The sequence below is a fragment of the Phascolarctos cinereus genome, unplaced genomic scaffold (genome assembly GCF_003287225.1).
Source record: "Phascolarctos cinereus isolate Bilbo 61053 unplaced genomic scaffold, phaCin_HiC Scaffold_2;HRSCAF=192, whole genome shotgun sequence".
In the NCBI taxonomy this organism is placed as follows: Eukaryota; Metazoa; Chordata; class Mammalia; order Diprotodontia; family Phascolarctidae; genus Phascolarctos; species Phascolarctos cinereus.
This window is the reverse complement of record NW_027555625.1, coordinates 224,748,856-224,951,045: the sequence shown is the minus strand read 5'-3', so window position 1 is coordinate 224,951,045 and position 202,190 is coordinate 224,748,856. Positions and strand designations below refer to the sequence as shown.

Below are 202,190 nucleotides of genomic sequence, written 5' to 3'. Positions count from 1 at the left end.
TGAAAGGGGGCAGGGATAAAGCCCCAGAAGAAATGATCTGAGGAGGTGAGAGTTTCAGTGTTGATTTCATCTTGCAGAAAGTCGAGTTTCTGGAGATCATAAAATCCACAAAAGGATCAGAGTAGAATGAGGTGAATTCTGGGATGCCCTCCTTAAATCATAGAAGATATGGAAGGAACTCTTTATTGCCTACCCTCCACTTTCTCAAATTGGAGGGAATGAAAGGCCCTACGGTCAGAAAACTGAGGAGGTAGGAGTTGTGTGTGTGTGCTTTTTTTTAACACATTTTTGTTTCACTGAATATTTCCCAAAGACATTAAACATTTTTGACATTCTTTTTTTCAAGATTTTGAGTTTCAAATTCCCCCTCCTTTTGCCACTCCCTCACCCATTTAGAAGGCAAGCAATATGATATCAATTATATATGTGAAGTCATACAAAATGTATTTCCATATTAGCCATGTTGCAAAAGAAAAAAAAACATACACAAAAATAAGAAAAATTTTAAAAGTGAAAAAAGTATGCTTCCTTTTGCACTCAGAGTCCATCAGTTCTCTCTCTGGAGGTGAATAGCATTTTTCATCATGGGTCTTTTGGAACTGTCTTGGATCATTGTCTTGTTCAGAGTAGCTGAGTCTTTCATACCTGATCATCATTACAATATTGCTATTATTGGGTAAGATGTTCTCGTGGTTGTGCTCACTTCACTTTGCATCAGTTCACATAAGGCTTTCCAGGTTTTTCTGAAATCAGCCCCTTCACACCACAAGAGTATTCCATCATAATCACATACAACAACTTGTTCAGCCATTTCCCAATTGAAGGGCATCCCCTCAATTTCCAATTCTTTGCCACCACAAAAACAGCCACCACAAATATTTTTTGTACATATAGGTCCTTTTCCCTTTTCTTTGGGATACAGATCCAGTAGCAGTATTGCTGGGTCAAAGAATGTGCACAATTTTATAGTCCTTTGGGGAGATGGGAGTTTTAAGAGTTCAATTCATATTGCTAAATTACCTTGGTTGATTCAATAAAGGGTGATACTAAATAAAATTTTGAAAAAGAAGATAAATGGACAGATAGATGATGGATAGGTAGGTTGATAAGGGAAATAGAGACAAAAAGCGATGATGGAGAGATGATAAGTAGATAATTATACACACACACACACACACACACACACATCTCCAGAGAAAACAGATTACTATATATGTAGATGACAACATGGAATGCTAGATAATTTATGGATAGGTAGATGTAAGATAGATAGATACTGTAGATAGATACAGACAGACAGGTAGATTGATAAATAAAGGGATCATAGATTATAGATAACAGAATGCTCTTTAGGTGACTATAGGTACATAGGTAGACAAATAAATACACATATAGATAAATGGATGAGAGATGATAAGTAGCAGAATGAACCTTAGGCAGATACAAACGGATGAGTAGGTCCAGCAATCAATCTTAATCAATAAGCTTTTATGAAGCACCTACAATGCCAGTCACTGTGCTAAGCTCCGAGGATGCAAAAAGAGACAAAAGAGTTTCTGCCCTCAAGAAGCTTACAATCTAATGGAGAAGACAACATGCAAATACAATAATGCAAATGAAAGCAAGGTGTGTACAGGATAAATGAGAAATAATTAATAGAAGGAAGGCACTACAATTATGAAGGGTTAGGGAAGGCTTCCTGAGGAAGGTGGGATTTTAGTTGGTATTTAAAGGAAGCCAGGAAGGTAAGCAGACGAGGGGAGAAGACAGCCAGATAGATCTGGGGAGAGAGATGATAGAGCTAGATCTATAGATAGATTGGTAGATAGGTTGGCAGTATATAATAGATAATATATAAGTTCTATGTGTAGGAATGATAACTCCAAAACAATAATGGATAATAATAAATGGGGGAGGGAAGAAGCAGGTGAGACAGGCAGTGAGGAATCGAGGGAACGCGTTCTCATCCGGCGTGTCCCTCGGTCCGCCCCGTAGAGTGGAGCGCGCGGGTTGGAAGGCCGCGGGCGTTCGAATCTCAACGGCCTCAGTCGAGTCTGCGGCGGCAGCAGAGGCGGCTACGGGCGCTGCGGCTGCTCGGTGCCTGCTCAGGTAAGGCCGGGAGCTAGGGGACGAGGGTCGGCGGGGGTTGCTTGTCTCCCCCGGACCCCTCCCACCCTCGGGGAGGTCAGGAGGTCGTGGGGTCCCAGCCACCTTCCCTTCGTTCTGTGGAAACTGCAGCCAGGCGGTCACCGCGCTAGTCCGGCGGAGCTGGGATTCGAACTCAGGGCCTCTGGCTTCCAGTCCGGCGTCTTTGTAGTGAAGAAACCGAGGCCTCAGGAGCCCCGGTGACTCTAGGGTCACCCGAGACCAAGGTGCAGTTTGTGAACACGTAATGAGTTGATTACTGTGACTTTAAATGAATATATGCTTTTAAAATTCAGAAGTTTTCATTTCTGACAAAGGTAAACATTCATAGATGTGATCTTCCCCCAAGCTCTTGGGGTCCTAAGAGTGTAAAGGGGTCCTGAGAGGGTAAAGGGGTCCTAAGGGTGTAAGGGGTCCTGAGAGTGTGAAGGGGTCCTGAGAGTGTGAAGAGGTCCTGAGAGTGTAAGGGGTCCTGAGAGTGTGAAGGGGTCCTGAGAGTGTAAGGGGTTCTGAGAGTGTGAAGGGGTGCTGAGACCAAAAAGATCGAGAAGCACTATTGTAGAGACAGGGGAATCTTGTTCCCTGGGGGCTGGACCAGGGGAGTCTTTCTTTTTCCTTCTGCTTTTTTCTTTCCTCCTTTCCTGTGTGGTTTTAGGTTGGAGTGAGAGAGATAGAGAGAAATGTAGAGAGATAGAGAAACAAATAGAGACCGAAAAAGAGAAAGAAAAAGAAACAGAGACACAGAGAAACATGCAGAGAGACACAAAGAGAGAAACAAATAGAGAGAAATAGAAATAGAGATAAATACAAGTATAGAAAGAGACAGAAACAACTATAGAGATGGAAACAGAAAAAGAAATAGAGAGAAAGCATCAGAAATGTAGAGAAACACAGTAAACAGATATAGAAGAGAGAAAACATTATATTCCCTTTGTAGGAAACAGATGAGTCTCTAGCACTCCAGGAGGTTGGGAAACGTGATTTCACCAGTGTAATCTTACTCCATTCACTGATGCAGATCAATAGGGCTTTATAGCCTTAAAGAAGTTCCAGACTCCTAGGCTGTTCCTCTCTGCCCACCACCCTGTCATATAGCTTGTGTCCTCATAAATCTTCTTTAGAATCTGCCTGTGGAATGAACATTTATTAAGGGCTTACTGTGTGCCAGGTGCTGTACTAAGCTCTATTGAGTACAAAGTCAGTCAATGAGAATTTATTAAAACACTAGAAGAACCAGGCATGATAACTGAGGCAAAAAATTTATTATAATTTTAATCCAAATAAAATATTTCATCCTATCTCTACTTTTTCTTTCCCCTTGTGTATTTAAAAAAAATGTACTTTATCAGTTGCCTGCAGCTTGGTCCTTCAAGGTATTCTTAAATTCTGGGGCTTTTATTAAGCACTTAGTATGTGCCAAGCACTGTATTAAGCCTCAAGGGTACAAATAACAAGCCAAAAAAAAAACAAAACAAAAACAAACAGTTCCTGCCCTCAAAATGCTAACATTCTAATGAGGGAAGACAACACATAGGGAGGGAGCTAACAAGTTGAATGGGGAGAGGAGGTGGCAGAACAAGGACATGGTAGCAGAGTCCTTAGAATAATGACTGGGCCCTTCCTCAAAATGGAATTTCCAGGAAAAGCTTAGTGGAAGAAAAGGCCCATGGAGGGCCTGTTCATGGTGTTAAAGTGCACTGAGGTAGTAAGTACCTGCTGTGTAGGAGCTGGGGGAGAGAATACATACTGCTATCTAGGGAAGGCACTTTTGATCTGAGGAAACACTGGGATGCTGAATTGATCAACAAACATTTGCCAAGGGCCTACTATGCGCTGGGCAATGCTAGGAATTGTAGATGAAAGTCAAAAGTAAAAAGATGCCTTCATTTAAAGAACTTATATGTGTGTATGTACAAAATCAAGATAATTTGGGTGTAAGGTAATTGCAGCTGAGGGTAATAAGGGCAAAGTCTAGTGAAGAAAGTAACACTTCAGCTGAACCTTGAAGGAAACTAGCTCCAGGCATGGGAAATGACCAATGCAAAGGCACAGGGATGGGAGATAAAGCAATAGTTTGTGAAGATCAAGAGGAAGACTAGTTCAGCTTTACTATAGTGTGTATGAAAGAGAGTAAAGTATAATAAAACTAAAAAGATGGTTTGGGACCAAATTATGAAGGACTTTCAATGAAAAAAAGATTGTGTATTTGATTCTAGATATAGTCAGCCAGTAAACATTTAGTAAGTATATACTATGTTTATTGAGTGTAGGTGGGAGGTGGTGATGACAGCATTGGTCAGACTTCTTTAGAAAGATCACTTAGGCAGCTCTGTGGTAGATAAATTGTAGTGGGGAAAGACTTGAAGCAGGGAAACCAACCAGAAAGTTGTTGCAGTAGTCCAAGTGTAAGGTGATGGGGACCTGTACTATCATGGCAGCTGTGTGAGTAGAGAAAAGAGGATGTATGTAAAAGTTGTTAAATGTGGCAGCAAATTGGCTAAGTGGAGCGAGTGTGTGGGGGAAGTCAAGGATGACACCAAAGTTGTAAGTTTGGGTGACTGGAGGATGGTGGCACCTTCCACAGAAATAGGGAAGTTCAGAAGAAGGTTTGTGGGCAGAAAAGAAAAAGAACGGTTTTGGACATGTTTAATTTAAAGAGTCTACAAGATATCAATTTCTAGGTGTCCAATAGGTAGCTGGTGATGGGACACTGGAGGTTAGTTAGGACTGGACAAATAGATATGAGAATCGGTTTGTACAGAGATCATCACTGAATCTATGGGTGCTAATGAGATCACTGAGCAATATAGTAGAGAGAGAAAAGGAGAGGGCATTGGAGGAAACCCATGGTTAGTGGGCGTGACCTGGATGAAGATACTGCAGAGGAACTTAAGGAGCAAGCAAGTCAGCAAGCATTTATTAAATACTTACTGTGTGCTTAAGGGATGGGGAACCTTAGGCCTCAAGGCTACATGTGGCCCTTTGACTGAATCCAAACTTCACAGAACAAATGCCCTTAATAAAAGAATTGTTCTGTAAAATTTGGACTCAGTCAAAAGGCCACATCCAAGGACCTAGAAAGCCATGTGTGGCCTCAAGGCCAGTGTGCTAAGTCATGGAAGATACAAAGAAAGGCCAGAAAACAGTACCTGCTCTTAAGGATCTCATGATTTAGTGGGGAAGATAACATGCAAATAACTACGTACAGATGATATGTACTGGATAAATTGGAGATAATCCCAGAGGGAAGGCACTAAGATTAAGCACTGGGAAAGATTTCTTGCAGAAGGTAGGACTTGAGCTGAGACTCAAAGAAAGCCAGGAAGCAAAGATTAGGAGAAAGAGAGTCCCAGACATGGGGAACAGTCAATGAAAATGCACCGGCCCTGAAGGCAGGAGGACCAGAGTTCAAATCTGGCCTCAGATCAAACACTTACTAGCTGTGTGACACTGGGCAAGTCACTTAACCCCATTGCCTAGCCAAAAAAAAAAAAAAAGGAAGATCAGTTTGACAACTGAGTGGGGGATAGACTGGAGGGGGAGAAATGTAAGGGAGAGAGACCAATCAGAAGGCTACTTCAGTAGCTCTGGCATGAAGTGATGAGGGTGTATACCTGTGGTGGCAGTGTTGGAGCAAAGAAGGAGAAGACTGGCAGAGTAATAGAAATCTGAAGCTTGGCTGAGCACAATCTGCATTAGAAAAAGATGGCAAGAGAAAAGGACGGTGTAAAGTTGAATTGCTTCACTAAATGAAAAGAATGCCTCCAAGGACCAAGCTGCAATGAATTGACAAAGAACTTTTTTTTTTTTAACGCACAAGGGGAAAAGGTGCTGAACTCTTTGAGAAAGAAAGGGAAATGACCTGGGGAATCAGTGTACTATAACTACCATAATTTTTATTGAGTGGAATCCATTGGTGTTAGGGGGTGGGGAATAGAGTTGAGAAAAAAGTATAGCCAGGGGGTGCTATGTCATCAGAGAGGAGCCAGGTCCCAGTGAGGGCTAATAGATAATAAAAGTGAAATAAAGAAGTCCAGGATAAAAGGGGATTTTTGTTCATTGTGGAAAGGGAAAGAGTAGGCAGGATTGAATTTGGGGTCAGGTTGAGGGAGCAGTGGATGACAGAACATAAGGAGTGAGCAGGGGACAGTTTTTCTCAAATGATGGTTCATTAATTTTTACAAGGTTAGAGAAGAGAAACAAGAGAAACCGTGGGAGGTGGGAAGTGAGGTGTGTGGAAAGGGTAATAGATTGCAGATGGAAAGAGAAACTCTCAAACTCTAGAAGGCAGTGCAGAGAGAATTGGGACTGATCTAGGTTTATTCCTTAACTTGAGAGGTAGATGGAGAGGGAAAAGGTTTTTCAGGGAAGGCAATCAGAGGGCTGTGGTCAGTGACTGGGCCTGGGTTTGGGTACAGGTGGCACTCTGCTGCTCCTTTAGGGTAGCTAGTGAAAGTACATTGTGGTGTGAAAGAGGAGCTATAGGACCTTGCTGTGCTTGTATACTTTTGTCTTTTAAGCACAGTGTAGTGGAATAAGTACTAGGCTGCATATCAGGCTACCTGGGTTCTATTTCCAGAACTGCCACTAACTAGCTGGGTGATCTTAGGCCAGTTATTTACTTCTCTGGGCCTCAGTTGCCTTACCTATAAAGCTATGTGACTAAACCAGATGATCTTTGAGGCCCTTCCAGTGCTAAAATTATATAATTCTGTATTAATGAGAAGCATTTTCCATGTGAATTAATGTAACCATGTTTTTTTTTCTATTATAGAACCTAGGGTTTGCTGCTATTGGTTGTTTTTTTTGTTTTGTTTTTAATAATGGAAGGACCAAATGCATTCAAGACACCTAGCAAGTTATCTGACAAGAAGAAGTCTTGTAAGTTTAATCATAGCAAGCGAGGGCCTATGTGCCAGGCACTTTGCTAAGTATTTAGGATACAGGGGCCAAAATGACATTCCCTGCCCACTCCAGGGACAACATGCATATGTATAAATAAATACAAAATCAACAGTAAGGAGGGGGTACTCCCAACTGTGAGGGGGGTGGTTTGCACGGGGCATCTCTAAACCCCCTTCCACTAGTAACTGATGAATGAATTAATAAGTCCCTGTTAATGTGTATTAACATATGTTAACATTCTGTGTAGTAGATACTGGGAGAAGTTACAGAAATTAGACATAGTCCCTACCTCAAAGACCTTGCAGTTTAGGAAAGTAACAACTGTACTGAACATAACTAAGCTGTAGTACAGAACAGAATGTGAAAAATGTAGAAGAGACAAAAGTCCTAAGAAAACTCACAAGGACAGGTGACTTCTTTTTTAATCAGTCAAGTATTAAGGGCTTACACTATGCCAGGTGTTGGGAATTCAGAGACAAAAATCGTATAGTTTTTAACCTCAAGGAACTTACATGCTATAGGAATGCTGGGAGGGAGGAGACTTCATGTGTCTTCGAGCTCCTGAGAAAGCTCAATCCATTTTCGGATAGCCCCAATTAGTAGAAAATTCTTCTTTACATCTCAGCCTAAATTTAGTTCTTTGAAACGCCTGTCCGTTGTTCCTAGTTCTGCTCGGCCCTAGAGGTCAGAATAAGTCTGTTCTCTTCCCTGTGACAGCCCTTCAGATCTCTAAGGAAAACTTATGTCTTCCCACCCCCACAATCTTCCTTGCTCCAGGCTAGATCTCACCACTTCTTCAACCAATATTACAAGATCTCAAGGCCAAAGCCCTTCACCATCCTGTTTGCATTTCTGTAGCTTGTCAGTTTCCTTCCTTGAACACAGTGTTGGAGAATTCTCTGGATCTGAGTGGAATGGGACCTCTTGGGAGGGGCATACCCACCTAATGACTGTGGGTCAAAGATAGGAGGCCAAACTGAAAGCATAAAAATATATTAGCATTAGTATTAGCTGAGGAAGCTGCTGATAGAAGCTTTGACATCCTAGAGTACAGATTTAGTTTTTATAACTTTTTAGACTTGCTTAGAGTAAGTACACAGCCAATCAGCAGCATTCTTAGGCAACTTAGGATAAATAAGAAACACTTCATAAGAGAAGGAGGAGTGAAGAAAGGAGGAATCATTCAAGGCATGGAAAGGAATTTCTGGGGGGAATATCTGCCAAGCATCTGGAACAGTTATCAGAATAAGAAGACATTCTGTGTTCAAGAGCCAGAGACAAAAGGAGGTGACCAAATACTTTTACAGTGGTGAAAGAAGTTGTACTGATAGAGGATACAAGCCTTGCCTCAACCACAACAGGAAAAGAATTTCCTTCCACTGTTGGACCCAAGAGTCCTAATCCTAGCCCTGTGGCTAGACCCTCAGCTCTTGGTTTCTTTGGTGTAGTCAGAGGTCAGAGTGTCCTGCCAGTGAAGATACAGCTGCCAGAGATCTTGGTTCCAGCCCTTGTCAGTGAAAGAAAGAAGTTCCCTGTCACTGAAACACATTTTGAAATTCTAGCCCTTTCTGTCCCCAGTGAAGGCAGAGAGTCCTGCATGTGAAGATGCTGAGGGTCCTACTCTCAGCAATTTATAGACATAGGGAGGAGAAAAGAGGAATTCCCCACCACTGAAGGATGTGGTTCAGTGCTCTTGCCTTCGCTTTCTCCAGAGAAGAGGGAGGATATCAGCAAGGCTGCCTATTCCATCCTGTCCATGGAGGAGTGGCTGCTAGGAAACGTAGTCTCTGACCTTTGGTCAGAGCTCATGAACTAAAGGGAAGTACTAGTGGTCCAGGCTCAGCTTTTACCCATCTAAGAGGTTCAGTTGGATTCTGACAGGAAGGGACAACTACAAGAGTCATTACAGGGTGCTTATTAGTGACATGTTGATACCACTACCAGAGGCCAGTGGTAGATGTAGACAAGATTCAGGGGCCAGCAGTGTAAGCAGCAAAATCTTAGGAAGGAATAGGAAGAGGGGGAAGGGGAGGAGGGAATTAGTTAATACTTGTGGAATAGGATAGAAGAGCTGATTGCCTAGTGTGGGAGAAAACTGTGTAGACAGGGGACTGGCAGTACCCAGGACTGATGGGGTCTTTTATAACAATTAGTAAGTTGACCACAAAATCTCCAGTAATATGTGTGGCTTCTTCTGATTGGCCTAACGTTACATCATAACAATCCTATTTGGTAGACATTTTAATGAAGAGGTAGGTTAAGAATCATTTCAGCTGCTCCCTATTACTTTCTCTCCTGAAGTTTGGAGTAATTCTCAGGTGACAGAATTAGCCTGCAGACCTGGGTGTAGTCTGCACCTGCTTTGATTGAATCAGCTTGAATTTGAGTTAAGTGGGTAGGGGGTAAGGTTGAAAAGGTAGACTCTACAAGGGTGCAATTGAATTTAATTCACAATGGAATTGAGTCCTGAGTGGAGCTAAGTACTAGATGAAAGCTTGGCCTTTAGGCAAGTTTTCCCTAGGATGTGGGTGGTAGGTTGCTGCTGGTGCTGCTGTTTTTCCATTCTTGAAGAGGACCATGACTTCAGGAAGGTGATGCCATGACATGCAAGTGAATTGGATTTAAGTGAGAGAGGCATGTGCAAAGTCACCAGCCTCACTTTCTCCTCTGCAACCATCTGGGTCCACTGGCAAGATATTCCCATTGGGCGTATCCTTAAATGGAAGCTCTGCCATATTTTTTCTGGAACCCAGAGGCTATGTCAGCTCTTTTCAAGGGAAAGGCAATCAGTCTTTAGGGAAGACAGAATTCCCCCCTGAAGGCAAGAGTTCTGTGAACTACCACAGTCTTGGCCCTAGGAGCCAAGTTCCTTTAGGACACAGACCAGCATGCATTACCATATCTCTGAATTGTGTTCTTGCTAATAATTTTCTGTGTTCATTGTTTGAAGTTTACACAAAATATTGTTGTCAATAATAGGTCAACATGATACATTTGTAAAAGTCTTCTTCAAATATTAATTTGTCTTTATTCTTTTATTTTTAGCATCATGCTTAACTCCCTCATCTGTAGCTATTCCAGCCTCTCCATTTATGCAAAAGCTTGGCTATGGCACTGGGGTAAATGTTTACCTTATGAAAAGGTAAGGAATACAAATAAACATTTTGAATAGAACTCTGGGTCCAGTCTGCTTTTTTCGGGGGGAGGGTGGAAGCAGGGAATTTATTAGAGAAGTAAATTACTGAGCCATTCTCAATCATTTGTTAGGTCTATAAGTAGTAGGGTACTAAGCTGTCGTGAGTAGGGTGGCTGACCTACTAACCTGGGAGGTAGAAAATTAAGAAACTCTACTACCAGTATTTTCTCTTTCTGTTTTTCCAGTCCTATCGCACACCTCTATTCTTGGGATTGAGGATACAAGCATTCTCATCTTAATTTTTGATACGCATTTTAGGTTGTGAAAATACTTCTCACAGCAGAAAAGGAAACATTTGAAATCCTGATAGTGAAAAGTATTTTTCTTTAAATTGATATCTTTTGTTTTTATATCATTGACATTTCTCAATATATCTCTTATCTCCCTCCCATAGGGCCATCTCTTATCAAAAAGCAAAAAACCAGTTTAGCAAAATTGACCAACACATCAAAAAAAATCTGAAATAACTCAGTATTACACACTCATAGCTTTCCTCCTGCAAAGAATAGATCCTCATCTCTCTCATTTAAGACTGTACTAGGTCGCTATAATTTCATAGCATTCAGTTTTGATTATTTTGTTCTTTCCATTTATATTGTAGCCATAGTATATTGTTCTGTTTTTGTTTGTTTCATTTTTCATCTCTTCCTATAAATCTTCCTATTTATCTTATTCTTCCTTTTTCTTAGCATAGTAATTTTCTGTTACATTCATGTGCTTCAACTTGTCAAGCCATTTCACAACTGATGGACATCTACAAAAAGTTGTTTAAACATTGAAATCACTTTAATTCTTCATTTTAAAGCTGAACATTTTGGTGGGTCATTTATTTTTAGTACTTTATCATAGCCTGTGCTCAAGTTTCTCCATATTTTTTTATATTATATTTCATATTTTCTCCATATTATATTTCATATAATGTTTGCTGTTTTAGGTCTCCCAAAGGTTTATCTCATTCTCCCTGGGCAGTGAAAAAGATTAATTCTAAATGTAATGATCATTTTCAAAGTATATATCAAAAGAGACTAACTGATGAAGCTAAGATTTTGAAAAACCTTCAGCATCCAAACATTGTAGGTAAGCTTAAAGAAGTTTTAATTTATAAGAAGTATATAATAGAATTTTATTCTGCTTAGCTACACACTGTTTAAACCAGGGGTTCTTAACCTTTAGCTGTCTGGGGAAGCTAATGTACCATTTCAGAATAATGTTGCCTACATCCTTAACTGAATGAAATGTCAGATTTCATTTAAAGGTTAGTAAAAATAAAGATGAAATTTTTTTCTTCCCTTAAGGGTACATGGATTTTGAACCCTGGGTTTCGACAGTCCTTTTGGGAATATCCCTTGCAGTAAACTTGCTGATATTTTGATGTGGTAACCCGAGTGGAATTAGTTAAAGTAATTATATTATGCTCTGATCTGTCTTCACAGGTAAATTTTGCCAGGGTTTGGGAGGAGATAGTTACTATGTAAATTCAATTATCATACAGTTATAAAATGTGAGAATTAGAAGGGACTTCTGCCATCATTTACTCTGTCACACATATAAGAGGAGATAGAACATGTCCAACAGGTGGTTGTTCATTCTCTTCTTGAAGACAAACCACCTCTGAAGACAGTTCTACTTGCTAAGAAATTTTTCCTGATATCAAGCATAAATTTGCTTCCTTGCAACTTCTACCCACTGCTCCTGGTTCTTCCCAGTGGGGCTAAATAGAAAAAGTCTGTCACATCTTCTAATGAAGGCCAAGGTCACATTAGCTTTTGGGGCTTCCATGTCATTTATATTGAGCTTGCAGTTCACTAACCTGCCTCCCCACCCCCCATCCCAGCCCCTGTCTTTTTCAGAACATTACCTAACCATACCTCCCTGATCTTGTGCTTGTGGAGTTTTTGTTTTGGGGTTGGGTTTTTTTTGACACAAATGTAAGGCTTGAAATTTATCATTATTGATTTTTTTTTACCGTATTAGATTTAACTTAGGCCTTTAGCCTGTGAAGATCCTTTTGGATCCTGATACTGTCATACATCTAATGTGCTAGCTATCCCTCCCAGCTTTATGTCATTTGCAGATTTGATGAGCATACGTTTTATGCCTTTATAAAGTAATTAGTAAGAAGGTTAAATAGGGCTAGATTAAACACAGATTCCTGGGGTAGTCCACCGGAGCCCTGTATTACTATTAAACCATTAAAAATTGCTGTTTGAGAACAACTGGCCAGTTAGTCCTGAATCTTACCTGTTTGCATTATCTAATCCATATGCTCTCCATCTTCATAAGAATAACTTCAGCTACTTGATCAAAAGCTTTGCTGAAATCTAAGCAAACTATATTCCACTGCATTTCCCCCATCTATTTAGTAATCTTCTTGAAAACAGGAAATGAGGTTAGACTGGTATTACTGCTTTTAAACCTTCATTGATTTGTTTGCGGTCACTTATTACCTTCCCATATGTTCACCAACCATCTCTAATATGTCCATTCTAAAATTTTCCATATTAGTCATTTTTGTTCTGACGTTTCCCATGCAAAAGTCATTGTCCTTGGCAGAGAAAACAGAAGCAAAAGAAGAATCAAGCAGCTATTATCCATTCATTTATCACTACTTTCAGGTTCTCATCCCTTCTTTGATCCTCTTTTTCTCTGTTTTGCTTTAAAAAAAACCAACAAATTTTTTTTGGTTGTCCTTGGCTTCCCTCGACAGCTTTGGTTTATTTGAGCTTTAACACTGCTAACATTGTTTTTAGAGGACCATTCCACGCTCTTATATTCATCATTTGTTGCTTAAAAATTAAATTTTATTTTTTAGCCTCAAAAATCTGCTCCCTCTTCCCATCCTTCCGCCTCCCAACCCCAAATTGAGATAGGGAAAAAAAAAACCTCAAGCCAAACAAATTTCCTTATTGGTCATATATGTCTTATTCTGCTTTTTATCAGAAAGTGGGTAGCAGGTGTCATTGTTAGTCCTCTGAGATTCTGGTTGGTCATTACGTCGATCAAAGTTCTTAAACCTTTCAAAGTTGTTTGTCTTTGCAATATTGTCATCATATAAACTTGTCCTCTTGATTCTGCTCACCTCACTCTGCATCAGTTCATAAAAGTCTTCCTAAGTTTCTCTGAAACTACTCTCTTCATCATTTCTTACAGCATAATAGTATATGCCATCACATTTATATACCATAAATTTTCAGCCATTCCCTGATTGATGGACACTCCTTTAATTTCTAATTCTTTGCCACCATAAAAAGAGTGGCTATAAATATTCTGTACATGCTTAGAATTTGTTTTGCTTAGGACCAGTCCTTCCCTTAATCTACCTTTCCTTTTATTCTTGACTATCCATCCCTTATTGCCTTTCTCCCTATTTCTCTTATTAGTGAAATGTATTTTGTACCTAACTGTGTGTATATATATTCCTCCCTTCTTTGACTAATTCAGTTCTTCCCTGTTGGTATAAACGTATACTTGTATACTTTGATTATATGATAAAACTTTTCCCTAACCTTCCTTCCTCCTACTCCCCACCCCTTGTCTTAATCTTTCCATTCTTGTTTTAAGATCATCAAGATATAATAGAACCACTCACAGGCCCTCTGTCTAATTGACTTGCTTGAGTTAGTCAGGATGGCCAAGTGAGACCCAGCCTAGCTATCCACACACACACACACACACCCCGACAACCTAGAAAATATGTCAAATTGAATTCGGATCAGAAAAGCCAAGAAAAGTCACAGTAATTTTTCCAGCCAAGGCAGCTCAAGAAGACAGAGAGCTCTCTAACTCCCTCTGTAACCTCTAATGATAGGAATTCTCAGAGGTGTCTCAGAGGAGACACATATGTCCCCATATTAGACTGTGAATAGGATAAGAAACTTTGGTCACAGTGAATGTGCATGCTGCTGTTAATTTTAAAAGGTCTTTGATGGAGGCAGAGTGATAAAAAGCAGTGAGCTTCTTTCCACAAACCACTCTAGGGTGCAGCTGGGTGGCACAGTGGATAGAGCACTGGCTGTGGAGTCAGGAGGACTTGAATTCAAATCCAGCCTCAGACACTTGACACTAGCTGTGTGACCCTGGGCAAATCACTTAACCCCATTGCCTAGCAAAAAACCCCCAAAAAACAAAATAAAAAACCACAAACCACTCCAAACAGTTTTAGAAAATGTACCAGATCAAAACCTCATGAAAACGTCCAGAAAAAGTCACAGTGAATCATTTGATCATTTGTCCAGCCCAGCTTGCCATAGGGAGACAGACAGGTATGCAAACACTGGGGGCAGTTGGATCAGGAGCACATGGCATTTTGGAGCCTTCCAGCACCCACGGAGAGACCGTGTAGCAGTGCAAGAGGTGGGTCCAGACTGGAGCTCCATCAGACCTATACAAGGGCACTCAGGGGAGACAGGTACAAACTGTTCACCAACTACCTAATTCCTGGTCACAGATCTAGAGTGAAGCAGAGTGACATTCGTGGATAGGAAGGCCCTGGGTGGGGTACTGAGAAAGGAGGAAGTTCAGAAGCCAGCAGCAGCAGAGTGGCTCAGACCCCAGGCACAGAGCAGAGTCTTATTCCCAGCATCTAGCCCATCTTACAGAGGAATAACCAGGACAGGAATCTTAGACCAAAGGGGAGCCTACAATTCTGCTACTCTCAACCAACAGAGCTTTTCAGCTGGTTGAGGGGACAGAGTCTAGCAACTGTCCACACTTGCATACACCCTGCTTTGAGTTCTGCAAGTTCCTGGTCTGGGTTTGGGTCTGAGCAATATACCTGTGGACTTGTCCTGTTTAGAATTCCATCCACTGGACTTAGTGGTAGACTTAGCCACTACCTGCCAGCTTGAAAAACTCTGCTGGTTGAGAAAGACTGAACTGTCAGCTTCCCTTTGGGTTGTATTCTTGCCCTGGTTTCATTGCAGGTTTCAGATTGGGCTGGAAACTAGCACAGAGACTCCACTCCACTCCTTGGGTCAGAGCCACACTGCTACTATTTGCTTATGAACTTGCTTCATGCTTGGTACAGCTTAGGGCCAGAGATCAGTCCTTACCCTGGAATGGTACTCCTGGTCCCAGGTTCCCTCCCCAGTCTGTGTGGATCTATGACCAGAAACTGGAACGTGAGCAACAGAGCTGCTAGTTAGCACTTTTTCTCAAGTTTAGGCCTCTGTATACTGAATCTGGCACTCTTTGACCCTAGTGTTTCTCCCTGACCTAAAATGCTCTGCCTGGGATACTGCTGGTCAGACCCTATCTCCAGTTTCTATACCTCTATCTCCCTTTGCTGACCTGGGTTAGTAAAATGACTCATTATTTTTTTTTTCTCTCTTGGATTTCCCAGTAAATATTCAGTGTGGTGTATTCGAGATCTTTTTGGAAGAGTTGGGAGGAAGATCACTATGCTTCTACCTGTTACTGTGCCACCTTGGCTCCACCTTTGTACATTTCTTTTTAAAATCTAAATTGGTTTGGTGAATCCTGTGCATCCGCGCCAATCTTTTCAGATAAATCCCATTTTTCCATTTTCATTGGAATTTTGTTCTTGAGCATTTCCTATCCTTCTTGGACTGATTTCCTGTATAGCATTTTAGTCCATGGGATTTTACCCATGTTTCTGAATCTCTTGAAATCTGCTTTCCTCATTATAGGATGCATGTTAGATTTGACCCAGATATCTTCTTCTGTATAAGAAACTGAAAGGCAGTGGAGCACCTTCTGTGCCACCCGTCACCCCAGGGTTCCCATCATTTCCATCATCTCATTCCCATCATGTTATCCCAGCAGCCAGTTAGTGTGAATCAGATCCAAAAATAGAATTTTCTTTTACTCATTCCTCCATCTTTTAAAATTTCATACTTGTAAAAGATGAATTGATCACTAAGACAAACCAGTATTTTATTTCTGTTTTGGTAGAAAGCTCCAGTAGATGTCTGGATAATTGAAGTCTCCCATCACAAGCATATCATACCTCTGTACCTGGATTTTAATGTTTCCCAAATTCTTCAACTATTTCTTTTTGTCTAGGTGATATGTAGTATACTCCAAAGACAGAATCACCTCTACTGACCTTCACTTAAATATTCCCCATCATGCTTCCCCCTCAATGGTTCCTGAATTCCTCATATAAGTATGTATATCCAGAACCAATCCCTATTGAGAGCTTCTGTATTCACTCAGTCATCCAAGTGTGCCATCTTGGTGTTTCCCTGAGCTCCTTGCTCATTTATCTCCTCTGTCCAAATAATTTTAAAATTTTATTTCTACCCCATAGTATTTTACATATATACATATATAGACAGAGAGATAGAGACAGAGAGAGAGAGAGAGAGAGAGAAAATATACCTCCTTTCCACTTAAACAGCTACCTCTCTAGTTCAGGAACTATTACAGTAGCTTTCTAATTGGTCTCCCAGCCTTTATCATCTCCTACTCTAATCCATTCCCCACATAGCTGTTAACTTGATTTTCCTAAAACAACTCTGACCGTGCCTTTCCTCCCCTCCCTCCTCCACCCCAACTCCCTGCAAGGTCCCTGAGATGTATAAGTCAAATATAAACCCCTTTGTTTGGCATTTTAAATCCTTCACAACCTGGCCCCTTCCTACCTTTCTAGCTTTCTTATGCATTATTCCTTTCTACTCAGTTGTTACTGTCGTGCTCTTCCCACATATATACTCCATTTCCTATCTCTGTGCTTATTTCCAATCCCTGGAATGCTTTCACTCCTCATTTTCCTCTCAGAATATCTGACTTTCTTTAAGGATGAGTTTAAACACTCCTTATGTAGGAGGTCATTGTCCCCACCCACCCCATCTGCTAGTGCCTTCTTCTCTATGATTATTTTCCATCCACTCTGTGTGTTTCTGTTATTTACCTATTCATATATATGTTATCTCCCACTTTAGAATGTAAGCTCCTTGAGGGCAAGGGACTTTTTAAAATTTTTCTTTATATTCCAGTACTTAGTCATGCAAAATGACACAAAGAAATCACTCAGTAAATATTTATTGATTGATTTTAACAGTCTTTGCTTAGATAGACTCCATCTTTGGCTAGGAATCTATCAGCTCAGTGTTTTAATCTGTGGTACAGAAATTCAAATTCCATTCTTAGAGGAAGATGTGATTTTTGCACCTTCTTCAGCTTCTTATCCAAGACTTCATAGCCATTTGCAATAATTTTTAAGTTCCTTCTAAATACATTTCCCTTCAAATTACAAACCAGTTTTCCCAAATGCATTTGCTAAATTTTTGTTGTTTAATTGTGTCCAATTCTACATGACAAAAGTCCAAGGGGTTTCTTTGGCAAGGACACTAGAGTGGTTTGCTGTTTTCTTCTCCAGTGTGTCCCATTTTACAGATGAAGAACCAAAGCAAATAGAGGTTAAATGACTTACCCAGAGTCACAGAGCTAGCAAGTGTCTAAGGCGGTATTTGATCTTCTTGAGTCCAAGCCTTGATACTCTATCCAATATACCAAAATTCTTTTCCCAGAGTTTCTATCATAGAGTATTGATTTACTACATTGGTATTACTGATAGTCATTGGCGAGGGGGATGGGTAGTGGTGGTAGAAAGCTTCTTTAGATTGCTAAATCAGTTTTGTAATTATTTGCATAAATATCTTTGCTTTATTAGATAGCTGCCAGTATTGGTTTAGTCATATATTGCCATAAAAGCAGAACTATTAATTATCTTTCCCTACTCTGGTAAGAAAATATCACTTTCTTTAAGGTTATCGTGCATATGCTCAAGCCCATGATGGCAGTATGTGTCTTGCTATGGAATATGGAGGAGAAAAGTCTCTCAATGACTTAATAGAAGAAAGAAATTCCAACTGCCATTCTCCTTTCCCAGCTGCTACGATTTTGAAAGTTGCTTTGCACATGGCGAGGGGGTTAAAGGTATGTCAATGCCGTCATATTTAAAACTACTTTTATATAGAACACATATAAAGCAAATGTACGCATATAGTTGATAGTATACACTTTACACTTAAGCACATAGAGAACAATAGTCTCAACATCTACATCAAGTGCATGGCATATTTTTCTGAATTCAAAGAGAATTTAAAACATTTATAAGAAATTTAATTTAGATGGAGTCCTTGCCTTTTATTAATTCATCTTGTGCCATTTATTTGTTTCTTTAATGGTAAATAGGTAAAAATATGTTTCAGAGGTCGTAGTAACATTATCAGGATTATAAATTTCATAAGTAAATTTTGAGTCTCAGAAGTTGCTTCGGAATTTGGAATGCTAACTTTTGATATGAAATGTGTGTTATGTGAGTTATAAATAAAGAAGCATTTCATACAAATCAGGTGCCAGTTTTACAGATTTTCTATTGACTAGTGTGAATTTTATTATTCATTACAGTGAAAGATTGAAAAACTATGTACCTAAATGTTTTTAATATTCATAATACAAAGTCTAAATGATATTTTGGAGAGTGAAGAAGAAGGAGTTTGGGTAGCTATGTACATACCCCTGCATAATCATTGTGATAAATATGCACTAAATGCTTTCTATGTTATGCTTATGCAAATTACAAATGGCTTACGTATTATATGTATGGTTTATCATAAAGTTCTGGCTTCTTGTGATGACTCCTTCTAAGACAGCCACAGGCCTCTCAAATATGAAAATGAAGTCTAGCCAAAGGACAAAGTATTATGAGGTGCAATCCCAAGGATGGTAGATTAACAGACTGATAATGGTGTATGTTTTTTAAGGCTGATAAGAATTCCTAAATATGAGCGTAGAGAGCAAAGATGCCATTTATGACTTTAATTTTATCTTCAAATAATTGTCTAAATACAGTTAAGCTAAATTTGTACAACTGCTATTTTTAGATAATTAGCTACTCTATTGTTATATCACCATGTGTGCTATTTTGAATACATCAAATAGCTGAAGTTGATGGGGCTTTTTGATTTTTTTCCCTTTTTTTTGAACTACATTCTAAATCTAGACTTACAATGTGATTAGGGTCTAGCAAACTTGGGTTTTTTAAATCATTATGGAAAAATTGGAAAGCCTGTCAAAATCCCAATGTGAAAAAAATTTATTATTTGCTTTCCTTAAAGCAAAGAATCAGGCAGATTTGGGGGAGGGGGGAGAGATAAAGGTTAAATATACTCAGACATGAAATTTCTCATTGTTAATACTTCATCTTTTAACCAGGCTTCATTTTCATATTTGAGAGAGGATCTAAAGGCATGTGGTCATTTTAGTTGGAACCATCCCAAGAGAATTGTATAATAATTACACTTATATTAATTAATTATACTTACTACATTTATAATAGCATAATTTGTATAGCACTTTATAGCTTTAAAAATTATCTGATTTGATCTTTACAATAACCTTGTGAAGTAGGTAATATAATTGTTACCATCCCCATTTGACACAGGTAGGTGGTGTAAGGGCTCAAACAGGAAGACCTGAGTTCAAAATTGACCTGAGACATTTACCAACTAGGTGACTCTGGGCAAATCAGTTAGGCTCTGTCTGCTTCATTTCCCCCAATTGCAAAATTGGGATAATAATAGCACTTATCTCAAATGGTTTTTGTGAAGATCAGCTGGGATAATATTTTTAAAGCACTTGGCACAGTGGCTGGCACATAAGTGCTTAATAAATGCTTATTCCCTTTTCTTCCTATCCTCATTCCCTAATTCAAGATGTGAGCAAGATCTGACAGGTATTACCATTATAAGTATGTGGTTCTTCTTATGCTGAATGTAATAAAACCCTTTTTTCTTGCACTTCATTTGTTATTAATGAATAAGTGAATTTTATTTGGTCTTCCTTTACCGTGTGATTACATTAAGTGCTTGCTGTGTGCGTAGAATTGCTCCAACCAGGCCAGTCTTTTTACATTATATATGTCATGCTCATTCGTATCTCCAAGCCTTTGTTTATGCCTGGACTGCTTTTTAATTTTTGCAAATCGTACCTATGTTTCCGAATTCAGCTTAATTTTCACCACCATGAAATAGTCCCTGGTGATGCTAGTCCATCTCTATATTTCTTTAATACATACTGTTTGTACTTACTTAATAACAAGCTGTTTTATATTATTCACCTGATTTCCATGTTTGTGCCTTGCATCTCCAACAAGAATGAAAGTTTTCATTGTCAGATGCAATTCTCTCTCTTAAATTCCTCTCAATCTTCCAGAACAGTTAGGTACTTAGAAGGTTAATAGTCCTTATTTTTTTGAGCAGTGTCAAACCTTGCTTTCATTCTTATCTTTCTACACACAAAGATCTATGTGGATGATAATTACAGAGAAAGCTGTTACTTACTTCTTATCAATTAGCTAGTACTAGATATTAAAATTTATGATATCTCTCAATATAGATCTCCAAATGACTAAGCAATGCCAAATAACGACTCTAATTATAAATAGCTTAGGGGTCTTTAGAACAGGGGAACTAAGACAAGCAGGATTTAATGGTTATCGTGTTTATAAAGCACGTTGTTGTTTTTGTTGCTCTTATTTTTATTGTCATCATTATTGTGTTTGACCAAGTGCATCTCAGAATATCAGAAACTCTGTAGTTCATTATCCGCACCTATGGTGTTGCCATTCTTTCATCAGTTCTCTTTTTTGTCATCCTGCTTCTGGGTGCTAATTATACAATTTCTTCCAGTATCTTCACCAGGAAAAGAATCTACTCCATGGAGATATAAAGTCTTCAAATGTTGTAATTAAAGGTGACTTTGAGGCAATTAAAATCTGTGATGTAGGAGTCTCACTGCCATTGGATGAAAATATGACTGGTAAGTAATTCTCTTCTCTAGGGTTTGAACTGGGTTGTGTTGTTAGGATATACATTCCTTGAAGACAAGACAATAAATTTGTATGTGTTTGGCATCCTATGGGTATTTAAAATACCTTATCCTAGATTTATCTACTAATTACTGCCTAAACACTTGCAGTTTTCTTGTAAGCTAAGAATTTGAATATTATATCTAATTACAAAATAATTCTAATTTTGATTTGTAAGCAAAAACAGGTTATGGAAGCACCCTAATAAAGTTCTAGTGCATATCAGCAAAGAAGAGTAATTCATTTTATGGCATTACCTTGCAATGTTAGTTTTAGAGGTTTGTATCTGTTAGTCGCTACAATATTTCAAATAGAGCATTTATTAAGCACTTACTATGTACAGGCACTGCGCTAAATGCTGGGGATATATATGCAAGCAAAATAATACAGAAAGGGGAGTTGAAAAGAGGGTGATACATATATGGCTACCTGGGGTGGAATTAGCTGGGAAATGACATGGAGGCCTGGTCCTCAAGCAAGATAAGACAAAAGCTGTCCTATTAGAGCTGGGGGGATGCCGGGACAGTGCAAGGTTGCAATTGGAGAGAGAGGAGGAGGATGACCACAGGATAGGCAGCTTGGAGGAGGAGATGACTAGAAAGTTTTAGATATAGTATGAATTAATCCATCAACATTTGTTGAGTTCAGCGTATACCTGGGTCTAGAGCTAGAAAGGACTTCAGAGGCCATCTAGACCAGTCTCCTTATTTTAGGGATAGGGAAATGGAAGCCCTTCATTCAAGTTATTTCTCAGAGTATAAAATAGTATAGTCATTTCTACCTTTAAGGTAGAAATTTTCTACCCATTAGTAGTTTAATAAAAGCAGTACAGAAGTTGTAAACAGTAACTTCTAAAACGTCACCGTGAGCACTCTCATAAACTAATATTTGAGAAGTGCCCTTAAAGGAGGTACCTGAAAGGAGTTTGTACCCTACCTATCCTATTGTTCCCAGGCAATTCATTGCCATTCTACCCCATTGCTCTCTAGTTGAGGATCATAGATAGGTATTTCCTCAATACTTGTTACTTTGCCTAGCTTAATAATTATTGCTTGTTGGTTGATTGATGTTGTATACTATGCAGCACACAGTTGTTTAATAGTAAAATCTCAGTGATGCATATTGAAATATTATTGAGAGCTATATAAGACTAGAAAAGATAGGTAGATGATTTAGCAAAAATTAGAGACAGCAGAAGGGAAAGCTAGATGATAGTACATTGGTGTTCCTCATGTTACTAAATAACCACAAGAGAAAGGTCTCCAGTGAAGTGGGTTGATCCTCTGGAGGACTGGTGGGATAATGGAGACAAATATCACACAGGATGAGAAGGCTAGAGGATTTCGATTTGGCTGTTAAGAAGCTATTAGATTTTGCATCATTACTTCACTAATTTAGAGATTCAGATTTTTTTTTGCTGTATAGACACTGATAGTTGTAGCTTGAGCTTGTTAAATTGTAGGAACGAGATTGAATCTTGTATTTATGAAATGCCATGACATTTAGCCTTCTGCTGCAACATTTCCGAATTGCTGATTCTTACCATGTTTCCTAAGTGCTTCTGGGAATATCTGTTAGTATTTTCTTTAAAAAATGGAGACTATCTGGTAAGTGAAGTAACATTGATATGTTTTGCATTGAAACTGTGAATAATTAACACACCTAATATCCAGTCACTCAACATACTTATTCCATTCAGTGAGTGATCCTGAGGCACATTACATTGGCACAGAACCCTGGAAACCAAAGGAAGCTCTGGAAGAGGGTGGTATTATTACTGATAAAGCTGACATATTTGCTTTTGGGCTAACTCTTTGGGAGATGTTGACCCTAACCATTCCACACATTAATCTTCCAGAGGATGATGATGATGAAGGTATGTTAAGTATGCTGCTGTCTTACACTCTAATCTTGTTTCCTTACTTTAGACTAAAGGGTAGTCTGTAAAATGCCACAAATATTATACATATACTTTATACAAACTTGACTCATATTCAATATGTATTTGCACTTAGCTAACATATTTAAAAACATTTGATTATATGATTTAGTAGCTTATTAAAGCATCTTTTCAGTATTTCTGAAACAAATGCAAGTATAGTATAAGACCACACAGATATAATAAATAAAAGGAAATACAGATAATTCGATGATATATATCAAGATTTTTCTAGAGAAGGATCCTATTTGAAGTGTAGAGAGATCCATTATTCCAGTAGGCTTATGCCACCTATTTGATAAATACTCTGACTTGATGATTCAAGAATTTAGGGCTTTTGCCAAAACAGATTTAAACTCCTAGTTCAAAACATTTTTACTGAAGGCTCTTGTTGACATCTGTTCATGTTTCCTATTCATAGGATGTGAAAAAGTGATCCCTTGTATGAGCTGGCATAGCACAGTTAGGATAATCTTTAAATTAAGATGAGTGGTGATATTCTTTCCACTAGAGTTTGTCTCAGACTTCTTAACAAGCATTTCATATGGTCTGATGGAAAGAACTGAGAATCAAGTAACCTAATTTAGTAATAGTAAATACCTGTTTTACAGCACTTTACAGTTTGCAAAGTACTTTCTGGTTCTGAGAGTTAGTTTCCCCATCTGTAAAATGAAGAATTGAACTATATAACTACTAAGATCCCTTACAATTCTGATTCTTTGACCTTAAACTGACTTTCTAATTACCCATAATTACTTATGTCAACTATTTATCTCTAACCTTATTGAGCAGATGAAACATTTGACGAGAGCTTGTTTGACGATGAAGCATACTATGAAGCATTGGGAACGAGGCCAGCCATTAACATGGAAGAATTGGATGATTCATATCAAAAAGTGATTGAACTGTTTTCTGTTTGCACTAATGAAAATCCTAAAGATCGTCCCTCCGCTGCACACATTGTTGAAGCTTTGGAAATGAATATGTAGTGATTATGTAGGATTCACTTTTTTTGAAATACTGTGACTGACTGATGCATCATTATGTTATTAACTATCATACATTTGTATAACAGGCTGAAAGCTATTATACCAAAATTTCATTATTAAGATTTCCTGAAATAACCTAATAAGAACTGAAAAGCTTTCTTAGAAATTGAATTAGAGTCTCTAACATTAGGATGCTCATCTACTTATGATGCTTATCTTTTAGAAGTGTTGAAGTCAGTGGATTTTCATTGTACTCCATATGGCCATCTGATTACTCAAGTGCTCATGAGAAGTTGCTTTACAGACTTAAAACACTGCCAATAAAGTGCAGTTAGGCTTAGTTTTTAAAATTATTTTGGGTAAAATGGCAATTTTCAATACCTATAATAAAACTATTATTTTCTTATAGAACTCCCATTTTCAAGGGGTTAGTAGAATTTTTGGAGTATAGAATATCTCGGTTCAGAAAGGTTTTTATATTTGAAAAATTTCAGTCTTTTGTTTATATTTGCCTGATGCGGTGATTAAATATAAGCAGTGGAATCTGAGAGAATTAAATTACATTTTAAAAACAAGCAAACAACAGTATCCTGGCTGCTTCCCCCAGGATTGGTTTTCAAGAGTGGGCATTTCTTGTTTAAACGAACTGCTACAGCTCTCCTTAAACTCTCAGGATCTCTACCTGAGAGTGTCTAATTTATTAAATTATGTCACCTTAAGTTATATGGTTCCTTCTTTATTTTTCATATATTGTAAGCTGTAGCCTCAGTGTTTCATAAAAAGATAGAGTTGAAATAATGAAAACATTGAGAAAAGTTCAACATAAAAGTTAACTTAAAAGACTTAAAAGTTTGTTTGTAGGTGACTTCCAGAAAAAGGTGATGGAAGATCTCAACAAAAATACCACCCCTATGACATCAAAATAAAGAGAAATACACAGTCCAGGAATATACTCTAAGAAATAAAGATAGAAAATACTTTTTACTTAAGTAGTCTTCTGAAATAATATGGGAAGTCTGCATGAATGATTCACTCCCCCTACATGTGCCCTACATGACCAGCCTGACAGACCTGAGAGTCAACTTTGATTATAGTAACTTCTGTACTGTCTATTTCAGCAGTGACCCAGCCCAATCCCTGTCTACCCCACCACCAGGGAAAGCACTGAACATCCCCAGCACCATAATGGAGACAGTCAACAACTGAATTTGGGGAAGAGATCTGATGGCACGAAGCCATACAAATGGAAAAGATGAGAAAGAAAAGATTCCTTAAGGGGAATGGAGCGATAGGCCTCTGTTCATGAAATTTCCTGGACTATCTCCAGGGTGTCAATAAATGTGAGAAGAGCTGTAAAGTCAGGGAAGTTGATAAAACAGAGGACATGGAATTGAGGAGGAGTTGAAAGAAGCAAAGCTTTAACATGCATTTACTGTGTGCAGAGCATTATGCTATATGTTGTGGGAGAGAGAAAGAGACCTTACATGAGTCTCCTTAGACTGCCCCCAGCCCTCAAGAAGCTTGGAATTGGGGCAGCTAGGTGGCGCAGTGGAGAGAGCACTGGCCCTGAAATCAGGAGGACCTGAGTTCAAATTCGGCCTCAGACGAAACACACACTGGCTGTGTGACCCTGGTCAGTCACTTAACCCCAATTGCCTAAAAAAAAAAAATGCTTGGAATTTAGTCGGGGGCTAAGACCTCAACAAAGATAAGTAATATTAAATTAAACTGTGTTTCAGTTAAGTGTCAGATTACTCACAAGGGTCACTACCCCCTGAAGACATCAGAGAAGGAATGGAGGAAGAGAGCTTTTATAGATGGCTTGGGATTTCCTACCTCTCTATGGGGAGGTAGGTGTGAAAACAGTGTCTGCCGCTGGAAGGAGTTGTCTTGTTTGACCAAAGTGTAAGATGAGAAAAAAGGCTGAAAAGTGGCTTCAGATTGTGGAGGACCTTGGCTGCAAGGGAGAGGAGTGTGAACTTTATTTGGATGGCAATAGGGAGCTACTGAAAACTTTTAGCAGAATTTACGAGAGGGTGTATCCAACAGACGTTGGGGAAGTAGAATTAACAGAACCCAACATGATGATTTGAGTACCAAAAAGGGAAGAATCAGTGAGAACCCAGAGGTTTCAAACATTATGAACTAAAGTTTGGTTAAAAGGGATGGAGAAAGTGAATAGTGAGGAATTAAATCGGTTCTAAACAACTTTCTCAAGAAAAGAGTGGAAAGGTAGGGTGGGGGATGGAAGAGAGAAGAGTTTTAGATAGAGGAGCTCTAGAAGTGTTTATGGGCAGGTGGGAAAGAGCTAGGGGTGAGGGGTGGCTGTGGTGGTGCTACAGCATGGTCCTGTAGCTTAGACAGTGAGACTATCCTTTTCATATGGGAAGTTTGGTTGCTTAAAGGGACAGCAAAATAATGTTAGGAAAACAAGTCAACTTAAAGAAATGTAATCTTTCAAATAAAATGTTGCAGAGACTGACGTCTGAGGCTCTGAAAGAGAACTGTCTCAGGTGTATAGACCAGTTAGAAGGCAGAACAGTGATTGAGGTGATGGGGGCTGCAAGACATTGTAATCCATAAGTTCATCTGCATGTGGCTTTTTCATGTTTTGGTGGTTATAACAAATTGTGAATCAAATAACTGGGAACCTTCTGGGTCATACCTGACAGAAAAGTGGCTCTTTTGATTTTCACATCATAAAGCAGAGAAAATTGTTCATGCTTATGAGGAGACAATAATTTGAAGCATGAAAAACTCCTAAGCCAGGAAATAAAGAAGGAGCTGAGCACAGGAAGCAGGCAGCTAGGAAAACTGCTGATGTGAAGAAGCCTCTCAGCTGGCGAGTGGACGGGAAGTGTCCATGGCTGTTCTTCTGGAAGCTGGGCTGACTCAGAAGGGAGGTACTGTTTCACCTAGGGCTTGGAAGAGAGATGATTATTCCTGCTGCTTTATGGAGAGCTGTCTGAGTTTGTGGCCCTGTAGTGCCATCTCTAGCCTGGAAAAGGGATTGTCCTCTTCCACACTGGGCTAGGAAGGAGGACAAAAGCAAGGAATCAGGCTTTGCATCTGCTTTGCTGTGAGAAACACTTTGATTTTCCTGAGAGCCAATTTGTACAAGAGCAGACTCCCTTGATATTTGAGGAGCTGGCTGGGCAGAAGCTGCATGGCCCTATTATCTATAACTTGAGAAGAAGTAATTCCTCTGAAAGCCAAAGCAGATCTGTCAACTTCAACAGTCTTCAGCTTAAGGAAATTTTATCACTGAGTGTGCATAACACTTTGTTAGCATCCTGCCCAAGGTGACTACGTGCTAAAAGTTTGTCATTGCCTTAGCAGCCTGAGAATAGTGGAGAAGTATACTTTTGCTTAGTATGTGATGCATGTTGCTCATTGTTCTCCAAGGAGACCAAAGACCTCAAGACCTAGTGTCCAAAATTGTAATTCACCCTGGACACATGGATTTCTAAACTCGTGTACTTCCTTGCTAATTTCTGTAAATGTGAGCACACTCTCTCCCATAAATACTGTGTGTGTTGGTGGAAGACTGAGTCTTGGGTTTATGAACCTACTATTATATTTTAATCCTACTTTGCTTTCTGTTAAGTAAATGTCATGATTAATCCTGCTCCTGCCTCCCGTTGAGCAGAAGGGGTGATTATTCCTGCATTTGCCTTCTGTTGAGTTAAATGTTGTGGTTATTCCTGCTTTTTCTTTCTAATAGTCTTATCTTTTTGTTAAGTAAATATTTCATGTTTAAAAGTAAGTGGTGTCTGGTGACTGATTTTGTGTAAATGGGAAGCACACTTGTGGGTGTTCAGGTGCAATAGTGGTAAATAGTATTGCCCTCCATTAGGGTTACCCTTAGGGTCCTGTAAAAGGGTAGGCCATGGTCCAAATCAGGGCCAGATACCCTATTCTGAGGAAAATAACGAAAAACCCAGGTCTGCTGGCATGAGGACAGGATGGAATGAATCAGCCAGCCCAGACAGAAGGGAATAGAGGTGTCATGTTGGGTGCCATGCCCATGGGTTCCATGACCTTTGTCTGCAGGTGCAAGGCCATGGGTGGGTTATAGGATTAAGGACATAGCTAGAAGGATTAGCCTTAATGAGTAGTGGGGATATCTCTTCTGTGATTGTCAGGGAGAGGGTTGATGATGTGAAGGTTTAAGAAAAGTAGGAGGATGAGCAAGGAAATTCAGTCAGCTCCAATTTTGTGTGTGAAGTAAGAAACTGGGTCATCTATTGAAAACTTGTAGTTAGAGACATGGGAATGAAAACAGTCATTATGGCTAATGAGATAAAATGTCAGTAAAATAGAGCAGTATTGTCAAGCAACTGAGGTTATGCAGCATAAATCTTTAGTGGGTGAAATCAGCTGAATTTGACAGTTCTTTCCATTGGTGCTTAGGAGTCCTGTAACAGGAAGAAAGACATCTAATGGTGGTAATTGGCAGATTGAAAATGGAAGATCATGAGGATAATAGCTAGTGAGCCATTAAAATGGCAGACCGTGTGATCAAGGCTATGTATAGGAAAAAGGGACGCTAGACTAAGAGAATTAGAAATGTAGGTGATGATATGGGTGAAAAAGGGGTGAGTGTGCAAGGTGGGTGGATTGTGATTGGAAAGTGAAATTTCGCTGTTCGCTGAAACACTCAGAGGTGTAAATTACAAGGGATTGTGAGGTCTGTTGTGGGAACATAATTGACATGTGGCAAAAATGGGGTGAAGTGAAAGCACTTGAGAGTTGAGGAGGCTGAGATAGTCCATGTCAAAGGGTTTGTCAGTGAAGTCCCTAAGGATAGTAGTGGAAAGGAAGACCATGAGCCAGGTACTAATCCAATCCAATCCTATGAGCATTTGTTAGGCATCTACTACGTGCAAGATCTGAGAGTTCAAATCTGGCCTCAGATGCTAGCTGTGTGACCCTGGACAAGTCATTTAACCCCTATTTGCCTCAGTTCCTCATCTATAAGATGGGGACGCACTGGAGAGGTAAATGGCAAACCACTCCAGTATCTTTGCCAAGAAAACCTCATGGACAGGTCCATAGGGTCACAAAGAGGTGGACACAATTTGAACGACTGAACAATAACAATGTGTAAGACTGTTGTCTTGAGAAATCTTTTCCTGGATTAATCTTTCTCTTCCAATGGCTGTTTTCCCTAGCTGTGCCACATCCCTTCCTCATACACACACACACACACACACACACACACACACACACCCCTACTTTTTGTCCTGCCTTTTGTATTTGTACTTTCACATATCTGCACTCTTTTACTCTAGAAATTTCCAGTTTCCTGCATTGTTTCCCTATGACTTCAGGCTTAGAAACAATGTAGACCTTCTTGGCCAAGGTTCCTTTCCTTATCAAATACCTGAATGATTTTGATCTAGGAGCTTCTCTGAGCCCTGAGCTGCATGAACTAGCCTGAACCATGGACTGAGAAATCCCAGTGAAAGCTTATAACCATCAATCCTGGGAGTAGCCTTCATAATGCCATTTTTGTACCCCCTTCTCCTGCTGTGGGCTAAGGAGAAGCATCCCCAAGGTTCCCTGGCAAATATTGGCTGTATCCCTTCTCTTCACTTTCCCAGTTTTCTGGATGTGTTAGTTCCAGCCCCTAGGATTGGGGATTAATAGTCTGCTCCAGTAAACTTCCCTTGTTGTCCTTATCTTTCCCTTGGTGCTATATTAGGTGTCTTTAGTTAAGCCATGTGACCTTCCCTTGAATACACCAAATAAATGGACCTATTGCTTTTAGCACTGACTAACTTGTCTAATTCTGCAATGCCCCATTAGTCCCATAAATGGGCCCTAATAAGGGCACTGCTAGGCCATTGGAAATGACAAAATGAAAAGTTCTTGCCCTTTTGGAGCTTATGTTCTACTAGGGGGTGGGTGGAGCACAAATAGATAAATACATAAAAAATGATTTAAGGAGAGATCACTAAAAACCAAGGGGATTGATCAGTCAACAAGCATTTATTAAGGCTTAGTACCTACTATACATGGAGGACACAAGGGCAAAACTAAAGTCCCTACCGTCAGGAAACATTCTAATGGGGAAGAAAATGTGCAAATAACTAGGTAGCTATAAGACATATACAGAGTAGAGGGAAGGGACTAGGCCAGGGGGGGAGAACCTGTGGCTTCAGGGCCGTATGTGGCCCTCTATAGGTCCTTGGGTACGATCTTTTGACTGAGTCCAAGTTTTACAGAACAAATCCTTTTTATGAAGGGGATTTGTTCTGTGAAGTATGGCTTCAGTCAAAGGGCCACACTTGAGGACCTACAGGGCCACACGTGGCCTTGAAGCTGCAGGTTACCCACCCCTGGACTAGGCATTAGCAACTGATGGACAGAAATGCCTACTGGAGTAGTTGGAATTTGGACTGTCTTGAATATACATGTAAATAAGTGTGCATATAAGCACACAAACCATGCACATATGTACATGTATATATGAATCATCCTCATGCATAAAAAAGAAAAATCCATAGGAGCTGATGTGATTACCGAACAAAATAGTATTGAGTGAAAGGGGTAGGGGAGAGAGGAGGATAACTGGAGTTAGTGGGCCTCACCTGGATGAACTAGCAAAGGAGACTGTTGAGTGATCAGATAGGAAAAAAGAGAACCATCTGTCACAAAAACCAAGTTAGAAGAGAATATCCAAAAGGAGGTGATGAACAATGTCAGATGCTGCAAAGAGATCGAGAAGTATGAGAGTTGAGAAAAGGCCATTAGGTTTACCAAGAGATCATTGCTAATTTTGGAGGGGGTAGTTTCAGTTAAATGATGAAGCTAGAAATCAGATAGCATGTGGTTTAGAAGAGAGAAGAGAAACTGAAAGCATCTAGTATAAGACACCTTTCTCAAGGAGTTTAGCTGAAAAAGGGAGATTTATTTATAGGATAATAGCTAATGGACATGATAGGATCAAATGAGGACCTTTTTTTAAGAATAGAAGAGCAGGGAATGAGCCAGTAGCTAGAAAGAGATTCATAGTTAGAATGGGGATAATTGTGAGGTCAATCTGCTGGAGAAAGGAGGGGATGGGATGGGATGGAAAAAAGGGCATATAATATAGTATTTATTTGCTAGGCACTATGCTAAGTACTTTACAATTATTTTACTTGATCCTCATAGCAACCCTGGCAGATAGGTGCTATTATTATACCATTTTACAGATGAGGAAACTGAGACAAACCAGTTAAGTGGCATGCCTAGAGTCATATAGTTAGTGTCTGAGAGCACACTTGATCTCAGGTCTTCCTGACTCCAGGCCAGGCACTCTGTGGACATGTGGAGAGGTTGGCTTTGATGAGGACTGGGGCTACCTCTTCAAGAGAAAAAAGAGGTAGTAGGGGAAGATATCTGAATGAGGAGAATGGAGGAGAATGAGAGAACTAACTGTCAGCAAATAGCTTAACTTTTTTTTTTCACTGAAGTATGAGATAATGTCTTGTATGAAGCTTGAAGAGATGAGGTTTGGCACAGATTTGGGGAGAAGTGGAATAGCACATTAATTACAAAAGAGTAATGTGCTTGCTTTGCTTCATTGAGGGCCCAATGGAGATTCAATAGCTTAAATTTGTTAGTGGCCCCAATCAAAATTGTTTCATGAGTTTTTACAGCTCCATTCAGCAGCATTTAAGCATTAACAAAGGAGATGGATGGTGGGAATAATCCAAGGTTGTAGTTGGACAAGGTATGATTGGCAATAGGAAAAGGGGGTGAGAGGCTCTAAAGGGGAGGACAGTGGAGAGTTGGTTCACCAAGGGGTCAATCTAGAGAAGAAAGTACCTATAACCATTGCAGGGAGATGATAGCTTGGAAGAAGTGGATAGAGGGGATGGAGGTCATGATGAGCATGAAGAATAGAGTTAGAGGTTACAAGACAGAGAAATATGATAAAAAAAATTAGTCAATGAAATTTCAGAGTTCATGAATAAGGAAGCAGAACACATGGATGATGAAAAGTTCAAGGACATGAGTATCTCTGTACAACTGAGATGAGATGAAAGAGTAGTAAGTCATGGGAATCGAGTAGACTGAGAAACTAAGAAGTAGGGTATTTGAGGAAGCATCAAAATTTATGTTGAAGTCTTCTATTATAAGGACAGGAGGTCCAAAAGAAAGACTGTAAATCAGGCATTGCACTTGTCGAGAAAGGAGGGAGAATGTCCTAAGGATCGATAGAAAATAGCCACCAGGGCAAAGAATTGGAAATTGAGGGAATGCCCATCAATTGGGGAATGGCTGAACAAGCTGTGGTATATGAATGTAATGGAATACTATTGTGCTATAAGAAATGATGAACAGGAGGACCTCAGAAAAACCTGGAAAGATTTGTATGGACTGATGCTGAGTGAAGTGAGCAGAACCAGGAGAACATTGTACACAGTAACAGCCACGTTGTGCAATGACTAACTTTATTAGACTTGGCTCTTCTCAGCAATGCAAGGATCTAAGACATCTTCAAAAGTCTCATGATGGAAAATGCTATCCACATCTAGAGAAAGAACTATGGAGTTTGAATGCAGATCGAAGCATACTATTTGCTCTTTTTTTCTTCTGTTTTGTTTTGTTTCCTCTTTCTTATGGTTCCTCCTATTGGTTCTAATTCTTCTTCGCAACATGACTAACGTGAAAATATGTTTAATAGGAATGTATATGTGGAGCCTATATCAGATTGCATGCCATCTTGGGGAAGGAGGGGGAGAAAATTTAAAACTCAAAAGCTTATGGAAATGATTGTTGAAAACTAAAAATAAATTAATAAAAAAGAAAGAAAATAGCCATCAGGATATGGCTAGGGTGATAAATTTGGATAGTGTGAACCTCAAAGGAAAAGAATAGTGAGGGTCATAAAGGGAGGTAGTGTTTGGAAATGACAGTGGGGAGCAAGAAGCATTCTGACTCTCCCACTGCAACCAGTCAGTCAGGGAGTAGGAGAGACAGTAGCCAATGCTGGCAAGGGTGGCAAGGGAAATTGTCATCAGGAGGGATCCAAGTTTCAGTGAGGGCCAGAAGATGGAAGGAATGAAAACGGAAGATGTTTAAGACTAAAGAGAAGTTTATTATGGAACAGGAATTCCAAAGGGCATGGTGGAAAGGCTGAGCAGATCTGGAGTGGGATCTTGTGGGGTTTGTATTGACATGGATAGGCATGAGGAAAAGGAAAGTTGAGGATGGGGAAATGTGTTTATATATTGGCAGCCAAAGATTCAGAATCTGAGATAGGGCTAGTATAAGGGAATGGGAATGTGCTTTATCATTGAGGAGTTAGTTCAGGAATAGAATCAGTGATTGGAGAGAGGTCTATTGAGAGAATCAGGAGATTACCTGGTGGCAGAAACAAGGGTGTTTGGTTTGCCCTATGGAAGGCCTGGAGGCAAGAGGAATACATCTTGTTCCCAGGGGATGCCCTGGCGCTGCAGATGGTCCTGGAGCAGGGCCCCACTGAAGAGGTGGGTAGCAACACCCCCCTATGCATGTCCTGTTCTGGTTATTCAGTCATTTTCAGTCATGTCCAAGTCTTCATAACACCATTTGAGATACTGGAGTGGTTTGCCATTTCCTTCTCCAGCTCATTTGACAGGTGAGGAAACTGAGGCAAACAGGATTAAGTGACTTGGCCAGGGTCACTTAGCTAATAAGTGTCTGGGGGCCAGATTTGAATTCAGGAAGATGAGTCTTCCTGAATCGAGGGTTGGCACTCTATCCACTGTACCACCTAGCTGCTATTCTGGAAAGGGACATAAATAGGGGTCTTGTATCACCCTGCATGTGGCCCTACTCTGAAGAGAGGGTCCAACAGTAAGCCAGCAGGTGGCAGGGGTCTTGATTTTCCCTAAACAAGGGAGATGGAATGCCAGATTCAGGAATAGCAAGTAAGCCAGTTTGACTGGAATAAGTGTGAAGTAGAATACTGTGAAATAAGCTGGGGTCAATTTTTTTATTTTATCCTAGAGGCAATAGGGAGCCACTAACACTTCTTGAGCAAGGTGATGTGATCAAACTTGTGCTTTAGAGAGATTATTTTTGAATTTCTATGGAGAATAGACTAAATCAAGGAAAGCCTAGGATTCCAATCAGGACAATGTTGGAATGGTCCAAGGTAGAAATGTGTGATTAAGGAAGAAAAATGTGGTTCGGATTCGCTCCTACAATAAGACACTTTCCTAGAGACAGAAGTGAAGGTAGCTTTAATTAAGATTATAAGACAGGTAGAGAAAAGCTAGATTTATAGCAACATACAATTAACAACACGACTATAGTCAGGCCAAGAATACAAAGGTTAGCTATCATATAAGAAAACATCACCAATTCGGGGAAGCACCGACACCTGAAGTTCAAGCTGGGGATTCCCGGGGCACAGCTTTCAGGGTCCTGATTGGGAAAGTTCCAGGCAGAGCGTCCTCTCCGTGAGTGAGAATCCAAAGACGGCCTTCTCAATTAGGATTTAAGTAGGGCCTCTAACAAAGAAGGCCCCGTGCCAGGGGTGCCCATGATTCTAGTAGATGCTTTTACTTGGTCCAGGAACTGGCCAAGTTCCTGGAGCAAGCAAAACATCTTAGAATATTAACTTGATATGTTCTGTTGAACTGGCCAGGTTCCCAAGGCACATCTTTTCCTGAGAACTGGCTAAATTCTCAGGTCAACGTAGATAACCACACTCTGGATTATAGCTCAACGTTTAGAGTCATACAGGGGACGTTGAAGATCTTTCCCTATAAGATTTATCAATCAAGAAGTTATAAGGGGTTGAAGTAGGATAGCGGTCATGTGCTTGGAGAGAAGGGGACAGATGAGAGATATGCTGTGGAAGCAGAATTGACAAAACTTGGCAACTAATTAGATACAGGGGGTTAGAGAGGGAGAAATATTGAAGATGACATTGGGAATCCAGGTAACTAGAAAATGAAGGCAATCTCAACAAAAAGAAGAAAGTTTGAAGGAGGGGATGAATTTAAGAGAGAAGATGAGTTTGACTTGGGACACATTGAGTTTGAGATGCATATAAAATATCCAATTGAAGATGTCCATCAAGCAGTTGGGGATGTGGGATTGGAGCTCAGGAAAAAGATTAAGACTGGAAATACAGATTTGGGAATCATCTGCAGAGAAATGATAATAGAACCAATGGGAGCCAATGAAATTACCAAGAAAGTGTATATCGAGAATAGAAGAGGATCCAGGAAAGAATGCTGGGGGACACCTATGTTTATGGAGTGGGACATGAATGATGATTCCACAAAGGAGAACAAGAAGCCAGACAGGTAGGAGAACCAACAAAGAGCGACATAAGAAAAACTCAGGTAGGAGAATATTTGCAAGATGAAGAGGTAGTCAACAGTGCAAGATGCTTTAGAGAAGTCAAGAAGAATAAGGACTGAGGAAAAAGTCATAGGATTTAGCAATTTAAAAATGGAAGGGAACCATAGAACAGTTTCAATTAAATGGTGAAGTCAGAAGCCAGATTTTAAGAGGTTGGAAAGAGGGAGGAGAGGAGGTATGGGCATACCTCGTTTTATTATGCTGTGCTTTATTGCACTTTGCAAATATTGCATTGTTGGTTTGTTGTTTTTTTGTGGTTTGTGGCAACCATACATTGAGCAAATCTATCAGCCATTCTTCCAACAGCATGTGCTCACATTGCGCCTGTCACATTTTGGTAATTCTTGCAATATTTCAAACTTTTTCATTATTATTATATCTGTTATGGTGATCTTTTTTAATTTTTTGGGTACCATGAACCATGTGCATATAATAAAGCAAACTTAATCGACAAATGTGCGTATTCTCATTGCACCACCAACCAACCATTCCCCCATCTCTCTCCCTCTTGGGCCTCCATATTCCCTGAGACGCAACAATATTGAAAAATACTGCATAAACTTAGTTCATAAGCAGTGGCAAGGTTTGAGAGGACTGATTCCAATTTTGAAAGAATTTGTACCGTGGGCAAAATGCCATCAAACGCCATCATAGGCTACGGAGAAATCTTTTGTGAAGTGAAGAGTCAATCAACTTGGCAAACTTCAATGTTGTCTTGTTTTAAGAAATTGTCACAGCCACCCCCCCCCCTTCAGCAACCGCCACTCTGATTAGTCAGCAGCCATCAACATCGAAGCAAGACTGTCCATCAACAAAAAGATTACAACTCACTGAAGCCTCAAATGGTGAACTCCTTTGGGGTTTTTGTTTTGGTTTTTATTTTTTGGCAATAAAGTATTTTTAAATTAAGGTATGTACATTTTTTAAAGACAATACCATTGCACACTTCATACACTACAGTACAGTGTAAACATAACTTTTATATGCACTGGGAAACCAAAAAATTGGTGTACCTTACTTTATTGCGATATTCACTTTATTGCAATGGTCTGGAACCAAATCTGTAATAATTCCAAGGCGTGTCTGTAGAGGCAATGTTTATAGATAACTTTTTCTGGGAATCTAGCTGTGAAAGAGAGATGAAATAGGGGATTCTAGCTTGAGATGGTAGGGTCAAGAAGATTTTTGAAGGATGAAGGAAATCTGGGAATGTTTGTAGGCTGCGGGGAAGGAGCCAGTGGATAAGGAGAGCTTGAAGATCAGAGAGAGAAGAAATAATCAAAGGGACAAACTACAAGATGAGATGGGAATGTATGAGACTAAGGACACAAGTGAAAGTATTGACCTTGGCAAGAAGGGCCACCACTTCAACAGTAACTGGAGCAAAGCAGGATAAAGTGGGGTATGATGTTCAAAGACACATCTTAGAAAATCATCAGAGGGGAAGCTAGGTGGTGCCATGGATAGAGCACCGGCCCTGGAATTGGGAGGACCTGAGTTCAAATTCGGCCTCAGACCAAACACTCTATACTTACTGTGTGACCCTGGGCAAGTCACTTAACCCCAATTGCCTAAAAAAAAAAAAGCAATGAGAAAATCATCAAAGAAAACGGATTTTGAGAAAGAAGGAAACATTAGACACTTACGTGCCAGACACTGTGCTAAATGCTGGAGATATAAATATAAACAAAAATTCCCCAAAAAGTGGAAGAAAGGGTGGGGATGGGCCTTGGGGAAAGATATTCCATGGTGAGTGGGCCATGGAGTTGCAAGGCTGTTCCAGGTAGTGGAGGCCCCAAGAGCTGATACAAGTTCCAGGGTGAGCTAGCTGCTGAGGGAATATGGTTTTAAAAGTCCCGAGGAGCTAAGAACAGGGCTGGGAAGGGAATGAAGGCAGACAGAGATGTGGGATCAGAAGAGAAAGTTCATGATGAATAATTCATGAATGAATGAGTGTTTTATAGTTAGCATTTACTTCACACTTCTATATAGCTTTAAGGTTTTCAAAGCACTTTATACATATTTTATTTTCACAGTCATCTTGGGAAGTAAGTGCCATTATTTTCCCCTTTGACAGAGGAGGAAATGGAGTCAGACAGAGGTTAAGTGTCTTACCCAGGGTCATATGGCAAATATGTGTCTGATCAGATTTGAACTCAGTGTCTAAACGTTCCCACCAACAGCCAAACATGTGAAAGGCAAACCAGCTGAGGGAAAGACAAAAGGCAGCCTGTCTTAGGCAAGTCAAACCACCATCACCCCTCAATCCATGAGGAGATAGCCCATGACCCTCAACCCGAGTCATTCTGAATGATGGGGCTTTTCCATTTGCTGCTGAAGCTGGTATGTGTTGTGTTCTCCATTAGAATGTAAGCTCCATAAGAGCAGGGGCTGTCCCACTTTTCTATTTGTATCCTCAGGACTTAATCCATAGTAAGCACTTGAGACAGATGGCATAGCCCGTAAAACTTCCTGGGAAGATGGCTTTGGGGGACAAGCTGGAGGCAGAAAGTCGTCTGGGGTGGTGGGCACTACCATTCCCAGGGCCCTTGGGCTTATCTGCCTGAGTGTAGCAAGAAAATAGGCCCCTTCTTCACAGTAATTGTTCCCCTCAGTGATGGCTGTAGAGCCCAGGATGGAAGCTGAGACACCAGGAGAGCCTGTGCCCTGAAGCTCAAAGATCCAAGGAGGGCGCCTAGCTCTGGGAGGTGGAGGTCAGAACGAGAACTCAGGGGCCTTAGTACAAGACCAAGCAGAACCAACCACCCAATTAAAAAAAAAGTGAAGAAGAGTTAGGAACTTGGCTCTGGCACAAAGCCCCAGTTAGGAATGAAAGCTGGAGAGTTAAGTCAAAAAAAAAATACCAAGTATAAAAAAAAATTATTGCAAATCTAACTCTGTGAAAACTTCAGATAGACTCCAAGAAAAAAAAATTTCTACATGTGCTACATAAATCACTAAAAGATATGAAGCAAGAGATAAAAAAAAAAAAGAAAAGCTCTTTGAAAGAATTGGAAGAATGAGTAGTTTAGAAGAGAAAGTGGTAAATCCTACCTAAGAAATGGAAATCCTTTAAACCTAGGATACACCCAACAAAGATGGGAAGAAATATTAGAATAAAATCAAGACTGAAAAATAGAAGAAAATGTAAGCTATCTGATATAATGCAAAAGTCTGGCCTTTTTTTTATTATAATTTTATCAAGAATGCTTAGAAGTCCTCTATCTCACCTGTACTACTTCTCTGTAGTATTAGTTTTAGTTTTGCTGAGTTATTCTTGCCTATAGGTCCTTTGCCTTCTGGAATATTGAATACCAAGTTCTCTGCTGCTTTATACTGATGGTTGCTGGCTTGTGTATGGTCCTGGCTCCTTGGTATTTGAATTCTTTCTTTCTGGCTGCTTGCAGTATCTTTTCCCTTGACTTGGCAATTCTGGATTTGGTTATAATATACCTGGAAGCTTTAATTTTGGAGTTTCTTCCAGGAGGTGACCAGTAGATCTTTTGTATTTTGATTTTGCCTTCTGGTTCTAATAGGTCTGGGCAGTTTGAAGATTTCTTGAAACAGGATGTCTAGGCTCTTATTTTGGTCAGTGTTCAGGTAGTTCAGTGCAGAGGTGGAGAACCTGTGGTCTCGAGGCCACATGTGGCCCTCTAGGTCCTCAAGTGTGGCCTTTTGACTCAAAGGACCTCTGGTCCAGTGATTCTTTAATTTTCTCTCCTTGATATTTTCCAGGTCAGTTTTCACTATGAGATAGATACCTTACATCTTCTTGTTTTTTCCCCCCAGACTTTTGATTTTGTTTTAATATTTTTTGTTGCCTTCTATTTGCTCCATTTGAATTTTCAGGGAGTTTGTTTGGGCAAGGCATTGTACTTCTTGTGCCAAGCTTTCCAATTCTTTCCAATTCTCATTTCTTTTCCAGTTTTTTTCTTCACGCACTCTCATTCCACTTAACATTTTTTAAAACTCCTTTTTAAACTCTTGCTTCATTTCTTCTAGGAATTCTGGTTGAGTTTGTGCACAAGCTATTTTCTCTGATGCGGATATTTTGGAGTCATTTTTATTCTGCATTGGTCTTGAGTGTTCCTGCCACTATAATTGTTAATTTCTCTTGCCCGCCCCATTTTGCTAGATTTTTTTTTTTTGCATTTCAAAAGTTTTATTGAAAGGTCACTTCCTTAGTACCAGAACATAACGGTGCTTTGTTGTTACTTCAGCCAACTTAAGTTTGCATTGATGAATTAGAAAGGAAATTCTTCAGTGAATCAGGTGTTTAGGAGTAACTGAGGAGTGCATCTGCAGAATGCTTTAGAAAAGACCTATGAGACATACTATGGTCTAGATTAATTTTTGACCTTCGATTTGGTGTTAGGGTCTGCAACATTTCTGGAGAGGGGATCTAGGGCAGTGCTGTAGCTGCTTTCTTGAGGTATTGAATGTTGTATTATTCCAGGATCTCAGGGACAGCCTAGGAGCCTGCAAACTTCCAGAGCTCCCATAGGTATCAGGCAAAGTCTGATTGCTTGTATTCCAAGGAAACCATTGATAAGAAACTCCCCATATACACTAAAATATTTTTAGCAGCACTTTTTGTGATAGTAAAGATTGGGAAACAAAGTAGATGCCCATCAATTGGGGAATGGCTAAACAAATTGTGTTACATGAATGTAATGGAATAGTATTATAATGTAAGAAGCTTGGAAAGATCTATATGAACTGATGCATAGGGAAGCAGGACCAAGAAAACATACATGATTACAACAAAAATGGAGAAAACCATTAAAAAAAAGTGAATTGGCAAAATTATAAAGAACAAGAATGTTTTGAAAGAAGAGATATAAGAAAACATTCCTACCCCACCCCTTTGCAGAGGTGGGAGGTCATGGACGTAGTACATTGTGGGAGAAAGGAAAGAAATAAATTCTTATATAGTGCCTACTATGTGTCAGGCAGTGTTTGTTAAGTGCTTTATAAATATTATTTCATTTTATCCTCACGACCCTCAGAGGTAGGTGTTGTTATTATCCACATTTTACAGTGGAGGAAACTGAAGCACAGAGAGGTTGAGTGACTTACCCAGGGTCATAGAGCTAGTGTTTGAGGCTAGATTTGAATTCAGGTCTTCCTGATTCCAGGCCTAGAACTCTATCTACTGCACCACCAGATAACTCACATTGAACATATTTTCAGATTTTTTCTTTTTAATTTATGGAATAAAAGAAGCATTTCATAACATAGTACAATAAGAAAGATGATTACACATGAAAATGCAAATCTACTATGCACAACTTGCTATTCCTTTTAAATATATAGATTTCTTTGTTTCTTCCCTTCCTTTCTCCTCCACCCTAGAGATAGTTACCATTAGACCCAAATAGATATATAAGTAAAATTATTCTATACATAATTCTATTTGTCATTTCTTTCTCTAGATGTACTAACATCTTTCTTCACATGTCCTTTATAGTCCCATATATGGTGCAGTGGATAGAGCAACGATCCTGGAGTCAGGAGGACCTGAGTTCAAATCCAGACTCAGATGCTTGATACTTACTAGCTGTGTGACCCTGGGCAAGTCACTTAACCCCAGTTGCCTCAAAAAAAAAAAAGATGGATACTTTGGGGCAGCTAGGTGGTGCAGTGGATAGAGCACCGGCCCTGAATTCAGAAGGACCTGAGTTCAAATTCGGCCTCAGACACATAACACTTACTAGCCGTGTGACCCTGGGCAAATCACTTAACCCCATTAACCCAAAAAAATATAGTCCCATATAGTTCTTGAAACAATGTTCTGGTTCTGCTCACTTCATTGTTGGTTCATGTAAGTCTTCCCAGGTTTTTCTGAAAACATCTTGCTCATCATTTTTTTAAAAAAAATTTTTTTAAGCATAGGCAATGGGGTTAAGTGACTTGCCCAGGGTCACACAGCTAGAAAGTGTTATGTGTCTGAGGCCGGATTTGAACTCGGGTCCTCCTGAATCCAGGGCCAGGGCTCTAACCACTGCACCACCTAGCTGCCCCCTTGCTCATCATTTCTTATAGCACAATAGTATTGCATCACTATCACATATCACAACTTGTTCAGCCATTCTCCAATTGATGGGCATCCCTCAATTTCCAGTTCTTCACCACAAAGAGAGCTGCTATAAAGATTTCAGAACATATAGGTTCTTTTCCTTTTTCCCTAATTATCTTTGGAAATAGGCCAAGTAGTGGTATTGTTGGATCAAAGGATATAGGTAGTTTAATAACTCTTTGGGCATAATTCCAGATTGTTTTCCAAAATGGTTGGATCACTTCACAATTCTACCAACAATGAATGTGTCCCAATTTTTCCACATCCCCAACATTTGTTACTTTCCCCTTCTGTCATTTTAGTCAATCTGGTAGGTGTAAAATATCTCCAGGTTGTTTTAATTTGCATTTCTCTAATCAGTGATTTACAGCATTTTTTCATGACTATAAATTGTTTTGCTTTTTTCATCAGAAAACTACCTGTTTACATCCCTTGACCATTTATCAATTGGGTAATGACTTGTATTTTTAAAGATTTGATAAAGTTCTTTATATATTTTAGATATGAGACCTTTATCTATAAATCCTCCCCCCCCAATTTTCTGCTTTCCTTCTGCTCTTGCTACATTTGTTTTATTTGCACAAGAACTTTTTAACTTCATGTAATTGAAATTTTCCATTTAAAACCTAACTTTGCTCCCGTTTATTCATAAATTGCTCACCTATCTGTAAGTTTGATATGTTAATAAGATGTTTTTAATATATTATTATGATTTCTCCACCACACTTGTACAATGAGACATAGGGGTGACATAATGTATGCCTGTGCTGTGCTAGGGCATGACGATATCGCTAAAGTTAACCTGTGAGGCTATTGTTGGCAACATGCCTTCTTTGTCTGTTGCCTTATAAAGGAAGTGGGCACTGGTCAGTAAAGGGGGAACCCATTTTGGGGATTTGGGTAACGCATAGAGGAATGTGTATGCACCTGCCTTGATCAGCCCCCATCAAGGCTTAGGGGATCTCAAAGGACTCATACTCCTATTCTTGCCTGTTTCTTAGAGAAGTGTGATTAGGGAATGCTGTAGGAGTTGGTGCTCCAATTATCAGCAACCCTTTCGAGGAGACTAGAAATCTTGCTCCAGGAGAGGTTTGTGGTCCAATTCTGAGAGATTCTGTGGTCACCTAATTCTGTCACAGACTCCTTATATGCTCTTCAGAAAATTTCAAAGTTGGAAGTACCTCATCTAGTCCAGCCCCCTAAATGATTCCTTTATGACATAACCAACAAATGGACTTTTAAGCCTGAGGAATTCTAATAAGCAGGAACCTACCTCCCAAACTCCCCTGATTCTATTTTTGTGTTTCCAACAAGGAGGTACATGTGATTCTGTCTGTTTTTTGTTTGAGGAGAACCCTTAAGGTGCATTTTGCTCTACTTATTGAAGTAAATTAACAACCGTTAGTCTAGTTGGAAACTTAAAGAAATTATTTCAGATATAGGGAATTAAGATTCTAAGTGGAAGCATCTTGAAGAACATACAAAGAGAGTATTAGGTACAACTTTAAATGATATTAATGAACCACTATAACATTAATAAAATTTTTATTTTTATTAAATGTATTTTAACAAGTTGTTTCTAAATAGTGCAGAAAATGCCAAAATTCACCCAGAAAAGACATAAGCAGACTTATTTACACCCTTTCATCATTTCCTCTAGAGCATCGTAATTCCACCTGAAGAGATATTGAAATATGAAGTCTTATAATGTACATTTCCCCAGTTTTAATTAGATGCCTAACAATTAAGGTGCATTTGAAAATTTTTTAAAAAATTGAATGGAATTTCAAGTTGTCTTAAGCTTAACATCAATGGTATTAAGTAACAGTGACAAAGTTATTAAAGGCAAGTAGCGCAATAAAAGCTGTCAAATTTTCACTTGACTAAATTTAACTACGGAAATTGCAATATTGCAACTACTAACCAGAGCTAAACTTGACAAACCAATTGAACACACATTTGGTTCATTTCAGAGAAGTTTTTCAGTAGCATTAAAGCATCTAAAAAGTGGCATCTTTTTATATTGATCTTAAGGACATTAGAAATTTGAAACATAATTTAATGAATTAACTCAACATAAAAGTTCTCTCTCAAGATAACAAACTGATATGCTCTAAAACCAAGTGGCTATATTGTATACTGAAAATGAATCCCTCATTGCTAGAGACAAGGTACTATGGGAAACCAGATGTTTAGTCAATTGCATCAAGAAGGCAAGAGAGATAATCATGTTCTACAACCACAGCCAGCCACAAAAACTGATCAGACAGCAAGTCAACCTGTTACAAAAAGTTTTTAATAATTTGGATCTTAGAATAAATTTGTTCTCTGATTCACCAATTTAACAAACATAAAACTGCTAAATAGGCTTTAATATTTCCGGGTATAGATAAACTTGTCTAACTAATAAAATTATATACAAGGAAGTTGGGTGTGTTGCAGTATTTGGTTGCAAATAATTTGCCATCTGGTGTTGGGTCAGAAAAGGCTATCTCATTAGTACTCAGAAAGCAGCCAAACATGAAGCAATTTCTAAAACAGAGAGAAGGAAAACAAGATGTTAATGGAAACAACTTACATTATTTAACAAACAATAAAGGAAATTATTTTATCAGGATCACAAAATCAGTTGGAAGGCACAGGAGAGACTGTGTAGCCCAACCCTGACCTAAAATTTACAGGAATGCTCCCTACAACATCCCCATAAAGAGCTTGTCTACTTCTCGGATGTCTAGTGAGGAGGCCCCGCACCCTCCTGAGAGAACCCATTCCCCTTCTGAACAGCTGTGATTGTCTACGGTTTTCCTAGCTCTGAAGTTGGCTGAGAAGAAATGGAATTAACAGGACTATAGCAGATTCTGGATAATCTGAAGAAATAGGAGCTCAGTGAATGCATGAGCAATTCAAACTAAAAAATGTTTAAAAAAATTTTTAAATCTAATTTCAGCATCTTCAAGTCAAAATTCATTCTTGGAGCAAAACTAACTTATTTGAATTATATATTCCTCTTGCATTATTTCAGTTCTTCCCTCCGTCAAAAAAACTGATAGGACAATGACCACAAATTAATCAGGAGGAAGGGCAAAATGAGTAGCCTGAATAACTCACCGAAAACATATAATGACTCCTAACAAAACTGACTGTATTCCATTGGCCATGCAATTTTTGGGGGGTTGGGTAGAGAAGGCAGTCGGATTCATCTCCATCAATTAATACTTCCTCAGGTTGCAGTTGGCATTACGTTAAACCTTTCCACTTTTTATGTGCAGGGAGAAGCCAATTAAAATTAAATCTAGGTATCCCTTCATTTGTAGACTGCACACATTTTAGTCAAATAGCAAAGCAAAAATAAGTATTCCTGGGGAGCAGGAGGTGTTTTTGATTCCTAGGACTCTCTAGTTCTGTCAGTAGGCTGTGCTTAAGAAGGTTTCACAAACAGAACAAAGCCATAAAAACAAACACAATCCAGTCAGGCAGCTGCTTCTCTGGTGTCCTTTGTTTAGCTCAGAGGCAGAGGCAGACCTGACTTTGTATCTACACTCAGCCAAGGAGTGAGAGGCACGGGGAAAAACTGCCCTGACTCCAACTGCATCTCCAGTCCCCCTCCAACCTCTTGTCTCCCTTCCTTACCGGACAGTATCCACCAAGCGACGAGCAATACCCTTTCTTCTCATCAGGCTAAAGACCCAGATCCGACTGATCCCACAGAGCGCTGGTTCTGGGCTGCTGGAACATTGCCAGGCTCGCTGGTTGTAAAATGTTCGCTGCTTTGGAGAGTCTGGACTAGCTGGTTCAGTTAGGACTCGGAAGGCCTGTGACATACAGAAACTTTTTTATAGATAACAATGCAATGAGCACAATATTTCCTAGAATAATGATGATGATGATTATGACAATGATAACTAGCATTTATAAAGCATTGTGAGATTTGCTAAGAGCGTTACAATAATTATCTCATTTGATTCTCAGAACCACCCTGGGAGGTAGGTAATATCACGCCTGTTTTACAGATGAGGAAGCTGAGTCAGAGAAAAACGTTAAATGACTTGCCCAGGGTCACACAGCTAATTAATAAACGTCTGAGGTCAGATCTTTCCTGACTCCAAGCCTGGCAGCATTCTGTCCACTGCTCCAACTAGCTGCCTCTTCATTTCTTTCTTTTTTTTTGTGAAAACTAGAATGTCCAGCTATCACAAAAGCTGCTGCGTCCTCTGGCTATACAAAAACTAAGGCTTTTTGTTCTAATCACTAAGTTAAATGACTTAATCTTATCAGCTAATATCTACACCAAGGTTAATGCTAATTTTAAAAAATAAGGTGCAGGGGGTAGCTAGGTGGCGCAGAGGAGAGAGCACCGGTCCTGCAGTTAGGAGTGCCTGAGTTTAAATCTGACCTCAGACCAAACACTTGATATTTACTAGCTGTGTGACCCTGGGCAAGTCACTTAACCCCAATTGCCTAAAAAAAAAAAAAGGAAAAAAATAAGCTGCAGTGTTCATATAGTCCATATTGCTGAATGTTCTATGCTAAAATTAAGTTGCTTTTTCTAATTAAAGAACCCCCTAAATAATTGTTTCTGTAAAACCAGATTTTAATAAAACCCAATTTTAATAAAAGGCAATACCTACTATTCTTTATTCTAATACTTTTTGAGAGGAGAAAAAAGGAATATAGATAAATCAGCCATATTCTATTGCTTCCTTTTACCAGAAACATTAGTCACCACCCAGATATAAAAACAACTTAGCTGGGAATGTTCCCTAAAATTTTCACCAGCAAAAAGAAGTCTATTCCTGCTCTGATCCTTTGTGACCAGGTAGGAATATAACATGAGGACAGAGAAAGAAGCTAGGGGGCAGGAAGCAAAAAGATTAAAAACATGTTTCTGTGTGTCCCTAGAAAATGATTATATACATATATATAAAATACATAAATAAACATATGTTAGTATATGTGCATATACTTATATAAAGAAAACATTATAGATACTTTTCTTCAAATTGTGTGTATCTACATATGTACTTTGAGAAACACACACACTTGGAGCCCCAGGGGAGACCCGAGGGCCAGGGGGCACTAAAGGTGGATGAGTGGCCCTAAAAGAGGCTCGGCAGCCCTTACACCAGAGGTGCTGGTTCTCCTTGAGAAACTATGGACTCCAGGGAGATCAACTATTGGAAGGTCGCACACATGGTGAAAATATTCCTAGAAGCATTTTCAGTAGTAGGCAGAAAAGCAGACACAGGTAGACGAGCACTCGTTAGGGACTGGCTAAACAAACTGTGGTACCTAAATGTAAATAAATAATTGTGTCATAAATAACGAACAGAAGAATGTGGTGAAACAAAGAAAGAGTTACATGAACCAAGAGCAAGACGGAGTAAACAGAAGCTGGAAAATAACACACACAACGACAACATTGTAAATAGAAAGAACAACATAAAAAAGAAACTCAGGGATGTATATTTTAGTGATCAAGCTTGGCCTTGGATGAAAGTCAAAAAATGCAGCTCCCCCTCTTCTCTGCAGAGAAGGAATGTTGTGTGTAACTTGGACACGGCTATTCCACTGCTAGGCCTATACCCCAACGAGATTAAAAAAAGAGCTAAGGAGTGCAGAGGACAGTCCGGCAATGGGCAAGGCACAAACGTGGGGAGACAGGAGACGAAATATATGTTATCCTCTTTCATGCATTCAAGAAACCAGGTGGTGAAAAGCTTTAAAAACTAAACAGAGGCACTTGTATTTGACCCTAAAAGGAACTAGAAGTCACTGGAGTTTATTAACCAGTAAATGGATAGGGTCAAATTTGTGCTTTAGGAAAATCACTTTGGCAACTGTGTGAAGTGTGAATTATAGAAGGAGAGACTTGAGGCCAGAAGACCAACACAACATAGTAACTAACAATGTGTGAAAAGTTTTGGTGGTAATAAATTAAGGCAATCTTCAGTAGTAACAATGACAAAGTTAAATTGGCCTTTAGACAACTATTTTTCAATTTCACACATCATATGGCAGTGGGCAGCTAGGTGGTGCAATGGATAGAGCAGCAGCCTTGAAGTCAAGAGGAGCCGAGTTCAAATCTGGCCTCAGACACGTAGTAGCCATGTGACCCTGGGCAAGTCACTTAACCCTGATTGCCTTCCCCCTACCCCCAACCATATTGTAAGTTTTAAAAACAAACATACACACCTGTTTGATTGGCTCAGCAATTAAACATCCAACTACTTTCTTTTCATCAGATACATAGAGGAAGGTCTTAATTTTGCTTGGACAGTTTGGCATAACTTGCTTAAATCCCAGTTCATTATCTACAAGTTCACGGACATCTTCTGCCTATTGAGAGTTGTTAGACCAAGAGGAGTCAAGTTACTATTATACTTGTTAACTATTAAAGCAGAATAAAAATGTGAGATATGTACAGAAGTGCTTCTTAGAAATAAATCAATGTGGTTTTCCTTGTCTCCACTCCTGAATGTGACAAAGCATGTAAGGGAAGGAAGGAAATTCTTTCCTACCCCCCTGAAAGCCCATTCTCCACAAATAATTATCTCAAAATGAGAAGCATTTTTTTTAATAACTGAAAGTCTGACAAGGTAAGAAGCACAGCTGAGCTCCATGGGCTTCCTCTTCTGGTTTCTTCAGTGTAAAGTCTATCATCCTTATACGTGAGTGAGCAAAGCTATCATTTTACATTTAGAAAATAAAGCTGGGTTATGTTGTCTTCTTGAAAAGAGAGTAAAGGGCTTTAAAATGTCAAACGGTATACCTTTCGAATGGCATATTTTGGGTCACCAGGAAGTACTAATATAATTTTGCCATCCCAAAACTCTGCCACAATACGTTCTTTCTTCCAACCCTGCCAAGAGAAAATGTCTCATTAATGAAAAGCAAGATTAGTGATCATGTTTTCCATTTCATTAAAAAAAGAACAAATTATGGAATTTGCACATAGTATTATCAAGAGGGCAAATGTGATTAACCTACGACACTTACAAAAGACTAGGGCTAAGTAGGCCTTGCCCTCAGTTCTGAGCTGGTATGCCCCACCTACCCCTCCCTGCAGCTTTTAGGTTTTTATATCCCAAAAGCAAGTTGGATGGAAAAATGCTCATAATACTTCAGGGATTATCATATATTCTGAAACACCTTAGAGGGAGACAGGGGCTAGGAAAAACTTGTACACTACTTTTATTTCTAAGAGCTGAGACTAATTCCTATCATATACTCACACTTTGAGTTTTGCTTTCCTGTTTGAGCTTCTATATAAGGGAGAGGTGGCTCTCCACATAGGTCTTCCATTTCATGCCAACTTTTACCCTTTGAAAGTTACCCTGATAGGCAGATTTATCAACCTTTCCATGACACTGGCTGGGTGAGAAGGTAAAAGCAGAATGACAGAAAACAAACAAAGGAGCAAGGGAAAAGAGGAAGGTAGAAATGACAATGGGAAGGAGACAAGTTGCTCTAAATTAGTAGAAAAGTGAGAAAGCCTCTGTACCAACTCAAAAACTTTTTTTAAAGAGGCAATGCCAGGGTCTCCCAACCTGTCCTACCTATTCTGTTCTTGTGCCAGCTGGGCGAATCCCTTTTACTGCAAATCCACACTGTCTTCTCCATTATGCTTAGATTTTAGGGTATTACAAGCAGAGCTTTACAAGAGGCAGCAAAGCAAATCCAGATGCAATTACCCTTTAAAAATCATGAGGAATGCAAAGAGGTCAAAGACAAAAAAAGAAACAAAGGAGATGCCAACTGAGAATGGCCAAACAGACAGTACATGAAAGTGAGGAAATATGACTGTGCTGTAAGAAGTAATGATTATCAAGAATTCAAAGAGGGAGAAGAAAATGTACCGGAAAAGAACAAAAACAACAACAACAAAATAAGGTGAATGCTGTGTAATTATTACGATTAAGCTTGACCTCAAAGAAAAATGGGAAAATGTTAGCTCCCTCCTTTTATCACAGAGGTGGAAAACACTGCATACGCTGCTGGACTCAGCTGATGTGCTAACATTGCTGAATTGCTTTCCCCCCTCTCCCCTTTTGTTATTCTTTGTCAGAAAGTATGAATCTTTGAGGAAAGAGAAAGGGAGCAAAAAATTCAGACATGAAGGTGATATAAAAACAAAAGATATCAATGAAAAATTTAAAAATAATAAAATTAATAATAAAATAAATAAATAACAAATAAATAAATAAATAAATGATAATAAAAAAAAGGAAGCAAAGATTTAGGAAGCCAATAGTATGTGCTATAATGTTAAGGTGGCACCACAGGGTCCAGGAAGATGTAAATTTGCTGGTGTTCTGGATGATTCTCTACACTGTTCCTGCTAGTTATCAATAACACTGATGACTATATTTCTTTTTTCTTTTTTTGTAGGCAATTGGGGTTAAGTGACTTGCCCAGGGTCACACAGCTAGTAACATGACAAATGTTTGGTGTGAGGCCAGATTTGAACTCAGGTCCTCCTGACTTCAGGGCCGGTGCTCTATCCACTGCGCCATCTAGCTGCCCCATGATGACTATATTTCCAAAATACACATGTACTTCAATTATTCTGGCACTTATAAGTCTGGTACACTTAACTAGCCAGACAACTGTGAACCATGAAGTCAATGAATGAAGAAGCCTTGGAGTTTCAGTAAGCACCACTAAAGAGAGCCGAGAATTGACTAAGCAGACGGTTCCTACCATTTTTTATCCCACGTGCCCTTTCACATGCATTTATATATATACAGAACATATTTGTAACATGATGGACAACCATTTACTGCTTAGGCACCATTAAGGAATGGGGGTGGTTAAACCACCTTCTGCCTTACCACATATTTAATGCCTTCCAGGAATCTCTGGTGATAGTGGGCATGCTGTGTTTCATCCTCAGGGTTAGCTGCTGTATAGATCATGCCACAAGACTTACATACGATGGCTCCAAAATGCTTTTGACCTGCATCCTATCATTAACGGAAAGGACAAAAATACAGACGCTTTAGCTACAGAGAATTTGAAACTCAGGTCCCATGACAGTGCCTGTCCAAGCTGTATCTCAGCTATCCACGATTAATCATCGCTTAGAATGCCAAACAAAAGGATACAATGAAGCCAGGAAGGTCATCTAAAATACATAACGGGATATCATGGACAGGGATTCAGGGCAGTTTGACTAAGTGATTAGGACTACAGAACCAAGAAAGAATGTGACTGAAGTTGATAAAATTATGAGTTGTACTGAGAGGATGAATATGAAGTATGTATTTCCATAGCTCAAGGATATATAGTTTAATCATTGTAGTTTCTTGTTCTGCTGTCATAGATTCTATGTAGAGGGTTTTCACACACATGAAACTCCATTAGGCACTAGAGATATAAAGCCAAAATATGAAATAGATCCTGTCCTCAAAGTGCTTACGTTCTACTCTGAAGCAACACAGAATGGTAGAAAGAACAGTAATTTTGGAATCAGAGGACCTGCATTTGAATCCTGGTTCTGCCATTTAGTACCACTGGACATGTCACAAACCCTTCTCAAGATCTAGTCACTAGAAGATCCCTAAAGTCCCTTCAAGTTCTAAATCTATAATCCATAGATTCTATTCGTGAGCTGCCAGGCCTCCAAATTGAATGATCTTCTCCGAATTTAACCTGTCTTACTTCAATGGATCACCACAGCATAGAATTTTGGAAGGCTCTTCTAGTAAAGTATGAGCTCTGGCTGACAGGTCCTATCAAACTGGAAAGACCATAAATAATGGCTCAGGGATTGACTAATATAAACATTTCATATATGTTAATATGTCACCTGAGGACCAACCTGGATGAGGTCTTCGGAGTTACTATGCTAACTCTTGCTTTACATAGCAGTCTTTGTTTCAAAAGACTACACAAGATATAAAAAGATGCAAAATGAAAATTCAGCAGTAAAGATAGATAAGATCATAGCTGATAGAACCGTTGAGGAAAGTTAGGGGGTTTCAAGATAACTGATTCCAATTAGTGTGTCATGAAAGACATTTGCCACATTTTCCAACAAACTGGTCTTTAATGTCACTGTCAGAGACAGAATTCTGCGATCTTCTCATGTTCTTCAATTCTTTACCCAATCAGAATTTAGTCATCAACATTCCACTGAAACACTATTACTACTATTTCTTGTAAAACAACATAAACAGGCACATAAGACATTTGTTTTATCCACAAAGCTCATAAAACCGTTAGATTATAACAAAAATGGACAATCTATATAGTAAACATGGTATAAACTATACTACGCCAAACAGGGTGGACTACTTATTCTCAGGACTTAGGAGAACAGACACTAAAGACTTCTATTTGAATTTACTCACAATAACGAACTGGTCTTTCAATCCTTTGTTTAATTCTCTGGTGTTTTTGTTAACCTTCTGTGCTTGGAGCTCTTTCAAGTCATTTGAAGACTCATGAAGAGTTGTGCTAGATCCCAAAGATGGTTCTTCCCGAAAAGCTAAAGAACTTAAAACAGAAACACATCCACATGAACTTCAGTTTTAGTTAACATTATGTTATTTAGTAAGAAAATTTAAATGTCACGATAAAAATTCCAAATGAAGACAAATTAGTAATGTGTATACATTGGTGAATGGGAGTTGAAAACAGATCGCGTTCTTTGGCTTTATCAATACAAAAAGCAGCATTTTCCAACCTCTGTATTATCATACTTTGAGGCACTGTGAAGATACCCCTGGTGTGGTCACAGGAAGCCAGTGACCTTTAATTTCTAAACTGTCAACACAATCCTATGAAAAATAAAATTCCACACGATAAAGCCAATCTCATTCTGTACTCTCTCATCCTAATCCCCAAATGTGGGTAGGTCCTACTGTTCTGTTTTTAATTTTCAGTCTTTACACTTCCTTCCTTTTCCTATTGAATATGCATGACTCCAAAAGCTACACTTGCTGGCTGAGCCTTGAACTTTCACTAGTTTTCCACTTTTCAGTGCTTATAGGGCATTGTCCTTATTATGGACAAATCTAGAACTAAATTATGGCACTTGCGCTCTCTAGGCCAAGTCTGAAAATAGAAGACCTTCATGTAACTGGTTCTATATATGGAGCTGAGACTTCACTGCCACCTGACATCAGAAAATAAAGACCTATATGCCAGAGAGAGCAGAATTTACTGTCTGTGCTTTAGGAAAACCAGTCTCTTCATCTCCCTCCTCCTTCTATATCCAAAATAGCAGCCCTTGCCAATCTGAATCTGACAGAAGTGCCACTTTCAGTTTCCTAAGCTAGAAACTTTGGAATAAAGTTTGAAAATTTTTCTTTTTCACCTCCTATCTAAATTGTTACACGTATCTCTTTTCTTTTCCATTGCTTCTGCTCTAATAGAGGCCCTTTTCATGCCATACTTCTAATACCAGAATAGCCAAGGGCTGTCTGTCTCCCTGACTCTAATCCCTCTCACTTTACATCCTGCCAGATTAATTTTTCTTTCTTTCTTTCTTGGTTAGGCAATTGGGTTAAGTGACTTGCCCAGGGTCACACAGCTAGTAAGTGTTATGTGTCTGAGGCTGGATTTGAATTTGGGTCTTCCTGACTCCAGGGCCAGTGCTCTATCCACTGAGCCACCTAGCTGCTCCCAGACTAATTTTTCTTAATAATAATTTCAACATGTCACTTTTTAGGAAGAACACAATCATTCCTGATAGCCTTCTGCTTCAGGTCCAAATTCATCTCCTTGGATATCAAAGTCTTAATTAAAATCTGCTTTACCTGTCCAACCTTATTTCTCAGACTCCTCAACACTCACTGCTGAAATGATCACTATTAATCCTGTATCATTTTCTTATTGATTCTATTTTTAATTAATTGCTTTTGTCCTGTAACTGGTTCTCAGTCTCTGAACATGGTTCAGAATTTAGCTGGTCTATAATTGGTTAAATTTAAAAGTCCAGCTCTCCTGTAAATCACTCGCCTATTCTTGCCTCAAGGAATTCAGCTGACCTTGGGGGATGCGCAGACACAAGAGAGTTGGGTCTAATATCTTTAGAGCCCTAAGTGAACCTTCAAGGATGTGTGGTTTGTTGTTCAAAAGGTGTGGGCAACATATTGCACCTGGACTCAAGCCATGAACACTTCTTTGTCACAAGGAAGGAGAGGCATTGTTGCTAGCCCTGTCTACCAAACTTCCAACCAATCATGTTGTTCCCTGAGCCTCAGTGCTGTAACTAAATCATGTTGCTCTCAACCCTATGATGTCACTTAACCTGTTCTGTTCTTTGCTCTGTACTCCCCAAAACCTATAAAAGGAGAGCTGTCTGTTGGCCAAGGATCTTTGGCATAGAGGTCGATCCTTTGAACCCTTTATTGACAGGCAGCATGCCCCTGTTAATAAATATTATCTTGCATGGAGAATTGCCTCAGTTTACCCTTTTGTTAAATTTCACCTGCAAAACCCCTAGGATCTCTATAGAGTCTTCACTGTTTCCCAGGGTGGCATAGTGGGAAGAGTGCTGGGTCTGTAGTCAGAGGATCTGGGTCCAAATTCCATCCCTGTCACTACTTGTGCAACTCTAAGTCCCTTCACCTCTCTGGGCCTTAGTTTCCTCATCTGTAAAATGAGGGAATCGAACTAGATGACCTCTGACTTCTCTCCCAGTTTTAAGTTTCCAATCATATAGATGTCAGTATTCATCCCCACTTCTGTGCTTTGTCTCTTGTCAGAAAAAAAATTTTTTGCATCCATTTGCCTAGGCATCCTTTGAGGCTGATCTCAAAGTTCCACACCTCCGCCATGAAATCTTCAGTTACCATTCCAATAGACACTGATTGCTTCTTTCTTTGAATTCTACCTCTGTGTGGAACCAATACCATATAATTTGGCATGTCACTGTAATCTAGTAATTTCCTAAACGCTAATTAATCTAATTTTACCACTAGATTTTAAGCTTCTTGAAGGAGAATGACCACTTGCAGTATACCAGAAAGTGCAACAGACTGGCCATCAGACCATGACAAAATGTACTGGTCTGGCAATCAGGAGGCTGGAATTCTAGTCTTATTCAAAGTCACTAGTTGTGTGCCTTGGAGCAAGTTACTTTATTTCCCAAGACCTAAATAGTCCAACTAGAATATAAGTATATTGGACCATCCCTTCCTTCCAGGTCTAAAATGCCATGATCCTCTGATTTCCTTTCCATCCTCCACGTTCCCAACAAAGGACAAAAGCATACCATACTACTACTACTGATGATGATAATAAATTATATAGGGCTTTAAGGTTTGTAGCACCTTTACAAACCATATATCATTTTGTCCTCACAACAATCTCTGGAGACAGGTGTTAAGTACATAGGAAAAAATTGATGTAGATCTAGGTTAAGTGACTTGCCCAAGGTCACACAGTTACTAAGTGTGTGATGCCAGATTTGAACCTCCTGACTCCAGGTCCAGTGCTCTGTACACGGTGGCCACCACTGTTCTAATGGGAAGGAGAACAGTTTCTGGAATTTATCATCTGTATAATAAATCAACCAGGTACTAGACAGAAACTAGCAGCTCTGAAGTCAAACTGAGAAGTTACAAAGACATCAGCCAATTTTTATTCTAATATTAGAAGGTAAGGACCAAGTGAAACATTTAGAATAGCCAAGGATAGATATCCATTATTAGCAAGTGAATAACCATTTGCAGACAACTTTCAATGCTAAGCTGGCTTTCCTTTCATTACCAAGATATCTCTTGGTCATCATACGGCATACAAAACATGATTAGGAACAACTGTGTAATATATAATTTGCTGCAAATATGACAAGTAATAGATTCCAAAGTTAATTGGAATTAATTATATTAATATAATATTAATACAAACAGTCATTGAGGTTGACTACACTTAGTTTACACAAATAGGCTGACAGGATTAATGGATTTCCTCTTATTTCTAATAAAAGGACAACAAAATGAGAGGATATGAATCTTATCTCGTGTTCCTAACTGCTTCTCCTCCTTTCACGTGAGTTAACTAAGAAATATGACATTCCCCAAATTAGACACCTGGAAACAAAAGAAAGGACTTAAATTTTCCATAAATTGGCTAAACTGCCAGTAAATAACTGAAGGTTGGTATTATGATATTCTAAAATTCTAACTAATAAAAATTACTTAAGAATCATGATTATATAATGAAAATAATCAGGGGCAGGTAGGTGGCACAGTAGATAGAGCACCAGCCCTGAAGTCTGGAGGACCTGAGTTCAAATCCAGCGTCAGACCAAATACTTGACACTTACTAAGTGTGTGTGACCCTGGGCGAGTCACTTAACTCCAACTGCCTAAAAAAAAAATTTTTTTTTAAATATATAAAAATAATCATACCTTTTTTGATTGATTGAAGTTGCATTAAAGATGGGATAGGTAACAGACACAGGAGATCCTGAAGGAGAAAAGCATCAATAATTTATATTGTAAATGTAATTACTATATTAGTCAAATCAAATATTTTAAAAGGGCCAAAGCCCAATGTCAACTGCAGAAAGACTGGCTGCTAAACTTTAATCAGCTGTGTGGGAAATACAAATGACCAAGTATAAGGTTTTAGGTTAATTCCTGGAATATTTCAAGCAACATTTACCTATCAAATGTAATAAAACCCAAGGGAAACGTTTAAATATGAAATACCCAGCAGGTATGTGTGTGAGAGAAAAAAAAGATTTTTTTTGCAGATTATTTAAATCACTTAGTTTTCTATGCAGTTGTAACACTGAATGCTTCATTATAAAATAAGGAGTTAAAAAATCAAGAGGCAAAGCAAGAAAACTAATGTTACAAGAGCATATGATTGTAAGTTTCTTGAGGACAGGGGCTGATTTTTGCCTCTTTTTGTATCCCCAGTACAGTGCATGGTACACAGTAGGCACTTAGTAAATGTTTACTGACTACGGTAACATGTGGAAAGGAAGCTATTTTACACCCCTTTTGAGTAATTTTCCCTCCATTTTAAAGAACCTGTTGCCTAAAAAGGCCTTTTTCAGAGTTACAATAAACCTGTTCCAGCCTTTTCACCTACTCCAAAAAGACAGCTCCAGGGGACTAGGCAAACGTGACACCTAGGGACCAGGTAAACTGTTAGTCAAAAGGCAGAATCTCTTGGACGGGATCTGTAACCATTCTAGAGCTTGGTGTAATCATCTACAAAGCAAAAACCAGGCAAGCCGAGCGTCTTCGTTGTCAGGACTGTGTGGCCATCTATAGCTATACAGGACATCCACATGCCAATGGACAATGAGCTGGGACAGGGTAGGTAAAGAATGCATATTTCTTTGTGTTTTTAGTTTCACTTACACGTGGTCTAGACTATGACTTGGAAGTGTTTAATTGAGCTCTAATCAGGAAGAAATAGCAAACTTCATTTAATGGATCCCAACCATCTTCCTGAAACAGGAAAGGCCCACTTTTAAAACATGCCAATATTTTACCAGCTGTATAGCATGACATGAGCCATGGAAGACCAAAGTCTTACTAGATCTGAAAATAAGTACCACTCATCAGGCAATGGAGAAGCACACAGTAAGCTGCCTTCAACATCTCACAAAGAACTATTAAGGAAAACCAGAATAAATTATGTCATCCCCAAAATGTCTGATGGAAAAGAAAAGCTGGCAACACGGTGAGAGCAAAGAATTAGCTAATAGCCCTTATGTTCCATGGCTAATCTCTTGTCACGAGGAAATGAGGGAGGCTACAGAACACTGGTGGATCTCCTGTGGCAAACACATGGAAGAACATGGACTAGAGATGCACAGGAGGGGCAGGCATGGATGGGTTGCAATCTGCACCAGAGGAGCAAACGTTCGTATTGAGATAACAGATTTATATGATTATTTATACAATCCCTGTGTCTCTTTATATTTTCCAGAGATTTTAATACTTTGTTATTTTAAATAGCTTTTCTTCTTTCTTTATATTTTTCCTGAGTTTTGTTAGAAATATATAGAAATTATTTTTTCTAGACCATTTAGTATCTTGCTACTCTGATAAAATAATTCATTCATTTCAATTGGTTTACATATACATATATATATCATATAAAAAAACACAAGAAGAACAACAAAGAAATTATCATCTGCAAATGGAGGTATCCTACCTTTTCCTTTAATTTTATGTCTTGTTTTACCAGCATTTCTATGTCAAACAATAGTAGCTAACATTGATATAGCTCTTACTATGTGCCAGGTACTGTGCTAAGCATTTTGCAATTATTATGTCATTTGATTTGAAGTAGGTGCTATGATTATCCTTATTTTACAGATAAAGAAACTGAGGCAAAGTGGTTTGCCCAGTTATTAAGTGATTTGCCCAGGGTCACATAGCTAGTTAAGTGTCTGAGATTGTTATTTCACCCTAGTTCTTAATGGGGAAACACCTAAAATTTTTCTATTACAAATACTAACTCATTCTTTCAAATTGCTTTAAACCACGCTAAGGAAATATTCTTCCACTCTAATAATATTTAGTGCTTTAAAAATAAATGAGTGTTGTATTTTATAGAAGGGTTTTCTGAATTTATTGATGCAGAAACAAAAAAAGGATAGTTCCTAGGGTGGAAATCACAGGGAAACTTTAGGTTAGGGACTACTCCACAGGATAGGAAGGATAGGGACGCTAAGAATAACCTGATGTTCACCATTTTATATTTCAAAACGTGCAAAGAAAAAACTTGCAGGATTCCAGACTAAAAAGCTCTATAGGGAAGGTCAGCCCAGAAGGGAGAGAATGAAACTAAAAAGGCACAAAAATAATAATTCCAACATGAATAAATAAAGGTAGTTATCTGAGTGAACTCATGGACTAAAACAGATGTTAAAAAGACATGGATAGACCACGGAAACAAGGACAGATGGCATAGCTCATGAGAAAATTGAGAAGGGCTAAAGTTTAGAAAGAGTAGACAATGGTAAGGAAAGCAACGAGGGATTTTATACTATATTGGAGAAAAAAAGGAAGACTATATAAAAAAGGAAAGGACCATTACTCAGGGTGGACGGAACAGGCAAAAGTGCCCAACTTTTATTTTGCTTCCATTTTTTTCTGCCAAGAAGAATGAACTTGGGATTAGAAAGGAAAACACAAGGGGCAGCTAAGTGGTACAGTGGACAGAGGTCTAGCCTTGGAGTCAGGAGGACCTGAGTTCAAATCTGGCCTCAGACACTTGACACTAGCTGTGTGACCCTAGGCAAGTCACTTAACTCCAACTGCCTCAGCAAAAAGAAAAAGGAGAACAAAACCAAAAACAAAAGGAAAGCACAAAAGTGTTTAATAGGGAGTTAATATTCAAGAAAAGATGGGAGGAGCTTTTGGCTAAGACAGTTGCCTGAAAGGAGGAAGACTGCCCAGATACCACAAACCTAGTCCAGCAAAAAACTTAAAATTCACACCAGATCAAATAAGGCTCAGTAAATCCAATGAGAAACTATAGTAACTTCTTTCACCCCAGACCTGCACAAAAAGTCAGTCAGAAGTCCAAAGGTAATAATGGTAAAGGGGCTGCCAGCAAAGTGAGTGCCATCTCCAGCAAACAAGCTAGCAGCAATGTCGTAGCCTAAGGCTCTGTGTCTGGAGCAAGAAAGAATGTGGGGCTCCCCTGAGAAAGCCTTGGAACCAGGGGCAGCTAGGTGGTGCAGTGGATAGAGCATCAGCCCTGAAGTCAGGAGGACCTGAGTTCGAATGCGGCCTCATACCAAACACTTGACACTTACTAGCTCTGTGACCCTGGGCAAGTCACTTAACCCCAGTTGCCTAAAAATTAAAAAAAAAAAAGCCTTGGAACCCTGGGGAATAGAAAAGACCAGTGCAGTGCTTGGGAAGGCCCCTGCACTATTATGGGGTTATTAACAGCTCCCTTTATTAACCTATAGTGGTAGAAATCAGCCCAAGAACCCAGGTGATGCAGGGCAAGGCCTCTGAACCCCAAAATACAGCAAGGGGTGGAGCCAGTCCCCGGCACAAAGCTTCAGAGATAAAGTAAACCAAAAGATATAGGTCAGTATTTAAAATGTTATACATCTAGAAAAACACAAAAAGAATAATTCTGTAACTATAAGCAGAGATTTGAAGGGGGAAAAAAATGGATTTTCCATTAGGATTACATGAATACCTAGAAGAAAATTAAAAAAGAACTAAAAGCTCTGGAGGAAAGAATTAGAAGAAAAATACATAGCTTAGAAATCTCTACCCAAGTAACAGACTCCCTGAAACCTAGAACAGACAAAAAAAAACCCAATGATTCCATGACAGCAAGAAATATTAGAACAAAAGTGAAAAATTTAAAAAAAAAAAAAGGAAAAGTTCCAGGGATGTCAGACAAAATCCAGATCTCCAAAGTCAAAGAAAAAAAAATACTCCAAGTATCCAGAAAAAAAGCAGTTTAAGTACTAAGAAACTACAGTCAGGACTACACAAAAATGGCGGCTTTTACTAAAAATCGGAGATCTTAGAACATAGTGTTCCAAAAGACAAAATACATAGGTTCAAAATCAAGAATAACTTACTCTGCAAAGCTGAGTATAATTTAAAAAAAAAAGGACCTTTAATTGAATAGAAGACTTCCAATCATTTCTGATAAAAAAGTTCAGAGCTTAGTAGAAACTCTGAAATGCAAACACAAGCATCCAGCGCAACCTAGATAGGTAAATTATTGGTGCAACCAGAAAGTGCTGTGTGATGATATAGTGTTACACATTCTAATGAGGTACGAGAAACAAGTGTACCATCAAAATCTTCATGTCTCTAAGTACCTGGGTGTGGATTGGTTCTGCTTTGAGGGTCTGAAGAGGGCAAAGGAAATGGAGGGTGGTTTGAAGAAGGAAAAGAGAAGGAAGAAAGGAGGAATATTGCATAGAAAGGGGGTGGAGGGCATGAGATAAACCTCTTAAATAGAGGGTTGAACACACACAGTTTGGTGTAGAAATATATTAGTCTCAATAAAGAAAACAAGTGGAGGGGCCAGTGTAGTTTTAAGAGGGAGGGAACAGCCCTAGTAATATTGAAAGAAGAATTTTAAAAGAACAAAAGTAAATCAAAGAACTAGAATTTAAGGTAGTGCCTGTCAATTAGGAAATGTTTGAACAAAATGTGGTATGTGAACCTCATAAGATATTACTGTGATTTAAGAAATGATGAGTTGATTTGAGAGAAATCTGGGTAGGATGAACTAACAGTGAAATCAACAGAACCAGAAAAATAATTTATACAAGAATGTTATAAAGAAAAAGAACTTTGAAATAACTAAGAACTCTGATCAATGCAATCAGCAAACTACATCTTCATAAGAGCTATAATGAAGTATGTTACCCACCTCTTGAAAGAAAGGTAATAGACTCAAGGTCCATACAAGGACATGGCCACTGTGTGGACTCATGTTGTTTAACTACGATTATTTATTATAAGGTGGTTTTTTTTCCTTTCAGTTTTTAATTATAGGCAGTTAAGGGTAGCAATAGTGATGGAAAAACCAAAGAAACCAACAACAAAGAAAGCCATTGAGCATTTAAAAACATACAACGTACACTTTAGAGATTAGGAGGAAACAAAAACAGGTCAGTATTGAAAGTATTGTATTGAATTTACTATATACTTTTTAAAAGAAGCAAGAAATATGAAATGGCTATCAGAGTTTCATATAAAATCTTCCTTTTGGGTCCTGTTGTGTATATGGAAACAATCTTTTTTTTGGGGGGGTGTTAAATTCAGAGAAAAAAATATAAAAAAAGAACAAAAGAAAAACAGTAGGTAGGAAGGTAGTAAAAGTTCCTAGCTGTTGCCCTTGATGGACTGTAATGTAAGCATTTGAAATATCCTAGAAAATAGGGGTGTAGAGGGGTTTTCCCAGGATTGGGGACAGACTTCCTGATTTTTTTAAAAAAAGGGGGGGAGAAGAGAGTAAGAGTAAGAGAGTAAGAAAGTACCAGATCTCAAATTATACTATTATCAAAACAATTTGGCACTGGTTAAGAAGTAAGGAAGTTCATCGCTTGTTGATTGCATAAATTCACGAGTTTTTTGCCAACAAAATTAAAGCAGCTAAAATTAAAAGAGCAAAAATCTTTGCTGCACATTTGTTTCTTTGATAAAGATCTCATTTCTAAGATAAGGAACTGATTCAAATTTATAAGAATAAGAATCATTCCCCAGTTAGTAAATGATCAAAATATACGAATAGGAAGCTTTCAGAAGAAATCCAAGCTATCAATAGCCACATGAAAAAATGTTCTGAATCACTGATAATTAGAGAAATGCAAATTAAAACTCTGAGGTTCTGCTTCATACCCCTGAAAGTTGACAAAAAAGGAAAATGACAGATGCCGGAGGCGCTGCAGGAAAATAGGTATATTAATGCACTGTTGGTGAAGTTGTGCGATTGTCTAGCCACTCTGCAAAACAATTTGGAACTTTGCCCTAGAAGTAATAAAAAAAAAGTGTATATTTTTGATGCAGTGATACTACTGTTGGGTTTATACCCTAAAGACATCAAAAACAAAGGAAAAGAACTTGTATAGGCAAAAAATATTTATAACACTTCTTTTCATGGTGGTAAAGAATTAGAAACTGGAAGGGTAGAATCCATCAATTGGGGAATCGTTGAACAAGTTATGATGGTGGTAAACTATCAATAACTAAGAAATGGTGAAGGGGATAGTTTCAGAAAAACCTGGTAAGATTTGCATGTAGTGATATAAAGTGAAGTCAATACCTATGTGCCAGGCATTTTGCTAACCAGTAAGGGCACTTTTGCCTTTCTTTAAGGCAAAAAGCAGCCCTTGCCCTCAAGGAGCTCACAGTCTAAGGGGAAGACAATATCCAAACAACTACGTACAAATAAGATACAGGCAGGGCTAAGTAGAGACAAACTGAGAAGGACAGCACTAAGATGAAGGAGGCCAGGGAAAAGTTTTTTGCAGAAGGTTGGACATTAGCTAAGGGAAGGAAGCCAGGTAAGAAAAGAGATGGAGAAAGAGAAATCCCATTTAAACTTACTGTAAAACATTATAAAATATTTAGGAGTCTACCTACCGAAACAAACCCAGGAACTCTATGAACACAATTACAAAACACTTTTCACACAAAAAAAATCAGATCTAAATACTTGGGAAAACATCAGTTGCTCATGGGTAGGCCGAGCTAATATAATAAAAATGACAATCCTACCTAAGCTAATTTACTTATTCAGTGCCATACCAATCCAACTACCAAGAAATTATTTTATAGAGTTAGAAAAAATAATAACAAGATTCATTTGGAAAAACAAAAGGTCCAGAATATCAAAGGAACTAATGAAAAGAAATGCAGGGGAAGGTGGCCTAGCAATTCCAGATCTTAAATTGTATTATAAAGCAGTAATCATCAAAACTGCTTGGTACTGGCTAAGAAATAGGGAGGTGGATCAGTAGAATAGGTTAAATATGCAAGACACAGTAGTCAATGACTATAGTAATCTATTATTTGATAAACCCAAAGACCCCAGCTTCTGAGATAAGAACCCACTCTTTGAAAAAAACTGCTGGGAAAACTGGAAAAGAGTATGGCAGAAACTAGGTATAGACCCAAATCTCACACCATATACCAAAATAAAGTCAAAATGGGTTCAACTTAGATATAAAGGCTGATACCATAAGTAAACTGGGAGAACAAGGAATAGTTTACCTATCAGATCTATGGAGAACAGAAGAATTCATGACCAAACAGGAGATAGAGAACATTATGAAAAGCAAAATGGATAATTTTGATTACATTAAATTGAAAAGTTTTTGCACAAACAAAGCCAATGCAACTAAGATTAGAAGGAAGGTAGAAAATTGGGAAAGAATTTTTACAACCAGTCTCTCTGATAAAGGCCTCATTTCTAAAATATATAGAGAATTAAGACAAATTTATAAGAACACAAGCCATTCCCCAATTGATAAATGGTCAAAGGAATGACAGACAGTTCTCAGATGAAGAAATTAAAGCCATCTATAGTCATATGAAAAAATGCTCTAAATCGTTATTGATTAGAGAAATGCAAATCAAAACAACTCTGAGGTACCACATCACACCTATCAGATTGGCCAACATGACAAAACAGGAAAATGATAAATGTTGGAGAAGATGTGGGAAAATTGGAACACTAATACATTGTTGGTGGAGTTGTGAAATGATCCAACCATTTTGGAGAACAATTTGGAACTATGCCCAAAGGGCTACAAAAATGTGCATACCCTTTGATCCAGCAATAGCACTTCTAGGGCTATATCCCAAAGAGATCAAACAAATGGGAAAAGGACCCACATGTACAAAAATATTCATAGCAGCTTTTTGTGGTGGCAAAGAATTGGAAATTGAGAGGATGCCCATCAATTGGGGAATGGCTGAGCAAGTTGTGGTATATGAATGTAATGGAATACTATTGTGCTATAAGAAATGATGAACAGGCTGACTTCAGAAAAACCTGGAAAGACTTATATGGTCTGATGCTGAGTGAAGTGAGCAGAACCAAGAGGACTTTGTACACAATAACAGCCACATTATGCGATGACTAATATTGTTAAACTGAACCCTTCTCAGCATTACAAGGATCTAAGACATCTCCAGAGGCCTCGGGATGGAAAATGCTGTCCACATCCAAAGAAAGAACTATGGAAGTCGAATCGCTATCACTTATTTTTACCTTCTGTTGAGTTTTGTTTCATCTTTCTGATGGTTCCTCCTATTGGTTTTAATTTTTACTTTACAACTTCACTAATGTGAAAATATGTTTAATGGGTATGTAAATGTAAAGCCTATATCAGATTGTGCACAGTCTTGGGGAGGGTGGGGGGAGGAAGGGGAAGAAAAATTTTCAACTCAAAAGCATATGGAAGCGACTGTTGATAAATCAAAATAAATTAATAAAATTAAAAAAAAAAGAAAAAAGAAAAAAAAAGAAAAGAGATGGAGATGAAGAGGGGAGAGTTCCAGGCATGGGGGATAACCGGTGAAAATGCTTAATCAGAATTTTCTTCCTAATGTTGAATGTTTCTTATATTCTTGATGTAAGTCCAAATTTAGTCATACTGAATAATTTATTGGATATACTATTACCCAGGAAGCTAGGTGGCTCAGTGGTTGAAGTCAGGAAGACTTATCTTCCTGTGTTCAACTCTGGCCTTAGATACATACTAGCTGTGTGACCCTGAGCAAATCACTTAACCTGTCTGCCTCTGTTCCTCATCTGTAAAATGAGTTAGAGAAGAAAATGGCAAACCACTCCAGTATCTTTGCCAAGAAAACCCCAAATGGGGTCACGAAAAGTTGGACCTGACTACCTGAACAACAACAGTGTTACTTAATAATATTATATGGAATACTTTTTCATTAATAAATACTCATTAGTGATATTAGTCTATAGTTCTTTCTCTGCCTTATCCTGTTTTATATAAACAATTAAGATAATATTTTCCCTATTTTTGAAAAGTTTACATAGTATAGAGATAATTTGTTCTTTAAATTTCAAACAGAATTCACTCTCTGGTCTTGTCCTGGTTTTATTTTCCCCATAGGCTACAGAAGACTCAGGAGACATACAATAAGCCATCTTTTCTAGTATCTGAAAGAGTATCATGTGGAAGGGGGATTAGACTTGTTTGTTCCAAGAAAGCAGAACCAAAAGTCAAAAGAGGAGCATTTAAGGCCTACTATCAGGAGAACCCTCCTAATAGGCAGAGCTATCCAAAAGTGGAATAACCTTGCAAGGTCCTGAGTTTCTTCTCATTGAAGGCCTTTAGAAAGAGGTTGGGTGATCTCACTTGTTGGCTGTGGTAGACTAAGGAGTCTTCTTTGGTTGGGTTGAAATAGCAGCAGAGGTCCCTTTCAACTCTGAAATTCTGTGATTTGCTAAAAAATTAAAGCGACAAGGAACAAATCACAGTGGCAATAAAAATTAATTACCACGTAGATTTGCTTCTTTTGTTCATGTTTCCCTAGTCAATTGCAATTTGTATTGTTATGCTTTGTAATAGAAATCTTTCATATTTCTGCCTCTCTGTACTTATTTAGTAGTTTTTTATACCTTAGAAAATGGCCTGGAGGACATTAATGAAGAAATATCTTCTCCCTCCTCCTCTACAGTTGTTTCCATTTCATCATTTTCTGTTTTTTTATAGCTGGATTAAACTGAATCCCATGTAACTTACCCCCGGTCATAGAGTAAATAGCCAGCTGAGAGCCTGGTACAATGCAAAGAAGATTGTATCTGGAATTATTTTTCCAATTCAGGTGAGCATAGGGAGGCAGATCTGTGAGTACTATGTACAAAGTCTAGCTAGGAAGGAATCACACAGAGCTTTCCAGGTTGGGGGCTGACCTGAGGCCTCTAACTATAAATTGGGGCAAGAAGTGGTTCAGGTTCAGGATAAGACAGGCCTGACTACACAGGGAGTAGGAACAGGAGACAATTGGAAGCTCTGCTGCTGTCAACTGAGAGCCAGTCACAGTGTGAACTCAGGAGGGGATCTGTTCTTAGGGGTGGCCCACCTGTGACTGCTGAGTCATGGCCTGAGGCTGTGTACCAAGTAAGGAACAGGAACTGAAAGGAGCAGCAGCTGTGAGCCAGTAGTGGGGGCTTGCGGTTGAGTGACCAGGACAAGGAACTCAGACCATGGAGGCCCCTGAAATTCTGTTGCTGTGAATCCTGCAGAGGCTTCCAGCTAACAAGGGGTTGGAACCTTCAGTAACATATTGGCGCTCTAACCAGAGGCAAGTCTGCATTTGTGACATCCAGACCCAAACCAGCACCAGGAACTTGCAAAGCTAAGACCAAAAGGGAAGCAACTGAACTATGCTCTACATCAGATTGCTGTGGGCTGACTGAAAGGGTGAAGGGCCTTAGCCAATCCTGAAATCCTTGAAGAGCACAGCACTAAATACCTGGAGAAAGCAGCAGTAATCCCCAGAAAATATAAATTTGGACTAAATGAAAACTAAACATCCTTTCTAGAAATGTGCAACAGAGCCTGGCCCTAACACAAAGTCCCAGTTTGGGAAAGGAGACTGAAAGAATGAATTTTAAAAAAAAAAGAGCTATTATCATGAGATGCTGTCCAAGACACAAACCCAAAAGAAAATGACTCCAACTCTACACCAAAACCTCAAAAAACAAAACCAAAAAACCACAGCTTGGATACAAGTTAAATTAGAATTCCTAGAAAAAAATGAAGCAAGTTTTTTAAAAAGTCAAAAGATTTGGGAGAAGAACCCCTTAGTGCCAGATAGTCAAAATTTTACCCAAGCAATAGACTCCTTTAAAGTCAGAATGTACCAACCAAAAGTTAATAAATCCATGAGAAATAAGGAAAACTTCCAGGAACATCATAATAAAATTTGGAACTCCCAGGTCAAAGACAAAAAAATAACACAAGCCAGAAAAAAAAGAGTTCAAACAGCAGGCAGCCAGCCACAGTCCAGATTACACAACATTACCAACTATATTTAGGAGCAGAGTGTGGAATACGATATTCCAACAGGCAAAAGGGATAAGGTTTATAACCAAGACTAACTGACCTAACAAAGCAGAATACAGCACTACAGGGGGAAAATGGAGCTTTGATGAATTGAGTATGTTCCAGTATTCCTGATGAAATGGCCAAAAACTAAGTCACAATTTTGAAATACCAGCACAAGGATCAAGAGAAATATACAAAGTAAATATAATTGAGCAATTAGAAAGGACAAAGAGTTTACAATCCAATAGCTGTTGTTGTTAGTCATTCACTTGTGTTCTCTATGTGACCCTGTGAACTTTTGTCCATGGGGTTTTCTCGGCAAAGATAATACAGTGGTTTGCCATTTCCTTCTCCAGTGTGCCCCCATTTTACAGATAAGGAACTGAGGAAAATAGAGTTAAGTGACTTGCCCAGGGTCACACAGTTTATACATTTCTGAGGTCACATTTGAACTCAGCTCTTCCTGACTTGCAGACCTGGTTCTCTATCCACAGCACCACCTACCTGTCCCTCCAATAGGGAGAGAGCATACAAATATTCCCTCAGAACCCTAATGTCATCAAGGATATCAGAGGGAATCAAATAAGAGAGAGGGCCTGGGAGTGGTTCTGTTATGTTCTGATGATCTTAAAAGAAGAAAGGAAAGGGAGGGAGAAAAAGGAATATACTAGGCAAGGAAGGTGGAGAAACGACAAGGGCCATTTGGACATTACTTGCATCTGAACTGGTCAAAGGAGGGCAGAAATACACCTACCCACAAAAAGCTGGGTAGAGAAATACATTCTGCAATCCATACAAACCTTCCCAGGTTTCCCAATATAGCTGCCACTATATGACTTCCAAGTCAGTATGCTTTCTAAAATATTATTAAAATTAACAATTAATCTTTGAAAAAGCTCTTTTAACTTTACTTACCTTTCTTACTATTCTCACTATGAGACCTCTTTAAAGAAAAAGACTCAACAGGCTTCCATTCTTTAGAAGAAATAACTCTACCATTTGGACCCTAAAAATAAATAGCAAGTTAGAGGAAAAAAAATCACCAATGATGTTTTAATTAACTAATTAAGATCACAATATACTGTATATGTTCACAATAGATTATGTATTAAAACGCATTTAAATTTTTAAAAATTTGTAAATTCTCCTTAATCTGATTCTTTTTCATATTTCTTTTCTTCTAGATGCATTAAGAATTAGAAAAGAAAGAAAAATAGAAATATTTAATTTAAAAAAGCCATTAATTTGGGTCTGCTATTTGCTTTTCAGTCAGAAATGAATTATTAATGAATCCATTACCTTTCAACATTTACAGTCAACTCTATAGTTCATGTATTTCAACCTTCAGGATTACCCTAGATAAAATTTTAACACCTGGTATTTTCCTTGTTATTCAGTTTTTGTATGCTGAGGAAATGTAAACTATTTTAAATTAAATTAAAATTAAAGTTTAAGCTACCAGAAGGTCAATCTACATAATTTCAAAACAACATATATTCTTCATGCAGCATCATATGCTGTACTGCCATGATAATATTAGAGTAGTGCTGATCTGGAATGATTGTATGACTAAGTCCAGATGAGAGGTTGTCAAGTTGTGTTTTGTGGAACTCTCAGGTAACAAATGCTGGCGACTAAAATGCTGGCGACTAAAAACTTAATTCTCCTTTTTATGCTTTCTGAGGCTATAGGGAGGAAAAAAGTCTCCTTTTTCTATTTCCCCCAAATACTCTTGAGTAATATATCACTGATTATTAGAACTGGAAGGATCTTAGAAATCACATGTAGTTCAAAACATTTTGTAGATGTGGAAAATTAGCCCCAGATGGATTTAATAAGCTAGAGAGCTGCAGAGATGGGACTAGAACCCCAATCTCCTGACTCCCAGTCAAATATTTTTTTCACTACACTACAGATGCCCCTAAATAAATAATCTCAGGAAACTTTTCCTCGACTTTTATCATTTTTTTTGTTTCAATTCTTAGGCTAAATTTGCCATCATACATCCTTTTTTCCAGTGATTTCTGGAACTTGACTCACCTCAAACGTCTTTCTTTCATTAGTGCTAGGCAAACTGTGATTCATAATTACTGCTGGTTTAGACTTATTTGCCTTGAGTTCTGATGTTGTTTGACCAACCAAAACCACTTTTTTGACCAAAGAGTGGGACTTTTTCCCAGCTACAAAAAATGCTGCCCCACTCTGGAGAGTCACTTGGGGTTTAACTTTTAGACTCAGAACTCGAGGAGCTGGGGTCAAACTCTTGTCAGATTCATGACTGTTACCCTCTTGCCCCGTGGTTGGTTTAAAAATCACTCTGTTTCGCTGGGGTTTTACAGCATTCCTTGACACAGTTTTAATGCCTTTATAACTTCCATATTTAGGAGCTGAATTCCTTTTTACTTTAGGGTTGGTCCTCTTGAGCAGCTTTTGATGTTTTTTTTCTGTCAAGGTGGGAACTGGCTTGTTATATCCACAATCATTTTTCTGACAAAGAGACCTGCTCTCTTTGATAAGCTTCCTCTCCAGCGGGTTCAGGTACCATTTATCTCTGTTATAAAAGGATCTAGTGGCCATGGCAGATTTGAAGGGAGAACCTTGCTGTGGAGTCTTCGGTGGGGTCACCCCCTCTCCTTTTTGAATAGGACAGGCTGTTTCTAGTGGATACTTGTTGAACTGACTTGAAACGTGGTGTCCTTGGAAGAGGTAACATGCATTTTCTTTATTCACATCATTAATTTGAGATATTTCTTTTTTAGGGGCTCCACTTGGGGATGGAAGCATACTTTCAGTAAAGTCCAGTATTATTTTCTTCACTGGATTTTCAAATAATAGGCTATAAAAAGAAAAAAATCCATTATTAACCATTACTACTTTTAGATCTCTTATCATCACACAACACTAAAACAATTCTTATTATTGGATCCTACTAAAAATGAGATTCCATATCTTTGTGATAATTAGTCGTGGTTCTAAAGGTTTTTTCCCCCCTGGAAAACCTACTTTAATAAATGTCATTGAATAAGATGCCATTACAAAAAAACATTTTATAACAAATCTTATAACAATTTTTTTAAGTCCAGGATAAGAGACCATAGTAACAGTACTTTATTGACCTGGTTAAAAGGAATTCTTAACAATTACTCATTTTCTTGTGTAAACATCATCAACTAGGTTGCTAATCTAGCTCAAATCTCCATACTGACTTAGAAAACCACAAAACAATAGAACCACAAAACAATATTATCTATGCTGTGTTTTTATTTATTGTTAACCGTTTCCCAATTATATTTTAATCTGGTTCCTGGCACTCTGAGAATTGAAGTTAGACACCTTTGCTCTAACCAACACCCTTCCACGCAGCTTCCAGGAAAAACCCACTTAAAATCCAATCCACACAGAAATAAGCAAGAGCTTAGAATATTCCTTTTCAATTGCTAATTTATTATGGAGCTTAGGAATCAATCCTGTTTTTTTTTTCCTAGAGCCAGCACCAGATTTTTTGTTTTGAAAAGTATAAATTATTTTAAATGTACTATGGAACTTGTTATTTAAAAAAATCACAGTCACATATCCTTTGGTACACTTTGATTCAGTTTTAGAAAGGAGAGAATTATTCCCGACATATTTTGTGCAAAGTCGGATTTTCAGGATTAGATTTCTCAAAAGTAAAGCTTTATTTATTATAATCAAATTTTAAGACAACAAAACTACTTATAAATCTTCTGATGTTCCAATTCAACTACTGCACAAATAATATTTTACTTTTCACCATAACAGAAGAGTTCTAGAATGGTTAAACAGCGGTGGGGAACCTGCAGCCTCAAGGCCACATGTGGTCCTCTAGGTCCTCAAGTCTGGCCCTTTGACTGAATCCAAACTTCAAAGAACAAATCCCCTTCATAAAAAGATTTGTTCTGTAAAACTTGGATTCAGTCAAAAGGCTTCACCCAAGAATCTGCAAGGCCACATGTGGCCTTGAGGCTGCAGGTTCCCCAATCCTGGGTTAGAATAAGAGTAGAAATTACAGATCTATCTGACTGATAAAAAAGAAATGGTGGAGTAATGTAGTATTGCCATTTAATGGGAACAGTTAGCTTCCTGATTCATTACAAAAAGAAAGTTATTATTAGAGCTGTATAGTATTTATAAATGTGTTAGAATGTAATGCCTCCTTACCATGGTCCCAAAGATTAAGATACATGAAGGTGGGAGGCTTTCATGGATAAGGTATGAGAGCAAGGACAAATAGGAAGATTTTTATTTTATTTTCAGTTCATAATTTTCTCTCTCCCCCTCTGCCCCTTTTAAGAAGGCAAGAGAAAGAAAATTCATTACAAATATGTATAGTCATGCAAAACAAATTCCCTCATTAGCTCTATGGCCTAAAAAAAGTAAAAAATAAATAACAAGCAGGAAGATTTTCACAAGCCAGGACGTTTGGCTTGATGTGAATAAAAACTTCCCAATAACGATAGCCACGAAGAAAACGTAACTGAGATAGTAGATTCCCTTGTCTCAACCAGAAGTCTTTTCAGGTAGGCTGCAGAAGGGATGCTTGTTCAGGTACAGGTTGGATTGGTGGCATCTAAGATTTCTTTCAGGGCTGGGGTTTATAAACTCACCTGCCATATTCAGAAGAACTTTGATTCCTTTTCCTTGGAGTAACATTTGCCATCTTATGTGAATCCCTAGAACATATAAGATTTTTAAGGATAACCAAATACATAAAATAGATATCAGAACCAGTACATAAAAATAATGCTGGTACATCTACTATTATTTACTCTGCATCAGAAACCTGAGGCAGTGTCTAACAAAGGAATTCTTGTCTGTTTGGAAGTTATGGCAATTGTAATAATTCCTCACCTTTCTAATATGCTTTAAGGTTTACAAAGTGCTTTCCTGATAAGAACCCTGTGTAGTAATAGGTAGTACAAGTGACTGGAAACTGAGGATCAAAGGCATTAAGCAATTTTGCTCACAATCCCAAGAGAGTGTGATTGACTCCACATCATTGAGGCTTTCCACTACCCAATGCTGCCTGTATTTAACACAGTTTGATGGTGTTATTTGAAAGCTTTCACTCAGAAGTTAGCAATGACTATAGATGGCTTTAATTTCTTCATCTGAGAACTGCCTGTTCATATCCTTTGACCATTTATCAATTGGGGAATGACTTGTATTCTTATAAATTTGACATAGTTCTCTATATAATTTAGAAATGAGGCCCTTATCAGAGACACCTGTAAAAATTCCCAATTTTCTACTTCCTTCTAATCTTGGTTGCACTGGCTTTGTGCAAAAAAAAATTTAATTTAATGTAGACAAAATTATCCATTTTGCATTTCATAATATTCTTTATTTCCTGTTTGGTCATGAATTCTTCTGTTCTCCACAAATCTGATAAGCAAACTATTCCTTGCTCTCCTATCTTGCTTATAGTATCAGCCTTTATATCTAAGTCATGAACCCATTTTGACTTTATTTTGGTATGTATTCTGAGATTTTGGTCTATGCCTAGTTTCTGCCCTAATCTTTTCCAGTTTTCCCAGCAGTTTTTGTCAAATAGTGAGTTCTTATCTCAGAAGCCGGGGTCTTTGGGTTTATCAAATAGTAGATTACTATAGTCATATGAAAAAATGCTCTAAATCACTATTGATTAGAGAAGTGCAAATCAAAACAACTCTGAGGCACATCACACCTATCAGATTGGCCAACATGACAAAACAGGAAAATGATAAATGTAGAAGATGTGGGAAAATTGGAACACTGATGCATTGTTGGTGGAGTTGTGAAATGATCCATTTTAGAGAGCAATTTCAAACTATGCCCAAATGGCTATAAAAATGTGCATACTCTTTGACCCAGCAAATAGCACTTCAAGGGCTGTATCCCAAAGAGATCATTAAAATGGGAAAAGGACCCATATGTACAAAAATATTTATAACAGCTCTTTTTGTGATAGCAAAGAATTGGAAATTGAGGGAATGCCCATCAATTGGGGAATGGCTGAACAAGCTGTGGTACATAAATGTAATGGAATACTATTGTGCTATAAGAAATGATGAGCAGGCGGACTTCAGAAAAACCTGGAAAGACTTGTATGGTCTAATACTGAGTGAAGTGAGCAGACCAGGAAAACATTGTACACAGTAACAGCCATATTGTGCAATGACTAACTTTATTAAACTTAGTCCTTCTCAGCAATGCAAGGATCTAAGACATCTCCAAAGGTCTCAGGATGGAAAATGCTTGCCACATCCAAAGAAAGCTATGGAGTTTGACTGCAGATCAAAGCATACTATTTGCTATTTTTTTCCTTCTGTTTTCTCTTTCTGGTGTTTCCTCCTATTGGTTCTAATTCTTCCTTACGACATCACTAATGTGAAAATGTGTTTAACAGGAATGTATATGTAGAGCCTATATCAGATTGCAAGCTGTCTTGGGGAGGGAGGCAGGGACAGAGGGTGAGAATAATTTCAAACTCAAAACCTTGTGGAAGTAATTGTTGATAAATTAAAATGAATTAATAATAATACAAAGAAGTTAACAATGCACTTGGACATTATCGGCAGCCTTCAGATTTGAAGCTTTCCTCCCCCTCTTCCTCATGCCTAACACAGTGTCTAGCACATAACAGGTGCTAAATAAATGTTTGCTGAGCTACATTGTGCTTTTTTTTTTCAGTTCCTGATTTTGAAAAGGCAAAGGGGGTTGATGGACCAGCAAAACCAGAATTCTGAGTTCAGCCAGGGAGAGGGGACTGGAAAGATGCACTAGCCCTAAGGCAACTGAACGAGGGACATCTCCCTCAAACAGCAGATTAATATTAGCAATTAAAGCAACAACAACCACCACCACCTTTGGTCAGGATCTGTCATTTTTTTTTCCTGTAATAAAACTTCGATTTCCAAAGGTAGAGGAATGACTGCTGGGCCACTTTAAAGCAGGATCCACAGTTGCCCGAAGCCCTGAGAGGTTAAGGGACTTGCCCAGGGTCACACAGCCAGTAAGTAGGTGCCAGGTCTTTCCAGTCTTCAGGTGGCTCTCCATTCACTCAGGCGCCCCTCGCGCCCGGCATTTACCTACAAATTCAGCATTTGCGAAGCGCTTTACAGACGCTGTCTCACTGAATCCTCAAGACCGCCCTATGAGGTACCTACTACAGATACAGTTAATCCCATTTTACAGGTGAGGAAACTTGAGGGCCGGATGACAAGAGTTGCCCAGGGTCGCAAGGCTAAGTAAAGTGTTCGAGGCGGGATTTCCAACCCGGCTCTTCCGACGCTCCACGCCCACGCTACCTCCCACGTAAGGCAGATTCCCCATGGCTCTTCGCGGGAGGAGCCGAAAGGAACCTCCAGAGGTCTTCTGTGAGGCCCAGAGAGGTTAGGTGACTAGTTAGAGGTCACACAGCAAGTTAGCGGCAGAGCTTGACGGGACAGAGCCCAGGTTTCCTCTTCTCTGACCCTGTCCTCTTTCCACTCAACCCTCCTCACCCCGGGGAGCCAAGTCCTCCAAGCCTCCCCATTTCTCACGCAACACAAGAAGACTAACTGGCGGGCTCCTTACCTCTCGGCGGTGGGGGAGAACAGCAGCTCAACGAGCAGTATTCTAACCTCAACTGAAGGCGCCCGACCGTTTTGAACGCGTATTCAAATTAGCGCGCGGAGCCGCGGCCACGCCCCTCCTCCATTCCCATTCGTTCGTCCTGACTTCTCTGAGCGCCTACGACCTCTCTCCCACTTGGGAAACAAACTGAGGCGTTTCTGCGCCTGTCAAGTCCATAGAAGACCACAAGTCCCAGGGTGCTCTGTGGTTACGGAAGCTCACACCCACGTGACTGTAGTATTGCACTTGTTAGGAATCAGAGGCAAAATAGGGTCACCTGTCCTAGGCCTCTAGGTTTTTAAAGAGCGGTTTGATGTTGTAACCCCGTGCTTCTTTTAGGATTGTATAAGCACGGGCCTGACGATGTCACTCCCCTGTTCAGACATCTCTAGTGTATTGTCTGTATCACCAAATATAAACTCCTGTGTCACTTACAGCCCTTCAACGGGCTGGCTTCTGCTTAACTTTGCAGGCTCATCACCCATTGCTCCCCTTCGTGGCCTGGATGTTCCAGCCAAATCGGCCGATTTGGCATCGCGCACGACATTCTGTCGCCCATCCCTGTGCCTTTGCACGAAGCTTTCCCACTGCTCGGAATGCATTATGCGTCACTCTCTTTGAATTCCAAGTTCCTTTCAAAGCTGAACTCAAGTAGCAACCCCTACATGAGGCCTTTCTTGATCTCACAGCTGCTATCACATCTTCCTCCCCAAATTGAGTAAAGTACGTTAGAGCAAAGGATCTGACATTAGATGACCCAGGTTCAAATCCTGTATGTCGCTTAACTCCCTGTATAAACTGGAGAAAGTCTGGGTGTCGCAGAGCCTCAGTTCTCTATGTCTTGTTTTCTCCAGTAGAATATAAATTCCTTGGAAGCAGGAGGTTGTTTCTTTTCTTTCTCTCTTTCTCTTCCTTCCTTCCTTCCTTCCTTCCTTCCTTCCTTCCTTCCTTCCTTCCTTCCTTCCTTCCTTCCTTCCTCCTTCCTTCCTTCCTTCCTTCCTTCCTTTCTTTCCTTCTTTCTTTTCAGGCAATCGGGGTTGGGTGACTTGCCTAGGGTCACATAGTAAGTATCTGAGACCAATTTTGAACTCAGGTCCTCCTGACTCTCTCCACTGCACTCTCTCTAGCTGCCTCTGCTGTTTCTTCTTTTTTTTGAAGAAGAAGAGAATCTGCCTCTTGAGACTGGAATGTCTTGGGTTCAAGTCCTACAAAGGACTCACATTGGCTTGTGATCCTGGGCAAGTAATATTTAACCTCTCAGTGTCCCAGGCAATTCCTTAAGAAGCAGCAGATTAGGTGTCCAACTACATTGGTTGCTATACCTGGGAAATACCTGGTCCAACATTCTTACCCCCACTTTTTACTCCTCCCCCTAAGACAAAAAACTTATCCAAATTTTGCACGGAATAGGTGTTGAAATGCTTGTTGTTTGATTGCTTGGAAGGGGCCTTTGAGGTCATATAGTCCAATTATTTTATTTTACAAATGAGGAAACCAAGGTTCAGGAAGAGTAATGACCACCTTAAGGTCTCACTAGTCATAGCCAGGATTCAAACTCAGATTCTTTGACTCAAAATATTGTGCTTAATATACTTGATAAACTTCAGTGCACATGCACAAATATCACTTAATGTACTCAATAAACTCTACTTGCTCCCTATCACCTCCAGGATCAAATATAAAATCCTCTGGCATTCAAAGCCTTCATATCACTCCCCCCCCCACCAACTTACAGTTTCCTTATGTCTTACACCCACCATAGCCTCCTACCCTTCCATCCAGCGCTGTCTCTCCAAGTCACTGTCCTGACTCCAAGTATTTTCATTGACTTTTCCTCATTTCCATTTCCCCATTTCCCTGAAGTCCCACCTTTTACAGGAAGGCTTTTCCAATACCCCTTAGTTCTAGTACTTTCTATCTATTGATTTTTTCCAATAATAATCAACTCCTGTATATGGCTTATTTGTACATATTTATTTTCATGTTGTCTCTATTAGATTGTGAACTCTTTGAGTATCTTTCTTTGAGTCACCCAGCTCATAGCAGGCACTTAATTCATTGATTGACTGACAATGATTCTATTAGGGATGTAGTACAAGTATTATTCCAACTTTACAAAATAATTCTCTCTTGAGAGTTCACATGAGACTGTCTTTGTTTCATAATACTAAAGGATAAGCGGAAGGAGCTGAGTGTCAGCATGGGGAGTTCTTCCACCAAAGGACTTGATGAAGACAGGGACTTGAGGGAAGACAGGAACAGGAAGACATATAGATGTAGGGAGTGTACATGGCTCATGACAGTCTACGTCCACATTTTCTTTTTGTTGTTGGGGGCTTGGGAAGAGGATTTGCTAGAGAGATATTTTGGGAATCCTGCCCATTCCTCTCCAAGGTATACTTTGATTCTTAGTTAGAAGGGAGAATAGCCAAAGACTGGTTACTCCGGTCTCAAAGAAGTACTGGACTAGAGTTATATTTATCTCCACTATTCTACACCTTCCCCAACAATGGCCTAAATATTGTTAGTTTAGATGAATTCTTTTTTTAGGTTCTAGCCACTGTTGTGGTCATTCTTCTTTAAAAAGAAAGGAGCATCTTAAGCTCACATCTGAAATAGGTTTTTTTTGGTTTTGTTTTTTTGCTAAGGCAATCAGGATTAAGTGACTTGCCTCGAGTCACACAGCTAGTGTCAAGTGTCTGAGGCTGGATTTGAACTCAGGTCCTCCTGACTCTAAGGCCGGAGCTCTATCTACTTCGACACCTAGCTGCCTGTTCACATCTGAAATCTTCACCCTTCCCACCAAATGCTAATTATAGAAAAGACCATTATAAATAATGAGTAGTAAGTAAACCTATTCATCCACAAATCCCAAATAGAAATCAGAAAAGTTATGCATATTAGAATATACAAACACAAGACCGAACGAGCTCTTTAGCTGAGAGTGAGAAATTTCAGCTCAATCAAGACAGGGAAGTCTTGATCTAACCCAAATGGAAATTTCCCAAAGTCTCTAAGGAAACAAACTGGAAATCAGGGACATATTGAGGACCTGGCTTTCTCCTAGCATGTCTGGTTTCTGTTTGTCTCTCTCTCCTTGAGTAGAGTCTGGAACTGTGTAATTAATATTTGTTAAAGTTAGGGGAATAATATACTATAGATTTTTCAGGCAGTCTTGACTTCTATAAAAGGAAGTAGAAGTATTATACTATTAAGGTAGTACTATTGAATTAATTGGCAGTGAGGTGTCAAAATGGATAGAGCACTGGGCTTGGAATTAGGAAGATATCTTCTTGAGTTCAAATCTGACCTCAGACACCAGCTGTGTGACCCTGGGAAAGTCACTTAACCCTGTTTGCCTCAGTTTCCTCATCTGTAAAATGAGCTGGAGAAGGAAATGGCAAAGCATTCCAGTATCCTTGCCAAGAAAACCTCAAGTGGGGTCACGAAGAGTAAGACAGCAAAAAACTTGTATTTGAAATTTAAAAATACCTGCATTCAAATCCTGATTTTGTTGCCAATACGTAGGTATTCCCAAAACAAGGTGTCCCTTGTCAAGAGGAAATTCTGCCAGAGCCTGTTGCAGGCTGTACGCAAAGGACTGACAAGCCCTCCTAGGTGCTCATGGGGTGACCCAATTACTGGTCGAGGGGAGGGGAAGACTTACCTTAACTCAGAGAGTGCCTGAGACTTCAGACAGGTCCCACATTGGGTGCCATAAATGTTGAAGTCTGAGAGATTTCAATCCCTCAAGGACCAGAGTATAGAATGGGGTGGTTTGGAATGAATTCACAGACTCGAGCACTCTTTAAGTCAAGGTGGCAAAGATTTATTGTTATGCTATACAGCAGGGCAGAGGTCCTTAAGGAATTCTGCCATGGTGGCCAGAGCTCCTTAGGGAACTTGCAACCTAACAGGAATGATGCTAAAGCTTATATAGGAAAAGTACTGAATTATGTGGCAAGTATGCAAATTAGGTGATAATATATAACTTTGGTCACAGGCTTCATTCACTACTGGAAATGGGGGCCCTCCTGGTTTCCTAAGCGGTGTGTTTTTGGTCTGTTATGTCTGTAACAAGATAGTTTCAGAAAATGATGTCTATAGCTTGACCTCTGGATTGTATACGGTAACTGTGGGCATCAGTACTTGATAGTTCTGCTGGTACAAGATAGTCCTCTTCATACAAGGGAAATTCTACGGAAGTCAGCTTGTTTTTGTAACAGAGAGAGATAGTTTGCCTCACTGGGTCCACTCATGAATCAGAGATAGGGTCCTTGGGCTGGAGGGAAACTGTCAGGGATAGTGTTTCTGAGGCTAGGGAGAAATATAATCTTGGAAATGGGGTCCGAGTATAAGCACCCAAGTACCCCATCAGTATGACCACTTCATCTTTTTAGAACTTCCTTTCCTTCTTTATAAAGATTAGATATTTATAAAGGTTCAGATTAGACAATTTTTCTATCCAAACCTGAAAGTCTATGGTTTATTGTTTGGAAGAGAGTTTCTTTGTTTTTCTTGGTTGGGAGTTAATCAAAATTCTGGTCCAAAAAAAATGTTTTAGAAAATATGGTCACCATACTTATACACTGAGCCAGCTGCTGGCCTGTCTGACACAATATTCAGGGGCTTCACAGAAATAAAATTGTTATCCTCCAAGAGCCCACTCTGTAGAACAGGGGTTCTTAACCATTTTTTTGTGTTATGGATGCCTTTAAGAGTTTGGTGAAACCTTCCTAAGAATAATATTTTAAAAATTCATAAAATATAATACATAGAATTACAAAGGAATCCAAAAATAGGTGAAAATATAAATGTATTGACAAAACAGGAAAATGATAAATGTTGGAGATGTGGGAAAATTGGAACACTAATGCATTGTTGGTGGGGTTATGAAATGATCCAACCATTTTGGAGAACAATTTGGAACTATGCCCAAAGGGCTATAAAAATGTGCATACCCTTTGACCCAGCAACAGCACTTCTAGGGCTATATCCCAAAGAGATCATACAAATAGGAAAATGACCCACATGTACAAAAATATTCATAGTAGCTCTTTTTGCGGTGACAAAGAATTGGAAATTGAGAGGATGCCCATCAGTTGGGGAATGGCTGAGCAAGTTGTGGTATATGAATGTAATGGAATACTATTGTGCTTTAAGAAATGATGAACAAGCTGACTTCAGAAAAACCTGGAAAGACTTGTGTGGTCTGATGCTGAGTGAAGTGAGCAGAGCCAGGAGAACATCATACACAGTAACAGCCAAGTTGCGCAATGACTAACTTTATAAGACTTGGCTCTTCTCAGCAATGCAATGATATAAGACATCTTCAAAAGTCTCATGATGGAAAATGCTACCCACATCCAAAGAAAGAACTATGAAAGTTGAATTGATATCTTTTTTTTCACTTCTGTTCAGTTTTGTTTCCTCTTTCTGATGGTTCCTCCTATTGGTTTTAATTTTTACTTACAACATCACTAATGTGAAAATATATTTAATAGGAATGTAAATGTATAACCTATATCAGATTGTGCCCCATCTTGGGGAGGGTGGTGGGGAGGAAGGAGGAGAAAAAGTTTAAACTCAAAAGCATATGGAAGTGATTGTTGACAAATCAAAATAAGTTAACAAAAAAAAGAAAAAAAATATAAATGTATAAGTGTTGTTTGTCCTTCCTTCTGAGAGATAACTAATAACATCACTCAGATGTCTTGCCTTTCAAGGAAATTGTATTTAATTGAGAAATTAAGTAATTAAGAAATTAAGTAAGTAGATGCCCATTGACTGAGGAATGGCTAACAAATGTAATAGAATGTTATTATGCTGTAAGAAAGGAGAAATATGTCGAATATAGAGAAGTGTGGAAAAACATACATGATATATATAATGCAGTTAAATAAACAGAGCCAAGAAAATAATATTCACAAAGAGGACAAAAATGTAAATAAACACAAAATGATCAAAAGTGAATGTTGCAAAATTACAAAGAACAAATAGGGACTCCAAAGAGATGTGAAGACACCCACCCACCCACTCACTCACTCCTTTGCACGGGTGGGAGGTGCACAGATGCAGAACATCACATAGACTTTCAGATTTTTATAATGTATTGATTTACTGTTTTTCTTTTTCCTCTTCTTTTTTCTTTTTCTTTCTTTAAAGCATATTATCTGTTGGCTCTCGGAGGATTGATACTGTGAGAAATTCTGGTGATGTTACAAAAAAAGATACTAATAAAAATATCTTCTAAAAAATTAATGACGCAATTTTGCGGGTCTCTGGACCCCAGTTTAAGAGTGTTACCTGATTTCACATGACTGGGCTTTACCTACCTCTGCGCCAAAATAGACTACGTCATAATCTCTTTAGGCAGACCAGTCCACCTCCCAACTCCACGCCCCGCCCCATGCCTAGAATGAAAGGCTTCTTCAGCTTTCAAGCCTTCAAGGCTCACCTTCTACAAGAGGTTTTCCCCATATCTTTTCACGATGTCAGTACATCTGCCCCATCCTGCAAAAATTACTTTGTATTTCACTTTACTTCTTGTTCCCCTGCCTGTCTCGTCCTCCTTCAACTATTGTCATTTAACCAGTGACATTTATTGTGCTCCTACCAAGCTTGAAATGGTGGGGTAGGGGACCTAGAGCATGCCTCCCCGTCTCAGGGCAGCCTGGGTTCAAGACCTGACTCGTGACACGTGTGATTCTGTTAAGGACCTCTGAGTCCCAGAAGGCAGCTTCCCGAAACCGACTATAAGCAGAAGAGATTGTGCCCACCGTCATTAGTAAAAGTTGTTTCCTTCCTGGAAGTTCCCTGCACTGGTGCAATTAAAGATCTAGTTCCAACTTGCTGCGTGCAAAGTATTAGAGATACAAAACTAAAAAGTAAATAGTGCTTGTTCTCAAAGAGTTTACATTCTAAGTAATTAAAAGCCTTTCGGGCAGAAACTACTCATTTTTTTGTATTCCAGCTCCCAATAAACGTTTGTTGAATTTAAGTGAACTGGACTGCAATGTTTCTCTGCTTTCACAAACTGAAATCACCTTAATGGAGAAAATTAGTTTTAGGGGTCTTCACAGGGTTCAAACTTCCCCTACACACCCGGCACATTTCAGTCCTCCTCCCGCCCTCTCTACCCAAGCCAATAAATCCGACGTACTAAAGCCACGTGGAAACCCTACAGGAGCGCCGCTAACGTGCCAGTTACTAAGATGGCGAGATCGACGTTATGACGTCACGTCCTGACGTAAACAGGAAGTGCATGTCGGAGGGTGGGGCCTGGAGAAAGTTCCGGTGGAGATACAGATTGACTGACGGACGGACTTGGTTCTGCTTACCGGCCGCCGCTCTGAGCCCATACCTCGGAGCCGAGCGCGGCCTGAGGAGGAGCCGCCTCCGGCGCCGGCATCATGGTGTTCTACTTCACCAGCCACGGTGAGTGAGGGCGGGAAGGGGGAGCCTGCGGCGCCCTGGGACTCGGCGGTTCCCCCCCCACCTCCGCTCCAAGTTCTCCTGGGCTCGCGGCTAGAGTTCGGCCTCTGGGCCAGCCCGGATAGGCCTCGCTCCCTCCGGGCGCTGTCAGTCAAGTAGACAAGCGCCCCGGAGCTCGTTCTAGTGGCAGCCCTGGGCGTCACTGACTCCCGCTGTGGTCCTCAGTTTCCCCTTTTGGTAAAAACGAACCCATTCGTTGCCCTTCTGGTCCCGGTACCTGTTGCGCATCCTCTTACTCCCTTCTTCCCCTCAAGGTTGTGCACCCGCGTGGTCTTTTCTCTGCTCCCCGCTTTCCTCGGAGTTGGCTCATCTCCGGGTGAAAGCATACTTCTTCTTCGTCCTGGGAACCTGCCGAGATCCAGTGCCACCTTCTGACAGCTCTGGCTTAGCGAAAGTGTGCCTTAATCAAAGGGCCCTCTAAACTACAGGATAACCATTTCACAAACGTTTATTAAATACTTATACAGGGACTTAAGTGAAACAGCTGAAAAGCAAGAAGAGATGGCTTGAAGTTGGTGCATTATATAGCACAGGACACGCCTCTTGGGATGCTGCAACTTTTGGGGATCATTGAACTAATTGTACCCAGGAACGTTCTGGATAAATCTGAGGGAAAACCAGAAATGGAGATTTAGAGGATTGGTGTCGGATAGAAAGGGGGGAATCACTAAACCACACAAAAGGATCCTTGCATTGAAGCACACTTTTTCCACTTTATTTTTCTTGCTTCATTTATTTATTTATTTGCATCATGGCTAATATGGAAGTATGTTTTGCATGACTTCATGTGTATAACTGATATGTTGCTTGCCTTCCCAGTAGGTGGAGGAGAAGCTGGAGGAAGGAAGGGGATTTGGAACTCAAAAATTTAAAAAAAAGACTGAAAAAATAATAAATTTAGAAATGTAATTGGGAATATTAACAAGATGAATGAAAATGATAGAAAAAAAGGATCTCTGCAGGCTGAATATTGACTTTGAAAACCCCATATTGCCATTATCTATGTTCTGTTTTATTTTTATTTATTTTGTTAAATATTTCCCAGTCACATTTTAATATGGGTTCGGCCCCACTCCCAAGTGGGAAGTGGAGTTTTGTTGGGGACTTGTATTTGACATCTGTGATTTAGAGTACTCTGTAGGACAGAAGAGTCTTGTCACTTTTATTTCCTTGATCAAGTCACTTTACTTTTCTGGCCTCATTTTTCTCATCAGTAGAATGAATTGGACTTTGATTACCTCTGAGTTTCTTTCCAATTCTAAATATGTGATTAGAGGGCCTTCTAAGGGCCCCTCCAGGTCTAAATTTGTGATTAGATGGGCTTCAAAGGTCCTTTTTCAACTCTAAATCTATGAACCATGATTCTGTGAAGGTGAAATTCAGTCACTGTGTAAGGTCAGTATTCCAGATCTTGGAAATTGTCCTCTCTGTGTGTATTTAAAAAAAAAATCTGTGACATTCTGCCTTATTGATGATCAAGAGAGAAGAGAATGCTATTCCTTAAACCTTCATGATGTTTTCTCTATTTCTGATTCTTTGCTAGAGATGAGACTTTACTATTAAAGATTATTACATTTCATCTTATGCCAGCTAAGTGATTGATTTATGTTGCTTACTGAGTTGGTATGTTTTTTTGAAATGGGCATTTAGATAGAGTAGTTGCTTTCGAGTTTTGTTTTATCAGTACTCTCTAATTACTTTTTTTGTATTTGCTTTGGAGTGGAGCCTGGTATTAATGGAAGAGTGACATATCTTAGAAGTGGAAGGGGTTTTAGATGTCTGGTCCAATACATTTATTTTATGCATGAGACTGAGACCCAGAGAAGGTAAGTGACTTTGTCAAGAACACATCAATTTCAGAGTGGCAGTGGATCATACACTTATAGGTTGAAGAGCTCTAAAGGGCTCTTTAAGGGTAATCTAGTCCAATCCGAACCTTTTAGAGATGAGGAAATTGAGGCCCAGAGAAGTAAAAAAAAATTTTTCCAAGGTTACACAGGAAGTTTAGCCTCTGTTTCCCTGACCTATGCTGATTTACATAATTTAACATTTTTGGATGAATTAGCTATTTATGTGGTGATGCCATAGCAATAAATTGCTGTTTTCTTTTTGGATCTTTTTTATACCCCTTGTCACTTTTTGCTGACATCAGCATGCCTCTGTGATGGAACTTCTTTATTCCCCTTAATGCTCATGCTCTCTCTTTGTTATTTGCTCCACTTTATCCAGTATACAGTCTGTACAAAGTTATTTACAAGTTGTCTCCTGCATTAAACTTTGAGCTCCTGACACCAGAGGCAATTTTTTGGAGTTCTTTGTATCTCCAGCACCTAGCAAAATACCTAGTATGTTGTAGGTGTTTAATAAATGCTTGTTAACTTGACTTCCAATTTGTAGTTTATTTGCTACTGACCTAGCCAAGGACGCTTGTTTAGAATTGAATATAAAATACAAAGGTCCTGAATTAGGGTTTGTGCACTCGCCTCTAATTCTGAAATTCATGAGTTTTAGTGTCTCTGGATTTTTAAATTTAGGCTACTGAGGGACCTTTTTTCTTTTTTTTTAAACTTATTTCCTGATTATACCCAGCAGAATGCAGAATGAGGTTTTCTTAAATGAGCAATACAAAGAAATAGAGGAAAACAATAGAATGGGAAAGACAAGATCTCTTCAAGAAAACTTGAGATAGGAAAAATTTCATGTAAAAATGGACATGATAAAAGACAAAAATGTTAGAGATTTAACAGAAGCAGAAGAGATTAAGAAGAGGTGGCAAGAATACACAGAAGAAATATGCAACAAAGATCTTAACATCACCAGTAACCTTGATGATTTAGTTATTGATCTAGAGCCAAACATCCTGGGGAGTGATGTCAAGTGGGCCTTAGGAAGCACTGTTAACAATAAGTGGTGATGGAATTCCATCTGAGCTATTTAAATGCCATTAAAAGTGCTGGGCTCAATATGCCAGCAAATTAGGAAAACAGCAGTGGCCGTTGGATGGCAAAAGATCAGTTTATGTCTCAATCCTGAAGAAGGGCAATGCTCAGATTATCTAACAGTTACATTCATTTCACACACCAGCAAAGGTATGCTTAAGATTCTGTAAGCTGGGTAGTATGTGAACTGAGAATTACCAGAAGAGCAGGCTTGTTTTTAAAGAAGCAGAGGAACTAGAGATTAAATTACCAAATTACCTTTGACTGTGCCGATCACAACAAAATGTGGCAAATCCTCAAAGATGTAGGAGCACAGCGCCAGATCATCTTATCTCCTGAGGAACCTGTATACAGGCCAAGAAGCAACAGTTAGAACCGAACATGAAACAGCTGATTTGAAAAGGACTACAACATGGTTGTATATTCACCTCATTCATTTAACTTATGTGCAGAGTACATCATGTGAAATGCCAGACTGGATGGATGAAAAGCCAGAATTAAGATTGCCAGGAGAAATATCCACGATCTCAGATATGCAGATGGTACCACCTCGATGGCAGAAAGAGAAGGGGAGTTAGGACCTCTTGATGAGGGTGAAAGAGAGGCGTGTAAGAGCCGACTTGAAGCTTAACATCAAAAAAAAAATCTAATATCTTGGCGACTGGTCCCATCAACTTCCCAGCAAATAGAAGGAGAAGAAATGGAAGCAGTGTGGGATTTTATATTCTTGGGGTCAAAGATCATTGCCAACAGCTGCTGCAGCCATGAAATTAAAAGATGTTTGTGTCTTGGAAAGAAAGCTATGGCAAATTTGGACAGCATACTAAAAAGCAATGACATTACCTTGCTGACAAATGGCCAAACAGTCAAAAGTTGGAGGAACCTCCCAGGGGACGTTTTATTTTATTTTTTGACTTCTGTTCCATAAAGAGTGGAACTGTTTGTTAGGGTAGAATCGATGGATGGTGTTTAGTTGTTTTTCAGTCACATCCGACTCTTTGTGACCCCTTTTGAAGTTTTCTTGGCAAAGATACTGAAGTGGTTTGCCATTTTCTTCCCTAGCTCATTTTTAAAGATGAAGAAAATTAGGCAGACTGTGTTAAGTGACTTGCCCAAGGTCACACAGCTATTAATTATCTGAGTCTACATTTGAACTCGGTCTTCCTGACTCCAAGCCCAGTGTTCTATCCGCCTAGCTGCCCTAGAATTGATGGATACCTTGGAGGAAAATGGCCATTTCATCAAGGAATTGGTGAGAAGAAAACCTAGATTTGGGGAGAGCAGATTTCAGAGGGTATATGAACTCAGTGTTATCTTTGACTCATATCCAGTTGATTGCTAAATCTTGTTTCTACCTTCACAATATTTCTGTACTCCTGTCTGCTCACATAGTGGTCCTTACTGCCTCTTGTCTAGACTATTGTAGCTTTTCTGCCTCATCTCTCTTCTCACCTCAATCAATTCTTTATTCAGCTGCCAGAGTGACTTTTCTAAATTGTAGGTCTGACTGTGTCAACCCTCCAGTCTCCCCGAAAAGAACTCTAATGTCTCCCTCTTACCTTCAGAATAAAGTAGAAGTGCTTTAAAGCTCTTAATGACCTGGCCCCTTTTGTTTTTGTTTTTTTTTAGGCAGTTGGAGTTAAGTGACTTGCCCAGGGTCACACAGCTAGTTAATGTCAAGTGTTTGGTCTGAGGCTGGATTTGAACTCAGGTCCTCCTGACTACAAGGCCGGTGCTCTATTCACTGCACCACCTAGCTGCCCTGACCTGGCCCCTTTCTATAGTTTCTTGTCTTATACTTTCTTGTTCTCTCCACAATTCATTTATAATGGCTGGCTTGCTATTCCTTCCACACTATGCTCTGTCTCCTGCCCACATTCCTTTGTAGTGCCTGAAATGCTGTCCCTCATTACCTCTATTTCTTTGCTTCCCTGGCTTCCTTCAAGATTCAGCTCCAATTTCACTTTCTACAGGAGGCCTTTCCCATTTGCCCTAGTTGCTAGTGCCTTCCCATATGAGACTGTCTTCCATCTGCTTTTTATACGTAGTGTGTTATAAGTCTTAGTGCAGTTTTAAGCTTTTAATAAACCACTAAGGACTTTTGGGACACTCTGTATATCTTGTATGTATCTAGTTATTTACATGTTGTCTTTCGCATTAGAATGTGAGCTCCTTGAGAGCAAGGACTGTATCATCAGCACTATAGTAAGTGTTGGATAAATGCTTGTTGACTGACTGACAGGCTCTGTAAGGCTGTGGGTCAAAGTTAATGAGGTGAAATTTAGTGGGGATAAATATAAAATCTTACAGTTAGATTCAAAGCATCATCTACAACTACTAGATTTGAAAAGACATGGCAAGACGACAGGTCTTGTAAAACGAGGTCTGGGGATTTTAGTAGAATGCAGGCTCCCTTGTGAATCAACAGTAAGTATGGTGGCTAGGAAAACTGATGTGAGCTTTGGCTGTGTTGAGAGAGGCATACCATCCCAGGATGAGAAGGAGATAATCTTGCTTTTTACTCTGCTATATAGTCTGGAGAATTGTGTTTAGTTCTGGATGCTATGTTTTAGAAGGAACTGTGATAAAGCTGGGAGGTGCCCAGAGAGGGCAACTAGGGTAGGGAAGGACCTTGAGTTCTTGTTATATGAGGATTAGTTTAAGTAATTGGGGATATTAGTTTGGAGAGGAGATTTTTGGAAGGAGGTGAGGGATCATGATGGTTATCTTCAGATGTCTGAAGGACTCTCATGTCATGTTGAAGAGGGAAGGGAATGAGCATTTATATAGTGCCTGTTATGTGCTAGGCACTGTGCTAAGAACTTTACAAATATTATCTCATTTAATCTTCTTAACAACCCTGGGAGGTAGGTGCTATTATGAGCCTCATTTTATAGTTGAGGAAACTGAGGCAAAGAAAGGCTAAGTGACTTGCTCAGGGTAACAACTAGTAAATGTCTGAGGCTGGATTTGAACTCAGGTCTTCCTGTCTCTAGGCCCAGTGCTGTATCCCCCAAACTATCTAGCTGCCTAAGGAAGAAGTATTTTAGATTTGTTCCTCTTCTCTAGAGGGCAGAATTAGAAACAGTTGAGAGAAGTTACAGAGAGGCTGACTTAGGCTTTGATGTTAGGGGAAACCTTCTAACAATTAGAGCAGTAAAAAGGGAATGCCTTCCTTGGGAGATAATGAGTTTCTCCTCACTGGAGGTTTTCCAGTTAAGACTGTGAACACTTGTCAGGTGTGTTGAAGAGAGAATTCTTTTTTCCAGTACCCACAGATACTGAAGTCCCTTCCAACTTTGGAATTATTTCTCTAAATTCAGTTACCCTGTGTTCAGCCTTAAAGATGGCAATTGCTTTTCTCTTCTACAGGCTTTTGCCTAAATAAACAATAGAATTAGAAAAATATTTGCATAGTTGAAGCTTGGTTCCATAGGTATGAAATGATTATGATAGAGGTCTGTCTCCCTGACTAACTTGAACTGAATTTTATAGAGATGAGAAAGCAGGCATGTGGGTCATAAATTGATATTTTTATTCTTGTCCTTTTGTGGGATATTTTCTTTCAAAATTTAACCTCTGAGGAAGGGGAGGTGTGATACAGTGGAAAAAAACTACTGAGTTTATGTTAAGTCCTGGCTTTGCTGCTTGCTACCTATGTAACTTTGATCAGGTCCCTTCAGCTCTCTAAAACCTCAATTTCTTCATGTGTAAAATGAGGAAGTGGGAACTTGGTCACTTTTTAAGTGCCCTTCTAGACCTAAATCCATTGATTCTATGTCACCTCCAGTATGTGATTTCTTCTCTGTTTTCTGACCTAGCGACTCTTCCCAATTTGATCTTCTTAAGTGACTTTCTGTGCACTCATGTGGCATGTTGGATAATGAGAGTAGAGTTCTATTGTGGCAGGTCCACTGTTATGTGTGATGGGAATTGATTGCTATTGAAATACTAATTTCATTTCACTTCTGTTTGTTTTTTTCCTTTTAATTTTCATCTATAAGTGCTGTCTGGATAGTTTAGTATGGTTAGGTCCAGCATTCCAAAGGCTCATTTCCCTCTCCTCTGCTTCTTTCTTTTTTATGAAGCATAATTACTTGTCATATTCAATCATTCTTCCCCTAAATGTTTTGCAGATGAACTTGTACTCTGTGCTAATATTAGCTGCCATGTCTTCTTTTTAAAATTAATTTTTTTAAAAAAAAAGTTTTATTGCTATCTTCTGTTTTTTACATCATCATAGGTATCCAAGTATCCTTACCCTCTTGTCTCCCAAAGAGCTGTGTCATATAACAAGTAGAATTTTTTAGAGAGCACAACTAATTGAAAAAGTCTGAAAACATATGCAGTGTTTGATACCTGTGGGCCTCCACCTTCATAAAGGTGTGAATTTAGGAAGTCTTCTAATATCTTTTCATTCTTGTCCTTTATTATCTTTATAATTTTGTTACATTTACTTTTGATTTTTTTTTTGGGTGTAGATATTTCTATTTCCATTGTTGTAGTCATTGTGTATATTGTTTTGTTGTCTCTACTTGCTTCAGTCTGCTGTAGTTCATGTATATCTTTCTCTGTTTCTCTGTATTCATCACACATAATTTTTTGCAGCACAGTGATATTCCATTACATTCATTTTACCACAATTTGTTTAGCTATTTCTCAATTAATGGGCATTCACTTGTTTTCAATTCTTAGCCATCACAAAATGTGCTGCTATAAATATTTTGGAGTATATGGTGACTTTCTTCTTCTATGGTTTCCCAGGAGTATAAGCCCAGTAATGAAGTCTGTAGACATTTTAGTCACTTTATTTGTATAATTCCAAATTGCTTTCCAAAATGATTGTACTATTTCACAGGTTCACCAGTGTATTAGTATGATTATCGTTCTCTAACCTCTCCAACATTGACTATTGCCATTATTTATCATTTTTGTGAATTTTCAGGGTTGTGAGGTAGAGCCTCAGAGTTGTTTTGATTTATAATAGTCCTCCCTCTTGTTGGTTATGTGACCTGAAAGTGCCATGTCTTTTCTCTTGGCATGAAGGTTGTTTTTGCTAGATGGTTACTAAGTTTTTATAATATAAGTTTACAAAATAAAATTTGGCCAAATGCTTGAGCCATTTTCCACCATGGAATAGTGGTGTTTTTTGTTTTTAAAGAAAACCAATCATTATTTGACTTGAAGGTTATGCTGAATAGTACTTCTAGAAAAATTATTTGAGTGGAATTTCTTAATGTTTGTACATTTTACAAGTCCACTTGCCCTTCAGGAGATATAAAATTACTAAAATCTCAAGAGTAACATAATATTCAGAGCAAGTAGGGAAGTGGCGATGTATCATCTCCCCCAAGCTTTTAGTGTCTGTTTTCTTCCTGCCGTAGTTTTCTGAGGTAATATACAATGTTATCTGATTTCTTTACCTTTTTGTATTTTTTTCTTCTTAGCTGATTCATCTGTTTACACCATTTATATGGGAAAGGATAAATATGAAAGTAAGTTTTAACAAAGCATTTGATTTTGAAATTTCCAACAGGTAAGTGACACTATTTTTCTTTCTCTTCCATTTTGCTTTGGGAATGAGTTTTTGAGCTTTTGTGAATCTGCCCTTCAGATCAAAATCCTATTGTTAAGAATTTCAATTAGGTGTCAAAATGCTTTAGTTTGAATTTTGTTTGTGCTGAATAGGGTTTGAAATTATTAAGCTAGCTGGTGCTTGGAAATCTTATAAAGAGTTCCATTATAATGTTAATTGTACGGAATTTGAAATCTATATCAAACTATTTTGGTTGCGATCAGATAAAAAAATCCTGTGTCGTAGGCTTTGAAGACATTGCTCTCACATTGTTGGTTTTTTCCCCTCTCTCCCTACACAGCTGCTAACCTTAGTTTAGAAGCTCATTACCTCTTGCCTAGATCTAATATAATAGCCTTCTAATTGACCTCCCTGCCTCAAGTCCAATCCATTCTCCTCAGTACTGCCAAACTGATTTTCCTAAAGTGCACACCTGACCATTTCTCAGTTCTATTCAGCAAACTCCTGTGACTTTTTATAACTTCAAATATAAATTCTCTCTGGCTGTTTGAGTCCTTTACAAATTGGCCATCATTCCCCGTCACTCACTCAAATCTCTAACCAGACTGACCTTAAAGTTCCTCATAAACATAAAAAATCCTTCATTCCTTTCCTGGAATGTACTTCTCAGTTCCACTTCTTCGAATCAGTCAGCTTGTCATTCAGTAAACGTTTATTAGGCACGTAGTATGTGCCAGGCACTGTACTAGGTTTTGGGCATGCCAAAGAAGGCTGAAGACCATTTCTGCTCTTAAGAAGCTCACAGTCTTAATGGAGGGACAACATGCAAACAACTGGGTCTGAACAAGCTGTATACAGGATAAATTTGGAGATAATCAACATAAGAAAGGCATTAGAATTAAAGGGAATCAGGAAGGCCTTCCTATTCTAGGGAAGATTTTAGCTGGGACTTGAAGGAAACCAAGAGGTGGAGATGAGGGGGGAGAGGTTCCACACATGTGGGGCAGCCAGTGAAAATATATGGAGTCAGAGATGATGTCTCTTGTTGGAGAAAGAACAAGGAAGCCAATGTCATTGATTATAGAATGTTGGGGGGAGGGTGAGGGGAGGTAAGACAGGAAAACTGGAAAGGTTAGGGGGAAGGCCAAGCTATAAAAGGCTTTGAATGCCAAAAAGAAGATTTGTATTTGATTCTGGAGCTAATAGGGAGCCACTGGAGTTTAGAAGTGACATGGTTAGATCTGTGCTTTTTTAGGAAGATCACTTTGGCAACATAGTGGAGGGTGGAGTGGAGTGAGGAAAGACTTGTGGCAGGGAGATAAACCGTCAGGCTATTGTGATAGTGGAGGTGTGAGACAGTGAGGTTCTGAAACACAGTGGTGGCAGGGTTAGAGGAGAAACAGGAGAGTATACAAGAGATCCTAAGACAGCAGATTGGATGTTGGAGGGTAGGGTGAGATTAAGACACCTAGGTTGTGCGCTTGGGTAACTGGGAGGATGATTGTGCTCTCAATAGTAAAAGAGAAATTAGGAAGAAGGGAAAAATTTTGGGGGGAAAATGATGAATTCAGTTTTGGATGAATTCATTGAGTTTAAGATGTCTAAGGGATATCCAAATTCAAAATGTCCTGTAGGTAGTTGGAGATTTGAGACTGGACATCAGCAGAGAGATTAAGTCCTCAAAGTGGATTTGAGAATCATCAGCATAGAGGTGATAATTTAGTCCTTGGGAGCTGATGAGATTACCAAGTGAAATAGTGGGGGAAGAGTCCATGACAGAATTCTGGGACACCTATGGTTATTGGAAATAACCTTAATGAAGATCCACTAAAGGAGATAGAGGAGGAACAGTCAAATAGGCAGGAGGAGAACTAGGAGAGAGTAGTTCTGAAAACCTAGAGAAAGAGTGATTAACAGTGTCAGAAGCTACAGAGAAGCCAAGGAAGAGGAGGACAGGGAAAAGGCCATTAGATTTGGCAATTAAGAAGGCATTAGTAAATTTGGAGAAAAAGTTTTAGTTGAATGATGAGGTTGGAAGTCAGACTGTAAAGAATTAAAAGGGGAAAAGAAAGGAATCCTTTTTTTTTTTTTTTTGGTGAAGCATTGGGGTTAAGTGACTTGCCCAGGGTCAGGAATCCTTAATTGTTTTCAAGCATTACCTTCTACATTAATCCTTTCATAATTCCCATGTCCCCCTCCCTTCTCTTCTCCTCCCCAGTCCTAGTGCCTTTTCTTTCAAGTTAATACGTATATACCTGTATAGGTACCTATTGTCTCCCCAAGCTAGATTCCGTGAGGTCAGGGAACATTTTGCATCATAAGTTTTTGCATCATAAAAATTGAGGAGACAGGCTAGACTACAGGTTGACTCTCATGGGCTTAAGGTAATAGTTTGTAGCCCTGACACTCAAAATCCTGGGGACCTTGGGGGAGAGAGAGAGAGAGTGGAGAGGTAGTTAGGTATAGGAAAGGAAGAGCAGCATTGATGGCCAGAGGAATTTGGAGTTACAGTGCTTCCACTCCACAGCCATGAAGCAGAGGTGTTCATCCAGTGCTCCCTTCAGTCACTGAAGTTCCCTGGGCCCTATCTCTTCCCCCAGCTTGGGGGAGGGGGGGAGAGGTGCTCACAGGGCAAAATAACTCTGCCCTAGGAAGTACAGAGCTGAACTGTATTTATGGGCCTCTCCCTGGTTCTCTAGTTGTTGTTTTCTTTTCCTTGTGGTTGTTCCAAGGAATCCTGAATAATTACCACAAATGGATGTGGATGAAAATAAGAATCTCTCAAAACACAGTGTAAAATTGATTGCTGAACTTGCCGTCACAGGCAGATAAAGTATTAAGGATCTTGTGGTTTTAGACGTTCAGTATTTAAGAGCTGAAAAATGTAAGGTCAGAAAGGAAGAATAGGTCAATGATCTGCAAAAGGTGTAAGGTTCACATTATAGAGATAAACAGCCAGAAGGACCCAAGAGCTCTGATCCATGTCATAACCAGCCATAACTACAAATGATGAAACATGCTTACGTATCTCCTGACCAAGAGGTGAGATTCAGGGTACAAACTGAAATCTGTGTTATCCCTTACCTTAGGATTATATATTTTCTTCATATCAGACATCTTTTATTCCTTTTTTTTATTTTAGGCAATTGGGGTTAAGTGACTTGCCCAGGGTCACACAGCTAGTAAGTGTCAAGTGTTTGGTCTGAGGCTGAATTTGAACTCAGGTCCTCCTGACTTCAGAGCTGGTGCTCTATCCATTACGCCACCTACCTGCCCCTTTTATTTTATTCCTCTTCTTAAAAGTTCCTCATTGTTTATATATTGTAGCCTGCTCATACCCACCATGAGCTCTCCATTGCCATCTGTGTGATGCTCATTTTTAATTCTTAGGAGACTGAATGTTGCTATTAAAAAGATGATGAGTCTTTGTTTTCATGAAAAACTTGGATAAAGGAGCTTTGCAGCTTCCCAAAGTCAATACAGCTTACTCTCCTCTTGTCTATCTTCAGGCCCTACTCCTAAATATACAGACTGATAGATAAGGTCTATAGGCTTTCTATCCAGATGTCAAAATCTGGGCAATAAACATTCTTTATCCATTTGGTTTTCTTTATGTAACTAGTTGGGCCAAACTCTTTTGATTGATTACACACAAATTGAGGTCATCTTTAATGAGGATATTAGGGAATATACGGATTTTTTTTTGCAAGTGCCATAATAGGCCACATCTTCACCATTTCACAGTTAATTGAAAGCTGTAGAAGAATGTAAGATCCCACTGTGCTTATTATTGATTAAAAAAATGCAGTAGAGAAAAATATCACCTTAAAGACTGTTTTTCAACAAAGTGTCTCCCATCCATTTGTAGTAATTATTCAAAATTCCTTGGACATAACAATAGAAATATCCTTGTTCATAAATATCAAGTGAGGCATAAAACAGGGAGATGTATGCTCACCAAAGGTGCTCACCACTGTGTTAGAATAATTCCAGTGTGGATTCTGAGTTGCCTTGTACTGAAGCCTTTTCCTTCTTCTATTTGTCTCCACAAAATAATGGGCAGTAGAAGGTGATGTAGAGCATCAAGTCTCCACTAGAGCCTAAGGAGGCTTGTGATACCTGCAAGTGCCATTAACCCATCTGTAAGCCAAAAATGGTACTTTATATTTTTTACCTCTCTTACTGCCTGGTGGACTGTTTTGGAGCCCAGTTTCTTAGATTTTGGCTTTTCCTTCAATTTTATAGCCAGAGATAGCAGTAAGAAATTATTGCTTTTATAATCTCGACTTCTTTCTTGAAGCCCTTGAAAAACCTTCACTGCTCTTGAATTAAGGAAATTTTTTTCTCATCTTCTGGTCATCTTTCCACTTCTTAAATACTCTTATCCTAGAATAGCAGAAAAATATTTTATACACTACAAGGAATTTTTGGCACAAGCATAATCTTCTCTAGTAGCCTTTTTCATGCTTGGTGTCTTGATTTTTTGGATAGACAGCTATAAATCATAGCTTTGGCAGTTTCTTATTTTCTCTCACAGAGGCTAGCTTATTCCTCTCATTGACCAGCAGGTGGAATCAGAGAGTCAATCATGGTCTGATTGAAAATGAGCGAAAGGTGGTAAACCATAGGATCTCAGAAGTTGTAAGGAATCTCTCAGCTTGGACATAGTCTCATTTATTCTTTTCTTTTTTATGATTTTATTTTTATTCTAAACATAACAAACAACAAACAAAATGGGCATTTCCATATACATAGTAGAACATAAAAAGATTTTACACAAAACTCCAAATCTCTGTTATATATAGCATGCTTTTCTTTTTCAAGTTTATAAGTTCAACTTAAAACTTTCACACTGTCCCATTTGGCTACGCTTCTTTCTGATCTTTCTTTTTCTCTGCATTTAAAAAAATGCAGATGCCTTATCGACCTTCTTTTCCTCTCCCTCTCTCCTCAATCTTTCCCTTTCCATTATATGGGGAATAACTCCTCTAACAAATATGCTAAGTTTCAAGCAAAACAAATGTCCACATTAACCGTATCTGAAAATATGTGTCTTCTGCATCTTAAGTTCATCACTTCTCTATGAAGAGATGGGTAGTAGTTCTCTAGAGACCATTAAAACTCCTGAATTTATTTTTCTTTTTTGCCTACCCCACAGTGGAGAGCAAAAAGGCCAAAAAGAAAGGACAGTAAGTCAAATGATCAAATACCATATTTTAAAGTTACTAAAAACAATGATTATCTTTTTAAACTACCAGAACTTCTATATTCAAATAAGCTAACTTCTACATTCAGTATTCCCTTTAGAGTAGAGTGTTAGTTTCCTCATCTGTAAAATAAGGATAAACCTACCCCAAAGGGCTATTGTAAAGGAATAAATTAGATGAGATAATATATCTGAAAATGTTTTATAAACTATTAACGGAGGTTAATTCAGGATCATCCAACTAGTTAGTTAGTGACAGGGCCAGAATTTTAATTCAAGTCTTTTGGCTCCCAGTTGAGTTATGTTTCCTTCAGTTATGCTAAATGTGTTTTGCTTTATTTGTGTATTTCTTGTTTTGCTTTTGTTTTTTAACCTCCACCAAAGACCACCTCTGTTGCCTCATTGTGGTGTGATTATCACCTGGGGTCTTCAGGGCTATGTCAGCAGGTAGTAAATACAAATTTACTGGGGCAGCTAGGTGGTGTGGTGGATAGAGCACCGGCCCTGGATTCAGGAGTACCTGAGTTCAAATCCAGCCTCAGACACATAACACTTACTAGCTGTGTGACTGGGCAAGTCACTTAACCCCATTGCCTAGCCAAAAAAGAAAAAGAAAAAAAAAACCAAATTTACTAAGGCAAAGCTAATTAATTATCTGAGCTCATCACCAGAAAGCTGGTGATGCAGTGCTGTGGCTGTGAAAGTTGTAGACTTTTTAATAGACATAGTGAAATTGTGGTTTACATTGATGGAAGGAGAACCCACACCAAATAAAATATAGATCCTTGATATCTAAATATTTTAAAATGAAGATTAAATAGATTATTTTAGCCAATTCAGTGTAAGAAGTTTAAAATATCTCTTTTTCTTTATATACTAGGAAAATAACTTATTTTTAAATTCTCAGGCAGTTTCTCAATTTGGAATGAACTGAGGAAGAAACGAGTTTTGTTGTTGTTCAATCATGTTCAACTCTTCATGACCCTGTGGATCATGTCACGCCAGTACCGGCCATGGGGTTTTCTTGGCAACGATACTGGAGTGTTTTGTCATTTCTTTTTCCAGAGACAAACAAAAATTAAGTGACTTGCCTAGGGTCACACAGCTAGTAATTATCTGAGCTTGGATTTGAACTCTGGTCCATCTTAACTGCCTGAGAACCCATTATTCATTCCAAAATTACAGAAGAAGCTATTTCTGTTAAAGATGAATTATCACTTTAATAGTTTTTGAATCTAGGCATTCAAATTAAATAACTTTCCTTAGTTTACTGGTATGATTTTGTTTAAAATTCAACAGGAAGCATATATATGTATGTATTGTAGACTGACTCCTTTAAAAATTTTTAAATTAAGCATTTATTTCCTCTTTCCACCTTACTCTTCATTGAAAAACAAAACGAAAAAGCAAAACCCTTGTAACATATGCATAGACACGCAAAACAATTTCTCACATTGCCCATGTCCATAAATGTTTGAGGAACCTCAGGACAGTAAGTTCTTGAAAGTCATGCTAGAAAAAAGGCTTTGAATATAAGCCTGGTGTTGGACTGTTGCCTATAACCAGAGGACAAGACTAATTAAATTCAGAGAACCCCATCATTAGAAAGTTAATGGTGAAGTGCTTTGGTGGTAAAAATTGATTTAATTTGCATGTGATTTGGATAATTTTTGCTTTTCATATGGCTATGGCTAGCTCGAATTTCTTCCATAGACAACTGCCTGCTTAGAACCATTGACCATGTATCAATTGGAGAATAGCTTTTATTCTTAAAAATGTGAATAATTTCTTTGTATGTCTTAGAAATTAGATCTTTAACAGGAACTTTTCTGAAAAGGTTTTTTTCCAGTTAACTGTTTTTCTCTTCTAATCTCAGCTGCAGTTAATTTTGTTTTTACAAAACCTTAAAAATTTTAAGTAAACAAAATTGGCAATTTTATCTGCTGTGATCATGAACACTTCCTCTGTTTTTAGATTTGAAATGTAACTTCTTTGCTCCTCTGATTTGTTTAAGGTGTGACCTTTTAAATCTAAGTCATTGTAAAATGTTGGTCTAAACTTAATTTCTGCCAGGCCCATTTCCTATTTTACTAGCAGTTTTTGTTAAATAGTGAATTCTTACCCTGATAGCTAGGGCTTTTAAGTTTATTGACCACTAGGTAACTAAGTTCCTTTGCTTCTGTATGTGATGTACCCACCCATCTTATCCACTGCTCAGTCTCAGATTTTTTAAGTGAACACTTCTTTTTTTTTTTGTTTGGCTAGGCAATGGGGTTAAATGACTTGCCCAGGGTCACACAGCGAGTAAGTGTTATGTGTCTGAGGCTGCATTTGAACTCAAGTCCTCCTGAATTCAGGGCCGGTGCTCTATCCACTGTGCCACCTAGCTGTTTATTACTGTGTTGTACATTTTGAGATCTGATACTACTAGGCCCCTCAAAATTCTTGAGCTTTTGTTCTTCCAGTTTTTTTTTAGCTTTCCAAAATAAAACCTTGGTAGTTTGATTGGTATGACACTGAATATTAATATCATTCTTATATTGGTTCAGTCTTGTGAGCAGTTAATATTTTTCTATTGACTAAGATCTATCTGTTTCTGTTCAGTCTGTTGTAGTCATGTAGTTCCTATGTATATCGTGGTGGTTGAATCCTAAATATTATACCTGAGTTTAAATCAGCCTTAGACACTTACTAGCTGTGTGACCCAGGGCAAATCACTTAACCTCTGTTTGCCTTTATCCATTGGAGAAGGAAATGACAAACCACTCCAGTATCTTTGCCAAGAAAACCTCATAGACAGTATTGATGTGCTGTGGTCCCATGGGGTCATGAAGAGTTGAGCAACAATAATAAGTTGTTTTGAATGGAATTTTTTCCCCTATCTCTTCCTGCTGAATTTTGTTGGTAATATACAGAGGTGCTGATTATTTTTATGGATTTATTTTATATTCTGATAATTTGCTGAAGTTATGAATTTCAGTTAATTTTTTAGCTAATTCTTTAGGGTTCTCTAAGTAAACCATCATCTGATCTGCAAAGCAAAACAATTAGTTCTTTTTCAGATGTGATGGTTTTTACATATATACATACCTACCCATATACAAATTTCTTATGCTTTACTTAAAAAAAATTTTTTTTTATGCTTTACTCCTGGCCTTATAATTTATTATAGGTAGTGTTGTGGTGCAAGAATTGCTAATTGCCCATGTTAGGATAATGCTGAACTCTTCATCTGCAATTAGCAAATGACCGTGGTAATTGGATATTGGGAATATTGGAAGGAACATGAACTGGAAGTTGATAACAGGATATTTGATATTTATAAAACTTTTATAAAAAGGCTAAGTGAATGTCTCTCAGGAGTCAAATGCCTTTTTCCATGGTGATATCTTTAAGCATAAATTAAAATATAATAGTGAATGAATGATTAAATCATTTATTAAGCACTTCTATATGCAGAGCACTGTACTAAGAGCTGCGGATACAAATAAAAATAAATAAAAGAGCTGTCAAGGAGCTCACATTTCTAATGGGGGAGAAAACACATATGAAAATTTTAGCTGCAAGTCTGATGGAAGAGTCCCATGGTCCTTAGGGTAAAGAGCAAAGTAGAAGAAAATACCTTTTCTTTAATGTCATAATGTCCACTGATAAAGTGCTAGTTTCTAATGTTGAACTATTTGACAGTGCCAATGATTTTGGTGGCAAGAACTTTCTTTTCTAGATCTTCAGTAGTTGTAGCAACAGCCCGTTTCAGAACAATTATCCTGCATTTCTGCAGAGATTGCTTCTCAAGATGATAGCAGGGGTCACTAGGCCAGAAGCACTGCTGTTCCCAAGGCTCTTGGGTTCAGGGTCTTGGGCTGTTGCTATCAGAGTATGGATTTTTATAATTCTTGTATAAAAAAGAATTTTAACCATTTTTTCTAATCTTTTAAAAAACTAATTCATTAACACAATTTAAAAAATTAACTCACCTGGTTTTAAAGCAGTAAAGTCACTTGAAGATATTCATCACTTTTCTTTTCTATCTGGGAACTTTGACCAGAAACTATTGTGCATTCAGACATTCAACCCAAATTTATCGAGAACATGCTGTGTTCAAGGCACCATTTTATGTGCTGAGGGCTCTACAAAGATGAATAAAATGTATAGTGTCTGCCCTCAAGGAGTTTTTGTTCAAACATCTCATACGTTGGGCTAGCTTATTGGCCTCCTTGCTGAACTGTGGGGACTACTCATAGTTCACAACAACCTCATGAGTACTATTGGTTTAAATAGCTTACTACTACTACCACCTCTAAAAATGCTTGAAATAGAAAAACCCAAGTGGTTTTTGCTTGTTTGTTTTTGTATTATAAACTGTGGCCAATATTAAATGATATCTGGTTATTAGACTATGTTTCTTATCCTTCTCTCATGTTTTCTTCAGATGAAGATCTAATAAAATATGGCTGGCCAGAAGATATTTGGTAAGTAACTCTCTGAGAGTCTACCCAACTTAAGACTTTCATGATCCAAGATAAGACCTCAGATTAAGAACAAGGCTAGTGTCCCATGTCCTCATTTAAGTAGATTAAATTATAAATAGCTGGCTGCTATGCTAGCTCCCAGTTTTTGCTACCATTATCTAAGACGGGTTTTCTCCTGATGCTATAGCCTTGGCAGTCATCATAACATCAACACATACTTGTCTTTTTGTTTTTTCTGGAGCCTTTTTTTGACCAATGTGTTATTTTTTCCCAACATTCTTCTTAAGTAATATAATCACCATTCCACTATGAACAGTGAGGATAGTAGGAGTATAAGATACTTAAAGGCATGGCATGTACAGAGTCCTGTTATGTGTAGATTTGTTTCCATTAGTTTGGATACATCTTTCCAGCTTCCACATTAAAGGAGCAGAGGGCTTGGAATATGATATTCTAGGAGGCAGAGGAGCCAGGATTACAACCAACAGTCACCTACTCAGCAAAACTAAGTATAAATCTTCAGGGGGTAAAATGGATATTTAATGACAATAGAGGACTTTCAAGCATTTCTGATGAAGAGACCAGAGCTGAATAGAAAATTCAACATTCAAAAACAAAAGAAAAACATAAAAAGATGAACATGAACGAGAAGTTACAATAGACTTAATAAAATTAAACTGTTTACATTCCTGTATGAGAAGATGATACACGTAACTCCTAAGAACTTTATCATTATTAGGGCAGCTAGAAGGAGCCTACATAGACGGAGGCATGGGTGTGAGTTGATTATGTTGAAATGATCTCTAAAAAAGAAAAAAAAAGGAAGGTGTGAGAAAGAGGAATGCTTTGGGAGAAGGGAAAGGGAGAGGAAGAATGGGGAAAATTATCTTACATTAAAGAGGCACACAAGGAAAAGGTTTTACAGTGGAGGGGAAATTGGGGGGGTGGGCAACACTTGAATCTCACATCAGAATTAGTTCAAAGAGGAAGGAATATATACACACACTCATTTGGGTATAGAAATCTATACTTCTCAATAGAGAAGTAAGCCAGGAAGGGGTAAGAGAGAGGTAGGTGTGATAAAAGGGAGGGCAGATTAAAGGAGGCAACGGTAAGAAGTAAAACAGACTTTTGAGGAGGGACTAGGTAAAAAGAGGAAAATAGGACTGAGGATAAAAAGAGAGAGAAAGAGAAGGCTAAATAGAAGAAAATAGGATTGAGGGAAACCATGGATGTGAATGGAATGAACTCACCCATAAAACAGAAATGAAGAGCAAAATGGATTAGAAACCAGAATCCAACAATATGTTATTTACAAGAGACACACTTGAAACAAATACATACAAAGAGTTAAAATATAGGTGACTAGAGCATTCTAGAATCTATTATGCTTCAGCTGAAGTAAAAAAGGCAGGGGTAGCAATTATGATCTCAGATTAAAAGAAAAACCAAAATAGACCTAATTAAAAGGGATAATCAGGGAAACTAGGTAAAAATACCATGGACAGTGAAGTAATAACAAAACTTTTTACAGCGAATTTCTCTAATAAAAGCTTAATTTCTCAAATATATAGGGACCTGAGTCAAATTTATAAAGATAAGAGCCATTCCCCAATTGATAGATGGTCAAAGGATACGAACAGACAATTTTCAGAAAAAGGAATCAAAGCTATTTATACTCATATGAAAAAATGCTCTAAATCACTATTGATTAGAGAAATGCAAATTAAAACATCTTTGAGTTACCACCTTACGTCTATCAGATTGACTAATGTGACAGAAAAAGAAAATGACAAATGCTGGAGGGGAAAAATATGGCACACTAATGCACTAGTGGTGGAATTATGAACTGGTCCAGCCATTCTGGAGAACAATTTGGAACTTTGCCCAAAGGGCTATGAAATTATGTGTACCCTTTGACTCAGCAATACTACTTCTAGGTCTGTATCCTAAAGAGATCAAAGGAAAAGGACCTATTTGTACAAAAAATATTTATAGTAGCTCTTTTTGTTGTAGTAAAGAATTGAAAATGGATGGGATGCCCATCAGTTGGGGAATGGCTGAATGAGGTGTGGTATATGGTTGTGATGGAATACTATTGTACTGCAAGAAATGTTGAGAGGAATGGTTTTGATATGAACTGATGCAAAGTGAAATGAGTAGAACCACATCATTGTACGTAGAAACAGCGATATTGTAATGATGATCGCTTGGGAAAAAATTAGCCACTCTGGTCAATACAGTGGTCCAAGACTGTTCAAAGGATTCATGAAGAAAAATGCTAACCATCTCTAGAGAGAGAAATCATGAACTCTTGAGTGTAAATTGAAGTGTAATTTTTTCACTTTCTTTGTTTTTCTTGCTTTTTTTGGAGGGGGGAGTGGTGCAACATGGCTAATATGGAAATGTTTTGCATAATTTTACATGTATAATTGATATCATTGCTTGCCTTTTCAGTAGGTGGGAGAGGTATTGGAGGGGAGGGAAGAACTTGGAACTCAAAATTTTAAAAAATGCTAAAAATAAACTACACGGTTAAAAAGTAAAATTACAGAAACAAGTGTTGGGTTATGAAGTGGAAAGAAAAAGTAAGAAAAAGTCCCTTTTTTTTGTGGTGGAGAATGGTTTATGGTAGTAATCCTTAAGGATCAGTGCCAGGACCATGAAAGGGAAGTTCACAATGAAATTTCCAGGTTTATGTAGATGATACTTAGTTCTCTTGGGTTGTGAAATGCCATGAAGAATGTTTATAAGCAGAAAGAGCTCATGTTGATTCTGTGAATGGGTTGAAAAGTAGTAGATAAACTTATGTGGGAAGAATAATGCAATATAAGATGATAAAATGAGAGTTCTGAGATGAGTAATGATCCACTGGGAGCATCTGGATATCATTATGAACTGTTTACTCAAGATTCCTGCTCTTGTGCTGCTTCTCAGATGCCAGGTGTCAGCAAGAATGGCACTGGAATAAGCAGCATAATAATCTCACCTTTGTGCAGAATCGGGGTGTTTCCACCACTTGGAACATGATGTGTTTTTGAAGGTCATTGTTTCTCAGAAAAGGCAGGACTCACTTCAGTTTGGAAAGATAGAGTGAGAATGGGATATGATCAGAATCATCATTCACAAAGCAAATGGATGGCTGTAGATAGAGATGTGTAAACAGGATATGGTGACCCCAGAACTGGGAGCACCTGCTGAGGCTTGCAATAGCAGTAATTCTTTGCTGATTGGAAAGTTAATATGTAAAGCTCATTACCCTCAAGAGGGTGCATATAGCCTGGAGATGTAAACAGGTTGATGAAAATTTAGAGAAGTTAATGGATGCTATATCTCTAACGGATTACTTAAAAGAGGGGTAGCTGTACTACATATACTTGGGACATATGGATAATGTTTTGAGAATTGCCTTGAAGAATTTGGGCTACTTCTGTTATGGTCATGTCCTGTCTATTCAGTTTTTTTCTTCCATTATACTAACCAGTCTTCTTTCTATATTCATACTGTGCTTATACTAGTCATAAGCCTCTTCTTAAAAATGATTTCCCTCTTTTGTAGGTTTCATGTGGACAAACTGTCTTCAGCTCACGTGTACCTTCGGCTGCACAAGGTAGTTGGAGCCAACTTTTTAAAAAATATATATTTTTGGTGCAATGGAAAGAGTCCTGGGTTTGAATCAAGAGGTTTGAATCCTGTCTCTGCCACTTTACAGTGCCTGTTTCCTTATCTTTAAAATGAAGGCATTGGTGTAGATAACCTAAAATTCTTTCCACTTCCAAATCTATGATCCTGTGATTTTTTTTTTCCCAACGAGAAGCATCACATGTTATTCATATTTCTCCAGTTAATTTACTTAACATGTTAATTACTAAAATTGGAGAGAATGAAAAGATAAACTTCCTAGGGCTCCTGTCAATTTTGCTTTTTTCTGCTCTGCTATATTAGAATCCTCTCATTGAATAAAATAGAACCTAGTAGGGTATACTGAACTCTGCACATGCTTAGGTTTTGGTCGGCATTAAAATCACATCATCCAGTTAGGTTATGTTTGTGTTCCAGGGGGAAAGGATAGAAGACATTCCAAAGGAAGTGCTGATGGATTGTGCACACCTTGTGAAGGCCAATAGTATTCAAGGTAATCTTTGCATGAGGCATTTTCAGACTTTGTAGTAGCCATGTATATCCAAGAATGTTTCTATTTCTTTTTTAAAATGCACTATTTTGGGGGGGGTGGCTAGGCAATGGGGTTAAGTGACGTGCCCAGGGTCACACAGCTAGTAAGTGTTATGTGTCTGAGCCCGGATTTGAACTCAGGTCTTCCTGAATCCAGGGCCGGTGCTCTATCCACTGTGCCACCTAGCTGCCCCAAAATGCACTATTTTTAATGTACAAAAATGATGGGAAGTGTGCCTTCATTAGTTTACCCTTTATAAATGTTGGCTTTGCTACATAAAAAGCACCTGTAGTTTTTTCTTATAAAAGAATATACTTTTCATTTCCTTGTGTCTTAATTCATCCCACTTTATTTTTCTTGCCTGAAATGAAAGATTACCTTAGGCTTTTTTAAAGTCTGTCTTTAAGGTGATTTGTAAAAGGTTTTTGTACACTAAGTTAATATTATTAGCTCAGCTTGAGAAGCATTTATTTGTAGGTTTGCCATTTGGTCATCAGATTCCATTGCTGAAGATCACTTGCTTTCCCTTGCCCTTTTCATGCATGTATACTTTTTGACTTTTTTTTTTTCCTTTTGAGTTGAGAGGAAGTAGTAGATCAGATGATGTTGTCATCCATTGTTTTGTTAGGGCATGATATGTTCTAGCTACAACCTCTTGACAATTAAGGAGGTGAATAAAAGGGTTCCAGGTTAATGTATTCTGAAGGTAGATGGACATTAAGATGTCAATTAGGAGTTGAGTTTGTTAAGACAGATTGAATTATAGGAGCAGAATTGAGGTATGAAAGAAGCTCAGGGGGAACAGATATTATTGGAGTTGACTTAGGAGTTGATGAGAAGAGGGTAAAAGAGTAAGATTTGATGTGGGAAAGGAATGTAGTTTGGGATGGTAATGGGGTTTGGAAGTGGGAGGATGTGTAGCTAGTGTCAGAGGATAATATTGGGTTTTGCAGATGTATTTATCTTTCACTACCTCCTTTTGTTCTGTTCATCCGGTGTCATCAGGAGGTACCCTTTACTTGGTTAGGAAGAAATGAGGTCTTTGAGATGATAGGCCTTGTGCTGAAAGAGACCTTAAAGATACCTGAAATATGCAGCCTCCTTTTCCTTTGTTGTTGTGGTTGTTGTTGATGTTGACTTGTTTCAGTCATATCTGACATTTTGTGACTCCATTTGGAGTTTTCTTAGCAAAGACACTGGAGTGGTTTGCCATTTCCTTCATCAGCTCATTTTATAGATGAGGAACTGAGGCAAACAGGGTTAAGTGACTTGCCCAAGGTCACACACTAGGTTTCTGAGGCCAGATTTGAACTCAGAAAGATGAGTCTTTCCTAACTCCTGGCACTTTATCCACTGTGTCACCTAGTTATCCTCCCTACATTTTCTTGGACCTTTTCCCAGACAATCTATATTTCAAGAAAATAAAGTATACTTTTAAGTAAGATTTTATGTGAGGAATTTCTGCTAAAGATCACGTAGTCTTAGCTTGTTTTATAGATGAGAGAGTCATTACCCAGGGTGCTTAAGTGAATTTCCAGTTTGTAAGTGTAGTGTCTAGAGATCAGATCTGTTCTCTAGTGTTCTTTTCTTTACAATATACTGCCTTATTGTTAATAGCTGTGTAAAGTCCCTTGTTTTCTGTTTTGCAAATTTGTAAATTCTTTTTGTTGTTTTAGGACACTTAGCTTTTCGTAGGTAAAAAGCAGGATTTTGAAAAAATTTCCAGTGAAATTTACCAATTAAAAAATGTGCTCTCATCCTTTGGCTTTCATTCTCATTTCTTTCTCATCCTCTTTTTCATATTCACTGGATGACTGGTGAAAGTTATGGTAGCTCTAATTTTCTTCTAGTCTTCTACAATCCTGTATAGCCTTTTCATTGGTTCCCTGATCTAGAGAGAAGGGAAGGAAGGGCTCCCCTCTCTCCCAGTACCGTTGTATGGACTGCCTACTCAGCTTTCCAATATACTGAACTCTTTTTTCATTCCTTTTTTTTCTCTGTACCCCCTCTTTCTCATCCTGGTGGAATCGGCCTGGCAAAATCAAAGCAGCGCTTATGAGTTAGCATAGGAAATAAAATTCGTAACTAGAATCATATTTAATCTAAGCCTCTCACTTACAGAGGCCCAGACTGAGGCCCAGAGAGGGTAAACGACATGTTCATATTTGCTTAGATAGTTAATGAACCCAAGTCTCACCCCCACAGCGTGCCTCATACTGCAGAGGCACAGATATCACCTAGCTTACCACCTAAGACTCTCCTACCTCTTATATTACTCCAGACACCTCAAGACTAACATGTTCTACTGTCCCACAGCCCCAGAAACTGTACTGCCATCCTATTCTCCCTGATGCTGCTGAGACTTTTCCCACTGGAGAAATGGGGGAATTTGTTCTTCATCTTCTTTTGGCCCTGATTGTAGCTTTAAATAAACGAACAAACAAAGACTTTTCCCACTGGAGAAATGGGGGAATTTGTTCTTCATCTTCTTTTGGCCCTGATTGTAGCTTTAAATAAACGAACAAACAAAAGTGAAGTAGAGAAACCATCTCTTCCCGAGGACTGTAATTCATGGAGCTTTCATTACTCAGAGCTGGCTAGTCACGGGGTTGCAAATGTACATCATAATGTTAGAATAGGTAAGAATACTTAGAGAGCACCTTGTCCAACTTCATCATTTTATATATGAGGAAACCTAAGGGCTAGAGAGGTTAACTTACCTGAGGTCACATAGAACAGAGTCTGGGCCAAAGCCCAGGTTTTCTTATTTCTTGCCCCTATTGCTCTTTCTACTATAGTACAATAATTTAGTGGTAATTTTATTAATGAATCAGCTGTCATTTTGTGAGTAATGGAAAAATACCTGAATAACTTAACATTTTGTTATTTTGATGATATTTTTAGTTTAATTGTGTTCAACTTTATCCTTGTTGGCTTGTGATTTTTGATAGGAAGTTTGAGGGCATTGTCTAGTGTTTTCTTGCCTTACATGCTGAAGAAAAGTTTCTCTTGTCAGGCTGCAAGATGAACAATGTTAATGTGGTATATACACCGTGGTCTAACCTGAAGAAAACAGCAGATATGGATGTGGGACAGATAGGATTTCACAGGCAAAAGGATGTAAGTATTTCCTGTATGAGTAGGAAATAGGCTCTTGTATGAGTATAGTACCCAGTTTTTCCATCTAGCACTCACTATGTTTTTGAGGGGTGACTATGTTTTAAGTTTTAAAAAAAAAAGGAAATAAACTGGGAGTGACATATATATAATAGCCGATGGCTCCCTGGATAGGTTCCTCAACATTTTCTCCCTCCCCACTCACCTAGCCACCTTTAAGCAGGAAACTTATTCCAAAGAACAAAAAAAGCTTTCTTTTCCTTCCCACCCCCACCCCAATTTCCCTTTTCTTCACCAAGGTGAAAATTGTAACAGTGGAGAAGAAAGTAAATGAGATTCTGAACCGATTAGAAAAGACCAAAATGGAACGTTTCCCAGACCTAGCAGCAGAAAAGGAATGCAGAGACCGAGAGGAGAGGAATGAGAAGAAAGCCCAGATTCAAGAAATGAAGAGGAAAGAGAAAGAGGAAATGAAGAAGAAGAAGGAAATGGATGAACTTAGGTGAGTTGGAACTGTGGGGCTGACCTCAGAGGTGGATTTCTAGTTTTCTCCTTTGTAAAATAAAGGGTTTTGATTAGATCTTTTGCCAGAACACAAAGAAATGGATAAAACTTCAAATCAACATTATCTGTTTTGTGTTGTATTTTAATTTATTTTGTTAAACATTTGCCAATGACATTTTAATCTGGTTCTGGACTGTGGGCTACAAGTTTAACCTTTCTGGTCTTACATGATCTCTGAGGTACCTTTTAGCCCTTCCCTAACTTCATTCCCTGATGAATTTTTTTTAACATTTTTTATTCATTTTAAACTTAAATACAAAACAAGAAAAAAAAAGCTTTCCATGTATACAGCAGAACATAAGAGAGGATTCAGTATAAAACAATAAATGTCCATTTCAAGAAAAACTATGTAAAAAATATTACACATTTTCAAAACTACCTAGCTTTTCTCTGCTTCCTTCTGGGTTTTCTTTTGTTCTCTTTTCTCTGCTGTTCACTTTTTTTTTCTATTTTTTTTTTTGGTTTTTTTTTTGCAAGGTTGGGGTTAAGTGACTTGCCCATAGTTACACAGCTAATAAATGTCAAATGTCTGAGGCCAAATTAGAACTCAGGTCCTCGTGACTCCAGGGCCAACGCTGTATTTACTGCACCACCTAGCTGCCCTTGCTGTTCACTTTTTAGTTTATTCTTTTCCTCACCCCCCTCATCCTAGAGAACGCTACAATTAAACGTAAATATATATTTAAATATAAGTATATGTCTGTAAACACATACACATAAATACTTATATGTAAGACCATGCTATGCATATTTCAATTTGTCACTTCTTTCTCTGGAAGTGGATAGCATTTTCCTTCATAGGGCGAAGTTTTTCCATGTTTTTCTAAATCAACCAACTCATCATTTTGTATATCAAGTAGTATTCCATCACAATCATACACATAGCTTGTTCAACCATTCCACAATTGAAGGGTAGCTATCATTTTAGCCAACTGATGCGTGTAAGATGATATCTCAAATTTGTTTTAATTTGCATTTCTCTAATAATATTTAGAGAATTTTTTCATATGATTATATATAGTTTTGATTTCTTCATTGAAAAACTGCCTGTTCATATTCCTTGACCATTTATCAATTGGGTTATGACTCATATTCTTAGAAATTTGACAAAGTTCTTTGTATATTTGAAAAATAAGGCCTAAACCATATTGAATGATATTGGTGACACCTATTCTTATCTTCAGCCTTTTGGTCTTTTTTCCTAATCCTTGGGAAAGATCATCTTTAATAGTTTTAACTCTCATCTCTATTTTGATAACTTTCGAATCTATATCTTTAGCTTTAACTTCTCCCCTGTATTCTTATGTCTAATTTCCAGTTGTCTCTAGAACATCTCTCTTTAGCTGTCCCTCAGAGTTGTCCTGTATAAAACCATATTTATCATTCACAATTAAGCTCCACTTCTCAACTTCTTCATTTCAGTGTCAGCATTGTTCTTCTGTAATATTAGACTAGTAACTTTAACATTGTATTTGACTTCTCCTTTATCTTCTAAATCCATCATATGATTAATTGTTAATTTTTTTTCTTTTTAGGTATTTCTTAGACGCAGCTCTTGTCATTTTCACTTTCAGCATTTTAGTTCAGGTCCTCACTCTGGACTATTAACAGTAGTCTCCTAACTAATTTCACTGCCTTGTTCTCTACCTTCTCCAGTCCTTCTTGTACACCACTGCTAGACTGATCTTCCTAAAGGATCATTCATGTTGTTACTCTTCCCAGGAATTTTGGGCTTGTACTACCTAGTCATGTTGTCCAAGTGTTTCTTAGCTTTCTTTTTTTTTTGAAGTAATTTTTAATTGATTTTTGTTTGTATCCCTCACTCTTCCCACCCAAGAAGCCATCTTATAACAAAGACTGTTTGTTTTAAATAAAAAGAAGACAAAAGGCAATCTGCAAAACTGATCAATACAGTGAAAAACTATGAAAGTATATGCAGTGTTCTATGCCTGTGTACCTCTCATGTCTATAAAGGAGTAGAAGTGTCTTCTCAGATCTCTATTTTGGGCCACGCTTGTTTTTTGTAATTTTAAATGCAGTTTTCTGATGTCTCTGCTTACTTCACTCAACACCATTTCATACAAGTCTTTCCATGCTTCTCTGTATTTGTCATATTTGTTGTTATTTATAGCGCAATAATAGTTCATTACATTTATGTATTACGATTTGTTTAGTCACTCCCCAGTTAATGGGCCACAGTTTTGTTTCCAGTTCTTTGATACTACAACAAGTGCTGCTGTAAATATTTTGGTGCATATGGGCATTTCTTATAAATGACTTCCTTAGGGTGTATGCTTAGTAGTAGACTCTCTGGATTAAAAGGTATGGACATTTTAGTGATTTTATTTGCATGATTTGAGATTGCTCTTCACAGTGGTTGTATTGATTCATAGTTCCACCAACAGTCTATAGTAGTGCATTGACTGTTCCCATATTTTGGTCATTGTTGCCACTTTGTTTGGTGTGAGGTGAAACCTCAGAGTTGTTTTGATTTGCACTTCTCTTATTAATGATTTGGAGAATTGTTTCATATGATTGGTAATAGTTTGCAGTTCTTTTGAGAAATGTTTATTTTTATCTTTTGACCATTTACCTATAGGGGAATGGTTTTTGGTCTTATATATGTTAGTGGTTTATTTATCCTAGATACAAAATCCTTATCTAAATATTTTGATACAAAGATTTTTTTCCCATTTGACTGTCTCTTTTTATCATAGATTCATTAATTTTGTTTGTGCAGAAACATTTCAATTCCATGTAATCAAAATGTCCAGAATTACTTTTCTTTCAAAAATACATTTTGATTATGACCACAAATATCAACAAACGTGAGCATTTCAATTTACAGAGATGAAAAGAGGATTATATATGATAATTTGTCATTGATGATCTTTTCTCTCGGATCTCTCTTACCGAGTACCTACTAACTTCTGCCCTAACTGCTTTCCATCCTCTAGAAGCCCCTCCATATACCATGTATAGTCAAACAAAACAAATTCACACATTAGTCATGTTTGAAAATGTTTATCTCATTCTGCATTTCTAATCTATTACCTCCCTGCCAACGAGGTGGGAAGAGGGGCACCTAGGGGGCATAGTGGATAGCGCTGCGGCCTTGGAGTCAGGAGGACCTGAGTTCAAATTTGGCCTCAGACATTTGACAGTTCCTGACTGTGTGACCCTGGGCAAGTCACTTAACCCCAATTGCTTCACCAGAAAGCAAAAAACAACAACAAAAAAATCAAAGAGGTAGAAAGCGTGCTTCACCAGTCTTCTGAAGTTGTGTTTAGTTATTCACGATCATAATTCTTAAGTCTTTCAGAATTGCTTTCCTTTGCATTATTTTAGTTGTATAAATCACTCTAGGTTCTCTTCACTCTGTATCTGTTTATAGAAATCTTCCTAAGTTTCTTTGAATCCATACTTTTTGTCATTTCTTACAGTGCAATAATATTCTATTGCATTTACATACTGGAATTTGTTCAGCCTTTCCCAAACTGTTCTGTGCTGTACTTTGTTTTCAGTCTGTTACAACCACAAAAAGTGCTGCTGTAAATATTTTTGTACAGATTGGTCATTGCCTGCTGTCCTCTCTTTGGGATAGCCTAATATAGCGGTAATGTTGGGTCAAGGTGAAGCATCAGTGGGGTTAACTAAATTTAAAAAAGGAAAAAGAGGACACTGAAGCATTTAAAAAACACATAGAAAGAACAGAACAAAGATCATTATGTAACAAACAGTACAGCTTTGAAAATAGCATGTTAAGCTTACATACTTAAAAAAGCAAGTTGCTCATATTACAAATTTGCAGCTTCATATACAATCCTCTTTTTCTATTTTACTATATTCATATGTAAATGTTCACCTTATTTAGTGTTAAGTTCATAATAAAAAAAAAAGAAAAAGAAAACTTGCTATTTGCATCCATTGGAAAGTTTCCATGATTTCCAAAACTTATTCTCTTGCTTTTATCTGAGCTTAATGGAAAGAACATTTGATTTGGTGTCAGTAACTTGATTTGAATCTCAATTCTGTTACCTGATTGATGCCTTTGTGACTGTGTCACTTAACTGTAAGTTACTTAACTTTTATGGGCTTCAGTTTCTTTGTCTGTGAAGTGAGGATTATCTCTTAAGGCCTTTTCTAATTCTGGATTTTATGATCCAGACTTAATTTTCCACTCATTTCTCCCATGAACTTTGATCCAGAATTGAAAGGGACCTTAGAGGTCAAGTACAGCCTCTCTCACTCCCCCCTCTCCCATTTTACAGATGAGGAAACTGAGGCCCAGGATGGTTAAATGACTTGCCCAGGGATTATGCAGCTAGAGTAAGTGTCTGGAGTGAGAGTCTTCTTATTCTCAGTGCAGCATTAGATCCACTATACTCCTTACATATTTCCTCATGACTCTGCTGGGCTAAAATCCTCTCTGCTAAATTTGACCCAAATCCCATTTCTTCCCTAATCATTCCACACCACTGATATATCCATTCTTTGAATTTCTGTAACACATATTTTAGTACTTAATTATTATTTATTATCTTTTTTTTTTATGTGTATGAGTCCTATCTCCCCTACTACAGGCTAGGAAGCATATCTTATACTTCTTTTTGTACCTACCACCTGCAGTGTTGAGTAATTTTTAGTTGGTTGGTTGATTGTCTTCCCAACTGCTTTAGGGTATTTTTAGTCTTCTCCTCTTTCCACTTGCCTTGGAAATGTAAGCAGTTCTTTTATCGTTTCAGTGTTTTCCAGTGCCTTAGAAATGCTGTCTTTGATTATAGAGTAGTAACATGTGACAGTAGTATACAATACAATAGCATATGTGAGAACAGCATTTTTTAAACTCGTTTTTACTTATAGTTTATGTCTAGGCCAATGCTAAAATAGAAAATATACATGTTTTAAAAAATAAATGCATCCCCTTTCTCCAGAGAAACCCTAACTGCTTGAAATATCTTTTCTCTTCTAGGAGTTATTCTTCACTAATGAAGTCTGAGAATATGTCTTCAAATCAGGTATATTCCAGGTTGTTTGCTTTAATATCATACCTTTAAGTGAGCTTGGTTTAAAATAATTCATTTAGGAATAATTGAATTCTTATTGGTGATATCCCTGATTTATATTCTTCTTACAGACTAGTTGGCATCTGTTTTACACCAGGGCTGGATTCTTTTATCTTTAAGCCTCACTTTTAATCTTTGCTTCTCCCTATAGGACTTTTAAAAATGAAATTATTATGGATGTCCATTGTAAGTGATCTTTTAGGGCCTTTTCTGTTTACTTTCCCCCTGCCCTTCCCTGCCTTGGTCACACAAGAATGCTTATTATTTATCTTTTTAATTTTTTCTATACCCATGTGGCAGCATATTCTTCCTAGAAGTAAATTCAGAAACAAAATTTTCATCTAAACTAAAAAAATTCAGTAGCAGTATTAATGCTTACATTCATTTGCTACCCAAAGGAGGTTTTTTAACTCTTGGGGTTATAAATTCCAGCCAGAACAAAAAAGAAAGCATGCTCTGTACTCTACCTGTGCTAACCATGCCTTTTGGAGAAGGAACACAACTGCTAGATAGAAAAGGAAATGAACCTATAGTCAGCAGAACTGGTTTTGAATCCCAATTCTGTGACTAATTAGCACTCTTATTTAGGGCAGGTTACTGTCTTCTCTAAACTTCAGTTTCTTTTTGAGATGAAGATCATAATATTTGCACTATTTAATCGTCTCACATACTATGAGGGAAACATTCTGTAAAATACAGTGCCTGTAACTTTTGTCAGAGACTTGAAGAATCCCATAAGAATTGCCTTTCCCAGGATTTCTTTTGAAACTTCTAGAGGTGGGGTTGCTTAACAATTTATGTCCTTTGCAAAACATTGAAATTAATGCTTCTAGAAGAAGCATTTGTAAGATTATGGCATGTGTTTTAGTAATTTTATTTGTGTGTTTTTGACCACTGGGTAAAATATTAGAGCCATTTATAAAAAGTATTTAAGACCATGTTAACAACTTTACTTCTGAAAGATTAATAAGGCCAATAGTCTCATATCTGCTGTTAGGAAGCACTAACACACATTTGGATCAGAAAGTTAGTTTCAAACCCAAGGTAGAGAGTTATATTAGAACTCCTAGTTAAGGGTCTATGCATGCCCCTGGTGCTGCTTTTATACAAAATATCGATGTCACAAGTAATACATATTTATCACTTTGGGGACCCTGTGCTTGGAGTTCTCGAAACTATCCTACTGAAATTCCCAAGTCCAAAGTCAACATTGTTTATAAAAGCTCTTTGTTATTTGTTGTATAAAGCATATTTCTGGCTGAATTTCATCAGAATCTGGATCCCAACTTGTGTTGTGACCGTAAAGATTTTGGTGCCAAGCATTAGTGAATAAAAACTTTTGGACATTGTGTCGTAATTAATCTGGAACTTTTAATATGTGTGCACAGATCTCATCTGATTAGTGACAGATGTTTAAAACCACCATGCTAAGAAATATCACTTATAGAGCAAGGGATATTATCCTTCATGATCCTCTTTCCTCTGTTCCCTTCCTCTCCTTGTTCTCCCTTCTTCCCATCCTTGTGCTTCTCTTGTGCTTCCTCCTTTTGTAGGGGTTGCCAGGCTTGATCCTGTGTAGCAGGTTTGAATCTGGTTCAGGTTTCCAAAAAAGAACTGAACCAAATTAATTAACATCTCAAATTGTGTGGGCACAAGGAATTATTGTGCCGTTCCCACCCTTAACTCCTCCATGCCTTATCTTATAAATAGGTGGCAAAAATAACAGCAACAAATCTGATTGCTATGTTAAAACATTTACTGAGCTCAACAGAAGCATTTAGACATGGACCAATAGTAATTAAAAGCACCACTAAGCTCCAGTTGTAGGATCTAACCTCTAAGGAATTTTCATCAGTTAAATCTCTTGAATTAAAAACTTTTAGTCTGTCAGTTTGTTTGAAGTTGGCCTATAAAAGATTATGTAAGCCCTGCATTTAAGGTTGTCTTCAGCTTTGGTGACACTTTTATTTCAGTTTGGTACCTGAATGAACAATAGAAAATCAATTTGCTTCTCATAATATCTCCAGAAAAAAGCTACAATCTCTCGCTGAGTCTATATGTCAAACAAATACCTATATTATTCTCCCTTTTATATTTGTATGTCCAGAGTTGACACATGATATATTTTTCCTGTGTACAGTCAGGGTGATATTCAAAAGTGTATAATACAGGCCTTAAAGGGAGTTTCCAAAGAAGAATTCTAGAAATATTTTTGAAAAATAACACTATAACAATAATAATAGCTAGCATTTGTATGGTATTTTTAAGTTTATGAAGCACTTCACATGTTATTTCCTTTGAGCCTTACAACAGTCCTGTGAGCTAGGTGCTATTGTTATCCTCATTTTCGAAGCTAGTAAGTGTCTGAGGCAGGATTTGAACCAAGGCCTTCCTGACTCCAGATCCCCTATTCTACCTAGCTGTCATAATATTTGGAATAAGGATGTATGGGCTTTATCACAGTAACTACTTTGAAAGGGCATGACACCTATTTGGAAAAATTCTGGTGTGTTCGATTTTAAAAAGTCACAGTACACTTTGTCTAGTGTTAAACTAGGTAATGCCTTTGATAATTTGGAGCACACAAGTTCACTTACAGTCACCTGACCTCTTTTGCCACCCTAGAAAATGGCTACTAGCCCAGTTGGAGTAATTTGGAGTTGATAAAGATTGTTTAATTGCCTCTGAATAACCAGGGAAGGAGGAGAGGGGTATGTGGATGGTTAAAAACAAAAAATTAAATTGTGAACTAAAAAAATTTGGAAGTCTTCATTTTCAAGACTACTATAATGGTTTTACTGTTCTTTTCACAGGATGGCAATGATTCAGATGAATTCATGTGAATGAAGAAAATGGACTTTGTCAATTTTTGGACAGATACAGACATTTTGCTGTTCAGATGTGTTCTGCATACCAAAAAACTCACCTAAAACCTACATGAATATCATTAACTCTGGAGATTTGGGAACTTGATTCAATTTTTGTTTGTGGAAAATGATCCCATGTATAGCGCTGGAGCTTGGAGACAGCGAGTATGTAGCTTTAAGAATGAGGAAATGTTTGTACCAGAAGAACATGTCTTGGCTCCTCATGAGAGTTGGCTCTCCTTGCTTTTGGGATAGGTTTCCAGAATAACTAATTTGGGGAAGTATTTGTATTGCCATGTTATTTCCCTGAAAAAAACATGTCATAGAAGACCCGCCTATTTTGTAAAATTCACACCCTGTGTATGTTTTGTATAGTAGAATGGGGCATTTGGGGAGAATGTTTTCTCACATTCACCAATTACAAATGGATACATATGTGGTTTGAAATGACAGGAATTTGGACCTATGTTTTTTTGAATTAAGGTAATTAAGAGAGACTTGATTACTCTTTATATTGCTCACCTTGTTCAAGAAAAGATTTAATATGCATGTTCTCTTGTCATTTCTTACCCTATCAGCATAGTGATCCTGTGATCTCTTAGTCAAACTCCGGGTTCTAGCTTTTTTAAGACAAGGGAAGTCATCCATTGAGCATCATAATACTATTACATTAAAAGGAACAGTCGGTGATCCTTGAGATTGGGATTCATGCCAGTTTGCATCGGCAGACACTCAACTCTGGCTACACATTACAGATTCTAGGCTTTCTTCTTAACATTGGGGTATCTGAGACCTCAGTCATATTTGCCCTAGTGTGGTTTAATGAGGCATGCCATCCACCCAAAAGTCCTTTCTTATTTCTGGGGTTTTTTAAGTGCAGTGATCTCTGTCCTCTCTGAATATGCTTCAGGATCTATTTTAAAAACCCTGTGGCAACCAAAGCGTGATGATAGTATTGGGGATTCACTAAGAGCAGCTAGAGAACATAGTAGTGGGAGGGTGGTGCTGTCCAAACCTCTTTCTAGGGCTGTAATCCTCATTTCAAAGGGGAGCCTTGTCTTTAGGGCTGCCCAATGGATGTAGCACAATGCAGGTATGATACCAGAAAAAAAATTGGAAATTTAAAGAGTTGAACAATCAATGGGCCAGCTTTGTTGTTTTGAAGTAGTAGGATTGCTCTTTATAGTTGTAACACCAGACTCTAGATTTCTCCCTTGATCTGGAATAAAAGCCTAGGCAATTTTTATGTAGGTTCTTAGAATTACACCATTTTATGTCTTAATGACTTTAGTGATTTTAGTCCTATAGAAACAATGAAAGAGAAAACAAAAACTGCAAGGTAGCAGTAGCCTAAGTAAGTTTACCTTTTAGTCTGTGCCTGCCCAGACTTGCTGACCTTGTGCCCTAGGCCAGAAAAGCCTTAACCTAGAAGAAGTACTACAACTTAAAGCAGTTCTGAGCATCTTTAGAGGCCAGTTGGGCAGAGTGATTTGGAAGACCTTTTTTGTATTTCCAAGGTGATGTGCAAATAGGACAGGAAAAATTAATGTCATTCCAAATTCCTGGGCAGAACTTGGGAACGGGGCTTCTAGAAAGTAGTGATTTCCTATTAATCTTCTCTCTCTTCTAAACACAGTGTTTTACCATTAGAAAAGAATAAGATATCATCATTGAATACAAAAGTGCAATGATATTCCAAGTACCTATGGTATTGTTTAAAAGGTGGGGAGTCCTGCTCTCATCTATCACATATTGACGTGTCCTTGGCTGCTTCAAGGTACTTTCCAGCTAACATACTATGGTCCAAACAATTCTGGTTTTCTTTACTATTTGTCTTTAATTACTTTCCAGTGCTATTCCTCACACCCTTTACCCAAGGAATTTCTCTTTTTAACTGACACCCTAGGATACAGAATGTCTCTCTTTTTACTTCCATGACCTTTTTCCTGCTTTGTCTACTTTTATACTAAAAATGTAGTTTACCAATTTGAAGTGCATATTGATGCTTTTTACTAGTTTGAGGAGAATATTGAAGTTATATCCATTAATATTCCAAAAGATAAATGATTTCATTGGTGTAGATATTTCCAACGTGAGTTCGTCTGGCCAAAACCTTGTCTACTCACTTTCTGGTGATGAGCCTCTCCAAATTTAGCCAACTTCTTTCTCAAATGAGACAGAAAAGTAGGATTCTAGGCCTGTATTTAAAGCCTTTTCATCTTGGGTAGAAGCTGTCAGAGCTTGTTCTGCTCATGTAGCCTTTGAGAAGCCAAGGTGGCTTTCACATCAGAGTTAGGATTAAATTAGAACTTTCAGTATGGGAGACTACGCGGATGAGGTAAATTGTAGTTACATAGATTCATGTTGTTCATTTTGCCAGGTTAAAACTGTAATAAATTCCCTTTTTCTTTGTCTTTTTAGACAGCTGATCTCACCTCTCTATCTTTTACCCTTAGGATCATTATAGTTTTTCGATGGAAGAATGGTCCAAATTACTTCTGTTCTTTAGTCCAAGACTTAGAATATATCAGCTCCTTTTGTTTCTAGGAAATCCAGATCTTTGTCTTTCAGGTTTTCAGGCCCACCCTACAGATTCAGTTCAAAATTGTTCTCCTTGAAGCAATCTGATCATACTTTCTCAGGTATCCTTTGGATTCTAACCACAGAAATTGTTTGATTAGCTTCTACTCTTTCTCAAGTATTCAGCACCTTGCTTTGTTCCCCTGAGCTTCCAGTCTCAATCAGTACCTTCTGGCTTCTTCATAAATCTTCATAACTCTGCCACCAGCTTCAGTAATGTAATTGGTTGCTAAGTGGCCAAGTACACTAGGTGCATTAGTATCTCAAGTTGTTTTTTTTTCCGTCTATTCCTGCCCTCCAGTATTCTTTGGAGTATTGTATTCTTCAGACTCTACATTTACATTGTATTATATCCACCCTAGCTGGTCTGGGGTTGGTTAGGCTTACAGGGACTTGTGTGTATATGTGGGGGGTGGGAGGGAGGGAAGGAAGGGGTGATTACAGTGCCTTAGTAGAAGATAAATCGCCCTCCAGGAACTGGCATTCTATCCAGATGAACAATCTGAGAATTTTATTTGATCTCATCTGTGGGAGAATCTCCTCATGGTACAGGTGATAAAGGCCTTGGTGGAAATTTTTCATTCTCCATTATGTTCTTTTACTCCGAAGCCTCTAGTTCAGCAGGTTGTTTAAGCCCAAACACTTATTTTCATCATTCAAGAAAGGTGTGAACTATATTTAGAACAAGTTTAAGACTGAGAGGATGACAGTTTTAGCAGCCTTGATAGCTACTTTTACCCTCTAGTTCAAAGCTAAAACTATTCCTCTCAGCTTTTCATCAATCAGAAAGATGAAACTTGGTTCCCACAGTATAATGGTTAAATAAGGAGGGCTTCTGAGCAGGATAGCAAGATAAAAGACCTGGATAGTTTCTCAGTTCTTCCTGTGACTTGGTTATTTTGCTGGAAACCCAGTCTTATTACTATGTTAAAAAAACAATTTCAACTGTACCTTACATAGAGGTGATTAGGTTAATTTCTGAAGTCTGAAAATGCCTCCACGAAAGACATTGGGCTAAACTGTACTCCAGGTGTAAAATGGAAAATTCACCAATTTTGTACCCTCAGACAAAATGGCAAACTCAAGGCAGCTTGACCATTCAGTTGAGAGCCAACATGTTCTAGTTCTAAGTGGCTGGTGTGTAAAACTCAAATAAAATCTTTAGTTTCATTAGAACCTTGTTAGCTTGTTTATGGGACTCCCTTGCACCCATACTCTACTCTCCAATAAAGTGAATACTTGTTGGAAGCAAAGAGGAATAGAGCAAAACCATTTCATAGAATCATAGACTTAGAAAGTTGAAAATGACCTCACATGTTCTCTAGTTCAACTTCTTCCTTTTGTAACAACCCTGACAACATCTGACTTCACTTCAAAACCTCCATTGAAAAGAGAATTCACTGCTTTCTGAAGTGGTCCATTCCACTTTCAGAAAGCTATTGTGATTACGAAGCCTTTCTTTACACTGATTTGAAATCTGCTTCTTCCACTTCATTGCACCTATTAACGCCCTTTAACAAATTTAATTTTTCTTCTACATGAAGGTGCTTCAGTTACTTGAAGACAACTATATAACCTTCCTTGGTTTTCCTCCCTAACCTGTCAAATCTCCAGGCTAACCATTCATCTCCCCTATACCCCCCTTACAAAAGCTTATTTTCCTTGGTAACATTTGTTTTTTGTATCACTTTTGCTGCTGAATATACCATTCCCTGCCCCCCTACCTAGCAACTCATTCCTTATGAGATTAAAGAATAAATGTTAAAACTTACTTATGTTACATAAGTAGCAAGTAGAATCTCTGGGTCATAGAGTATGGATACAAAGCATGTTTTGGAGGGAATTTTTACTCAGGTATGGATTGAATGGGCTGGTCTCGGGCCTCTAAATTGAGATTCTGTAAGCTTGTTTCCTTTTTGAACAAGATGAGAAGAATAGTGAGTCAGGACTGCGATGGACCTAATGTATCTGGATTTCAGCTAAGCATCTAACAGAGGCTTTCATGAAATACATACTTGTGGCCAAGATGAACAGATGAGGTGACAGTACCTGAATTCAGAACTGGTTGAATAAGTTTATCAAATGGTCCTCCAGGTATTTCATGAAGATTTCTACTGAGGGAACCCACTACTTCCCAAGGCTGCATGTTTCTTTTTTTTTTTTCTTCCAGCCAGAGGAAAAGTTTATTAGTGATAAATCACATAGGCCTGGTAATGTGGGCATGAGAAAGGCTCAGCCTTTGGGGCTTGAGATTCTCAGTGTCTGAATGGGAGACAGGGTAGATCTCATGTACTAAAGTGACTTTGGGTGGCCAGAGGAGGATCTGGGTGAGAATTTGATTGGATTGTCTAAGAGATTGAATAGACAATGAAGGAACTGAAAGGCATCTGAATGATATTAAAAAGGTGGGGCTAGGGCTTTCAAAGGGAGATAAGGGCTGGGGCCTGTAGACAAAAGAGAATCAGATTCCCTTTGGGGCAAGGGGCAAAGACCTCGGCTTGGGCCACACCCCATCATCCCACCCTCAAACGAATTGGACCCAAATTCTTTTGGTGAAAGGGGCGAAGGTCTCAGCTTCTGAAACTGCATCCTGCTGGCAGGGGGGGGTAGAGCCGTCCCTGCTTCTCTGGGTCCCGTTGGAGGGGTCAAACTTCAAAAAAACAGCTGATGCCGGGTTCAGCAGGCTAGAGTCCTTGGTTTGGTATACAGCATGAGCAGTCATCTGGAAGTTGATGGCTCCAACCCTAGAAGAAAGGAATCTGACACTGGAGGAGGGGGAGGGATCAGGGGAGAAGAAGCCACAGCGAGACCCTTGTCTGGAATCCGAGTAGGGGTCTGATCAGAAGTAGAGGTCTGGGGAGGAGGCACTGAGTTGAGGACCTCGTCCGGAGCTTGAGCTGGGTTCTCTCTGGAAGTAGAGGCTGGGGTGAGGCCCTTGCTTAAGGCCTGAGTAGAAGCGGCCTCCCGAGTAGGGGCCAGTCATGGCTGAAGAAGAGTTTGAGATTTGGCAGTTATTTCCGGTCAGGGAACCATATGAAGAGGTCTAGAGGTTTGGGGCACTGCTGGAACCCCAAGATGGCAACGCCAGGCCCTGTCTGAAAGAATTCAACGCAAATCTTCCAGCCAGAGGAAAAGTTTATTAGTGATAAATCCCACAGGCCAGGTAACGCCAGTGAGGATGAGTGGGCATGAGAAAAGCTCAGCCTTTGGAGCTTGAGATTCTCAGCCCAAGGCTGCATGTTTCACTTGAGCTCTGAGGGGATCCTTTTCCCTTAAATCTAGGCTAAATCTGCTCCTCTGCAACTTAGACCCTTTGTTCATAGTTCTATCATGGCCCAAATGGAACAAGTCTAGTCACTCGTCCACATGACAGAAGCTATGAGGTCCCCTTTAAATCTTTTCTTCCACAGGCTGAGTTCTTCAGTCTTTTCAAATGATCCTCCTATGGCATTCACCATCCTAATCCTGTAAAAGCCTGCTTACGTATAGTGCCCAGAACTGAAGGCAATGTTCTGGGTGTGGTCTGAGTACAGCAAGTCCAGTGAACCTCACTAGTCCTGGAGAGCTCGTCATTCTCATTGCTGCCGGTGATTGTGTTAACTTTTAAACTATGGGTTCATTTATACAATGCTTTGAGGTTTTGCATGGAGCTTTCCTCAGAGTGACCTCACACATAGGTAGTGCCAGCAGCAGTATGCCCATTTTACAGAAAAGGAAAGAGGAAAGAGTTCTGAGAAGGGTAAGTAATCTGCCCATCATCTCAAAGTTAGTAAGTGGGATTGTAATTTATATTTCTTGACTTTTAAGTCCAGGTTTTATTATTTCCATTTTTGGATTTTATGTCACATCATATTGAACTTTTTAAAGGGGTTTGTTGTGTTATGTGGATTAAACATTCTTTAAATTTTGTTTAAATTATTAGTTGAGCAAATTTTTTGCATAGATAATATGAAGATGGAATTAATAAGACAGTTCACAAGCATTTATTATATACTTAATATGGGCCAGACACTGTGCTTAAATGTTGGGGATACAAAAGATAGATCCCTGCCCTCAAGTAGCTCACATTCTAACAGGGATTGCAACGTGTGAAGAATTATGCACATGGATACAGTATTTATAGGACAAAAGGGAGGTAACCTTAGAGGCGAGGGATGGTGGGAATTCAGAAGAGCCTCTTGCAGGAGGTAAGATTTGAAGGAAGCCAGAAATCAGACATGGGTAATAGCTTCTGAACAGGTGGGAGTTGAGAGAAATGGAGCTTATGTTCCAGGAAAAGCAACTGGAAAGCTAAGAAGGGGCCAGGTTCTGAAAGGCTTGAAATGTCAACAGAGGATGCAATATTTGATCCTGGAGATAACAGGGAGGGATTGGAATTTATTGAGCAGGGAAGTATCATGGTCAGATCTATGCTCTAGGTATGTCACTTTGGCAGCTGAACTGAGGATGGACTGGAATAGGAAGAGTTGAGGCAGGGAGACCAACCAGCAGGCTGTTCATTAGTCTAAAGCATGAGGTGATGAGGGCCTGCGTGAGTAGTGGCTATGGGAGTAGAGAGTCAGTCAATTAACATTTATTAATGTACTATGTACTAGCCACTGTATCGTGCGCTGGAGGTAAAAAGAGGCAAAAGACAGTCTCTGCCCTCGAGGAGCTCACAATTTAATGCAGGAGATAACATGCAAACAAATATATGCAAAGCAAGCTATAGACTGGATATATAGCAACTAATTAATAGAGGGAAGGCACTAGAATTAAGAGGGGTTGGGAAAGGGTAGAAGATGGGATTTTAGTTGGTACTTGAAGTCAGGGAAGCCAGGCAGAATTGAGGAGGAAGAGCATTCCTGGCATGGGGACAGACAGAAAATTGCTCAGATCCGAGAGATGGAGTGTCTTGTTTGTGAAACATCAAGGAGCCCAGTGTGTCACTGGATCAGAGTACATGCTGGGGAATAAGGTGTAAGAAGAATGGAAAGGTAGGAGGGGAGGAGGTTATGAAGGGCTTGGAATGCCAAAGAGGATAGGAAGCCACTGTATTGAATTGGCAGAGGTGGATTGGGAAGAGAGACAGAGAGAGTGAGTGTGTATGTGTGATGTGATTTTAGTGGCTGAATGGAGGATGGATTGGAGTGGGGAGAGACTTTAGGCAGGCAGACCATCAGTAGACTATTGTAGTGGTCCTGGTGTGAGGTGATGAGGGCCTGTGCTAGTGGTGGCAGTGTCAGAGGAGAGAAAGGAGTGTATTGGAGAGATATTGCAAAGATGAAGTCAACAGGCCTTGGCAACAGATTGGCTGTTGGGGTGAGACAAATTGAGGATGACACGAAGGTTGTGAGCCAGCGGGGCTGGGAGGATGCTGTTGCCTTCAACAGTAATAGGGAAGGTAGGAGGTGGGGAGGGTTTAGGGGGAAAGCTAATGAGTTCAGTTTTGGACATGTTGAGTTTTAAGATGTCTACTGGACATCCAGTTGGAGCTGTCTGAAAGGCAGTTGGAGATTTGAAATTGAGGTCAGCAGAGAAATTAGGACAGGATAAGTAGATTGGAGAAACATCGGTAGTAGAGATAGTGATTAAATCCATGGCAGCTGATGAGATTACCAAGTGAAGTCATATAGAGGGAGAAGAGAAGAGGACCCAGGCCGGAATTCTGATTAACACCCATAGTTAGAGGACATGATCTATTCTAGGTGGATGTCCAACAAAAGAGACTGAAAGGGAACAGTCAGATGTGTCCATCTTACTATTGTAAGACAACCAGGAGAGGTCTTGAAAACCTAGAGAGAAGAGAGTATCAAGGAGAAGCGGGTGATCAGCAGGGTCAGAGGTTGCAGAGATCAAGGAAAATGAGGATTGGGAAAAGGCCATTGGATTTGTTAATTAAGAGAAAGGGATGTATATGAGATGTGAAGGGAGAAAGGACAGATCTTGGCATAAGATTGGGCATGTGGGGAAAGAGCAAATGAGAACCACAGCGCAGTGGAAGAGATGGGTAGATCTGGAGGGGGACAGTATGGGTTGAGGAATGGTATTTATCCAATGGCTGTTGTGGGTTCAGAATCATTGGAAAAAGACTCTGTCAGGGTGGGAGTATGCTAATCATTGAATGATTCCAGGCAGAGTATCAGTGACTAGAGACAAGTCCAGTGAAGGGGGCCTATGATTAGATGGATGGCTAAACCAATTACCCAAATAGTCTTACTATGTGGAATGAAGTTTTGACACATTGAATCTTACAGTGTGAAATTTAGGAAAGACTTAGGTGGATTGTCTAAACTCATTAATAATAATAATAATAAATAATGAAAGTATGAGCTAAGATTTAAACCTAAGTCTCTTGTATCATTCCCATTCTAAATGCTTCCCTGATTGTAATATTAATAATAGCTGAAGTGTATGTAGCACTGCTCATCTTGGCCACAGGCATATATTTCATGAAAACCTTTGTCAGATACTAAGGTTTGCAAAGCACTTGAAATATATTATCTCATTTGATCCTCATAACAGTGTTGTGCAGTAGATGCTATTATTATCCCCATTTAACAGATTGGGTAACTGAAGCCCAGAGAGGTTGAGTGACTTGGCAGAAGTCATAGAGTTATTAAGAGTTTGGGGTGAGAATCTAATCCCAGTTTTCCTGACTCTTAGGCCAGTGCTGTCTCTTCTATAGTGCCTAGACCAGCCACATCATTTGGGAACGTCATATATTCACCATCCAGCTTTGCATTAGTATTGTAACAATTAATTTTGTAACACCTGAATTATCATCTGGCATGACTGGGGACTAGAAGTCAAGATTAGATGTCTTGGAATAACGTTTTGAGGAACCTTTGGGGCACAAAGCTTTGCTAGGCTTTGCCTTGACCTGAGAAAAATTGTGTCTTCCTTGTTCCTTATTATCTCTCTTTTAGCTGCCTGGCTTAAGGAAGCTTGAGGGAAGTTTATGTTCTTGGAGGGATGAACCTTTTCCCTAGCAGAATGTAACCTCCTTGAGAACAGGAGCTCTCATTTTTGTTGTTGTATCCCCAGCACCCAGAATAACGCCTTGCATGTAATAGTCCCTTGATAAATTCTGATTGATGATTCGACAGTTGAATATAGGCTGACATCTATTTTTCCCCTATTTTTTTTTACATATAGAAAATTTTCCTAGTGAAAATATACTTAGTGGGTAGAGACCTAGATAGTCTCTGAGGTCCCTTATTACTCTGTAGCTGTGATTCTGTGATCCCATGATTTGTTCTCCATGATACACAAAGAAAGTGCATTCAAAAACCAATTAGAGTTTATATTTTAAATATAAATTTGTTTACAAATTAAGAGAATCTCAGAGTTGGAAGAGACCTCAGAGGCCACGTGGTCCAACTCGTTCCTGGACAAGTATCTTGTCTACATCATAACCCATCCTTTGCCCTACCTGTGAATGTTCCTTAAAGCTCAGTCCTCAATCCCCTGCTTTTTTCTCATTATACTCTACCTTAAGCAGCTAAGAGAGCACCAGCTATCACCAATTTGCAGATGAGCTTAAATATTTCTTCAGTCTTTATCATTCACCCAAACTACAGCTCCTATCTCCAGTTATCTAAAGGCTCTCTCCACTTGGATGTGCTGAGTATGAGGTCACAGTGGGATATTTCTTCCCAAACCTGCCTTCCCTGATTTCTTTCAGTTGTATTTACCATCTCCCAGTCACTTAATGTTGAAATTGGACTCAGTCTTTGACTCTTCCTCCCCACATAGTCAATTAGTCACTACATCCTGTTTCTACTTCTAAAACATCTCGTATCCATTCTTTCCCCTCTGCTCCCATTGCTACCACCTAATTACAAGATACCTAGCCCTAGTCCTTCATTTAGGAAGATCACGCCACTGTATTTTTTTCTTTTGTAAGGACAACAGACATCTTTATGATTTCCTAATTGATGCTGAAAACCAGAATTAGCTTAGTTTTTTAATCCTGACCCACTTAAAACAAAAATACCCACCAGAATTCTCTCATAGGCTGTAATTGGCCATCATCTGCATCTGTAATAAGAGTGTAGGGACTTGGGGAGGCTGGTGCCCACCTTGCTCCAGGATACTTAGTTGCCACAGAAGCCCCAAAACAGTTTATGCTGTTTACTAAACCTAGCAAGTGGGTGTCTGATTTTAAGACAGGAAAAAAAATCGAAAGAAAATATTAATGGCAGGGAATTCTCCAAAGTCAGTATTATTTTTTCATTTCCACATCAACCCCACCCTGTAACCACTGCAGTAAAAACATAAAGGCTAAGTTTGACATTTTATATCCTGTCCAAATGAGGCCTCAGCTGCAGGGGCTCTCTAGTGCTTAGGTTTCTGCTCCAGCATTTACCTTTTCCGGAGGCAGCCAGAGCTTGCCTGTGTTTTCAGAAACTCTCAGACAGTAGGCCTCGGACTTTGTGGTCTTGTTAGCTTTTTGAAGAGACATCTCCAGATTTAATAGGTTATAATCACAGACAGAAAAAATAGCATATTCTATGATTTTTTGAGGGGGAAATTAAAATATTAGATCTTGGAGGGTCTCTATCTAGTCCAGCTGTGCTAGAGTTGGCCTTTAACTGAGAAACACCCAGGATTTAGTTCATAATATTAAGTCCATTTAAAATCTGAAGTTCTGTGTTTTATTGGTATAGGGCTCAACATTTCTAGTGAGTAGATTCAGGATTGAAGGGAAGGTAATAAGCATTTATTAAGTGCCAGGCACTGTGGTAAGGACATTTTACAAATATTACCTCATTTGAATATTTAAGTAATATTTCAGGACAAGCAGGGCTTTCTTGAAAAGTTTTTGAAAAAGCATACTTTGAAACATACATAAAAAAGGTCTAAATTTGAATTTAAAAAGGGTTTATAAGTCTAATGTGATTAAAAATGGGTTTTTTAATTCAAAATTTCCTGTTCATCCTTATGTTCCCCTCCTACATATTAAGAACTTCCTTCTTTTTTTCCTTTTTGCCATCTTGAAAAGTTCAAAACCATTGTTTAATAATAGCTGACATTTATATAGTACTTTGAAGTTTGCAAAGCACTTTGCATCTGTGACAGGTGTGTGTGTGTGTGTGTATTTGTGTGCATGTGGTGGTGTTGCTAAGAAGTTATAACCACCATTAGCATTCCCTGCTTTCTGTGCTGGCAGAGAGGCAGACTATTAATTAACCAGGTAGAAAGTGTAATGGGTAGCTAGTTGGTATAGTGAATAGAGTGAAGGGCTTGGAGTCAGAAAGACTTATCTTCCTGAGTTCAAATCTGGCCTTAGACATTTACTAGCTGTGTGACTCTGACTGAGCAAGTCATTTAACCCTCTCTGCCTCAGTTTCCTTATTTGTCAAATGAGCTGGATTAGGAAATGGAAAACCACTCCAGCATCTTTGCCAAGAAAACCCCAAACAGTCTCATGAAGAGTTAGACAGGATTGAAAAATGACTGAACAACAGGGAGCATAAAATATATATTCAATGCACCAGTCCAGTAGCTTCATTAGAAAGTGTTGTATATGTATGGGCTTTCCCAATGCTTTCAATATCCCTTTGGTTCACTAGCCTATAAACCCTTGGACTACTCTCTCATATTACTGCCCTGGATTCTCTCAGGCTAGTAAGGGCAATATGATTGGGCCAGGTTCCATGTAGATCTTAGAAAAATATCTAGAATATTCTAAAAGCTAACTAAGGGAAATCTCTAATCTCTTCCCTGAGCTCCTGATCCTGTATTAGGAAAACGTCTTTTCTGACTAATTTCATAAGACTTTTAATGGCCAAATGAGTTAATGAAACATAAGGTTTCTTTAAGGAAAATAAATGAGCTCTATATTCTCTGATTCTCCCATTAACCATCCTCACTGTCTTCAGCATGGGGAGAAGAATCAGGGTAGGGATTGTAAATTCACAGAGATGTGCTTGTCAAGAAGGGGAAGAAAAAGGCAGGTGAGATGCAGGTTTTAAATCCTGCCCTATTCAATCTTAAAATGGTTGGGGATGGAGCAGGGGGAGAAGAAGAGGGAAGGTCCATGCTGGCAGTGAGGACCATAAGTCTCTTCTTCTGCTCTGGACTGAACCACAACATAATGCCTTAGAAGTTAGTGCCTCTCTACTGTGTAGAAACATACCTCTGCATGTTTCATTGTCTGTTTTCTGAGACCCCTAACTCTACCACATTTTTCTAACCATTACTTCGGATAAGCAGCTGGACTGATTTTTAAATCCAGTGATAAGGCAGGCATTATGCTAAAGGCAAAAACATGATCCCTGACCTCAAGGAGCTCACATTATGAAAGGAGACAACATGTGAACAACTATGTATGAGCATTTGAGAAACAGACAGGGCAAATGGGTGGTAATCTCAATGGGAAGGAACTAGCAGGGTAAGAGACCAGGAAAGGGCTCCTAGAGAAAGTTGGATTTGAGCTGAGTCCTGAAAGAAGCCAGAGAAGCCAGGAGGTATAAGTGAGTGGGAGAGCATTCCCCTATGGTCTGTAACCTTTAAGAAGCTCTGAGTCAGATGTTCTGTCCTTCTGAAAGAATAGATGAGGTACATGGAGTAAGAAGACTGGAGAACTAGAAAGGGGCTAGGTTGTGAAGGGCTATAAAAGCCAAACAGGATTTTATTTTGAATCAGCCAGTGACTCAGCCAACATTTATTAAACTCCTACTGTGAACCGGGCATTGGTCCCGAATGGCAAGGATCTTACATTCTATGTATATATAAATATAATCAGAATAAATTCAGCACAATTTGAGGGTGGAGCATTAGTTCCTAGGGAGATCATGCCAGAGGTGACCTTTGAGCTAAGCTTTAAAGGAGCGTATGGATTTTAAGTGGTGAAAGGGAGAAAGAAATAATACATTCTTGGCATGGCAGAGAGCCTGCATGAAGGCAGGGAAATATAATGTATATGTGAGAAACAGCAAGAAGATCATAAATAATACTAATAATGGATATTTCTATGATGCTTTAAGGTTTGCAAAGAGTGCTTTTCATACATTATCTCATTTGAACCCCACAAAAACCCTGTGATGTAGGTCAATACATCTAAGAGCTATGATTTTGATGTGGTAATATCCAAGGCTGACCCAGAACGAGATATGGCTTAAAGTTTTAGAAGGATTCCTTAGCTTCAGAGACTGAGATGATTTGTTCATGGTCACAAGGTCAGGTAGGTTGTCAGGGGAGATTTGAAAGTGTGTCCGAACGACTCTAGGTCCTGCAGTCTATTATTCCAACTCCCACCGCTTGACTTAGATGATGACTAAAGTCTCTCTTGGCACTAACATTCTGGGAAGATGGGAATTCTCCCTTGTTCGCTGGGAGATTCCAGGAAACATCTGTTAATTCTCCAACTCCTGGGCAGAGGTGGTGGGGTTTTTTTTCTTCTCCCAGGACCCCAGGTAGTAAAATGAAACTTCATCTTCACTAAAATCTTTTTGGAAATGGATTGTACAGAGCTGGCAAACTTAATTAATCAGTATCCTAAGGGACTTTTGCAATATTAAATGTCGAGCATTGGTTTCTGCAGCTGGGAGAAATAGGAAGTGAGTAAAAAGACCAGCAGATGGCAGGAGAGAATAAGCGCTGATCTCAGCTCTCTGACACGCTTTTCTCTTTCCAGCCTCAGTTGCATCGGCTGGCTGACTTCAAGATACCGGAGCCATCAGTTCACTAAAGCTTTTCCCTTGTTTGGTGGTATAAGTTTTAAGCTGGAAAGGGACCTCAGAAATCATGTAGCAGGGATCTTTAATCAATTAATAAACATTAAGTGCTAGCTATGTGCCAGGCACTTGGATAGATGAATGATTCTGAGGATGTCTCTGGCCATTGGGTTAGAAGGGGCCAAGGACAGGGTAGCTAAGTGACACGGTAGTTAGAGTGATCAGCCTGTAGTTGAGAGGGGCTGAGTTCAAGTTTGGCCTCAGACACTTACTAGCTGTGTGATCCTGGCTAAATCACTTAATCTTTGTCTCAGTTTCCAAAACTGTAAAATGGGGATAATATTAGCAACCTACTTCCAAGTTGTAAACTACTTAACAAAGTACCTGGCACACAGTAAACAATAATTTTGTTCCCTTCACCCTTCTCTATTTTCTGCCTTCTAGATCAATACCTTCCCTGATAAAACCCAAAAGGTTCATCCTAATGTTTAATTTTAATCTAAATCTTCCTTGTTTAGTGTGTGGTCTTCCCACCAATTCCAATATTTTTTTCCTTCCTTCCTTCCTTCCTTCCTTCCTTCCTTCCTTCCTTCCTTCCTTCCTTCCTTCCTTCCTTCCTTCCTTCCTTCCTTCTTTCCTTTCTCTTTGTCTCTTTCTTTCTTTCTTTCTTTCTTTCTTTCTTTCTTTCTTTCTTTCTTTCTTTCTTTCTTTCTTCCTTTCTTCCTTCCTTCCTCTCTCTCTCTCTCCCTCCCTCCCTCCCTCTCCCCTCCCTCCCTCCCTCCCTCCCTCCCTCCCTCCCTCTCTCTCCCTCTCCCTCTCCCTCTCCCTCTCCCTCTCCCTCTCCCTCTCCCTCTCCCTCTCCCTCTCCCTCTCCCTCTCCCTCTCCCTCTCCCTCTCCCTCTCCCTCTCCCTCTCCCTCTCCCTCTCTCTCTCTCTCTCTCTCTCTCTCTCTCTCTCTCTCTCTCTCTCTCTCTCTCTCTCTCTCTCTCTCTCTCTCTCTCCCACTCTCCCAGTCTCCCTTTCTCTTGCTTAAGAGAATCTTGTCCTCTTACACCACTGCTATACTGGAGTCAGCTAGTACTGGCTGGAGAGAAAGTCAGTTGTTATGTTTTCATTGTGAGCATTTACACTTCAAAAATTGGCATGTGATCTGTAATCATGGATTGATTTATTGTTTTACGTTAATTGTCTATACTTAAGAAAGTAATGGAGAAAATAGTAATAATGCACAGTTAACTTAAACATGTGTCCTTCCCCCATCCCCTTGCCTTCCCCCACCAAGTTGGCTGTTAAATATTTACCAGCACACCCCTATCTCTCAGGCTGCTCAAGGCTGGCCAAAGTTAGCACTTTCAAATCTCATTCTAGTTTCCATATAAGTCATTCCTTTCCATGCTTAAGGGCACCCACCCACAATTAGGATCTTTAATTAACCATCTGATCATACTTTACAGACTGATTTTGTGTGTGTGGGGGGGAGGGCAGGGGTCCTGACTTATAATTTGATCTGTGTAAGAAAACTCAGAAGTGTTAAAACTTCCATCACCCAATGAAGACAAAGCAACCAGATGCAGATGTGGCAACTCCTCTGTAACTTGGATTTGTCTGGGTGTTGATGCTAAGTTATTCGCCCATCTTTACCCAGTTGTTATGGTCAGAGGCAGGACTTCAGACTGTGTCTTCCCAACTGTGAGGCTGGTCCTTCATCCAGTAGGCTACACTGCCTCTTGTGCAGGTTTATAGAATCATAGATTTGTGGAGCTGGAAGGCATCTTAGAAAATCTTGTCTAATCCCCTCATTTTACAAATTTTACAAAGTTTTTACAAAATTTTACCAAAAAAAAAAAAAAAAGAAACTGAGTCCCAGGCAGGGAAAATGGCTTTTCTGGCTTTGATCGGTGAGCTTTTCTGCCTTATCTTGACCATGCCTCCATTCTACTTTCAACAGTCTCCCTTCCATGCCCCTTTGTGGGTACCTCCCCTTTCCACCCCTTCCCACCCCTTTCAAGAATTTTTTTATGTGTTGCCTTCCTTCATTTTAATGTAAGGTCCCTGGAGGGACAGGATGGTATTTTTATTCCTGTTCATATTCCCAGTGCTTAGCAAAGTACCTGGTATATAGTAAATCCTTAAATACTTTCTCTGTTTCTGTTCTGTCTCTCTTTTCTGATTTTGTCTCTCTATGTTTCTGTCTGTCTCATCTGGCTGCTCTTGAGGACTTCATCATTGTCTCAAAAAATTCATCTTCCTGCAAGATCTCATCAGCTCTGAAACTCAAGCCCTTGCCCCTGGGACCCCTATGATTGGAGAGTGATATCGGATATTGATATTGGAGAGCTCCTCCCTGATTCTCCATTTAATGAGGGAGCTGCCACCTCATCATTTCCAACCCAACTGGACTTCATCATTCCCCACCACCGTCAATGGCCCTTGCTGGATACCCAACCTACCTCCTCACGCCACTTTTCAGCTCTTTATGTGCCTTACCCCATTCGATTGTGAGCTCCTTGAGGGCAGGGACCTTTTTTTTGTCTTTCTTTGTATCCGTGGTGCTTAGCAAAGTGTGTGGCACATAGTAGGTGTTAAATGTTTCTTGACTCTCTATCTCTCTTTCTCTGCCTCTCTGTATGTCTCTGTCTCTGTCTGTGTGTCTGTCTGTCTGTCTCTCTCATCAGAGCCACCTGCTGTTCCACCATCTCAGTCAAAGATTATAAAACTCTTTTCCTCACCCAAAAAGGTGGCGGTGGCCCAGTCAATATCAAATCTGTCAGGTGAAGCCCAGGGATAGTGAGATGCTTTTTGTGTATTTATAGATGTTAGTAAGCAGGTACCACCGGGCTGGAATAGCCAAGTGTGTTTGTCCATGTGCTATTGAATGAGCTGGCATAACTTGAGCTTTTAGTACCACCTGGTGTCTTGCACAGATATGGCACCCAAAGCAGCTGCTTGAAGCCAGGCTGTCCAGGGCTATAGAGTAGGCCATCTATCTCTACAGGATGCAAGTTATTCCTGTGCAAAGGCAAATGTGTTTCACGTGGATAACAGTCAGCATGTTGGCTATCTGTGCCCCTTCTGTCTTACCATGGGACCAGCACACACCCTTTTCCTTTCACACATCTTTTCTAATGATATACTCTATACCTTTTATTGAGTACAATTCTTCATCGGTAAAAATGCTGCTGCCTATTTGTACCCACAATTTATCTCTATCTGAAGGAGGGGAAGATACAAGTGGAAAAAATTCTAGTCCTTTTTAACTCCAAAAAAGGTAACCTAGAAAACACATACTGACCTAAATGTCTACTCTCTTTTCTATGTGAAATTTTTATGAGTATCATAATGGATCAGATCTTTATCATTTCATAGTTAACTTAAAGATGTAGAGAATATAATTTTTTGTTGATTATGAAAAATTTTGAATTTTGATTCAATAGAACTAGATGCCACTTTACAGGCTATAAACATGTCACTCATTATATGTCATAATCATTCAAAATTCATTGGAAGAAATAACAAAAATAACCCTGTTCAATGTAGTCTCTCTTTAATTTAATAGTCTTTGTGGCCAAAAAAATAACTGTTCGTCAGTCAAGTGAGTGATGAATCTCTCCAAACCTAGCTGAGCTGGTGTCCAGACAACGGACATCACTGTGCTGGCTAGCACCACTCGGTTAACACTGCAGGGGATGTCATCTTGCGCCAATTCTTATGCCATTGTGGTTTGCCTCATGTTTATTGCTCTAAGGTTGCCTAACTTCTTAATAGAGGACATAGGTGCCCCAATTCTCATATTCATTGGCTCCTTTAAAAAAATATTGTCCTTGGCTACCATTCCAGACTTAATAGCATTTGTAGAAGGAGTCATAGATTTGGAGCATAAGGTTCCCCCGGCAAATAGGAAAAGAAAAATGGTATCCAAATACAAACATGAAGTAAGTATGAAATAGGTAGTTTATTCCCACAGAGAAAAGGGAATGATAAGCAATAAAGAATCATGGAATGATTAGAACCAGAATCCACTAACTTACCACTAATAGTGCAATCTGTGGGGGGTCTAATATGCAAGGTTTTTTGGGCCATAAATTTTTTTTTTGCAAGGCTATTAATTATCCAGTTCACTTCCTGTTCACTGAGGGCAGTCTGACCAAAAATTGGGTCTAATTTTTTTTTCCCCTGGTCCCTTTCTCTCTCTGCAGTGTTGATCCCTCTGCTTCTGCTGCTACTGGTGTAATTGCAGTCAAACACTCGGTTGGACATCATAGCTGCTGTCTCACTGGCTCTTGAGGTAATTGTTCAGTCGCCTTTTGTTACCAGAGTGACTGTCCAGGCACTTACCTGGGGAAAGAAGCAGAAGAAAATGGGCCGCATCCTAACGGTAGGCTTTCCTAGGTAGCGTAAATGCTCATGGCTTTATTGGGCTGGGGGCGGGGAGTCAAGGCTTCCACCATTTTCCCTATTTTGCTCTTCTGGACGTGTATCTCCTCATAATTTTTATACTTCAAAGCCAGAAAGGGAAAGAACAATGAAGTGGTGGGTTGTTCCTTTAATATAGCCATGGCTCAGCATCCTAGTAAGACTTTTCATAATCACATAGTGAAACCCTTGAGGCATCATAGCTGACGGGAAGCAGCCAGATGATATTTGCACATGCTCTGAAGGGAGCTGAGAGTCCGTGAACTGGACTGGAATGCCAACTGTGCATGCTCTGAGGTGGGGTGAGGCCGCCACTAGGGGGCACTAGAATAGAATTCTTTCTAGCTTGGCCAAAACTGCCCAGAGCTTATGTATACTTCATTGACTTAGCCTTCAAAAATGGGGAGTCATTTCCATGCTACAATGAGGAATCAGAGTAGGACTTCAGTAAAAGACAGTAATGTGGGAAGCTAGGTAGCACAGTAGATAGAGTGTCGGGCCTGTAGTCAGGAAGATTCATCTTTGTGAGTTCAAATCTGGCCTCAGATACTTACTAGCTGTGTGACCCTGAGCAAGTCACTTAACCCTGTTTGCCTCAGTTCCTCATCTGTAAAATGAGCTAAAGAAGGAAATGGCAAACCACTCCAGTGTTTTTGCCAAGAAAACACCAAATGAGGTTACAGAGAGTCAGACATGACTGAAAAAAGTGACTCAAAATTGGTAAAAAGACAACAATAATATTCAAAAAATGACCAAGTCACATTGATTTGTTTATGGAAAAATAGTTTATGATGGCAGTGTGGGATAGGTAATTTTCATCAGAAATTACAAAAGTCCTATCCTTGAGGAGCTTAGATTTATCAGTCAAGATTAATGAAAAGAAATGATAGAAAATGCATAACCCATCCCTGCAGGTTCTAAAATTTAGCACCTACTGAATACCTAGCAAAACACAACCTGTTAGCTAGAATTATTCATCTGAAGCTTGCTCTCTTTAATAAATGAATAGGTAACAAATCCTTGTTCTACAAATATAGACCTCAAAGTACTAGTACTGATCTGTTATCATATCCAGAACTGTTGATCACAACTAGCCAGATAGAACACTAATCCACGAAAATTTATGGGTTTTTTTTTGGCTGGGCAATGGGGTTAAGTGACTTGCCCAGGGTCACACAGCTAGTGTTATGTATCTGAGGCAGGATTTGAACTCAGGTCCTCCTGAATCCAGGGCCAGTGCTCTATCCACTGCACCACCTAGCTGCCCCTACCTTTTTCTTTGTGCCTCTTTTTAAAGACAGTAAAGGCAGAGAAGATTTTGTTCTTTTCCCATCCCCCACTTTTGCAATGAAAGTACATGCACACCAGTGCAGTGGGGTCCAGCTCCAGAGTCAAATTAGTGAGAGGAACTGAAGGCATGGTGCTAGGAACTGGGATCCTGCTTGGGAGATGGCAGGCCCCAGAGCTGAAACTCATGTTTACCAGTTCTAATACCAGATTACCAGTTCTTTCTGAAAGTGAGTAATAGTATCTCTGGCCAGGATTTCAGCTAAGTCTGAAACTGGAGACAGAGCAAACCATGGCCAAGCATCGAAGCCATGTGCTTAGCCCAGGTGTAGGTCCCAGGGGCTTGGCCTGTAAAGATATCATGCCCCATGAGAACCAGCTCTAGGACACTATGAGAAGCCATAGAGGTGAGGGGCTTTGGTATGGGAGGTATAAGTTGCCTTGGTTACATATGTTCCTTACGTATTTGCCTCTCTATTTGTGAATTTTATGTGCCCACTCTTCTTACTGATGCCATGTATTATTGTGGGAGAGTGCACTCTGGGTTTATGAGGAAGATGGTTTGTTGTGACTGTTCATGCTATGCCATTTCAGTAAATGACTTTATTTTGAGTCAGTTGTGTCCTCTGGATGACTAGCAGCATGGCGAACCCACTGTGTGCTATAGTTTTAGAAATGTAGGCCCATAGAATACTTTGAACCTAAGGTAGTAAGCCTCTGGGGTAACCAGTGTGTAAGTACAAGTTGGCAAGGGGAGCGCAGAGTGACCTCACCCTCACAATCTCCAAGCACATGGAAAGAAAAGCTTTCAAAATATAGCAGAATAAGTCAAAATCATGTGGAAATAGGATGAGGAACATACCATCCCCATAACCTTATCTACTACTGGAGTTTCGCTGAAGATGCCTTCAGTGAGCCTACAGAAGATGTCTATCCCACTATTTTTATTGAATTACAAAAAGCAGATATCTGATCCACCTATCTGCAGAACAAATAAAATATAGACAAACAGTTTTGTTATTGTTATTCAGTCATTTCAGATGGTTCTGACTCTTCATGACCCCATTTGGGGTTTTCTTAGGGAGTGGTTTGCCATTTCCTTCTCCACCTCATTCTACAGATGAGGAAACTGAGGCAAACACAGTTAAGTAACTTGCCTAAGGCCACCCAGCTAGTAAGTATTTGAGTCCAAATTTGAACTCAAGTTTTCCTGACTCTAGACCTCACACTCTACCCATTGTACCATCTAATGGTAATTTGTCCTAGGACCATTTCTGTCTGAATTAATGGGAAAAAGATGAGAAGAATGAGATAAATAACAACAATAATGTGAATAACAATAGTAGCTAGCATTTTTTGTAGCCTATTTTAAGGTTTGCAGAGCACTTTACAAAGTGTTATTTTATTTTATCCATACAACCCTGGCAGATAAGTCCTATTATTATCTCCATTTTACAGATGAAGAAATGAAGGCAGTCTTTGGTTAAGTGAATTGCCCTAGAGTCACACAGCTAGTAAATATATCTGAGGCCTGATTTGAACTCACGACTTTCTGACTTAATGACCAGTGACCCATATACTGCACCAACTACTTACTTCTGCTAAACTGAATGATTCACAACAACTCCTTCAGGTAAATGGTACAAGTATAATTCTCAAAAGAAATGCGAGATGAGCGAATTTAGACAATCTGCCCGCAAATGTTTACATGGACTATTGGTGCCTGATCTGTGGTTTGACGGGCCACAGTCGGACACACTCTAACTTGGTTCTAACACAGTGATGTCTGCCATTTTGGTCCTCTTTGAGAACAAAGGACAGCAACCAACAAATATAATTATTCCCATGTAATAGAAGGGACACTGAGGGCTAGCGTGGTCAAGAGACTCCATCACAGTCACACCACTATTAAATATAAGAACTGGAACTCAAACTTAGGGCTCAATCTCTTAAGTCAGTGAATCAATCAATCAATTAAGTACTTATTCAGTGACATTGAGTATCAGCCACTTTCAAGGGCTGGACTAGATACTAAGGATTCAAAGATGGTTCCTTTCTTCAAGGAGCTGACATTCTATCTGGGGAGACAACACGTTCATACGTTAATAGTAACAAATAAATACAAGGTAATTTTGGAGGAAGGCTTAGTTGTTTGGGGGGATTGGGGAAAGACTCCTAAAGTAGGCGGCCCTGGGTCTGAGCTCTGAAGGAAATTAGGGATTATTATTATTATTTTTTTTTTAGGCAATTGAGATTAAGTGACTTGCCCAGGGTCACACAGCTAGTAAGGGTCAAGTGTTTGGTCTGAGGCCAGACTTGAACTTAGGTCCGTCCTGACTTCCAGGAACGGTGCTTTATTCATTGTGCCACCTAGCTGCCCCAGAAATTAGGGATTCTAAGAGGCATTGAGGGAGAGAAAGCAATCCAGGCAGAGAGGGACAGCCTTTGAAAAAGCAGTGGGGTGAAGGGACAGTAAGAGGGCTAATCTGGTTTAATGGTGACAGTAGTGAAAGGGACTAATAGTGTAGTAACGACTGGAAAGGTATTGTGAAGTGCTTTGAAAACCAAATTGAGGAGTTTATATTTGATCCTGGAGTTAGTGGGGAACTGCTGGAACTTAGTGAACAGGAGAATAATTAATATGGTAACAGTGGTGCTTTAGGAACATCAGTGCTGGAGAAAATTAGCAGGTGGAGGAGTTAGAAAGGTAGACATACCTTCTTCAGTTAATACATCTTCAGTTAGTAAGGCCTAAAAATGAAAGGATCTCTAAACCTTAGAAAGGGTTATTTTCTTTTTCTTCTTTTTTCCCCTCTCTTAAAATTTTTATTTATTTATTTTTCATTTTCAGCATTCACTTTTATAAGATTTTGAGTTCTAAAGTTTTCCCCCTCTATCCTCTTCTCCCTCCCCAAGATGGCATGCAATCTGATATAGGCTATGCATGTACAATCATATTAAACATATTTCCACATTAGTCATGTTGTGAAAGAAGAATCAGAGAAAAGGGAAAAACCATGAGAAAGGGAAAAAAAGAGAAAAAAAGAGAAAATCCATTCAGACTCCATAGTTCTTTCTCTGGATGTGGATAGCATTTTCCTTCATGAGTCTTTTGGAATTGTCTTAGATCATTGCATTGCTGAGGAGAGTTAAGTCAATCAAAGTTGTTCATCACACAATGTTGTGTTGCTGTGTACAATGTTCTCCTGGTTCTTCTCACTTCACTCAGCATCAGACCATGTAAGTCTTTCCAGGTTTTTCTGAAATCTGCCTGCTCATCATTTCTTATGGAACAATAATATCCCATTACATTCATATACCAACTTGTTCAGGCATTGTGCAGTTGACAGACATCCCCTTAATTTCCAATTCTTTGCCACCACAAAAAGAGCTGCTATAAAAATGTTTGTACATGTGGGTCCTTTTCCCTATTTTGTGATCTCTTTGGGATATAGACTTGGTAGTGATGTTGCTGGGTCAAAGGGTATGCACAGTTTTATAGCCCTTTGGGCATGGTTCCAAATAGCTCTCCAGAATGGTTGGATCATTTCACAACTCTAACAATGCATTAGTGTTTCAATTTTTCCACATCTTTTCCAACATTTATTATTTTCTTGTTTTGTCATATTAACCAATCTGATAGGTGTGATGTGGTACCTTAGAGTAGTTTTAATTTGCATTTGTCTAATCAATAATGATTTAGAACATTTTTTCATATGACTATAGATAGCTTTAATTTCTTCATCTGAAAACTGCCGGTTCATATCCTTTGATGATTTATCAATTGGGGAATGACTTGTATTCTTATAAATTTGACTGAGTTCTCTATATATTTTAGAAATGAGGCCTTTATCAGAGATACTGGCTGTTAAAATTGTTTCCCAGTTTTCTGCTTCCCTTATAATTTTTGTTCATTGGCTTTGTTTGTGCAATAACACTTTAATGTAATCAAAATTATCCATTTTGTATTTCATAATGTTCTCTATCTCTTGTTTGGTCATAAATTCTTCCCTTCTCCATAGATCTGACAGATGTTGCTCTCCTAATTTGCTTAAGGCATCACCCTTTATGTCTAAATCATGTGCCCATTTTGACCTTATCTTGGTATATAGTGTAAGATATCGGCCTATGCCTAGTTTCTGTCATACAGTTTTCCTAGCAGTTTTGATCAAAGAGTGAGTTCTTATCCCAGAAGCTGGGGTCTTTGGGTTCATTAAACAGTAGATTACTATAGTCATTGACTACTGTGTCTTGTGTACCTCACCTATTCCGCTGATCCACCACTCTATTTCTTAGCCAGTACCAAATAGTTTTGATGGTTTCTGCTTTATGATGAAGTGTTAGATCTGATACATCTGGGCCACCTTGCCAGAAAGGGTTATTTTCTGAAGAAGTAGTGTGAGACATTGTGTTTGTGTTTTAAGTTTTACTGATGCTCTTTAAAAAATCCCTAAAATTCTGTTGTCCCTTCCTAATGACCTTCCCAACAAAATCCACCCTGGCCGCAGAGAAGCAAAACAAATGAAATGATTCCCCGAGTTTGAAAAAGCACGCCTCAGTTTGTGCCTAGAGTCCAACAGTACTCTGCTGAGGAGTGGGGGCACACTTCACTTTCTGTCTGTCTTGGAGTCAGAAGCCTGGTGTTCTCCAGTCTCTTGGTTCTGACCCTTATGAGATTTATGACCTTGAGTAACTCACAACCTTTATGGACCCAAGTTTGCTCATCTGGCAAATGGGGATAATTAATACATTCACTACCTCCCTCACAGGATTATTGTAAGGAAAGCACTTTGCATACCTTAAAACACCTTAAAATTAAAAGATAATAATCTTTAAAAAAAATTTGGAGGCAAACAGGGGTAAGTGACTTGCCCAGGGTCATGCAGCTAGTAGGTTTCTGAGGCCAGATTTGAACTTAGGTCTTCTTGACTCCAGGGCCGGTGCTCTATCTACTTCACCACCTACCTGCCCCACTTTATAATAATCTAATAACAATAGCTAGCATTGATATAAATACAAGATATTTATAAACATAAATTTTAATGTTTATAAAACATTTAAAAATATTATCTCATTTTATCCTCACAACAACTCTGGGAAGTAGGTGCTATTATAACCCCCATTTTATAGATTAGGAAGCTGAGGCAAATAGGGGTAAAATGACTTGCCCAAGGTCACACAGCTAGTAAGTGTTTGAGGCTGAATTTGAATTCAGGTTTTCCTACCCATTGTACTACCTAACTGCTATAAATATGAAGTAGTATTCTTTCCCCCCACATTTTTTAACATCGTGAGAATTCGTCAGTGACTGGCAAGCTTTTAAGTGGAAATGTTACGGGGGGGGGAATCCAGGAGAGGGAGTATTCGGGCTCTCTAGAAATAGGGCCTGGTGGAATTTGAGACAGAGCATTGAATTTGAATGGGAGAACTACGGCCTTACCCATGAACTCTGCCTCTTGATGAAGAGAATGTATAGAAGAGAATGTATCCTGTGTTTGTAACTGGACTGCAGGGCAAAGAGATGTCCCGAGTAAAGATCAGCTGCCTTGTCTGCTCTGGGCCAGAGCTGGAGACCTTTCTAGGGTCATGGGTTTTAAAGGTAAAAGGGACTTTAAGAGATTGCCCAGTTCAATCCCTCACAATAGACTCACTTATTACTTGCCAAGGAAGGCTAGATGTCCATTCTCCTCAGTTTTTGTCTGACTCTGTGCTTGGATCCCACCACCAAGCTCCCGCCTCCCTTCTCCAGAAGGCAGGGCCCCTAGCCCTACCCCAGGAGCCTCCTAGGCTCGTGGCCTAACTAGGCAAGTAGAAATAGGGATGTGCTAGAGCCTGCTGGTATCTGGTGAAAGAAAGCCAGTTGTTACATTTTCAGTGTGAACATTTGCACCTCAGCAATAGATGCGATAAATCAAGATTTGATTTATTCTTTTGTTGATTGTCTAGACTTGAGAAAAGTGATGAAGAAAATACTAATAATTTAGGTTAAACTTAAATAATAATGCACTGTTTTTAGAGAGCTGGTTAAACCTTTACCAGCACTCCCCTGAAAGCCCGTAACAGCTGCAAGGTTGGTTAGTTGTGGGTTTGTAGGTGGGAGAATGAGAACATGAACTTTAGATGGGCAAAGCATTTGGGGATGGGAACAGCACAATTAAGGCGTTGAAGTCTTGGCTGGGTAGGCCTTCCAGCTGGCATTTACTACTGCCAAAACAGTAGTAGGACCAGGATTTCCTCAGCCAGTTGTACCACTGACAACCTGCATGCAAATATCATCCTTATCCTCGTAGCAAACATTAATATAGCACCTACTATGTGCCAGGCCCAGAGCTCAGTGCTTTTCAGATTATTATCTCATTTAATCCTCACAACAACCCTGGGAGGTAAGTGCTGTTATTATTTTACAGATGAGTAAACTGAGGCAAACAGAGGTTAAGTGACTTGCCCTTGCAACTAGAAAGTGTCAGAGGCCAATTTGAACTCAGATCTTCCTTACTCTGTGTCGGGGCTCTATCAATTTGGTCATCTATGGTGTGCCTCACCTTCCCTTGCTACAAAATGAGGATTCTCAACTTTGCCAACTTTCCCAGAATTCCAAGCTTAGGCTTGCCAACACCTCCTTTCCCCCCAACTCCCTCCTGCTCCCCACCTCCAATTTGCTTGGAGTCCTTTTGAATTTAGAACTAGATCTTCCAGAATGGGTCCCTTCAGGTGATCTTTGCACTGCAATGGAAATACCCTTGGGGATGTGAGTGACATTTAAGCCTAATGACTAACTATCTGTACTCCTGTAGGGACCTAGCCTGGGCTGGCTTTGAAAGGAGAGGAAGGCTGAGAAAAAGATGGTCCTGGAATAAGTATAGGAACTACTTTGAAATGAAAAAAAAAATCCACTTCTCTCCTCCATGGATTTCTGAAGTCTTTGCTGTAAAAAACCATGTAGCCTAATTGACTAAAGCTAAGTGGGGACTCAGAGGGGAAGGTCTCTGTCTTCTCTGTTTATACAGACTGTCAGTGATCTGTGACATTGAGATGAGCCCTCAGGCCCTCTGGCTCTCAGCTTCTCCCCAAGGCTACCACAATAGTATCTCTAAAGAAGGCTGCCTTGCTCTACCCTATTGCCCCTAGGAGAAAAATATAAACTCTTCAGCCTGGCATTTAAAGCCATTCTTAATCTGGCTTCAGCCTGCCTCTCAGGTTTATTTTCTGTTCCTCCTCTTCATGCAATCTATATTCCATCAAAACTGGATTGTTTGCTATTTCCCAAATTAAATGTTTTATATTTTGCCTGCACACCTTTGTACAAGCTATCTCCTGTGCCTGCAATTTACTCCCTTCTCACCTTTGCCTCTCAGAATCCTTAGTTTCTATCAAGCCTAGCTCATGTGTTACCTTCTTCCAGAAGCCTTTCCTGATTCCCTCAGGGCTCTTTTTCTTTTACTTGAATTATCATATACAGGGTGTCCTAAAAGTCTTAGTGCGGTTTTAAGCTTTAATACAGTGCAGTAATAAGTGTTAAGGTATTAAAGCTTAAAACTGCATTAAGACTTTTGGGACACCCTATATGTACTTACCTGTTTCCATGTTCTATCTATTTCCTCTTACTCCCCTACTTCACTCCACCTCTTCCCCAACTGAAGCTCTTTAAGGTCAGGGACAGCTTTTATTTTATTTATTTATTTATTTAGATTTGTTAATAATCACTTCCATAAACTTTTGGGTTTTACATTTTTCTCCCCCTCCCGCTCCACCTCCCTCCCCAGGAGGGCGTGCAGTCTGACATAGGCTATACATATACATTCCTATTAAACATATTTTCACATTAGTCATGTTGTAAGTAAGAATTAGAACGAATAGAAGGAACCACAAGAAAGAGGAAACAAAATTCAACAGAAGAAAAAAAAGAGCAAATAGTATGCTTCCATCTGCACTCAAACTCCATAGTTCTTTCTCTGGATGTGGATAGCATTTTCCATTATGAGACTTTTGGAGATGTCTTAGATTCTTGCATTGCTGAGAAAGGCTAAATCTATCAATGTTAGTCATCGCACAACATGGCTGTTATTGTGTACAATGTTCTCCTGGTTTTGCTCACTTTACTCAGCATCAGTCCATACAAGTCTTTCCAGGTTTTTCTGAAGTCTGCCTGCTCATCATTTCTTATAGCACAATAGTATTCCATTACATTCATATACCATAACTTGTTCAGCCATTCCCCAACTGATGGGCATTCCCTCAATTTCCAATTCTTGGCCACCACAAAAAAAGCTGCTATAAATAGTTTTGTACATGTGGGTCCTTTTCCCATTTTTATGATCTCTTTGAGATACAACCCTAGAAGTGCTATTGCTAGGTCAAAGGTATGTACATTTTGATAGCCCTTTGGGCATAGTTCCAAATTGCTCTCCAGAATGGTTGGATCATTTCACAACTCCACCAACAATGCATTAGTGTTCTAATTTTCCCACATCCTCTCCAGCATTTATCATTTTTCTGTTTTGTCATGTTGGCCAATCTGATAGGTGTAATGTGGTGCCTCACAGTTGTTTTGATTTGCATTTCTCTAATCAATAGTGATTTAGAGCATTTTTTAATATGACTATAGATAGCTTTAATTTCTTCATCTGAGAATTGCCTGTTTATATCCTTTGGCCATTTCTCAATTGGGGAATGACTTGTTTTCTTATAAATTTGACTTAGTTCTCTATATGTTTTAGAAATGAGGCCCTTATCAGAGACACTGGTTGTAAAAATTCTTTCCCATTTTCTCTTCCTTCTAATCTTAGTTGCATTGGCTTTGTTTCTACAAAACTTTTCAATTTAATGTAATCAAAATTACCCATTTTGCATTTCATGATGTTCTCTATCTCCTGTTCTCCATAAATCTGACAGGTAAACTATTCATTGTTCTCCCAGTTTGCTCATAGTATCAGCCCTTTTATCTAAATCATGAACCCATTTTGACTTTATTTTGGTATATGGTATGAGATTTGGTTCTATGCCTACTTTCTGCCATACTCTTTTCCAGTTTTCCCAGCAGTTTTTTCAAAGAGTGGTTCTTATCCCAGAAGCTGGGGTCTTTGGGTTTATCAAATAGTAGATTACTATAGTCATTGACTACTGTGTCTTGCATATTTAACCTATTCCACTGATCCACCACTCTATTTCTTAGCCAGTACCAAGCAGTTTTGATGATTGCTGCTTTATAATACAATTTAAGATCTGGAATGGCTAGGCCACCTTCCCCTGCATTTCTTTTCATTAGTTCCCTTGATATTCTGGACCTTTTGTTTTTCCAAATGAATCTTGTTATTATTTTTTCTAACTCTATAAAATAATTTTTTGGTAGTTTGATTGGTATGGCACTGAAGAGGTAGATTAGCCTAGGTAGAATTGTCATTTTTATTATATTAGCTCAGCCTACCCATGAGCAACTGATGTTTTTCCAGTTATTTAGATCTGACTTTATTTGTATAAAGAGTGTTTTGTAATTATGTTCATGTAGTTTCTGGGTTTGTTTTGGTAGGTAGACTCCTAAATATTTTATAATATCTACAGTAACTTTAAATGGAATTTCTTTTTCTATATCTTGCTGTTGGGCTTTGTTGGTAATATATAGAAATGCCAGTGATTTATGTGGGTTTATTTTATAGCCTGCAACTTTGGTAAAGTTGTTTATTATTTCAAGTAGTTTTTTACTTAATTCTCTAGGATTCTCTAAGTATGTCATCATATCATCTGCAAAGAGTAATAGCTTTGCTTCTTCTTTGCCTATTCTAATAACTTCAATTTCTTTTTCTTCTCTTATTGCTAAAGCTAAAGTATCCAGTATAATATTGAACAACAGTGGTGATAATGGACATCCTTGTTTCACCCCTGTTCTTATTGGAAATGCTTCTAGCTTATCTCCATCACATATGATGTTTGCTGAAGGTTTTAGCTAGATGCTACTTACTGACAGCTTTTATTTTAATATTTGTATCTTCAGTACCCAGTACCACACACTTTGCACACAGTAGGTGGTTAATAAATGCTTGTTGGATTGGAAAAGGCTGACTATGCTAGAAAGTGACATGACTTTCAACTTATTAGTTCTTTTTAGCTTTTCGCTTGTGAAGACCTAAGACTAGGCTCCTTACTTACTTTCCAGTTTTATCTATAGGTAGAGTGGCATGTTGGGTAAAGAGCTGACCTCAGAACCAGGAAGACTTGGGTTCAAGTCCATTGTCTGACACATACTAGCTGTGTGACCCTGGGCCAAGCCAAGGTTATGTGTTGCAAGGGGAATTGCTGCTGCAAACTCAAACAATTTGAAATATTAAACATAAGGGTGATAACACAAGGAGAAAGACCTGGGTTCAAATCCTACTTCTGACATATATATATATATATTATATAAATATATAATATATATATATATATATATAATATATATATATATATAATATATATAATATATATATATATATATATATATATATATATATATATATATAGCCTGGGGGAGTCATTTAACCTTTTAGTACTTAAGGCCAGTGGTATCAAACTGAAATAGAAACAGGAAACTAGACACTGTGCTTGAAAAACCACATGTTAATATTATCTATGCTCTGTTGTATTTCTATTTATTTTGTTAAATATTTCCCAATTATATTTTACTTTGGTTCCTGAGGAGTGTTGCAGTCTGGGCCACCTGTTTGACACCTGTTCTAAGCCCTTCTTTTTTTTTTTTCCTTTTCTTTTTAGGTAATTGGGGTTGTGACTTGCCCAGGGTCACACAGCTAGTGTCAAGTGTTTGGTCTGAGGCCGAATTTGAACTCAGGTCCTCCTGACTTCAGGGCTGGTGCTCTATTCACTGTGCCACCTAGCTGCCCTTCTTGAGGACTACAAGTTGCCAAGAGGCTGCTGACCCTCTTGGAAAAGGACCTACAAATCACCATGCACAAATGGCAAACAGTTCCATGAAAACAGTGTCCATAGATTTTTTTTTTAAAAAAAGGATGCTCCCCCCACTGATGTTGCAGCAATTTTCCAGTGGAATTTGGCTTTCATATATTAATGGTTATTGATGAATGATGTTGGTCAGAGTAACTGTGCAGAATATACCTATACTTGTTTCAAGGAAGATGCCTTTGCCCTCTGAATCTCCCCAAATTTTACTCTATGTATTTGTCAAGATTCTTAAGAAAATGAAGGAAATAATCTAAGAAAACTGCTTAGAGCTAGATGGTAGGCCCTGAATAGATAGATTCTTGTGGTTATTATACAGCGAGTACATAAAAAATGCTTTGAGATCCACACTTGCTAGGTTTATGTTACGTATGGCTCCCTGATGCTTGTGGGAGCTCCCTCTGATCAGAGCCATCGGGATACAGTGGGAAAGGCTTTGGGTTCAGATCCCCCCCTTGTCACTTATTTACCTATGGGATCTTAGGCAAGTCATTCCACCTCTGTGGGCCTACAGAATGAAGTGGTTGGAGTAGAGAGATCCTGAGGGGCCATCCGATTACTGATGGATAATGCTGGGATACAGATCAGCTACAAGAGATGAGATCTGCTCCTGGGACCCGAATGGTTTTAAGAGACCTCTAGAACACTGGGTCAATGTCCTGGTAGCTCTGAAGGTTTGGGTCCATTCTACGAGGTCATGGGAAAGGCCCTGAGATGGAGAAACTATAATGTGGTTTACCATGGGATTTAGCTAACACGCTCCTGTGGTATAACAATACATCCTGCTTTGGCTAGCAACTGTTAATATGTACATTTTAAAGCTCTAGTTTTTGCTATAAGGAGGACAAGACCGGTTTATCTTGTTCTGAGCTACAAATAGACATGACAACAGATTGGCTGATATTCCGAAGGACAGAGCTACAGCCAGTTGGGTAGAAGTGCCAGAAGGGCAAAGTTGGCTCAACATAAGAAATCTTGTTTTGTTTTTTTTTTTTGGTAAGGCAATTGGGGTTAAATGACTTGCCCAGACAAAGAAATGGAAATTGAGAGGATGCCCATCCATTGGGGAATGGCTGAGCAAGTTGTGGTATGTGAATATAATGGAATACTATTGTGCTATAAGAAATGGTGACAGCGCTGACTTCAGAAAAGCCTGGAAAGACTTATATGGTCTGATGCTGAGTGAAGTGAGCAGAACCAAGAGGACTTTGTACACAATAACAGCCACATTATACAATGACTAATATTGTTAAACTGAACCCTTCTAAGCATTCCAAGGATCTAAGACACTTCCAGAGGCCTCGGGATGGAAAATGCTGTCCACATCCAAAGAAAGGACTATGGAAGTCGAATCGCTATCACTTATTTTTACCTTCTGTTGAGTTTTGTTTCATCTTTCTGATGGTTCCTCCTATTGGTTTTAATTTTTACTTTACAACTTCACTAATGTGAAAATATGTTTAATGGGTATGTAAATGTAAAGCCTATATCATGTAAATGTAAATCCGTCTTGGGAAGGGTTGGGGGGAGGAAGGGGGAGAAAAATTTTCAACTCAAAAGCATATGGAAATGATTGTTAATAAATCAAAATAAGTTTAAAAAAAATGACTTGCCCAAAGTCACATAGATATTAAGTGTTATGTGTCTGAGGCTGGATTTGAACTCAGTTCCTCCTGACTCCAAGGCCCGAGCTCTATCCACTGTACCACCCAGCTGCCCTAACACAAGAAATCTTAAAGGTTCAGTAGCAGAATGGGCTGTCTCAGGTAGTGGTGAGCTGCCCATCACTGGAGATAGTCAGGCAGAGGTTAGAGGAGCATTTGTCACTGAAGATATAGAGGGAATTCATGTACCATATAGGAGATTGAAAGAGTTCTCTAAAGCCCCTTCTAAAGCTAAAATTTTATGAATTCACCTTTCAAACACTCAGAGACCTTAGAACCCTTGGATTGGGCACAAAAAAAGTCTGGCCTTTGGGTGTAAGGGAGATGGGAATAAACATCTATTAAGAAACTACTTTGTCCCAGGCACTAGGCTAAGTGCTTTACAAATATTTCATTTGATTCTCACAACATTGAGAGGTAGGTGCTATTATTACCCTCATTTTACCTATTATTATTTACCTATTATTATCCTCATTTTATCTTTGAGGAAGCTGAGGCAGACAGCGGTTAAGTGGTGAAAGCCAGCTTCACACAGCTAAGAGGCTGGATTTGAACTCAGGTTGTCCTGAGCCCTGGCCCAGAGCTCTGCTCCCTGTGCCACCTGCTGTTGCCAGAATTCAGTTGGGAGCTCCCGGCTGATTGTGTGCCTAATCAAGATAGCTCACGTTCCAAAGTGGGCGGGCTTTGTGGGTGGGTAACGCATGTTTACAAATAGAGCTCTGGGCTTGAAATCCTAAAGACTCCAGTTCAAATTCCTCTTTAGACAATTATTAGTTGTGTGATCCTGGGCAGCAAGTCACTATGCGCACCTGTAAAGTTGTGGTGAGTGACAATAACAATAACACCTCTTGTATAAGTTTGTTGCAAGGGACAAATGAGATAATCCAGGGAAAGTATTAAAGTACTCTAGATGGGTAAGTTGTTTATCACCATCATCATCATCATTATTGTTATTGTTATCCCCATTTTACATGTTTGCAAACTGAGGATCAGAAGATCATAGGCTCACGAGGTAGAGCCGGAGAGGGTCCTTAAGGACCGTTTAGTTTAACCCTCTCATTTTTCATTTCTGTAAAATTCTACCTCAAAGGGCTGCTGTGAGGACGAATGAGATGATTATATTTGTAAAGCCCTGCAAACTTGAACACATGATACAAGTGTTATTATTATTATGATTAATATATTAATTATTCAATTAATTAGCTAAATTTAATAAACTCATTATTTGCAGGTGAGGAAACTGAGGCCCAAAACTTTCACTTAGGATCATAGGAGCATATATTTAGAGCTGGGAGGGACCTCAGAGGACATCTAATCCAACTCCCTTATTTTACAGATGGAGAAACTGAGGATCAGGGAGGTAAATAGTCACACAGGAGTAAACATCAAAGTCACACAGCTATAAGTCTAGATTTGAACTCAGATTTCCTGACTCCCGGGCCAGTGCTCTGTTCACTGCACCACCACCACAGCGGCCTGTCTATGAAATGTTGCCGAATCTACTACCCCTTTCACTTCCTATCAGCTACCTTTTGCAGTTTGACTTTGGGGGGGCCCCCTGAGTAGTGAAGGGAGCTCAGGAATCTTGGAACTTGTCCTCCCTCTTCTGAGAATTGTCTTTGTTGTTGGGGGGGAGGGGAGGGCTAGGAATTTCCTGTAGAGCTGACTGTATTTACAGATTACCTGCTTTCCTGGCATACTCAGATATTCAAGGGACAGGTAATCATTTAATCTTCCCATCATCCCCTGTGAAACACAAGCTTAGTTTGGGAAGGAAGAAAAGATTAAGACAGCAAGGTTCATGGATGAAGAAAATTGGGTGCCCTGAGGGAAACCTCAGCCAAAGTGACCCAGCTAGTTGGTGGCCGAGATAGGTCTGGAAGGGAGGTCTCCTGGTTTCCAGCTCAATTCTGTTCTCTCTCCCCCAGAACACCAACTAAAGCCAATAGTTTAGTTAGGACCAGAGCCAGAGACCACAAGCCACGAATCAACATTCTGCCCCACTGGGCCTAAGGCCTCTAGTATGGATGGCCCACCATCCCAAGTGAGGTACAAAGACCAGCTCACTCTGGTCCTTCCATCACAGGTGATGACATGAAAGGAAGTAGCAGAAACCTGGCCCAATCTTTGAAACAGGGCCCAGTTACTCCTTACTGTCTCTGGCTCAGGACCAGCCTTCATAAATAGGTGGGTCAGGCAGGTCACCGAAAGTATGATTTAAGATGTGCAGGTGTTCTAACCAGCCATTCTAGTTAGAATCTGGGCAAGAGCCAAGAGAAATTGAGTTAATGTCAGGGCACAGACCTCAGACCTTTGGCACTCAAAGCCCTATACAAAAGAAGACCCAGGGACCCGGAGACCCTAAAATGCAGGTCGGCCTCTGTGAGTGGTAGGCCTAGGATACCCTGATATCATATCTGAGGAGGCCATGCTGAAGGAAGGAGTAGGGTAGGGACAGGCAGAGAGAACACAACACCAGGGGAGTAGGAGTCCTTCCCTCTGATAGCCTCCTATTTTAACTAATTATTGCTAATTATGTTCTAAATGCTGTGAGACAGATCTCTCCACCCTAATTAACAGCCCTGGCAGAGAAGGCTCAGTAAAAGTTAGGAGGCCCGACTTCTAGTTATGTGACCTTGGGCAGAATCACTGCCTCTTTATGGGCCTCAGTTTTTTAATCCATAAAATGTAGAAGTTCAGACTAGGTCAGTGGTTCTCAACAGGTGTGCAGCAATTCACAAGAGTTTCTCTAGGTGTGTTGTGAAATTTTTGCTGTTGTTATTGCAGATGAAAAGTTAGAAAGAATTTTCTATTTAAATTAAATTTTTAAAAATTACTTTAATAGTTATTTTTTTTCTTTTTAAAGTGCAAATATGGTTTTATTCAATGTCTTCCAGTCTCACAAGATCCAGTTTCCCCTCACTTTCTTCCTTCTTTCCCCTAATCCCAAACAAGATGGCCACACAAGACACTGTGCACTGTTCACCCGCCATCAGGAGGCTTTTCCATGAACAAAAAAATAAGCTGTAGGTCTGCTTGGTGACCGTGAATGTCCTGACGTACTAATTTACCTAGTGTGAATATTTTTTACCCTCATTTCTAGTTTGGTATCGTATTTGTCAAATAAACACAACTTACTTATTAAACATACACAGCAACTTGAAAACTTGTCAGACCTTGAGCTTGCAAAGAACTCCACAAAATCAGTTGCTCTTGTTTTTTTGGTTTTGCTGTTGTTGGTTTTTCAGGTTATACATGTACAATTACGTTAAAAATATTTCCACATTAGTCATGTTGTGGAAGAAGAATCAGAACACAAGGGAAAAACCGCGAGGAAGAAAAAACAAAAAAACAGAAAAAAGTGAAAATAGTTTGCTTCGATCTGCGTTCAGACTCTAGTTCTTTCTCTGAATGTGGACAGCATTTTCCATCTGAGTCTTTTGGAATTGTCTTGGATCATTGTATTGCTGAGAAGAGCTAAGTCCATCAAAGTTGATCATTGCACAATGTTGCTGTTGCTGTATACAATGTTCTGGTTCAGCTAACTTCACTCAGCACCAGTTCATGTAAGTCTTTTCAGGTTTTTCTGAAATCTACCTGTTCATCATTTCTTATAGCACAATACTGTTCCTTTACATTTATATGCCACAGGTTGTTCAGCCATTGACCAATTGATGGGCATCCTCTCAATTTCCAGTTCTTTGCCCCCATGAAAAGAGCTGCTATAAATATTTTGTACATGTACAACTTTCAGTTCCTCTTGTTGAAAGGAAGCTGCATATGCATCTCCCAAGTCTCCTGTAAATGCTGCCAACTTCAATGTTCAGTGTGTGGGTACTCACAGCAAATAATACTGTGATGTGAGCAAAATGTTTGAGAACCATTGTACTAAGCTGATGTTTAACTAAGGGCATAGAATGTTGGTGCTTTAGGAGACCTTGGAAATATTCTAGCCCAGTTTCCTCTCTTTACCTAGATGAGTAAAGTGAGACCCAGATGGGATGGCATAGGTTAGACATTAAGTTATTGGCAGAAGGAGATGTACCCACTCCCAGGCCAGGGCTCTCTCCTCCCTCAATTAGCAAGCATTTATTAAATGCTAACTATGTACCAGGTGCTGTACTAGACACCAGAATACCTGTGTCTATTTCAGCTTCATATGGCTCTACATCTTCCTGTCCTGAAGTTTCTTTCCTATGCTGTCTTTAAGTCAAATCTTTACCTAGGGTTCTAACCTTAAACTTAACAAAATTAACAGTTCACTGGGGTTACTAGTCAATCAACAAGGATTTATTAAATGCTTTTTATGTGCCAGGCATAGGTATAGAATTAGGTGATACAAAGACAAAAGGGAAATAGTTCCTACCCTCAAGGAGCTTACGTTCTAATGAGCATATATAGTCATACAAAAATAGACACAAAATAAGTGTTATTATTTTTAGATGAGGTGCTGGAATCTGGGTAGATCAGGAAAGGTTTTCTGTAGAAGCTGTCACTTGAACTGAGTTTTGAAGGAAACCAAAAATTGCAAAAAGGGACAAAAAGGGGAGGAGAGCCTTAGTGGCATGGGAGGGGAGCAGCCAGTGCAAAAAAGAGATAGGAAATGGAACCTAGTAGGTAGGTGTTGAGCAAAAGGGTCAGGTTAGCTTGATCTTGGAGAGTATGAAAATGGGGAATAAGATATCATCATAAAACTGGAGAGGTAAGTTCTTTTAAAATATGAATGTAGCTCAGGTTTCAAGCCTGGCATTTCACAGGCTGCTGCTTTGGCATGACTCCTAATTTGGTGGAAAAAATGATTTAATGCTGTATGCCCCCATGATGGGGGAAGTTGGTGGGAAAGCTTTGGGGAAGAGAGATCTTCTCCCTCTTTGCTTTGAGAGAGATACATACAGTTCCAAAGTTTCTTCTAAAAGAGACCCATAGAGAGAGAAAAGAAACTTTTACAACTTGCCTCCTTAGGGACATGGGGGAATTTTTCCTTTGATAAGATCCAAGACTCATTCACTTTGTGTATTCTCTGGAATATTCCAATTTGTAGAACATCTCCAATTTCTGTTAGCTATCTGAACGCGTAGATGGTTTACATGCTATTTACTATTTGTGATGGTCTTTCGTGTAACTGGTATTTGGTGGGAAGGAGTCAAGCCTGTAGGTTTAGGCTTGTGGTTACTCTTTTCTCTTTAAAGAAGAGTGATCAGGGAAGCTAGTAAGTAGCTTTGTTGCTTTTGAACCTAAAAAATCATGCTGCTAGATCAGCAATATTTAGGGGAGCAGATAGATGAAATTCTATTTCAGTATCCCTTTTTTCTCAGAAAATGGTAGAGTGGCTAGCCTTGTGGTGTCTCTTTGGAAAGGGGTGGGCAGATTTCTAGAAATATCTATCAATGACTCCCTGTGACCCTGATTTGGATAACTCATGTGTATATACACATCTTACATTGACGATACAGCCCCTATATAAAGATTAACGGTTTGGACCTGTTGTTCACATCTTAGGAAGAATCATATTAGAATTATAGAGGTAGAGCTAAAAGGAAAGTAAGAGGCCATCCAGTCCAACCTCCTTATTTTACAGAGGAGGAAACAGAGGCTCAGGAAGGTTAGGTGGCTTTCTGAAGGTCACACAGGTAATTCTAATCAAGGGCAGGGATTGACCCTAGTTCTTCTGACTCCATGACCAGTGCTTGTGCTACTGTGCCATGCTATTCTCTAATACCCAGTGACCCTTCATGGCTTTGAGAGAATAAGAGTTTTGATGCCTTGGAGTAGAAGAGAAAGAGACCTTATTTTGGATCACTGGCTACTTTGGGGGAAGCCTGAAGCTTCTTTCCTTATTCCTTATTCCTTTCCCCTCAAACCAAAACAAAACAGCACACAGCTCTTCTATGGCTTTTGTTTAAAATGGGCTTGCCAGGGGAATTGAGCAAGGAATAATAGACCAAACAAAAGATTTACAAGGTTGTGGTGTTCTGGTATTTCATCTTAATCCTTTATTTTGAACTCTTCTGAGGACTATGCCTTGGTCTCTCTTCGTTCCCCCTTGTCTGATTCTTCCCCCTTTTGAGCCTTTTGGAATCCACAGAATCCCAGAGTTAGAAGGGTGTCCCAAAGGGCAGATATCACTTCTCTCCTACTTTTCTAACCAAGGAGCCACGTGCCCTGAGGAAATGAATCTGCAAGACCCAAGACACTCCACAGCTTTCCTTATCCATTTTCCATTTGAGATATGTTCAGTAACAGTTTAGAGTGATTTGAAGAATCCCATTCAGTTGTTTCAAGAAGATTCTTTGGGATTTGAGTGGTCATTAGAGAGAAAGTGAAATCTCTTGTTAAAATATACAAACTCTTGGGGAAGCTAGGTGGCACAGTGGGTAGAGCGCTGGGCTTGGAATCAGAAAGACTCATTTTCCTGAGCTCAAATCTAGCCTCAAATACTAGCTGTGTGACCCTGGGCAAGTCACTTCACCCTGTTTGCCTCAGTTTCCTTATCTGTAAAATGAGCTGGAGAAGGAAATGGCAAACCACTCCAGTGTCTCTGCCAAGAAAACCCCAAATGGGGTCATGATGAGTCAGACATGACTGAATAACAACAACACTCAAAGAGGGAACACCTCCCGCCCCACCTCAGGTATCAGAAGAAGAAAAGGCACCTGAGATCTGGAGTCTCCAAATCTACGCTCAATATAGGTGACTGGAACTTTTTTAATGACAGAGTGGTGATGGTTTTCTCTGAATTTTTGAGAAGCCAAGGCTCCAGGGAAGTAGTACCCAAAGGGAATAGCCGTGGCATCACTAGAGCTGGAACTTGGTGAGACATCTGGATGTTGCATGGCACAATGGAAAGAACACTGGATTTTGGGCTAGAGAACCTGGGTTTGAATCCCAGCTCTGTCTCTTACTCTCTTTGTGACTTTGGAACCACTTTAGAACCCAGTTTACCTATATGGGCCTATTTCATGCTATAAAATGAAAAGGTTGGACTAGATGACCCATAAAGGCTTCTCCAGACCCTAAATCTTACGATGCTGTTACATCAGGCCCTTCCTCCTTTCCCCCCATGCAACCTACTTAGTCCCAATTCCTGGTTCCAAACAACCATGTGGAAGCATGGGGATGTGACTTCCAGTCATGTATGATAGATCCCAGCCAGGAAGAAGTCTGACACTTTTTGACCAGAGTTCAGATCCTGATCCTTTCTATCTCTCTATGCCAATACCTAAATATTGTTTTTCTGCTGCAACCCTCCCCTCCCCCATTTGCAAATAAGATGGTACCTAGAGAAACAGTGTTAGATTGATTAGATTTATCTAGCCAACAAAAATAGTTCAAATATTTAAATAGATATTAGAAAAATAACTTTGAGGGGGCAGCTAGGTGGCACAGTAGAAGTCAGGAAGACCAGACTTTGGTCTGGCCTCAGACCAAACACTTGACACTTACTAGCTGTGTGACCCTGGGCAAGTCACTTAACCCCAACTGCCCTAAAAAAAAGAAAAAAAAAGAAAAATAAGTTTGTAACTTTATAGGACAGAGCAATCTTTGTGCAGCATGGATGCTCTTACCCTCTTTTCCAGAGCAGTGGACTACATCCTCCCTCAGACTGTCAGGAAGTAACCCTGAAAAATTACAGTGTTTCTCTTCTAATGTGATTGGCTTGAGACCCCAACAGCAATGTTCCTCCCATTGTTAGGGTCCAGAGACTATCAGACCAGTTATTTAGATGCTTACTATTTATTGGTTTTTACAAAGGGATTGTTGTTGGTGTTCAGTCAGTCGTGTCCAACTCTTCATGACCTCATTTGGGATTTTCTTGGTAAAGATACTGGAGTGGTTTGTCATTTCCTTCTCCAGCTCATTTTACAGATGAGGAAACTGAGGCAAGCAGGGTTAAGTGACTTGCCCAGGGTCACATGACTAGTAAGTGTCTGAGGCTGTATTTGAATTTAGGTCTTCCTAATTCCAAGCTTTGTGCTCTAAACACTGTACCATCTACCTGCTATCTATTTGAATTAAATAATTACAAAGGGATATTTAATTCAAATATATAGCAAATAACAAATGTAGTAATGTTCCCTTCCCCTATACACCTTTAGGGGCATAATCTTCCCCATATCATCTTGGTCTCAGTCTGGGGTGGGGAGGAGCAGGCTTAAACTTTAGCTCAGTTCCTTCATACATTGGTCACACCAAGTTTATGCCCAAAGTTGGATGAGTCCTTAGCTATCTTTAGGCTGGATCCCAAAGGTTACTCATTCCTCTTTGGAGCAGTGATGCTGGCTAGTTATAAACCTACATTCTGGAACCCTGGGATGCTAAGCTTTCAAACTCACAAAGTCCCAGAGGGTCCATTCCCTTCACCTAGAATAGAAAAGAGCAAACACAGGGGCCAAGGACCGAGACCCCCTTTCCTGTGCCATATGACCTCAGAAGGAGAGAAGGTCCCACAGCTTTCCTCTTATAGCAAGGTCTCTTATTGCCTGTCATGAATGAAAGAGCCACTGATTCCTCAAGAGTGAATGAGGCAGTATTAAACAGCAGTAATCATCAAAACAATCTGGTACTAGCTAAGAAATAGAGTTGTGGATCAGTGGCATAGATTAGGTACACAATACACAATAATAAATGACCATAGTAATCTAATTTTGTAAATGCAAAGATCCAAGCTTTTGGGATAAGAACTTATTATTTGACAAAAACTGCTGGGAAAACTGGAAAACAGTTTGGCAGAAACTAGATTTAGACCAACATCTCACATCGCATACCAAGCTAAGAACAAAATGGGTACATGATTTAGACATAAAAGGTGATACCATAAGCAAATAAGGGAGCATGCAATCGTTTACCTGTCAGATCTATAGAGAAGGAAAGAATTTATGACCAAACGAGATGAAAAGCATTATGAGATATAAAGTGGATAATTTTGATTATATTAAATTAAAAAAATTCTGCACAAATAAAACCAGTATAGTCAGGTTCAGAAGGAAAGTAGAAATCTGGGAAAAAAATTTTTATAGTAAGTATCTCTGATAAAGGCCTCATTTCTTAAATATATAGAGAATGGTGTTAAATTTATAAGAATATGAGTCAATCCCCAGTTGATAAATGGTCAAAGTATAGGAATGGGCAGTTTTCAGATGAAGATATCAAAGCTATCTATAGTCACGTCAAAAAAATGCCTTAAATCACTATTAATTAGAGAAATGTAAATTAAAATAACTCTGAGGTACCTCCTCACACCTATGGAGTTAGCTGATATGATAGAAAAGGAAAATGATAAATATTGGAGGGGACATGGGAAAATTGGGACACTAATACATTGTTGGTAGAGTTGTGAAGTGATCCAACCGTTCTGGAGAGCAATTTGGAGCTATGCCCAAAGTAAAACTGTGCATACCCTTTGACCTAGCAATCCTACTACTAGGTCTGTATCCCAGAGAGATGTTTTGGGGTGTTTTTGGTGAGGCAATTGGGGTTATGTAACTTGCCTAGAATCTCATAACTAGTGAGTGTTATAGTGTCCAAGGCTGGATTTGGATTCAGGTCCTACTGACTTCAGGGCTAGTCCTGTATCCACTGCACCACCTAGCTGCCCCCCAAAGAGATTTTTTTTTTAAAGAGAAAAGGACAATTTGTAAAAAAATATTCATAGCAGCTCTTTTTGTTGTGGTAAAGAACTGGAAATCGAGGGGATGTTCATCATTTGGCTAAACAAGTTGTGGTATATGAATGTAATGGAATACTATTGTGTTATAAGAAGTGACGAAGATGATTTCAGAAAAACCCAGAAAGACTTTCATAAACTGATGCAAAGTGAATTGAGCAGAACCAGGAAAACATTGTACAAAGTAACAGTAATATTGTATAATGATCAACTATGAATGACAGCTATTCCCAGCAATACAATGATCTAAGGCAATTCCAAAGGACACATGATGAAAAATGCTATCTATCTGCAGAAAAGTAATTGGTGGAGTCTGACTACAGATTGAAGCATGCTATTTTTTGCTTTTTTCATGTTTTTTTTTCTTTTTGGCCTATGTTTTCTTTCATAACATTACTAATATGGAAATACGTTTTGCATGATTGCACGTGTATAACCTGTATCAAATTGTTTATCATCTCAGGGAGAGAGAAGGGAAGGGAAGGAGAGAGAGAAGGGACTTAGAACTCAAAATTTAAGAAAAAGAATGTTAAAAATTATTTTTATGTGCAATTGGGAAAAAATAAAATATTATTTAAAAAAAAGAGTGAATGAAGCAAAAGAAGAATAGCTGAAACCAACAGGCCTTTTCTGAATGTCTCTGTGGCCAATCAAAGAGCCTCCCTTTCAACATGTGGTTAGCCAACTGGAGCCAGTCATGGAATATCTATGCATGCTCTGTAGTCTCTCCAAGGAACTTCCATTACCTGGCATTGTAGTTCTCCTGGAAGCAAGTTTCCTAGTAATTCTTTGTGGAAAGATGCCATCTTGCATGTTCTGAGCATGCATCAGACCCCTATTACATAGAAAATTAGTTTTGGTACTACTTGGACTGAGAGTCCAAGGAAGGAAGGGGAGACCATGCTTTACAGTCTGGTACCTGTTCTTCCTAACAGAAAATCACCAACCACCATCCTTTTCAGATTTCTGAAAATGGAGGCATTTATAGCACCCAGGGATCCAGCAATGGCTACTACATTAGAGGCTTGGGTGGCTGTTGTTATTGTTATTGTTATTTTTTGTACCACTGTAGGCCACCTTGTGTTCACCTTGAATGTTGTAATAACTCCCTGACTGCTTTCATAGAAATAGAGCTATAAGAGGTCTCAGAAACTACCTAGCCTAACTCCCTTGTTTACAAATGGGAAAACTGAGGCCCAAGAAGGTTAAATAACTTATCCAAGATCACAAAGATAATAAGCATCAGAAGTGGGATTTGAACTTGGGTCCTATACTCCAAAGTCAGCGGACTTTCTGCTGTACTTTGATGCTTCCAGTCTGTTCTCTCTACTCTGTACATATTACTCCATAGACCATTATCAGATTTGATCTTCCTAATTTGGAGAGCTAATCATGATACTCTCTTACTCAAAAACTTTCCCCATTAGGGACTCCCCATTAGTTACTGAATAACTGCTTAGCATGGCATTTAAGCACTTCTGAAATTCGGCTCTAATCTTTTTTAGACATTTTTCCCTCACATGCATTAGGCTGCAGCCAAACAAGAATATTTACCCTTCCTCAAATATCCCCCATGATGGTAATAATAATAATGGCATTTATCTAGCTCTTTAAAGTTTGTAGCTTCTGCCTAGGATTTCCTTTGTCATCTTTGCTCCAAAGCTTTCTCTGATCACTCCTAATGGAAAGTGGTCTCTTCCTCCTCTGACCCTCCCTGGCACTTTGATCCACTCTCATTGTACATTAGCATCCTGTTTATTATTACAGTAACCTGTGAATTTATCTTATTCCTCCATTAGCCTATAAACTCCATGAATTTAATTCTTTTTTGTATTCTCCAAAGCACCTCCCCTCATCTCTTACATGTTATAGGTGCTCAGTAAATATTTGTTGAACAGGTGAACATTCTGTCCCAAATTTCAAGCTGACTTTCACATTACCTACCCTAATGATTAACTATCACATTTCTAAGCCCACTAGGATTGAAAAAAAAAAGCAAAACATCAAAATATTTTCAGGTGAACAGCCTACATCCCTTGGTATACAAAGATAATGGACTTGTTAAGCTGTTAACAGGTCTTGGTTTTTCAGTTCCTTTTTTCCCCGTAGCAGCAGAAATGGTTTAGGATTAAATGCTTATACTCTACCCTCCCTGATGATCCTTTTCTTAGCAGCACACACTCATGAGCTGATGATAAGCAGGATTAAAGGAACGGTGTGGTCATGGCATAAGCCTTTTTCCAATATGTGTAGCCTTTGTCCTTGGCTCGATTAACATCAGGTACACATTAATGGAGCTAGCCAGCCCATAAATGGGTAAATCCTTATTTTTTTTAATGAAAGCAATTTTCCAACTTGGGCTAAGAGTGATAATCGGTCAGGTTGTCCTGGGGCATGAGAGATTCCTGGGGGTAAAGATTTCACATTTCCATTTATCATGCATTTTGCCTTTGGACAATAGAACCAGGTTGTTAACTATTTATGACATGAAGTTGAAAGTATTAATGGAAGGAGGAAGAAGAAAAAATGTCATTACAACTTGACCTAGAAAACAAGTATATATTCCAAGGAGATCAACCACCAAAAGAAAGACCACCAAAATATTTATGGTACCACCTTTTTTGGTAAAAAAGCTAGAAAGAAAGAAAATGAACAAGTTTTGATACGTGACTGCAATGGATATTATTTCTTTGTAAGAAACAATGAATGCGATAAATATTTAGATGCATGGGAAGACCTGAATAACAATATAGAGTCACTACAACAATGTAAATGGAAAGAATACAAAAATGAATAATATGGAAGGCTATGAAATAATGACCAAAGAAGAGGTACAAGGGGGCATGTCCCCACTTTTCACCTTCTTTGCAGAGGTGAGAGAATTTGTGTGTGAAATACTGCATATCATGTCAGGCTTTTTGGTTAATTTTGCTGTATTGACCTCTTCTCCCTATTCCCCCTATTCTATACTTATAAGGGATGGCTCTCTGGAGGAGGAAGAGGAGGGAGAGGCATTTAGGGAAATGTTGGTGAGATAAAAATAAAAGATATTAAAATTGTGTTTAAAAAAATCAAGTAGAAAACCTATAGTCTGGGGGCAATAAAGACAAACATCTATTTCCCAATTTTGACCAAGGTTGGGACCTTTGTTTCTGAGATTTTTTGCTCTGCAAGTAGAACCCCTAGGACATCTATGATTTTTCTCCCTATCTTTGCCTCTTTAAATCCTCTCAAGGCTCCAGGATGGAGAATGGGGGAAGTAGACAGTCAGCATTTGTGCTTTCTGCATATTATATATCAAAGTAACTGGGTGAATAGGAGGTAGGAAAGGTCTGGGACATTCTGCTTTCCTCATCTTCTTCACATTCACTGCCCACTCATCTTGTTGGGCTGAGCTGCATCTATCTCCTCCTGCAGTTGCTACTGGTCATCAGGGTAGGTGGCCAGGTTATAAACAAAGAAGGAAAGGACAGAGATTATAGTTTCATGGCCATCAAAATGAAAGATAATGAGTGGTTCCAGGCTTTCATCATTACTCAGACCTAAAAAGAGGGGAAGTGCTATCCTTTTTCCTATCATTTAGGCCAAACACAAGAATTCAGTAGAAGGGAATCCATAAATTCAAAATAAAATAAATTTTTAAAAAAATTTAAAAAAATATAACAAAAAAGAAGAGAATCCATATGAGACTCCCCAAATGCTAGGAAATATTGGGAGACTAGACCTTTGATTTCAGTGGTACAGGGAACTCCCAGCAAGGAAACACCCTACAACTTATATAGCCTTAGAAAACTGATCACCCCACAAATGATTATATTGCTTGTCTAGAGTTAACGTGTCAAAGGTGGGACTTGAACCCAAGTCTTCATGCTCCAAGGCCAGATCACCAGTACTAGATGGTGAAGTACTAGACCTGCTGCCTCAGTCTGAAAGGGAAATATTTGTGCTTCACAGTTACAATAAGTACAATGCTTACAGTCTTTGTAGCCTTAGGCAAATCACTTAGCCATCCTGGGCCTCAATTTCCTTACCTGACTAAATGATGTCTGAGGTCCTTTCCAGTATAGATTTATGATCACAGATTTTATTTTCACCATGAACACCTTGTACTACCCTGCCAAATGTCAATACTATATATTTTTTAGAAAGTGTTGTGTTGAATTTTTCATATATTTAAAAAGTTCTCTAGAATTCCTTGTTTCTTTCAAGATTCAGCTTAGATGCCATCTCTTACACAAGAACTTTATTAATAGCCCCATTTAGTGCTCTTTTCCCTCAAATAATTTTGTATTTATTTGTGAATGTGTTGTATTCCTGAGTTGTTTCCCTCTCTCTCTACCCACCCCCAGTCCCCCTTTCCTCGCCAGCAGAATGTAATTTCTGTAAGTAGATTGTATCCCCAGCACATCGTTCACACATTAGGGACTTTAAAAAATTCATTTGGTTTGGATTTGGTGCATGTAATCTCTCAGCTAACTGAGAAATTTTACATCTCTTTTGGATGATGCTTACAAACATTTATGCTTGAGTTACCTTCATGGGAGTGAATCTCCTTATCTTTAGAGGCCTGGGAATCAATCATTAGCTACAGGAAATGTACTCCCGCTGTGAACAGAATAGAAAGCTTTGATTAGAAAAAAAGAAATCATCTGTGAATCTATCTTGCCTCTTAGTAACTCAGAGCAGGATGGACAACTAAAGAACAGAAGAGTTAGAGGCATTTTGTGGTTCTAGCTCAGTGATAAAGTTAGAATTCAATGCAGATATATAGGTTCAAGGGTTCTTCCTGGTGAAGTAGTCTGGTCCTCATGTGCATGTAAAAAGGCTTGAGATAGGATACTTAGAGTATGAAAGATTCTTTCCCAGGGCTCTGGGAAATTAAGGCCACATCCCTGGGTGACTGGGAGGATAGTGGTATGCCTGACAGTAATAGGAAAGTTAGGCAGAGGGGAGGGTTAGGGGGCATGGGCAAAGATAATGAGTTCCATTTTTGGACATGTTGAGTTTAAGATGTCTATGGGACATCTAGCTTTAGATGTCCCATAGGCAGTTGAAGGTGCAAAATTGGATTTAGGAGAGAGTTTAGGGCTGGACAAATAAAATTGAGAATCATCTGTATAGAAATGATAATTTAATTTGATGGGATCATCAAGTACGAAGAAAAGGGCCTACAGCAGAGCCTTGGGGGACACTCATGATTGGCAGGCATGGATGAAGATCCAGCAAAGGAGAGTCAGAAGGAGTGATCAGATAAGGTAGAGGAAAAAACCAGGAGAGAACTATGTTAATAATAACCCTGAGAGAACAGAATATCAAGGAATGGAGGGTGACTTAGAGTCTCGAAAGGTCCCAGGCAACAGGATAGAGGGAGAGAATGCCATGAAAGTTTGAGGAAGGATGAAAAGGTATCGAAAGGCTGTTGTGTTAAAAGGAATAGTTTATCAATTGAGAAGGTATGAAAGGATTGTTTTGCTGCAGTTGAGATTGTATAGCTAATTTGTAAAAAATTTCCATATTAGCCATGTTACAAAAGTAAAACAAAACAATAAAAAGCAAGAAATATAAAAGAAAGTGAAATAAGTATGCTTCAAACTACACTCAGGTGTCTTTCTAGTCATAAATAGCATTTTTCATCATGAGTCCTTTCGAATTGTCTTGGGTCATTGTATTTATTGATCATCTAAGTCTTTCATAATTGATCATCGTTACACTATTGCTGTCGCTGTGTATAATGTTCTCCTGGTTCTGCTCACTTCATTTTGCATCAGTTCATACAAGTTTTCCCAGGTTTTTCCATTACATTAATATACCACCACTTGTTTAGCCATTCCCTAATTGATGAACAACCCATCAATTTCCAATTCTTTGCCATCACAAAGAAAGTTACTATAAATATTTTTGTACATATAGGTGCTTTCGGTTTTTCTTTGATCTCTTTGGGATACATTCCTACTAGTGGTATTGCTGGGTCAAAGGTAATGTACAGTTTTATAGCCCTTTGGGTATAGTTTCAAATTATTCTCCACTAGACCACTTCACAACTCCAGTAGTTTATTAGTGTACCTATTTTCCCACATTCCCTCTAGGATTTATTATTTTCCTGTTCTGACATATTAGCCAATCTGATAGGTGTAAGATGGTACCTCAGAATTTGCATTTCTATAATCAATAGGGATTTAGAGCACTTTTTTGTGTGACTATTGATAGCTTTGATTTCATCCTCTGAAAAACTTTGTATCCTTTGACCATTATCAATGGGGGAATGGCGCTTATTTTTATAAATTTGGCTCACTTCCCTACATTTTTGAGAAATGAAGCCTTTCTCAGAGAAACCTGCTATAAATCCATCCCAGTTTTCTGCTTTCCTTCTAATTTTGGCTGCATTGGTTTTGTTTGTGTAAAAACATTTTAATTTCGTGTCAAAATTATCTATCTTACTTCCTATGATCCTCTCTGTCTCTTGTTTGGTTGTAAACACTTCCCTTATCCAAAGATCTGACAGATAAAATTTTCTATGCTCCCCTAATTTGCTTATGATACCCCCCCTTTTGTGATTAAATCATGTGCCCATACCTTATCTTTGTATACCAGTTTGAGATATTGGTCTATGCCTAGCTTCTGCCAAACTGCTCTTCAGCTTTTCTAGTAATTTTTGTGAAATGATGAATTCTCGTGTACAGCATAAATATGTAGTGATCCAGTCAGCACTGTGCAAGGATTTTCTCTAACTGTTCAGCAACGTATGAACACAAACAAAAGCAATGGGTGATGGGAGGAACACAAGACAGGACCTTGGACGGCGTGATCAGTGAGAGTGTAAGGGGGCATGGAACTTGAATGCAGTGGATAGTGTAGAGGTGATGTGGTTCACTAAAGGGTTGAAACAGGGAAAGGAGGAGAGGGCAGGTGCAGGGGTGATGGGCTGGGGGGAAAATGAGGGGTGGAGAGATCAGAAGTCATGATGAGGACAAAGAACAGGGTTAGGAACCATAAGACAGAGGGAAAGATAGAATGAAAAAGAATTATGATCAGAGAAAAGGAATTTCACAGTTCATGAACATGGAATTGGCACACTTGTGAGTGATGGCAAGGTAAAGTGTATGAGTGTCGCTGTGTGTAGCTAAAGTGGACTGGAGGAGTAGATTTTGGGAAATGAGTTAATTGAGGAACTAGGAAGTTAGAGTGTTTGAGAGTAATTATAAATCTCTCTTTGTCTGTCTGTCTCTGTCTCTGTATCTCTGTGTGTCTCTCTGTCTCTGTCTCTCTCTCTGTGTCTCTGTCTCTGTCTCTCTCTGTTTCTCCCTCTCTCTCTCCAGAGGTTCCAGTCAGGCACTGAACTCATTGAGGATGAAAGGAGAACATTCTGGGAATCAGTAGATAACAGTTACCAGAATCTTGATCGGGTGATCAATTTAGATGAGATGATCCTAAAAAGGAGGAAAGGTTACTGGGTAATGGTGGTAGAGGGAGAGTCTGAAAGCGGTGATGGGAAACAAGAAATATTCCAACTCCCCCACCAATGAGTAGAGGGTTGTGTGAGGCCACCCTGGGAAGGGTGGCCAGTTAACAGGAAGGAGCTAGATCTCAGTGTGTGCCAGAAGGGGAAGGAGTAAGAAAAGGAAAATTTTTAATGTGAAAGCTGTTGGTTACCTATGGAGCATCCCAGAGACCACAATGCAAGGAGTGGGTAGAGTGATTCTTGGAGTGATTCTTGAGAGAGTAGGGTTTAAGGGGATTGGAGTAAGGGAGCAAGCAGTGGAGGATGGGGAATGGGGTTTGTATAATGACCACCTGGGGTCAGAATCACTGGAATGGGGAGACTATGACAGGGTAAGAATATGTTAATCATTATATGCTCTAAATATGCAGCACTATCTGGTAGCATTTTTTTCCTCCCACACAATGAGCATTTCTCACACTTCTTGGTGACATTTGAGGCCATCTTGGGCCAGTAAAATCTGTTCCTTATTAGTTCTAGGGCCCTTTTTTGACCCATATGTCCAAAGTCATTATGTAGGGACTGCTTCATTTTTGTTTTCCTATCCTTAGCATTTAGCATAAGGACTGGCACATAATAGATATTTAGTAAATGAATGTTTATTGATTGATTGAGGTGGGGACTATGAACCAGAGAGGTAAGCAATTCCCCACAGTGATCCTGCCTTTTGCCGCTGTAAGAGTCTCTTGTCACAAGGGCAGTAGAAGGAACCTTAGTGGTCATATAGTACAATCCGTACCTGAGAAAGAATTCCCAGAGCAGCAGCCCAGATAATTGTTTATCCAGTCCATGCTTGGAGACCTCCAGTGAAGAAGAACTTATTACCTCTTGAGGCAACCCACCCTATTTTATTTTTTAATTAATTAAAAAAAATGAATGGATATTGATTTTCTCTCCCACCTAGCCCTGCCCCATTGGGAGTGTGGAACAATTCATTGTGACAAATACGTATAGTCAGTCATGCAAAACAAATTCCTTCATTGACCATCCTGTAAAATGAGAGGGAAAATGAAGTAGCCTCTAAGATCTAGTTTAGGTATAGTTTCCAGGAAAAGGGAAGTAATAATCTCACTGTACTCTGACCTTGTTAGACGTCACATGGAGTATTGTGTTCGGTTCTGGGCACCACAGTTTAAGGACATCGATAAGGTGGGGAATGTCCAGAGAAGGACCACTCAGTGTACATGTCATCTAAAGGTTGGTTAAAGAAACTGGGAGTGTTTATTCTGCTAAAGAGTTGATTCAAGGAGGCCATATTGGCTCTTCTCAAGGAGGTGAAGGGTTATCCTGTGGAGGAAGGCAGACTTGTTCTGTTTTCCACCTGAGGGAAAAAAATAGGCGCAATGGGTAAAAGTGGCTAAGAGGCAAAGTAAGGGTAAATGTCGGGACAAACTTCCCCAAAATTAGTGCGATCCAAAAGTGGAGTGAGCTGCCTCAAGATGTAGTGGGGTCCCTGTCTCGGAGGTCTGTAGGTTGAGGTTATTTGACTATTTGTCAGATATGTTATAGTGATTAAAGTGTATATGAGTTGGACCAGATGCGCAATGCGGTCTGTTCCAACTCTCATGCTTTTCACTTTTGTGATTCTCTCCTAGTTCTAAATCTACGAGCAATAAAATGTTAAGTTTCTCAAGAACAGGGACTATTTCTGTTTTTTTTTCTCCTTTCTATTTCCAGCACCTATCACAGAACCTCAAATATAGTAGGTGAATGAATGAGTGAAAAATCATGTATTAAGCACTTACATATACTGAGTTATTTCCATCTTGTCTCCCCCATTAGAAATGTTCACTTTTTGCTGGGGGGGAGCGCTATTTTTTTTTGGCCTTTCTTTTTGTCATCTGTGCTTAGCACAGTACTAGGCACCTGTTTAATTTTTTTACATATTTATTGACTGAATGACTTTCAGGCATGGTGCTAAGTACTGGAGATATAATCAAACAAGTCATTCCTTGCCCTTAAGGAGCTTACGGTTTAATGAAGGCAGACAATACTTATAGGGGAGCCAGAGTTAGGAAGGAGGGGGAAATTGGCCAAGTTTTAGTGGGATCAGGGATATGCTGGTAAATGTTTAACAACTGGCTCTCAAAAAATCTACACAGAGACACATTTTTGTTTTTGTTTCTGGAGGCAATCAGGGCTAAGCGACTTGTCCAGAGTCACATTGCCAGAGCCACACTTTTAACTTTAATATGCATCATTAACATTTTCTCCATCACTTTCTTAAGTCTTTATAATCAACAAAAAAGTAACTCAAACTCTTATCTGTATCATTTAGAGATTTCAGAGATGTAACTGCTCACACTGAAAATTCAACACTGGCAGTGGTAAGCCACATGAGTCAGTTCCAGAATGCTCCTGGCTGGAATGCTTTGGTGTTAGCTGGAAAGTGCCATGGGAGGCTGGTTCTGGGCAAGATGAAGGGAAAGCTCACCTACCAGGGCCCAGGCGCGGCAGTCGGAGTCCCAGTGAGAGGCAGAGGACCTGAGCAGCTGAGACCTGGTTTGGAGCTGGCTAAGAAGGTGCTCAATTAACTGCTTGGTGAATTAATCCACTAAAGCTATTTTGCCTACTTCTGGTCTTGCTGTAGCTCCCTTCTTCCGTTCTTCCCCTGTCATGAGGCCTCAATGTAAGAGGGGAGTATGGTGTCAAGTTGTAAATTACCAACTTAAGATTGCCTGCCCCTGTCACCTGCAGTCACATGACCGCAGGGATCCACGGAATCTATCTTCTAAGTCCTGAGGCATAAGTCTTTAGGGACATGGCAAAGAAGGGGGACGGGGGATCCTTAGGTCCAGTGTACGGTTTTCTTTCCATCCAGTGCATCCAAATGTTCCTTGGTCTGTTGACCTGGGGATCCTAGTGTCTTAAAGCCAAATCCGACATCACCTGCAGCTGAGAGAAGGGTGGGGTGAAATATGTGCATCCCAGCTGGTTGCATTCAGGCAGCCAGTGCGTGGGTAGGGCTGGGTTGGACTAAAGGCTCAGCTGGATTTTCCTGGCTCCTTCCAGGAGCTGCAGTTCAGTTAGCCAAGTGAGTGACTGCCCAGGACGTCACTGAAGACACCTCCTCCCGCCCTGGCCAAAGAGGCACAGTTCAAGGGGCTGATGAGACTGAATTAGCTCTCCCTGGGGTTTTTGTTTTGCTTAGCATTTATATATGCTTAAGGACTGCAAATCACTTTACAAATATAGCATTTTATCCTCACAACAACCCTGGAATACAGGTGCTGCTACTATCCCTATATTACAGATGAGGAAACTGAGGCCAGAGATTGAGGGACTTACCCAGGGTCATATAGCTAGTAAGTGGCTGAGGCTGGCTTTGAACTCAGGTCTTTCTGACTCCAGTGTTCTATCCACTGCGTTACCTAGCTGCCCTTTCCTTGAACCATGTTTAAAAATTACCATCCACGGGCAGTTAGGTGGCATGAAGAGCAGAGTACTCCCTCTCTCACACTGTGCCTTCTTCCTGCCTGGCTTTGGAAACTCTTGTCCAGGAAAGTTACCCTTGTGGACATGTGACCTGGCTATGTCCTTTGCAGGTGCTGTAGCCTTCTTAGCAGCCACAGCTTCTAAGGCCCAGAAAGGAAAGTCCTTACCACCAAATTCCTTGGCCCTGTTGAATGGTTCAGCATCACAAAGTGGTATGCTTTTATTAGTGGAAATCCATTTTAAAGGATGCATTACCATCAGCTTTACCACTACAACCTCAGCATCATGAGGACTTGCCATTCATCCTGCAATTGAAACCTACTCTATCACTGTCCCCTCATTAAAACGTGAACTCCTTGAGAGCAGGGGCTGTCTTTTGCTTTTTTATTTTTACACTGAGCACTTAGCAAAGTGCTTTGCATATAGTAAGAACTTAATAAATAGCTTTTTTCATTCATTCCTCTGTTTGTTCATTCATTCCTCCTTCCTTTCTCTCTCCCTCCCTTCCTCCCTCCCTTCCCTTTCTCCCTCCCTACTTCCTTCATCCCTCCCTCCTTCCCTCCTTTCTTCCTTCCTCCCTTCCCTTTCTCCCTCCTTCCTTCCTTCCTTCCTTCCTTCCTTCCTTCCTTCCTTCCTTCCTTCCTTCCTTCCTTCCTTCCTTCCTTCCTTCCTTCCCTCCTCCTTCCCTTCTTCCTTCCTTCTTGAATTCAGTGGATAAAGGGACAAAACTTTTGTTTGCTATAGCTAAGGTTTAAATATTTTATTCCTTAAATTACTATCCATTAGAGGCTTCAAATCTTCATTATCATATACCATCCCCCAATCCCTCTCTCCCACCCCCCACTAAATAAATGCCTCCTACCACCAAAAGAAGAGTTTATAAGAGTGAGAGTCCACCTCACTCCATTTGAACAGAGGAAGCAGACTTTTAGATTGAATCAATCAATCAGAAGTATAAACTAGCTATGAATTATCAGTGAAAGGAGTGAAGTACCTTTGAGCTGTTGGATGAAAGCAAATGACTCCATACAGGAAATGTCTTGTGATTGGCTGGGGAGAATCAATCATGTCCTGAGGGCTTGTGTAAAAGCATTAAGCCATTTTGGAATCCAGTATTCCAGTGGTGGGCCAGCCCAGTGGTAGAACAGCTTCATCTAAGCCCCTGAAACAAAATTACTTGGGAGTGGGGATAGTCACCCTTTGGGCACTTGACATGCCAAGTTGAATAGTGACTCTGGAAGGGAGAGTGAGACTGACAACTTTGTGCAGCTCTGCCGCATTTAAACCCAATTTTCACTCCAGTCAAGATATCACCCTATGATGTCCTTGGTCCTCTTTGAAAATGAAGGACAAACAACAACAAACAGGACTTGGGAAGCAGCCTCAGGGACTGTGCTACACTGGCATTAAAAATATCCAGTGTGATTTTATCCTCCACTAAAATCCTCTTCTAGTTTGGAGGGGATCCTGGATTTTAGAAGGTTAAGACAGAGGTACAAAAACTCTTGCAGGTCCTACCAAGCTTAGGGACATTTTGGATACCATCCAAGGCCTTGAATGGTCTTTTTGTTTTCTGGGGAGTAGAGAGGGGCTGTGATCTGTACCAGGATCAAGAGTACTCTTGATGGTGAGACCATAGATTAATAAAGCATTGAATTATGCCATTTATCTTAAAATAATATTAAAAAAGATGCAGCATGGTATTGTTGATAAGAAAGCTAGCCCTGGCATCAGAAAGATCTGGGCTCAAGTGTCCACTCTTGCTATATGACTCTGGGCAAGTCACTTAACCTGAGAGAGAGAGAGAGAGAGAGAGAGAGAGAGAGAGAGAGAGAGAGAGAGAGCACCCCCAGGTAACTCTGTAAGACAAGAAGTAGCAGCATAGGTATCCATCTGCATTGGTTGAGAAAGTTCCTTATAGGTTACTCTCTACATGAATGAAATCATGAATCTGACTGAAAAAAAAAAATTAAAGGGGTCCATGTTGTCCGCCATCCTCTCTGTGCCACTCTGAATGATTACCTATGTTACCTTCTAGTAAAAGCTCTGATGCTTGGGGTCACACCTCAAGTGTTTCCAGAGAGGTGAGGAACATGGCATCTTTCCACTTGTAGGCAGCCCTTTTTCCAATTTAATCAGAATCACCTGCAAATCCTGACTATCTCCTAAAGGACAGAAGGAAATAGGTTTTTTTTGTTTTTTTGTTTTTTTGTTTTTAGTGAGGCAATTGGAGTTAAGTGACTTGCCCAGAGTCACACAGCTAGGAAGTATTATGTGTCTGAGGCCAGATTTGAACTGAGGTCCTCCTGACTCCAGGGCTGGTGCTGTATCCACTATGCCACCTAGCTGTCCCAAAATAAACATTTATTAAGTGCCTGCTACATACTAAGCACTGTGTTAAACACCTTACAAATTTGATCTCACAACAACCCTGGGAGATACTATTATCCTTATTTTACAGTGGAGGAAACTGAGGTAGGCAGAGGTTAAGTGACTGCCCAAGGCTACTTACATAGCTAATGAGTGTATAAAGTCAAATTTGAACTCAGGCCCTCCTGACTTGAGATCTGGTGTTGTGTCCACTGTGTTACCTAGCTACTTAGGTCTTAAGAGTGATCTTAATGCCTTGGTGGGGGGAGGATAAAAAAAAATCACTCTTCCTTTGGAAAAATTTTGGGATTCCTATTAAGTAAAGTTCAGATTCCTTTGGTTGTCCTTTGTGGAGGTCCTCCATAGTCTGGCGCCACCCCAACTGTCCAGTCATACCTAATTTTATTCTCTTGCATCTACTGTATGCCATAGCTCATCTGAATAGAAGAACATGATGGTGCTAGCTTTGGAGTCAGAATCTCAGTTAGAATCCTGGCCGTGTCACTTACTACTAGTTTGGCCTTAAATAAGGAGGCCGTATTAGATGAACTCTGAACTGATGAACTCTGAGTGCAGATGGAAGCATATTTTTTCACTTTATTTTTCTTGCCTTTTTTAACAACAATATGGCTAATATAGCAATATGTTTCACATGACTTCACATGTATAATGGGTATCATATTTCCTGCTTTCTTAATGAGTAGGGAAGGGGCTGGTGGGAGGGGGATAATTTAGAACTCAACATTTTAAAAAAGAATGTCGAAAAAGTAACAAACAATAAAGAAAATGGAATTTTAAAACAAGGATCACTGTCGCACAGTGGTAAGCGTACTAGACTTGGAAAAAGGAAGGCCTGGATTGTAATCTTACCACAGATATTCACTAGCTGTGATGTTGGGTAAGCCATTTAAACCTCTTTGGGTCTCAGTTTCCTCATCTGTAAATGAGGGAGTTGGGCCCTATGACCTCTAGTATCCCTTCTACCTTTACATTTATGAACATGAGATGTATCCTTTTCCACTTTCTCATGCTGTTCCCCAGGGCTCCATGTCCCCTCCTCCTTTGGTGATGGCTTGCCCACTGATAGGTTAAAATCCAACTCAGATACTCTCACCTCTAGGAAGTCTTTCCTGATTCTCCCATTGGTAATAACCTCCCCTCTTCCCACCGGTTCCACTCTTCAGGTAATACTTTGGATCGGTGTTACTTATGTATGTGTTATCTCTTGCCTAGACTATGATCTCCATTAGGGGAAGGACGTAACTGTCTCCCAGAGCTACTCCCTAACCATGTGACGTTAGACAAGTCACTTAACCTATTTAAGGCTCAGTGTCCTCATCTGTAAAATGAGGGGGTTGGAAAAGCTAACTCTAAGGTCCATTCCAGCTTTAAATCTATGATTGTATAATAGTAAATAATAATAATAATAATAATAATAGCTAGCATTTATATAGTACCTACTGTGTGCCAGGTACTTTACAAATATTACAACCCTGGGATGTAGGTGCTATTATTATCCCCAATTTACAGATAAAGAAGCAGAGGTTAAATGACTTGCCCAATGTCGCACAGCTAGGAAGTATCTGAGGCTGGATTTGAACTCAAGTCTACCTGACTTCAGGCCTACTGCTCTATCCATTGCACCATCTAGCTGTATCTATAATTCTTATAGTAGTTTAACACATACATAGGAGATGTCTTATTAGATAAAAGCATTTAAGGCTGTTTTTTCACTTTCCTGATCATGTTTCAGGCTAAGAACCAATGCTAAAAACTTCCCCTGACATACACCTACCCCCACACACATACTTATACATACATATGTGCATATATATATATATATAATATGTACACACACACATATTTGTGTACACATATAGTCCACCTTACCTATATGTAATAGTGAAACAAGACAAATATCTTGAAGGGCCTAGTTGCTTTCCTTACCATGACCCTCAAAAAGTTAGAGCTATGTTGTCCTTTGTATTCCCGCCCCCCACCCACACACTTGATATGCTGCTTTACCTGCAGCAGCAATTAATAAATGCTGGCTGAAATCCAAAGTGAATATTGCAAAATTACAAAAACAAGCATTTCCCCAAAGAAAATATGTGAGATGACACCTGACCTTGCCCCTCCTTCGAGAAGTGGGAGGCCCATAGATGTGGAACACTGCACGTATTTTTCAGATTTTTTCCCCAATGTATTGATTGGTTTTGCTGACTGATTTTTTTCTTCTTCCTTTTCTTTTTTCTTTTAAAATATTTGTTATGTTGGATGGCTCTCTGGGAGGAAGGAGGGATCTGGGAAAAGATTAATATAAACATAAAAATTTAAAAATATTAAAAATAAAATTAATATAAAAGGTAACAAAATAAAATATATCAATAATTTTAAAAAAATGCTAGTTGAATTAAACTGTTTCCTGCTTCAAGTCATAGCCCTTTGTGAGCTCATCTTCCACACTGGATTAGTTTTTCTAATACCTGTCCTCTTCTTTTGAAATGTTGACATTGGCTCTTCCAGTCCAGTGAGAGAGAAAAATTCCCCAGAGCCCACAGCTGTGGCTTAGTTTTCATCACTTTTCTTCATCTGATCAGGCGTCTGTCTGCCAAGGTCCCTCTCGACAGCATTTCTTTCAGCCAACTGACTGTAATCTAAAACATCTCTCCATCTGGGGCTTCATAGTGAGAAAAGAAGTGTTGGGTCTCTCTGAGCTTGGCCCCAAATTGGCCAGATCTGAGGCCTTCAGAGACCCTGTGAGGCTTTAGCTCTACTCACCTAACCACAGCATCCCTAGGTCCCTAACCATGAGGGGGCTATTTGCTCTGCCACTTGGGCCCAGAGAAATGTCTAGAAGGCAAAAAAAAGCAATGATATATAGGGGAGTTGTCTAATTGGGGCTATTGCTAATTGGTCCTTTAATGAGCAGTGATGATTTCTTTCCCCACTCCCACCCTCAATTTAACAAGCTTTGGTTCATCTGGAGCAGGCTGGTGCTGAAGGATTAATTAATTCTAATGATTTTTAAGGAAAATTTTGCTGCAGAAAATATGATGTAAGTGAGGACATTTTGATTACCTAGTTGGATGTTGGCAGAAAGCTGTACTCTTTCCGCCCCCTTCCCCATCTCCTTCTTTTCCTGTCCCTTGCTTCCTTCAGACTAATAAAGACGGAGAAAGAAGAAATACAAATTACAAGATGAGAATGATATTTTCTTAAAAGAATTGGCCCAATGCCTTCTGCACATTGGTATATTCCCCACCTCCCATCCCATCTGGGTCTGTTTTAAATGATCATATCTCATGATGATACAGTGATTTATAATTACAGCACTCTGGAGCTGGAAGGAGCGTCAGAGGGCAGCTGGTCCTAATCCAACTCCCTCCTTTTACAGATGAGGAAACTGAGGCCCACGAAAGTTGAGTCACTTGTGTAAGGAAACACAAGTAAATAAGAATCAGGCAGGATGTGAATGGAAATCCTCTGACCCCCAAAGCCATTCACTGCACCATGCTGCCTGCAAAGATCTTGAGATTGCTAAGATCTCATTTGATACTCATACAACTTTAAGTCACATCTATTTCACAGATGAAAAGACTGAAGCTCTGAGGGGCTGAGTAGTGCCTCACTTGCCCAAAGTGAATGACGCTGCCCTGAGGGATCCTTCACTTAGTAAGCAAGAGTCAGAGCTCCTCTGTACCAGAGAGGCCAAAGATGCTAAGGTGCCGTATCCTTGGCCACAGGAAGTGTCTCAGCTGCTTAAAGTAGTAAAGAATGAGCCTAGGGACAAGGACAGCAGCAATGAAGCCAGGAACAGTCTAGTCCCAGGGTGGGGAACCTTTGGCCTTGAGGCCACCTGTGGCCCTCTGGGTCCTCAAGTGCGACCCTTTGACTGAATCCAAACTTCACAGAACAAATCCCCTTAGTAAAAGGATTTGTTCTGTAAAACTTGGACTTGGAGGACCTAGAAGGCCGCATGTGGCCTGGAGGCCGAAGGTTCCCCACCTCTGGGCTAGGCCAAGGTATAATTTGAGTGCTGTCAATGACCATCAATCCTTAGCCCTGTAGGTGGAGAAACTCTTGGTAATGCTGGAAGCCTGTTGAGAAGACAGAATGGACTCTTCGTGTTATTCTCTCTCTCTCTCTCTCTCTCTCTCTCTCTGTCTACTGGTTTCTCTCTTTCTGTCTGTCTGTCTCTGTCTTTCTGTCTCTGTTGGTCTCTATCTCTCTGTCTGTTGGTCTCTCTGTCTCTCTGTCTCTGTCTGTTGGTCTCTGTCTCTGTTGGTCTCTGTCTGTCTCTATCTCTCTGTCTTTCTGTCTCTGTTGGCCTCTGTCTGTCTGTCTCTGTCTGTTGGTCTTTGTCTGTCTCAGCTGGTCTCTCTCTCTGTCTCTGTCTCTGTCTCTCTCTCTCTCTCTCTGTCTCTCCATCTCCCTGTCTCTGTCTCTCTCTGTTTCTCTCTCTCTCTTCCTCTCCCACCTCCATGATTTCATCAGTGTGAGAATTCCCAGTGTCCTAACTTTCACCAATGCAAAAGGCTCACTTCTGTAACTTATAGAATGATATAAACATAGATCAAGCTCTGAAAGGCCCCTCAGCAGTATCTAGTCCAGCCTTTTCATTCTACAGGTGAGGCAGCTGAGGCTGAGAAAGATGATAGTTCTTTTATCAGGCATCTCCGGGGGGCAGTGAGAGGTTAAGCGGCTTGCCTCTTATCGGACAGCTAGGATGTATCAGAGGTGAGACTGGAACCTAGGTCTTTTGGACTCCATGGCCAGGGTTTAGAGCCGCAGGTTCTCCACCCCTGCCGCTCATTTTACTTGACGTCAAAGGGCATCATAACTAAGAGCAGTGACAGAAGTTGAAAGACACGTTTCAACTCAATAGGAGGAAAACCATCACAATTAGAGTTTTCAAAAACAAAACAGGCTACTTTAATAGGTAATGAGCTCCCCATAAGAGATCACTTTTCAGGATGTTGTAGGTTCCTATTGGGATGCTTTTTCAGGTATCGGTTGAAATAGATGGCCTCAGAGGTTCCTTCCTGATGTCAGATTACAGACTGTAGGTTGGAGGTTGATGTTTCTTAAACTAGGAGTGGTGAGAGAAATGTCTTGGCATTGTAGATATTGGCATTGTCCAACCAGATCTCCACCCTCCATTAAACCATCCAAACTTGCTTCTTCACACACCTTCTCTTAGCCAGGTCCCATATGGATTTGGAGTCAGAGGAGCTGGATTTGAACCCCATCTCTGCCATTTAACAGAGCTGTAACTTGTTTGGTTATTTCAGTCATGTCTGATTCTTCATGACCGCATTTGGAGTTTTCTTGGCAGAGATGCTAAAGAGGTTTGCCCTTTCCTTCACTGGCTCATTTGACAGATGAGGAAACTGAATAGAGTTAAGTGACTTGCCCAGGGTCGCTCATCTAAGTAAGTGTCTGAGGTCAGATTTGAACTCAGGAAGATGAGTCTTCCTGACTCCAGGCCTGGAGCTCTACCCACTGGGCAACCTAGCTGTCCAGGAGCTACAACTAGAGTGGGGATACTGAATTAAATGGGCACAACATTAAAAAATAAAGTTTAATTTGTTACATTTGCAATTTGACAGCACAAAGTGGCCTGGGGAGAGCCCCACCCTCCAGAGCTGTGTCCTTGAATCTACCTTCCAACTCAATTGGAATTTTCGTAATTACATCTCATATTATTTTCTACATCGTGAATTGTCAAATTGATTTCAGGGCCTGTTTTGTTCCTGCTTGCCCTTGGCACCAGCATTGCTATTCAGGGCCTTGCCCTTCACTACCTTTGCCTTAGTGGGAGTCTCCAACTTTGCTCCCTAACCGTGTGACCTAAGGCAAGTCACAATCTCTCTGGGCCTCAGTTTCTTCCTTTCTAAGATGGGGGAGCTGAACTAAATGGCCTTTAAGGTACCTTTCCAGTCTGAATCTATGATGCTATGATCCCTCCCTGGTCTTAGATCCACGATCCTATGATGCCCTGCTGAAACAGGACAGCTTTTAGCCTCTCTGGGGTGGGGATGCTATGAGGGGCCATTTTGGTGAAGAGTGGGAAAGGGCAGTGAGGGGTGGCCCAAATGGAGGCTACCTTTCAATATGCAGAGAATAAGAAGGGCCTGTTTTCCTGCCTAAAAATCTTGTCTCTCCCTTGTCTGGTATTCTCTTATCTTAGTGCCAGCATTGTATATTCTGAACTCAGAACAAGAAGGGAGCTTTGAGACAATCTCGTCCACCTCCCCTTCTTCAGATAGAGAATTTGAGGCCATAAGAGGTTAATCGACTCACCCAAAGTCACACAGGCAGGCAGTGTATTACAGAGTGGGATGTGAACCCAGGTCTTTTGACTCCAAACTCAGTGCTCTTTCCACTGTACCACCCTGCCCCTCGGTGTCCTATGGGCCCCCTTCCCCTGAAATCTCTGCTGTCTCTCTTTTTGCCAACACATAGGAAATGATATAGCTCCTGTTTTTCTCTACCCACCAACCCAAAGTGCTACCCGAAGCAGTATTCAAGAACTCAGAAATCCTTCTCCCAATCTCTCCATTGGCTATTGCTGCCGCTTCTGCTAAGGTGGTTTCCAGACACTGCCCCTTCTTCCCTTCTTCCCACTCCCATTCAGGCTGCCCGGTCTCTGAGCCTAGGGGTCCTGTGGTCCTGGGTCCTGTGATTCAGAGGCAGTGGGTTGGTTTTTTTCTCCCTTTCTTGTGCTACTTGCCCACCCTGGCCAAGTTTCTGTGGCCCCACCATGTTCAGGGGCCCTGGGCCAGAGCCAGAGCCATGAGTAGCCTCCAGGCTCTGTTCTCTGTGGGACCTTGACAGGAAGTCCTTTCATGTGGCTGCCAGCTGGCCTCCTGGCCTTAGAATCAGTCTCTGGCAGGACCTAGGAGGAGAAGGAGGAAGGAGGGAGAGGGAGAGCTCCAAGTGTGAAAAACCCTCTCTGTTTAGAAGCAGCTCTGAGAAGATGAAAACAGAGTGAGAGGAAAGATCAAGGGGATGTCCACACTAGCCCCAGAAAAAAATCTGCCTCAGGGACCTCACTGTAAAGGATATGCTCAGTTAATTCTTTCTCTCTTCCAGCAAAGGGCACTTGCCCAGCCATGAGGAAGAAAAGTCGGGGATTGGGCGGGGATGGAAAACAGAACATTTCAAGTCCTGCCCCTCCCCCTAGGCTCTCCCACCTCTAAACTTTCTGCTGAGCTAGAATCAGGATGAGAAATCTGACCCAGGTTTATAGAACCAGCTGAAAATGTTTTGATTCATTGATCTCTTTCTCCCGTCACTCCCATGCCTCACTCCCAACTCCTGTCCCAAGAAAAACCGAGTTCTAACAAAGACGGCCCTGAGGGACACGCCATCCGAGGCCTGAGAAGGCATCATCCCCTCCCCCTGGGGTGCTTGCTGTCCACTCTCACCCCACATGGGTTATTTTTTTCCATTGAGCACTCCAGGGAAAAACAAGCAGAGACTGTTGGAAAACCTGGAGGCTGTTTTTGTTTACTCAAAGGCATGTTAAGGGGCACACACCTCTCCCCAAAGGTCAGCAGTCCTTTCTGGCTCATCCAGACTTGGAGGCCTAAAGTAAGGAGGAGAAAGAGCCCTGGGCCAGAGAGGGTCATAAGAGAGTCGGCAGGCTATAGTGGGCTTGGAGCCAATACTGGGGTTCGAGGAGTTGTGGCTCCTACCGCTTCTGCCTCCCCTCCTCCTCCTTGCAGCCCCAACTAGTATCCAAGAGGTCAGAAATCCTTCTCCCTGGTACATCTGTCGTGTGCTCTCCCTTCCTCTTCTCTATAGTGCCCTGGATCAGAAAGCTTAGAGCCGAGGCTTGTGTTTGCTACTGAATATCTGTGTGACCTTGGACAAGTCACTTCTTTTGAGTCTTAGTCTTCTGTTAAATCCAATTCACTTGCACGTCATGGCATCACCTTCCTGATGTCATGGTCTGCTTCAAGAACGAAGGACAAACAGCAGCCTCTGGGAGTAGCAGCAACCTCTTCGGATGTAAAGGGGGTGGTTGGACCTGATGACCTTTCAGGTTTCTTCCAACTCTAGATCTATCGCAGGGCCCTCTGGTCTTAACTTTTAGTTTAGTGCTTTGCTCACTGCAGAGTGAAAGCAAGATGAACAGGACTAGGGATCTGTTTTATTGCTTTGTTAGTATTCTTTTTTACAGTTAAACACTGATGACAATTTCTTGATATGCCCAGCTCCATGGAAACCTTCTTTGTGAAAAAGAAAAATAGCTTAGTTAAAATAACGCAACATTCTGTACCTGTCATCTGCCACCTCCCACCAGGAGGATATATGTTTCTTGTGAACTCCTTACGAGGAGGTATTGTTTCATCCTTTGTATTTGTATCCCCAGTGCCAAGGACAGTGCCTGGCAAACGCTCAGTGACTGACTGATTCTTTCTTCTCTCAGCCAAGTTGATTCATTGCAATTAGGCTGGGTTCTGCTGTCTTTTAGCATTGTTTTCCTTTATAGTATCGTAGCCATTTTTTTTGTTCTCTTGATTCTGTATATTTTACTCTGCATGACTTCACACAGATCTTCTTACATTGCTCTGAATTCCTCATATTCTCTGCCTTATATCACAACAATTTTCCATTACTTTCATGTACCTGCTTCCTTACTCACCCTGTGTTCTTAGAACTGTATCAAGTAATAGAGGTAAGAATTTTTTTTCCTTTAGTCTTTTTTTTTTTTGGTGAGGTAGTTGGGGTTAAGTGACTTGCCTAGGGTCACACAGCTAGTGTCAAAGTGTCTGAGGCCACATTTGAACTCAGGTCCTCCTGACTCCAAGGGTGGAGCTCTATCCACTGTGACACCTAGTTCCCCAGAGGTAAGAATTTTTTTGAAAAGCACAAAGTAGGGCAGCTAGGTGGTGTAAGTTCTACCTGTGATCCATATTAGCTGTATAGCTCTGGATAAATCATTTAGTCCCTCAGAATTCTAGACACTGCTCTAAGACCACAAATGGCAGAGGAAGTGCTGATCTGCATTGGTAGAAGGTGTTTCTTCAGTCTAGAGTTCCCCATCATAATAAGATTGCAGCTCTAGTTCTGATCCTTATTTGATGCAAAGATTTTTTTTTCCTCACTTGATAGCTTACTTTGTAATTTAGCTGCATTAATTTTGTTTGAACAAAATCTTTTTAAATTTTGTGTAATTGGAAATGTTTATTTTATCTTTTATGTTTAGCATTTGGTTGGTTGGGAATCCTCCCCTTAATGCCCTATCTAACTGGTACTTCTGTTTTCCTTTAGGTTTTTTTTCCAATGATATTATCTTTTATATTTAGAGCATATCTCCGTTTGACTCTTTTTATGGTATGTGGTATAAGCAGTTGGTCTTAACCTAATTTCTTCCACTTTCTAGTTTTCCTAGCAGTTCTTGTCAAAGAACAAGGTCTTCCCCCAGTGCTTTGTGTTTTGAGGCTTATCAAACACTGGCCTGCTTTGATTCTCAGTCTATTCTGCTAATCACCAGTACCAAATGGTTTTGGTAATTACTGTTTTATGATATCGGGGGGTGGAGGGCTGGGCTAGTGGTTTTGAGAAGGTAGGAGGTATAGAAAATGAATTAGAGGCCTCCATACAAAATATGCCCAAGATCCTGGACAAGAAATGCTTCAGTCAAGGTAAGAAAGGCAGGAAGACATTCAGGTCAAGAAAAGGATGACCGCTTGGTTGAAGCTTATGAAAACCTACTCAGTACATGTCAGATTAGCTTTTTATGGGAAACTTTCTCATAAGTAACTTATCTTGCTAGGGCATTTGGAAATGTGTAACTATTAAGAGAGATCACAGAACCTTCCAAGATCTCACCAGGAAGCAGCCAACCTGTAATTACTGAATCTCAAAATTGGAAGGGGCCTCAGAGCATTTCCAGTCCAACCCGTTTTTGAACAAGAGCTTCCTTAATAAAGTAGTGACTTTAAATAAAGTCGTGATAAGTGGTAGTAGTAGTAATAATAATAATAATAATATAGTAATAATAATGATACCTAGCATTTATATGGTGACTTAAGGTTTGCAAAGTGCTTTATACATGTTAACTTATTGAATACTCACTGCTACCCTGTAAGGCAGGTGCTATTGTTATCCCCATTTTACAGACGAGGAAACGGAGGCTGTGTGATGTTAAGTGACTTGCCCAGGGTCACACAGCTAAGTGTCTGAGGTAGGATTTGAACTCATGAAGAAAGTGGATATAATGACAAGTACTCAGAGCTGGGGAATGTTTTTAGAAAATCAAGTAAGGAAAATTGTGTTATCAATGCTTCTTTAGCAATGTCTATCCAAGGGTCAGAGGTGCTGTGTTTGGGGGGGTCACTGGGTAGTGTGTCTTGTGGTGATGCTTGGGTCTTTTATCAAGCTCTGCCCTGGGTGGAAGGGGGGGGTAGCTTGGTATTGGGGCAGGATGGCTGGATGTGGAGTCTGGGAGCCCTTCCTCCATGGGATCTTCTTTATTCCCATCCTCTCCCATCTGCCAGTTGTCCTCCCATAAAATGACATTGTCATCTTATTTCTATATTTTCATGCTATATGTATCCCATTCTTACCCCCTACCCAACCTTTTCACCAAAAACACTGTGAAGGTCCTTAAAGTCTGGAGCTGTTTCGCTTTTGTCTGTATTTCCAATGACTAGCCTGGGGCTACATTGATTGGCTGAGTCTGAGGACCTGTTCAAATTCTAACTCTGCTACTTACTACCACTTAGACCTTGGGCAAGTCACTACTCCTCTCTTTGCCTCAGTTTCCTCATCTGTAAAATGAGGCAATATATGATCTCTGAGGTCTTTTCCAGCTCCAAATCAGGGATCTTATGAAACAGAAAAATGCATGTCATACTGACAGTGAAGTCACTTGTCAGGTTCCACCTTAGCTTGGGTGGCATCTGTCATCCTGTCATTTGGAGAGAGTTTTGTGCTTTTCTAAGAATTTTCCCTGATATTACTTCATTCATTTCCAAGAAGAATATGCCATGGCGTTGAGAGAGGAGATGGAATACTGTGTATGAGGAACAATTTGTTTTGCCATTTCCCAATTGATGGGCATTGACTTCATGCCCAGTTCTTTGCTACCACAAAGAGGAATGCTATGAATATGTTGGCATATATTATAACTTTGTTTTTGTCCTTAACCTCCTTCATATGTATGCCCAGCAGTGAGGTTACTGGGTCAAAGAGTATGACCAGTTCAGTTACTTTTTGTATAATTCCAAAATGCCGTCTACAATGGTTGGATCAATTCCCAGTTCTACATACAGTGTCTTAGTGTGTCTACTTTCCCACAACCCTTCCAAGATTGATTACTTCATTTTCTGGTCATTTTTGGGACTCTACAGAGTGAAACCTCACATTTCTTTTAATTTACACATCTACTATTAGTGATTTGGAGTATATCTTTAGATGATCACTTAGATTTTGACATTCTTCTTTTGAAAACTCTTCCTACCCTTTGACCACTCATTTACTGGGAACTAGCTCTTGGCTGTATACATTTATGTGAATTGCCTATATATATTGGCTGACTCTTATATGAAATCTTTGATGAAAAGTTGTTATTTTTCTACTTGAGTGTTACAGAATTTAGAACTGGAAGCAGGGTTGTGCTGGAGCCAGCTCAAAATGACTCTCAAAATCTAATGTTTAAATTTTCAGTCTGATATGCCCAAAGGGCTATAAAACTGTGTATACCCTTTGACCCAACAATACCACTTCTAGGTCTGTATCCCAAAGAGGTCATAAAAATGGGAAACGGAACCAAATGTACAAAAGTATTTATAGCAGTTCTTTTTGTGGTGGCCAAGAATTGGAAACTGAAGGTATGTCCTCATGAATGGCTGAACAAGTTGTGGTTTATGAATGTAATGAAATACTATACTATAGTATACTGTACGATACTATATGATACTATACTATACTATACTATACTATACTATATACTATACTATACTATAAGAAATGATGAGCAGGCAGACTTCAGAAAAACCTTACATGAACTGATGCTAAGTGAAGTGAGCAGAACCAGAGAACATTGTACACAGTAACAGCCACATTGTACAATGACTAACTTTGAAAGACTTAGCACTTCTCAGCAATGCAAGAATCTAAGACAACTCCAAAAGACTCATGATAGAAAATGCTATCCACAGCCAGAAAAAGAACTATGGAGTCTGAATGCAGATCGACGCATACTATTTTCTCTTTTTTCTGTTTCTTCTTTCTCATAGTTTTTCCCTTTGGTTCTAATTCTTCTTTACAACATGACTAACGTGGAAATATGTTTAGTATGATTGTACATATGTGGCCTATATCAGATTACATGCCATCTTGGGGGGGGGAGAGGGAGAAGAGAGGGAGAGAAAATATAGAACTCAAAATCTTATAGAAGTGAATGCTGAAAACTAAAAACAAATAAATAAAATTTTAAAAAGAAAGTATAATGCCACATATTATGAGTGACTTTAAATATTTTTTCAAAATTTTTTTTATGGAGCTAGATCAGAAAACTGCTTAATGACTTGGCTATTTTATTTACCAAAGCTAATTTAAGTAGCTATTTAAAACATTCAATTATTTTGTTTAAATCAATAAAAATTCTTTTTTTGAAAAAAAAATTTAGTTTGAGCATTTACACTTCAGAAATTGAAAAATGCTATAGATCAGGGCTTGCTAATTTATTGTTGTGTTAATTGTATTCCCTCCCTGATGTTACTGTCCTCTTCAAGAATGAAGGACAAACAATAACAACAATTGTATAGACAATACAGTGATGGAGAAAATGTTAGTGATGGCAGATTAAATTTACAAGGGCATCATGGCTACATTTTTATTTTCTGATGAGTCAGTTGTCAAACATTTACCAACATCCTCCTGGCTGGAAGCTACCTTATAGACCATCTTCAATCTTCCCTACTTTATAGATGAGGTAACTGAGGCCTCAGAGAGGTGAAATGATTTGCCCCAAATCACAGATCTGGATTTTGAATTCAGAGCTCAGCTGCATTGATTTTTAACAATAATTCACATTTACTTTAAGTTATGTGAAATACTTTTCTTACCCCAGGTCTAGGAAGTCAGTCCTATAGGCATGTTAATGCCCATTTTAAATTTGAGGAAACTGGCACTTGGTGAAATAAAACGATCTGCCCCTAGTCAGGTAGCTGCCCAGTGGCAGGACTTGAAACATCAACTCTAAGCTGAGGATTCTCTCCACTACACCTGCCACCTTCTGAGTTTAGCTGAGCGGGAGAGGGTGTGTGGTGGCTCTGCTGCAGCTGGTGCATCGTGATTCTCTAGAAAGGGATAAGTAGTGATAATTTATGAATGAGATTTCTATGAATGTAATTTGGAGGACTGAAATCCTGGGAATGTAATGGTGGTTGCCAGGTATGGAGACGCAAAAAAAATCAGAAGGGTTGAAGGTGCCTAGGAATTGTTAGCGGAATGATTGAAAAGCTCAGATGAATGAAGAAAAATGGACAAGCATTTATTAAGCACTTACTATGTGTTCAACATTAGGGGTATCAAAGTAAAGACAAACTGCCCTCAAAGAACTTATATTTTAATAAGGGAAACAGCACATATAGGGGAGTGGTTTGAAAAGTCACAGGTATGTTGAATGGTGTCATAGCAGAGTGGATTGATGTGCCTTTTTTTTTTTTAAAGCAATGGGGGTTAAGTGACTTGCCCAGGGTGACACAGCTAGTGTCACGTGTTTGGTCTGAGGCTGGATTTGAACTCAGGTCCTCCTGACTTCAGGACGGGTGCTCTATCCACTGTGCCACCTAGCTGCCCCTGATGTGCCTTTTGCAGAAGCATTAGCCATATTGATTTGATTAGAGTTCTAGAGCTGGAAAGTATCAGGGTAGGTATAGAGGAGGGCAGGGTGGCAGTTGAGAAGATAGATGGCCAGAGGGGCAGCTAGGTGGTGCAGTGGATAGAGCACTGGCCCTGGAGTCAGGAGGACCTGAGTTCAAATCCAGCCTCAGACACATGATACTTACTAGCTGTGTGACCCTAGGCAAGTCACTTAACCCTGATTGCCTCATTAAAAAAAAAAAAAGAAAAAGAAAAGATGGCCAGAGAGTAAAGTGAGACATTGCTGGAGCCTGTCTGCATAGAGTGAACCACATGAAACACCCACCAATCAGGATAATGGGTTGTCCTAGATGGGTTGCTTCTGTGTGTGAGGAACACAAGAGACAGCTCTAGAAACACAGTTATGGCTGTCTTTGTCCTCACTGTTGATCTTTGAGGCCATTTCACCCAAGTAATCAAAAGAAATAAAATGCTTTTGCTGAGAACTAGGAGGTGGTGTCAGGGATGGGTGAGTTAAATCCAGGAACATCCCCCTGAAGGGAGCTGGCCTTCCTGGCAATAGTCAACTTATCTCTGTGGAGATCGAAGGCCACTGAAGGATGGTATCTTCATGTGAGGTGAGCAGCCAATATCATCAGAGTTGTTAGTACAAATAGATCTCAGCTTAATAAACATATGTGACCTCCAAGATTCTTTTAGTGGTGTTTTTTTTCCCTTTATCTTCTTATGACTCATAGCAAACTTGCTAGGCAACTTTCTCCCCCTACAAATTTAAACCATTTCCAAACAAATTTGAAAGATACTCATCACATTCATTCTGCTCACTCAATCACCACTTTTGCTGTCAACACTGATGACTTAGTGAGCACCATCTTGGGTCTACACGTTTGGGAAAGTAGCTTTGCCCCTTTTCTCCGCTGGGTTCTGCCCTGCTTTCCTCTCTCCACTCCCATGAGTCATGCATTACCAACAGTCCTGAGCACAATGAAAACTAGTTCACTGTGAGTGAGATGTCTTATTACTTTATAAATAGAGGGAACAAATGCAGGTACACAGAGTAGTCGCAGACTCCAGCTTTGTCCAGCTCAAAAGATGACAGAATCAAAGAATTTCAAAGTTGGAAGGGACCAAAGAGGGCATATAGGCCAAGCCAAACCGGAAGAAGAATCCCTGCATTTGACAAGCAGTCTTCTGAATTTTGCTCCAGGGGCCCCTAGTGAGGAGGAAACCATTATGTCCCATAAAGATTGGGAACTTTGGGAGAGCTTTTCTTCTTCAGAAGTTTTTCCTGACATCAAGCCTCTGCAGCTTTAACCCGGGGCTCCAGTTCTACCCTGGAGCCAAGAAGAATAAATGAAATACTTCTTCGATGTGACAACCTTTTCAATATTTGAAGACAAGAGAGGCATTGTGTTATGCACCTGTGATCCCTGCTATGGGGGAGCTGAAGTTGGTGGATCGTTTGAGTTTGGGAGCTCTGAGCTGTAGTTGGGCTAAAGCTGATGGTCCACATTAAGTCTCTCATCAATATGGTGAGCCTCCAGCAGTGGAAGCAACAGCCCTAGGCTACCTAAGGAAGGGCAAACCAACCCAGGTTAAAGTTTTTGTGCCAGTTGATGTTGGGACTGGGTCCATGAATAGTTGTTATACTTCTATAAGACTGGGATAAGATTGAGATCCAGTCTCAGAAACAAACAAAACTAACAAATATTTGAAAACAGTTATTATATCTCACCTAAATATTCTCTTTTCTAGGCTAGACATCCCCAGTTCCATCAACTGATTTTCATATCACATGATCTGGAGGTCTTTACCATTCTAGTTGTCCTCTGTACACTCTTCAGTTTGTAAGAGTTCTTCCTAAAATTTAACACAATAGTCCAAATATTGTCTGATCAGGGAGAAATACAGTGGGACTGTCAACTCCCTATTCCCCAACATTATGCCCCTCTTAATGAAGCCTACAAGTTCGTTAGCTTTCTTGTCGTTCTTTTGAGCCATATTGAGCTTGCTGTCCATTAAAACTCACAGATCTTCTCTAGATGAATTGCTTTTCTAGGCATATTTTCCCCATCTTTTATTCAAGAAGTTGATTTTTGGAGCCAAAGTATATGACTTCCCATTCACTCCTGTCAAAAATCATTTTATTAGAATCAGCCCAATACTCTAGACTGTTAAATCTTTTGAGATCCCAATTGTCATTCAATGTATTAATCATGCCCCTCAGCTGATGTTGTCTGCAAATTTGTTAAGTATAATATCCATGCTTTTATCTAAGTCATTGATAAAAGGTTGAGTACAGATGCCTGGGGCACTCTGCTAAGATGATGTTTTACTTAGAGATTCCTCTGCCCCATCTTTCTGTCAATTCTCCTGAGATCACCCCGTTCTTGTTCCAGGTTGTTTTCTTCCTGGTTATCTGCTTTTCTTCATTACTCTTTTCTCCACTACTGCTTTCAGTTCAAGCTGAGCTTCTTTCAGTCCCCTTGGCCATCAGACACATCTGGTTTTATCCATTTGGTTGTCCAGTCTCTGGTTCAGACAAAGCACACCCCCTGACCTGGTTCTCTTAAGACTCTAAACCACCTTTGACTTCCCACTTGTCTTTATTTACTTTATTGGGTAGCTAAGCTAACCGGACCTGTACTGTACTCAACATATCACATAGTTCTATTGCTATGGTTTTTGCAACATCTAAATAATGAATTTATCCAATGGAGGAAATCCACTAGACCTTTGTACCCTTTCCCCCATCCCCACCCCTTTCACCTGCTAGTTTGGCTAGGTTCTCTAACCCTAGGAATTCATTCAGCTGGCTATGATGAGTCCTAATAACAATATTCTCCAGCAAGAATTGGCTGTTGCCATGGCTTCCCTAAGAACTATAAAGCATTAGCTCCACAGTGGCCCAGGGAAACCATTCAGCCAGCCTTTATTGGCTTTTGTGATGCTTGGCCTTGAATTCCAACAAACCCAAACTTATTGAGTCTCCCGAGAGAAGTAAGTTGGAATCTGGGGCAATTATATAGGAATTCTTCTGCTGAGGACCTTCTGAGAGGGACTGTCAGTGTGCATACAAGAGCACTCATTTATAATTCAAACAGCCAGGAGTTGGCTGCCACTGCACTTACATTTGGTGTTAGCTTCATCTCTGCCTGGTTCCTGCTCAATATCTGTTGCACGTAAAGATATGGGTAACAAAAGCAGGGTAATGTTGGAGACAAGATTGCAAAGGGTTGTTTGATGGTGACAGAGAAGGGGCTGAATGGCACTCAAGCATGTAAGCTCCTTTGCTGCTGTGACTCTACATTAATGACCACCAGGCCACACCATGTGGGTATCTGCAGGGTCTTGACTAGAACTGACCACTTGAAGACAAGAACTATGCCTTTGTTCTTAATTTTTTCTTAATTCTCTACAGTTAGACTTTGGATTTCATCTTTTAACTGAAAACTGAAAACCCTCTTTCAAAGTTACCAGTGAACTCTTAATTGCCAAATCTAATGCCTTTGCTCAATCCTCAAAGGAGTTTCCCATTCTGAAGTCATCAACAAGCATTTATTGTGACTACTATGAGTCAGACACTATGCAAAGTGCTGAGATACAAAGGCAAAAACTCCTGCTTTCAATGAACTTGTGTCCTAGTGGTGGAGAGAGATTACAGATAGCTATGTGCAAAGCAGATATAAATCGGATGAATTGGATATAATCTCAAAGGGAAGGCACTAGTATTAATCAGGGGAAGGGGATGGAAAGACCACTGTAAAAAGCTTCTTGTAGAAGGTGAGATTTTATCTGAGACTTGAAGGAATCTAGGGAAGATCAGAGGCAGAGTTAAGGAGGGAGAGCATTCCCAGGATGGCAGATAGCCAGCCAGTGAAAATACAGAGCTGAGAGATACCATGTTGTGTGCGACAAATAGTCACAAGGCCAGTGTCACTGGATCAAATGATGTGTAGAGGGAAGTGATATAGAAGAAGACTGGAAAAGCAGGAAGGGGACCATTATAAAGGACTTTAAAATTCAAATGGAGAATTTAAAATTTGATCTTAGAGTCAATGGAGGTTAATTAGTAAGGGAATGACATAAATGGTTGGACTTGCTTTTTTGGAAAATCACTTGGATAGCTGAATGGAGGATGAACAGGAGTGGAAAGACTTAAGGCAGGTAGGGCAACCAGAAGGCTATTGCAAGAGTTCAGGTGTCCTCTTACTTTCTTCCTTTGATTATCCCCCAGTTATCCTGTATTCATCTTGCTTGAACATCATTACTTTCATGCTGTCTCCTCCTTTGACTGTGAACTCCTTGACAGTAGGGACTGCTTTTGCTTATCTTTATCTCCCCAGCACTTTTCACAGTGCCTGGCACATAGTATGTGCTTCATCAATGCTTTTTGATTTGTTGACTGGCAGATGATGAGGGCTTGCCCTAAAGCTGGCAACATCATTGGGAAGAAGGGTTGCATGAAAGATATTATGAAGGAGCCAAAAGGTGAGAGACCAGAGCTGAGCAATGCAGTGAATGAAATTTAGTCCAACCAAGCCAGGAAAAAGATGTCATTACCTGGCAGTGATTGGTCAATTCCTGGTGTGGCTCTTGGAAGAGACCAGAGAATGCTCTGGAGTTCCTGTAACTCATTAATGGGAGGATAATCCGATACTACTGACTTAGGGAGAGAAAAGCTTTGTTGTATCTCCAGTGGAAGCTGGTAAGGGAAACGGACTTCCTTATTTGTTCTCATTTGGGGATTGGGAGAGAAAGTTAGAGAAAGATGGACATGACCCCAGAAAGAGTTTCTACCTTTGAGAGGGGATAGGTCTGGGGACTGGGTGGAATGTTTTATCTAATCCCACAAACTGCTTGTTCTAGTGTGTCCATGATTAAACATAGATCACTGAGTCACCCAAATCAAAGAACTTCCTAAAATAGGTTGCAGGTTGAGCCATGATGTGAAAGGCTAATCCATACCAAACTCTAGACCAGGGATTCTTCATCTGGGGTCCATGAACTTGTTTTTAGAAATATTTTGATAACTGAATTTCAATATAATTGGTTTTTTTTTGTAATGCCATATATTTTTATTTTACATATTTAAAAACACTATTCTGAGAAGTCCATAGGCTTTATTAGGCTGCCAAAAGGGTCCATGATACAAAAAAGATTAAGGATGTCTACCTTACATGAAATAGAGAAAATGGTCTCACTCACAAATGGGTGGAGCCTGGGATAGCAGCTAGCTCTTGGAGAGACTAAAAGAGGGACAAAGAGCTAGGTTGATATCTGAGAGCATCCTATATTTGTGGAGGGTACACAAAAGGTGGGGGGAAGGGAGAACACTTGATTGACTGGATATATCCTAGTCCTTACTGCTGAATAGGATTGGGTATTGGGCACAGTGCTCTCTGGTGTCACAGAAGGCTCCATAGACGGTACCTAGATGATTTGCGGGTATACTCCAAGCATCATTTTCTACATGAAGCCTTTCCCGATTTCCCCTGACTGCTAGTACTAATGGTATGTATCATTTTGAAATTATGCAAGAAAACTGTTCACCCCCTTTGACCCAGTGATCCCACTAGCAAGCATACACATTAAGAAAGTCAAAGACAAAACAAAAGTATAATATATTCAAAAATATTCATAGCACTACTATTTGCGGTAGCAAAGAACTAGGAATAATATGGAGACCATCAGTTGGAAAACGGTTAAACAAATTGTTCTTCACACACAGTACTCCACCCCCCTATCTCTGTGCCTTTGCACATGGGGCTATCTCCCATGCCAGAATGCATTCCCTCCTCATGTCTGCCTCATAGAGGCCCTCAATTCCTTCAAGACACAGCCCAGACAGTACCATTTTGTTAAAAGTCTTTTCTGATCCTTCCAAATGTTAGTACTTGCTTTCACTAACATCCCTGTAGTTATTTTGTATTTATATTTATTTCACATACATTTATAAATGCACACCTCTCCACATAGAATGTAAGCTTCTTAAGAATGTATATGTTTTTCATTCTTTGTGGTTATATTCTTAGCAGTTAACACAGTGCCTGACATATAGTAGGTACTTACTAAGTATTGATTGACTTCTTCCAATTCCACATGGGTAGCATTCTTCTTGTTGTATTAGAGCCCATTCTCAAAGCTCTGAGAGCTTATCAACACCATGTGGGAGGTGTATTTGTGTGTGTGTTTTTTTTAATGACCCTATGTGTATGAGAAACAGCATGACGTGGTGGAGAGAGGGCCATTTTTGATTCAGAAAGACCTCAGTTCAGTTACTGATTCTCACACATACTGCCTGTGTGACAATGGACAAAAGTCACTTCATCTCTCATTGCTCCAGGCAACTCCCTAAGACAGTAAGTTAAAGTTGAGTTGTTAGTCTACACCATTAGAAGGAATTTCCATACTGGTAGTTCCCCCTGGTTCTGACTCCTTCTTACCCCATACAAAGACGTATGTCTTTTTAGGTTCTTCATAAATGTGTTTTAGAAAGAAAGATTTGATATCTGAGACCTGCAGAGGGACATATGTTCCTTGAGAGCATGGACTGTTTTCACTTTTATATTCTTATTCTAGCACCTAGCATGGTGCCTGGCACATACTAGATGCTCAATAAATGTTTGTGTAGTAGGCCACTGGCCAATAAAGGCTCAGTCCTTAGAGCATGCACAGTATAGACAGCCTAGTATCAATCCACAGGGAACCTTGGTAAACCTGCTTGTAGAAATGTGTGATGATGATGGATAACGGAGAGGCCCTTTCTTTAATTTAGAGGGTGTGCAACTATGCTCTGATTGTTTCCTGTCAGTTCACTGCCTAGTGATGGAAAGCCTTTTAATTGGCTGCTGAACTGGAACTGAGTGCACATACAAAAGGCACAATGAGACACAGACAAAAACTTTCTCTTTCCTTGGAACCTTTTGAATTAGGAGGAAGAAATACTATAAACCTCCAGGTGGGGAGGTGGTAGCGGCAGTGACAGTAAACACCTGCCTGTTTCTCCATTCAGGCTGCCATGCTGCCTTGAACACATGGCACCATAGTTTCTATCTCTGTCATTTATTACAATATTGGAGATGGAAAGGGCCAGGTCATAACTTTGTGAACTTCAAAATATCAGAACTACCAGAAATGCAGCAACTGGAATCCATAGCAGAATCTGTTAGGAGTACTAGTAGCTAGGCCTAGTGAAGAGCCAGCCCTGAAGAACAACCTGTTTGACCCAGCCCTACAGGGGCAAATTTAATAGTCAGCCAGATGGTACAGTGGACGGAGAGCTGGACCTGGAGTCTAGAAGACCTGAGTTCAAATCCAGCCTCAGATACTAACCAGGTGTGTAATCCTGGGCAAATTTCTCTCTCCCTCTTCTTCCTCCCAATAAAATTCTAGGTAAAAGCAGGGTTGGTGGAAAGAATGCTTAATTTGGAGTAAGAAGATTCCAAGTTTTAGCCCCATCTTTGCTACTTACTTATGGTCATAGAAGGACAAGTCACTACCCCCTCAGGATTCCAAATTTTTTATTTGTAAGCTGGGCAAAAGTAACCCTACCTATCTCACACCCTTGTTTCTTATTATCAAATACGATTTATGAGAGCTCTTGGAAAGCCATTAAATGCTATGGAAATGTCAAGGACTGTTTTTGTCAAAGTCAAGTAGTGAGAAGGAAATAAAAGCATTTGTCCATAGAGTGCTGAGATGCCTGGAAAAATCATTGTGTGAGGAAAGGAAGCAGAGGAGGGGACTGCCAGGTGGCAGGAATGACCAGAGGCAAGGCTATTAGGGAGGTGGGGGTGGAGCAGGCAGCATCAGGGAGGAAAATGATCAGAAGGGTCTGCAGGGAATATTTGGCTGATACTCCCCAGCCTCATGGAGAGGGAAACACCTGTCTTGAGCTTCCCCCAAAAGAAAAAGACACAAAGTGGGCGGGGCACTGTTGAGGACATCAGGTTTTTTTGTTTCTCTGATATGTTGGTTGGTTTTGCTGGTCTTTATCTTTTTTGTTTCTTCTTTATTTTAAGGGTTGGCTATCTGGGAGGGGGTTGGGGATAGATGTCATGGGAAATGTAGATGGTGTAAAAACAAAAATAGGAATGTGAATTTTTTAAAACAAACAAACAAACAAAAAACAAACCCATGGCCAAGATAGGCAATAAAACCAATTGACTAGGATTCAGAAATGCAACCAAGGAACTGTTCCTAGGGTCCCACTTTCTCTTAGAGGGCTGCACGAGGAGCTGGAGGGGAAGGGAGACAGAAGGCATGGGGTGGCAATAGGGTGATCTCCTCTGTAAGCTTTAGTTTTATTTTACTGGCAAGTAGGGACCCCAACCTGCACCTTAAACCTCTACCCATTGTTGGAGGTACTGGAGCCTTCCTAGGCCACGGGAGAGATGGGGGAGGGTGGGTTTCAGATCTGGGTGGAGGTAAGACTCTGGAAAACCATAGCCAGGGAAGACTTTAAAGGTCCAAAGGCTCCCTTGAGAGTTTATATTTAGGTTCCTAGATTGAGAGTTATAAAGAGATCATTAGTTCAACTCCCCTATTTTACAGATGGAGAAACTGAGGACCAAGGAGGTTAAAAGTCACAGAGGTAGTAAACATCAAAGTTAGGATTTGAATCTAGGACCTCTTACTACAGAGTCAAAGCTCTTTACACTTTATCAGGCTGCCCTATTGAACAAGAACACTCTCATGGCTGGACAGAGTGAGCAGCTGCCAACCTAATAATGATTTGTGAAGCATCTCTGCATCTATCTATTCACATATATATATATATATATATATATATGTATGTATGTATGTATATATATGTGTGTGTACATTCACATACATGTATATATATGATACATATATTATCATTAGATACATTAGGATATGTATGAATATAGATATATTTGAAAGGATCAAAAAATAATCTCCTAGTGCTCTGCTTGGCTGTTTGAGCAAGACTTTTTTTTTTAAGTCTTTTCTTATGAGGGAGAGATTCAGAACAACCTGAAATGTCCAAGTATTGTGCAAAAAGTTTTTTGTTTGGTTGAACAAGGCAAAGCATTTTTGTAGCCTTGGAGAAGCAAAATCAAATGAAGGGAGGCAGCAAAGGAGGACACAGACAAAATGAACATATAGAAAGTTAGGAGACTAACGTATACAGATGCAATGCAGTAATGGTTGTATTCTTACATAGGACTTAGCAGCTTCTGCATTAAAGGATCAGAGGGCTTGGAATATGATATTATAGAAGGCAAAGGAGCTTGTATTATAATCAAGAATCAACTACCCAGCAAAATTGAGCATAATCTTTCAGGGGAAAAGATGGAAATAGGGGACTTTCAGACTTTCCTGATGAAAAGACCAGAGCTGAACAGAAAATTCAGTCTTCAAATTCAAGATTCAAGAAAAAGGTAAATAGGAAAAAAACCCATATTATTCAATAAGGTTAAACTGCTTACATTCCTACATGGGAGATGATACTTTGTGACTCTTGAGAACTGTATCAGTATTAGGGCAGTTAGAAGGGGTATATATAGACAGAAGGTGTGGGTATAAGTTGATTTTGATGTGATGATATAAAAAAATTAAGAGGTGAAAAAAGAAGTGTACTGGGAGAAGAGGAAAAGGAGAGGCAGAATGGGGCAAATTATAACTCACGAAGAGGAGCAAAATACCTACAATAGAGGAAAAGAAGGGAGGTGGGTGAGCATTGTTTGAACTTTACTCTCATCAGATTTGGATCAAAAAGGGAATAACATATACACTCAGTTGGGTATAGAAATTTATCTTACTCTGTAGGGAAGCAGGAGGGGAAAGGGGAAAAAAGGGAGGGGAGAACTAGGAGGGTAAAGGTGAAAGAAAAAGGAGGAGGGTTGATAGAAGGGAGGGCAGATTGAAGGAGGTGGTTGTCAAGATGTTGGAGAAGATGTGGGAAAATTGGAACACTAATACATTGTTGGTGGAGTTGTGAACTGATCCAGCCATTCTGGAGAGCAATTTGGGCTGGTGGGGTTCCTCAGTGAAATCTTTCCTTGAGAAAACAGAGGGTCAGTGTGGAGACCCAGGACATCTGGTAACAGATTGGTGAGCGGTGTCTAGGCTAAGATGCTAGGCTCTGTGTGCTTTCTTTTCCTCTCATTTGATCAGGATCCTCATATCCAGAACCTCCACCTAGCCTTTGAAAGACAAGGGTCTAGGGCCTATGCCTCCTGTTCATTTGCACTGTCCCTTCCACTCCTCTTCCCTATTCATTCATACAGAGATGTCCTTATCAGAGGATACTGAAAGTAAGGGACCATGTCAGAGACCCCTGAGGGCTCTTTACATCCAGAAGGGCTAATCAGATAAAGAATGACTGAATGATAGGATTCAGATGCCCTAGCTTTAAGCAGGCAATAAAAGACCTCTGTCTTCTGGACAAACTGCTGTTACAGACCCCTACTGGTGGCTACTGACTGAAATCCCCTGAGAGTCTCTGCTGCCTTCACCCTTCAGCCTGAGCTAAGGGGATTTCATGGACACTCTATTAGAACTAAGAGTTAAGGACTATTCCCTGTTGTCCTTTTCCTGTTGGGGTAATTAATATACCTTAAAATGCTAAATAAATAATAGTAGCTAGCAGTTACATAGCACTTTAGCACCTTTCATATGTTATCTCATTCAGTCCTCACAACACTGTGAGACTGATGCTATTATTCCCCATTTTGCAGAAGGAGAAGTTGAGGCTGAGAGAGGTTAAATGACTTGCCTAGGATCACACAACTAGTAAATGAAGTAGGATTTGAACTCAAGTCCTCCAGACTCCATGTTCCACATACTCTCTGTTGTGCCACCTGGCTCAGTCAGCTAATGCCGTTGCTGTTGTCATTATTAAGACGCAGAGGGTTAGTGGATAAAAGAACTGGTTTTGGAATCAGAAAGATGTAGGTTCTAATTCTGCCTCTGACATATACGTGCTATGTGACTCTTGGCAAGTCGCTTAATCTCACACTGCCCTCACACAACTCTCTAAGACCAGAACTTGTAGGAGGAAGGTGAAGATCTGCCTTGAGAGATGGTTTTCCCACTGGAAATTAGTTCCCTACACCAATGAAATTGCAGTCCAAAATAACAACCAGAAAAAGGTCTGACCATGTCACTCTGCTGCTTCAGTGGCTTCTAGGTCTGTATCTCAACGAGATCACAAAAAAGGGGGGAAAGGACCCACATGTACAAAAATATTTAGCAGCTCTTTTTGTAGTGGCCAAGAATTGGAAACTGAGGGGATGCCCATCAATTGGGGAATGACTGAACAAGTGGTGGTATATGAATATAGTAGAATACTATTGTGTTATAAGAAATGATGAGCAAGATGCTTTCAGAAAAACCTGGGAAGGCTCACATGAACTGAAGTTGAGTGAAGTGAGCAGAACCAAGAGAACATTGCATACAGTAACAGCAACATTTGTGTGATGACTAACTTCGTTCTCAGTAGTACGATGATCTAGGACAACTCCAAAAGACTCATGATGGAAAATGCTGTCCACATCCAGAGAAAGAAATATGTTGAAGCATACTATTTGCTCTCTCACTTTTTGTTCCTTCTTTGTTGTGATTCCTTCCATTGGTTCTAATTCTTCTTTACAACATGACTAATATGAAAATATGTTTAATAGGAATGTATATGTAGAGCCTATATCAGATTGTGCACTGTCTTAGGGAGGAAGGTGTGGAGGGAGGGGGAGAAAATTTAGAACTCAAAAGCTTATGGAAGTGAATGTTGAAAACTAGAAATTAATTAATTAATATTTTTAAAAAAAGAATCTTCAGTGGCTCTCTATTGCTTGTATAAAACAGAAAACTCCTTTGTCCTTTAAAGTTTTTCAGATTTAGTTCTAGCCCACCTTTCTATGACTTGTACACTGATCTCCTTCATACACTCTACTTTTCAGCCAAACTCACTTACATCTTGTTCCTTCTACTGAACCTTGTATGTTCCATCTCTGTGCCTTCACATAAGGTTCTGCTCTCTCTCCTCATCTCTGCTTCCTTCAAGGCTCTATTAAAATGCTGTTGCCTACACAAGACTTAGTACCTTCCCTGTCCCTGAAGTGGTTTGGTATGTATGTTGAATTTCTTAATCTAGTGTTTCTTTCTTATAGCACATAAACTCTTTGAATTCAGGACAGGATTAGTGCATAGAGCCCTGGATATGGAGTCATGAAGACCCATGTTCAAATCTGGTCTCAGACACTCATAACTGTGTGACTTTGGGGAAGTCATTTCACATCTACTTGCCTCAGTTTCCTCAACTTTAAATTGGGAATGATAATAGCACCTACCTTCCAGGGTTATTGTAAGGATAGGAAGAGATAGTATTTGTAAAGCACTTTGCAAACATTAAAGGACTATATAAATGGTAGCGATCACCATCAAACATTATTGTTTTATCTTTGCATCCTCTGTGTCTAGCATGATAGGATGAGCTTCCGTCAGTCTTGAGACTCTTTCACTTGCCTATGATTGACTAGCATCCTAAAAATCAAACCCTGGCTTCAACGCAGGTGTTGTAATGAATGCTTCAATAAGAAGTCAATGGAGGCTGTAGGACAAACTGGGCTGTCATGGGCACCATTTTCTGGGTCATTACGCATGTTCACCAGATGTCTCATGGTTTTTCTTGATGAGGTGGGTAATTGAGTCCTGGTTCTAGCCAGCCTGTTCTCTGTTCCACTTCCCTACCACCACCTCTACAGCCTCTTGGACCGTGGAACTTCCTTCTCATTTGCTGCCCCAGGCTCTTGTGATGCTGGGAGACCACTGGTTGATTTCAGCCCTGATGGTGGCAGATGAAAAAGCTATTTAATGATATATCTGTCTTGCACTGGTGTGTGTGTGTGTGTGTGTGTGTGTGTGTGTGTGTGTGTGTGTGTATGTGTGTCCCCTAGATCTGTGGCACAGCATGCCCTGCACAGATACCACCTCCTCCATGAAATCTTCCATTCTACTTCCAGATCAAATGTAATTTTTCCCTCCTCTGAACTATCTCTCCTCACCCCTGCAACAGCACTTATTTAAATGTCATGTTCTATTTTGTCCTATGGTTGTGGGTCCATCTTTTCTACCCTACTAGACTTCAAGGTCCATGAAGACTAGATTCAAATTTAAAGAAGGTTGTCCTCCTAATGAAGGACAGGAACCATATCTGTATTCCTACTTCCCTCCACACCAACTTTCACAGGGCCTGGACATATAGTAGACACTTGATAAATATCTGTTGGTTTAAATTGAATTGTCTGAAGAATCTTGGGAGGACTAAGTCTTGGGATCATAGATTTGAAGCTGGAAGGGAACTTAGAGATGATCTAGTCCAAATCCCTCATTTTATATATTTGGAAATGGAGACTCAGTGACATGAAGTGATTTTCCCAAGTTTACAGATAGTAAGTGGAAGATCCAGGATTTGAACTCAGCTTCATTCATTCATTCATTCATTCATTCATTCATTCATTCATCAGAAGTATTTATTGAGAACCTACTATGTACCAAACATTATGCTAGGTGTTGGGGACACAAAATGTCTAGTGAACATGAGTAAAAACTAAATTGTCCCTGCGCTCAAGGATTTTACATCCTCCCTGTCAAGGGAAACAACATGTACGTATATATTTAAAATACAAAATATGAACCCAATAAACAATGGACTATCAGCTTGGGAGGAGTCACAGATGGTTTCAGGTAAGAAGTGGCACTTAAACTGACTTGTAGAGAGAGGCAGAGATTCTAAGGAGTGAGTACATTCTAGGCATGGGGGACAATCTGTGGGAAGGCATGAAGATATGAGATGTAATGTCATATATTTGTTGTTATTTAGTAATTTTTAGTCATGTCCAAATCTTTGTGACCCATTTGGGGTTTTCTTAGCAAAGATACTGGAGTGGTTTGTCATTTCCTTCTCCAGCTCATTATACAGATAAGGAAACTGAGGCAAACAAGATTAAATGATTTGTCTAGACAGCTGGAAAGTGTCTGAGGCTGGATTTGAACTCAGGCCTTCCTCACTCCAGGCTTAGCACCTAGATTCCCTATGTCATATACAGAGAACAGTAATCCAGCTAGTTTGGCTGAAAGATCAAGAATGTGAGGAAGTGCCTGGAAAGGTTATGGTTGGAGCCAGACTGTGAGGGGCTCTCAGTGCCAAAGGAGAAATATGCATTTTATCCTAGTGACAAGAGGGAGCCCTTGGAGCAAGAAAGTGACAAGACAATAAGACCCATTCTTGGACCATCACTTGGGTGGCTGTGTGGATGATGGACTGGAGGCAGGGAACAAATGAAGAGACTATTGTAATAGTCTAGCTGCAAAGTGATGAAAGGCTGAACTAGGGTGGTGACCTGTGAGTAGAGAGAAGGGAAAAGATGTGAGAGATGTGAATATAAACTCAACAAGACTTGGCAGCCAATGGGATATGGCAGACAAAGGAGAATGAAGAGTTGTGGTGACTCAGAGGTTGTGAATCTGAATGATTGGAAGGATAATGATGCCTGTGGGAGTAATAGGGCTATTAGGAAGAGGGGTAGGTTTTTGGGAAAAGATAGTTCTACTCTAGACATGTTGAGTTTAAGGTGCTTATGGGACATCTCATGGAAAATGTCCATCAGATAGTTGGTGATTCCAATCTTCTGTGGGAGTATTTATTAAGCTCTTATTATATGCCAGGCAACAATTTTCAACCAATGGCTTTAGTCTGAGGACAATCAGAAGAAAGGGAATATGGATTCCGCATAACAACCCTTTGAAAACTTGAATAGAGGTATCGTGTCTCTTCTGATTCTTCTCTTCTTCAGGCAAAACATCCCCAGGTTCTTCAACTGGCCCTAATATGTCATAGTTTCATGGTCGCCATTTTGGTTGCCCTACTCTGGGGGAACAGGGCTAGAAAAGAGTTTTTATCGAAAAGAGTATAGTGGCCAAAACGCTCATGCCAAGAAGTAATATTAGTAGAAGAGGTGGGTCCAGATCAAGTCCCATTCAGACCACATCTGATTGAAATTCTAGACTTTAGCTTTGTCAATGTTTTCCTCAAAATATGGTTCCCTGAACTAAATGTGGTATTACGAGTGTGGTCTGACCAGGGCAGAATACAATGGGGTTCTCATCTCTCTTGACAGCTGGATAACATAGCAGATAGAATGCTGGAGTTGGAGTTAGGAAGACCTGAATTCAAAGCCTTTCTCAGACATTTAGTAGCTGGGTGACCCTGGGCAAGTTACTTAACCTCTGTCTACCTCAGTTTCCTCATCTGCAAAATGGGACTAATAATAACACTCCCTTCCCAGGATTGTCGTGAGGGTGAAAATGAGATATTTGCAAAATGCTTTGCAAATTTTGAAAGTGCTATATACAGGTTAGCTGCTATTATTATTATTATTATTATTATTATTATTATTATTTATTATTATTATTATCATCACAAGCTAAGTGTGCATTCATTTTTTGGGGGGAATTCTATGACACACTATTGCCTGGCATATAATAAGAGCTTAATAAATACTTGGTCATTGATTGATATTAAATTCTCATTCCATCTAGCCTTTGTCCTCACTTGTTGTCTGTGCTAGTCACATGGCAGTTTGGGAAAGGGCAATGTAGTATAGTGGATAGTGCCTGAGAATCAGGAGAACAGTTTTAATGCTAGTTCCATCATGCAGTAGTTGTATGACCTTGGGCAAGTCACTTAACCTATTTGGTTCTCAGCTTATTTATTTGTAGGGGGTTGATCAGGTTCTGACACCCCTCTTCACTTCTGCAGAAGGTGGTTCTTGATTCTAAGAGGGAGAAGAGAAGAGAATGCTTTCCAGGCATGGGAGACAGCCAGTTCAAAGATGGAGGTGATAGAATGTAGTTTTTGTTGTTCGTTGTTTAAGTCATGCCTGACTCTTTGTGACCCCACTTGGGGTTTTCTTGGCAAAGATACTGGAATGGTTTGCCATTTATTTCTCCAGCTCATTTTACAGATGAGGAAACTAAGACAAACAGCGCTAAGTGGCTTGCCTGGGGTCACACAGTTAGTGTCTGAGGCCAGATTTGAATTTAGGAAGATGAGTCTTCCTGGCTCTGGGCCTGGCACAATATAACACCATGCCACCTAGCTGCCCATGATGAGGTGTTATGTATGGCAGATATAGGAAAGGTTAATTGGGCTGGTTGGTAGAGTGGTAGAGTGCTGTAGATGTCATATAATTCTCCCTATCCCCCCTAACATCCTGGTACCATGAATGCGGATATGATGTAGTGGCAAAAACATTGGCCTCAGATTTTTGGGATCTAGGTTTGAGTCCTGGCTCTGCTGTGTGTTATTTGACCCTGGGTAAGTCACTTAACTGCTTTAAATCTTAGTTTTCTCATCCGAAAAATGGGTAATGGCAGTAACACTCTACTCATGGAATTGTTGGGAGGAAAGCATTTTGTAAACAGGAGATTATGCTAATGCAGGCTGTTAGTAGGCCTGTTAAGGAAAGAAAGGCAGAGATGTTGAACTGTTTGCCCTTCTGAGTTTTCCAAACCAATGGTCTTCGTAGTACAGGTCTCTTAGAACTGCCTATGCAGCAAAGTTTTCCTGAGCCAGCGGGAGCTTGCCAGCTCAGCTCAGCATCTTCCTCTGGAGAGGGCAGCTTGGACCAGGCAGTACTTTCCACCTCACCAGCCTCCACCCCCACTTCTCTATTTTGACAGGTGTGTCTAAGGGCTGTGGGCAGCAGGAATCATCCGGCTCAGCACAAATTGGGGTTGGGAAGCACCGTGCCTTAGTTCGCCTCCATACATAGTCAGGGGGGGGATAATGAAGC

The 202,190-nt window shown here is 39.6% G+C and overlaps 3 protein-coding genes across 4 annotated transcripts; 2 read left to right on the top strand and 1 right to left on the bottom strand.

The window, feature by feature from the left end:
- The first annotated feature begins 2,002 nt into the window (after positions 1-2,002).
- PBK (PDZ binding kinase) lies at positions 2,003-27,777 on the top strand. Its single transcript, XM_020983993.2, has 8 exons — positions 2,003-2,109; positions 6,920-7,026; positions 10,096-10,192; positions 11,181-11,323; positions 17,979-18,148; positions 20,905-21,034; positions 22,783-22,959; positions 23,815-27,777. Exons 2-8 carry the CDS (start codon positions 6,969-6,971, stop codon positions 24,009-24,011), a joined length of 972 nt encoding a protein of 323 aa, XP_020839652.1. The 5' UTR covers positions 2,003-2,109; positions 6,920-6,968; the 3' UTR covers positions 24,012-27,777.
- A 15,196-nt stretch (positions 27,778-42,973) lies between these two features.
- Positions 42,974-74,918, bottom strand: ESCO2 (establishment of sister chromatid cohesion N-acetyltransferase 2). 2 transcript variants are annotated; one of them, XM_078149822.1, is made up of 12 exons: positions 74,522-74,918; positions 73,811-74,034; positions 71,572-71,637; positions 68,987-69,782; positions 67,862-67,952; positions 55,809-55,866; positions 51,798-51,942; positions 50,277-50,408; positions 48,215-48,304; positions 47,638-47,781; positions 45,076-45,257; positions 42,974-43,977 (listed from the first exon to the last, which is right to left on the bottom strand). In XM_078149822.1, exons 2-12 carry the CDS (start codon positions 73,828-73,830, stop codon positions 43,845-43,847), a joined length of 1,857 nt encoding a protein of 618 aa, XP_078005948.1. In that variant the 5' UTR covers positions 73,831-74,034; positions 74,522-74,918; the 3' UTR covers positions 42,974-43,844. The 2 variants fall into 2 exon arrangements, with proteins under 2 accessions (XP_078005948.1, XP_020839651.1); XM_020983992.2 differs by lacking the exon at positions 73,811-74,034 and having other exon boundaries at positions 74,522-74,917.
- Positions 74,919-81,835: 6,917 nt separating this feature from the next.
- On the top strand, positions 81,836-119,751 carry CCDC25 (coiled-coil domain containing 25). The gene is given in 10 exon segments (XM_078149821.1): positions 81,836-81,997; positions 90,441-90,496; positions 90,499-90,529; positions 100,168-100,207; positions 103,766-103,817; positions 104,267-104,342; positions 107,398-107,501; positions 107,798-108,000; positions 113,035-113,080; positions 115,942-119,751. Coding segments are annotated over 10 exon segments (663 nt in total). The 5' UTR covers positions 81,836-81,972; the 3' UTR covers positions 115,972-119,751.
- The last annotated feature ends 82,439 nt before the right edge of the window (positions 119,752-202,190 follow it).

Excerpts from the sequence above, each read along its gene's own strand:
- PBK (XM_020983993.2), top strand. The coding sequence starts at position 6,969 with ATGGAAGGACCAAATGCATTCAAGACACCTAGCAAGTTATCTGACAAG. Across the intron at positions 7,027-10,095 it reads ATCTGACAAGAAGAAGTCTT|CATCATGCTTAACTCCCTCA; the intron begins GTAAGTTTAATC and ends TTTTATTTTTAG. Across the intron at positions 18,149-20,904 it reads ACATGGCGAGGGGGTTAAAG|TATCTTCACCAGGAAAAGAA; the intron begins GTATGTCAATGC and ends AATTTCTTCCAG.
- ESCO2 (XM_078149822.1), bottom strand. The coding sequence starts at position 73,830 with ATGACAGATCCTGACCAAAG. Across the intron at positions 67,953-68,986 it reads ATGAAAGAAAGACGTTTGAG|GGTCCAAATGGTAGAGTTAT; the intron begins GTGAGTCAAGTT and ends ATTTATTTTTAG. Across the intron at positions 45,258-47,637 it reads TTGCTGAGCCAATCAAACAG|GCCTTCCGAGTCCTAACTGA; the intron begins GTGTGTATGTTT and ends TGTATGTCACAG.